We start from the raw sequence: 284,167 nt of genomic DNA on the forward strand, positions 1-284,167 counted from the left end.
CCTCAGGAAGCAGGGAAGACAGCTTTGGCTTAGACCTAGCTTTCGAACTTCACATCATTGAAAGTCATCACATCATTAGGAAGGGTAGGGGTCAATGTAGCTAGGAAGGATGGAGGTCAATGTAGGGAGAAAGAAGCAGAGAGAAATGAAGCACAAGATCAGGAAACTAGAATGGTTTGCTGCTGAGTCACGCAGTATGACTCAGGGGGAATGACTCCACAGTAGCCCAGGAGCTGGACCTATATAGGGATCTAGCCCTTGTTTTAGAACCAGAAGACTTGGGTCTTTGGAGTTTTGACTCTTACAGCTGTATAACTCTGGGTAATGTACTTCCCTTCTCTGGAGCCTCAGCTTTTTCATCTGTAAAATAGAAGAATTGATACTTACATTACTTATCCCTTAAGATTATTGGGAGAAAAGTACTTTGTAAATCTTAAATTGCTATACAAACATGAATCATTTTCCCCATCTTATTCATAGATCCACCCTTTTCTCCTAGTTTTCTCCATGAAAACACAGGGCAGATCAACCTATTAAATATTCATCAACCGGGCAGCACTGTGCTATAACCTAAGGATATTAATATAAAGAAACAATCCCTACTCACAAAGGATTACAAGGAACTTAGATTCCAAAAGGAAAACAATAAGAGGAGAGAAAGAGAGACAGAGACAGAGAGAGACAGAGACAGAGACACACAGAAAAAAATTAGAGAGAGGGACAGACACAGAGACAGAGACACACAGAGAAAAACAGAGAGAGGGACAGACACAGAGACAGAGAGGAGGAGGAGGAGGAGAAGAAGGAGAAGGAGAAGGAGAAGAAGGAGGAGGAGGAAAGGAGGGGGAGAGACAGAGACAGAGACACACAGAGAAAAACAGAGAGAGGGACAGACACAGAGACAGAGACACACAGAGAAAAACAGAGAGAGGGACAGAGACAGAGACAGACACAGAGAAAAACAGAGAGAGGGACAGACACAGAGACAGAGACACACAGAAAAAAACAGAGAGAGGGACAGAGAGACAGAGACACACAGAAAAAAAATAGAGAGAGGGACAGACACAGAGACAGAGACACACAGAGAAAAACAGAGAGAGGGACAGACACAGAGACAGAGAGGAGGAGGAGGAGGAGAAGAAGGAGAAGGAGAAGGAGAAGAAGAAGGAGGAGGAGGAAAGGAGGGGGAGAGACAGAGACAGAGACACATAGAGAAAAACAGAGAGAGGGACAGACACAGAGACAGAGACACACAGAGAAAAACAGAGAGAGGGACAGAGACAGAGACAGACACAGAGAAAAACAGAGAGAGGGACAGACACAGAGACAGAGACACACAGAAAAAAACAGAGAGAGGGACAGAGAGACAGAGACACACAGAAAAAAATTAGAGAGAGGGACAGACACAGAGACAGAGACACACAGAGAAAAACAGAGAGAGGGACAGACACAGAGACAGAGACACACAGAGAAAAACAGAGAGAGGGACAGAACAGAGACAGAGAGGAGGAGAAGGAGAAGGAGGAGAAGGAGAAGGAGAAGAAGGAGGAGGAGGAAAGGAGGGGGAGAGACAGAGACAGAGAGAAGGAAGGGAAGGAGGGAGAGAGACAGAGACAGAGAGAGGGGGAAAAGGAAAAAGGGAGAGAAGAAAGGAGGGAAGAAGGGACAGAGTCAGAGACACAGAGACAGAGAGGAGAGAGGGAGGGGAGAGAAACAGAGACAAGAGACAGAGAAACAGAGAATGTGTGTATAAATTCTAACCCACTCCCTACTGCTTTAGGAACAAATACAAAGCTCTGTTTGGTATCCAAAACTTCATAACCCTCCCCACCCCAACATAAGCCCCCAGTCGTTTTACATGTTATTTCCCAGCACATATCCTTGGATCTAATGACACTGGCTTCCTTGGTCTTCCACAAACAAGACAGTCCATTTCTTGGCTGGAGGATTTCTCTCTGGCTGTCCCCCATACCTTTACTCTGACTATTAACTAACTTCTCTGGTTTCCTTTAAACCCAATTAAAATCCTTCAACAGGACTCTTTTCTCCAATCCCTCTTAATTCCAGTACCTTTCCTTTGTAATTATTTCCAAATTATCCTGTTTTATAAAGCTTACATGCTATCTTTCCCCATCAGACAAGTTTCTTGAAGGCAAGGAATGTCTTCTCTGCCTCTTTTTGTGCTAAAAAACAGCGCCTTGGCACATTGTAAATGCTTAATAAAAATTTAGTGATACACATATAAAAATAAATACAAAACAGTTAAAGAAGGGAGGACATCGTGCCTTTGAAACCAGGAAAGGCTTCATGTAGAAGGTAGTGCTTGAGTTAATATTTTGAAGAAAAAAGGAAATTGTATGAGGCAGAGGTGAGGAGGGAGTGTACTTCAGGGATGCAGCACAGCCAGCAAGAAGAGAAAGAAGTAAGAAATGGACTGATTGTTGGAGCTGGAGGGGGGAAGGAGAACAGTGTATAAGGAGTCTGGAAAGATAGTTTGGGGCTGAGTGATGGGTTGTAAGAGCTACATGGAGGATTTTATATTTTTATCATAGAGAAAATAAAGAATTACCAGAATTGATTGTGCATAAAAATTAATTGAATAGCAGAGTACAGTGGTCAGAAGTGCACTTGAGGAAAATCATTTTGGCATAGAAAGAGAGAGACTGGAATGGTGAGAAACTTGAGACATAAAGACCAAGTAGGAGGATATTGGGCAGGTAGGTAACACAATGGATAGAACTCAGGGCCTGCGGTCAAGAAGATCTAAATTCAAATTCTGCCTCAGACACTGACTAGCTATATGATTCTGGGGAAGCCATTGTTTGTCTCTGCTTCTGTTTCCTCATCTGTAAATGAGCTGAAGTAGGAAATAACAAACCCTTCCAGTATCTTTGCCGAGAAATCTCCATTGGAGTCATGAAGAGTGGAACATAATGGAACAGCAACAAGAAGCTATTGGAACAGTCTAGTCAAGAGACTGAACAGAGAGGAGAGAGGGAGGGGAGAGAAACAGAGACAAGAGACAGAGAAACAGAGAATGTGTGTATAAATTCTAACCCACTCCCTACTGCTTTAGGAACAAATACAAAGCTCTGTTTGGTATCCAAAACTTCATAACCCTCCCCACCCCAACATAAGCCCCAGTCATTTTACATGTTATTTCCCAGCACATATCCTTGGATCTAATGACACTGGCTTCCTTGGTCTTCCACAAACAAGACAGTCCATTTCTTGGCTGGAGGATTTCTCTCTGGCTGTCCCCCATACCTTTACTCTGACTATTAACTAACTTCTCTGGTTTCCTTTAAACCCAATTAAAATCCTTCAACAGGACTCTTTTCTCTAATCCCTCTTAATTCCAGTACCTTTCCTTTGTAATTATTTCCAAATTATCCTGTTTTATAAAGCTTACATGCTATCTTTCCCCATCAGACAAGTTTCTTGAAGGCAAGGAATGTCTTCTCTGCCTCTTTTTGTGCTAAAAAACAGCGCCTTGGCACATTGTAAATGCTTAATAAAAATTTAGTGATACACATATAAAAATAAATACAAAACAGTTAAAGAAGGGAGGACATCGTGCCTTTGAAACCAGGAAAGGCTTCATGTAGAAGGTAGTGCTTGAGTTAATATTTTGAAGAAAAAAGGAAATTCTATGAGGCAGAGGTGAGGAGGGAGTGTACTTCAGGGATGCAGCACAGCCAGCAAGAAGAGAAAGAAGTAAGAAATGGACTGATTGTTGGAGCTGGAAGGGGGAAGGAGAACAGTGTATAGGGAGTCTGGAAAGATAGTTTGGGGCTGAGTGATGGGTTGTAAGAGCTACATGGAGGATTTTATATTTTTATCATAGAGAAAATAAAGAATTACCAGAATTGATTGTGCATAAAAATTAATTGAATAGCAGAGTACAGTGGTCAGAAGTGCACTTGAGGAAAATCATTTTGGCATAGAAAGAGAGAGACTGGAATGGTGAGAAACTTGAGACATAAAGACCAAGTAGGAGGATATTGGGCAGGTAGGTAACACAATGGATAGAACTCAGGGCCTGCGGTCAAGAAGATCTAAATTCAAATTCTGCCTCAGACACTGACTAGCTATATGATTCTGGGGAAGCCATTGTTTGTCTCTGCTTCTGTTTCCTCATCTGTAAATGAGCTGAAGTAGGAAATAACAAACCCTTTCAGTATCTTTGCCGAGAAATCTCCATTGGAGTCATGAAGAATGGAACATAATGGAACAGCAACAAGAAGCTATTGGAACAGTCTAGTCAAGAGACTGAATAGAGAGGAATCAGATGGGAGAGACGTAGCAGTAGAAAGAGCACGATTTGGTTTTGGGGACTGAGAGTGAGGAGGAGGAGGATGCTGACTTATCTACCTGAGGATAGCTCTGCTCCTCACTTCTCCCTCAGAGACGGCCCTGTTGCTGATGAACAGTCCAACTAATACCTTCCATGACATCTATCATAAATAGTCATTTAACTTCTACTTTAAGGTCTCAGATGCTGGGAGTTCCTAATTTTCTGGTAGCTCATTCTGCTTTATGACAGTTGTAAATGTTCCAAACTGTTAAAAGTTTTTCCTTATATTAGTTCTAAATTTCCTCTGTAACTTCTACCCACAGTTCATGGTCCTGCTCTCTAGAACAGGCTTATAACAAGTATAATCCTTCTTTAACATAGCTATCTTTCAAATTCTCGAAGATGGTCATCATGTCTCCACCTCCCACAAGTTTTCTCGTATTCAGTATAAATACAATATGTTAAACCTAGCCTCATATGGCATAGTTATAGAGCCTCCACTGTACTGACTGCCTATCACTGTATGAGTTCCAATTTTCAATGACATTACAAAAAATGACGCCCACATTTAAACCTGTTGAGGAAGTTTCAGAGCTAACTTGATATAGTTTTTAAATGTGCAATTGTATCAATTAGAGGATGATTAGATAAATTATGATAAGTGAGAGCGATGGAGTATTACTGCATCATAAGAAATTATGAAAATGAGGGATATAAAGAAGCATGGGAACATTTATATGAACTGATGCAAAGTAAAGGAAGCATAATCAGGAAAACAATATACACAATAATTGCAATATAAATGGAAGGAATCAAAAAACAAACTCTGAATGCTGTCTAATTAGAATGACCAAGTTTAGCCCCAAATTAAAATGAGAAAATGTACTTTTCTTCCTTTTTTTCACAGGTGAAGGTCTTCACCTTCATTCAGACTTAGTTATGTATTGATTAGTTTTGCTGAAATGCTTTTTTTTCCTTCTTTCTCCCTTTCCCCTCTCTCTTCTTTCTTTCTTTCCTTCCTCCCTTCCTCCTTCTCTCTCTTCTTTTTTTCTTTCTTTCCTTCTTTCCTTCCTTCTTTCCTTTCTTCCTTCTTCCTTCCTTCCTTCCTTCCTTCTTACTAGGGAAGTCTCCTTGGGTGAAAGTGAGAGGACATTTTACACACACACACACAAACATAGGTGATATAAAAAAGATAAATGTAAGTATTTATAATAAATACATATGCATGTATGTTTATATGTATAGTTTTGGGTATGTATAGATATAAACATGTGTATTCACACACATGTGTATATAATGTGTATGTATAGCCACATGCACATTTTTAAAGGGTATTTTATTTAGTGACATTTCAAAGGGGTTTCCATAATTTACTATGTGATTTGTTAATAATTAATAGTGTTTTTAATTGCAACAATTTTACAGGGTATTATATTTGTAAATAATCTGAGTCCATCTCGGGCAATGCCTATGAAGAACATAGGGAATGATTCTATGTGATTCTTCAACCTACAACCATTAATATGTAGGCATTTCAATGGATTCTCAGTTTCACTGATATGGCCGTTTTCTCCTGATTTTGTGGAATACAGTTTATCTAAATCCTCTTCCTCTCAGAAATCTTCCACATAGGATCTTACCTGCCCACAAGCTAATGGACTTCCTTTAGGTCACTTCGAAGTCCACAAGTACCAATGGAACACTGTCTATTTCTCTTCACTTTTGGTATATGACCAACCCACCTCTTTTTGTAACAGCATATTTACTGTGAATGATACTTATGCACAATATTGGATGAAATTTATTTACAAGATACCCTTTGTAATATGCCATAGCAGATTTAGGTTACCTGCATTTTTGGTTCTTTGGAGATACAAATGCATCTTCTCCACTCCTACCAAAATTAATCTCCCAAAGGAAAAATAGTTCTCTCTCTCCTGATCAAAAAACTTTTGTGGCTCTCTTTGAATTCTTATATAAAATGCAAGCTTCTCAATGTGATACTTAAGGCTCCACACAATTTGGCTACCTTTCCAGACTTATTTCATATTATTCCACCTATTACTCACTCTAGATTTAGGCAAATTGGAACTACTCTGTGTTCCTCAATCTTGACATCCTTCTCCTAGCTTCCATTCACATTCACATATTCCCCATGCATGGAAGGCTTTCCCTTAAATCCTCCTTTCTAGGATCATAGATTCAGATCTGGTGATCTTAGACGTCAACTCCCTTCATTTGCATTTAAGGGGGAAAAAGGCAGGCTAAGTAACTCTTCTAAGGTTATACAGGTAGTAAATGGTAGAGGTGTGATTTAAATTCAGGTCTTGGGATTTTAAATTCAGTTGTCCTTTCTAGTATCTCTTCTTCTGAATTCTTCATGAAGGGCCATCTCTACCATGCCTTCCTTCCCAGATTTCTTTCAGTATTTACACAGATTATTTTGTATTTACTTGTCTTGTTGCATTCTGCCTCTTGGTTTGAGGAAAGAGACTTTTATTTTTGCTTTTATATCTCCATTGTAGAGCACAATGTCTGGCATGCAGTGGGTACTTAAATCTAGTTTTGTTTTTATTGCTGTTCATTTGAGTCCAAACCTTTGTGACCCCATTTGGGGTTTTCTTGATATACATACTTGAGTGATTTGTTCTTTTCTTTTCCAGCTCATTTTACAGATGAGGAAATTGAGGCACACAGCGTTAATTAACTGGCCAGGATCATCCACCTAGTAAGTGTCTGAGGCCAAATTTGAACTCTGGAAAATGAATCCTCCTAATTCCAGACCTGCTCCCTCTCCACAATACCACTTAGTTGCCTCCTTATCTTGAATGGTCCTATCTAGAAGCTCTGTAGCATCACTTGAAATATATTAGCATTAAAAAGAAGTGTTTATGGTTAAACACATTGTAGAGAGATCTAACAGCTGAAGGAGAAAGAAGGAGGGAGGGAACAACCAAACCTTTGTCTTTTAAAATTAAATTCCTTATCAAAATTGAAAAACCACAAGATTTGAAGTCTTAGGTCCTGGGGTTGAATTTATGATTTGTCAGTTGTTTGGCCTGAGACAAATCACTTTCTCTCTTTCCATAAAATGGGGACAATAATACTTGCAAAAATGAGCGTGAGGAAAGCATATTGTAAACCTTAAAGGCCTATATAAATGTAAGTTATTGTAATTAATATTAGAAGCTACTAAATTTCTTCTCTCCAGGAAATAAAGTCTGATACTGTAGTGTAGGGGTCCTTAAGATTTCATGGACCCTTTTCACAATCAAGGGATCTCTTTTGAACATAAAGTTTTTAAAGGAATAAATAAAATACAGAAGATTGCAAGGGAAACCCATTATAATAAAACAATTACCAAAATAATTTTTAAAATGAGTTCATGCCTCCCAGGTTAAGAATGATATTTGAAAGGGAAAAGGGACTTCTAGGAAAGGACTACTTTTTCTCAAGACTGTAATTATCTTGTACTCTCTCAAGACAGGATCCAGTAACTTGTACTTAATAAATATTGCTTTATATTATATTGCTCAAAGAGTATGATCATGGTCTTCTATCCCTCTTTCTGGATAGTGTCCTAGTAAGTGATGGTGCTTAATCTACACTTGAATATAACATTTGGCTTTTATTGAGTTTTAAAGTAAAAAAATTTTAAGAGCAGGAATCATGTCCTTGTCCCTCTCCTCTTCCAATTAGAAATAATTTCCCCAAACCCTTTGGGCTCCTCCTTCCTTTACTTCTCAGAAGTGAATTCTAGTTCAAGTTCTGCCATTTGTGCCTTCAGTCAGTTGTTTAGCCGCTCTGTTTTGGTTTCTTCACCTCTAAAATAGGGGACTAATAGAAAAAATGAGTTATTTGTAAATACTGCTTGGAAGAAGGGAGAAAAGCAAAAAGGTCTGATGCAAATTAAAAACATCATTCCCCAATGTTAATGTTCTTAAAGCCAACTGTTTTCTGGAGGCACCATTCCTTTTAGGATGATGTACAATAATACTAGACTTGTAATTAGCTGAGCTTTGAATTTTGCTTCACATACTTTGTGATATAATAAGCAAGTAATCTCTCAGAGAAAAATAAGTGATATTTTTCTTATCTATCTCAAAGGGGTGTTTTAAGGATCTCTCCAAATCTTAAAGCATTATATAATGAATCGGAAGTGTCAATTTTTTTTTAATTAAAGCTTTTTATTTTCAAAATATATACATGGATAATTTTCAACATTCACCCTTATAAAGCCCTGTGTTCTAATTTTTTCCTCCCTTTCCCCCTCTCCCTTCCCTAGACAGCAAATGATACAATATATGTTAAATATGTGCAATTCTTCTATATATATTTCCACAAATATCATGCCGCACAAGAAAAATCAGATCAAAAAGGGAAAAAATGAGAAAGAAAACAAAATGCAAGCAAGCAACAACAAAAAGAGTGAAAATATTATGTTGTGATCTCCATTCAGTTCCACTGTCCTCTCTGTGGGTTCAGGTGCCTTTCTTCATCACAAGGCCAATGAAATGTCACTTTTCGATGTAGAAAACTTTCTTGATTCTACCCAACTGGATAAGATTCCTTCTGAAGCCAATCCCACCATTATAAAAAAAGCCTACCTGCTATAGCACTTCATTGCTTATAAAACAATTTTCTTCCCTAAAAAAAGACTTACGAGGAAAATAGTGCAAGTATTTTCATCCCATTTTATGGATAAGGCAATTGAAGCTCAGGAAGCTAAATGTCTTGTTCAGGGTCACAACACTACTGTCAGAACCAAGATTTAAACCCCAGTAGGATTCTTTCAGGAATTTAGATCTCTCTTATGACAGCTAGATTCTACAGAGAAAGGAAACTATATTTGCAATGAGTTCTGATCCTAGTTCTATCATTGACTAGAATGGTGACACTGGAAAAATTATTTCCTCTCTCCCAGTGTTTATTTCCTCATTTGTTAAGATCCATCCTGTCTTTTTCATGTCTTTTTCTGAGGATCCAATGAGATTAATGTATGAGACCAAGCTGTGTGTATCTTATCAATGGAAGCTACTATAATGACAGTTAACTGAGTACCTATTTTAACTTCTACTAGCTTCTAAAATTCTTCAAAGCAAGAGTTGTCTCTTATTTATCTCTGAATTCTCCATGATATAATAGTTTCCCCACAGAAACTACTATTTAATAAAAAAATATTTGTGGTATTGAAGGGTATTTTAATGAGTTTCTACATTTAAATCTCAACATTTTTCTTCTTTCTTACACACTCTATGTCCTAGCAAAACTGGCCTGTTTCTCATATATGCTATCTATTTTCCAGACCAATGCATGAGCACTGATTGTTCCTCATGTCTGGAATGCTCTGCCTTCTAACTTTAGCCTAACAAAAGCCCCTAGCTTTTGGCAAAGCCCCTTTCCAGTGCTACCTACAGCAGGAAGCCTCTCTGGATCTTTTTAGTTTCAGTGCCATCATTTATATTTGCACTTAGTTTTCCATGTACATATTGTTTCCCTCTAACAGTGTAAGGCTTCTAGAAGGCTGAAACCAGTTTGTTTTTTGTCTTTGTGTCCCCATACCTATCATAGTGGCAAGCACACAGGAAGCATTTAATAAATGCCAATCAAACTTTTTTGGATTTTTTTTTTGTAGGTTATACATGAACTTTTTTCCCCGGAGGCAACTGGGGTTAAGTGACTTGCCCAGGGTCACACAGCCAGGAAGTGTTAAGAGTCTGAGGTCACATTTGAAGTCAGATCCTCCTGTCTTCAGGGCTGGTGCTCCATCCATTGCACCACCTAGCTGTCCCCCATCTACTTATTATTATTTTTCATATTTCCATAGGAGCCAGGTTGGGAGAGAAAAACCATGACAAAGAGAAAAAAAGGCGAAAACTGTGTGCATTGATCCATATTCAGTCTCCATAGGTCTCTCTCTGGAGATGGATGGTGTTTTCCATCCAAAGTTTATTGGAATTGCATTGAATCACTAAACTGCTGAGAAGAGACAAGTCTATCATAGTTGATCATCTCATAATCTTGTTTCTGTGAACAATGTTTTCCTGGTTCTGCTCGCTTCTTTCAGCATCAGTTCATGTAAATCTTACCAGGCATTTCAAAAAACCAGTCTGTTCATAATTTTTAGTAGAACCCTATCCCATTGCTTTCATATACTATAATTTATTCAGCCACTCCCCAATGGATGGGCATCTGTTCATTTTCCAAGTTTTGCCACCACAAAAAGTCCTTCCCTAGTTTAGGAACCTTAACACATATACAATCCACACGAAAGGAATCAAGGTAGAACTAAAAGGAAAACATGCAAATATTGTACTGCATTGCCAACCACCTGTTTAAAAATAATTCTTAATCTGAACAGGAAAGCAAAAATTTATTACCCTGTCCCTATAAAAAAGTATTTTTAATTTAATGATTTTAAAGTAAGTTTGGGCACTTGCCACAAAGGACACGATCAACAAAATTTGCAGTCTGTGATTAGGAAAAACCTAGGTGATAGCAGTCCTCAGAGCTGCCCCAAGGAGCATTTTCGGTTGGGTCAAATAGCTTATATAGAATGGCATTGAGATGACCTCTGATGTGTCCCATATAACAGGAAGCAGGTCAGGCAGGTTGTGTCTCGTGGGGATGGTGGGGGGTGGGTGTTAGACTAGGTTGGGGGATGGGGGATGGAAGGAAGAGAAACAAAGGTTTGAAACGTGGGGCCCCGGAGATTGAAGGAAGAGCAACTGCAAATAAAAAAGAGAGGGAGCTAGGTATGGAGGGAGTAGAAATGCCAGGGTTTGGAGGGGAGGGAAGGCAAGGGGAACGGGGAGAAGGAAGAGGGGAGAATGAGAGTAAACTCGGAGAAGAGGTGGAAAAGGGGAGGAAATGGAAGGAATGGAGGAATCCCTAAAGTGAAGGAAGAGACAAAGAAGTCGGGGTGGTGCGAGGAAAGGGGGATCAAGGCACCAAGAAGGGGAGAAAGGAAGAAGGGTCAATGGCCTTTATAAAACGATTAAGATGAGCAAAGAGATGGAAGTAGACTTCGTGGCTGGAGGGCGAGGAGATGCACCAGTAGAAGGGAGGGGGACAGAGGAGGAGGGGAGCGAAGGTAGACAGCGCCGCAGAGAAACGAGTGGGGGGAAGGGCGTTGGAGGGGGAGGGGCGGTGGAGATAGGGCGGGGGGAGTGGGGGATGGTACCGCGTGCTGGCGCCCGGGGCCGCCAGGCGCGAGGGGGAGGGACGAAGAAAACGTAGGGTGGGGGTTGGCCTGGTGGGCGCCCGCCACAGCCGAGTCCCGGCGTGGGGCTAGGCTGGGAAAAGACCTGGGAATCCTGTTAGGCCGCACCTGGGGAAGGGACTGAGAGGAAATCAGGGAAGCGGAGACCGCGAGAGAGAGAGAGCAGGAGATGGGAGGAGGCGGAGGAAAAGGAAGACAAGAAGGAGGAGGAGGAGGAGGAGGAGGGAGCCTTTAAGGGAGCCCCGGGGCCAGTGGGAATCGAGGCGGGAGTTGGGGGTGGTGGTGAAAAGAGAGGGAGGGTCTGGTGGAGAAGGGTCTGGAAGGATCTGAGTCCGAGGAGGAGGAGGAAGGCTAAGAGGGCGCTCCTCTAGGCTGAGGAGAGGAGGGAGGAGCCTCCTTAGTTAACCCCCCCCCTCGCCCCGAGCGAGGGAAGGAGAAAGGGCCGGGAAAAGGGAGAAGGGAGGGGGAGGGGCACAGACTGGGAGAGAGGCCTTCCCTCCCCCGACCCTGCCGCCACCCCCCCCAGATCCGCCGTGGGGGGCGGGGAGGCCCTAGAGAGCTGCGGGGTCCTGCGGTTTGGGCAAACCTCAGGAGAGGGGCGAGGAGGAGGAAAGAGGGAGGCAGGCCTGGCGAAGTCGGCCTTTCGGGACAGGGGGTGGGCTTCTTATTTTTTTGACGAACCCAAGAGAGAGAGTAGGAAGGGGATTAAAAAAAAAAAAAGCCCACAGGAAGGAAGAGAACGAGAGAGAAAGCGATCAGATCTGATTTTCCCATTTTTTTTTCCGGAGGCCGGTGTGGCCGAAAACCCATCCCAAACTCAGAGCTGCGGCAATAATAATAATCGGAAGGAAGATTAGTCCCGGGCAGGTTTGCTTTGCGGGCAGGAGGCAGAGGGAGAAGGGGGAGGGGAGGCATAAGACGGGAGAGCCCCCGTTTCATGGAGGCTGAGGCAAGGAAACCTTTGGGAGCCTGGATCTGGAGAAGCAAATCCGCAGAACGGAGCCAAGAAATTACCTTCAAGAAAAAAAAGGCCGAACTTAGGCTGAGGAGGACCAGACGGGGTTAGGTTAGTGGGGACGGGAGAGGGGTATAGCCTCTGGAAGTTTTTAAAGGAGAGCCAAGATCAACCCAGAAAAAGGGAGAAAAAAGGAAATTAATCTTCAGGGATTCTGTGTATGCTGTTGTTATTTTGAAGGAAATTGCAGCTTTTAATTTTGGGCTTTCGGGCAGGGAGTCAAAGGAATTGCAGAACCATCGGTGTGTACGGTCTGTCAATTTTTAAAATTAAGGCCATTTTTTATTTTTATTTTTTAGGATTGAACTGGACTTAAGAAAAATTGTTGTGTGCATCCCATTGAATGATTTTATTTATTTATTTTTTATTGTGCAGATTGTTTGGAACATTTTTTCCCAAGCACTCTTTTGGATTTATGCTTCTATTTTTCAGCTGTAGCTCTTGTTTTCGTTTTAAATTTTGGAGACCAGAATTTTTTTTTTCTCTTTTGGGAACCTGCCCACAAAAGGAATAGTTGGGAAAACTGGATTAAAAGGATGCTTTTTATTTTTGTTCTGCAGCTAAGACAGATATTTTGAAGGCAGGCTTCTTTTTTATACTTTTATTTTTTTAGCTTGTGGCTCTAACCTTGAAGAGATTTGTGGTTGGGTTTTTGGTTAATAAGGTCATAGTTTTTCTCTCGATCTCTGTTTTTCCTTTCGGTTTTTTTAAGTGGGGGGAGGGGAACAGGGGGTTAAGAAAGGAGACCATGTTAAGTGGTAGAGGCATTATGGAGCTTCAGTTACCAGGGTCCTGAAAGCTTGGGAGAAAAAAAAAAGAAAGGATTCGGCCCCCAAGTTGGTATTCTCTACCCTTCCCTCCCCCTCCTTTTTTTTTTTTTAATTTGTTTGAATTGCAAGTGATTCGATTTCCATCGAGACTAAAGCCACAGGATTTGGATCACTGGAGACAGCCGAAGAACCATGAGTGTAAGGTTACCTCAGACGATAGACAGGTAGGTTTGCTGACAATTTGGTTTTAAAATGTAAAGTAAAAGATTGAACTGAAGGTGGAACAGGATACTGCTTTAAAAGCATTGCAGCAAAAGCAGGATGAGCTGTGGGCTTCAAAATGGTTGTGGAACAAACAGGCATTGGGGGATAGGAGTTCCTGTTGGCTGCTGGGAATGGGTATGTGTGTTTATGTGAAATGGGAGGGAAACCTAGTTTTTCTGTGTGTGTATATATGTGTGTGTGTGTGTGTGTGTGTGTGTGTGTGTGTATGTATGTAATATAATGGATGGCTTATTTTAATCAAAATTATAACCTGTGGGGTGGGAGCTATCTGATATCCTTAAGCCTTCTCTGGGTTTCTGCCAGATTGGAGTTTTTTCTCATACCTTGTGTGCTAATTGGAGGTGTGTGGATGGAGGAACTGTCCCAAGCTTCCCAAGATTGGCAAAGATTAGCATTTGGTGTTTTTGATTTGGGGGTGTGGATGGGTTTCAAACCAAACTGAATTTGAGTTGGGGAGGAGTCCTTGCAGTGCTGGGGAAAGCTATTCAGCTGGGCCAGGACTGGTCATTTATTGAGCATCATAGGACTTGCATGATATCAGTGTCTTGAAGGGGTGGGGGCAGTACTTTTGGGATGACAGAAAATGTCATAGTGGGAGGGGACAGATTAGCTTTTAAGGATGCATAATAATTTTGTCAGTGGTTGATAGCTCTCCCTCTGCAATGTTAGAGGGAGTATTAGGATATCTCTCCCTTCAAGTTCAGAGTTTGAATTCAGCTTTTAACTCTACCATTGCGTTTAATCTCCTGTGCTCTTTGTGGTTCTACAAAATGGGTTTTTCTTGGCCTCTTTTGTTTTGGAAACCAAAAATTTTAACGTGGATATTTTGAAGCGTGATAGTCACTGACCCTTTTATTTCCCAGCCACCTATCTCTACCACCTGAGATACATAGGAGAGACCCCAGAACTCCTTTGCTTATTGTTAATATTGTTTGAAGAGTACATTTCCTCCAGGAGAATGGGTTACCTGTAAAAGATTGGTGCAGCATTGGAGGGAGGGGTGTGCACTTTTATATTCTCATCCTTTCCTCTTTCTAAACCATTTCTCTCTGTCTTTCCAATCTGCCCCCTATTAAAAACACAAAATCCTTTAGAATGATATTCAATGAGTATAATATTGCATAATTTTAACTGAATGAATAAATCATTTGATCTTGAAAGAAATTTGTTATGGTGAAGTAATCATGCTCTAGAGCTTTCTTTAGAACCCTCATCTAATGGAAAATAATAGCATGGATAATTCAAGGTTTTGTTTTTTTTTTTTTTTTTTGGCCATGGGATACAGCCCTAGAAATGATTAAGAGAATTGATACAGTTGTGAAAAATAAAAGGTAGTTGTGACAAAAAGAATAGGTGCGACAAGAATGAAAAAGGTTTCCTTTCCTTAGAGGAATGAGTTTGTGGTGTAGACACCTATTCCCAGGTTCTCTTCTCTGTATCTAGCCCTGATCCTCTTTCAGATGGATGCAACTGTTTGTTACCAGTTTGGGCAGTGACTGGTATTATAGGAACATAGATTTATCGATGAAAGGTACCTTAGAGATCAAATAGTCTGACCCCCCTAATTTTCCAGGTAAGTAAACTGAAGTCCAGACAGAGGAGGTGACTTTCATCTCATAGAAAGTAGCAGAGCTTCCCTTCACTTAATCCCATTTCCTTTGTTTATAAATTCAATGTCTTTTCCAGTGCACTACACTGCAGATAATCCACAGGTGTGTAATTGATATGTGTGTGTGTATGTGCGCGCGTGTGTGCGTGTGTGTGCGCGCACGCGAGCACTCGAGTATAACTTTTATTTCCTTCCTTTTCATTCTTTAGGGTCTCTGGTTTGGCCTTTGCTAAAAAGTGTCATTAGAGATGAGAACTGAGGTGTGGCAAGGAAATAGGATATCTTTCCTCTCCTTTTCCCTTCCTCCTTCCCCTCTTAGAAGGCAGTTTTAGGACACTCCTGGATTAAGGCAAAAGTAGTGCAGTGGAAAGAATGCTGCATTTAGAGACTGGGAACCTTAGGATTTCACCTTTGCTACTGTGTGACTTTGGGGAAATCACACATTTTTCAAACCTCAGTTCCTTCTTCTGTAAAATAAAGATGTATTTCTGGTGATACAAGTGTCTTTTCTTGTTGTGGTGTGATTTGTATGTTGAAGTTAATGTTGGAAAATAAAGATAGAATCCCAGGTGTGAGTAGTCCTTTGCCACATACATCTCTGCGAAGGATTGAGTTTATATTCCATTTTGTGCTTTAGTTTCCAAGCTATTCCCTGAATCTTGAATCTCCTTAGAGCTGAAGTCATCCTTTCCCATCCCCTCATTTTATAGATGAGTTCACTGGTAGTGATAAAGCTGTTATTTGAACCCAGGCCTCTGGTATGAGATTCTTTCCACTGAATCATGCTGTCTCTCAGTCTGTGGGTTCTATTCATTCTTTTTAAGAGGCCATCATCACCTGGGAAGAAGTGGAACCTGATGGGGTATCAGCGTGGAACCTGATGGGGTATCAGCACTTTCTTCCCAATGTCTTCTGAGAAGAATCAATTTTGGGATTCAGTGCCTTCACCTGTATACTCAAACGCAGGGAGAATTGTTGAGTTTGTGGGGTTTCTGAATCCTGTGGATTTTGAATGATTTGTTATCTTAGATACGTTGATGAGATTGATTAGAGATTCTGTATGGGTCACTAATGCATCTTTGGTTCATCAGTCAAGACTTTGTGTACTGTGATTAAGTGCTCTGTATGAGATGCTATGGGACTATTTAAAAGAAGTAGAGAAAATGGGTAATTGCCCCCAATTGCAAGAGTTTGTAATCTAGTTGGAATTTAGAAAATGCAAGCAAGATGATTAAAGAACATTTGCAAAAAAAAAGCATTATTATTATTAATATTCAAGTGGTGATTGGATGATCACTTGTCTGTTTTGTTAGGTTGGACTAGAAGACTTGAAGTTCTAATCAACTTTGATTCTGTGATGTCAGCAAATGAAAATTATTATCCAGATTGAGTATACAAATGGGGAAAGGACAGAGATAAAGGACAACAAGTGTTTGGGAGGGAGGCCTTCCTGAGATGTTAAGTTTGAAGAAAGAAATAATTGACATGAATTGATAAAATGGAGAACAAGAGTGGCTTTAGGTAAAGGAATTTAGATTGTTTATTTTACAGTTCTGCTCTGTTGGGAATAACTAGTTGATAAACATTTAAAAAAGGTTTTTCTGATATTAATGTCATCATTTTCTTATGTCTTCTTTTCTCCAAACTTAAGAAAATTTCTGGTGGATTCAAGACACATGATGATTAGTTGATTTGTATTCTTCCTAATGCTGAGATAGACTGGTTAGGACAAAAAACTGAAGGGCAGGAGGTACAGGATAATTTGCAGAAGGCAGTGATAAAAGCTGAACTAGACTGAGTCTGATGTACCCAATCTTTTTTTTTTTAATTTTATTTTTATTAGAGCTTTTTATATACAAAACATATGCATGGGTAATTTTTCAACATTGACCCTTGGAAAAACTTCTGCTCCAACTTTTCCCTTTCTTCCCCCTACTCCCTCCCCTAGATGGCAGGTAGTCTCATACATGTTAAGTATATTAAAGTGTGATATATCCAATCTTAATGCTAGATCTTTTCAGAGCAAATATCATAGTTTAGTCTTAGTAAGAGTAGGGCAGGTTTTACTGAAATTAGCTTGAAATTTGAGTTGCTAGGAGAAATGACTTTATGAAATAATAGTCTAGAACACATGTTGCTGAAAGACAGATTGCTGTACTCCCAAATGTTAATCTCTTCCTGTTTATTGTGGCATGTTGTGGATAAAATGAGAGAAAACAGTTATGAAAGTGACTTGAAAGTACACTGTACTTTGAGAACAAAGCTATTGCTTTTATGATTGATGTTTTCAAGGTGCCCAAGTAGATTTGGTGGAGTGTATTTTGCCATCAAAACATATTTAGTTTGCCCACACATAGACCAAAACCTTTGGTCTCCTTGGCATCCAGGTCTACTATTTAAACTAAGCAGAATAAAGATTAAGTGCCCTGGAAGTTCTCACCATTAGGAACATAGAGAAAACAACATTTGATTGCTTTGGAAGACAATTACGATTAAATAGAATGAGCAATTTTGAATTGTCAGGTTTAGGAGATGCTAGAAGATGTGATTAAAAACTTCTCATTAAATATTTGAAGAAGTGGAGATAGTGGGCTTGTATTTGTGTTCTTAGGGCTGAGTCCAATGTCTGGCACATGTACTTAAAAGATGCTTGTTGACTTCTTCACTTGAACATAGGGAAAGATTCATTGTGACTTCTTGGCTGATTGTGTTTTTCCTAATTAAAATATATTTAGAATCTTGTATAGACTGATGCACAGTGAAGAACACTTTAGGAGAATAGTTTATACACTAACAAAAAACTGATCAGTGCAAGGACCAAATGTGATTCTAGAAGATTGATAATTAAGCATATTACCTCCCAAGATAGAAGTGATGGAATCAATTTGAGGAATGAGCCATATTTTTATTGACATGACCAGTTAGGGAATTTCTTTTGCCTAGACTATATCTATTTGCTATAAAGATTTTTGGTTTTCCCCCAGCCTCTGCAAGAAGAAAACGAGAGGGAAAAATTCAATTTCTGTTAATTGGAAAAATTAAAGTATATGTATAGAACTATTGGAACTACTCCTTATTAGTGATTTAGGATTGGATATGGCAGTGTACATAATGTAAGGTTCTGATTATTATGGATCTCCTGAAGTGGTCACATATATTTGAATTTCACTATTTGAAATTATAATGATATAAAATATGATAACTAGTTCTGCCCTCCCTCTCCAGAAATATGTAGCCCAAGTTCAAATAATGAGAATTTTAATTTCATTATTTGCAATAATTAGAACCTAATAATACATATAAACAATTATTCCATAGAAGGGAAAATTCACCACACACACACACACAAAACCTTCAGGCCTGAATATGTGATTTCAGAGGAGAGAGAAATCTCTATAGCCTTGAGTAGTCCTGAAGTCATTCCTATAGAAAGTGGGACTTAATTTGAACTTTGAAGATTGGGTTATATTTGGATAGGTAGGAAGGATCATAGATTTAGAGCTGACTGGAGGGACCTTAGGAAGCCATAGAGAGCAACTCCTGCCTTTTACAGAAGAGGAAACTGAGGCTGAGGCAGTTTTGCCCAAGTTTTGCTGTGTGATACAGGATTCAGGTGGGTTTCCAGGTCTCGCACTTAGACACCCACCAATCTCAGAATTAGAAGAGGATATATCAGAAGTAGGGATTCAGCCATGCTATCAAGAGATCAGAATGCCCCTGCAATTGAAAGCAGCACAAATATAAATCCATTCAGCCATTTTGACATTCAGGATGGTGGAGCGTATTCATATTCTAGATGGGGAGAAAAAGAGATTGAGACTTCCTTGGTATTTACTCTAGGAATGAGTGCAGAGAATGAATCAAGTCTATTCATTCATTGTTGGAGAAGGCAGCCCCCTTTGATGGGGATTGTTAACTATCATCACAACTTTTATAAAGTGTTTTCATTTGGTGCTTTGTTATCGGTCCATATGCTGTATAAGAGACATAGTCCCTCTAAGAGCTTACAGTTTAAGATGTGTTATATATCAAGCTGACAAATATATGTAGAGAGAGATCATATAAAGCTAAATATTTTTAATCTTTTTAAATTCTCTTTTTTTTATTCTGCTATATTTTCCATTTATTCAGTGTCTAGAAGAAAAATAAAGCATGAATGTAGGTCATAATTTCGTGAATTTGGACAAGGGTAAGTAAAGTTTTAGGAGGAAAAAAATGAGGGATAGTAACTAGCAGTTTCCTATCTGGAATTGAATCAAATCTTCCTATAAATAGCTTGATAATGTTGTAGGCAGCATAGTTTCCTCATCTGCGAAATGGGACTATTAACACATCTCACATGAGGATAAGATGAAATTTACTTATGTAAAATGCTTTGCAAACTCTAAACATTATATAATGGTAGCTGTTATTAGAATGCTTTTAACAAAGATGCAAATGCTACCCATATTTAATAATTTTTTTGTGAATAGGTTCTATAACCTTAATAGGAAATTCTTTTAGATGTAGCTGTTTGTAATAAGAATGTTTAAAAGTAGCCTAAAATGCCACATTATTGGTATCCTTGCTTCCAGTTTCTCTCCTCCCCAACCAAAGGGCCAAATGAATAATTTTCCTAAATAAAAAGCCTAACCATGGTATTCCCCTGCTCAATAACCTTCAATAGTTTCCTAATATCTCTAAAGATAAAGTATAAACTTATTGGCCTGGTATATAAAGCCCTGTATAATACGCCTTCTACCTATCTTTACAGATTAAACCACTCTCCTTCATGTTTGACATGCTTTCTTGAGTTGTTAATGAACCAGAGAAATCACCTAGCTATGTCTAGAGGGCTGGACCTGGAGTTGGGAAAACTCAAGTTCAAATGTGATTTCATAGATCAACTAGCTGAATGATCCTGGGCTAGTCACTTAATTTCTGACTTGGTTTTGTCAACTGTAAAATAAGAATCAAATGAGATCATATTTTGTAAAGTCCCTGGCATATAAGCTGCATTTAATAAATGCTCTTTCCTTTTCCTTAAATATCTAAGAATATCTAAGAATATCCGTATTTCAGCTTCTTTAAAGAATTTTCCTCTTTGCTGGATGATTATTTGGTATGTAGTGGGTTAGGTCCTGTGACCTGAGCACGATAAGAAACTTACTTCCAGGTAACAGATGTGCAGCACAGCTACTGTTTTAGAGAGTAGCTACCTGGGGACTCCGAGGTGTTAAGTGACTTACCTGTGCTCACAGCTGGTATATATCAGAAGCAGGACTTAACTAGATCTTCCTAGCTAGCTTTCTATCCACCAGGTAGTGGTGGTAATGGCAATACATTTTATATAGCACTTTGAAATCATGAAAAGTGCTTTATATATCTCAATTATCTTATTCTTTATAATAATCCCAAGACAGGTTGTATTGCTGTTATCTTTCCTATATCACAGGTGAAAATACTGAGCCTTAGAGAGGAGAGATTTAATAGTGTGGCCATGATTCAGGAGCTAGTGTTAAGAGATGGGATTTGGACCCAAGTCCAACATTACAGTTATACTGTGCTGCAGTTCTTTTCATAGGGTTAAGGCGGATCCATTTCAGGAAAAATTGGGAGAAAGAATTTTCTCCACAGTTCATCTGAAAATGAGATTGCAGAAGTCATGATTTCCAGCCTTTTGGTCCTTTTCCTCCTGATTTTGGAAATAGCTGCTTCAGAATGGTCTGTTGCAGACTACAGAGAATGGGAACCAATCTATCAGTGTTCTAAGTGATAACCATGGAACACCAGGACTGCAGTACTTGAGCCAATCCAAAACCATGTAGTATTTATCAAGCCTCTGCCATGTTGGGCAGCATGTCAGATGATATGACTAATAAAAATATTATATTTTTCATATAATAATAACAGTTATTTATATAGTACTTTAAGGTTTGCAAGGCACTTTATTAATATCTCCTTTTATCTTCTCATTAACCTTGGAGACACTTTCCCCCATTTTGCAGATGAGTAGACTGAGGCAGATAGCAGTTGACTCACACAGCTAATGAGTGTCTGAGGCAGAATTTGAACTCAAATCTTCCTGTTTCTAGGGCCAGTATTTGGCTACTTAGTTGCCAATATATGGTGTTTGCCTTTGCAATCTTGTTAGGGCGCAAGAGTAACACATAAAACAATACCATAGTACATAATAGAATATAGCTAAGTGCTCAATGAGATGATACTGATTAGAAGTAAGAATTACAAACAGAAGATTAATGAGAACTAGAGTGCACTTCTTCACCTTTTGCACTTTCTGAAAGACTTCATGGCCCAGTTCATTTGCTACTTACGTGAAACATTTTTTGATTCCTCTTTCCCAATGTGTGTCTTCCTCAGGTTTTCTTATAGCACATTATATAGATCTTTCTGTGTAGATTTTGCTTTGCATCCTATTTGTTTGTGTACCTTTGTATCTGTGATCACTTGGGTTTATTGAGGGTAAGGGCTGTCAATTTTTATTTTAATGACTACTGGGGTCCTTAGAACACAGTAACCACTTAATATATTTTTTGTTCCATTGAATCACATAATTAGGGTCTGCTTCAAGGATTAGGTAGAACTTGAACTGGTCCTTGAAGGATTGTTAGGTTGTGAACAAATGGAGGCCTTTCTGTCCAGTGAGCACAATGTAAGTAAACCAGGTGCTGTGGTGGGGATTACCATGGTTTATTTGGGAGACTAGTGAGAAGACCAACCTGATTAGAAGACAAGGGGCATATGGTAGGAAATAGATTTGGGTAGGCAAGTGGGCCATGTTAGGGAAAACCATAAAAGAAAACATTTAGATTTTTTTTTATTTCTGTTGATTTTATTATTATTTTTTTAAATTTTAATATCTTTTTATTGATAGAACACATGCCAGGGTAATTTTTTACAGCATTATCCCTTGCATTCATTTCTGTTCCGATTTTTCCCCTCCCTCCCTCCACCCCTTCCCCCAGATGGCAAGCAGTCCTTTACATGTTGAATAGGTTACAGTATATCCTGGATACAATATATTTGTGCAGAACCGGACAGTTTTCTTGTTGCACAGGGAGAATTGAATTCAGAAGGTATAAATAACCTGGGAAGAAAAACAAAAATGCAAGCAGTTTATATTCATTTCCCAGTGTTCTTTCTCTGGGTGTAGCTGCTTCTGTCCATCTTTGATCAATTAAGGCTCTCTTTATCGAAGAGATCCACTTCCATCAGAATATATCCTCAAACAGTATCGTTGTTGAGGTATATAATGAACACCAGGACTGCAGTACTTGAGCCAATCCAAAACCATGTAGTATTTATCAAGCCTCTGCCATGTTGGGCAGCATGTCAGATGATATGACTAATAAAAATATTATATTTTTCATATAATAATAACAGTTATTTATATAGTACTTTAAAGTTTGCAAGGCACTTTATTAATATCTCCTTTTATCTTCTCATTAACCTTGGAGACACTTTCCCCCATTTTGCAGATGAGTAGACTGAGGCAGATAGCAGTTAAGTGATTTACCAAGACTCACACAGCTAATGAGTGTCTGAGGCAGAATTTGAACTCAAATCTTCCTGTTTCTAGGGCCAGTATTTGGCTACTTAGTTGCCAATATATGGTGTTTGCCTTTGCAATCTTGTTAGGGCGCAAGAGTAACACATAAAACAATACCATAGTACATAATAGAATATAGCTAAGTGCTCAATGAGATGATACTGATTAGAAGTAAGAATTACAAACAGAAGATTAATGAGAACTAGAGTGCACTTCTTCACCTTTTGCACTTTCTGAAAGACTTCATGGCCCAGTTCATTTGCTACTTACGTGAAACATTTTTTGATTCCTCTTTCCCAATGTGTGTCTTCCTCAGGTTTTCTTATAGCACATTATATAGATCTTTCTGTGTAGATTTTGCTTTGCATCCTATTTGTTTGTGTACCTTTGTATCTGTGATCACTTGGGTTTATTGAGGGTAAGGGCTGTCAATTTTTATTTTAATGACTACTGGGGTCCTTAGAACACAGTAACCACTTAATATATTTTTTGTTCCATTGAATCACATAATTAGGGTCTGCTTCAAGGATTAGGTAGAACTTGAACTGGTCCTTGAAGGATTGTTAGGTTGTGAACAAATGGAGGCCTTTCTGTCCAGTGAGCACAATGTAAGTAAACCAGGTGCTGTGGTGGGGATTACCATGGTTTATTTGGGAGACTAGTGAGAAGACCAACCTGATTAGAAGACAAGGGGCATATGGTAGGAAATAGATTTGGGTAGGCAAGTGGGCCATGTTAGGGAAAACCATAAAAGAAAACATTTAGATTTTTTTTTATTTCTGTTGATTTTATTATTATTTTTTTAAATTTTAATATCTTTTTATTGATAGAACACATGCCAGGGTAATTTTTTACAGCATTATCCCTTGCATTCATTTCTGTTCCGATTTTTCCCCTCCCTCCCTCCACCCCTTCCCCCAGATGGCAAGCAGTCCTTTACATGTTGAATAGGTTACAGTATATCCTGGATACAATATATTTGTGCAGAACCGGACAGTTTTCTTGTTGCACAGGGAGAATTGAATTCAGAAGGTATAAATAACCTGGGAAGAAAAACAAAAATGCAAGCAGTTTATATTCATTTCCCAGTGTTCTTTCTCTGGGTGTAGCTGCTTCTGTCCATCTTTGATCAATTAAGGCTCTCTTTATCGAAGAGATCCACTTCCATCAGAATATATCCTCAAACAGTATCGTTGTTGAGGTATATAATGATCTCCTGGTTCTGCTCATTTCACTCAGCATCAGTTCAAAACATTTAGATTTGATGCAGGCAGGAAATAATGAGGCAGTGAAGGTTTTGAGCTAGATAGGGAACTGATGAAAGGGAAATGATATTTTTGAAGATTCGGATTAGAGTAATGTGACTGGAATCAAGGAAAGGAGAAGCAGTCTTCCAGTGGGAAGGAGAGCAGAAGAGAGATGAGAGGTTCTTAGAGGAAGAAGCAGTGGCTTGAGGGATAAAGGAGAGGAGTAGATCAAAGCTGATTCTGAGGTTTTTGATATTTTACTGGAAATGGAACTACCATTTAAAAATCATGTTACTCTCCTTAGCTTTTCCCCGTTGGTTGAATGTAGCACATGGTACTTTCTTCTGTTTGTTGAGTTGTCATTTCTACCAGGCCTCCTTAAATTACTACCAGCTATAAACTATTGTCTAGAGATGGGGGTGGTTCTAGATTTCTAAGAAGTGGAGCTTTGAAAGAGTTGGGGACTTTAGATGATTCTGAATCTGAAGCATACTCATGCTCCTTCCAAAAGGCAGATTGGACTTCATATTCCTTGGAAGGAACTGGAGGTGGAGCAGAGTAGGGGAGGGGCTGTCTGACCATTGTAGGCCTCCTGATTGATAGGATTAGTTCTCTGGAGAAATTTCTGATTCTTAATGTTGTCTGCCTAGTGGTAGAACAGGTGCATCTTAGGATACACGTTGTATTAGCATAGTAACTTAAAAAAAATAATATTGTATTTTTCCCAATTACATGTAAAGACAATTTTCAGAATGCATTTTTAATATGATTTAGCATTTCAGATTTTTCTTCCCCTTCTCCTTTCCCTTCCCCAAGACAGCAAGCGATCTGATACAGCTTATACATAACATAGAATTTAATCAGCTTAATCAGCTAATTAATCAGCTCAGACAACATTCTAATGCTGACATTTCTCTGCCAGAAATCCAACAGTGGCTCCTCAATACCTCCTATTCTACGCCAAACACCTTGGCTTGGGATTCATGACTTCTTTCTCTGAATTTTAATCCTCAACCCCAGCCCAGTAATACATTTCTATCTTTTTTTTTTTTTAATAATATTTTATTTTTCCGAATACATGTAAAAATAGTCTTCAGCATTAATCTTTGTAAGATTTTGTATTCCAATTTTTTTCTCCCTCCCTACTTTATCTTCCCTTTCCCCAGGACAGTAAGCAATCTGGTACTGGTTATACATGTACAATACTTTTCAAACACATTAAACACAATTGAAGAACATTTCTTTTTACAGAATGTCTTACTACCTGGAAATCCAGCCCATATTATTTGCATTGTATCTATCTTGGCCTCTTAGACTGACCCTACTTAGATAGAATCCTTCCTGGTAAAGGCAGTTGATGCAGTGGATACAATGCTAGGCCTTGTATCAGGAAGACTTTAGCCCCTTACTAATTGTGTAACTCTGAATAAGTCATTTATCCTTCTTAAACCTCAGTTTCCCTAACTGTAAAATGGGAATAATAACAGTGCCTACCTTCCAGAACTGTTATGAGGTTCAAATGAGATATTATTATAGTTTCTGGTACCTAGTAGGCAGTCTCTTTATGCTTATTCCCTTCCCCTTGCTGTTTCCCTCTTCCTCCTTTAGGAGGAAGAATTTTTTTTTTATTATAGCTTTTTATTTACAAATAATATGCATGGGTAATTTTACAGCATTGACAATTGCCAAACCTTTTGTTCCAATTTTCTCCCTCCTGCCTCCCCCCCCTCCCCCCAACCCTTCCCCTAGATGGCAGGTTGACCAATACATGTTAAATATGTTAAAATATAAATTAAATACAATATTAGTTCACATGTCCATACAGTTATTTTGCTGTACAAAAAGAATCAGACTTTGAAAAGTGTACAATTAGCCTATGAAGGAAATAAAAAATGCAGGTGGACAAAAATAGAGGGATTGGGAATTCTATGTAGTGGTTCATAGTCATCTCCCAGAGTTCTTTTGCTGGGTGTATCTGGTTCAATTCATTACTGTTGTATCGGAACTGATTTGATTTATCTCATTGCTGGATATGGCCACATCCTTTAGAATTGATCATCATATAGTATTGTTGTTGAAGTATATAATGATCTTCTGGTCCTGCTCATTTCACTCAGCATCAGTTCATGTAAGTAGGAGGAAGAATTTTGATGGAATATTAGAACTGGAAGGGAGCTTAGAAAACATCAAGTGCACCTGCTAATCGTAAAGATCAGGCAACTGAGACCCAAAGGGGAAAGTAATTTACTCAAGTTCACACAGTTTGTGCAAAGATGAGAACATACTATAGGGGTTCAGACTTTTTCTAAATCATTGTTCTTTAGCAATTTATTTCTCCATACTTGGTAATGGTATTATTCCACATCCCTTTAATACATATGGTAAATTATGGTATAGAAACATCATGAGTGCAGAACTTGAAACAACCTGAGAGGCCATCCTAGTCCAGTTTCTCTCATTTTACACATGAAGAAATTAAGGCTTACGGTATTAAGTGACTTGCTGAAAGATCACAAGTAGTAAGCTTATTACTTTTATTTTATTTTTTATTTGACACTTAATTTTATTTCCCTTCTACTTTCACCCCCAACCCTCAATTAAGGAGAAAAAAAAAAAAAAAAAGAAAAAAATCCTACATGTGACCATGTCCCAAATGTCTTCCTTCTCTGCAAGGAGGGTGAGTGGCTTATACTTCTTCATCCGTTTTCTAGAATCATGGTTAGTCACTGCATTGATCAGAATTCTCAAATTTCTCAAAGTTGTTTTTTACAGAATTGTTATATATAAATTGTTCTGCTGGTTCTTACTTTATCATCAAAGTTTTTCCAAGTTTTTCTGAACCTATCCCTTGATTACAGTAGTGATATTCCATAATTTGTTTAGTCATTCCCTAATTGATGGGCAGCCTCTTCAATTCCAGTCTTTTGCCTCTGAAAAGAGAGCTGCTATAAATATTTTTGTACATATAGATTCTTTTTCGTTGATCCCTTTGGGTATCATTAGGTCAAAAGTATGAACCAGGTTAGTGACTTTTTGGACCTTGTTCTAAATTGCTTTCCAGAATGGTTGAAATAATTCTCACTCCCATCTATAGTGCATTAGCATGGCTGTTTTCCTGCTACCCTTCTGGCTGTTGTCATTTTTCTTTGTTTTTTTTTTTTCATCTGTGCCAATTTGGTAGGTGAGAGACAAAAACCTGGAGTTGCTTTAATTTTCAGTAGTCTAAAAAAATAGCCCAGACTTCTTCTTTTGAAAACTAACTGTTCATAATCTCTGTTGATTTATCAATTGATGAATCTGTTGATTTGTTTTTTTCTCATAAATTAAATCAATTTCTTGTATAACCTGAAAATGAGACCTTTATCAGAGAAAGTTGCTACAAAAGAGTTTTTTCCTCCCTGTTAACTTTTTCCTTTTTAATTTAGCCACTTTTCCTGATTTTCAGAGGACTGGAACTTTGTCTCTCTTTTAAATATTATTTCCCCATGGTTAGTATAAGGCCTGCTATATATATGTTTTGTTGTTGTTAATTACCATCTTGTGTTTCTCATCTTACTTGATAGAGTTCAGCTAGAAACATTCCTGAAGCAAGTCATTAGTTTTCTATTTATATGTAATGTTTTGTGAATTATTGTGCTAGTAGACCAAATAGCTTTTTTTTTTTTTTTTTTTGTTAACTGGATAGAAGTAATGAGATGTAAGATTATTATACTAGATATATTTATCTTTTTAAATTTTTTATTATAGCTTTTTATTTACAAGACATATGCATGGGTAATTTTTCAGCATTGACCCTTGCAAAACTTTCTGTTCCAACTTTTTTCCTCCTTTCCCTCATTCCCTCCCCTAGATGGCAGGTAGTCCAATACATATTAAATATGTTAAAGTAAGATACATTTATCTTTAAAATAGCTCCAGTTATAGTATGACAGGGATGATATATGCCTTATCCTGGTGCCACATGATTTGGGGAATATGATAAGGGTGTGTGTATGTGTGTGTGTCCATTTAAAAAAATCGTATTGTTTTATTTGTTTTTGTAATTTTAGTCTCATTTTTAAAAATAGAGTTCAGATAGAAATGATTTGAGGACAAATCACTATCTTGCTGTTATTTTTGTGAATTTAATGTTCTGCAGACTAAATGTGCAAATAGGTAAAATGATGACTTTTTGTAATTGATGAAGAGTATTAGGATGTAAACTTACTTAGATTCACAGAAAGCTCTAGTAACAGACAGGATAACAGAGATAACATTAAATATAACCTTTTCCCACATAGTTTTATTTTCTTTTTACCTCTGTGTTTTGAAAGTTCTTCATTCCCCAATAGTTTTGTCTATAATGATACTTCAGTTTCAGTGTGGTCATCTGTTTCTTTAGAAAGGGTTCTGGACACCTTATTAAATTTTTCTAGGCTGTTGAGTAGATAATAATTTTTTACTTCAGTGATATGTTGCACAATTTGTAACATTTCCTTGCCAGAATCTACTTCAGTCAATTAGTGCAGGCCCCCTAAGGACAGAAGTATGCTGGATCTAACCAGCTCTCAAGCTGATTGTTACTTTCAGTATTGAGTATTTATACATCAGAAATTATTACAATTAGAGCTTATTTTATTGTTTAGCATTAAAATGAGGTGAATAGTTAATAATATTAAACATAAAAATGTACTGTGCATTTTCAGAGAACTGATTGTTCTCTGAATTTACTGTTACATCCCTACCAAAGGCTAATCTTTGTAATTTCTGAATCTCTTTTAAATCCCTCCATATTCTCATGATTTAGTCACATCTTGTTGAGTTAATGTGAATGTTTGGCTTGAAGTGCCTTTTGATTTTACTCTTAGAGCCTCATAATTTCATTGGCTTTTGTCTAGTGATAAACTTTTCAATTACATTCAACAAATTTAATGTCATGAGTGTTATCTGCCTTTTTTGATTGCTTTGTTGTAATGAAGTGTGTTTATTATATTGTTTCTATAAACTTTTAGCCTGTTTATCATGTGCACAAAACCCCATCAATCCTTTTTTTAATAATTAGTCTTTTATTAACACTATATGAATTTTTGTTTTGATGCTTTTTAGACCCGTCCTGGACCGGAAGTCTCTATTAAGGCTGTATTGTATGAGTGTAACTTGCTCCAAAAGTGATCTTCACTTAAGCTTTGAATTTAGGATGCCAATAAGTTTTTTTTGTTTTGTTTTGTTTTGTTTTTTGCTGAGGCAATTGGGGTTAAGTGATTTGCCCGGGGTCACACAGCCAGGAAGTGTTAAGTGTCTGAGGCCAAATTTGAACTCAGGTCCTCCTGACTTCAGCATTGGTGCTCTACCATTACCCCACCTAGCTGCTCTCCTTTCTCCCCTTCCCCCCAATAAGTCTTTTAATAAGCACAGTCAGCTAGGTAGCTCAGTGGATAAGAGCATTGGGCTTAGAATCAGAAAAACTAGAGTTTAAATCCTGCCTCAAAATTTATTGGCTGTATGATTCTGGGAAAGTCACTTCATCTGTTTGTCTCAGTTTTATACTTGACATTGTTGATCACTTTCTTCTTGAATATGCTCTTCTCTATTTTTTTTGGGATACTACTCTTCTCCGGGTTTTCCTCCCATGTCTCTGATTGCTCCTTAGGGAGCTAGTTTCTTTTGCTAGATTCTCACCCATAGCCTGCTGTTACCTTTAGGTGGTATACATTTTTCTGTCCTGGGCCCCTTTTCTCCCTCTATACTATTTCACTAGGTGATCTTCTTAGCTCCCATGGATTTAATTACCACTCTTTGCTGAAAATTCTCAAATCCACTTCTCCCTATTCCAAATTCTACTTATCTCTGATTGGATGTCCAGTAGATATCTTAAATTCACATATCCAAAATAGAATTCTCTTCTTCCCCAGGCTTTCCCTGTTCCTACCTTCCCTATTATTGTACCTGTAACCCTCTAGTTCCTCAGGATTACAAATTATCCTCAACTCTTGGCTTTCTTTCTCTCAACCCTATATTCAATGTGTTGCCAAGTCCTGTTTCCACCTTGGCAGTAGATATCCTCTGTGATCCCCTTGACACTGTCACTGCTTGAGTGCAGGCCCCCAAGACCTCATGTCTGGACTACTCTAGAAGCCTGGTCAGTTTCTTTCTCTACTCCAATCTGTCCTTCATTAGTCACCAATGATTTTTCATATCACTCCCCTGGACTCAATAAACTCTAGTGGTTCCCAGCCGCTAGGATCAAATACAAATTGCTCTTTTTAGCATTTAAAACCCTTCATAATCTAAACCCTTCTACCTTTCTAGTTTAATTACATTTTACTTCCCTACATGTACTCTTTGATTCTGTGACATTGATCCTCCATCTCTTGAGTCTGAACATTTTCTCTGGTTGTCTCCTAAGTTTGGAATGCTCTCTCCCTTCAACTCTGCTTGCTGACTTGTCTTTTTAAAATTGCCAATTAAAATGCCATTTTCCTTATTGTAGGTCTTTTCCAACCCCTTTTAATTGTAGCTCATTCCTTGTGTTATTTTTTTCTTATTTATTCTGTAACTAGTTTGCTTTGTATATTTACTGTCTCTCCCATTAGTTTGTAAGCTCCTTGAGGACAAAGACTATCATGTTTATTGATTTGTTTAGAGAAGACCAAGTTTTTATAAAACAGACTTTACCTGTTAAGTATGACTTGTTGGTTAAAGCTCAAAGTCTTTTGGCTTAGATTTCTTGTTGTACATTATGAATTTTATACTCACTGAATCCAAATGACAATTTTTATCTTTGGAGAAGGTTTCCATGAGATTAGATCAATGGTTAGTGTGTTTTTCAACAGTCATATAACAATGTCATACATGGATGTTGTGTTTAATGTGATATTTTGCTATGATTTCCTCTGTGACTTAAAAGTCATACTCAACTTCTATTGAGGAATGATGATAATAGGTTTAGAGCAGACAGAACCATAGTAGACTTAATGCATCTACCTGGAAGATACTATATTTTATAATAATTGTTCTTGATGTTCTTGATATATTTTTTGATGATGTATTTTGAATAGAGAATAATTTTACATATGAATATCAAATGCACTCAGATGTTTTAACTATGCTTGTATCTACTTTATTTACTTGTAGTTTAATAATGAAGCCACAGGTGTGGAATTGAGTCATTGCAGTAATCATTAAAGATGGTATAGATTAAGATGCTTTCATGTTAGTTATTTAAAAATAGTCATTGAATATTTCTTTGCTTTCTTTTTAATTTTAAAGTTTTATTTATTGCCCATAGTAATGCAAAACAAATTTCCATATTTGTGAAATACAAAAGTTTTTCAAAAAAGGAAAAGAACATATGTCTTGATAGACATTATGAGTACATCACTTCTCTATCTGATAGTGGATATGTCTTTCATTCTGAGTCCTTTGGAATTGTGATTGGTCATTGTGTTTAGAGTCTCTAAGTCTTTTTAGAATTGAGCCTTTACAATTTGTTGTTATTTTAAAAATTATTCTGCTTATTTCATTCTGCATCTTTTTTTCCAGATTTTTCTGAAAACATCTCTTGACATCATCATTTCTTATAACACAATAATATTCTATCACATTTATCTACCATAACTTTTCAGTCATTTCCCAATTGATGGATAGCCCCTCAGTTTCCAATTCTTTGCTAATACACACACACACACACACACACACACACACACACACACACACTCACACACACACACTCTCTATGTTTTTATACAATATGGGTTCTTTTCAGCTTTTTTTTTTTTTTAAGGATATAGAATTAATATTGGCAGTTCTAGGTTAAGGGGTTTATATAGTTTATTAGCACAGTAAACTATGGGTATAGTTCAAAATTGTTTTTTAGAATGGTTGGACCACATCTCCACTCATGCATTAAGAACCTGTTTTCCCATAAAACCTCTACCATTTGTCATTTTTCGTTTTTTTTTGTCAATTTAGCCAATCTGATGGCTATGAGGTGATAACTCAAGAGTAATTATTAGTACTTAAAGCATTTTTTTTGTGCGACTATTGATAGCTTGTATTTCTTTCTCTGAAAACTGCCTGTTTTTATCTTTTTACCATTTAACAGAGAATGACTCTTATTAATAAATTTTCTTTAGTGAAATGGAAGTTGAATCAGTTGGGGAGTGGCTGGTATAAGTTATGGTCTGTGAATGTTGTGGAATATTATTGTTCTATAAGAAATGATAAGTAGGTCTATTTCAGAAAAGCCTGGAAAGACTTAACATGAACTGATGCTGAATGAAGTGAGCAGAACCTAGAGAACATTATGTTCAATAACAGCAAGATTATGTGATGATCAACTGTGATGAACTTGACTTTTTCCACTAATACAGTGATTCAAGGCAATTCCAGTAGACATGGGATGGAAAATGCCATCCGCATCCAGAAAGGGAACTATGGAGACTGAATGTGAATTGAAACATAATATTTTTACCTTTTTTTTGAATTATCTGTTTGCTTTTTTGTGTGTGTGTTTTTTACTTTTTGGTCTTATTTTTCTTGTACAACATGACAAATATGGAAATATCTTTAAAAGAATTGTACATGTTTAAAATAACCTATATCAGATTGCTTGCTGTCTTGAGGAAGAGGGAGGTAAGGAAGGGAGAAAGATTTGAAACACAAAATCTTACAAAAATGAATGTTGAAAACTATCTTTACATATATTTGGAAAAATAAAATACTATTGAGGAAAAAAATAAATTTGACTTAGTTCCTTATGTATGTTAAAAATGAGATTTCTATCAGAGAAACTGATATAAAATAGTTTTCCCCATTTCCTACATCTTTTCTAATTTTAGTTGCATTGATTTTGTTTTTACAAAAACATTTACATTTTATATACTCAAAATTTTATATTTTACTTCACGTGTACCTCTTGTTCTCTTGTTTAGGTCCTAAACTTTTCCCCAGGTTAAAAATATGATAGGTAATTTCTTCCATTCTTCCCTAATTTGCTTATGATGCCTCTGGATGCCTAAATCATGGTACCCATATGGAGCTTAGTATACAGTGTGGGATATTAGTCTATACCTAGTCAGTTTTCCTAACAGTTTTTACAGATTTGTGGGTTCCTTCCCCATTAGCTTAAGTTCTTTGAGTATATCAGTCATTGGGCTACTATGTACCATATCTAGTCTACTTAATCAGTTTTTCTATTCCTTAATACTAAGTTGTTTTTTATGATTATTGCTTGATTGGTATGCCAATGAATAGGTAAATTAATTTAGGTAGCATTGTTATTTTTATTATATTGGCTTGGTCTACCCATGAGCACTTAGTATTTTCAGTTATTTAGATCTGCCTGCATTTGTGTACAAACTTTTGAATTGTGTTTACAAATATCTTGGGTCTTAGCAGGTATTTTATCATTCTGTAGTTAATTTTAAATGGAACATTTCTTTCTCTTGAATTTTATTGGTAATATAGAGAAATGCAGATGATTTGTGAATTTTCTTTTCTTTTTTTTTTTTTTATCTTTTATTGCTTATTCCCTAGGCCTTTTTTTTTTTTTAAGTATATATTTGTATCATCTGCAAAAAATAATAGTTTTGTTTTCTGTTTGCCTGTTGCTTACTCTTTTAATTTCCCTTTCTTGGTTTATTGCCCTAATTAGTATTTCTAGTATAATATTGAATAGTAGTGATGATAATAGTAATAGCAATTCCTGATCTCTTTGGAACAGTTTCTGGCTTGTCCCATTATAGTTAATGTTGACTCCTAGTTTTAGAGAGATACTACTTATCATTTTAAGGAAAGCTCCATTTATTTCTATGTTCTCTATAGTGATTTTAAAAGGAATGAATTTTTTATTTTCTTAAAATTTTTTTCTTCATCTATTAAAATAAAAATGATTTTAATTTTTGTTACTAATATGGTTAATAATGATTATTGTTTTCTAATATTGGACCAGCTCTGAATTCCCGGTATAAATCCAGCTGACTTATGATATGATCTTTGTGATAAATTTCTATAATCTCCTTACTGATATTTTATTAAAAATTTTTTTGCATCAATATTCATTAGGGAAATTGGTCTATAGTTTTCTTTCTCATTTTTTGCTCTCTCTGGCTTAGATATTAAGGCCACAGTTGTGTCAGAAAGAATTTTTTATCTATTTTTTAAAAAGTTTATGTAGGATTGGAATTAATTATTCATTCAGCATTTGGTAGTATTCACTTTGTATATCCATATTTTTTTTCCCTTTGAAACATTACTTACAGATTGTTCAATTTCTTTTTCCAGGTTGGCTTATTTATTTTTTTTCCTTTTTTCCCCTAGTAAATTTATTTTTAATGCACATTGCTTTTTGAATCATTTTGGGAGAGAAAAATCAGAGCAAAAGGGAAAAACCATGGGGAAGAAAAAAACAGAAAAAAGAAATGAACATAGCATGTGTTGATTTCCAGAAAGTCTCCTTAGTTTTTCTTCTGGATGTAGATGACATTTTCTGTCCAAAGATTGCTTTGGATCACTGAACTACTGAGAAGAACTAAGTCTTTTCACAGTTGATCATTGCACATTCTTGCTATTATTGTGTACAATGTATTCCTGGTTCTGCTTGTTTCATGCAACATCAATTCATGTAAATCTTTCCAGGCCTTTCTAAAATCAGCTTGTTCATCATTTTTTATAAAACAGTAGTATTCCATTATCTTCATACACCACAACTTGTTCAGCCATTCCCCAATTGATGGGCATCTATTCATTTTCCAATTGTTTGCTACCATTAAAAGAGCTGCTACAAACATTTTGCACATGTGGGTTCTTTTTTCTCGTGATGATTTCCTTGGAATACAGACCTAGTAGTGGCACTGCTGGGTCAAAGGGTATGCACAGTTTGATAATAAGGTAGGCTTGTTTAAGTATTCTATTTCCTGTTCTGTTAATCTGGGGAATTTGTGTTTTTTAAAAAGTATCACTCATTTCACTTAAATTGTCGAGGCTTTATTGGCATATTTTTATGTGGTGAGTGGGTTTTTTTTTTTTTTTTAATACCTCTAGGACTTTTCAGCATACTCTTTTTGTTCTTCAGTCATTATGTTTTTTTAGTACTGAATTGTTGTTCAGTCATTTTTTCATTCATGACTTTTTGTGACCTCATTTGAGGTTTTCTTGGCAAAGATACTAAAGTGGTTTGCCTTTTCCTTCTTTGCTTATTTTATAAAAGAGCAATATAACAGGGTTATAAGTGATTTGCCCACCATCAGACAGATAGTAAATGTCTGAGGCTAGATGAAATCGGGAAGAAAAGTCTTCTTGACTCCAGGGTGGGCAGGATACTCTATCCATTGTATCACTTAATTGCCCTTAGATATTGATAGATTAATTTTTTGTGTGTTTGTAATTTATTGTTTTTAACAGAACAAGCTATGAATGCTTTGGATACTGTTTGTTAAATACAAAACTGATCTATATTTGGAGGGGTCCATTTTGGGGTAATAAACATAGGACATCTTTTGTTAAGAAAGATGGGTGGCAGCTAGATGGTGCAGTAGATAGAGCACCAGCCCTGAGGACCTGAGTTCAAATTTAGTCTCAGACACTTAACACTTCTTAACTGTATGACTCTGGGCAAGTCACTTAACCCCAATTGCCTCAGCCCCATTTTCGCCTCCCCCCCCAAAAAAAAAAAAAAAAGAAAGAAAGAAAGAAAAAAAAGATGGAATAAGACTTGTCAGAAAAATGCTAAAAATGCCTGCTAGTTATTCATACATTAATGTGAAGTATTTGAGGTAGTAATTATGAATTTTACTTGGATCTCCTGCTTTCTAGTTTTTCAGAGAAAATAGTTTGTCAGTTGCTTTGTCAGGACTTCTGCCCTTCATTTTATTATATTAATAGTACACATGTATTCTGCCTCACATTTGATCTATCTTCAGTTTCTATTGTGTTGAATTTCTTTAACCAATATAGACAACTGTAAATTTCCAGGTTTTTCTTCTTTGGTGGAAAAATATATTTGCTTTTCAAGCCTCTGTAGAAGTTCTTTATTTGGAATTTGTGAATTTTGTTTTACTTTGTAATCCTGTGTTTTATTTTTTAAGTATTTAAAAACATTTCCCTGAGAAGGCATCTATGAGTTTCAATGAAACTATTGCCGAAAGGGTCCTTGACATTAACAGTCTTTGCTCTACAGTATAGTTTTTGATAGCGAAGTGTGTGTGTGTGTGTGTGTGTGTGTGTGTGTGTGTGTGTGTTGTGTTGTGTTGCTTTAACTCCATGTATCTTCTTAACCTTTTGGTTTTTCTCAGTTGTTGATTAAAGATATCAGGAATTTTAAAATTCTGTTCCATATATTTTGGTTAATTGCGGTATACGCCGTTCAGTTTTTATATTGTACTTACCTGCTACATAAAGACTTAAATTTCCAGTATCTTTCCACAAATCTGCAGTAATTTTCTGAAGCTACTTCTACTGTTGTCATATTTGATGACTGTCTACAGGAAATTCCTAGGCAGCTCCATATCACCTGTGTTCCTTAACCATGGCAACTGCCATTGGATACCCTGCATGTCCTAAAATGTTTTATGCTATTGTGTGAAATATTGTGGGAAGATGCATTTGTTCATGATGATTATTATAGCAGATAACTCTTTTTCAAAAATTGTTTTGATTAATCCAAAACTCAGTCTCAGAAAGAAATTGTTTTGAAATTCCATTCCAGATATACCCATTTCTTCAAAATCATTTGTGACATTGGCATTATTTTTGGTATCTATTTCATTATTAGGTAGAAATTCTGGAACTTGTGAGGTGTAGATATTAACCTTCAGATTTTCCCGATTTTCCCTCTTCAGATTTAAAAAACTCTTCAGTTTCTACTCTTATTTCATCTATTCTGGGTTTAGGAATTTCTTATGACTGCCTTGCATTGATTTGTAGTACCTTGTGTTATTTGGATATTTGAATGTTGACAAAAAGTATTATGAAAGCTTTTGCTTATAATTTGGTAAGGTCTAATTCCAGCTTTATTATGTTGTATTATTGGCACCTAATGAATGCATTCATACCTTCATGTGTGTAGCCCATTTCAGTGGTCAGCAACAACCGTTGCTGCTGCTGGATAGCAATAGTTCTGATTTTTCTAATGCATCTTGCTTTCTTGTGGTATCAAGACACAAAGACATACTTCTGTTTCTGTCGTTCTCTGTGTCCAACTGATCATCTTGAAGGTCAGCCTTCAATTCTGTATTGTCTATTTCTTAAAATCATAAGAGCTGTTATATCTCATTGGGCAGTGTGCTTAGTCAGTGCTACTGCTAAAGTCCAATTGACCAGCACTTTAAATTTCTTGCCAGGCCTTAACATTTACTATAGTTATAATTTTAGCACACAAAATCTCTGCTATGATTGTCTTAGCTGGTTTTTCTGTATTTGACCATTTCTTCTACAATGACTTTTATTATAATTTGGGCCTTGAGGGAGTTCAGTTATTCATTTCATTCATTTAGAGGATGTTTCCTAATTACTTTGTCCTGATTATAAGCTTTTAGTTTTCTGACATATATGGTTTCCTAAGCTTAATTTTGAGAATTTTGAGAAGGCTACTCTTAAGTTATGTAGTCAGAAGTTCATCTTAAGTATTTCTCTTAGTTTCACTCAATATTAGAATGTTTAGACTATTTAGTTTTTTCTTTTGGAATAGAGCTATGTTTAGGAGGCTTCACTAGGCTTCTTATCTATACTTTCGGCAGGCCTAGAGTATTTCCCAGTTGATGATGACATGGCTTCTAGGCTGCCCTCTGCCAGCCTTGTTGGTTATAGAGCCATCCCTCCATTGTTCTGATTGCCCTAGGCTGGCCTCATTCATCTTCCAGATTGAGGACCCTTTGGAGGTTTTCTTCCAAGTGACTGCTGCTTCAGAGAAAGAGCACTCTTGTTCTGGGGTGAGAAGGCTGAAGTGAGTGGAGTAAATAGCTTTGTGAATGTGATCTTGTATGAAGCTGAAACAGTGGGACCTCTAAGCTCTAGGGAACAGGACAAAAGAAACTACAAGGGTACCAGCCTCTTCATGGAATCAGGGTTTAGGAAAATACATGCAGTTCCTAATGCAGGATGATGCATTTCACTCTTTTCAGTTGGACATGAGTTTTGAAGTGATTTTCTAGTACTAGGAGGTGTTTTGTGACATGTACAGTTGCCACCCAGTCCCTTTTATGATCATAGACCTAAGCTTTTGTTGCTTTATTTCACTAGCCTATATGAAGATTGAGCCTGCAAATTTGATGTCAATACTTTTAGCAGTTCTCACCATTTGAATTAATTGAACTCTGAAAATATCTGGATCATTTAGGTTTGGGAGTATGAGTTAAATTTTTTTAACTGTAGCATAGAGGGAATAATCCTACTTAGTGGGGTCTGTGAGGAGAATAAGAGTGAGAGACATTACTTTCTTAAGAGTTCAAGTAATTGAAAGATCAATGCTGATTTTCATAATTATTATATATTATATGTATTTCTATATATATGTTACATATAGTCTCTTACCTAAACTATGTTTTTTTGTGAATTAAAAGTTTAAAAAATACATTTGTTATTGATATTTGATAGCTGGCAATTTTGTCTAGCTGGTGTGCTTAGGGAATGTAGAAATGCAGACTAATTGTAATAGCATATATTTTATTTTTCAAGAATATAGGATTTTTATCAGTGGGGGTACTTCCTCCACCAGTACAGATCATACATAATCCCTCTCCCACTTATTAGATGATCTATTATATGATATTAGAGAATTACTGTACATTCTGAGTAAATCATAATGCATTCCAAAGATAATTACGCACAGTTTTGGATGAATTCTCTTCTTCTTTTAAGGAGCTTTGGTAATCTTCCTTCATTTATGGGACAAAAATATTCACCATCTACCACCTACCTTGTTAGGGGGTCTTTAGAGGACAGATTGTTACTACTTAACTGGAGTATCACACTATTAACTCATCCCTACTTCTGATTTCTCCTTCCATTTTCCTCTTCTCTCATCTTCTAAATGTTGTGGTCCTTAAGGCCTTATTTTTTATTATCAAAATTCTGATCTCAGCCTTGACTGTTATGTAAGATGATTAAAGTGCTTTCAAACCTTACTATACTGCTGCTACTGCTCCTCTGCCTGCTGCTGCTAGTAGCAGCAATAGTAGCAACACTCTGCTCTTGTTACTGTTTTTAAAGCCTTATTATCTATACTCTCATCTCAGATCCAACTGTCAAAATGAGATGATGTAAAGACGAGCTTTTTAAACTATGGGTTACAATTCCAAATGGGGTCTTATTAAGTGAATATGTGGGTCACAAATTTTTTTTATTTATTATTAGTAAATGTTTGATTTTTGTACCTTTTTAATGTACCTATATACTTGAGGCCATGTAAAAATTTCTTAGGCAAAAAGGGGTCATGAGTGAAAAAAGTTGCTGCTGCTGCTGCTGCTACCACTACTCCTAAATAGCAATATCACTACTTCCATGGTGACCACTACTACCTCTATTCATGTTGTTCAGTTCTTTCTGACTCTTTGTAACCCCATAATAGGGTTTTCTTGGCAAAGCGGTTTGCTATTTCCTTCTCCATCTCATTTTACAGAGGAAGAACTGAGGCAAACATTAAGTGACTTGCTCAAGGTCACACAGTTTTGAACTCGCGAAAATGAGTCTTCCTGACTCCAGGCTAAGCACTATCCACTCTTATCATTTAGTTGCCTATCTGCCTCTGTTCATAGGACTTCTAAATCACTTTCTTCCTTCCTACTCCTTCATCTCACTAAAGTTCCAGACTTGCACTTCCAAATGTTTCTAGGGACTCTTACCTAGATAATTTGGCACATCCACAATGGAATTGAGAAGGCAGTTTGGTAGAGTGGGAAGACTGTTGAAAATATGGACTCTGAGGAGACCTGGGTTCAAGTTCTGGGTTCATTTCCATATTATTTGTCTGACCTTAACCGAGTTATTTAACCTCTCGAGACATTCCATTTTCTCATTTGTAACGTATCAAAGGACCTTACATAACTTCTAAGGCTCATTTAAGCTTTGTGATTATGAGCGTCTATAAAAACCTGCTGTTATATCCTAATTTTACTATTTCTGTTAATGGAACCATTTAACTTCCAGTTGCTGAAGCTTTGGGGGTTGTCGATTTGACTATTTCATCTCCCACATCCAGTGAATTGCCAAATCCTGTTTCATTCTGATTTTGAAATCTTTCTAGAGCTTCCAGAATATCTGTGTTGTTCCCCCGAGATTGGTTTCAGAGAATATCCTGCTAAGGTTCTCTCAGGCCTCCCACATCTGCCCTCAAGAATCCTTTAATTTCTCAGATCATGGGGTTGCTTTTTTTTTTTTTTTTTTTCCCAGCTGGTTCTTTGGTCTCTGAACCAGTAGACCCAGAGCACTAGTAAATGCTGTAATGATCTACTATCATTGTTGGGGCAGAACTGTAAGACTTGAACCAGTCAAGGTTTTTTTTTTGAGCCAAGGTGGCCAGAGAGGGTTTTATTCTACCCAACTTCTGGATTTAGAGGTATTTAATTGAAGGGGTTGAGAACCTAGAAAAAACTCTCAAGACTTTAGTTGTTAAACTTGAGCCTACAGCCTAAGGCTAATACCCATGCTACTGCAATTAGCCCCACCCTTTGGCCACACCCTTGGCAAAAGCCTGTGTTATGAGAATCATGAGAAATACAGCTTTGAGAGGGCTGGGCACAAGAGGAACAGAGTACATCTCATCCTTCTGGTGTAGTTTTGAAAAGAACACCCTTTCATGTTAGAAGATCTGAATTAAAATATGGGCTGTATTACTTAGAAGGATGTGATGACAGTTTTTGACCTCAGTTTCCTCTTTAAAATCAGACTGAAAATTTGTTGTTCGAATGCCTTTCCTTCTTAAGGAGGCCCATGACCTCAGAGAGGGGATGCCGGGACATGCAAATGAGTTGGATTGAAGTGAGAGAGGTCTGGGCAAGGTCACCAGACATCGGAATCCAGTGGCCAGAGAAAGATAAGGACTAGAGATGGTCCATACTCTTTAAAGTCCCCTTTGATTTTAAATTTGTAATTTTTAGTCCAACTAAAGCAGGGCTCACTTGAAATCATCAATAGAGAGCTGGTCTTTTTCTTCTCCTTTGGTCATATTCAGAACTCTTACTCATCTCTGACTTGGAGAATTTTGAATCCCACCGTGTTCTGCTTCCTTCTGTGTAGAACAAGTTCTCAGAAGTTCCTTTTAATTGACCCTTAGTTCTTCTGTTATTACTCTCTTCTTTATACTTGTGGACCCAGTCTGTATCCTCAAGACTGCTCTTTTAATACTCCAGGTTTTAATCATCATAGTAAACACTTTGTGATGGAGAGACTGAGGAAGGGGGAAGCATAAAGAGTTCTTTTTTAAAATTTTTGCGTCTTGTGTTGGGGTCCTGTGACATGCAGGCAAAAGACTTAAATGTGCCTTCAGACTAATGCAATGCAAACTGAATCTTTAAGTGATTTATTGAAGAGTTGCGTATGAGTATTTTTGAAGGTAGAAAGGATGAACATATACTGGTTAGAATCATTTGAAAAATGATTGAATTTCATGAAGGAATTAGGGATTAAATTGCATAGCCAGAGTGAAGGGACCACATGAAAGAATAAGAAAAGAGTCTAATAAAAGTCCAAAGTCAAATTTCAAAGTTTTTATTCTCCTTCTTTGATGTTAACATGGATCATAACTTTAGAGCTAACTTTTTCTCTTTAAAACAGTTAGAAAACTGATCAATATATGGAAAAAAAATTTGAAAATATGTGTCATGGATAACTTTCTAATCTCTGGAGCAAAATCAAAAATCTCAAAAATTGAAGGATCCTGTGCTTTGGATACAATTTTTTTTGTGGAAATTATTCCTTTTTTGTTCCACACCATACCCAGTCCCTCTTCCCCAATTAATTTTATCCCTTTTACCCCAAAATATGACCCAGAAATTACCTATTGTGAAGCTTTTGCTTATGATCGCTTCTTGATTTTGATTGTTTCTTTATGTCCTTTTAAGCAATTACATGTGTAAATTGTGGAATGAATGTTAGATTTAGAGTCTGAGGATTTTAATCCTATTTTTGCCATTGATTAAGCTATGTGAGTTTAGGCAAGTCACTTAACCATTTCTAGGTTTCAGTTTCCTCATCTAAAGAATTTTCAATTATATGACCTCTAAAGCTCCCTTCCAGCTCTGAATCCTACCATCCATTTTATGGCATATTCATTTACATTTTAATATGCCTTTTGTTGTATTCCATATCTTCTTTTTTAAAAAAATTATTACTTTCCTGTTTCAGTTATCTTTCCATAATTGCTGCTGTTAACCATTGAATGTCCCTTTGCAGTTGTACCTCTTTACTATGGTGCCAAGTCAAGGGACAATCTTCATAGATTGGTGGGAGTGCTTTGGGAAGACCCATGATAGGGATAGCATTGAGTCAGCCCACTGTGACCCTCAGTTTGCTACTGATGTTTATTAAGAGAACCCTAGTTATGTTTCTACAGTTACTTTATAACCCTATGTTCCTTTATAATCCTATGTCCTAATTTTTGGAGAAAATTAACATTGACTCAGATTTTTTTGTTCGTTTTTTGCTCCTCAGCTTCCCAGAGCTGGTCTTCCAGGCAACTTCTGGGACTTTCATTTTTGTTTTCCTCCTTTGGTTGTGTGTCTGCTGTTCTTGCTTCTGGCACTAGGAATTCTGTTACCTGGGAGCCATGTGTGCATATTAACCTCCAAAAGGTGCTTTTCCTTTAGAGAAAATGAGGTGGGTGTAATTGTATTTGGGAAATAAAGGAAGAGAGATGGAGGGAAAATGGAGAAAAAAGAGGGAAAAAATACTCCTAAATATTTCTGAAATTCTCAAGAAGAGTAAAGGCAGCTGCCTAACTGATATATCTCTGAGAAGGTGATGAGGAAAGGCTGCTATGTCTGTTGGCAGTATTTCCCATATCCAAATCTCCAGCTTCCTACAGAACCAACTAAGGATATCCTCCTTGGCACGTCAAACTCTAGATGTCTCCAACTGAGCTTATCTTTGTTTTTTTAATCTGCTGCTTCTGATTTCACTGCTTGTATCATTAGCATCCAGGCACTCCTATCAATCTTTGACTCTTCACCCTTATTTCTCATGTCCAAATAATTACTAAGTTTTTTCAGTTCTGTCATTGCACATCTCTTGGATCTATCTTTTCTTTTCTTGTTTTTTCCCCTGAGGTAATTGGGGTTAAGTGACTTGCCCAGGGTCACACAGCTAGGAAGTGTGTTAAGTGTCCGAGGCCAGATTTGAACTCAGGTCCTCCTGACTTCAGGGCTGGTGCTCTATCCACTGCAACACCTAGCTGTCCCTTAAATCTATCTTTTCTTTGCTATTTCCACTGCGTGAACCATCTTAGTAGAGACTTTGCCATAGCCTAACAGCCCTTTTGTGCCGTTAGTCTCATTCTTCATGCTGGTAATGCGATAATCTTTATGTATAGTTCTGGCCATGTGATGACTGTTTTAAAAAGTTCTTGAGTGTTTCTTCACTTCATACTCATTTGCCCGACTTTCAAGGACTTCTGAGGACTGGCACCACTCTACCTTTCACCTTCCTACCTTTACTTCATATCCTTCTTCCCTGCCTGGCTCCTTCCATTCTTTCCCTTGAGCCAGCTGGACTACCCTGCTTTTTGTGCCTTTCCTCACCTTTATTACTGCTTCTTTGCCTTTGCTCATCCTGTGGCCTGTTCCAAAAATTCTCTCCTCTTTATAACTTGCATTCCTATTCAACTTCTTTGACCTTAGAATGTAGAGTTGGAAGGGACTGTTACGGTCATCTAGTCCAACTGCTCCCTTTTGCCAATGAGGAAATCAGATCAGGAGGGATGTCCCAGATCGGGGACAGAGACGGTATTTGAAGCTAAGCCCTCTGATTCCATTTCTCATATTCTTTCCAACAATCATACCACCCCTTTTAAGAAATAATCCCTACTATGCTCAAAAAGTTATCAAGCTGTGCATATCCTTTGATCCAGCAGTGTTTCTACTGGGCTTATACCCCAAAGAGATACTAAAGAAAGGAAAGGGACCTGTATGTGCCAAAATGTTTGTGGCAGCCCTGTTTGTAGTGGCTAGAAGCTGGAAAATGAATGGATGCCCATCAATTGGAGAATGGTTGAGTAAATTGTGGTATATGAATGTTATGGAATATTATTGTTCTGTAAGGAATGACCATCAGGATGAATACAGAGAGGACTAGCGAGACTTACATGAACTGATGCTGAATGAAATGAGCAGAACCAGGAGATCATTATATACCTCAACAATGATACTGTTTGAGGATGTATTCTGATGGAAGTGGATTTCTTTGATAAAGAGAGCCTTAATTGATCAAAGATGGACAGAAGCAGCTACACCCAGAGAAAGAACACTGGAAATGAATATAAACTGCTTGCATTTATGTTTTTCCTCCCGGGTTATTTATACTTTCTGAATCCAATTCTCCCTGTGCAACAAGAAAACTGTTCAGTTCTGCACACATATATTGTATCTAGGATATACTGCAACCCATTCAACATGTAAAGGACTCTTGCCATCTGGGGGAAGGGGTGGAGGGAGGGAGGGGAAAAATCGGAACAGAAATGAATGCAAGGGATAATGCTGTAAAAAATTACCCTGGCATGCGTTCTATCAATAAAAAATTATTAAAAAAAAAGAAATAATCCCTGATCCCCTTCACATTGACTGGTGCATGATACTTTTAAAAACCTATTATTCTGTGCATTTTAGTTATTTGTTACATTTCCTTAAAAGACTATCAGTTTAATTAAGGCACTGGAATTGTAACTAAACTTTTATCTGATAACATGTGTAAGTCCTTTGTACATAGTAGGCCATTAATATGTGTTTGTTAAGTTGAATTGAAAAAATGCTTAGGTCACTCTGAGCTCATTATTGAATCTCTGGTTTGTTTCACTTTCTGTCCTGGTGACTGAAATACTTACTGAGTTTCATTTGTGTGCTTTTGAGTTGTGCACACACCCAGACATTACAATTGGAAGAGCTGAGATAGAAACCTGGCAAAGAATGGGAATCTACTTAATATAATAGGCATCATAATGCCTAGCATCTGTATTATGTTATTATTTTTCAAAGTATTTTCTATCTGTAATCTTTCTTTATCCTCACAAATATCCTTGTGAGGAGGGTAGCCAAGGGTGTGCATCTTCCATGGACTTGATTTCCTCTTCCTTATTTTTTCTCTCTGTCCCTCCCACTCTCCCTCAGGACACTTCATTCTCAACAGATGCTTCCAGTTTTGGAATTGCCCCTCTATGGAGGATTTTGGCCTTTTCTGACAGGCAGTCCAAGTGTAGGATGTCTCCCCTGCCTTGGCAGTAATTAGTAGGAGAGACCACTTATCTTCATGGCTTCCCAACCTGTCATCATCAATCATGTGAAGAGCCTTTTGTAGGAAAACTACAAGATTGCAAAATAAATTGACTCTTGCAGGGAGACTGCAGGCTCTGAGGATGATAACCAGCAGTTTGAGGGGATGGGAAGAAAGAACTGTCTAATAGTTCCTGTCTGGAATCAGGGGTTCCTTTTTCTGCAGTATAGGATCAGATCCCTGTATCATTTCATTACAACAAACATTAATGGGAATGCTTTACTAAATGTGAAAATATTGTGCTAATTTCTTGGAATAAAAAGAAAAAGCAGACCCCCACCTTTAAGGAGCTTACTTTCCAATGGCCATAAACAGGTATAAAACACAGAATAGACAGAAAGTAACCTTAGACAGAGTGATCACAGTAGCTGGGAGAGACCAGCTGTTTGAATTGAATCTTGGCTTTTCATGTCTCCTTAAATTGTAGACTCCTCCATTAAGGTACAAAATCTTATTCATCTTTATTGTTCTAATAGTAAATGGTTACAATGCTTACACAGGATAGGGATCCAAATATTTGTCATTTGGGGTCAGTAGTTAGTCCAGTGGGAAAATTAAGGCAAGAAGAATGGGCAAAATCTCAGTTGTAGCAATGAATAAGCCATGTTGGGGAACAGTGAGCATTATTAGCTGGTTGAAACAAAGAACTTTTTTGGGGGATGAGTTAAGATGGGTAAGCTGCAGTATGGCATGGTGGGAAAATACTGTAATAGAAGTGTGAAGACTTGGGTTTAAAGTCTGGTTCTGTGACTTGAGGAACCTTTACTAGATCTCTGTTTGTAAAATATATTTGTAAACAGGGCATTGGTTTAAATGCATTCTTTTTTCCCCCCAGCCAATTTGGCTTATATCTGACTGACTTTTTTTTTTTTTAATAATAGCCCTTTGTTTTCAAAATACATACAAAGATAGTTTTCTTTTCTTTTTTTTAAATTTTATTTTATTTAATAATAACTTTATATTGACAGAATCCATGCCAGGGTAATTTTTTTTACAACATTATCCCTTGCACTCGCTTCTGTTTCAATTTTTTCCCCTCCCTCCCTCCATCCCCTCCCCTAGGTGGCAAGCAGTTCTATATATGTTAGATATGTTGCAGTATATCCTAGATACAATATATGTTTGCAGAACCGAACAGTTCTCTTGTTGCACAGGGAGAATTGGATTCAGAAGGTAAAAATAACTCCGGAAGAAAATCAAATATGCAAATATTTCATATTTGTTTCCCAGTGTTCTTTCTTTGGGTGTAGCTGCTTCTGTCCATCATTTATCCATTGAAACTCAGGTCTCTTTGTCAAAGAAATCCACTTCCATCAGAATACATCCTCATACAATATCGTTGTCGTAGTGTATAATGATCTCCTGGTTCTGCTCATTTCACTTAGCATCAGCTCATGTAGGTCTCTCCAAGCCTCTCTCTATTCATCCTGCTGGTCATTCCTTACAGAAACAATAATATTCCATAACATTCATATACCACAATTTACCCAGCCATTCTCCAATTGATGGGCATCCATTCATTTTCCAGTTTCTAGCCACTACAAACAGGGCTGCCACAAACATTCTTGCACATATAAGTCCCTTTCCCTTCTTTAATATCTCTTTGGGATATAAGCCCAGTAGTAGCACTGCTGGATCAAAGGGTATGCACATTTTGATAACTTTTTGGGCATAATTCCAGATTGCTCTCCAGAATGGTTGGATTCGTTCACAACTCCATCAACAATGCATCAGTGTCCCAGTTTTCCCGCATCCCTTCCAAGCAAAGTTAGTTTTCAACATTCACCCTTGCAAAACCTTGTGTTCCAATTTTTTTCTCTCCCTTCTCTTCCCTAGAAGCAACTAATCCTAAGATTTTAAATATATTCTAAGGCCCCTTTTAATTATAAATCATATTATAGGTAGAGTGTGAGGAAGCTTTGGAGAGAAGTTGTTCATGATTGGATATTAGAAAAACATTCCAGGTTTTTGGCAAGAGGAAGAATTTTAGCAGAAGCAACCTGAGAAGTAGAAAGACCAAAGAATTTTGTAGATGAAAGGGATCTTGTAGTATGAGAGCCACCTGCCAGTGGCTGCTGGAGGTCTAACTCAGACTTGTATAATAGACTTCTTCATGTGAGAGGATGATGATGATACAAGGAGACTGAGAGGCAGTTGCTGTTCTCTGACCTCTCTCCTCTTCCCTCTTGCCTCCTGCCTCCAATTTATTTCATTCCCAATCCACAAGGAACATCTGGTGAAGACTGATTTGCAATTCCTTCAAGTCTTAAGATTCACAGCTGTGGAGGCTCTAGGAAAATTGACCAGCTTCTTCACCTAGGCATGGTCCTTAGCAGGATCTCAGAAATAATTTTGTCCAATTTTTATATTTTATGGATGGAAAAAATGGAGGTCCAGTAAGATTCAATTATTTGCTTATTAGTGCTAAGTGGTGCTCTGGATCTCTATCCAAGGTTGGAGTTAGAAAGATTTGAGTACCAGTTTGACCTCAGTTTCTGAGGAATCCATTGTACCTTCATAGGACAAATTTTGTATCTACATCTGTAGCTCAGTTCTCTCCACTGAAATCTATTCCCATCTTTATTTTCCTGTATAATTGGATATTTCTATTCTATTCAACTGGGATTTATTGAGAACTCCACATCTTAGAGGTATGATAGAGAATACAAATAATATTTTAATTATCTAATATTAAATGGCTAAGAGATAATTCCTGTGTTTTTGAGTTTATAATCTAATAGTATTATACTATTAACCTTAAATAGTTCATTTGCACTCAGAGGTTATTAGTTCATTCTCTGGAGGTGGGATAGCATTTTTTCATTATGAGTTTTTTGGAATTGTTTTGGACCATTGTATTGATCAGAGTAGCAAAGTCTTTCACAGTTGATCATTAAAACATTACTGTTACTATGCATAATAATTTCTTGGTTCTTTTCACTTTGAATTAGTTCATAATAGGTCTTGTCATCTTTTATTTTATTTTTTTAAGTCTGCCTACTCATCTTTTTTTTTTGCACATTAGAACTCCATCACAACCATATGCCACAACTTGTTCATCTATCTTAGTTGATGAGCATCCCGTGAATTTTCAGTTCTTTGCCACCAGCATTTCTATATAGTACCAATAAAACTCTGAAATAAATGGACCTAAGTAAATTTTAAACTATATTAATTGATCTTGGGTAGGATAAGCCAATAGAACTAAATTGACAATATTATAATACTAAATTTATTTATCCAATGCCATACCAGTAAAACTCCCAAAAGATCACTTCATTCATTCATTCATTCATTTATTCACTTATTTATTTGGTGAGGCAATTGATATTATAAGTGCCTTGCCCAAGGTCACACAGCTAGTAAATGCTAAGTGTCTGGCAAATATAAAAGCCCCAGCTACTTTGGGACTCTCTATTTAAAAACTATTGGGAAAATGGGATGGCAGATGTTGTTATTATTCCCACTTTATAGATAAAGAAACTGAGGCAGATGAAGGTTAAGTTATTTGCCCAAGATCACACAGCCATTAAGTATCTGGAGTAGGATTTGAATTCAGGCCTTCCTGACTCTAAGATAGAAGCTCCATTCATTGTGCTGCCTAACTGTCCCCAGAGCTATCTCATTCCATTCATTCATTCATTTTTAAAACTTTATTTTCAAACATTTTTCAACATTGACCCTTGCATAGCCTTGTGTTTCAGATTTTCCCCTCTTTCCCACACTGCCTCCCCTAGATGGCAAGCAATCCAATATATGTTATATATGTTGAAATATATATTAAATCCAATATGTGTAAACATATTTATACAATTCTCTTGTTGCACAAAAAAAATCAGATCAAAAGGAAAGAAAATGAGTAAGATACAAGTGAACAACATCAAAAAGAGTGAGAATGTTATGTTGTGATCCACATTCAGTTCCCACAGTCCTCTCTCCCCCCAGAGATACTTCAAAAATACATGGAAAGACTTACAGGAAATGATGTGGAGTGAAGGGAGCAGAAACAAGAACAATTATACTATAATCAATATTTTAAAATTTAGCAAAATAGATTTTTAAAATATGATTAGAACTAAGAGAACAATTGATAAAACAAACTATAAAATCAAACAGTTTTGAAAGTTGTAATAACTGGAGTCATATAATGACTATGATTCCAAAAGATTAAGAATGAAGCATGTCGTCTCTTAAAAGAGATGATAGTAGAGTATGAAATGAAACAAACATTTTTTATAGCTTTTTGGGAAATTCATTTTGGTTGAGTATGTGTATTACCCCCTAGTGAAATAATAGGGAGATTTCTGTAATTTTTTTTTTTTTTTAAAGAGAGTAGACTAGGAACAGCCCAGGTGGCTTTGTGGATAGAGTACCAGCTGTGGAGTCAGGAGGACCCGAGTTCAAGTTTGACTTCAGACATTTGACACTAGCTATATGACCCTGCTTATCCCTAATTGCCTTGTGTCTGAATCTAATCTCCCTTTGTTCCTCCCTCCCCAAAGGAAAAAAATCTTCAGAAATAAACTGATCCAAACATTGTGGAAAACGATTTGGAACCATGCCCAAAGAACTATAAAATTTTGCATATATATTCTTTGGCCTAGCAATAACCACTAGTAGATCTGTATCCCAAAGAGATTTTTCTTAAAAAGAGAAAAGGACCTAATTTGTACAAAAATATTTATAACAGCTCTTTTCATGGTAGCAAGAAATAGGAAATTGAAGAGATGCCTATCAATTGGGGAATGCTGAACAAGTTGTTATATATGATTGTAATGGGATATTGTTGTGCTATGAAAAATGACAAGCAAGATAATTTTTTTTTTGCAAGCAGTTTATATTCATTTCCCAGTGTTCTTTCTTTGAGTGTAGCTGCTTCTGTCCATCTTTGATCAATTGAAACTGAATTAGCTCTGTTTATCGAAGAGATCCATTTCCATCAGAATACATCCTCAAACAGTATCGTTGTTGAGGTATATAATGATTTCGTGGGTTCTTCTCATTTCACTCAGCATCAGTTCATGTAAGTCTCACCAGTCCTCTCTGTATTCATCCTGCTGGTCATTCCTTACAGAACAATAATATTCCATAACATTCATATACCACAATTTACTCAACCATTCTCCAATTGATGGGCATCCATTCATTTTCCAGCTTCTAGCTACTACAAACAGGGCTGCCACAAACATTTTGGCACATACAGATCCCTTTTCCTCCTTTAAGATCTCTTTGGGGTATAAATCCAGTAGAAACACTGCTGGATCAAAGGGTATGCACAGTTTGAAAACTTTTTGAGCATAATTCCAAATTGCTCTCCAGAATGGCTAGATGTGTTCACAATTCCACCAACAGTGTATCAGTATCCCTGTTTTCCCACATCCCCTCCAACATTCTGCATTGTCTTTCCCTGTCATTCTAGCCAATCTGACAGGTATGTAGTGGTATCTCAGAGTTGTCTTAATAAGCAAGATGATTTCTGAAAAATCTGGAAAAAGACTTAACGAACTAATGCAGAATGAAATGAGCAGAACCAGGAGGACATTGTACATAGTAATAGCAGTATTGTATGGTGATCAATTGTGAATGCCCTAACTATTCTCGGCAACACTGTGATCTAAGACAGTTCCAAAGGATTCATGGTGAAAAATGCTGTCCACATTTAGAAAAACAAATGAATGCAGATGAACCATACTGTTTTTCATTTTATTTTTTTTTTCTGTTTTCTTTCACAACATGACTAATATGGAAATGTTTTGTGTGATTACATATGTATAGTCTACATCAAATTGCTTATTGTCTCAGGGAAGGGAGAGAGGAAGGAGGGGTAGGAAAGATTTTGAAGTTTAATTTAAAGTCTTAAAATTGTTTTTCTATGAAGTTGGGGAAAATAAAATACTATAAAAATAGAACAGAGTAGTGCTACAGATGTGAAAAGTTTCATGAACTTTTACTTGATCTTACTATATTTTTAGTTACTTAATTGTTGTTGCTTTGTTGCTAGAGATCTCTTACAAAGCAGAAATAATCTATTAATGTTTGTAATGTTAACAACAAACCACTAAATAGAATAAACAGATTTTAATATCTCAAGATTATGCAGACTTAGAAGAGCCACACATGAACATCACCAATCATCCCATTCCAATCCACAATACTAAAAACAGCCTTGGCAAAATGGTTTCAACCCACTGGGAGGGGAGATCTCCCTGTTTCCAGTAGGTTCAAAAAGAGTGACTTATACTAACTTGGTTCTTTTTCCAATAAAAATCATTTTTTAGAGCCCAATCTTCATCTATATAAGCCCCTTCTTACCTTTCCAATCTTTTTATACTGGATACTCCTTCTATATACTTTACAATCCACTGTATAATAAAAGAACGTATTAAAAATATAAAATTTAACAAGGCATGTGTTTGTCCTATCATAGATTCTATAATAATTGTCACTTTGCTTCTTTCTCATCTTTGTCAATATGATAGGTGTGAGATGGAACTTCAGTGTTACTTTAATATTCATGTCTGTTATTTGACATTTTTTTCACATGGTTGTTGATAGTTTAAATTTCTTCCTTTTAGAGTTGCTTGTTCATATCATTTGACTCTATATATTGGGAAATGGCTCTTACATATTTAAACCAGTTCCTTATGTGTATTGTATATCATCCTCAATAGCAATAAGTATTTATTAAACTCTTCTTACATTCTAGGTGCTGTACCAAATGAGAGGTGGGATACAAAGAAAGTAAAATCAGGATCTCTGCTTCACAGAGTTCCCTTTTTAATGGGGAAGACAACATGCAAACATTTATATAAGACAATGTAGATGTGAAGTAGTCTCAATGGCAAGGTACTAGCATTCAGGGGAATTACAAAAGGGCTTCTGCAGAAGGTGGGATTTGAGCTCTATCTTGAAGGAAGCCAAGGAAAACAGAAAGTAGAGGTAAAGGAGAGCAGGCATAAAGGGTGCCAGTGAGAAGTTTAGAGATAGAGAAGTTCAAGGAACACCAAAGAGGCTAGTGTCAGTGGATTGTAAAGTATATAGAAGGAGTATCCAGTATAAAAAGATTGGAAAGGTAAGAAGGGGCTTAATAGATGAAGATTGGGCTCTAAAAAATGATTTTTATTGGAAAAAGAACCAAGCTAGTGTAAATCACTCTTTTTGAACCTACTGGAAACAGGGAGATCTCCCCTCCCAGTGGGTTGAAATTTTGCCAAGGCTGTTTTTAGTATTGTGGATTGGAATGGGATGATTGGTGATGTTCATGTGTGGCTCTTCTAGTCTGCATAATCTTGAGATATTAAAATCTGTGGAAATGAAAGTGTAGTGATATGGATTTGCCATGACAAGGAATTATTTGTTTATATTAGCATTAAAATAATTGAATATTAAACAGAAATAATTATAATTGAATTCAGTTCATGAATTAGAAACTATATATAGCTATATGACAGCTCAGGGGATAGAAGGCCATGCAGAGAGCAGGCCACCATGGAAACAACCATGAGGCAAATCTCTGACTGACCCTTATTGGCGTAGGACCCTGGGCAAGTCATTGAATCTTTCTGGGCTTCAGGTTTTTTATCTGCACAATGGCTCTTAAATTGGTTAATTTAAGGTTTGGTGATGGCCAGATGAGAATATTTGTGATTTGCTTTGCAAACTTTTATCATGTTATATTAATTGAACAATTGGAACAGAACTTTATGAAGCTCATGAGGTGATCTCTCTGATTTCATTTTGTCCATATATTTTATCTTTGTAGTATCCAAAATAAGCAACTATTTGTTTTTAATTCACTCAAGCATTTATTAAGCATTACTATGTATCAAGCACCGTACTAAATGCTAGCGATATGAATAGAAGCAAAAAATTTGTCTTAGTTCTCTCTCTCTCTCTCTTTTCCCCCCTGAGGCAGTTGGGGTTAAGTGACTTGCCCAGGGTCACACAGCTAGGAAGTGTTAAGTGTTTTAGTTCAGATTTGAACTTAGGTCTTCCTGATTTCAGGGTTGGTGCTCTATCCACAGCACCACTTAGCTTTCCCATTGTATATTCTTATAAGGGACACTGAGTCCATAAGGGACAATGAGTACATAAGTAGGTGCATAGGAAGGCACATGTAGTTGGGGAAATGGCAAAAACCTACTGTAGAAGGTCGGATTTGATGAGAATGTTTTTTTTTTTTTTAATTGTCTTATTTTTTCTAATTATACATGTATATTTACTTGTTGAATATACATTTTTTAATGAATCATGTTGGGAGAGAAAAATCAGAACAAAACGGAAAAACCATGGGAGAAGAAAAAAAACCCAACAGAACAAAGAAGTGAACATAGCATGTGTTGATTTACATTTAATCTCCACAGTTCTTGTTCTGGTTGCAGATCACATTTTCTATCCAGAATTTATTGGGATTGCCTTGGATCATTGAACACTGAGAAGAACCAAGTCTTTTATCGTTAATTGTGGCACAATCTTGCTATTATTGTGTACAATGTGTTCCTGATTCTGCTTGTTTTGTTCAGCATCAGTACATGTATATTTTTCCAGACCTTTCTAAAATCAGCTTCTTCATCATTTTTTATAGAATAGTAACATTCCATTACCTTCATATACCACAACTTATTCAGTCATTTCCTAGTTGATGGGCAGCTACTTATTTTCCAATTCTTTGTTACCACATACAGAAAAAAAAACCTGCAAAAAAAGCAAACATTTTTGGATTTGTGGGTCTTTTTCTTTCCTTTATCTTATATCCTTGAGATACAGATCGAGTAATGGCATTGCTGAGTCAAAGGGTATGCACAGTTTAAAGCCTTTTGGGCATAGTTCCAAATTGTTCTCCAGAATGGTTGGATTATTTCACAACTCCACCAAAAATGCATTAGTATCCTAGTTTTCCCACATCCCCTCCAACATTTAACATTATCTTTAGCCAATCTGAGAGGTGTGAAGTGGTACCTCAGAGTTGTTTTAATTTACCCTTTTTTTTTTTTTTTTTTGCCAAGGCAATTGGGGTTAAAGTGACTTGCCCAGGATCACACAGCTAGGAAGTGTTCAATGTTTGAGGCCAGATTTGAACTCTGGTCCTCTTGACTTCAGGGCTAGTAAATTTGCATTTCTTTAATCTATAGTGAGGTAGAGCATTTTTTCATATAATTATGGATGGTTTTAATTTTGTCATCTGAAAATTATCTGTTCATATCCTTTGACCATTTATCAATTGGGTAATGGCTTATATTCTTATAAATTTGGTTCTTTATATTATTCTTTATATATTCTAGAAATGAGATCTTTATCAGAAACATTGGCTGTAAAGATTTTTTCCCCAACTTTGTATTTTGCTTTTAATCGTGTTTTTCTTGGTTTGGTTTTGTTTGTGCAAAACCTTTAATTTAATGTAATCAAAGTTGTCCATTTTGCGTTTATAATGTTCTCTAGTTCTTCTTTAGTCATAAATTCCTCCTTTCTACAAAGATCTGGTAGATAAATTATCCTTTGCCCTCCTAATTTGCTTATGGTATTGCCCTTTATACCCAAATCATGTACTCATTTTGACCTTATTTTGGTGTGGGATGTGAAATGTAGGTTTATGCTGAGTTTCTGATATTATTTTCCAGTTTTCACAGCAATTTTTGTGAAATAGTGAGTTCTCAGAAGCAGGAGTTTGGGGATTTTATCATATCTTAGATTACTATAGTCATTGATTGTTCTGTCATGTGCATCTAATCTATTCCCCTAATCCATCATTCTGTTTCTTAGCCAGTACTAAACGGTGTTGATGACTGCTGCTTTACAATATAATTTTAGTCTGGTACTTGAGGTGAATCTTAAAGGAAGCTCGAGAAACTGAGAAATAGAATACTGCAGGAGTGTCAAATAGTTGTGCAAAGGTACAGGGAAATGTAGTTTGCAGAACTACAAATAAGCCAATGTGTCACTGGATCACAGGGCTTGTAGACGGAAGTAGCACTTTATATTTGACTTTAGAAGCAATAAAAGGAGTCACTGGAAGTCATTTGGGGGTGGGAGGGAATACATGATCAGATTTGTATTTTAGAAAAGTCACCTTGGTAGCTGAGAATGGATTAATACAGAAAGACTTGAGGCAGAGAGGCCATACAATAAGCTATTGCAATTGTATAGATGTGAGTTTTGAACCAACAAAAGTTGGGGCTGTATGAGTGGAAAAACCAATAAATACAACATGTTATGAAAGCAGAAATGACAAGATTTGGTAGTAGATTGGTTATGTGGAATGAGTGCAAGTGAGGAGTCAAAGATGACACTGAAATTTGAGCTTGGGTGACTGGGATGATGGTACAGTAATAGGAAAGTTGAAAGGTTTTGGACATGTTCAGTTTGTGATGTTTCCATTACATACAGTTTGAAATGTCCATGAGACATTTGGATATGTATAAATATAGCTCATTAGAGAGACAAGGGCTAGATAAAGATCTAGGAATTATTTTTGCAGAGGAGGTGAGTGAATTAATGAGAGCCGAAAGTGAGATATAAATATAGAATGAAGAGCATGAAGCCAAATACAAAGCTTTGGAGAACAAGTAGAGTTGATAGGCATGACGTGGATGAAGAACCAGGAAAGGAGGATGAGAAGTGAACACCCAGACAGGTGGTAGAATAATGAGAGAGCAGTGTCAGAAAAACGCAGAGAGGAGAGATTATCCAGGAGGAAAGATGATCCCTCTACAGAATCAAATGCTGTGAGAGGTCAAGAGGATGAGGATAGAGAGGGGGCACTTAAGAAATTATTGGTAAATTATTGGCAAGCAGCTGAGTTTGAGTGATGAGGATGAAAGCCCTAATGCAGTGGATTTAGGAGAGAGTGGTGAATGGAAGTGGAGCTGTCTAGTAGAGATGCCTTTCTTGGTTGAAAAGGGGAGGAGAGATGTAGTATGATAACTAGTGGGAGTGGTCATATCAAATAAGGGTTTTTTTTAAAGTTAGAGGAGACATGGTTAGCTTGTAGGCTGAAAGGAGCCAGGAGATAGGCAGAGATTGAGGATCAGAGAGAAAGTGGAGATGGGAGGGAGTCAGTCTGCTGAAGAAGATGGGATGGAATAGGATCAAGTGTACATAAGTCTTTATGTGAGACAGGTAAAGAAAGGAAAAGAAATATTACTTGGTTTGAGATGCGGAGGTAAATAATCCCAGTTTTGTGGGGAGGTGGATGATGGTTTCTGTGAAGTATTAAATTAAGCAAGGTCTTCAACAGAGAGATGTGGAGAAGGAATGCCGTATATGGGAGCTCTGGGGGAAGAAGAAGGGGAGAGAGATAAAATGATTTGAAATGCCTGCTGTGGTGTGTGATAGTGAACTGTTTTGTGAAGTGTAAAGGCTTACTTTGTTTTGGGAGGGCCCACTTGAGATGCCTGCAAAATATCCATTTTGAAATGTCTGTGAGGCAGTTGTTAATATCAGGAGAGAGACTAGAACTGGATATATAGATAGGGGATTCATCTGCATTGAGAAGCTAATAATTAATCCCAAAGGACTGGAAGAAGCCACTTGGCAAAGAAAGTGTAGGGGAAAAAAAAGAGGACTCAGCATAAAGCCTTGGGACTAATTAGTAAGTCTGACATGAAGGTCCGGCAAAGGAGACTGGAGAAAGAAATCAGATTCCCTTAGTATTTTGAGGACGTTAGCAAAACTGTAACAAGTATTTCTTAGTAATTCTTTATTAAGATATAGTTCTTTCATCACTGGAAGATGTGTTTTGAGTATAAATCTCCCTGCTAAGTGGTCTCATTGACTTCTACCTCTTGATTTGGAGGAATATTAAAGATTTAATTGACTTCTAAGGCAAAACCATTAGTGGGATGTCATGTGACAGAAAAATAAAGAAAATTTTTCCCTTTTCCTTTCCCTCATCAGTCCAGATTAATTGAACCCAATCCAGTAGGATTATTTATTTGGTAAGACAAAAAAAAATACATATTAATCTTGCAAATAGCATCCATAAAGGAGTTTCAAGAAGTAAACCATTGGATTGTGCATATTAGTGGTGCTATGATCTACCTTTAGTTAACTCTCTGTTGGTTTGAGTTTGATCTTCCTTCACTTCTTTCTACTATCCAAAGATACTCCCTAACAGTGGAAGATTCAGTTTAATTCGACATTTAAGGGCCCACTAAATGTAAGACACCATGAAAAGTAGCTGAAAATGAAACAGTGCAAACCCGACTCAGTAAAATTTTAATGTATTTGGGAAATATGACAAATATGGAAATAAGTAGAAAAATGGATACAATTATATCCTTCTAATAACAATCTGTTCTGTGGGAAAAAAATATACAAGAGGAAGGAAAGGGCCAGAAGCAACTAGCTAGAGTAATTCATTTGGAGTTAGGAAGTCCTGAGTTCAAATTCTACCTCAAATACTTAATAGTTTTCTGACCTTTGGTAAGGTTCTTCAACCTCCATCTGCCTCAATTTGCTTATCTCTAAATATAGAGATAATATCTTTAAAACAAGATTATATTGGGCATTCTTCAAGCAAATGGAAATGATTGTTGAATTATTAGCTCTGTTACTCCTCTCCATTAATGCTAGTAATGGACAACTGATTATGCATGATTTAAATCAGTAAATTGTGTTATGTATGAGCATAACTTGTGCTCATACAAAAGAACCTGTGCATCAGCCTTAATGTGGATTTTCTTTTAAAACTAAAGAAATCATTTTCCAATGTAATTCAGAATATAATAATTATTATTATTTATTGTAGCTTTTTATTGACAAAACATATGCATTGGTAATTTTTCAACATTGACCCTTGCAAACACTTCTGTTCCAACTTTTCCCCTCCTTCTCTCCATCCTCTTCCCTAGATAGCAGGCAGTCCCATACATGTTAAACATGCTAAAATATATGTTAAATACAATATGTATATTATATATGCATACATATTTATGCATTTATCAGAATACTATTATTAAGCAGCAAATTGTATTTCATTGGTGGATTTATATTTATATTCAAGCTGGGGAAAGAATCAACAATTAGTATAAAAATATAGACTCTTAAAAACTTTTATAAGAATTATGAAGCATATATTTCCATGGTGCTTTATGGTCACAAAATACTTTCTAGTGCAGTATTAAAAATAGTAGACATTTAACACTTCCTAGCTGTGTGACCCTGGGCAAGTAACTTAACCCCAATTGCCTCAACAACAACAACAAATTTAGTAAGGTAGCAAGATTATGTTTTCATGGTAACTTTATGGCATTTTTATATAATTTTTGGAGGTAATGAGTACAAGAATTATTATTCCTATTTTATAGATTAGGAAATCAAGGCTCAGCGGGTTAAATAGCTTGCCAACAATCAAGCTATTTAGTCCTACTAAAAAATGTAGGAACAAAGACTTGAGTGGTGGTTTTTTAGTTCAAGTCCAATGAAGAGTTCTTAGTATTGAACCAAGTTGGTTCTTAAGTAAAAGTATAATCTGTTTTATGTATGAGGAAATTGAGGCTCAGAGAGGTTAAATGAATTGTCTAGAATTCTGCAGATAATATATTTGCTAGAATTTCAACTCAGCTCTTAGAGTTTCAAATTCAACGGATTCTCCATGACCCTATTTGGGACTTTATTTGCAGAAATACTAAAATGGTTTGCCATTTCTCCTCCTCTTTGTCCTCTTTTTTTTTTTTTTTAAACAGTTACATGTAAAATTTTTAACATTCATTTTTTTTTTAATTAAATAACTTTTTATTGACAGAACTCATGCCAGGGTAATTTTTTACAGCATTATCCCTTGCACCCACTTCTGTTCTGATTTTTTCCCCTCCCTCCCTCCACCCCCTCCCTCAGATGGCAAGCAGTCCTTTACATGTTTAATATTCATTTAAAAACATTTTTGACTTCCAAATTTTCTCTCTCTCTTTCTCACTCAGCCCCTTCTTGAGACAATAAGTAATTTAATATAGTTTATATATGTGTGGTTATGTAAAATATCACAAAATTAGTCATATTGTGAAAGAAGAAACAGACCCGAAGGAAAAAAAATTAAATACAGAAAATGAAAAATAATATGCTTTGATCTGCATTCAGACTCTCAGTTCTTTCTCAAGATGTGAATAGTATTTTTCATCATGAGTCCTTTGAAAATTGTTTTGGATTATTGTATTGCTAAGAATAGCTAAGTAATTTATAGTTGATCATGTTGCTGTTACTGTGCAATGTTCTCATTTAACTTTGCATCAGTTCATATAAATCTTTCCAAGTTTTTCTGAAATCAACCTGCTTATTATTTTTATAGCCCAGAAATATTCCCTTACTATTATATACCAAAAATTTTTTTTCTGCTTTCTTTCTAATCTCAACTGTATTAATTTTGTTTCTGTAAAATCTTCTTACTTTAATGTAGTAAAAATTAGATCTTTTATGTCCTGTAATGTACTATAATCTTATTTGGGCATAAATTCTTCTCTTGTTCATAGAGCTAAGAGATAAAATATCTGTGCTCCTCTAATTTGCTAATCATATTTCCCTTTTATGTATACTTGTCTTGTCCATTTTGACCTTATCTTGGTAAATAATATGAGATAATGGTTTTTGCAAAACTGCCTTCTAGTTTTCCTAACAATTTTTGTCAGATAGTGAATTTTTGTCCCCAAAACCGGGATCTTTGGATTTTTCAAACACAAAATTATTATGGTTATTTACTATTGTGTATTGTATCCCTAATCTATTCCACTGGTGTACCACTCTATTTCTTAAGCCAGTACCAAATTGTTTTGGTAATTATCATTTTGAATACAATATGAGATTCAGTACATACTAGGCTTTCTGAGAGATATCCAGGTAGTCCTTGCCTTTTGGATCATATGGTCATCAGTAGTTACTATGATACAGAGCTAGGGTGGAAATGAATTTGAGCTGGAAAAGACCTTAGAGATCATCCACTATAGTATCCCTATTTTATAGATGAAACCTTTGAGGTTCTCACTTGTTTTAAGGTCAGATAAGCAATGCTGCAAAGCTGGAATTTGGATCTATATCTTGTGATTTTAAACCTAATTCTCCACCATACTATATATACTAAATGATGGAAAGACTTACAGATGATACGATAAATAATATTTAACATATAGTGAAATTGTTTATAATATATTTTTGTTAGGGATAAAAGCAGGTCTGGAGTAGAGAGTGCAATAAGTACTTACGTCAAGGCTGGTTGGCAAACCATTTTCTCCAGTCAATTTAGGAGAGCTTCCTATAGAGGCAATTTTTAAGGACCATAGTATTTAAATACATTCTAGATGTATGGTTATAATCTATGTAAAATTTATTGTTCATTTAAGTCATGTCCAATTCTTTGTGACCCCATTTGGGATTTTCTTGGCAGAGGTACTACAGTGGTCTGCCATTTTTTTTCTCTAGCTCATTTCAAAGATGAAGAACAGGCAGAGTTAAGTGACTTGCCTAGGGTCACACAGCTAGCTAATAAGTATTTGAGAGCAGATTTGAACGTAGGAAGATATATTCCTGACTTCAGACCTGGCTATCCACTATGCCTCGTAGATTCCCCAATATATTCCAGATACCTGGTGATAATAATGGGAAAATAATAAAAAGAGATATAGTTTTAAGTTTGCTAAATACTGTGTATATATCATCTCATTTAATTCTTACAGCAATATCAAGACAAGTGTATTGTCATTCCTATTTTATAGACTTAGGAAAATGAGGCCAAAAGTCTAAGTTACTTGCCCAAAGTCACACAGAGTTATAAATAACTGAGGCAGGATTCCACAAGGATCTTCCTGAGCCAAAGCCTACAATTTTACCTGTTTTTCCCACTTTCCTGCCAAATTCAAAGAAGGCCCTTTGAGCTAGTGCTGAGAGATAGTATAGTAAGTAGAATGGCAGTAGTACTGATCTGGATGTCCAACGAACCAGCTTGTCCCTGTTGTTTAACTCTTTGATCTTGAACTGAAAGCACTCCATCTCATTCTCCTCCTCCTTTATACTCTCAGCACAGTTCATCATCCTCTAATATTTGTCCCAGATAGAAATAATGTTGGTCGTAGTCTCTAGTATGTTCATCTAATTGCATATTGAAATCTAGACTATAGGCATTGTTCACCTAGTTGGTCTTTCCTCTCTCTATGGGTGGACAAAATGTGCTCCTTTGATAATAACAAATCTCTTTTAGGAGGTTCTGCACTGTCTTAAAACTCCATGAAATCAGCACAGTGTCACCTATAAGCAGGAGCATCTAGAAGTCCTCATCATTCATAGGGCATCTTCTTCCACCTGAATTCTGTACTGGATGTCTTAGTAATCATGAGTTCTTTTGGCTAGCCCATATCTCCCTGTTTATGCCTTGTCTGTTGTTTATTATCCAAAAAGAAAGACTGATGTAATACCCAAATTATAAATTATCTTAGTATGTGGATGAGACACATTGCTGTAAAAAAGCTTGTGAGGCAACCTTTTTTCTACTAAATCAAATGGTTTTCATTATGTACAGAAAGTAAGCACAATGGGATCTTATCCATCTTTCAGTCCTGAGATGGTAAAAAGTGAAAGCTCTCTATTAATTCTAGAGAAAAAAGACCCATCTTTTCTTTCTTTTTTTTTTTAAAAAATTTTATTTTATTTAATAATAACTTTACATTGACAGAATCCATGCCAGGGTAATTTTTTTACAACATTATCCCTTGCACTCGCTTCTGTTTCGATTTTTCCCCTCCCTCCTCCACCCCGTCCCCTAGATGGCAAGCAGTCCTATATATGTTAGATATGTTGCAGTATATCCTAGATACAATATATGTTTGCAGAACCGAACACTTCTCTTGTTGCACAGGGAGAATTGGATTCAGAAGGTAAAAATAACCCGGGAAGAAAATAAAAAATGCAAATAGTTCATATTCGTTTCCCAGTGTTCTTTCTTTGTGTGTAGCTGCTTCTGTCCGTCATTTATCCATTGAAACTCAGTTAGAAGACCCGTCTTTTCAAAACTAACACTATTCCTGCAATACTTGGTGAGATGGATACCACTCCTGAAGAACTAAGGATAAGTATTGCAAAGGGAAAGGGAAAGGGAAAGATGGGCGTGCCTGCTATTACATGTAGCCTACAAGAAACTCTAAAGAGCAGGAATAAAGGATTGGATAACAGGGGTTTTTTGGCCTCTTGTACTTTGGAGAGAGCATGAATAAGTGTCCCATAGGCTGAGTAGGCATGTAGAGGAAACTTCTGGGGCATCAGATGATGATGTCACTGATCCTTGGGAGTTTTTGAACTACCTTGGACAAGATACTTAAATTCTCTGATCTTTGATTTCTTCATCTATAGAATGGAATCTTTACATTTGCAGTACTTGTATGAATATCTGAGGATCAAATAAAATGCTGAAGTACTTTTTCCAACTGTAAAAGATTACATAAATGTGAGCTGCCCTTATAATTATGATTTTTTTAGTGTTCTCAACTACATTATCTTATTGCTATCACCCCTGCCCCCAGTAATATCTTCTACATAAGCTTGCCACAATACAACATGATATAATAGAACCTTTATTAAGCACTTATGTGCAGAATTCTATTCTAGATTCTGAGGATGTTGGGAAAGATTCAAATCTTATATAAGGTAGGGATTCTATAGTCTTAGAGAAAATTAAAATTGTAATTCTACAAGCTTCTGTTTGTATTAACAGCCCTTTACAACTTGGCCCTATTCTACCCTTTCTAGTTTTCTTAAACTTAATTCACAACTCAGTGATATTCCATCTCTTTGCTCTGGAACTTTGCATTGGTTAAACTTAAAATGCTCTACTACTTCTTGGTTTCTCCAGCTTCCTTCGAAGTTCAGTTTACATTTTACCTTCTTCAGGAGACTTTTCTTGCTCACTTCCTTCCTTCCCCCCTTTTATATAAGACATTAGGAGATATCAAAGGGGGAAAAAATGGTCCTTTCCCTCAAGGAGCTTACATACCATTAGATTTGAACTGTCCTATATAGTGAAAGTAAGTAAAACTTGAAGTAACAGTGTGATTCCTTTTCCCTCAACTTGAAACTATAATTAATACCCACAAGAAATCATATCTACTGAGATAGAAAAGATTTCTTGTGGATATTATAACCATCTTTGTTGACTCTTGTCTGAATGTAACACATGGCCCAACTAGAGCTAGAAAGACTAGAACTAGAAAGAGGAAAAGATTTAAAACCCAAATTTTGCTAATCTCTGATTCCTAGCTCTTTTCCCAGTTTCTCAATCATCCTGCCAGATACTCTGTTACGCCAGGTACTTTTCTTTTATTAATGATTTTGTAGTTCTTTTATAACTCTTAATGCTGAAGAGAAAATAGCTGCCATGAGAAATAGCTGCGAAATACACACTGCTAGAATCTGGCTGCCTTGAAGTACAGGCCAGTTACCAAGTTTGAGCAATTCAGTTTCCTTTCCTTTCTATTTCTCTTTTGCCTAAAATTGAAGTAAATCTATGAGGTGAGTGGATAGTCTGTATGTATTTGTATGTATGGGCAACTAGGTGTTGCAGTAAATATAGCATGGGGCTTGGAGTCAGAAAGACTTGAGTTCAAATGTAGTCTCAGATACATAACTATCTGTGTGACCCCAGGGAAATCACTTAATCCTGTTTGTCTCAGTTTCCTCATCTATAAAATGAGGAGAAGGAAATGGAAAACCATTCCAATATCTTTGCCAAGAAAACCCCAAATGTGATCAAGAAGAGTTGGACATGACTGAAACAATTGAACATAAGTATATATATATATATATATATATATATATATATATATATATATATATATATATGTATGTATGTATATGTATATATATACTTGTAGATAAACTTAGATATAGGTAAATACCTAGATAAAGTTTTGCACATATCTATCTTTTTTTCATTTATTTTTTCCTCAGGTACATGAAAAGATAAATTTCTTCCCTTCCTCACTTCCCCCCTCCTTAAGACAGTAAGCAATTTGATTTAGGTTAAATATGTGCAAAAATATAAAACATTTCCATATTAGTCATTTTGTGAAAGAATTGTGTTTCATGAATAAAACAGAGTGAAAAACAGTATGCTTTGATCTGCATTCAAATTCTATCACTTCTTTTTTTGGATGTAATAGCAATATATCTATATAAAATATACACATATCTTTGTATTGTTCTTCAAAGTATATTATCTTTATGTGTCCTCCTCCTCCCCTCCTTTTTTTCTTCTGGTAATTTGTTCCTTCATTTAATTTTTTTATTTTTTGTTCTACAAGCCCATTTTTCCCTTTAGCTGCCCTATTTCTCTCTGGCCTCTAAGATCACAAGTGATAAAGTCAAGATTTCTGTTTTTTGGCATTTTCCAAAGAGTGATATTTATTCTAGATTGATCTTTTTGTCTTTTTCACCTTTCTCTGACTCAATTTTGTCTGAAAGTCCTGAAGAGACATGGTATCTTGCCTCTATTTTTGGGATAAGAAGGACAAGCCTATGTCAGAGGTAATTTTATGGATCAGGTCTTTATTTGACTCTGTATTCTTTGACTCAGGCCTAGGCATCTTTGTATTTTGTGAGATGGTAGCAACTTATCTTCATGATATCACATAGTTTATTCAAAGTTAGGAGAAAATTGGAGAATGAAGTGGGATAATAATAATAATAGTAATATTTATTAAAGTTTGTAAAGTGCTGTATACATATTAAATCATTTGCATCAACTCCATCACACACATACACACACACACACACACACACTCTCTCTCTCTTATTAACTCTATGGAAATTGAGGCCTAGAGAGATAAAATTAATGTTCATGTTCCTAGTAGATGTCTGAGGCAAAATTTGAACTCACATCTTCTGCCTTCTAGTTCAGCCCTCTTCTACTTTATGTAAAAGCTGAGTTGCTAAGGCCTGCCTGATTGAGGCTATCAATCTAGGCAGAACCTTCTGATTTAGCTCAAAGCAAAAAAGAAAGAGAGCATTAAGTCCTGAGTCAGGAATGGCTTTCTGTGTCAAAGGTAAACATAGCTTTTATTGTGGCAAAACAGAGGAATCTTGTCACTCTTTCTTTGCTCTCTACACCTGAGGTAGAATGACAGGGAGCTAACCTTCCCCTGGATGTTTCCAGGGGTCCTAAAACTTTTTAAATAGGGGGCCAGTTCACTGTCCCTCAGACTGTTGGAGGGCCGGACTATAGTATAAACAAAAACTTTGTTTTGTGGGCCTTTAAATAAAGAAATTCATAGCCCTGGGTGAGGGGGATAAATGTCCTCAGCTGCCACATCTGGCCCGCAAGCTGTAGTTTGAGGACCCCTGTTTTTTAGACTGCTCTTTGCTATCCTTAACTCAGTGTCAACAAGGTGAGCTTTCTGAATGTGGCAGCATAGACAAAAATGGTTTTAATTTTGGGGGGGGGTGAGGTGGTGATTTGTGCTCTGTGTCATTAACCATTTGTCAAATGGTCAGCCAAAACTCAAGTTTTGATGACACCAGCCTTGAAAGATGGTTGATTCTAAGTCACATAAAGGATAATTGGGAAAGCTTTTGGTTTACTGGATCTGCTGGTTAACTCAGTCCAACCTCCCTTCAGATAGCATTTCCTAGAAATTTCCACATAAAATAAAGCTCTTAAAAACTAGTTGAGGACAGTTTCTGATGCCAAAGAGTAAATGTAATGTCTGAGCTAGCTCTCTGGAGGGTCTCAGGACGGGCCTTGGTCTTTAGATGGAGAAGTGATGAAGGCAGGAGAGCCACCAGGAAGCTGGTCAAAGATGGAGTCCCAAATCTTCTCTGTGTCCTTGTCTGAGATCTTTTGTGTCTGGCTAAGAGGCTTCTTCTGTGTCCTCCCAGCCCTTAAATACTTTAGTACGGTTATATCACTACAGCAACTGAGCATGTGCAACCATTACATCACCCTGTCACATTAAGTATATGTTTAGAGAACTATTATCTCCCACTGAGTAGGTGCTTTAACTATGAGCACCTGCTGTCCTTGATTCAAGTATACCTTTTCAGAGGTTCAGTGTTTATGACAATGATTAAAGAGAAGTCTTGTATCTCCCTCAACTTTATTTCTGCCCTGCTTTTTACTGCTTTATATGACTTTGACCTCTTAAAAAGACAGAATTGAACTAGATGATCTCAAAGGTACCTTCCAGCATTAAAGGGAATTTAGAATTAACTCTCTTATCTAGGTATGATCAAGGATTCTAAAACTCTTTTTAGAACAACGGTCAAGGTAGAGAAGAGGCAGTCTTTAGACACCTCCACTGCTGAGCTGCTTGTTTAGTATGCTGCACTATTATCCTCACTAGATTCAGGAGGATGGCTTAAGTCATCCTCATCTTTGTAAGATCTGCTGGTGTCGATGAAAAAAGTGGATTTTCTGTCATATACTTCTTCTGCTATGGTACTTGGAGCAAGGAACTATCATAATGCTTTCTTTAGAAGATTTACTTTGTGGTTGGGAGAACAAACAAGTTTTAAAAAAAGGAGAGGAGGCATAGAATTTCCCCCTATTGTTCAGGATTAAGAATTACCTAGGAGTTTTAAGGAACAAGGATTTTTTTTTTTTTTTTTTAACTAAGGAATAGAGAGTTCTTACAGACACTTAGAATTATGCGTTGTAATATTAAGTTTCTTTGATTTCTAGTAATTATCTTTCTTATACTGCTCCCTCCTCTACTTTATCAGGCAGGATTGTGCCTAGTCAGATTGAGGTTCTAAAAAAACAGTGCCTCTCCTCCACATGTTTATTCACACATTTTAGAATCTCTTGTCTTAGTTAGGAAATCCTTTCTGATGTCATTGTTATGGTTGAATATGAAAGAAGGGAGTGAAGGATGAGGACAAGGACCACATTAATTTCTGTGGATTTATTTTCATTTCTTGGTGTTGTTTATGAGCTCTAAGATTCCATTCCCTTTGTTCTTTTTTCAGTCTTTCTCTCTGAGTTTTCCTGGAAAGGATGGGGAGGGGGTAGTTGGGAAAGGCCAAAAAAAGAAGAAGGATGGAAATTCCCATTTTATTCCTTTACACTGTGCACTAGTTTGGAGTGGGTGGAGGCAGATAGGGGCTGATGGAGTCAGTTCTGAAGGGAGAGGCCTAGGGACTGCTGAGCAGATGGAATGGGCTCTAATTACTCCCTGCTTAGAGCTTGCCTGTAATTGTGGTTTAAGGGAACCAGCACGTCCTGGAAATTTGCTGGAGCAGCACAGATTTGGGGTTTCCGTCTGGGATGGCGTTGAATTTTCCATTTAGAATAACTTGCCCAGTAGTCTTCCTCAGTTGTAGAGAGGGAGTGGTCCCTTGGGGTCCCAGTGGGTGGTGGTAATCAACTTGGGAGCCAGGCTGCTGGTTCTGTTGGTGACTGATTCAGAATCTGATTATAGTTTTGCATACTGTGGAAATACACAGAGTGTTAAAATGGTGGAGGAAAGCTCCTCTGAACTGATACCTAAGAGAATCAACTCCATTATTCACTATATGATCCTCAGGAAATGATTTAATTTATTTGGGACTCAAGAGAACACATTGATTGTGTGATTTGGGGGCCTGTCATCTAGTCTTTTCAGGACCTTAGTTTTCCTCTCACTTGAAAAGAATAATCCTTTCCCTTTTTATTAGTTCACTAGGGGTTGATAAAACTGAGTAGCAGAGAAGGTGCTTTACAAGTAAAACTGTTATAGAAATGAATGGCAAATGCAGACTATTTCTTTACAATTATATGCAATTCTTCCTTCAAGCTCATTGGTCATACTTATTAGAACTGAAACGGATCTTGGAGCTCATCACTTCTCAGATGAGGAGAGTGAAAGCCAAAGAGGTTAAGTGATTTCTTCTGACAACAAATGAAATGCTCTTTCCATGTCAGCATGCCAGGTTGTTCCACATAACAGATGCCTTTTGACATATTTGCCTACTGTTATTATTACAAAGCTTCTTTAAGACATCTATTTTTGCATAATACTATACTAGGTGGAAAGAACCCAGGATGGAATCAGAAGACCTGGGTTTGAATTCTGGATTTTGTGTTAGAGTATTTGGAGATATGTCTTTAGCCCTATGCTTTTTTTTTTTTTTTTTTTAAGTTTTTATTTAATAATTACTTTATATTGACACTCGTTTCTGTTCCAATTTTTTTTCCCTCCCTCCCTCCACCCCCTCCCCTAGATGGCAAGCAGTCCTTTATATGTTGGATATGTTGCAGTATATCCTAGATACAATATATGTTTGCAGAACCGAACAGTTCTCTTGTTGCAGCCCTATGCTTTTTAATAACATTTTTGTTAGTGACTTGGAAAAAGGCATACAGTCATCCTTAATAGATGTGCCCATGACAAAAAGCTGGGAGAGTTAACTAATAGCTGAATTGACTATTCATTTCGCATCAATTTCACGTTATGACAGGATCTTAAAATATCTAGATAATCTAGAGCAGGAATTGGCAACCTTTTGGCAAATTTTACATTTTAAAATAAAACTGTATTTACAAATGTAAAAACCATTCTTTGTTCCTGAGTTCCCGGGCAACATACTAGACCTTTGGTCTAAACAATGTACTAAATCTAATAAGTTGGAATTTAATAGGGATAAATTCTTATACTTGTGAAGTTTATTTTTTTTAAATTTTCAGCCATAGTTTTCAACATTCGTTTTGTGACTTTGTATTCAAATTATTCTCCTTCTCTCTCTTACTTCCCCTTTCCCCTAACATGTAATCATGTGAAGGTCGAATATATTTAATTCTTTTAAACATATTTCCGTATTTGTCATGTTGTGCAAGTAAAGTCAGGAAGTCTATTTTTTTTAAACTTAGGCACAAAATTGAGAAGGCATGACCAGATTCCAGTTTGTCTGAAAAAAGATTTTAGAATTTGGATAGATTGCAAACTCAGTTTGAGTCAACAGAATTGATATTATTCCCACTTTACAAAGGAGGAAACTGAAACTAAGAGGTTAAGTAACTTGCATAAGTTCACACATCTAGTGTCTGAGGTAGGAATTGAACTCAGTTCTTTCTTTCTGTCTCCCACATCCAGTGCTTTATTCGGGGTAGGAGTGGAGGAGTGGGGGCAGGGAAGTGAGGCAGATGACTTACACAATCCTTCCTCATTTAAATAGAATTCACTTGCATGTCATGACTTCCCATGGTTCTCTTTGAGAACAATGGACAAATAACAACAATAGCAGGGGAATACAGCATGGCTGAGTAGCAGTAGCTAGGGACTGTGTTTTTCAGTTCTTTTCCCTGGAGTATTAGAACTATTGACATATTAGTGTCTCTGTGTTGGGCGTTCTGTGAAGCCCAATAGGATCACCTTAAAACAGGTGTGAGCAAATGAAAGTACAACTTGGAGGAGTCTAGCTAGGAGTCAGAAGCTGGCAGTTGGAAGTTGTTTGGGAGCCAAGATTGTTGCTTCCTGGAGGGTGGGTGACCTTGGTCTGAGGTCTAGATTAAAAGAAGTATAGCTTCCAAGAACAGTGAGGTGATGATTCCCTTGTACTCTATCCAAGTCAGATTATTGTCTTCAGTTCTGATCACCATATTTTTAAAAAAGGCAATAAATAGGAATTGTTTTTTTTAATTAAGAAAATAAAGATTTTCCTTTTCTTGCTTGTCTTCTCTCCCCCACAGAAAAAGGAAAAAACAAATCCTTGCAATAAGTTTGTTTAATAAAGCAAAACAAATTCCTAGATTGGCTATATACACACATACATTCATGCATATGTGTGTGTGATATTCCTCCACTTTTATTAGTCTTTAGGAATCATTATTGATCATCATGTTGATCAAAGTTTATTGACTTTGGGAGTTGTTTTTATAGTTATTCAATGTTACTCAATAAATTATTCTTCTGAATCTGCTCACTTTATCAAAATCTTCAAGGGTTTCTTTGAAACTCTTCATCATCATTTCTTATGGCACAAGACTATATCGTTACATTGACATACCATAATTTGTCCAGCTATTTCACAATAATGTTCCCTTAATTTCCAATTCAAAAGTATTTTTGCTGTATAAGTATTTTCTGTCTTTCTTTGATTTCTTTGGGGGAAAGGCTTACTAATGATGTTGCTGAATCATGCAGTATGCATAGTTTAGTGTCTTTGAGCAAAATTCAGAATTGCTTTCCACTATGACTATACCAGTTTATAGCTCCATTAGTAGTGCATTAATGTGCTTATTTTCCTGTAGCCTCTCTGATATTTGACATTTTCGTCTTTTGCTTTTTTGCCAATCTGATCAGAATGTGAAATAGAATCTCAGAGGGGTGGAAAGATTGTCATGTGGAAGAGAGATCAGATTTGTTCTCCTTGACCTAGGACAAATGGATGGAAATTAAAATTACTAAAAGGCAAATTTAAATTTGATATAAGGAACTTTTCCTCCACAATTGAGCTGTCTGAAAGTAGATGGAGCTGTCTGAGGAAATAAAGGATCCCCTTCATTGAAAGCCTTTAGGCTAAGCTGTGTTATACAGAGATGTCTTTTTTAGCTAAGAGTTGGACTAGGTGGCCACTGACATCTTTTCTAATTTTGAATTCTGTGCTGAGATACTATGAGAGGGACTGCTGTTTTAAGGATGGTTATTAATAATAACTCTTCTATGGTACTTTAAGGTTTGTAAAACAATTTAATAATAATATAATAACTAGCATTTATATATCACTTAGAAATTTATAAAGTGCTTTGCATGTTATTTCATTTGCTCCTTAGATCTTTCATATGAGGAAACTGAGGAATAGAGAAGTAATTTGCCAGTATCACAAAACCAGTGAGTGTGAAGGCTGGATTAAAACTCAGTTTTTCCTGACTCCAACCAAGTCTAGTACTTATCTTGCCTAGTCACCTCTATTCATAGATAAAATAATTCACTTGATCCTTGAAACAGTGTAAGTATTATCTTTTGGGGGGAGGGGGTGGGGGACTGAGGCAGTTGGGGTTAAGTGATTTGGCCAAAGTCACACAGCTAGGAAGTGTTAAGTGTCTGAGGTCACATTTGAACTCAGATCCTCCTGACTTCAGGGCTGGTGCTCTATCCATTGCGCCACCTAGCTGCTCCCAGTGTAAGTGTTATGTCCAGTTTTTACGTAAGTGAGTAAGGTTCAGAGATTAGTAACTGATCAACACTGAATCAAAGATAGAATTTGAATCCAGTTCTTTTCTGACTCCAATTATACTACTGCCTTATGATTAACATGTAAGGGAAGGGTTTAGTTTTATTTTGAAATATCAGTGTTTAAGAAGAATATTTTTTCATTTTGTTGAAATCTTTTGTTTTTATATTATCTTTTCCCTACTGTATCCTTTCCCTTCCCAGAGAGTCATTTGTTAAAATAAAGAATTGAAAAGAGAGATGAAAAAGTTCAGCAAAACTTAATTAAATTAACTTAGTCTGACATATTCAGTGTTTCACTCCCATTATCAATGATAGCTGCAAAAAAAGTAAGATATATACATTCTCAAATATCTCTAAAATATGTTGTTGTAATCTTTGTGGCCAGAAGTGGTTATTACAATTTGACATCAAGTTTCCATCATTTTATTATTGTAGTTGTTGTGCATATTGTATATACTCATCCTTATATACTTGGGCTCATTAATACAAAGTGAATATAAGTCTTCACATGCCTTTTCTGTATTATGTACAATAATAAAATTCCATTACATTCATGTATCACACTTTTTAAGCCATTAGCTGATCAGTAAGCATCTATTTCATTTCATATTCTTTGCTACTAGAAAAAGTGCTGCTATAAGTATTTTGATGGTTATGGGAAACTTCCTCTCCCCTTTTAAAAGCATTGACATCCTTACACATATATGCCCTGAGAGTGGGAGCTTGGAGTCAGAAGGTATTAGACATTTTAGTCATAATGCCATATTACTTTCCAAAATGGTTGGACTGACTCACATTATCTCCACATTGAATTTTATTGTATCTGCCCTTCCACAGATTTTCCACATTGTTCTCTATTTTATCAAGTTAGTTTTTATGCTGTGTATGAGATGAAACCTTAGGTTCGTTTTGATTTTCATTTCTCTGATGAGATAGAACAATTTTTCAACTGGTTGATAGTTCTCATTTCTTTTTGAGAACTGTTTTTCATATCTTTTGACCATTTATTCATTGGGGCATGATTTGTTGATTTATATATTTGTGGTAATTTCTTACATATTATGTATTAGAGCCTTCTCAGATTTTTTCCTAGGTTAATTTTTTTTGTTCTGCACTTCAGTGCCAAAAACCTTCTATATATACACAGAAAGACACAAAATAAATTATATAGAAAATCATAAGTCTTCATATTATACCACTGTTTTTAAAAAGCATGTAATAAATTCTATACATTACTTTCAGAACTGTATAAAAGAACTGCTTGTTTTTGCTGCTTTTATCAGAGGTATTTGAGGCAAATCTTTTCCCTCCTATTGATTGCTTCTTTTAGCTTTGTATTTGTAAAAGATTTTTAATTTCATGTAATTCACTATCTGTTTTATCTTTTGTGATTGATTTCATCCTTTTTTTTTTTTTTTTTTTTTTTTTTTTTTTTGGTAAGAAATCTCTTCTTGGACATATTTATGAAGTGTATAAAGGAGTGTTTTAAAGTCAGACTCCATAATTTTAAAGTCAGACTCCATAACTGATGTACAGAGCCAGGAAAAAAAACAATAAAAATAATAAAGTTAGGATTGGAAGGACCCTTAATGATCATCTTCTCTAACTTTTATTTTACAGATGAGAAAACAAGGGGCCAGAGAAGGGAAGTGGCATCCATGATGTCAGACCTTAATTACATAACATTACATAATTACATAAATACAATAATTTCAGAACTAGAATTCATTGATCAGTAGCATTTATTTAAAACCATCAGTAAGATCTTATGTAATGAGAACCATTCTCAAAAAAGATCAGGAATGAAACAAGGTTGTCCACTATCACCATTACTATTCAATATTGTAAAAGAAATGTTAGCTTTAGCAGTAAGAGAAGGAAAAGAAATGAAAGGAATTAGAGTAAGGAAGAAACCAAATTATCACTCTTTGCAGATGACATGATGGTATATTTAGAGAATCAACTAAAAAACTACTAGAAACAATTCACAACTTTAGCAAACTTGCAGAATACAAAATAAATCTACATAAATCATCAGCATTTTTATGTTACCAACAAAATCCAGCAGCAAGTGATAACAAAGAGAATTTCCATTTAAAATATCTGTAGATAATATAAACTATTTGGGATTCTACCTGCCAAGGCAAAGTCAGAAACTATATGAACACAATTACAAAACACTTTCCACACAAATAAAGTCAGATCTAATCAGTTGGAAAAATATCAAGTATTAATGGGTAGGCCAAGTGAATATAATAAAAATGATAATACTACCTGTATTAATCTATTTATTCAGTGCCATACCAATCAAACTCCCAAGAAATTATTTTACAGAGCTAGAAAAAATAACAGAGTTCACCTGGAAGAACAAAAGGGAATTAATAGGAAAAAAATACAAATGAAGATAGCCTAATTGTACCAGATCTAAAACTGTATTATAAAGTAAATCATCAAAACCATTTGGTGTATGGCTAAGAAACAGACTAGTCAATTGGTGGAATAGTTTAGGTTTACAAGACTATAGTAATCTAGTATTTGATAAACCAAAATACCCTACCTTCTGAGATAAAAACTCACTATTTGACAAAAATTGTTGTGAAAATTGGAAATTAGTATGGCAGAAACTAAGCATTGACCCACATCTAACACCCTATGCCAATGGGTTCAAAATGAGTTCATTATTTAGACATAAAGAGTGATACTGTAAGCAAATTAGGACAAAAAATAGTCTATTTCTCAGATCTGTGGAGAAGGAAAGAATTTGTGGCCAAAGAAGAACTAGAATATAATATTGAACACAAAATAGATAATTTTGATTGTATTAACTTAAAAAAGTTTTTGTATAAACAAAACCAATGCAGACAAGATTAGAAAGGAAACTGTAAATTGGAGGAAAAAAATTTACATCCAAGGGTTCTGATAAAGGCCTTGTTTCTAAAATATGTAGAGAATTGACTCAAATTTATAAGAATTCAAGCCATTCTCCAATTGATAAATGGTCAAAGGATATGAACAAACAATTTTTAGATGAAGAAATTAAAACCACTTAAAGTCATATGAAAAAATGCCCTAAATCACTATTGATTAAAGAAGTGCAAATTAAGACAGCTCTAAAGTACCACTACACACCTCTCATATTGGCTAAGATGACAGAAAAAGATAAGGATGAATGTTAGAGGAGATGTGGGAAAAGTGGGACACTAATATATTCAACCATTCTGGAAAGCAATTTGTAGCTTTGCCCAAAGGGCTATCAAGTTGTGCATGCCCTTTGATTCAGCAGTGTATCTACAAGGCCTGTATTCCAAAGAGATAATAAAAAAGAAAAAAGGATCTATGTGTTCAAAAATGTTTGTAGCAGCCCTTTTTGTAGTGGCAAAAAACTAGAAGCTGAGTGTGGGTGCTCTTCAGTTAGAGAATGTTTGAATAAGTTATGGTATATGAATGTAAGAATTTATATTGTTCTGTAAGAAACGATCAGCAGGATGATTTCAGAGAGGCCTGGAGAGACTTAGATAAACTGATGGTAAGCGAAGTGAGTAGAATCAAGAAAACATTATACATGGCAAAAAGAAGATTATATGATGATCAATTCTGTTGTCTGTGGCTCTTTGTAACAGCAAGATGATTCAGCCCAGTTCCAATGGTCTTATGATGGAGAGAGCCATTGCATCCAGAGAGAAGACTGTGGGGACTGAGTGTGGATCACAACATAGAATTTTCACTTTTGTTGTTATTTGCTTGGTTTTTGTTTTCTTTCCCATTTTTTTTGATTTAATTTTTTTGATGCAGCATAATAATTATGGAAATAAGTACAGAAGAATTGTACATGTTTAACATATATAGGATTACTTGCTGTCTAGGGGAGGGGATAAGGGGAAGGAAGGGAAAAAGTTTTTTGGAACACAGGGTTTTTCAAGGGTGAAGTTGAAAAATTATCTGTGCATATGTTTTGAAAGTAAAAAGCTTTAATTTAAAAAAAAAAAAAAAACAGAACTCATGTACACAGGTCCTGAGACTCCAAATCCACTACTGTTTCCATTATACCATATTATTTTCAAAAACCACTACACCTAAAGCTTCTTGGTATTTATGTCTTGGGGCCACTTTATATGGAGAGTTGTGCCCATATAAAGGAAAGACTTTTATTTTTCTACTGTAAATTTATCAGAGCTAACAGTAATCTGGAGTGGACTATATTTAACATTTCTTGTTTGTTGACCCTTCTCCCATTCCTTCTCTTGCCCTGTACTTTCCCTTGCAGTCACATATTTGTCTTTGTCACTTTGGATTGCTTTGGAGTGGTGTTGTATTTATATTCCAGGACTCTGAAGCATAAGTAGTATAATGAGAATATCCTGGACATAGAGTCAGGAGGAATACTTGGGTTCCAATCCTTATTCCTCTGGCACTAGTTGTAGATCAGTGAGCAAGTCACAACATTAGAGTAATGTGACGATAGCTCTAGTGTCTAACTAAGGTTGTTATGACTTTGAGATGAAGCAATGTTGTTAAAGTGCTCAGCAAACCTTGAATCTTTAGTTGTAACATTGAGTCATTTTCAGTTCGACTCTGCATTACCTCATTTATAGTTTTCTTGGAAGAAATACTGGAATAGTTCACTCTTTTTCTTCTCCAACTCATTTTAGAGATGAGGAAACTGAAGCAAACAAGAGTTAAGTGACTTGGCTGGTGTCACAGCTAGGAAGTGTCTGAGGCCAGATTTGAATGAAGTCTTCCAGACTTCAAGCCCAGCTCTCTGTCAGCTGCACCACTTAATTGCCCCAAAGCTCCGATTAAATGTCAAGTCATTTTTAGCCCAGATCTTAATTGATTGTCCCTGACTTTCACAGGAATTGGTGGAAGAAGACTCAGAGAGCTCTAAATTGGCTTCTTTGTATTAAAACTGGTGGTACAGCAAGAGAAGTAGGAGCCTAAATATTCTAGTTTCATCTGGCTGCTTCTTCGCTAGATGTGTTCATGACATTGAAGATCAGAGCGCCAGACAAATTTAGTATTTTGAATAATGAAAAGCAGCTCAAGCAAACACAGTACAATAGAAAGAAACTGATTCTGAAGTCAGAGGACCCAGATTCATATTGGATTTTAACATCTCTGTGACCTCAGACAAATCGGTTAACTTCCTAAGCCTTAGTTTCCTCATCCGTGAAATAAGAAGGTTGAACTAGATGGTCTCTGAAGCCCTTTTTTGTTTTAAATTTGTGATTCTGTGATGCTGCGATCTTTGGGAAATATATAGTGTTATTAAATAGAAGGAATGGGAGAGATGACTTTGGAACTTTTAAAAGCTATGGTTTAAGGATGTGAGCCCACAAATTACATCTGTGGGACACATTCTTCAAGTTGGGGTGTTGCAAATACATTTTGCATTTACTTTACTCTGTGTGCGTGTGCGTGCATGTGTGCGCGCGTGCGTGCGCACGTGCACAAAATGTAATTTCTTTAGGGTAGGCACTTTTTTTTTTTTTTAAAGATCTTTGTATCCCTAACTTCTAACAATGCTTGTTTGGCATAGAGTAGACAGTAATAAATGCTTGTGGAAGGAAAGGAAGAAAGGAAGGAGAGCAATGCAGACAAATGCTAGAGATAAAAGGAATCATAGAGAAAATTAAGTCTTCGAGCTGAACTCATTTCACTCTAGGCTGAATATATAAATGCTAAATGGAAAAGAATTTTGAACCAAATGCTAAAGGAGGAAGGAAACTAGGATCTGTGAGGGAGAGAATTTCTTGCAGGGAAAGGACTCCCTCTATTCTTTTTTCCTTCTCTTTGGGAATAACCTCCTATAGGCACCTCTTAGAATTTAGAAGGGATAGGATATTAGGGTTTGGAAAGCTTTGGGTCCTTCTGGTAAGTTGGAAAAGGACAGCCAGATTGTCAAGGACAAACAAGTTCTTTTTTTTTTTAAATTTTTATTTAATGATTACTTTATATTGACAACATTATCCCTTGCACTCGTTTCTTTTCCGATTTTTTTTTCCCTCCCTCCCTCCACCCCCTCCCCTAGATGGCAAGCAGTCCTTTATATGTTAGATATGTTGCAGTATATCCTAGATACAATATATGGGACAAACAAGTTCTAAATGAAAACTCTACCTAATCTAATATTTAGAGTTTTAAGGGGAGTTTATGGATTATCTGTGACGGGTTTTATTTTTTGTAATTATCTAAGATATGCTTTTGTTTGCCATGTAACATTTCTGGAACATCTGCCATTAGTGCCTGCTGAAGTGAACAAAGAAAATGGAAATTTATTCAAACGTAGTTTCAGCAAAGAAAATTGGAGAAATATCTTTTCTTCTCTACCACACTTCCCATTAAGAAAAATACACAAACACAAAATATGTTCTTAGGAGATTATTTATTATTCTGGAATATCTGCATCATTGCTTTTGAATGTGGTAATAATAATGGTTCAGTACTTAAAAGAAAAACATTTCTTAAGTATTTGAGTACTCCTCTTCATCCTAGAGAATGTAATCAGCTTCAGGAATTGATTTTCATTAATTATTGTGATTGTAAAAAAATTCATTACCTGATGCCAACTTTCTGTTTATGAACCTGTATGACTATATCTGGACTAGTATCTAAAATCCACTGCTTGTTTCCTATTGAAAAAACCTTGTCAGCTTTGTAACAAGTTGCCTGAGTTTTGTGCGCTCTCTCTCTCTCTCTCTCCTAACATCAGAAAATCTAGACTAGAATCTTGTAAAGAGTAAGTTACTAGAATAAGGTTTTAGTGGAATGGCAATAAAAATTAAAAATTATAATTCCTTTCCCCAATAAATAGGCTTTTGGAAATTCAGTATAGGATTTTTTTTTAAATCTTGCACATAATAGGCACTTAAATCTTTGTTGATAAGACAAATCAGATGGGGTTAGGGAAGGATTTGTTATTTAAAGGAAATTCTTGTTTTACAAGATTTACTACAAGGTTTCTTTACTTCTGCTGGATCATAAGAACGTAATTCAATATACATATAATTTTAAAGGAGTACTTCATATAAAACATAGCTTTATAGATATTTTATATTCAAAAGCCCTGTAGTGCTCTTTCTTTCCAACTTATACTTATGAGGTGGGTCCCCCAGAGTATAGATAAAATCTTAAGATCATTGTATTCTGTGGTGCTAAAATACAAAAATTATAGTTCATAAGCCCACTTTGGTATACTTTGTTTTACTATTCAGCCAGTAGATAGTTAATTCAAAGCAAAAGCATTTTTACTAAGAGAGCTCATATAAGAATAGTAGTAAAACAGAGCTAAAAGACTGTTGTGCACAGTAATAGAAAGACTGTGTGATGATCAACTCTGATAAGACTTGGTTCTTCTCAGCAATGCAGTGATCCAAGACAATTTCAATAGTCTTGGGATGGAAAAGGCCATCTTCATCCAGAGAGAACTTTAGAGACTGAATATGGATTGAAGCATAATATTTTTACCTTTTTTCCCCCCTTTCTCGTGGCTTTTTCCCTTTTGGTCTGATTTTTCTTGTACAACATGATAAATACGGAAATATGTTTTAAAGTATTGTACATGTATAATCTATATCAGATTGCTTGCTGCCTTGGGGAGGAGGGAAATAAGAAACACAAATACAACACGACATGAAATCTTACACAATGAATATTGCAAACTATCTTTACATATACTATTGAGGAAAAAAAAGAAGAGTAGCTATTAAGAACTCCCCCCATATACCTGAGGTACAATCTCCCACAAATACATATAGCATCAATGGGTAAATGGGATACATGTTTAGGGAACACTTGTGGCTTGAATAACATATTTCTGACAACATAGGGCCCAGATCACCTTTTTCTTCTTGTGATGTCCTTTGGAGTCGGCATCACTGCTGAAAAGATTGCTCAGCTGAGTTTGATGAGTCTTGTTTTCTACAACTTGACTCTCAACTTCCAGAGGCAACTCCTCTTTTCCAGACTTGGTTTCCTTCTCTCCTGCCTGGAGTCACATTGTAGCTGCTTCCACTGATTCAGTCTGCTCCCTGTAGAGTATGCTTTCTCCTCTGGGGCATATATCCTTCTCTTTAACATGTCTTGACTGATTGAGCAGGGATTGAGGATAGATAGGTAAGTGGAGAAATACCTTCCACTTTCTATTCCCTGATATCTTTAGGGAAGGAAGAAGGGTAAAGACAAAGAATGATCTCCCCTCAAGACTTGAGTTCTTCTTCCATAGATGAATTTACCCTAGACTGCCAAGGGTCATATTATACATCTTGAAGTTATTCCCTGCTTTGACTGTCTCACAGATGCTTTTAAAGAATCTCACTGATCTTTGGCCAGCTAATAGCCCGCTGGCTTTCTAATTCCACTAGCTAACACTTTAGAAAGGTATATAGCACATTAATACTTATTTGCCTTTGTTAGTTGTCCCTTCTCTTATTTCATTAACTGAGCTTTGAGCTTGGTATAGGCTGTGAGTAATTGGATGACCAAGTGTGTCTTAAAGTTCCCCTCCTAGCACTGTATGTCATTTGGAGATACTCTCTGAGTAGAGCTTGGTCTGTTTTCCTTTTACAGATAGGGAACTGAGGCCAGTTGAGGTTGAATGATGACTGTTATCATACATTCAGTGTGTTAGAGCAAAAAACAAAATCCAGATATCTTTAGAACTCTTCTTACTAGACTGCTGCCCTGGGAAAAGTGCTTAATAGATGTCTATTATGCAATGGTATCCAGGCCTTCCTTATTTTTCCCCCTTCTCTAAAATGGAAGGCAAGAGTTAAGTTAGATAAACTCCTTTCTGAGCTGTAAATATTAAATTCAGTTAACAATAGATACTTGCCATAGAATCAGAATTTGAGTTGTGTAAAGAATCTCAGGAGCAATTTAGTTCAACTGACTTGAAAAAGACACCTGACAAAAGATTTGATACAGATAAATAACATCCAGAATATTTTAGAAAAATTGCAAGGAAAGAGCTTAATAGTCATTTAAAAAAAACCAAAGAAATGCTTTTTTTTTTTTTTAAAGCAGCATTTGAATAGGGCTTCAATTTTTAAAAAGCAATTTCAACAGATGAAGTTAGTTTAGAAAGAGTACATTTCAGGCATAGGATATAGGCTGCCAGTATATAAAAGTAGGAATCACAGGATAAGATTTAGGAATAATTAGTAGTCCAGTTTGACAGACATTCTGAGTGTAAAAAGAAAAATAATGTGAAATAAAGCTATAAAGATATGTCAAGGAACCAAATTATAGAGAGCCTCAAATGTCAGTTTAAGGAGTTTATATTTTATTATATAGCTAATGAGGAAAACTGTTGAAAGTTTTTGAACTGGGGAATGAAAAAGGCAGTAAGATCAAATAATTTTATGAAGAGTCCAGAGAGTGATCCCATGTGACAAGTAGCATTGTTTGAAGAGGAAAATAATGGGGGTGGGGGAGAAATCAGCACAACCGATGGCTGTGGTCTTTCCATCTCCACAAAGAGGTAGGTTGACATTACCAAATGATTTCTATTTTAATTTCATTTAATCTTTTTAATTTTGTTACGTTTACGTTTGATTTTTTGGTGTGCTATTGTTCTTTTTCCTTTACATTGTAATCATTGTGTACATTATTTTCTTGGCTCTACTTCACTCTGTATTAGTTCATATAAGCTTTGTATTCATCACATACATTTCTTACAGTATAATAGTATTCCATTTCATCCATTTGTAATACAGTAGCATGATTGGGTTAGCCATTTCCTAATTGATGTGCTTATAATTTTGTTTCCAATTTTTAATTATCACAAAAAGTGCTGCGATAAATATTTTGGATTATTTGGAAACATTTTTCTTATCAATGATTTCCTTGGTCATTAATGAGCTCAGTAATGAATTCTGGTTCAAAGAGTGAATATTTTGGTCACTTTATTTGCTTAATTCTAAATTGATTTCCAGAATGATTATGCCATTTCATAGCTCTGTCAACAATGTAGTGTTATGCTTCTCTTTCCAAAATGCCTCCAACAGTGACTATTGCCATATTTTGACATTTTTGCCAATTTGTATCTAGTTAGTTACCAAATTTTATGAGTTGTTTTCTGTGATATCGCTATAATCTGTACTATTGTATTAGTTCTCTAATTTGTCTCTCTAATCCAAACTCTTCATATTTGTTATTTCTTATTAGTGGCACAGTTATATTCCATTATTTTCACATGATAAGATTTTTTTCCCAATAGATGTCCATTTCTTTGCTACCATAAAATGCTGCTGTGACTATATATATGTGACGTTTCTGACATTTATAATCTATAGAACCATGGATTAGTCTCTTAACCTCTTAGCCTTAGTTACTTCATCTATAAAATGGAGATAATGGTAGTTGAAGTATCTACCACCAAGATAAATGTGATAACCAAATGGGATAATGTATGTAAAATGTTGCAAACTTAAAAACATGATACAAATATTAGTTGTTGCTGTCATGATTATTATTATGACCACTATTTATACCACATGGTAGATGGAGGTTGGACTTTGTGGTCAGGGTTCAAGCATTACAGGCTGACAAACAGTAAATGCACATCCTGGGTAAGTTACTTGATATCTCCGTGCCCTAAGGAATTGATTAGAAGTTTCAACAAAGTTGCAGCTTCTAGGTTTCTCCTATTCTTTTTTGAAATTGGCAGGACATAGCTGTACTGTTGTATGTGCATTGAGCTGAGAGTCCATAGGCTTTTTTGCTTTTGACTCACTCTCTCAAATAGTGGAGCTAACTTTAGTGATTTGTAAAATGAATATATTGATTTCTTCCCTACTTGCCTCCTGCAGTAGTTGTAAGAAAAAAAGAGAGAGAGAATAGGCCCAATTGCACTTTAAAAAAAAAGAATTTCTTGGCTTTATAGGTACAAAATACATTGTTGAAAACTACATTTGTTTTTAAGAAGGGGAGTGGTTTTTACATTTCCAACTGCCTAATCTTTTTTATACAAACTCTTAGAGGTCTTAAGCCAGAAAAAGAACCTACTAACTTCAGATATGGAGGTCCATAATTAATGGAACCCAGATAAGTAGTACCTTTTGGTTTCTTTCAGTTGGCTATTTCATATTGTTTCCTTCCTGAGCACTTTTTCAGCTGACCAAAGGCTACCTTTAATCACTTAGAATAAAAGACTCATGGTGACAGCAATGAGCAAGTATTCCTCTTACTTGACTTGAATTAGGATTTTACAGGATGGGATGACATCCATATAATAAATAATTCCCAGGTTATCAGTTTCCAGAGACTTCCAATACTGCTGTTGTTCCCAGTGTACCTAACATATGAAAAGATGCTCTAATTACCTATAAAAGAAATGGTCATTAAAACATCATTGAAATTCCATCTTGTATCTATGAGATTGAAAAAGTTGGCATAAAAGGGGAATGCAATTTCTGGAAGAGGTTGTGGAAGGACAGATATATTAGTGGACTAGTCAGTGGGACTGTCAATTAGTCTGAACCATTCTAGAAATCATTTGGGAGCTCTGCCCCAAAAGTCATTTAATTGTGTATTCTGCACAGTACCACAATACAGTGGTATTATGACTAGACATTTACCCTAAAAAGATCAATAACACAGGAAAAGATCTCATATGTACAAAGTTTTAGGATCACTCACATCAAAGAACTGAAAACAGATCTTGGTACCCATTAATGGAGGAATGGTTAAGCATATGTTACAGCATATGAATGTAATTGAATATTATTGTGCTGTGAGAAATAATGAAAGGGATAGATTCAGAGAAACATGAAGACAACTTAATATGAATTGATGAAGAATGAAATGAACATAACCAGAACAAGCTATACAATAGTTACAATAATGAAAAGGAAAATGACAGTGAAAAACTTGAGCACTTTCATCAGTGAAACAACTAGTCACAGCTCCAGAAAGTGTGCTAAAGCATGCTCCCTGCTTCTTGGCCAAGAGACAGTGAACTAGAGCTATAAAATGAGAAATGCATTTCAGTCAGGATCAGTGACAATGTGGAGATTTATTTTACCTGATTATATGTTACAAGGTATTGAGAAAAAGTGGTGTTATAAAAGAAAAAGGAAAAAAATTTAAACATCACAGTAGAGAACAGAAATAAGTTCAAAGGTAGACACAATGTTGATATTGATGTTAAATTTAATATGTACTTTCAAAAAAATACGTAGTAAAAATGATTTTCATTATTTTCATATATAAACTCTTTTTTCCTGTTATTTTTACATGGAAATGTGTAATTTTTCAAAGTTCATATACATTTGATTTCTTAAATATAAGTTATGTTACTGGCCACAGGGTAATTTCCAGATTACTGTTTTGGAGTTATCATTGGCCAGATCTAGCTATGAAGAGAATCTACACAGCCTCAAAAAAGCAGACACTAACCCTGTCCCATGTGTATTTCTTACTTATGATTTTACATCTTTACTGTCTTGTCTGGTTAACATCTTGTATTCTTTCTCCCTTTTCTTCTTCTTTTCCTTCTTGTCCTATATTGATGCCTCCCGGGCTCTACAATATTTTCTTCTTTGGCACCCCTTTGATCTCTCTTAGACCAGCCAGTAAAAAGCAGTCTCAGTTATCAAGGTAAGAGGAATGCTGAGAGTAAGAAATCTTTTAAATGGCAGTAGTAGAAGTGTGGGGACTAAGTAACTCATATTCCCATTTCTTTATAGCTCAGAAATTTCAAGGACCAATTAGAGTGAGGATTAAAGAAGAAATTAAAGTCAGAGACTCCCTCTGATAGTCACAATACCCAAGATCTGGCTCAATGGCCTAAGAATACATGGATTTTTATAGTTTCTAATTCTTTCAGTCAGGCATCCCTAGAACATTCTGGAAGGATTGGACTTGTGCACCTTACCATGAAACAATTTGCAGAAACTGAAATCATTGCCCCTTCCCCCTCCTTCAGAAAAAAAAAAAATGCAGAGAATTCAACTTATTCCATAAGCCACCAACAAATGTCTACTTGCCTTCTGGAAATTTCATTCCCTTTTAGACAGGTGGCATTTTCAGGAATAAAAAGGAGGTAAAGTGGGAAGGTTGTATCTTCTAATTGATGCCATCCCCTGCCTTTTGCATGTTCTCTTTTTGATCCAGCATCATACTTGCCTACATTTTGGTTTTCCCTTCCCTTTGTAAACCATTTCACAAAACTAATGAGCTGTTTGTTTTTTCCCCGTCTTCTCCCCACATTCATTCTCTTTGCTGCTTCGTTCTGTTTCATCAGCCCTATTACAGCCTGGTAAGACTCCACAGTGTGTGAGCCCTCATTTCTTTCTCTTTGTTGACTTTTACTTCCTCCTAATGCTGGGAGGGACTGTGACTGTTTTTTTTTATCTCTGTTGGGTTTTAGAGGCATCATGCCAGTTCCACTACTCTAGGATTCTGGAGAGCTATATTGTCACGGATATTGATGTATCTGCTTTGTTCTCCCTGGGTTGAGCAGGGTTTTGGGTAGGATGGTTAGTCTGTCTGTCTTAACCACTCTGGGTGGGCGTCCCCCTTAGGCATTGTCAACTTAGGTTTCCTCAGCTCATCTCTCTCTTCTTTCTTCTATTCTCTTTTTGTCTTCCTCTTCCTTTTTCTTTTTTTTCCTCTTCTCTCTACTCTCTTTCCCTTTTTCCCTTTGCCTTTTCTTCCCCTACCCTCTCTTTCCTCTCTCTCTCATTTCTCTAGGTTAAGTAACCTGTCTTCCCTGAGTGATTCGGTCTCTGAGCAAAAGACCTCTGACCACCATCGCCAATCTTCTGATTCGTGTGAGACCACAGGTAAGCACCCTGGATCACAAATACAAAAATATCCTGCTTATAACTACTTGAACATACACACAATTTGTCACTCCCAAATGTAGATCCATATATATCAGAAGCTTATATAATCAGTATTCACACCCTATACAATAGTATTCAATGAGTCATGTTCTCTATTACACACTTTTTGATACAAGGGATGTATGTATATGTTTAAGGGGTGGGGGGGAACTATTTTTACTTATCTAGAGTTCAGTGACTTTGAAAATGACAAACTAGATAGTAAAGTCTCTTTCAGCTATAAAAATTTTTTTTGCTGGGTCTGGCTTTATTTTCTTGATAGTAGTAGGGGATAGTATAGAATAATAGACAGAGGTCATTTTGAGTGACCTGTGTCAGTTTGGACAGACAGAAATGGAAAGCATCATTCAGTTGGTACAATAGAGATTTTATCAAATCTTGTAGTTATTACTGGGGATTACTGAGCCCTAATGCCCTGAGAATGCTACTTAGTAATGCTCCTACCAGTAGCCTAATTCCTTCCATTTATAATTCGGTTAGTCTCATAGAAACAGGAGAGAATAATAGATATTCTCTTTGAATATCTATTTGAATGCTTTTATAAGATAAGATATGTTGTATATAAGAAAATTTTATGCATATTTAGAGGTCATTGGTCTTAGGGTCACTACAGCTACTTGCATGTTTGGACAGGATAGGCCTAGGGGAAATTACCATCTGTCCTAATTAGTCCAAAAAAGTTTTCTGGAGGACAGAACCCTAGTGCTTTTTCTTGGGCTGAACTTGGCTCCATTATCCTAACTACCCAACTCCTCACTCCCTGCTTCTTCCCTGGTTAATAGGTGATTGAAATCCCTGATCCCCTTTCTGCCCTTCTCTCCCTTTTTCAGGTCTTGTTCAACGGTGTGTCATCATCCAGAAGGACCAACATGGCTTTGGCTTCACAGTCAGTGGTGATCGCATTGTCCTGGTGCAGTCAGTCCGGCCTGGTGATTGTCTTCTTCTCCCTACCTGGAGGATAATAATAATAACAATAATGCTAATAACACTTTGCATGTATTTTATTCTTTTCAAAGTGCTTTTTAATGACATATTAAGGGAAGGGAGGGAGGAAGAGACAGGTTGCCAAAATGACATGAATTATTTTGTCTTGTTTCCCAGAGTAGAGGAGATTGGAGAAACATCTTACCCCAAGAATCCAAACCACTAGGCAGGGTGTCCGAGGGTTCAGCTTACTACTGATTTATCCCTACTGGAAAATTGCAGAAAGAAAAGAATAGCCCCTGACCAATTGAACCAAAAGAATACCACTGAGTTAAGAGGAAGTGTAGCCAAAAGACAGAAGCTTTTTTTGAACCTATCAGTACATGTTGTGCTCAATATTGTAGAAAAAAATCAGCCACATTGACTTAGTGGTAGTACCAAGGCATATGTTGAAAAAGTCTTCTAATGAGATTAATTCTGAGCTCCTTAAATGTAATAATACCTGCACAATGATTATTCTATAGGGCTGTTGGGGAAAAAATGTTACAAAAATGAGGTTGACAAGCAAAAGGCAAATAGGAGGAAAACACCTCTGGAAGCTCTTATTATTTCACTAGACAAAGATATTATCTTACTATGAGAAGGTTAGGAAGGCTTCCTAAAAGAGATGGAATTTCAGAAACAGTCTGAGACAGAAGGGAAACAGCTAGATGTGCCTAAGTAACATGTGGGGAAGGCCAGACACAAATAGGGGGTTGCAGCCAGCAAATGAATCGGGTAAAAATGCCTATGAAAGTTCTGTTTAAAAAGAGAGATGCTGTTATTCAGGAGGACAAGTCTAGGTACGACTGAGATTGGAGGACAGGTGGTGGTAGAAAAGGATGAGAAGAATGGAGATGACTGAGGAGTAGTGAAGTGGGAGGAGAGAAGTTATGAGCTGGGACAGGGATTGGATTGATTTTGAACTTTTGAGGGTAAAATTTTAGTACTGAGAATCACTCAGTCCTTCACTAGCACTTCTCTTCTCTCACCCACACCACAAGATGGAAGAGAAAAAATAATTTTCCCCAGTCGCAGAGAAAATTTTGGGATGGAGTGGTGAAAAGACAATGAAGAAATTGTCTGTGACAATTGTGTGTAAATTAGCTAAGGATGTTATCTGGATCTGCACTGTAAGTGGCAGATTTGTTTTCAGAAATAAGGGATTAGAACTGTAAAGGTTATCTTTTTTTCCCCAAGACTTTTGTAGTAGTAACTTGAATATTAGTAATACTGACTGGCAGTTATTATTGCTGGCATGTTTAAAATACTTCAGTAGATGCAATCCCAGCAGGCCTCAATCTTTCTCTGCACCACTCCACAGAAACTCAAGAATTATGGTAGACCCAGAGAAGGCAGGATAAGAATCTGGTGTCAGTGTATAGTGGTATCAGTTTCTAGAAGATATTTTCCCCTGCTTTGGGAATGAATTTTCTATGAGAAGACTAAAGTTTTAATGTGATCATGAATTTAATGTGGCCAAAAAGCTCAAGGAATTCAGCTTAGAGTTTCCTTTTTCTTGTTATATGTATATGTATGTATTTAAAAATTTTTCCCCATGTATTTAATATCCAGTTACAAGTAAAATAATTTTTAACATGTTTTTAAAACTTTTGAGTTTCAAATTCTCTCCCTTCCTTCTTCCCCTATTCCTCTCCTATTGAGAAAGTGCATGTATAATTATGCAAAACATTTCCATAAAAAATCATGTTGTGGAAAAAAAGACATTCCCACTCCATCCCCCCCAAAAAATCCTCAGGGAAAACAAAGTGGAAAAAGTATGCTTCAATCTGTATTCAGACAATCAGTTCTTTCTCTGGGTATAGGTAGCATTTTTCATATAAGTCCTTCAGAATAGTCTTGGATCTTTGTATTGCTGAGAATATCAAAGTCATTCATAGCTGATCATCCCACAATATTGCTATTGCTTTGTACAAAATACATTTAACTTTGAATGAGCTCATGGAAGACTTTTGAGGCTTTTCTGAGAGCATTCTGCTTATCATTTCTTACAGAACAATAGTATTCAGTCATAATCATACCATAATTTATTCAACTATTCCCCAATTTATGCTCATTCTCTCAACCTGGTTATGTTTACTAGATTTCTCTGCCACCTTCCGATTTTCTATTAATTAAGCACAACACCAAATATTATGAAGTTATTATATTCCTTCTCCAAGCAGGAGTGATGTCATCGAGTAAAAGAATTTGATTTGTTCTCTTTCTCAACAAAGAGCAAAGTAGAAGCAGTGAGTGAAGGCAGAAAGGCATTTGGAAGGTGAAATTCTAAAAATGAAACTATCTATATAGAAAGGCTGAACCTGGAGGGCATGGGTTCCTTCTCATTAGAAGTTTCCAAGCAGGGAGGTGGCCACTTATCAGGGACACTAGAAGGAATCTTTATTGAGATAGGGGTTGAATCAGATAACTGTGTAGTTAGTCACATGAGAGGACTCCTTAGATTCTGTGATTATAGTCAAGGTCAAGAGGGAACTTTCTCTCTCTCTCTCTCTCTCTCTCTGGTTTTTTTTTTTTTTTTTTTATGTCTTTATAGAAAAACATGCTTTTTCTTTTTAGTGCACATCCAGAGAGATCTTCTTGCTGTACAACTTCATTCTTTCCCACTGCCAGTTCAAACTTAGTCACTTTGATTCTTTACTCAGTGGAGATCAATCAGTAGGCATTTATTAAGTGCCTGTTAAAGTTCTGGGCATAGGAGGCCCTGGGTATACAAAGATAAAAGTGGTTTCTGCCTTCCTGAGGTTAACAACCTAAGAAAGAGACAATATAAGGTGTAGTGGGTAACATACAAGACTGGGAGCTAATAAGACTAGCCTCTTGATACTAGTTGTGTTCTGTGGCAAGTCATTTAACCCTTCTGAGACACAGTTTCCTGATTTATAAATTGAAGGGGTCAGACTAGATGACCTCAGTTTCTCTCCAGCTCTAAAAGATACAGTCACTAAAAGATGGGGGAATCAAGGCAGCTTCCTGTATAGAAGCTTAAGCTGAGTCATGAAAGAAGCTGGGGATACTATGAGGCAGAGGGTCAAGAGAGAAGGTGTTCAGGTGTGGGTGAGTCTAGTATAAAGTCAAGGAGCTGAGTCATATATAAGGACCAGTGAGAAGACCAGGTTGAATAAACCGTAATGTGTAATAAGACTTAAAAGATAGGATGGGACTGCCATTATCAAACACTTTAAATGTTAAACAATAGGCAATAGGGAGCTCTTTATAACCTAGCACTAAATTACTTTTTCCAACCTTGATTTAGTTGCTCAGCTGCAAGAATGGAGAGAAGGGGGGATGTGTAAGATGTTAAGATTTGACAATAGAGTGGACTTGTGGGATAGAGAATGAAGAGTCCAGCAGGCCAATAAGGGTTGCAAAATTGGGTACAGAAGGATAGTTAATGTAAGATAAAAATAAAAAAGAGGAGTGGTTTGGGGAGAAAAAATGATGGCTTCTGTTTAAACATGCGGTGCATAGGAGATATCCAGTTTGAAATGTTCAACAGGTAGAAAGCAAGATGTACTCTTTGAATATTTTATTACTTGAGAATTAGAAGCAGTATGGTATAAAGGTAGAGCACAATTTTTTTTTTAGAACTAGAAGGGTACTGAAGAACATGGAACTTTTCCATCTGACTTGTAACTGAAGCCTTTCATATATGTTATTTCCCTTAGTAGAATGTAAGCCTTTTTGAGAGCACAGACTGTGGCTTTGTTTTTTGTTTTTTAATTTGTTCTCACTAGTGCTTTGCATTTAATAAAATTCTTCGTTCACTCATTTGTTTAGAAGGATCTAAATAGCAGTCCTGGCTCTGACATTTATTATCTGTGTATCTTTGGATAAGTCAAATAATCTTTCTGAGCTTTAGTTTTTTTTATCAAGAAAATGGAGTTATTGACACTTAGGCAACCTTTCTCAGCAGAGGATTATTTAGGAAAGCACTTTTTAAATCTTAAGCATTATGTAAATGAGAGTTGTTAGTCATTTTTAATACAATCAGCTCTTGATTCTTCACTCTGGGGCAAATGGTCGAGAATGTTTTATTAAGAAGTAATTTTTGTTTGAACAGAAGGTTGTCAGACACACAATCCTTATTCAAATTCATTTCTTCTTGATTCATTCTTCTCCAGTGTCTGGCCCTAACTACCTGCCTTCACCCCTCTCTTTCTCCTCCTATCACCTTAATCCTTTTATCCAGGCTGAGCAGTAAAAATGGAAAAAAAGGAAATTTCAGATAATTCAGTGGCTATAATGAAAGCTGGGCTTCTTATCAGTGAGGCAATAGAGGTACTGGACAGTGTAATAGATAGCAGGGCTTAAAACTCTGGCTCCAGAGGCACCAGCTAAGGCAAAATCAAATGAGATAAAATTTAGGCAAAGAGAAGATACAGATGGGTGAGTCTGAGGTATCTGTCAGTTCAGAGAGGCTGATTTAGAAGTCTATGGGAGAAATTGATTATACATTGTCTTTTCATTACAGGAGGTGCAGCCATGAAAGCTGGTGTAAAGGAGGGTGACCGAATCATCAAAGTGAGTCAACTTCCAGACAGGTGGCAAGAGGGACAAAGCAACTTTTCTTTATGCTTTCCATTTGTCCCAGTTAGAAAAGAGGATCATCCACCTTTGAGTGAAGAGTAGGAAATGTTTAGGTAGGAAAGAAGTAGAGAAGGTGCTGTGTATGTACCAAGAGGGAGAGGACTGATAACCAAGACACCTTTGTTCCATTTCTATCTCCTCTTTGAGCCCATAGAACTGTGTCAGGGAGTCTGGTAGATGAGGATCAGTCAGTCTTCTTCCTTTTTACTCATCCTGTCTGGAAGTCAGAAGATGTGGCTTCCAACCTTGGCTCTTCTTCTAAAGTGAATGAACTTGCAGAGTTTGTCAACCTTCTCTGGGCTTCAGTCTCAGTCATCTGTAAAAAGAAGGGTTTAGATCAGAAGTGTCTATTCATACTTTGGAACCCAATTTAAAAAGAATGGAGAGATGTTTAACAAAATACAATACGACTTGATAATGTTGATTAATGGTTTTCTCAGTATGCAGCTAGCAGGGATCAATTTCTATTTGGTCTCTGAAGGACATTCCAGCTCTGGCATTCTGTGATTCACCTAGCTCCTCTTATGCTGGTTTTTTCCATGGGGGGAATCTTAGAATCATTGCAGAGACACTTAGAGTTGGAATAGGCTTCATTGCAAATGCTGCAAGGGACTAGGTCAGTCAGCAACTTTTCTCTTCACGGTACAGCATTCAGAACTAGTATCGTAAAAGGCTATTTAAAATATAAATACTTACAGCTTTGTAAGCATTGGAGCGACCAAATACAGTTAGCTGCAGACTACATGAAGCAAATTTTAGTACTAAAAGGAAACAAGACAGGGATGAGTAGGAACAAAATTTACAATGCAAGCTGGAGTAAAGTTCCTTAAAAACAGAAAGAATGATTAGTATTGGGCAGGGTTTATTTGGAGGCAATAGGGAGTTTTACCAAGACCACATGGGGTTGAGTCTACAACCTGATACTCTTTTCTAACTCTCAACAGGTAAATGGCACCATGGTGACTAACAGTTCACACTTGGAAGTAGTGAAGCTCATCAAATGTAAGTTGGAAAGAGCTGGTCAGTTGAAAAGAACCAGGGAGTGAATAGACTAGCAGCATGGACTGAGTTAGGGGAGAGGGGAGAGAGAACAGGCAGCCTAAAGCTCTTGAATCTTGACATGGAGCAATCAACTTAGGCTGCTGCAATTTCCAGTTACCATTTCAAATCTGACACTGTCATTCTCTTCAGATAACTTTATTATCATTCATATTATACTTTTGAGCTACAATAAAGGGATAAAAATAACAAGATACTTAATCCCAAGACTATTTATAGTTAATCTTCCTTTCCTTTCTGTCCTGGGGAGAGATAGTCTTAGGAAGCAATTTAGGAGGCACAGCAGCTGAGTCTATGCAAGTGGCCTTCTGGCATCAACCCAGGAAAGATTTAAAGGAGGGAAGAAGGGGACTAACCAGTTGGAAGATACCCTAAAAAAGATAGATATTTGGTTGAGGAGGAAGGAAATGAATTAGAAAAAAACAGGGATGGAAAGGGAGAGGATAGGAATGAAATAGTAAGGAGAAAATATATAAAAAAAATATGCAATAAGAACAGTTTATTTGCTGATTTACAAGTTCAAAGGAAGGGGGAAACGATCTATCATTCTTTTTCTTGATGATTTTTCTCCTTTTTTTTAGCTGGTGCTTATGTAGCATTGACTCTTCTGGGCTCGTCTTCTTCATCTGTTGGTGTGTCTGGACTCCAAGAGGACCCGGGCTCACTAGGACCTTCTCGGGTAATCCCAGTTGTCCCTCCACCGCCATCACCTCCCCCTCCACCACTTCCACAGCGTATCACAGGGCCCAAGCCCTTGCAGGTAACTGTTCCATTTGTTCCCTGCAAACTCAGTTCTTCTCCTTTTTTTTTTTTTTTTTAAAGTCATCTTCATAATGTTGAGGGGAGATAGAATTGAAAGGATTTTGCTTAAATTATAGTTATATAGAGGGAAGGTAAGGAAATACATTCATAAAGATATAATTCAAAAGGAGTAGTTTCTATATACCTTAGTTTCCTCCTTATTGTTTACTATCCAATTCTATTTTTATTTAATTCCCTCAACAACATTTATTGAATTCTTCTTATGCTTAGAGGCTTGTACTTGGGAATTCTCATTCTAAGATGGAGAAGAGAGATATGTGAATGAGATAGGATTCTGCATGACATACAGAAAGCAAAGAAGTAGAACAATAGAGACATAGAAATGATTGCAGATAAAAATTCCATACCTCATGCATAAGGGATATGGACTAGAGCTAACGATTAAGAGAAGAGGTCTTACTCAAAGGAAGTGTCTTGAAGGAGGAAAGTAAATTTGGGAAGGAGAAAGACAGATTTGAGTTAGGAAAAGAAGGGTAGCAGTTCCATGCAAGAGGAAAAAAAGCGTTAGTGAAGGGGTTCACAAAAATGAGATAATAAAGAAGGGGAAAGATATGACTGGTCCAGTATTGTAGAACATATTTATGATGCAGAATCTGCCCATAATAAAATCATTTCTTGACTATTACTCTTGGGATTAATGGATAGGAGGGACCCAAGGTTCCAATGTGAACCTCTTAAGCTTACCACTAGTATTTCTTCTGTTCTAGGATCCTGAAGTACAGAAGCATGCCAACCAGATCTTAATAAATATGCTGAGACAGGAGGAGAAGGAGTTACAGGTATTGCCTCCCCAGGCCATAGTCTCCACTTATGTTCTCCCTTCTTCTTTCCTTCCCTTTGAAAGTAGCCTGGGTACCAATTAAGACAATCAAAAATATCCTTCTTCAGAAAAGTGTAAGCAGTGTTTTTGAGAGGGAACAACTTGAGTTGCGCAATCTCTGTTTTGCATGGCTCACACATCAAGTTATAGTTACAGTAGAAGCATAGAGGCATCTTGGTATATTGCAGGTCCACAGATTTGGGGTCCAGAGATAAAGATATGTTTCAGGGAGTTTGTGGACTTCATAAGAGAAAAACAATTGCATTTTTATTGTCACTAGCTTCTCACTACAGTTTAATATTTGCTTCATCTATGAGTTAAAAAAACAAAAATATTATTATAAAGAGGGATTCATAAACCACTAGATTTCCAAAAGAATCTGTGAAACAAAAACAGTAAAGTACTCCTATATACTAAAAAGAAACCTGACCTTGAGGTTAGGAGAAACCTAAGTTTAAATTCAAGACCTAATAATTTTGTAACCATGGACAAATCAATAATTTCTCAAAGCCTCAGTTTCCTCATATGTTAAACGAGAACAAAATAGCATCTATTGCTGAATTAGATAATGCATGGAACGTGTTTGGGAACTTAAAAGCTCTACTTAAATATTTGTTATTCTTTTTATAAATTTAAGATTAACAAGAATCTCTAGGAATACTGAAAAAATGTAAAGAAAAGTGGTCTATCAGAATCAGATTGTAAACTATACTCCAAAGCCTTATAGTTTGGCATTGGTAAAAAAATCAAGAGATCAATCAGTGGAACAGATTAGGTACACAAAATTCAGAAGGAAATAAGCATAGTAGCATAGTTTTTGATAAAACCAAAGACCACAGTTAAGGGGGAAAAACTTACTTGACAAAAACTGTTGGAAAACTGAATAGCAATATGATAGAAATTGGATTTAGATTAACATCTTACACCATAAACCAAGATAAGCTCCAAATGGATACATACTGAGATATTACAAAAATAGCACCTTAAACAAATGTGAAGGAAACATACCTTTTGCATATAGAACTCATGACTAAATAAATAACAGAGAGGATCACGCAAAATGAAACAGATTTAATTATACAAAATTTAAACCTTTTAAAAGAGAAAAGGGCAATTAGGAAAAACTTTATATTAGATTTCTCTGAGTCTTCTAAGAAACTGATTCAAATTTATAAGAAAAAGGAACCACTTAATATATAAATGGCAAAAGAAAATGAACAACCATGTGAAAAAAACATTCCACATAATTAATAATTAGAGAAATAAAAATTAAAGTAATTCTTTGGGGGAGAGGGGAAGAACAGTTGGTTTTCAAATGACTTGTCCAGGGTCATACAACTATTAAGAGTCTTGAGACTGGCTTTGAACTCGGGTTCTTCTGACTCCAGGACTAGTGCTTTATACACTGTACCATCAAGCTGCCCTAAAATCAAAGTAATTCTGAGGTTCCATCTTAGGCCCAAAAGACTGTTGAAAAAGGACAAATATTAGAAGGATTAGGAAAAAACAGGCAAATTAGTACATTGTTGGTAGAGTTGTGGGTTGGCTTAGCCATTCTAGGAAAGAATTTGGAACTATGCTCAGAAGTTAATTAACCTGTACATTGATTTAGCTATTAGGCTTACAAGCCAAAAAGATAAAAGAAAGAGGGAAAGATATGTACAAAAATATTTAAAGCAACTCTTTTAAATAGTATCCAGAAATTGGAAACTAAGGGATTGCCCTATTGGGGAATAATTAAATTATATTGATTATCCTCAACCTGATTTAGCCTGTGTTCCGAGATGGTTTTATTGGGGTGTAGTCTCTGTCATGCTATAGTTTCTTGGAGCCATAGCTGAGGGGTGGAGTATAGTTGGACACCAAAAGTAGATGAGCAGCTCTTAAAAGGGCTTGGCAGACTCTCACACCAAAGTGCTAGTCTTCCACAAATACCCCACATAGCAACAGCTTTAAAACCCATCCCAATAGGGAGTTATTTATTCCAAGCATATAAAGACTTTTTCCAATGAAATAGGCAGATGAGAACAATTTGAATGCCATGAAGGTAACTAAAGCAGGTCCTGTGGGGAGCTTAGAGCTTGATCAGACATCTAAGATGCCATAGTCATCTACTGCATCCTGGGCCATCACTAGTCATTCTGACTTACCACTGGACTTTGATGACTGGAAAAGTGAGGTTAACAACTCAGTGTACCTCTTCCTTACTTAAATCCAATTCACATGCAAGTCAAGATATCACTACATAATGATATTGTTCCTCTTCAAAAATGAAGGACAAACAAATTTTGGTTTATGAATGTGATATAATATTATTATGCCATGAAGAATGATAAAATGTCATTTTTAGAGGAAATTGGAAAGACTTCTTTGAATTGATAGGAAATAAAATGAGTAGTTAGAAGAGTAGTTTACACAATGACAGTAGCATTACAGATTAAAATAATTCAAAAAGACTTTTCAAATGCTAATAAATAAAGTGTCCAATAAAGTGACAATGTGTCCAAAAGACTAGAAATAAAACTTACAACTCATCTCTTGCTAGAGAAGTGATAAACTTAAAATGCAGAAAGACTTATTTTAGATGTGGACAAAGTAGGATTTGTTTTCTTGGATTCTACATGTTTGTAATGACCTCTTTCTTTTTTTGTGCATTCATGCTCATTTTTCTCTTACCTTACATCTTAGAGTTAATGTGTCCTTTGTTCTGAAACACAAGTTTTAATAAAATGAAGGATTGGAGTAGCTCATGTCTAAAATCTTATTCGGTACTAACATGGCTTAAATCTGTAATGTGTTAACTGATATAAATTAACTTAGAATGCAAAGCCTATTAGAATAAAAAATTGTTTTCTAACAGCCTCCCAAGGTTCAGCTGATGGCCCATTCAACATTTAACAGTATGCTCCAATTCCAAAAGAAAATGTCTAGGCCTTTACAGTGTGTTTTAACAGGATTTTAATGGTGATGACTATAGAAAAGAGAGCACTAATGGGTCGTCCTATCCAGGAGTGCCCAGGACTGTGAAGCACAGCCTTAAAACAAAAGTACCACCACATAGACTATAAGGAAACAGGAAGGAATAGGGGTATGCTCTGGTACTGCTTCCTGAAAGGGATGGGTGTCTTGAGGCTTCCAACTCTTTAAGAACAGGTACCTTTATCTTTGAAATAATGAATGTAAAGTAGACAGTGTGTTAGCTCTATCCACTGTGCAACCTTGCTGCCCCCCAAATGTTTTGTTTTTTTTAAAAAGCTCTAAGTACTTATATAGATAATGGAATAAGGAGGGGAATTTGACCTCTGATTGCATAATTTGGCATAGTCACAAATGAGGAATCCCCTCTACAATTGGAGGTTGGTTATCTTCTTTGCAGCTTTTTGCCTTAGAGGATTGTATCAGTACCCAAAGAAATTCATAACTCACTTAGGATCTCCCAGCCTGCATGTATCTTTGAATGCAGGTCTTCTAGAATAAAGACTCTTCTGTCTCATGCGCCAAGAGACCTTGCATGAACACGGGAGCTTTAGTTATGTGAGTCTTTTTCCTCTGGGTCTCTTAAGGTTGGTTGAACCTCCTAGGAGAAGTAAGATTCACCTTCTCCTCATCCCTTCCTATAAGAGAAAATGTAAAAGATCCACAATAGATGAGTTCATTAGCTGTTCACAGCTTCTCTTGCAGAGCTTCTCTTCCTCTGCATTCTTACATGTAGTCATAGCACAGGACAGTATGTGGTAAAGGGTCATGGTCTAAGGTCAGTTAGAATAGTGCTAACTCTGTAAATGCCCAGGAACTCACAGGAACACATCCTTCTGAGGACTTTCTGAAGGAGACTAGCTAAGCTAAGCAGCCGGAATGGGATTTCCTGCAAAGTATGCAGGTCTCTCCCTCTCCACTCCTATTGACCCAAATGCATTGAAGTATGTGTGTGTGTGTGTGTGTGTGTGGCAGGTGTCAGTTGGGGTTAAGTGACTTGCCCAAAGTCACACAATTAATAAGTGTCAAATGTTTTGAGGTCAAATTCTCCTGACTCCAGGGCCAGTGTTCTATCCACTGTGCTACCTTGCTGTCCCCCAAATGGTTATTAAAAAGTTGTTTTCTAATTAGTGATTTCCTACCCTAAGAGACATTGAAAGGTTCATCATCTTCTAGTAGAGAGATTTCTATTCATGGTCTTTTTATGATTGATGGGACTTCCCAATAGTAGCTTCTACATTCTTTGTCATTTCTCCTTTTTTTTTTTCCTCTTCCCCACTGTGCAGCATTTCCAAGAGATGTATAGTCGTAACCCTGCCAGCAGCTTGCTAGAGGAGCAGATTGAGGGAGCCCGAAGGCGAATCACCCAGTTGCAGCGCAAGATCCAGCAGGAGACTGGTGTCTCAGTGGTAAGAAATTCCTTCTTTCTCTTATTTAGCAACCATTTTTCAATACCTCTAGAGCAGCATTATGGGAAAATGGAAGGGTAACTAAGAGGACTCATGGAGTTTATAAGCTAGTGGGGGCAATATGCCACATACCCAGATATTCAAGATGACCCAGTAATGTTGCAGTAATACAGAATAGTTTATAATAAATACATACTTTATTATATCTAAAATTTTGTGACCTTAACAACACCAGTACTTTTTTCCATTGTTAATTATTGAAACCCATTCACATCTTTTCTTCCTCTACAAATCTTGTCCATATCTTTTCCTTAAAGATCTTTATTTTAATCTTGTAATATTTTGTGGATACTATTGGTTTGTTCTTTCTCTCTGTTCACTTGAGTTACTTAATTAAATCTAGTTCATTGATTAATTGATAATTTGTATGGTTATTATTTTTGTCCTCATTGGTAACGTACTGCAATCTGATTTTACTCACAATGAGTTTTGCTACTGCTCTCTAGTTAACTCTCTAGGTCAACTACAGTTGTGATTCTTAGAGCTAATGTGTTCCTTTTCAGTCTTTTTCCTGAATCTTCATTTATGTCATGCCTACCAAATGGGTTTTCCCCAAAGTTTTCTATATTTTCTCACTTGGTAGTCTCATCAATTCCCATGGTTTTAATTATATTCAAGTAGGTGATAATCAGATCTATCCCTCATCTCTCTCCTGAGTTGCAGTCCTGTACCACCAACTTCCTGTTGGACATTTTGAACTGGATATCCCATAAGTATCTCAAACTCTACATGATAGAAATAGAATTCATTTCTTTTCTCCCCAAAATGTTGCCTTTTCTGTACTTCTGTGTTCTGTAAGAGCACTTACTCACCATCCTTGGCAGTTATTTAGGTTCATATTTTCAGTGTCATCCTCCTCTCCCCACATATCCAATCGCTTGTCAAGTCTTATAATTTCTTTGTCTACATCTTGAATACATTCCCTTCTTTTCATCTATTCAGCCACTACCCTAGTTCAGATGATTGTCACCTCTGGCCTGGATTATTTCAGTAGCCTTCTAATTGGTCTCTCAATCTCAAACTTCTCCAGTTCCAATCCATCTTTCTCTAAGTGTAAATCTGACTGTATTATCCCCTTACTTCATAAATTCTTATGGTTTCCTTTTATCTCTAAGATCAAATTTAACATTGTTTGCTTGACATTTTAAAGCTCTTCACATTCTGCCACTATTCTACTTTTCCAGTCTTCTGACATTTTATTCATTTCTTCAAATTCTTCTGTATAGCCATGCTGTCCTACTTGCTATATTCTCATCCTCTGCGCATGAAATGTTCTCTCATAATTTCCAATTCTTAGAATCCCTGGCTTTTTGAAGATTCAGTTCAAGTGCTACCTTCTTCAAGATGCTTTTCCTAGTGATTCTTTCCTGTCCTCCCCTTTCCCTTCTCCCCTTCTTTCCGCTAGAGTTGTCCACTCGTTGTATGTATGTTGATATGTTTTTCTCCCCTATTAAAAATCTAAGCTAAGGTGAAATACTATATGCCTTTTCTTTGTATTCACAGCGTCTTAGCTCATAGTAAGTGCTTAATAAATCTTTGTTGATTGATTAATTGATCACTGGCAGAATATTGGTGTTAAAAAGATGAACCTTTACAAGTTTGAGATAATTGAAAGCCTCATATAGTTTTTTTTTAAACTTCTTTGGACTTTTCTGTCACTCTTGCTAGTACCTTCTCCCTCTCCTCCCCTCCCCTTACCACTTTTTCAACTTCCCCCTCTCCCCTTTAGATTGCAATTTCCTTGAGGGCAAGGGTTTTTTGTTTTTGTTTTTGTTGTTGTTGTTGTCGTTTTGTTTGTTTTTAATATTTATATTCCCAACACTTAATATAAGGTGTGGCAAGTAGTAGTTGCTTTTAAAATGTTTGGGTTTTGGGGAGGGAAGGGGGGTTGACTCACTTGCATGGAGAGAGACTTGAGGTTGATAGACTAACCAGAAGACTGTTGCAATAATAGTACAAGTGTGAGGTGGTGAAAGTTTGTAGCAGGGTAGTGTCAGAGGAGAGAAAGTGATGTAAGTGAAGAGTTGAAAGTGATACCCAGTTGGCAAGCCTTGATCTGGAAGGATGATTGTGTACTCTACAGTAATAGAGAATTTTGGAATTGGGGAGGCTTTGGGAAGAAAAGAATGAGTTTAGTGTTGGACATGTTGACTTTGAGATCCCTGTGGAACATCTAGAACTAGGCAGTTGGAGATTCAAATCTAGAGGATAGGAAAAAAGGTTAAGGCTGAATAACTAGAAGCATCACCATAAAGATGATAATTAATTCCATGGGACCTCCTGAGACCACCAAGTGAAATAGTAGAGGGAGAAAGGAGGAAAGCCATGACATAGCCCTGGGGTTTACCTACAGTTATCAGGCATGACCAGGACAAAGTCCAGTAAAGGATCTTCTACAACTTACTTTCTATTGATTTTCAAGAGCCCATTACTTCATAATGAAGCATAAGAATGTGTGTTTTATAAAGGCTCAGAACATTATAGAAGTATGAAGTTGGAGGAAGAAAAGAATATTTATGCCTGGGATATCAGGGAAGGTTTCACATGGAGATGGTAGTATTTGAGGTCAGTATTTACCCATTTATTGCTTGTATTGTCTTTGGCATTAGGGATAAAATAGCAAGAAAGAAGCAGCTAGTCAAGAAACTACATATATCTAAGCAAGTAAATAGAAAATAGATAGGACAGAATTTTTAAAAGTTGAGATGGATATGAAGATAACATATAATATGGTAGAAAGAGCAGTGACTTTGAAATCAGAGGATCCAACTCTTGTATTACTCTATTGGGTAGATTTCTTTACCTTTCTGAGTCTTCTCTCTGAAGGAAGGCAGTTGGACCACCTAGTATCTAAGATCTCTTCCAGTCTTGTACCTAATGACATTCTTATAGAATAGTTAGGATCCCCTGTGGTGATACATTCCATTGCTGAGTAGAAATTACTTCTGGATTATGCACTTTCAAAAAAGAGATAATCTGTACTGTAGTACCTTACCATTAATGTGGAGTAATAATTGCAATTACTGCTAAATAACTATAATTATCAGAGTATGTTGAGAGAAAAGGATGAGTCAGGAATTGTACTGGCATGCTTAATTATCCATAGAGTTTATTCCAGGAAGGCTTTTCCTAGAGATGGTCTGGAAATTATTAATGGGACTAACGAAATCATTGAGGTAGTGACTCTAATATTCTTATACCCTTGTCCTCCCCAATTGATGTACAATACCAGCCATCATTCTTTCCTTTTAGACTTGTCACTAAATTTCACATATCATTATTTTTTCCCATCTTTCTTCTGAACTTCGCTATTTTTTTATCAGGCGCATCAACAGACTTTCAGTCACCCTGACTCCAAATATTTGGAGACTTTCTTCACTCCTCACTCTCCCTCACTGCACACGTCTGATTACCTTTTTGATCTTATCAGTTCTGCCTCTGCAATCTCAGTCATATCTGTCCCTTTTCTTTACTCACAGTCACTGGTATAGATGAATTCTCATTATCTGTCACTTAGACTACTGCAATAGTTTTTGTTTTTTTTTTTTACTTAATAGTACTTAATTTTCCAATTACATGTCAAGGTCGTTTTCAGCATTCATTTTTGTAAGATTTTGAGTTACAAAATTTTTTCTCCTTCCCTTCCCTCCACTCTTTCTAAGACATCAAGTAATCTAATATGAACCTATGCTTCCATATTAGTCATGTTGTAAAAGAAGAATCAGAACAAAAGAAAAAACCTTAAGCAAGAAAAAAACAAACAAAAACAGTGAAAATATATGCTTTGATTGGTATTCAGTTTCCATAGTTTTCTTTCTGCATGCAGATGGCATTTTCCTTTCTGAGATTGCGGTAGACCTTTAATCTGCCTCCTTGACTCAAGTCTCTCCCTTTTACAGTCCCATCCTCCATAGGACTGCCAGAGTTATATTCCTTAATCACAGGACTGGCAGCATCATACAAGAGTTTAGTCAAGCTCAGGGTTTTGCTATTACCTGCAGAGCCAATAAAAGCTCTTCACTGCTTGGTCCCATCCTGATCCTTTGAGCCTTATATTTGTTGTTATTTCCCGAAACATATTTTTCAGTCCAGCTAAACTGAGCTGCTTTCTTTTTCTTACATATGATATTCCATGTTCTTTCTCTTTGCCTTTAGATAGGCTGTCCCAATGTCTGAAATGTACTCTTTCCTTCATTCCACTTCTAAGAAATCCATATTTTCCTTCGAAGCTTCAAAGTTAAACAATCTCCTATATAACAAGACCTTTCTGAAACTACCCAGATGTTAGTGATTTCCAGGAAAAACTACCTTGCATTTATTTTATCTTTATATGTGTACATATTTATGTCTTCTATACCTGGAATTGTTAATTTGGGGTTTATAGATTCCCAAGGGGTCTCTCTGTGTATAGATTTCAGGGATTTCATGAATTAGGAAAGGAAAGCAATCCTTTTAATACCTGCAGCACAAGATTGTTGTGAGGAAAACATTTTTCCACATCTTAAAGTACAGTACACATTTGAATTGTCATTACTCGTGTGTAGACCTGTGTGTGAATACAAGTTATCCATGGGGAGGATCTGTCTCATCTTTAGAAGCTGGAGGGCAAAGAAATCATTCTCTTGACCGTTTTGGACCATGATTGAAATAAGAATTATAACGGTAATATTATTAGATTTGGCCTATTTCTAGCCTAATAAGATGTTTGGAAATCCCAGTTGTGTCAGCAAAAGTGCTAGCTACCCTTCCCTGATGTCACCTCCAAATTTTTTTTTTTTAATTATAGCTTTTTATTTACAAGTTATATGCATGGGTAATTTTATAGCATTGACAATTGCCAAACCTTTTGTTCCAATTTTTCCCCTCCTTCCCCCTCATCCCCTCCCCCTGATGGCAGGTTGACCAATACATGTTAAGTATGTTAAAGTATAAATTAAATACAATATAAGCATACATGTCCTAACAGTTATTTTGCTGTACAAAAAGAATCGGAGTTTGAAATAGAGTCGGGAGCCTGTGAAGGAAATCAAAAATGCAGGCTCACCTCCAAATTTAAGAAGCATCCAGCTATGTCTTTATTTAGGTAACTGCTGTAAAAGTTGTACAAAGTAGGATTGAGGACAAGTAGTTGAAGGACACTATTTAAAATCTCTTTCCAGAGTGGTATCTGTCCACTAATCATTTTGGTTATTTATCCACATTCTAAAAGTCAAAGTTCTTTCTCCCATGTCTGATCCAACTTGAGGGTTTCTTTTGACATCCAGGTGAATGAGTAGACTATGACATTTGACTTAAGGTAATGGAGTCCTCACTGGTATTCTTAGGCTACATAGTCATTTTCATCTCTTCCTTCTCTTCCTCATCCTTCTTATCATCAGGCATCCTTAACAGAACACCACTAGCTAATCATTTTATTGTCAGTTAAACAGACATTATCCTTATCATATATAAACATATTCTAACAGGACAGATTTAGTTGAGGTATGGAGAAGACAAGGGATTCTGATTGATTGTCTTCTGTGCAGCTTTACCTGATTGTCCCTTCATCTGGGAATTTAATTTCAGGATATACTTCAATTGTATGACACCAACCCAGCTAATCTGAAGTCATCAGAGGGTGAGTTCCATCTATATTTTCATTTCTTTCTGGCATTGATTCTTCAGATTTCTTGCCTGTTCTTATTCAGACCCAGAAAGAAAGATAACAGTCTCCTGCAATAAGAAAATGCAGTCTAATCATTGAAACATGACAGATGTGCATGGAAAATACATTTCAGATTCAAGCAACAATAGAAGTATACTTATATAGAATAATAAGATAGAATATCTGCATAGACAAAAACTAGGGATATGTGGGAGAAATTGTGGGTGTGGGTGTGTATTAGAGGTAAATCTAGAAATGGGGAGTGTAAAGGAGAATTGAAGGAGCTGAGAAATTAGATTATTTTAAATGGCATTTCAGACAGTAGGAAATGGTCCTTGAGTAGTTTTAGAAATGAGAAAGGAGCTAGGCATGGTCAGAAAGTAGTGTTAGCTTTTCTCAGGAGAGAATCTGAATTGGAGTCACAAAATGAGAGAGTAAACTGTTACAGGAAAGATCAGACAAAAGTGGTCTCCTTTCTTCTCTGATTCAGGTCCTCAGAATAGAAGTTCTCATTCCTATACTGTTCTTTAACATTCCATAGGCTGTCATTTCTTGGATTCCCAAGATGGAGACAGTGGCTTAGACTCTGGAACTGAACGCTTCCCTTCCCTTAGTGAGGTGAGATTGTGGAGGGATTGGGCCCATTTGAAGATGTAAATCCTGTGCTTGAGGCTCTTAACCTATTTAAAGGTCAAAGTGCAAGTTAGATAACTATGGGAGTTATGCCCTGGGTTTCTGGTTTGTAAGCCTTTGCTATGTTCTGTACTCTAAAAAGTAGTATTTTAAGCATAATCTATAGATAACCTAAGCATAACCTATATATAAATCCATTTTTATTTCTAATTGTTTTATATCAGATATCAATTATCCAAATTCACAAGGATGCTGTTTTATTGAAATCCACAGATTCAGTCAGCTCTTGATTTATTTATTTATTTGTTTGTTTATTTTTTACTGAGACAATTAGAGTTGAATGATTTGCTCAGGGTCATACAGCTACAAAGTGTTGTGTTCTAAGGCCAGATTTGAACTCAGGTCCTCCTGACTTAAGGGCTGGTGCTCTGTTCACTGCGCTGCCTAATTGCCTCAACTCTTGATTCTTTTTTAGAATTATTTGGCTTAATGATTCTGTTTTTATACCAGTATTTGAACATTAGTATTTTAATTCTTCCTAGCTCCTCTCCCCAAGTTAGACATAAATATCATGGAAGAAAGTTTTCAGGTTTTGATTTTTCTCTCCAGGATTGCTAGTATACAAATTCCATGAGTAAATAAAAGTATTATGAAAAGATTTAACTAAGGGGATCAATGCATATGAAAAATTGCGATTAACTTTTAAGAATCTCATTTAGTCAACAGTTTCTCTCAAACAGATTGCTGCCTGACAACAATAGCTAAACTGGGTGAACAAGTTAAGCATTTGCCTATTCTATGACTAACAGATCCCATCTCTGCACTCCCTCTCCCCCTCCCCACTTCCCTCCACTTCTCCCAGTCATTGTTAAAAAGGAACTCAGTATTATCAGATCCTGGGCTAGACAGTCCACGTACATCACCTGTGATCATGGCTAAAATGGCCCAGCACCATCGGCGACAAGGCTCAGATACAACTGTTCTGCCCACTACTGAGCAGGTGAGCCACTCCAGTGCTTCTCCTTTACTTTTCTCAAAGCTGACAGTCTGGATCTCATCACTAAACAACCTTGTGTAGTCTTATTAGAGAGGTAAAATCTTTGTCCTCTCCAAAGTGATCTTTATTTCTTCATTATTTCCCAGAGCTCACTTTTGCCCCAAAGGCATATTCCCCTTAGAAGGTTGTAAGTTCTTTGAGAGTCATTTATTCCAGGACCTAAAACACTGTATAGAATGCATCAAATGTTTATTCTTATAGTTGAGACAAAAGGGCATTTCATAAAAGTTACATGTATGTTGAGGATAAGTATGTATTTGGTGTGGAGGGGGAAAAAAGGGTACCTGGGAAAAGTGTGACTCAGCCGGGGTAAACTGGCTTCTTTTTTTCCTCTTTAATCAATTTAGGAAGTATAGTCAGTATAACATGGTAGATGATAGAGTTCTTGTGATGTCATTGGTATGAAATTTACTCTCAGATAAGCAGATTCTCTCTGGGTCAGCACTTTCATTGCACCTTATGTTCTTAGAAACCCAACCAGAGCACTGAATGGATTAAGGGACTGGCCAATGTATTGTCAGGTGGGATTTAGAGTCCAGTTCTCCTAACTTCGAGGTTAGCACTCTCCATGCTCCTATGTGGCCTCTCACATTATTTGGTTTTTAAGTCCATTCAGGACACATGTATTAAGTGCCTATTGTGTATGATAAAATTTGGGGAATGCAAACATAAGTCTTTATTTTTCTACTATATTATAGCTATAAGAAAGTTAGATTGGAGAGGGAGAAGTTAGAACCAGGGAATAATTAGTAATTATAGGAGAAAAGTAATGAACATTGGAACTACAAGAATAGAAAGAAAGAAATAGTTTATAAATGCAATAGATTGACACAGAAATAGTGTCAATAGGCCCTGGCAATTGACAGATGTGGAGGATGAGAGAAAATGAAAAGTTAGAAATTTTTCTCAAGTTTCTAACTAAGTGGTAGAAAAAATAATAGTGCTGTCACCAGAAAATGGGAAATTTTGGGGAAGAGACAGGTTTGGAAGCAGTGATGATGATCTTCAGTTTTAGATGCATTGAAAAGAGACAGAAGCACAATTTTCTTAATAAGCAGTTGAAAACTTAAGGTTGGGGTTCAGGGTAACTTTAGAGAAAGTGTATCTAGATTTGAGACACATTTGTACAAATAGGATAATTGAAACTATGATATGAAATGAAGTCTTCAAGAAATGAAATATAAAAGGAAAAGATTAAAGAAAAAAGATGATAGTAAACATTTAAAATTAATCTCATTTGGCTTGAAATGTTGAGCTGAAGCTAAATTAGATGAAATGTAATCAACAGGAATAACAACAGATATACATTTAAGTAAAATTAAATTACTTCCACAAATATGGGCTAGAAAAGACTTTAATCCATAGGGAAAAGTTTGAGGTGACAGAGGAAGAAGTATTTTAATTGACCACAGGCTTAGCTATGAATCAATAATGTGATATAGCTACTAAAAAAGCGCAAAAAGCTGTAGATCAAATTATTGTTGTTTTTTTTTTTTTTAAATTTTCTTTTGTTGAGGCAATTGGGGTTAAGTGACTTGCCCAGGGTCACACAGCTAGGAAGTGTTAAGTGTCTGAGGCCAGATTTGAATTCAAGTTCTCCTGACTTCAGAGCCAGCACTCTATCCACTGTACCATCTAGCTGCCCCATCTGTAGATCAAATTAATTCTGTTACCATATAACGATTCTAGTAAGTTTTTATCCCACAGAACTCTGCAGTGGTCAGTTTTCTCGTTGTACTGTTTGTGAAGATTAAATTAGATAAGTATGTAAATCACTTTATAGATTTTTAAAATGCTGCATTAATTTAGTGATCATCTTTACAATTATAAAATAACTAGAGTAGTGGAATGTTCAAAAATGCCTCTAGAATTGGGGTAATGGTAAGAAGCATGCCGGCTTAGGATGTGAATTGCAGTCCCTCTTGATTAGAGATATTAAATATGTATTTGGTGGATTGATTACCTTGTTCCTCCATTAACAAAGGGAAGGATATTGTCATGGGTTTGATAGAAGATACTGTGATCTTACTGTCTTTCTTGATGTTCTTCGTACTAATCCTACAGCTGGACCCTATCTCTCTCCCCATAGTTTGTAAAATGACAAGAAATCAGGTAGATAAGGATTGAAGGATTGGTTGTTATTAGGGATTTCTTGCTTTTTGAAAATAGGTTGAGTAAGAGGAGATGTTTCATGTGGTAAAGTACTTAAATACTTGAATTTTAGTGACCAAAACAATATATTCCTTTCCCAATGTCTGCAGAACTCAGACTTAGGTACCAAACTGAAATTACAGAAGGAGGAAGAATGAAAGACAAATTAACACATATAAAGTAATGTTCTAAAAGCCAAAATGAGTACTTTGAGTCCAGGGAGACTGGACAATTTTATCAGTGCCTTATTTTCAAAATAAGAGGGAGACACAAAGAGCCTTTTACCTCTTCTCCCATCCTCTCCCCTTGTAGCAGTCTCCACTCGATAGGGGATGATTCCCTGTTAGAGAAACCAACATCTTTCCCATCCATCCCAGTGGATGTCACCAGACCCTACACTTTGATTTGCTTATTTGTTCTGGGGGACACGCCAAAGGGACTGAGCTCTGGAACCTCATTGAGCTCCACTTCAGTAGGGGGTCTTTCTTCCAGTGTTCCAGGAAGAAGTAACCCTGGGAGTATTAGTGTCAGAATTGACTGCTCTCACTTTCTCCTTCTGTGCCCCTTTTGTGCCACCCAGATGTGTGCTGCTAGATTTCCAAGGGTCATCCCTCTAGCTCCAAGATTAGATCAAATGACTCAAGGAAAGTTCTTGTAGCATATGAAATTTGAGCACACTTTTGAAGGGTGGTAGAACCGTGAATTAGCAAATAGGATGAGAAAGCATTACATAAAGAATGTCATATAAAGACATGAAGGAAGTAATCATTGGCATGTTATCTTTGCTGAATCAGACATCCTTTTGGGAGAGAGTGAGGATTCAAGATAAAAAGAGGTAGTTGGAAGAATGATCTTGAAAACCAGTCTATAAGGAATTTAGGTTAGGGGCACTTGGCAATGGGGAGCTCTGCTGAAGATTCTTGAATGAGAAAAGAATGTAGTAAAAAATGAAATCTGACAAAGGTAATAACTTGCCCAGGATCACAAAGATCTGAATTCAAATTCTGCTATAGAAACTTAGCAGTGGTATCTCCTGGGCAAGTCTTTAATCTGCCAGTTTCCTTATCTATAAATAATGGGAAATAATAGTAGAATCTATCAGCCAGGGTTGTTATGAAAATAAAGTAAGATCTCTCTCTAAACTTTAAAGCAATACATTCATGTTAGATACTAATTTATTTATTTATTCAAGTTTACAATGTCAAGAACTCAGAAATCTTATCAGAAGCTGCAGGTTTGAGATTGTTACCTATTGCCCTACTCTTGCCAGATTTCTTTCCCAGACAAGAAGAGGAACACTCTTTTTTTTTTTTTTTTTTTTGAAGATTTCATAACATCTTTGTGTTTTTTTATATGTATATATTTTATTTTATTTTACAATAACTTTATATTGACAGAATCCATGCCAGGGTAATTTTTTTTTTACAACATTATCCCTTACACTCACTTCTGTTCCAATTTTCCCCCTCCCTCCCTCCACCCCCTCCCCTAGATGGCAAGCAGTCCTATATATGTTAGATATGTTGCAGTATATCCTAGATACAATATATGTTTGCAGAACTGAACAGTTCAAAGAGGAACACTCTTTTTCCTTTTCTATCTTCACATATACGACCAGATTACTTGGTGACTTGCCCTTCCAGAAATAGCTGACTTTTCAGGATGAAGAGAATTTTTCATCTTTAATAGGACAGTGGGAATAATAGTAAGATACAACATTGGTCCAGTTTTGTTTGTTCCCTTTCCCTTTAATCATTAATTCCTACAACTCCCTGTTTTCCTCCAGAGTTTGGATCATAGCGCAAAACCTTTGATTATTGGTCCAGAAGAAGATTATGATCCAGGTTATTTCAACAATGAGGTAACAGTTGCTACATTATATCCCTTGATCACACTGTTTTCAAACTGCCTCTGAAAACAAGCTAATTTGGTTTGTAGTTGAGCAACTTTTACTACTACTCAAGTGTGATGCAGGGTGGGAATTGAGAAGTCTGAAAAAATGATAGGAGATATAGGTGCTATACTGGACCGGGCCAGCCTATTTGGTACCTATATTCATCACAACCTTTTTTTTTTTTTTTTTTTTAACAGTGTGACATGCTATTTCAGGACCTAGAGAAACTCAAATACCGACCTGCTCATCTTGGGGTTTTCCTGCGTTATATCTTCTCTCAGGCAGATCCAAACCCTTTGGTAAGTCACATTATCTTGATCAAGTGTCTAACTATAGTTGACACGGTATTGAACACTGAAGAGAATCATATTGGTTTCCCTATTTTATGAGAGTTGTAGATTATAAAGATAGACTGGTGTGAGTTTACATGTATAGAGACAACCAAAAAAAACATACAGAACTTGACAGTAAACAATATTTCATACATACCTTGAAGAACTATTAAGATAAAAAATGAGGAAAAGTCCATCGCCCAAAGAAGTTGTCCCCTCTTGACCAGTAAGTATGAGAAGGCTTCCTGAAAGAGATGGAATTTTTAGACTTTTTTTGAATGAATAGGTGAAGACAACTTAGTGGGCTGAATTTGAAGGGGGGATATTTTTGATGTACCATTATGCATTTGGAGACTTGGCAGGAAATAAACAAACTTAGCTAGCTTTGAAAAGATATGTCTGAAAATAGAAGTGACAAAGTATATAGAAGGGGAGGAAGCTATAAGAGAAAATTGCTTTGTACTCTGCCTACCAGTTGGAGAAGGCAAATATAATTAAAAGTTTAGAATATGATTTCTATATTATGGGACATTTGTTTCCCATGCACCAACCCCAGGTCTGTCACTAAGCAAATTCCATTTTCTTTGGGGTTGAAGGTAAATTAAATATTAGTTAAGAAATAATAATCACCAACCCTGAAGTCAGGAGGACCTGAATTCAAATCTGATTTCAGACACTTAACACTTTCTAGTTGTGTGACCCTGGGCAAGTCACTTAACCCCAATTGCCTGGGGAGGGGGAGGAACAAATAATAATGAACTTATAGTATATAAAAAGCACATAATATTCATGAATTGCTTAGAAAGATTTGTGATTCCTTGGTATATTTCTTTATTTCTTCTAAAATAGCTCTACATTAATGGATGGGTCTTCATAAATTGTGACCAAAAAGAAAAACATCATCTGATGACTAGCCATGTAGTGATAAACCTTTCCATTTCTCTGAGCTTATTCATTCCAAAATATCAGATACATACTTTTGTAGGCTTATTCTCAAAGTCTTTCCAGCTTGGAGGATCCTTCTTGGGAACTTGAACTCAGATGATTAAACTGTCACCTAAGTAAAAAACCAATTCTATAAAACTTTTGATAAATAATTTAAAGGCAATTAATTTTTACTGGGAAGAATACTTAGTAGACAATATATAAATGAATACAAAGAAAAGTAATATTAGCTTAAAAAAAAAAAAAAAAAAAAGCCCAAATACTAAGGAATATGCAGAACAAAAAATCAAACAAGAGTTGGAAGTAGAAGGTTAATGAGCGGAGGAGGCATCCAGGAAGGTAGAGGAATATTCCTCCCACTCAGCTAACTCCTTTCTCATCTCTTCTTAGCTTTTCTACTTATGTGCAGAAGTTTACCTGCAGACATATCCTAAGGATTCCCGGGGATTAGGAAAAGCTATCTGGGCTATTTTTCTGGAAAAGAACTCGGTAAGAGAATGGGCAGTTTTGTCACCCACTTGGAACTTTGCTCTCTTTACAGCAATTTCATGTAATTTCTTGGAAGTCAAGAAAAACTAAGACCATTGATTCTGCAGATATCTATTTATACCCTTGTGCCTCATAACAACATCATAATAGCAGGGAAAAAAAACCTTTTTGAATTTTAAATAATTAGGCTTGATTTGCAGTCATAATGCTGCCACTTAGTAACTGTGACTTTGGAAAAATCATATAAATGCTCTGAATGTCAATATTCTCTTATAAAATGGAAACAGTAAAACTTTAACAAATCTAAGTTGGAGAGGACCTGAGAGTTCCTCTCTCATTCCTGAACAGAGACCTATAATACAAGTAATTATAAAGTTTTTGTATGAAGATCTGGAATAAAGGACAAATCACTTCCTCCTGATACAGCCCTTTTTGGTATTGAATAATTTTATAATTTTAATTGTTGGAATTTTTCTTTATATCAAGTCTAAATTTTTCTTTTTATGGCTTGTAATTCATTCATTGATCATAGTTTTATTCAGCAAAGCCAACCAGAACTAGTTTAAAACCATGCCTTCCATGTGATAGTCTTTGAAGCCACTTGTAACATCCTGCCTTGGTCTTACCTTCTCTGAACTTTACATGCCCATTTCCTTCAACTGAACCTCCTAGGCCATAACATCAAAGCTCTTATTCTGGTTGCCTCCTTGTAGACCTAGCCCATTTATCAACACATTTTCTAAATGTTTGTTCCAAAAATTAACTTATTTCAAATGTAGTCTGACCTGAGTACAATATGGATCATGATCACCTCCTTTGTCGTAAACACCAGTGAATGCATTTTTATGGCTATCACATCACAACACTAAGAAGTCCCTCTTCCTCCTTCTTCCTCATTTTAGTTCATTCAAATGCCTTCTGCTATTACCTTCTCTTTCACCTGCTCAGTTACGAAGGTGGTCCTTCTCCTTGCCAAGGCAAACCCAGAGGGGTTTTATATGCATAAATGATCCCACTCCATCTGATGTTCTCCATCTGATGTCTTCCTTTACCATCTCCACCTTCTCATTTGTCTTCAGTCTCCTGCTTCCCTCTACCCTGCAGACATTGCCAGATCTTCCCTCCCTGCATCTGTCCAACCTTTGTTAGCTATCATCTCGTGTCCCTCTTCTCTTTTGTGGCTAAACTCTTCAAGAAGGCTGTCTACGATCAGTACCTCCACCTACATTTCTTTCACTCTTGTCTGGCTTCTGACCTCATCAGTCAACCAAAACTGCCCACCCTAAGTTACCAATGACCTCTTAGCTGACATATCCAATAGCCTTTCCTCAGTCCTCCTCTGACACGGTCAGTCATATTTTCCTTCCCAATACTCTCTTCTCTTTAGGATTTTGTGACTCTCTTCTGTCCTGGCTCTCCTCTTACCCATCTGACTGTTCCTTCTCAGCCTCCTTTGCTTGATCTTTATCTAGGTCTTGCCTGATAACTAACTTTAGGTGTCCCTTGAGACTGTGAGTGCCTTGGGATTTCTTTATACTATTTCACTTGGAGACCTCATCAGCTCCCATGAATTCAAATAGTTATTATATACAGAAAATAAAGAAGAGTCATAGAGTCATTTTTATTATTTTCAAAATAACTTTTTATTTTTCCAAATACATGCAATGATCGTTTTCAACATTCACCTTTCCAAAACTTTTTGGTCCAATTTTTTCTCTCTCCTTCCTCTCCTTCTCTCCTCCCTCCTCACCTTGACAGAAAGCAATCCACTGTAAGTTAAACATGTGCAATTTTTCTAAACATATTTCCACATTTGTTGTTCTACAATAGAAAAATCAGATCAAAAGAAAAAAAAAAAACAAGAAAAAAAAATAAGCAAATAACAGCACCACTGAAGTGGAAAAGCACCCCAAAATGGGACCATGAGAAACATAATCTTGAATCTTTGTAGTTAGAAGTTTATTACTAGTTCTTCACTCCCTAATGCAGATGCTATTTTTAACAACCCAGATGTACTGTCCTGAGAGTCTTGAGACCTTGACAACCTAATAAGCTTAAAGAAATGCTGTTTGCTGCTGCCTGAGAATGACCCCCTTAGAATGATAACTTTTTGCCTCCTATTTAGAATAGAAATTCCTTTATTATGACAAATGTATCAGAAAAACATTTTGATGTCTCTTCTTTCTATAAATATATGGCCCTGAGGCCACTTATTACTGACCCCTCTCATCTTGGTGTTGGGGTTCAGTTGCTAGCTAGCAATAAACGTTCTTAAAACTTCATTATTTTGGCTGCCCTGTTTTTCTCTCTCCTGGGTACTTCACCACCAAAAAAAGGTAAAAATACTATGCTTTTATTCACATTCATTCTTCATAGTTCTCTCTCTGAATGTTTATGATTCTTTCTATCACAAGTCTATTGTAAGTACTTTAAATCTCTTGAGTCATCTTAAAATAATACCTAAAAAAGAACAAAAAGAAAGCCAAAAAAATTTCACACATAGGATTGATTTTAAAGCTATCGCTCAAACTTATGATACATAATAGAGCTCTACATGTAATTTCATGCGTAATCCTGATTGTTTTACAAATATATATTTGCCCTTTTTTATTGGTTGTGTTTAGAATGAAAATATATAAAGTTTTAAAACTTATCAAGAAAAATTAAGAAATTATTAGCTATTATTCTTTGGGAAGAGAGAATTAACAGACGTCCAAACAATTAAAACTCTTTATTAGTAATACAATGGAAATAGAGACATATTTAATAAGCCCTGACTTTGTTTTAAGCACTTTGCAAAATACTAATAGAAAATTGAGATAGTCTTTGCTCTGGCATTTTAATTGGTGGAGATATCACATCAGAGAGTGTTCCAGTTCATGGGAGATTGACCTAATAGTTAGACAAATGACAGAGCTTTGAAGACCTTGGGGAATTAATCGCAGGGCAGATGGCCTCCTACTAAGTGAATAATTGGTCCAAAGGTTAGAGTGGAGCAGGGCTCTGAGATCCATTCAGTAAAATTGGAACCTAGAACATCAGCATCATGTTGACAGGGGCTGTTCTGTGTCAAGTGAGAATTGGAAGATAGGGCAATGAATGTTAGATGGAGAGAAGTAGTGTGGCAGTAGATGGTACTCATCTGTTTTCCAGCTGCTGTTGGCTGAGACAGGAGGGAAAGTTTCTTGTGCCACGCATTGGCAGACTGGGGCAGAGGAGAAGTAATATGTCATACTTCCAAGCCAGACTGGTGATGTGTGTTTCAAATTCCTTATTGTTTCCTTTCTTCTGTTCAAATGTTCTTAAATATATCTTGATACAAGTATCATTTCTTATTCCTTCAGTTGATCTTCATCCAAATGCTATTTGTTATTCTTAATCCTATATGGTTCCTAAATTCCCTCATATAAGGCTTCTGGCGATAGGGAGCATGCTATTTAATAAGGATGTGTTGGCAACAGTTACAAGATTATATGATGATCAATTCTGATGGATGGTTTTCTTTTCAACAGTAAGATAATTCAGGCCAATTCCAATGCCCTTGTGATGGAGAGAGCCATCCGCTTCCAGAGAGAGGACTGTGGGAATTGAGTATGGTTCACCATAGCATTCTCACTCTTTTTTTTTTTTGTTTGCTTGCATTTTGTTTTCTTTATTCCTTTTTTTTCTTTTTTATCTGATGTGTGTGTGTGTGTGTGTGTGTGTGTGTGTGTGTGTGTGTGTAGCAAGATAATTTTATAAGTATGTATACATATATTGGATTTAACATATATTGAATTCCTTGTCATGGGAAGGAGGTGAGGGAAATTTGGAACACAAGATTTTGCAAGGGTCAGTGTTAAAATTATTCATGCTGGACAGAAGCAGCTACACCCAAAGAAAGCTCACTGAGAAATGAATGTAAACTGCTTGCATTTTTGTTTTTTTTCCCGGGTTATTTATACCTTCTGAATCCAATTCTCCCTGTGCAACAAGAGAACTGTTTGGTTCTGCACACATATATTGTATCTAGGATATACTGTAACCTATTTAACATGTATAGGACTGCTTGCCACCTGGAGGAGGGGGGTGGAGGGAGGGAGGGGAAAAATCGGAACAGAAATGAGTGCAAGGGATAATGTTGTAAAAAATTACCTTGGCATGGGTTCTGTCAATAAAAAGTTATTTTAAAAATAAATAAATAAAAAATAAATAAAATAGAATTATCCATGCATATGTTTTGAAAATAAAAACCTTGTGATTTTTAAAAAGGGAGGCGGAGCCAAGGTGGTGGAGAATAGACTTGTCTCTATCTGATCTCCTCCGAGCTTACCTCAGATCAACAGCAGATCAAGCCTCTGAACTGACTTTGGAATGTCAGAACCCACAAATATTTGAGTACAACAAATTTCCAGAAGAAGATAACTTTGAAAGAACTTCAGAGAAGGTATGTTTCAATCAGGCAGAGGGAGAGACTGCTGAGCCAAGACTTCAGACCAAGGAGCCCAGGGCAAGGAACTTGGGGGGAAAAGGATGAGGAGCCAGGGCCGTGCACTTACTGGGGAAGTTACTCTGAGGCTCTTAGGCTACTCTATCCTGGTTCCAAGCTGGTGGATCAGCAGATTAGCTTTAAGATACTCAAAGCAAATACAAAAGGCAAACTATGTGCCCTGAACACTATATGAATGGGACCCAGCACCCAAAGTCAGTCAGCAGCACTGGCCCCAGAGCAAACTAAAGCAGCTGTTGCCCTTTTGCCTTAAGAGCAGACCTCAACCTTTTTTAAAAAAATGATCAAAAAAGCAAAGAGCTCTGACCATAGATAGTTTTTATGGAGAAAAAGAAGAATATACCTCATACCCTGAAGATCATAAGGGCACATCAGCTCCAAATGAAGCCCCAAAGGGTGATAGGAGTTGGTCCCCATCTCACAAGGCTCTCTTGTAAGTATTCAGGAAGGATCTTAAAAAAGAGAAGAAAAATGAGGAAAGGAAATAAGATCTTTGCAAGAGAATATAGAAAAGGAAAAACAAATTTATCTGAAGAAAACTTTTTAAAAATACATTTGATGAAATGGAAAAGGAAAATAACTCCTTACAAAATAGATTTCATGAAATGGAAAAATCACATAACTCCTTACAAAATAGATATGAAAAAGAAACCAATTCGTTGAAAAGCAGAATTTGTGAAACGGGGGGAAAAATGCAATGAGCAAAACACCTTAATTGGGCAAATGCAAAAGAAGATTAATTCACTAAAAATTAGAATTGAACAAATAGAAGTGGATGACTCGATGAGACGTCAATAATCAGTCAAAGAAAACCCCAAAAATGAAGAAAATAGAAGAAAATGTAATCTACCTCATTGGAAAAACAACTAACCTGTAAAATAGATGTAGGAGAGACAATCTAAGAATTATTGAACTTTCTAAAAACCATAATGAAAAAAAGAGCCTAGATATTATCTTTTAGGAAATCATCAAGGAAAACTGCCCAATTGTTAGAATGAGAGGGTCAAATAGCCATTGAAAGAATTCACTGATCACCTGAAAGAAACCTCAAAAGGAAAACTCCATGGAACATTGTAGCTAAATTTCAGAATTAAGCAAATCAGAAAATATTGCAGGCAGCCAGAAGGAAACAATTCAAATATCGAGGAGCCACAATCGGGATTACCCAAAACTTTACAGCTTCCACTTTAAAAGATTGAAGGGCATGGAATCTGCTATTTTGAAAGGCAAAGGAACTTGGATTGCAGCCAAGAATCAATTATCCAGCAAAATTGAGCATCATCATTCAGGAAAAAAGATGCACATTCAATGAAACAGGTAAATTTCATCTATTTTTGATGAAAAGACCAGAGCTGAATAAAAAATTTGATCTTCAAATACAGAACTCAAAAGAAGCATAAAAAAATAAAAAGGAAAGAAAAAATAACTTTCTTTTAAAAATTAAAAAGCTTATATCCCTATATGGGAAGATAATGTGTTTAATTCTTGAGATCTGCATTTCTATTTAGAGAGTGGAGGTATAAATTGATTTTATTGTGATGATTTAAAAAAGAAACTAGAGAAAGAAATGTGATTCTACTGGAAGAAGAGGAAAATGGAGTTAAAATGGGGTAAAATATATCTCATGAGGAGGCATAAAAGACCCATTACAATGGAGGTAACGAGGGGAGAGAGATGAATATTGTGCGAATCTTATTCTCATCAGATTTGGCTCAGAGAGAGTATCAGGCAAATAAGCCTTCTTCACAAAGAAGTTTGTTTCACCTTATAGGGAAGTAGGAGGCTAATAGAAGAGAGAACAGAAGTAGAAGAGGAAAGATATAAGAGAGGGGGTGGGCTATTTGAGGGAGGGGATGTTCAGTAACAACATAGTGGGGAGGAGGGCAATGGGAAAAGGGAAGCGAAAAATGTAATTGTGGATAAACAAGATGGCAGGAAATACAGAGTTAGTAATCTGTGAATGGGATGAACGCTCCCATAAAACAGAAGCAGATAGCAGACTGGATTAAAAGCTGGAATCCTAATTTGTTGTTTATAAGAAACTCATTTAAAACATTTAGAGTAAATGTAAAAGGCTGGAGCAGAATTTATTGTTTCAACTGAGGGGAAAAAAAAAAGAGTAGAGATAGCAATCCTGATCTCAGATCAAGCAAAAGCAAAAATAGATCTAATTAAAAGAAATAAGGAAGGAAACTACATCCTACTTAAAGGCAACACAGAAATATTATGAAGAAATGTTAATACTAAATATTATGCACCAAGTGGTATAGTATCCAAATTCGTAGAAGAAAAGTTAAGAGAGCTGCAAGAAGAATTAGACAGCAAAACTAGTGAGAGATCTCAATCTTGCTCTTTCAAAACTAGATACATTGAACCACAAAATAAATAAGAAAGAAGTTAAGGAGGTAAATAGAATCCTAGAAAAGTTAGGGATGATAGACCTTTGGAAAGAATTGAATGGAAACAAAAAGGAATATACTTTTTTTCTTAGCAGTACATGAAATCTATACAGATTACAATTTTATACAAAAATTGACCACATGTTAGGACATAAAAATCTCAAAATCAAATGCAGAAAGGCAGAAATAATAAATGCATTTTTCTCAGATCATGATGAAATAAACATTGCATACAATAAAAGGCCAGGGGAAAATAGACTAAAAATTAATTGGAAACTAAATAATCTAATCCTAAAGAATGAGTGGGTGAAATAGCAAACCATAGACACAATTAACAATTTTATCCAAGAGAATGACAACAATGAGACAATATACCAACATTTGTGGGATGTTATTAGGGAAATTTTATGTATCTAGATGTTTACTTGCATAAGATAAAGAGAAAATCAATGAATTGGGTTTGCAACTAAAAAAGCTAGAAAAAAAAACATGCAAACCCCCCAATTAAATACCAAATTTGAAATTCTGAAAATAGAAGGGGAGATTAGTAATATTGAAAGTAAGGAAACTATTGAATTAATAAGTAAAACTAAAAGTTGGTTTTATGAAAAAAGACAATGAAATAGATAAACCTTTAGTCAATTTGATTAGAAAAAGGAAATAAGAAAGTCAAATTATTCCAGTCTCAGAAATGAAAAGGGAAAATTTCACCAATGAAGAAGAAATCAGAGCAATAATTAGGAGTTATTTTGCCCACCTTTATGTCAGTTTGCTAATCTAAGTGAAATGGAGGAATACCCACAAAAATAAAGATTAACAGAAGAAGAAATAAATTACTTGAATAGTCCCATTTAAAAAAAAAAAATAAGCTATTAATCAATTCCCTAAGAAAAAACCTCCAGAGCTCAAGAAAAAATCACATTACATGTGAATTCTATCAAATATTTAAAGAACAATTCCAGTATTATTTTAAAAAATAGGGAAAGGAGTCCTACCAAATTCCTTTTATGACACAGATATGGTGCTGCTATCTAAATCAGGTAGAGTGAAAATAAAGAAAATTATAGACAAATTTCCCTTATGAATATGGATGCAAAAATATTAAATAAAATATTAACAAAGAGATTTTTTATGGAGAAAAAGAAGAATATACCTCATACCCTGATAATACACCGTGACCAAGTAGAATTTATACCAGGAATGCAGGGCTGATTCAATATTAGGAAAACTATTAGCATAATTGAATACATCAATAACCAAACTGACGAAAACCATATCCTTATTTCAATAGATGCAGAAAAAGCATTTGATAAAATCCAATACCCATTCCTGTTAAAAATAACCAGGGATTCTAGGAATAAATAGAATTTTCCTTAAAATGATCAATAGCATCTGTTTAAAACCATCAGCAAGCATCACATGTAATGGGAACAAATTGGAACCATTCCCAATGAGATCAGGAATGAAAAAAGATTGTCTACCAATACGATTTAATATTATATTAGAAATGTTAGCTTTGGCAATAAGAGAAGAAAAAGATTAAAGGAATTATCACTCTTTGAACATGATATCGTGGTATATTTAGAGTCCTAGAAAATCAACTAAAAGACTATTAAGAACAATTCACAACTTTAGCAAAGTTGCAGGATACAAAATAAATTCACATAAATCATCAATATTTTTATATATTACCAACAAAGTTCAACAGCAAGAAATACAAAAAGAAATTCCATTTAAAATAATTGTTGATAGAATAAAATATTTGGGAGTCTGTCAAGGGCAAGTCAGGAATGATATGAATACAATTACAAAACACTTTCCATACAAATAAAGTTAGATCTAAGCAATTGGAAAAATATCAAGTGCTTATAGGAGGGCCAAGTAAATATAATAAAAATGACAATACTATCTAAATTAATCTACTTAGTGCTATATCAATCAAACTCCCCAGAAATTATTTTACAGAGCTAGAAAAAATAATATCAGAGTTCATCTGGAAGAACAAAAGGTCAAGAATTTCAAAGGAATTAATGAAAGAAAACATGCCAGTGAAGGTGGCTTGATTGTGCCAGATCTAGAACTGTATTATAAAGCAGAGGTCACCAAGCTAAGAAATAGAGAAGTCGACCAGTGGAGTAAGTGAGGTTCACAGAGCAAAATAGTCAGTGACTATAACAGTCTAGTGTTTGATAAATCCAAAAGACCCCAGCTTTTGGGATAAGAATTCACTATTTGACAAAAACTACAGGGAAAATTGAAAACTAGTATGGCAGAAACAAGGCCATTGACCCACACAGAACACCGTATACCAAGATACGGTCAAAATAGGTTCATGATGTAGACATAAAGAATGATATTATAAACACATTAGGAGAACATAGGATAGTGTAGCTCCCAGATATGTGGAAGTGGAAGGAATCTGTGACCAAAGAAGAACTGGAGTATATCATCGAAAACAAAATAGATAATTTTGATTATGTTGTTTAAAAGTTTTCTATAAACAGAACTAATATAGACAAGATTAGAAGGGAAGCAATAAACTGGAGAAACATTTTTATATTTAAGAGTTCTGATAAAGGCCTCATTTCTAAAATATATAGAGCATTAACTCATATAAGAATTAAAGCCATTCTCCAACTGATAAATGGTCAAAGGATATGAACAATTTTCAGATGAAGAAATTAAAGTAGGGGCAGCTAGGTGGTGCAGTGGATAGAGCACCATCCCTGAAGTCAGGAGGACCTAAGTTCAAATCTGGCCTCAGATGCTTAACACTTCCTAGCTGTGTTACCCTGGGCAAGTCACTCAACCCCAATTGCTTCAGGAAAAAAAAATAAAATAATTAAACCATTTCTAGTCATATGAAAAGGTCCCCTGAATTATTATTGATTAAAGAAATGCAAATTAAGACAGCTCTGGGATACCACTACACACCTCAGAGTTGGCTAAGATGACAGGAAAAGATAATGACGAATGCTGGAGGGGATGCGGGAAAGCTGGGACACTGATGCATTGTTGGTGGAGTTGTGAATGGATCCAGCCATTCTGGAAAGCAATTTGGAATTATGCCCAAAAAGTTATCATACTGAGCATACCCTTTGATCCAGCAATGTTAATACTGAGCTTATATCCCAAAGAAATACTAAAGAAGGGAAAGGGACCTGTATGTGCCAAAATGTTTGTAGCAGCCTTTCTTGTAATGGCAAGAAACTGGAAACTGAGTGGATGCTCATCAGTTGGAGAATGGCTGAATAAATTATGATATATGGATGGAATAGTATTGTGTAAGAAATGACCAGCAGGATGATTCCAAAGAGGCTTGTAGAGACTTAGATGAATTGATGCTGAGTGAAGTGAATTAGAACCATTTTGCAACAGTAAAATTATACTATGATCAATTCTGATGGGCGTGGCTCTTTTCAACATCGAGGGTTTTTCAATGATCTTGTGTTGAAGAGAGCCACCTACACCCAGACAGAGAACTGTAGGAATTGAGTATGGATCACAACATAGCATTTTCACTTTTGTTGTTGTTGCTAGCATTTTATTTTTTCTCATTTTTTTTCCTTTTTGATTTGATTTTGTGCAGCAAGATAATTGTATAAGTATATGCATACATTGGATCTAATATATATTTTTATCATGTTTAATATATATTGGATTACTTGCCATCTAGGGAAGGGGGTGTGTAGGGAAGAGGGGGGAAATTGGAATATAAGGTTTTACAAGGGTTAATGTTGAAAATTATCCATGCATATGTGTTTTAAAATAAAATAAAAAGCTTTAATAAAAAAACAAACAAAAAAAGAATGTGTTTGCAGAATGACAAAGTAAAATTGTATGGAGTCCTTGCAAGTACAGTACAACATGGATAGTGTTAACCTGTGGTTTTCTTTGTCTATATGGCCAACAAGGATCTATTTCCATTTGGTTTTGACAACCCTGATCTAGAATCCCTTCCACAACATTTTTAACCTATATTCTAGGATCTCCATCCAGTGATTTTGAATTCACTGCCTGCTGAAGTGACTTGCTCTGCTTTTGGATAAATCTAATTGTTGTAAACTTCTTTGTTATATCAAGCTGAGATTTTAATCTTTGCATCTTCTACCCATTGCTTCTGGGTGGAGCCAAACAGAAAAATATAATTATTCTTTCAAATGACAGTTCTTTAAATATCATGTTCCCAAGTTCTCTCCTCTAAGTGTGCGCTCTCTTCTCTCTCTCTCTCTCTGTCTGTCTCTCTCTCTCTCTCTCTCTCTCTCTCTCTCTCTCTCTGTCTCTCTCTGTGTAAACTTCCATATACATATAGTTTCAGCAAACTTACACATACACACACACACACACACACACACACACACACACACACACAGACACATAGTTTTAGGCCTCATGATTTTAAAATGTTCTTTGGATTCTTATTATCAATAGATTGAGCTTATCAATATCCTGTGTATTATATGGTCCCCAGAATTGAACACAAGTCTCCTGATGTGGTTCAACTAGTACAGGGTATAGCAAAGTTAACACCTTTTTTAGTTCTAATCACTGGGCTTCTGTTCACACAGCTCAAATTTGTATTATATTCATTTGCTTCTATTGATTCACTTTTAAAATAGTTATATTTTATTTTTTTTTTAGTCAGCAGATATGTGCTTTCTTTCCCTATTTCCTCCTAAATCAATAACCCTAATCAACATTGAAAATGAAAGAGACAGAAATGTCTAATCAAGCAAAACAAATTTTTGCATTGGCCATATCCAAAAGATAAATGAAATCTTCCCAGTTTTCTTTGAACCATTTCCAACATCATTTATTCTCACACAAGAGTATTCTATTTTTTATATATATATATATATATTCTCTAACATACACACACATCATTTCCCAATTGATAGCCCTACCCTCAGATTCTCATTCTTTGCCACCTCAGGAAAAAAACAAATATTTTTGTGCCTCCTTAGTTATGAGTTTGGTTAGAACCAATCTCTCTGTCACCTGTTCTTTTTCTTATTTCCCCTTTGTCCTTTTTCATCTTCTTTCATTCTTGAAAGAAATGTATTTTTGTACCCAATAATGTGTATTCTTTATGTTCTTTGACTATTCAGATTAGAGGTTCATGGGTCAGCTGTTCCCTCCCTTGTTTGTATAGATGTCAGCTTGTGTGCCTTAATTATGTGAAATAATTTTCCCTAACTTTCTTTTCCTTTCCCTCTTTCCCTGTATTCTCACCAGTATGTTTTTCTTCCCTTCTCTGTTCTTAAGATCATCAAGACATAACAGAATCACTCCCTAGCATTGGGCAATTAGATTGTGTGTATGATCTCTTATGACATTAGGGTTCAGATATGTATTATCTTGCCATAGTAGAATATAAGCAGTTTTTTCCTTGTTTAAGCCCTTACTCTTAATTATTCATGTTTATATTTTTTATGTTTTTCTTAACTGTTAGAATTTTATTCTCTACATGGCTCTGATCTTCTGGAATGCTTCCAAGTGCTCTTAATTCATTAAAAGTAATTTTTTTTCCCCCATAAAATTATGCCCAGTTTTGCTGGAAGTTAATTTTGTCCATAAGTCTGTGTCATTTGCCTTCTGGAATATTGTATTCCAGGCTTTCCATTCCTTTATAGTGATCACTTCAAAATCATGTGTGATCCTGACTATGAATTTTTCTCTCTCACTACTTGCAGTATTTTTTCTTAGACTTAGAAACTCTGGATTTTGGTTGTGATACTTTTGAATGTTTTCAGTTTAGGGATTATTTCAAGAAGTGATTGGTGGATTATTCCTTTTTCTGTTTTGCTCTTAGGTTCTAAGAGATATCTAGGCTCCTTTTCTGATCATGGTGTTCAGATAATCCAATTAAGGAGTTCTAAATTTTTTCTCTCTGAATTGTTTTCCAGATTTGTTTTTGCTAGGAGATACTTAAAAAAATTTTTTTTTTGCATGTGTTTTGATTTTGTCGTATTTCATCATTGATTTTGTTTGGTCCATTTTACATTTTAAGAAGTTTTGTTTCTTGCAAAAATTGTTATGCCTCTTGTGCTAAGGTATTCATTCCCTTTCTGATTTTTTTTCCTTCTATAACTCTCATTTCTTTTCTAGTCTTTTCCTTTAATACTTTCATTTCATTGATAAAAATATTAACTTTTTAAAAATCCTGCTTCATTTCTTCCAGAAATTCTAGTTGAGTTTGTACATAAGCTATATTTTCTCTCGGGTAATTAACATTTGTAGATGTTTGAGTCATTCTTTTCTTCTAGGTCTATGGTTTTTTCTTTTCTGCAGTAATAATAGCTCTTTACAATAGGATTTCTTGTTATTTTCTCATTCTTCTACTCTATTCCTGATTTTGGACTTGATATTAGGTCCAATCTATGCACACTTCTGGGGGGAAGGACTGAGTTAGTCTTGTTGTCAGTGTTGTCTTAATAGAGGATCTCAGGGACAGTTGTGTGACCTGTGTGTTTTCTGTTTTCTCAAAGTGGTCTGTTGCAAGTGAAAGGTTTGACTCCCTGGTCTGATGTCTGCATGTTCCCAGTGTGGGTTTGTGTTTGAGCAACAGCAGAGTGCTTCTGGACTCATCCTCTGTAAAACACCTGGAAATCTCTATGGTTCAGAGTAACGGAAGTGCAAGCTTCCCTCTGGACTAGAAATCCTGCGCTGGCTATTCCTTCATGACCATTATACTGGGCTAGAAATTGAAACTGAAAACCCTCTCTCCTCCTGGGATCAGAGCCATACTGTGCTCATTGCTTTTGAACTTGCATTTCTCTAGGGATAGTCTTGGACCTGCCCTTACTTAATACCCGTGAATGCTGCTTCTGGGCGGAGGTCTTCCCACTGTGTCTTGGATCTGTGATCCAGAACTAGATAGACCATGACATAGCTTTTTCCACAGTCTGCATGAGTTCTTGGTGCCTCTTTATGGATTGGAATCTGTTACATAGCCTTTCCTTTGGTGTTAGATAACTCTGCTCAGGACACTTCCTGCTCATTACAGTAAATAGTTTTCCTTTATATTCTCTGATATTACTCTACCACCTACTTCGATTTCAGCAGAAGGATCGGGATTTGAGCTTTAGCTCCATTAATCAACTAATTGACCTTGGAAAGCTCATCTAATGTCTCTGAGTTTCGGTTGACAGCCAAAGTGGTGTACTTGCTCTCTTCTGTATATGACATTCCATTTTCTGCCCCTGTGCCCTTACCCAGGCCGTCCCATGCTTAAAATCCTGTTCCTCTTTTGTTCTACATCTTCTTTAGTTGTCATACAGGAATTTTCTTACTTGATAACGTTGCAGAGATCAAATAAGATTTTATACATAGATATATATATATATATATATATATATATACACACACACGTATGTATGTATATATGTGTGTGTGTGTGTGTGTGTGTGTGTGTGTATACATTTGGCAGGTATTTTTAAAATGCAAAATGTTATTGTTTTGATAGAGTAATAGTTGAAGCAAAGATGTAATTTAACTAAGTTTAAAGGGAAATATTAAAAGTTCTTTTAGGTCTCTCAGGTTAGGTGGCCTGATCATATTTCCTTTTTATTTTTCAGCCTTTGAGGGTGAAGATACCTGAAACATTACAGGCTGAGATTGGTAAGTGATCCAGTCTTATATTTCATTCTTTCCCTCAAACCCTATAGAAGATGGGCTTTAGCCTGGATTCTGGAGAAGTAAAGCATTTAAATGAAATATACTCCCTGGCCTCTGGAAGTTTACAGTTTAATATAGGCATGAGGACGCGTATGAACGTAACTTAACACATATGAAGCAGCATTTTAGTAAGTATAAGTGGTTTAATTGTAAGTGAAGAATGTAATTCTTTTTATTTCAATTTTACAAGCATTTGTTAAGCATCCTAAATGTGTTGGGCACTGTGCTAGGTGCTGGAGCTTATACTCTGTTTGGGGAAAACATGTAAGCTGGAAGTATAAAATTAGGTTTAAGGACTTGACCTATGATTTCATTGAAGAAATTCCCTCTACCAATGGGGGTTGACACCTTCTCTGCAACTCTTAGAGAGTTGCCTGGAGCACTGAGAAAGGTCTTACAGTCAGGTTGTGTCAAAGATAGGATTGAACCCAGGTCTTCTTGGTTTTGAGGGCAGCTATATGTCCTGTGCCATTCTGCCTTTTGTATAACATAAAACTATCTAAAATAAATGTAAAGTAGTTCAGGAAGACGAGATTAACACTAACAAGTAGACCAGCCTCTGGTCCTTGATTTGAGGTTTGAAGTAAGCAGGGGGAGAGGTAGAACTAAGAAATGGGGGAGACAACCTGTAGAAAGGCATAGGGCCAAGAAATTGAATGTTGTGTGCTAGGAATAGTTAATATGCCACTTTGGCTAGAATATAGGAGCATATGAGGGAAAACAGTAAATATTAAGTTCCTACTACTTGTTAGGCACTGTATAGACATGAAGTATGTAAAAACAAAGTGAAAGCACCCCTTGGCCTCAACTTAAGGGCTAGCAAGAGGAGAGAATGTGTACACACCTAAGTAAATAGAAGAGATGCTAGATATGTTTGTGGGCAGCACATGACTCTTTGGCTGGGGGGTATCAAGAAAGGCCTCATTAGAAGTGGGGATTCTTAGACCAAAGTGAGTACATATAGTACAAGGTGGGAAGGGCAGGGGCAGTTCTAGGACATGTGGAGTAGATCTGTTATAAAGAGTGGTAAGAATTAATAATTTCACTCAAGATAATGACAACAGTGAGACATCATACCAAAATTTATGGGATGCAACCAAAGCGGTAATAAGGGGAAATTTTATATCCTTAGAGGCTTACTTGAATAAAATAGAGAAAGAGAAGATCAATGAATTGGGCCTGCAACTTAAAAAGCTAGAAAAAGACCAAATTAAAACCCCCCAATCAATTATTAAACTTGAAATTCTAAAATTAAAAGGAGAAATTAATAATATAGAAAGTTAAAAAAAACACTATGGAACTAATAAATAAAACTAAGAGTTGGTTTTATGAAAAAAACCAATAAAATTGATAAACTTTTGATAAATCTGATTAGAAAAAGGAGAGAGGGAAATCAAATTAGTAGTCTTAAAAATGAAAAGGGAGAACTTTCTACTGATGAAGAGGAAATTAAAGAAATAATAAGGAGTTACTTTGCCCAACTTTATGCCAATAAATTTGATAACCTAAGTGAAATGGATGATTACCTCCAAAAATATAGGCTGCCCAGATTATCAGAGGAGGAAGTAAATTGCTTAAATATTCCCATTTCAGAAAAAGAACTAGAACAAGCTATAAAGAATGGTAAGAAGGCCAGATTATAAAAGGAAGGGGAAGAATTTGCAATAAGTCAGAAAAGGTAGATTTGGGGCCTTGGTTCACACTTTGTATGCTGTCAGAGACAGTACAGGGCCATTAAAGCTGTGTCTTAGGACTGTCAACCGATATGAAGTTTGAAGGGCAGAGACTGGGGAGAACCAGGTAGGAAGCTATTGTCCAAGCCAAGAGATGATAGACATGGAACTGGGATTGTGGTCCTTATGAGTAAAGAATACAGTTGGAGGAATGTGGGAGAGGCTGAAGTAACAAAATTTAGGAACCAATTGACTACGTGGTGATGTGGAATGAAGGGTGACTCTTAAGATTGCAAACCTGGAGGAGAAGGGGAAGATCAGTGAAGAGGATAGGGAAAGGAAGTAATGTGGTAGAATAGACTGGGACCTGGGATGGATGGGAGGAGACTTGCTCTACTTCTGCCACTCATTTACTATGTAACTTGGGACAAGTCACTTGTCTCTGGGTTTAGTTCCATCATTTGTAAGAAAACAACACGAACATAAGAACACATGCACATGTTGTCAAAAGGTTTGTGTTTGGGCTTGGCTCCACTGCATCATAGGTATGTAATGATGGGACTGAAATTTTTCCTCCCAGTTGGTTTTCTCGTCTGTAAGATGAGAATAATCTTATTTGAATTACTTAACTCATAGGAGAGAGGAAACTGTTTTGTAAAGTTTGGAAACATTATGTAAGCATGGCTATTTTTAAATTTAGCTATTGGAGTTAATTTTCAAAATTGTAAAACAAGTCTGTAAGCTGATAGAGAAAATAAAGTCATATAAAGTCAACAAGGAAGCACTACTGGGAGATTATTTTGAATTAGAATTAGAAAAGGAAACTATTAGTAATTTTTCAGATTCCATTCTCTTTACATAAACCATTCTTAGTGTTCCTCTTTAATGTCTAAATGTCCAGGTGAAAAGTAGATTTGCACAAATTGAGTAAAGAGTCATAAAAATATTAAGGAATTGGGGACATATTAAAGATCTGTGGTGAGCTCAGATGCTGTAGAATTTGTAGAGTCTAGTTGTTTATTGTTATTTAGTCACTTCAATTGTGTTTACCTTTTTGTCACTTCAGTTGAAGTTTTCTTGACAAAGATACTTTACTATTACCTTCTTCAGCTCATTTTATATGTAAAGAAACTGAGGCAAACAAGGTACAGTGATTTATCCAGGACCACACAGTTAGTAAGTGTCTGAGGCTGGATTTGAACTCAGATTTTCCTAATTCCAGGCTTGGCACCCTTTCTACTATACCATCTAGAGTCCCAAAAGTCTTATTAATCAGTGAATCAATAAGCATTTATTATATTCTTATGATGTGCCCGGTATTATACTAAGTACTTAAGATGCAAAGAAAGGCAAAAGCTTGTTTATATCAAGGAATTCAAGGAGACTATATGCAAACAGCTAGGTAAAAATAAATTGAAGATAATTTTAGAGGAAAGGAACTGGAATTAAAGAGGGCTGGAAAGGCATCTTGTAGAGGGTAGGATATAGGTTTCAAGACCTCAAGAAAACCAAAGAAGCTGGATGAGAAGAGATAGAATCCCATGGATAAGCCACTTTTGCATAATACAAAACTATCTAAAATAAATCTAAAGCAGTTCAGGGAGATGAGATAAACCCTAACAACTAGAACAGTCTCTGGAAGGAAGGGGTCCTTGATTTGAGGTTTGAAGTTAAACTAGGGCAGAGGTAGAACTAAGAAATAGGGGAGACAACCTTTACAAAGGCCAGGGAGAAATGGATCAAGTGTCTTGTGTAAGGAATCATATGGAGACCAGCGTCATTGGATCACAGAGTACATGGAGGAAAATAAAGTGTTATAAGACTGGAAAGATAATGAAGGATCCAGTTAAATAGGGCTTGGAGAGCTAAATCCTTTTTTGTTTGATCTTGGAAGTAAGAAGGAATTACTAGCATTTTTTGAATGGAAAGGTGACATTTTTACCTGGGCTTTGGGAAGATCATTTTGATGGCTGAATAGTGGATGGAAGGGAGTAGAGAACGACTTGAGACAGAAAGACCAACCAAAAATTTATTGTTTCAGTCGATTTGGGAGAATGTAAGGGTTTGCACCAGAGTGGTGGCAGTGTCAGAAGCGAAGAGGTATATGCAAGAGGTGTTGGGAAGGTAAAGTCAGCAGGCCTTGGAGACAGATGGGATATGGGAGAATGAGAGGGAGGAGTTGAGGAAAACATCTTGGTTGTAAGCTTGAATGCCTGGGAGGATAGCGCTTCTACAGAAATAGGGAAGTTTGAAGGGAGGAGGAAGAGAATGAGCTCAGTTTTGTACATACTGAACTTGAGGTATCTACAGGACTTCCATTTCAAGATGTGCATTTGGTAGTTGGAAATGACAGTGAAGATAAGCAGAGAGGTTAAAAATGGACAAATAAGATTATGAATCATTTAGATTAAGATATTGGAATTCATAGGAGCTGACGAGGTCTCCAAGTGAAATAGTATAAAGAGGTCCCAAGGCACTCAGAGACTCAGGGGCACCTAAAGTTAGTTATCAGGCAAGACCTAGGTGAAGTCATCAAGCAAAGGAGGCTGAGAAGGAACAGTCAGATGGGTAAGAGGAGAGCCAGGACAGAAGAGAGTCACAAAATCCTAAAGAGAAGAGAGTATTGGGAAGGAGAATGTGACTGACCGTGTCAGAAGAGGACTGAGGAAAGGCCATTGGATATGGCAGCTAAGAGGTCATTGGTAACTTAGGGTGGGCAGTTTTGGTTGACTGATGAGGTCAGAAGCCAGACAAGAGTGAAAGAAATGTAGGTGGAGGTACTGATCGTAGACAGCCTTCTTGAAGAGTTTAGCCACAAAAGAGAAGAGGGACACGAGATGATAGCTAACAAAGGTTGGACAGATGCAGGGAGGGAAGATCTGGCAATGTCTGCAGGGTAGAGGGAAGCAGGGGACTGAAGACAAATGAGAAGGTGGAGATGGTAAAGGAAGACATCAGATGGAGAACATCAGATGGAGTGGGATCATTTATGCATATAAAACCCCTCTGGGTTTGCCTTGGCAAGGAGAAGGACCACCTTCGTAACTGAGCAGGTGAAAGAGAAGGTAATAGCAGAAGGCATTTGAGTGAACTAAAATGAGGAAGGAGGAAGAAGAGGAACTTCTCAGCAAATAGCCTCCCTTTTTTGTCTGTTGTTCCTGTCCTTTCTAGAGTGCTGCCTAGGTGGTAAGTGAGCCTCTTGAGGGCTAGGGGCTTATCAGTGCAAGCTTAGCCATGCAGGGAGGGGAACAGTGCTTGGCTTCTGGTGAGAGGATTCATGCTGCTTTCAGTGGGAAGTAGTTTTTCTAGAAATCTTTCCCATTCTTAACCTTTGGGACCTGGCTGCACAGGCTCTGTTTTTGGTGTCAGAATGACCCAGCATGTCCAAGCCTCAGTTCTCAGGTAAGGTGAAAAGGGAAATGAGTAGGAAGATCCATAGTTTAAGGTCTTTAAGAATCATTAATGTGTCTATCATCTTCTGTATCCTGTCACTGGCAGATTTGCGCCTGCGCAACAATGAGGATATCCGTAGTGCATTATCTGAGGCCCAAGAAGCAGCTATGCCAGAGATCCAGGAACAGATTCAGGACTACAGGTGTGGCAGCCTTTCCTTCAGGGCCAGAAAAAGGTTGGGTGTTGTTTAACAGGGTCAAGTATTGGCCAGCACAGGTCCACTAGAGGAGAGTGAGCCAAAAGGTTGGTTAAGGCTGCTGAGTTTTTCAGTCTCCCTTTAACCTTGCCTGCAAATTTGCTTAAATGATTTTTTTAAACTTATATTTCATGTTTTTCTGATGATTTGTTTCTTATTGCTTCTGATTTTCTATCTCTGGGTGACTCTTTTGATATATGTACATTTCTTTTCCTCTTTTCCTCTGTCTCTCTTCTGTGGTTGTATCTCCCTTTGGCAGGACAAAGCGAACCATGGGCCTGGGCAGTCTCTATGGAGAAAATGACCTTCTAGATTTGGATGGGGACCCCCAGCGGGAGCGGCAAATTGCTGAGAGACAGTTGGCTGCTCTTGGAGATATCCTGTGAGTGTCTGGGCCCTCGTATCAAAAAACTTAGCTGGGTGTCTAGACTACCTGGGTCCTTTCCTGACCCTTTCCCTATCAACTTTTTTAGCTTTCTTTCTAGACTTAGTTTTTCTCTCTTAAAACTGGTGAAATATGTCCCCTTCTCTTCTTCTAGAAAAGCAGGATTTTTTGAATGGGCTACAAGAATTTTTGAAGGAATCATAATGTATCGAGCTTATAAAGTTAACCAATAGCTTTTTAGCAGTAGTGGCAAATTAAAGGCTTAATTTAAAAGACTTATTTCTACCTTTTCCTTCTTAACTTTTCTCATTTCCACCATTCTTAACCTTTTGAAGAAGGTCTCAGAGTGATCCCATAAGCAGAGTCATAATGTATGATATATTTAGTGGTAATAAGCCCAGGGCCAAGCTATGAATGAGATTCTTTCCAAGGAATAGTGCCCCTCTCCCTTTTCCCTCTATTCTCTTCTACCCCAACCTCACTCTTTTCCCCTTCCTCCTCTCATTTGCTTCAGAAAGCAGATGGACTTGTCTTAAGAGAAATTGAACCATTTTTAATAATCATGGCTGGAAAACTAAACTAAACTTATTTAATAGTTTCCGGAGCAGCTGCTTCTTACTATATCTGTCCAGCTCCATTTCCCAAAGCAATATAGATGCCTGTGATGTAAGTCCCACCCTCAGATTCCTCTGTGAGTGAAGATAAGTTCTTATCCAGGGCCAAACTTTGCCATTAGTTAATTCTAACCTTGAGCTAATTATTTAATTTCTCTCTGAATCTTAGTTTCCTTATTTGTAAACTGAAGAAGTTGGAGTAAATGTTTTCTAAGGTTCTTTTTAGCCCTAAAAACCCATGCACACTGACCGTGTGAACTTTAGCACACTTGTTTTCACTTTTTGTCAAGTGGATAAATTACCTTAGCTCTTTCTATCTGTAATCTAATAGATTGTATTTGTGGAAATACTTCGAGATCATAGCTTACATAGGACTAAGATGGAATAAATTAAGCCACTTGTTTATAATAATGGCACTCTAATTTTTGCCAGTGTAAACCACTCTCTTTGAATGAAGTCTGAAGATGTTTTCTAATCCATCTCCTTTTACTACAGTTTCAGCCCAGTTCTCTTCTTTTGGTCCTTAGTGAAAATTAAAAATAATATCTTCTTCCTTAATAACACCTTAGAAGCTTAGACATATACTAAATTGCTCTGCAAAAGATTTCTACTGTATTCTCTCCTCCTTTAGAATGGTAGAAGCATCATGATCATCTTCCCATTTTTATTGAGTGCCTCCCAGGCATCAGAGTTCTCACCCCCTGAGCCTCAAGCTGTTTCAATCACCATGATCTGATCTTCCTATTAAAATGATTCCCTCCCCCTCCTCTTTGTCCTCCTCCTTTTCAAGAAGAAACTTGCCCTCCTTCCTGTTGGTGAACATAGACCAGCTCTGCTTTGCTGCCTGAGTCATCTTTCCTTCATTTCTCTCCTTGCAGGTCCAAATACGAGGAAGATCGGAGGTGAGTAAGTATATAGCATTTTCTGTTCACATTCTTTTGATGTTGCCTTTCAGTTGTGTCTTGAGGTTAAATAGCAGTTGATTTTGAACATCTCTTTTGCCTTCTTCTAGTTGCTTCTCTATGGGTAGAAGTTATCAAAAATCCAAGGTTGTTCAGTATCTCAGTTTAAGTACTAAATGATCTTCATGGTCATAAAAGTTGGAAGGGTCATCTATGTCATTTTTCTGCCTAGAGGTTAAATCTGTCCAATTCCAGCTAAAACTCATGACATTTTGTCTAACCTTTATTTTGTGGTTCTAGAGAACTCTGTACTTCTATCCTGTCCCACTTCTATTCCATTGAAAGGCAAATATGTTAATGATACTAAAGCAAGCTCTTGGTTGTCTGAATTAATAGAGGAAGAAGTCAGTATTATTAAAAGAGTAGCTAATTCAACAGTCATATTTAACTTAATTTGAAAAATATGTTGATTTTTTTTCTTTTGCACTAAAACTGACTGCATTTTTCTTAGGAGAATGTGAATTTGCCTTTCCTGAACCATATTTATTAAGGAGGGAGGAATAGGTTTGTGTACTCAAGGAATACAAATTCATTTTGCTCCCAGAGAAGTAGAAATGTGCTGGAGAAAAAGAGGAAACCAGTCTGAGATGAAATATTTGCTGCAGGTAGTATATGTAGTGTTAGTAGTTCACCTGCAGATTATCGGAACTTAACTTTAACCTCAGAGCTCTGAAAAATTTCATTTTCTAATAGCTTTTCTTCCAACTTGTTATACTTCAGTGTCAGTGTTGGGGAATAACTAGGAGCTCCTAGTAACTGGTCTGGCCCCTGACTGTAACTGAAGCATTCTGATCAAGCACCAGACCTCACACTTTCCCTCATTCTTTTGTGTATTCGAAGACTGATATTAGTAGCTTTTATTGGGGATGGGGAAGAGGGGATGGGAGTAGAGAGATTATTAATTCCTATTGAGCTTTTTAATAAAAATCATTAAGAATGATTGCTTGTCAGGCATCATAATTTTAAGTTTTAGAAGATGCTTCTTGTTCAAGGACAGTTTAGAATAGGTAATCTCTGAAATTTTTTCTAACTCTCTCAAATTTTGTGAAAGCTATAGGAATTAGGATTGATATACTTCATCCATATGGAAAAGTTAGATGCCATTCTGCCTTAAGAGAGATAAAGAAACCATTTTCAGGTTTTTCCACATTCACTGTTCCCAAGTGAACTGTCTTAGAGAAGGTTCTGAGTTCCTGAGGCTTATAATATGTTGTTGGCAAGTTTACCTGTTGCTTTGAGGTTGAAAGTCCTTGACCGTCCTCTCTTTTACAGTGTTTCAATGGACTTTGCTCTCAACACCTATATGAGCCATGCTGGGATCCGACTTCGAGAGACACGGCCCTCCACAGCAGAGAAATCTCAGACTCTTCCTGACAAGGACAAATGGTTACCTTTCTTCCCTAAGACTAAGAAGGTGACTTTAATGCCCCTAGGCAGTGATCTTTTAGCCAGTTTGTAAACAGGCATTTATTCTTTTTTTCCCATTTAGTAGTATTTTATTTTCTCCAACTACATGTAAAGACAAATTTTAACATTCTTTTTTAACATAAAATTCTGAGTTCCAGATTTTCTCCCCCCTTTTTACTTTTTCTTTCCCTAAAAGAACAATTTGATATGGGTTTTATTTGTGCAACCATTGAAAACATATTTCTATATTAGTCAAGTTATGAACAAAAAGAAACATGCCAAAAGGGGGGGAAACATGAGGGAAAAAAGGAAGTGAAAATCAGCATTCAGACTTAGTTCTTTCTCTGGATGTGGGTAGGATTTTTTAATCCCGATTCCTTTGGAATTGTCTTGGATCATTGTAACGCTAAGAAAAGCCAAGTCAGTCATCATTGATTGTCACACAATTTTGCTGATATTATGTACGATGTTCTCCTGCTTTTGTTCACTTCTCTTTGCATCAGTACATTTAAATATTTCTAGGTTTTTCTGAAATCATCCTGCTCATTGTTTTTAATAGAACAATAGTATTCCATTATATTCATGTATCATAACTTGTTCAGCCATTCCCCAATTGATAGATATCCCGTCAGTTTCCAGTTCTTTGCCACAAAAAGAGCTGCTATAAATACTTCTGTACATGCAGGTCCTTTTCCCTTCTTTATGATCTCTTTGGGATACATACCTGGTAGTAGTATGGCTGGATCAAAGCATATGCACAATTTGATTACCCTTTAATAATTGTTCCAAATTGCTCTACACAGTGGTTAGATTAGTTCACAATTCTCCAGCAGTCTATGAGTGTCCAGATTTTCCCATATCTTCTCCAAAATTTGTCATTTTCTTTTTCTGTCATATTAGCTAATCTGAGAGATGTGAAGTAGTACCTCAGAGTTGTTCTAATTTATACTTTTCTACTTAATAGTGATTTAGAGCATTTTTTCATGTGACTGTAGATAGCTTTTATTTCTTCATCTGAAAATTTAACAAAGCATTTATTTTGTACTTTTCTCTGCCACTAAACATCAGGAATACAAGGGCAGCAATGAAATTGTTTCTTTATCTTTGCCTTCACAGAGCTTACATTCTATTAAGTTACATAGCATCATAGGAGTTTCGTTTGCTTCATGTCTCTGTTTTTGCTTTTTTTTTTTTTTTTAACTAGATCTATGATTTCATTGGGACAGGGAACTCTTGTTAAGAAACTTCTTCTCCCCATGTAGATGGATACTTTCTGTGCTAGTTAAAGTCTTAGAAAATTTCTGAAGCAGTGACAGAAAAGTGCCTTTAGGGAAAGCTTCACACAAAAGATGGTCTTTCTGAGCTCAGCTTTTAAGGAAACTGGATTCTAGAAGGCATAGATGATGAAGGAGTGCCTTGCAAACTTGGGGACCAGCTTCTATAAAGACACAGTTAAAGGAAACAAGAAACAGCTAGGAGACTTGTGTGGCCACTAGTTAGCCTGCATACAAGGCAATGATAATAGAATAAGGCTAGAAAGGTAGGCTAGAGCCAGTTTGTGAAGTCAGTCAGCAGACATTTTTTAAACACTTCTGTATACCGTGTAATACTGGGACAACAGAGGAACTTAAAAAAAATTTTTTTTTAAGGAACTCACAATTTAATGAGACAATAGGGAAACAACTATGTACAAAACAAATAAGGATATGCACAAGATAAAATGGAGATAGTCTCTAAGGGAAGACACTAAGATTAAGGACTTGAGAACAGGCTTCTTTCAGAAGGTAGGAGTTTAACCAAACAATACGGAAGCCAAGATAAGGAAAGAGAGTCTCGGGCATGAGGCATCAAAATTGGAAAGCCAAGTGTCTTGTTTTAGGAACAGCAAATATGACTTAAGTCAAAGTATGTAGAAAGGAGGGATTAAAATGAAAGAATACTGGAAAGATAGGAATGGACTGATTTGTGAAGGGCTTTGAACACCAAACAAGATATATTTGATATCAAAAGTGACAGAAAACTACTGGAATTTTTGAATAAGGGAAAGGTATAGTATAATCAGACCTATGTTTTAGGATTATAATTTTGACAACAGAAGGAAGAAGGGCAAGAGTAGAGAGAAACTTGAGGTACTTCCTTCCCAGTTCTCTTAAAATTCCTAACTTCCTTCAAAATTTAATTCAGGTATCACTGTGAACATGAGACTTTTCCTCCTAACATTATCTTGTATTCATGAATGGACTTAGGGATGTATATGTTCTCTTTCTTGGTAGAGAAGGTAAGCTCCTTGAAGGCAGACATTGTTTGTCTTTATATCCTCAATCCTCATTTAATGTCTGACACATAAATTTTAAAATGCTTGTTGCTTGCTAGAGGACTGGAGCTCAGTGCAGAAAGGAGGACTGAGTAAAGATTGCTAAGAATTATATACATAGAGAAGGGAATCAAACCTATAATTGCTAATGAAGTCACAGTGCAGAGAGAAGAGTCTAGGACAGAGCCTAGGGGTACATCCACAGTTCAGAAGGGATCTGTATAATCACTCTGTAGTAAAGAAACCTGAAAAATAAAAAAATATTAGAGAACCAAGAGAGAATAGTTCATTTAAAAAAGCCAGAGAAGGGAGTATATCCATGAAGAGAGTGTGATTGAGTGTCATATGCTGCAAAGAGGACAAAGTATGATTGAAAACAAAGCATCATATTTGTCTCTTAAAAGCTCATTGGTAACTTTGAAGAAAGATGCTTCATTTGAATGGTGAGGTCAGAAACTAGACTTTAAAGAACTGAGAAATGAGAAAGACAAAAAAAAAAAACAAAAACAAAAACGGAGGAAGTGAGAGTAGAGATCTTATAATACTATAGCTTAGGTAGGATAGTAACCAAAGCCAAGTGAGTTTTTTTAAGGATGGAGGAGACCTGGATCTGTTTGTAGGCAGCAGGAAAGGACCATTAGGTAGAAACCGAGGATTAGATGGAGAAGTTTGAGCAATCTGCTGAAGAAATGAGAGGATAGGATCAAAAATACGTGGAAGAGGGTTGGCCTTGACAAAAAGAGCTACCTTTCACAGGAATGGGGATGATGTCAAAGTTTTATGTATGTAGAGAAAGGGAGAAGAGAGAACATGTGGTGAATGGCCTTTATTTTTTCATTAAAATATTCTTTGAGAATGTCACGAAGCTTTTATGATTGTTCATTTTAATTTATCACTACCTCTGGGCTAAAAGAGGACTTTTATTTAACAGCTACCCAACTATATTCCCTTTGTTTTGGCCTTCGAGTAAAATTTGAATACAGGCATCTGGGAAAATGGTAGGAAATGAGAATACACCAGAGCTTACTTTCTCTCATTTTTTAACATGTAGGCATAATTGTCACCCCCAAAACTATCACATCTACCATACCATCTTCTAGTTAGTGGCAGATTCCATGGGAGGGAAATTGACTGGCAAGGTTTAATCTTGAGGCTTTCCACAACAATTTTCTCCTATTTCAGCAGAGCAGCAATACTAAGAAGGAAAAGGATGCATTGGAAGACAAGAAGCGAAACCCCATCCTCAAATATATTGGGAAGCCAAAAAGTTCTTCTCAGAGCAGTAAGTATCCAGGAAGCTTCTGTTTTCCTAAAAGCTAACCCACTTCTGTGGGTTAGCAGGTTCTCAATTAGCACTGCTCAGTATCACTTCACATTACATCTATTTTGAGATTTCTAGAACTAAAAAAGAAACATATTTAGAACCAAGTATTTGATTCAAGAATTCCAATCCAATTAAAGATAATTGAATATCTCTTTGCATCAGTACATTCCTAGGCTCAAATCTGTGGTTTCCTTTAAGTCAGTAATATTCTTGGGGTGGTGGTATAAGGGGAAAAAAAGTTTTGTCTCAGAACAATAAATACCCCTTTCATTCCCTTCTTTCCACCCCTCCATCGCTTTTCTCAATTCCTGCTCCAAAGGATCCTCAGAAGTTTAGGTCAGTTTTGAACCTTTGATGGAATTAAGTCTCTGAGATATTGTCAGTGTTGTCAGTGACCTGATACCCAAGGGATCTCAAAACTGACCACCTATGATTAAGGTGTAATTGTACCTTAAGTATGTGCAATTTATTAGGAAGGAATTGCTATTCTAACCTTCTTTTCTGCCCCAAGTTAGCTGCTTGTTTTTCTACTCTTCTGCCCCAAGGAATGAATGGGGGATAGGGAGGTGACTATAAAAAAAAGAGCAAGGGATAAGTTTTTTGATTAAAATTGCCTTCTCACAGTTTGAAGATAGGGAAGGTAGCATCATTTCTGGGTCATCTTTCATTTTACCCCTCTTTTTTTATTTTCTGGTTTGATGTGATTTTTGTTGTTGTCATTTGCTTGATTCTTGAAGATTAATCTTTTATGGTTTGTTTTGTATGCTTTTTGTTTTTTGTTTTAGCATTTCATTATTCCCTTTTCCCCTGTGGAAGGTGAAAAGATCACTGTCTTGGGATTTTCTTTATGTTCAGTCTTTTCATTCTCTTTCCCCCATCAAGTATTTCTTTTTTTCTCAGAGGGAGTTCCCAGCTACTCAGAATCCCTGCCTTGCCTAAGGGTCTAGGATTAAGGACAGCCCCTTCCTGTTCTATAGAGGTATCCTGCAAGTTTTTTTTACTTGTCCCATAAGGTCTCTTCATAAATTTCCGTAGATCTTTTTTCTCAACTTTTATAGCTCTTTCTTGGGAAGACAAGCTTCTCAAACAACATCATATATAAAGGAGATTCCTGTTCAGAGATCCCATTCTTCCTGGTTTTTGTAAAACCATCTCTTTCACGGAGGTTCCAGAATAGAATGGGCCTTTAGAGATTCTTTAGTCAGTGATTCTGCCCTTCTTCTACTTCTATGTGCATCATTTTTCTGGTGAAGAAGCAAAAGATCCACAGAGGGAAAGTCCTATAAATGGGTGGTGGCAGAGCCTCAAGGAAGACCCCTCCTGAATCCATTGTGGGGGCACATGGGACTAGGGTCCAACATGTAAAGCAGGCTCATAGTTAAAGATTCCAAACTCTTCCTAGTCAGCTCCTCATAGTTCATTATACATAGAATGACTTTAGCAATACCTTGAAATTATCATCTTTGAAGATAATATTATTACTCTACCCTGCATGTAGAATCATTGTGCTAGGAGAGCAAAATCTTTTTTTTTTTAATAACTTTTTGTTGACAGAGCCCATGTCTGGGTAATTTTTTTACATCATTATCCCTTGCACTCACTTCTGTTCTGACTTTTCCCCTCCCTCCACCACCTCCCCCAGATGGCAAGCAGTCCTATACATGTTGAATAGGTTACAGTATATCCTAGATACAATATACGTGTGCAGAACCGAACAATTCTCTTGTTGCACAGGGAGAATTGGATTCAGAAGGTATAAATAACCCAGAAAGAAAAACAAAAATGCAAGCAGTTTATATTCATTTCTCAGTGTTCTTTCTTTGGATGTAGCTGTTTCTGTCCATCCTTGATCAATTGAAACTGAATTAGCTCTCTTTAACAAAGAGATAAACTTCCATCAGGATACATCCTCAAACAGTATCATTGTTGAGGTATATAATAATCTCCTAGTTTTGCTCATTTCACTTAGCATCAGTTCATGTAAGTCTCTCCAATCCTCTCTGTATTCATCCTGCTGGTCATTCCTTACAGAACAATAATATTCCATAACATTCATATACCACAATTTACTCAACCATTCTCCAATTGATGGGCATCCATTCATTTTCCAGCTTCTAGCCACTACAAACAGGACTGCCACAAACATTTTGGCACATACAGGTCCCTTTCCCTTCTTTAGTATCTCTTTGGGGTATAAGCCCAGTAGAAACACTGCTGGATCAAAGGGTATGCACAGTTTGATCATTTTTTGAGCATGATTCCAAATTGCTCTCCAGAATGGCTGGATGTATTCACAATTCCATCAACAATGCATCAGTGTCCCTGTTTTCCCACATCCCCTCTAACATTCCACATTATCTTTCCCTGTCATTGTAGCCAATCTGACAGGTGTGTAGTGGTATCTCAGAGTTGTCTTAATTTGCATTTCTCTGATTAATAATGATTTGGAGCATATTTTCATATGTTTATAAATAGTTTCAATTTCTTCGTCTGAAAATTGTCTGTTCATATCCATTGACCACTTATCAATTGGAGAATGGCTTGATTTCTTAATAAATTAAAGTCAATTCTCTATATGTTTTGGAAATGAGGCCTTTATCAGAGCTTTTGACTATAAAAATGTTTTCCCAGTTTATTGTTTCCCTTCTAATCTTACTTGCATTAGTTTTGTTTGTACAAAAACTTTTCAATTTGATATAATCAAAATTTTCTATTTTGTGGTCAATAGTGATTTCTAGTTCTTCTTTGGTCATAAATTCCTTCCTCTTCCACAGGTCTGAGAGGTTAACTATCCTATGCTCTTCCAATTTATTTATAATCTCATTCTTTATGCCCATTTTGACCTTATCTTGGTGTACGGTGTTAAGTGTGGGTCAAAGCCTAGTTTCTGCCATACTAATTTCCAATTTTCCCAGCAATTTTTGTCAAATAATGAGTTCTTATCCCAAAAACTGGGGTCTTTGGGAGGGCAAAATCTTTTAGTGGGAGACTGTAAGCTAGGTAATAGGTAAGTGTAGCCATGATAAGAAGAGGAGGAAGGGGGAGAGGGTGCCAAAATTTAGGGGGGTGATTGAGGCTTTCTCATTAAGAGGTAGTCCAAAAGCTGAGCTTTGAAGGAAACAAGTAATTCTCAGAGGTGGAAATAAGGAAGGGACTCAGTCCAGGCATGGCATGGACATCTCATATAAAGATATCCAGATTGGAGGTGGAAGGCTAAATAAAGGGAACAATATGTGGGACATTGCTTTGGCAGGAATTTATGATACGTGCAAGTAGGTAGTATTGCATCTGAAGCATTTGTCATTTATAGTAAAGAGATTAGGGAGTTGATGGAGATTTTTGAGCTTGCAAGAAGAAATACTTCACATTTAGACTTGAGAAAGATGATTTTGATAACAGTGTGGGATATAAACTGTTGTTATAAAGGGTTGGAACTGGTAAACTGATTAGGAGACTCTTTCAATAATCCAAAGGGCCTGAACTAGATTGACTCTTTGTGAGTATAGAGAAAGAAATCTTTTAGGAGATTCAAAGATAGAATCAGATAATTGATTTTATATATATATATATATTTTGAATAACATACTAGAGTGGGAGGGTGACATTGGCAACCAAATTGAATAACATACTAGAGTGGGAGGGTGACATTGACAACCAAAGGAAGACTATCCTGAATAGGGGGGAGGGAGAGGGGAGGCAGGGTGGAGGAGAGAAGGTAGGATTTTTGAATAACTCCTTTCCCATGTGCCTGGCCTAGTGCCTGGCACAAGAGAAGCCCTAAACTCCATCCAAATTTCAGAACTTGGCAAAAAGGACAATCGATTCATTCAGGGTCTCAGTTGTTGATGACCCAGCGATGATTGTCCTCTTAACCCCTGTCCACCTCACTTTCCAAGAGGTCAGTGGTGGGAAAGTAGCCCCTACCTCAGAAGGTGGCTTTTAGGATCAAATGAAACAATTCACCATCACCCTTGGCAAAGGATCAAATACATTAACCACCTGCTTGCTCTCCTTTTTTGAGGCAGCTTTAAGGAGATTAAGCTTCCAATTCCGGACCATCTCAAAAGAATAATGGTAAATGTGACAAAATTATACAGAAAAAAAACATTCTCAGTGAAGAGATAAAACAAGAGTCATACCAATTAGCAGATATAGGAGGGGAGTGGAGGAAGCAGGTTGAAATTGTGTGTGTATGTGTGTGTGTGTGTGTGTGTATACACACACACACACACACACATATACACATATATATGATGATGATGATGATGATGATGATGACGATGATTGAACTTCTAAGGGTATGGTAATATTATCAAGAGGTAGTAAAGAGAGAAGAAGATATGGGGGAGAACCTTTGGCAAGGATTACTCATATTTAGAGGCAAAAGATTCTTCTGAGAAGAAATAGATAGGAAGAAGGAGAGCAGTGTCACAAAAGCTGAGGAGCATGGGGAGGTGATAGTCAGCAGTATCAGAAGTTTCTAAAAGGTCAAGAATGATGAAGACTCAAGAAAAACCATGAGATTTATCAATTAAGAGATTTTTCATGAACTTTGTGGGAATTGTTTTTTGAATGGTGACAGGATTATATTGCAAGGGTGGGTAATATTACCTGTTCTCTTTATTTAAAATGAGGGGTGGAGCGTGTTTTAAATCCTTATCTATATATCTCTGATGATTTTTAACTTCTATTTGATCATAAAAGCCCTTTTTCAGATCCTTTCCCCACACACACACACACACACTCTTAATAAATATGACATTAGACTTAGAAGAAAATAAGCCATTAAAAACCATTGTTTTATATCATTCTAAGAGGTGGCACTGTACCTTTCTCACAGGAAGTGTTAACTCTCCAGCAGATAGAATGAACAGACCTGCCAAATACTTCAGATTCTAGTTTTTGCCATAACTTCATTTAATGCCAGATTCTCTGAATTTTCAGAAAGCCACTAGTTTTCTTATGTAAGAATTCAACATGAGGAAAACTAGAATAGAATAATTTTAGATGGTAATTTCTAATTTTTACTTCCACTATTTTTCTCTTTGACAAAAAAAAATCAATATATAACAGCATGTGGTCAGCTTTCATTTAGTGTATTCCCTTCCCTACCCATCTCTTTCTACCTCCATTTGCTTTTATTATTCTTTTGGTGTGGTGCTCATTTGATCCAGAGATTTCTTAGGTCATAACCTCTTTGGTTATTCCTTATTTTTTTGTTACCAGGATGGGACTGTCCCCCAGAAGACAGTTGTATACCTTGTACTCTCTAACATATTCCTAGGGGTTAGCATTAACACTGGATTAAGTCCCTGCACTCCAGTAAATTTATCTTCTGAGATGTGTCTAGACTACTTTAAAGAGGAGATCTAAGTTAGCTGGTACCTTCTTTTCAGGTAAGACAGGAATGCTAGCCCTGGCCAATTCACAAAAGCCCATGTACACATCCAAGTAATGAATAATCAGAAAACATGAAACTTGAGTCTTCTCTCCTGGTTACATGCTTCTTTGAAGGTCACTATTAAGCCACTTTGTATGTGGATACAGAGAGGCATAATCCTAATCCTACCCCAAAGATGTGAGGCAAAAAAGCTTACCAAATTCTTTCCTCTAGTGTTTTCTTAATCAGAAATTTTCTTTTAAAATCTTGATATGAGAAGTAATGCAATTTGGCAAATTTGTGTTAGCTTACGAGGTCTTTGTGAATATGTCTGTCTGGATTGGTATGGCTCTTGATGGATCCTCAGCTCTTGGGACATTTCTTCTTTCTTGTTTTACCTATACTTCCCACAAGTCCTCAGTAGAAATCATCTCCCTGTGATGGTATAGCCCACCCCCAATCCCAGAATCAAGACCCTTAAACCAAGCTAGTCAGCCTTTTGGAATGTTTTCCTTAAACCCTTTCCCTGTTGGGAAATATTAACAGTCCTGTTTATGGGCAGTGTGGGTCTTAGTTCTTCACAGCTCGTAACTTCGGTGATAGGCTCTATGCATACCATTTTTCACCTGTCTCTTTCAGCTTTTCTAAAATAAAACAGCTCTCTATAAGTTTAACCTGGCTTAGGACCAGAAGGTGAATAGCCAGGAGAAAGCTCTCTAGTCTTGGCATAATCCTTTTTCTTTCCCTGGGTCATGGTCTTTACTTTTTTGTCCTTTTCTGCTTTACCTCTGGTTGAATTTAAAGAATTTGTGAGATGGGGTGTAGAGGTGGTTAAAAGAAAGAAAGAAATATCAAGAAACTTTGATCTAAAAGTAATGGTAAATTTTGAAAAATGTCTGAGAATAGATTGAATGGCCTCGTTTCGAAATACATATAAATGACATATGTTTGTAACATTTCTGCCTGCTTTTATTTGGATATGTCCTTTAGGAAAATCATAACAGAGCCTTCATTTAGCATCCACTACATTTGCTTTTATTAGCTTAGAGAGAGAAGTGAGAAATCTGGAGTTTCTGTGCAGAAAAGAGAGAGTATTGTTTACTTAATTTTTACCTTTTCCCTATCCGTAGTCAAACCTGGCAGTGTGAGAAACATCATCCAGCACTTCGAGAACAACCAGCAGCATGAGTCTCCTGAGCCTGGGCTGCAGCGACTCTCAACAGGAAGCTTCCCTGAGGATCTGCTGGAGAGTGAAAGGTAGTGAGTAGCTAGAGGGCCAAGACCAGTGTCCTAGGGAGGATGCCTCACTCCTGGTTAAGGTCCTATCACTTATGACTTTATTCCTTTATTCACTTCCCCTCTTAGAGAAGGAAATGAGTCAGAACTGGGGTTGGGTTTATGTATAATAAACAAGTTAAAGAGAAGGAAAAATATCTGTAGTCTTCTAACACCTAACATCCAAGCGTCTCCATGAAATCATTATCCAGCCTGTCTGCATATGTTAGTGGTGGAGAATTCAGAGCTTTTTAAGCAAAGCCCTTTGGTTACTGAAATCTGCCTATTGGTAACCCCCATCCTCAGATTCTAGTTCTGCTTCCTGAAGTCATATAGAAGAATCATTCTAAATCCCCTTATAGCCTTTCAGATAATAAAGTTGTGATCATAGAGTTTTAGAATTTGAAGGAACCTTGGAGATGAAAGAGTCCGGCTCCTTCATTGTACAGATGAAGAAACTGAGGCCCAGAGAGGAAAATAACTTGCTGGAGGTCACAGTGGGCAAATGGTCAGTCCAGATCTTTTGCCCGCAGCGTGTGGGCTTTACGTCTCTGTTTCCCTGCACTGCTTCTTCTCCAGGCTCAGCATCCTTCAGCCATTTCTCATAGAAGGCCTTAGAGGGCTCAGGGTCTGGCTGGAAAAACCAGTCCCAGGAACAGATGACTGATAAGGTAAGGGAAATAGATCCAGGAAGTAGAGCTGTAGAAAGAAAAGTGGAGAGAACTGGGCTTTCCTCATAAAGGAAGACTGAGCTGAAGCTTGAAGGGATCAGACAGGGAAACTGAGGACAAAGGCTATAGAGCAAGTATCAGGGCAGATCTAGAGGACATTGATTGCCAGGTTTGGAGTTTTATCTTCTAGGCAGTGGGGTGTTGTTGAGTTAGTAGAATAATAGTGTTTAAGAGAATTGATTTGGGGCTTTGTAGAGAGTATATTAGAGGGTAGGCTAGAGGCAGGGAGATCATTTGGAATATCATTGCCATAATCCTACTGGAAAGAGAGAGGATCTTGACCATTGTAACATTGAGAATAAATAAAGGTATATAATATATGAGCATGACAAAGAAATCCTGAAATCATAGTGTTAGAGTTAGAATAATCTTTAATATCATTTTGTTCAATTTCTTCATTTAAAAAACAAAGGTTGAGGCAGCTAGGTAGCACAGTGATTAGAGCACTAGCCCTGAAGTCAGGTGGACCTGAATTCAAATCTGGCCTCAGACACTTAACACTTCCTGCCTGTGTAACCCTGGCAAGTCACTTAACCCCAATTCCCTCAGCAAAAAAAAAAAAAAGTTAAAAGATGTTTCAACTGTCCAAATCATGTAACAAGGTAGTAGCAGGGTTAAAATTAGAATTCAGGTTTCCCACCTCATGGTCCAGTGCTTTTTTCCACTATATTTTACACTGGTCTAAATGTTCAGGATACACAAGTATCTTAAACACAATCTGTGTTTTCAAGAGCTTAGAACTCAGTAGCTACTTTATACTACAGTGTATCTAGAACCTCATTAATGTAACTACTCCCTCTCATGTGCAAATCACAAGCTATGACATTTAACCTTTTCTGAATCTTTATATTTTTTCATAAATTATATGGAAAGAATCCTACATGCTAGAAGTTTGCTCCAAGTCTTTTATACTTAACTGACTCCTACTGTTGGCTATATGTTATCCTTTGTTCTTTCTTATGACCAGTCCACTTTTTTCTGATCTCACATCTTCTTAATTATCCTTTTTATGCTTCTTCTCATGATCATTTACTGTTGCCTACTGATCTTCAGTGATTGTTTTCCAATCTTTTGGATCACCTATAATTTTGATTCTCTCAAGATTAAGACTGAAGTGTTCCATGACTCATGGCCATAGAGCATCATTAGAAGAAGAGTGTGTTAAAAGATGGGATTTGCTTTAGGAGCAGGTTAGCATTGTTGAAATTGTAGTGCAGTTTTCTAGATGCAAATTTTCTTCTTTGATTCGAGGCCCAATCCATTACTTTTCTAATTGTCTGCCTAACATACATACATTAATGGTCCCTTAAGTGTGAAAGATTTAGACTTCTTAAGAAAATCCAGAGTTACTCAAATGAATTCAATCTAACAATCCACACAAAAAAATCAAATTAAGTGGGCTCCTGATAAGTTGCATTTCATAATTTGAATGATAAGTATTATTTATTCACTTGGTGACATGTTGTTTTTAACTGTCCCAGGTAGAAATGTCCAACAGACAATAAGGAAAACAGGACTACTGGGATTTGTTTAAGAGGAGCTGATAATGCCAAGAAGAGAAGACTGAATCTTATCATACACATAAATTTAAGGGATGGGAATTATTTAAAAAGCCAAAGGAGTAATCAAGGAGATAGAATCGAGGACAGTGCAGAATAGAGAGATAGGAAGGAAATAATTGTAAAGCAGGGTAGTCATCAGTGTCAAAACATACAGAAAAGAAGTAAAGAGAAAAAAAACTACTAGATTTGTGATTTGGAAGTACTTGATTGAACTTTTAGAAATTATTTTCAGTATAGTGGTGGAGGTGGAAGCTAGAGAGAAGTTATTATAGACATTAGCTTTCTCATAGAGACAGAAACATGTAGTACACATTTCAAAGTGAAAAGTATGTGAGGATCTGAGCTTTTCTAAACAGTATGCTCTTGAAAGTGCTTGGGAGTTAGGTGAATTTCTGATTTGCCATATTAATCCTGAGTAGTTCCCAACAACTGATTTCTGAAAGCTATGTTTGCCTCTTTTACCTGTAGCCTCAATTATACCAACAATAGTGTTGAAGCAATTGATAGAAGGGTATTTATGAGGAAAATCTCAAAACTAGGTTGGGTCTGGGTCAGATTTTTCAGAACTGAATGGCAGTTTGTACTGATTCATTTAAGCCTAGAGATTCATGCATCTGGCTAATGGCAGTAGTGTACTCTAATGGCCCAGGTGCCCCTTAATTCAAATTTTTAGAGATCCTTAAAATTTCCATTTGGCCTAGGGGCACAGCACGGAATACAAATTATCAGTATTAATAGCAACAGAAATGTATGATTTCACAGGAGGAGCTAAGGATCTAGGGTAGATAGATGTCAGAAATTCCATCTGTTGTGGGGTCCAGATCACAACAGAACACCAGACATAGCAACACAAATCCTCACCTTCTTGTCAACACTCTCTAGTCCAGAGAACAAAGGACCCTTTGCTACTTTGAGATGCTTTGTTGCTAAACTTAGAAGATCGAGAAGAGCAGTTGCCTAGACGGGAACTGGCCAGAAGAGAGGCTGTTTGGTATTATGATACTTGATCATGGGCAAGCCATTGACCCTCTCTGAGCCTCAGTTTCCTTAACTATAAAATGGGGATAATACCACCTGTGAGGTCTACTTTACAATGCCATTGTGAGACCCAAAGGAGATAGTGTATATACAGAAATTTACAAGTTTGAAAATACTATGTAAATGTCAATTCCACTAGAAAGTTCTAGCCATACTGGGGGAAACCAAGGTGTGGCCAGGGGCGGGGCAAGAGTTCTATTAAGATACAAGAAAGGAGGAAAGTTAGAAAGCAGTGAGAACTTCCTGACAGGCAATGGCAGAAAGCCCTGGAATAGGCAAATGAAGAAGATGGTTGCATTTTCTTCTCGGGAGATCTTGGAAAAAGGAGGGTCCCTCTGCAGCTGGCACCAGAAGAGGGGACTGTGCTGTACAGAGGCAAAGGGATGAATAGAATGACCACAGATAACCCTAGGTGAGGAGAATGGTGGTATTGGGTCTTGTTATCCTTGATCAGGGACTCTGTTGTCTGCACTTTTCTAGGATGGTTAGTTTGGGGTTCTCAGCCTACCCCTTGATTCCTTAAGTTGAAGGATTCAAAGCATATTGAAGGTCTGAACTTGTCTTTCATCATTAGGATTTGCTTTCCCCTTTAGACTTTTTCTTGATAGGTCTTAGAGAAGAGTAGATCCTTGATTAGGCTGCAGTGGGAAAGGGAAGGGAGAGTTGCCTTTGTGCAGAGGGAAGGACATGATGATCTTTGGCATCCCAAAGTTGTCTGCTCCTTTGGGGCTTAGATGGATCATCTAGAGAAAGTAAAGGGATTGTCTTCTGGCTTTTGAGGGATGGAGGTGGGGAAGGAGAGGGTTAGATGTTGGAAAGAGCTGAGCAGAGAAGTAATCAGCTTCCAGATTTGAACCTTCCCCATCTCCTTACTCAGTTCACGTTCAGAAATACGTCTGGGCCGCTCCGAGAGCTTGAAAGGACGAGAGGAGATGAAGAAGTCCCGGAAAGCAGAGAATGTGCCACGTTCTCGAAGTGATGTGGATATGGATGCTGCTGCTGAGGCTACTAGGCTCCACCAGTCAGCTTCATCCTCAGCATCCAGCCTTTCTACCAGGTGGGTAGGATTAAAAGGGGCTGGAAAAAATGTTAAGGCAACCATCCTAAAAACGGCCTGGTTCTTTGGGTGAAATGCTGATAATTCTCATTCTATCTCCAGGTCCCTAGAGAATCCAACCCCACCTTTCACCCCCAAAATGGGCCGCAGGTGAGTAATTCAGCATTCCCTGTTCTCCAACCCAAGCCTCTTCGTCCCTAATGATTCTTATTGCACAGAAGTAGCTGGAAAGGACCCTGTGTGGCCCTTTCTTCCACAGAAATAAATTGAATACTTCACCACTAACCCTTTATCATTTGCAGGAGCATTGAATCCCCTAGCCTTGGGTACTGTACAGATGCCCTTCTCCCTCACCTCTTGGAGGATGACCTGGGTCAATTGTCTGACCTGGAACCTGAGCCCGATGCCCAGAACTGGCAGCACACAGTGGGAAAAGATGTGGTAGCTGGGCTGTCACAAAGGGAGATTGACCGACAGGAAGTTATCAATGGTGAGGACTTCTGCTCTGCTTCCATCCACTCAGGGCAAGAACTCTACCTAGGCACTTAAGAGCCCTTGAAGAAAAGATTCTAGGTAACCTCTGGAGGTTGGGATTCCATGCCAACACCAGAGGGAAACAGTGAAATGTGATGGGAGTCACAGAAACTGAATTCCATTCTTAATTAGCTCATTATGTACAAATCATTTCCTCTGGGGCTGCTTCCTTATTTGTTAAAGGAGATTGTACTATACAAAACTAAAGTCTCTTACAGTATAAAAATTTGTGAATCATAGATATGAAAAATCAGGCCTTTTGATAGGGAAGAGTTGGGATTTAGAAATAGTACTTTTCCTGCAAAATTAGGGAGAATTGGGGTATCAAGGAATTGTGACTCCAGAGCCTGAGGTGACTTGGGCTCTCTCCTGGCACAGAGCTGTTTGTGACAGAGGCATCCCATCTTCGAACTCTACGAGTCCTGGACTTGATTTTCTACCAACGCATGAAGAAAGAGAACTTGATGCCACGGGAGGAGCTGGCCCGCCTTTTCCCTAACTTACCTGAACTTATTGAAATCCATAGTAAGTAGCCTCCACTCTTAAGGTTCCTGCCCTCTGGTAACCTCCTAGTGCTGCTCCTTATTTCCTTACTCAGTTTCCCTTCTCCAAACTCACCTCTTCTTTTGTTCCCCATATTCCAGATCTCTAATTTTTGGATACTTACCCTTTCTCAACCCTTCTGCTTGGCATATAGTCTGGCAATGAAAACTGGGCCTTGGCTGTACCTGCATTTTCTCTTCCCTTCCTCCCCAGATTCTTGGTGTGAAGCCATGAAGAAGCTTCGGGAGGAGGGCCCTGTCATCAAAGAGATCAGTGACCTCATGCTGGCCAGGGTATGGCTCCAGGATCCCTTTGAGAAGATCATCACTGGGGATGGAAAAGACTATTGGGAGGCCAAGAAAAAAGCAAAGGCCTGCGGTGTGGGATGAGGAAGGGCTCTGGAGAGGACCAGGAGTATTAGAACTAGCTGGATGCCCATTTTGTCCCCTTAGTTTGATGGTCCAGCCAGAGAGGAGCTCCAGCAGGTAGCAGCACAGTTCTGTTCCTATCAGTCAATTGCACTGGAATTGATCAAGACCAAACAGCGTAAGGAGAGCCGCTTCCAGCTCTTCATGCAGGTAATGCCTCACCTCACCCTTCTGCTGCCTGCTGTCTCCTTAACGGTCTCTCCTCAAGCCATTTGCCCACCTTCTCACCGAATACTCCAGCCTTTCCTTCTGCTTAATAGAATTGAGTCATCTCTTTCTTTCATTCTAGGAAACTCCCCAGTACTTTCTTAGATCATTCTCTTCTTCCTGTTTCAATGCCAGGGAACTGTCTCTGCCTTAATAGTATTCCACATCTCCCTTCTTCCTTTCCACCATGACTTAAATTTCTCCCAATTTATTCTTCTCATTCAGGAGGCTGAGAGCAATCCTCAGTGCCGGCGTCTCCAGCTCAAGGACCTGATTGTCTCAGAGATGCAGCGTCTTACTAAGTATCCACTGCTGCTGGAGAACATCATCAAGTATACAGATGGTAAGCACTGTCTCACTGGACCATATTTTTCTAGATGGGAGTTCTGAGTACTAGCAATAAGTTAGAAGCAATTCCTACCCTACCCTTGTCACCACCTCACCCATCTACCTTTAACGGGCTACTTTGTTACGTAGGACTTTTCCCTTTTTCCTCAGGCTTTTCCTTTTCCTTAACTAATGACTCCTCAACTTCTATCTCTTCCCAAACCTTTCCTCCCCTACCCTTTGTTTCTAGTAATAAATTTTGTATTTTTTTATTTGGCTCTTAGGGCAAGGACTTTCTGGGGCCCCAGGCAATGACCTGAATTCTGAAAATAAACTCAGTTAACCTTTTCATTTGAACTATTTGGAATCAGACTTGACAAAAATCTCATACACGTACTAACTCACTCCAAGGAAATGAAGATGATCAGGAAAACGAGTGGCCAAATAATAGTTGGCTCTGTTCAGATACCACTGGCTGGGAAAGGAAAAGGAATAAATATTTCTATTGAACAAATGATATTTCAGGCATTGTAGCTAGTCACTTTTTGTAAATGTTTTCTCAGTTGAGTCTCATAACTCCGGGAGATAAGTGCTTTTATTATTCCCATTTTACAGTTGAGAAAACTGAGGCAAAGATTGTTTCCTTCCTAGAGTTATACAACTTAAAAGTGTCTGAAGCCAAATTTGAACTCAGGCTTTCCTGGCTCCAAATTTCTTGAATCACTAGCTGCCTCTAGAGACTGATTATAACAGATTATAATTATTATAAGAAACTGATCTATAACATTTTACCTTCACTGTGTCTCAACAGACAGTAGTTCAGAATATCATAAGCTGTGTCGGGCCCGGGATCAGTGCCGGGAGATTCTTAAGTATGTGAATGAGGCAGTGAAACAGACAGAGAACCGACACCGATTAGAGAGCTACCAGAAACGCCTGGACACCACCTCCCTGGAGAGGGCCAGTAATCCTCTGGCAGCAGAGTTCAAGGTACTATGTGGAAGGTAGAAGCAGTTGCTTGCCCTACAATAGTCACCGTGATACTCCCGAAAAGAATTCTATCTGGGGCATTAAGGGGAGAACTATGACCCCTAGCATAGTCTGTAAATAAATATGAATCACAGATGGTTTTTTATCATACATGAGTTCTAAATATTAGTTGGGGGGGAATGAGGCAGGACATGGCTAAGGAAATCAGTCTGCAGAAGTTTTTTGTAATTAGTAATATAAAGAGGGGGAGGATGGAGAGTGATAAATAGAATGGGCTTGAAGAAAGAGAAGGAAGGAAGGTTTCCTTGAAGAGGAATGGGGTACCTGAAACCAGACAGGTAATGAGCTAGAAAAATATGAATTAAGAATAAAGTGGAATGGCTCAACCAGAATATCATTGATCACTTCTCTTCCTTGCTCTTTTCTATCAGAGCCTAGACCTCACAACAAGGAAAATGATTCATGAAGGACCTCTTACATGGAGGATAAGCAAAGACAAGACTGTGGGTATGAACTAGATTCAAGTGGAAATGATGAAGCAGCCAATTCACATGGCTTCTTAAGTTCTCTTGGACATATGGGGTGTTTTGACCAAAACTGGGAAAAGGGGTTGGGGGAAAGCATCTCAACAGATCTGGCATTCTAAATTCCTGGAACCAAACAAAAACTATCACCAGACAGTGCCTGGGCCTTCATAGGATGGATTAAGACTGAGGCTGAAGTGAGTAGAGGTATTTGCCCATAGCACGCCAGGAACATAAATCTAATTAAAAATAAATGTTTAGTGCTTTGCCAACCTTAAGACACTATGTGAATGTATGTGTGTATGTATACATATATATGTAGATAGATCCACAGATAAAGTATAGATGCATATGTGAGTGATAGATAAATGCATGGATGGGAAGATAGATTGACCCATTTCAAGAACCTCATCTTTGAGTTGGTGTTGACCTGTTGGGTGGGAAAATTAATAAAATTAAAGTTTGCTGTGTATATTCCGTCCTCCTTCCCCTTCTTCCCCAAGATCTTCATGTATTGCTCCTGGAGGACCTGTTGGTACTACTACAGAAGCAGGATGAGAAACTGCTCCTCAAATGTCAAAGCAAGACTTCCCTGGGCTCCTCTGACAACAAGCAGACGTTCAGCCCTGTATTGAAGCTCAATGCTGTGCTCATTCGCTCAGTGGCCACAGGTATCCCTCTTCTTCTCCCTCTGTGTAGGTAGCTCGCCCTCAATGAAAAGGAATGGGGCCTTGGTCAGTGGGGTCAAACTCAATAATGGGAACTATTAATATTGAAGGATCATTGTGGACCACATATGGATTTAGTTTTTAAATATAACATTCTCTATATTTTATTGTATTTTACTTATTTTTGTTAAAACATTTCTAAGTTCATTTTATTTTTGTTCAGGCCCCACTGTGTAATGCTATAGGTTATGTTTGATGCCTTTAGGCTTGGGCCAAGGAGTTTTAGAGAAAGTCATTATCCTTAGCACCCACTGTCAATATCACATAAGGTTTCTTGGCTCCTTTTAAAAAGTCATTTGTTCTTCATTGGTCTTGTGCTCCTCTTCCCTGTCGTGGGAAGCCTCTTTGAAGAGAGTCCTAGAATTGTCTCAGGGGACGCTACAGAGAGAAGACAGGCAGATGAACAAAGCGAGCGCATGCCCGCGCACACACCCGCACCAAGGGCAGGACAGATAATATGCTTCCTCAGCACAGTTGCCGAGTCGGATTCTGGGAAGGTTTGATAGAGGAGGGGAGGTTGAAACACGCTTGAGAAGGTCTGACAAGAAGAGTAGGAAAGACATTTGAATTGGAAAAGTAGATGGACTAGACAGGTATGAGAAAAAAGAAGGGGAATAAAGTCCTAGTAAGCATCCTTAGATAAGGGAAGACAATGAGAAAAAAGCCTTTTAAAGCTGAAGTTAATTGCACTTGGGATTGATTCCTTGTCCTCATCTTGTTAAAGTTCACTGCAGGAAGGTAGGTGTGATGACCCAGAACGTTCATAGGTCAGTTTGGAGCTCTTTTAGGGCTTCATTAACTTTCCTTTATCACTAGCTAGACTAATAGCAATAATGTTGCCATTCCTTGACTTTCCCTTACCCTCTTATATAGACAAAAGAGCCTTCTTCATTATCTGCACCTCTGAGTTGGGCCCGCCTCAGATCTATGAGTTGGTTGCATTGACGTCATTGGATAAAAACATGTGAGAAAGATGGGTTTCATATCATCCCCTTCTCCTTGAGCTTGGGTATTGTGAGTAATAGAGCAAGAACCTGAAGGGGGCAAGACTGAGGGAAGACCTCTGTCCTAGGGTAGCTTAACCAACCCCTGGGAGAGTGGGGGGAGGGGGAGGAGAGAAGTTAAGTGACCTAGGAGAAAACTAGCAGCAGGAAAGCCTGTGCAGAGGTGAAAAGGGGGAGCCTGAGGAACATTCTTCTCGGCTTGATTCAAGAATAATCTGGGCAAGGAAATTGACAAAACATCAAGAATTACAGCTATAGCCTTAGAATCTCTTTATTCTTCAAACTACCCCCCCCCTACAATCATCCTAAAGGCATATTACTCATCCCAAATGGTTCAACTTTGATGCTAGCTCCTGTAGTACCCCAGGGTCTTGGAATCCACCCTCTTAATGAATAACAGTAACCAGAGCAAACCAACTACTCTTTTACAGCTAAGCCCAGCATTTGGTTAAGGTGTGCTGGTAGAGGTGGTGGCCAGGGATGCAAAGTTACAGAGGTAGGCAGTAGGCAGTAGGTTTTTCCTTTTCTCTTTGCCCAGTCTTACTGCTGATGTGTCTCCTTTTACTGAGTAATAGGTGGATGGAGCTTCTAGAGGATGCTGTGCAGAATGCCACCAGGAACCCTAGCATTGTACCAAACCCTGCCCATCTTTCTCAACCAGCCCCCCAGCAGCCATCTCAGCACAGCTCCTCATCCACAAGGTAATCAGCCCTCCCTGAGGACCCCAGCAGCCAAATCTCTAAGGCACATACATGGCTTTTGATATATAGTTACTTTGAACCTTGCCTCTGGGAGACTTAATGGCATCTGAACACATGGAAGATGGATAACCACAGGACAGAAGTATCAGAAGAAGAAAAGGGATAATCCTAGGCTCAGGCAGATTGGAATTTATTCCCTATTTCTCCATATTACACTCTCTTGGATGGAGTGGCAGTAAGCTGGGTGAAAGTAGAGATGAAAGCAAAAGCTTGTATGTTCTGTCCTCCAAGTCTCCCATCTAGATCAACCTAATCCAAATGAGCACACACACACACAGAGCTCTCCTTTGTCCTTCATTCCCTCATTCTTACTCCCATGCTGAAAGTGCAGAAGGTAGAATCCAGGGTTCCCAAGGTAAAATGTCCATGACATTTCCCTGCTTAATGGTGAAATGGGATTTCATTGTGGCTAGTATCACTCTCAGCATTTGTCTCACCATAGGCTTTTTTTTTCCTCAGCATGGGGCTGACTGACTCAGAAGCATCCCAAGGAAATGGCTGCCAACAAGAAGATGAACTACTGCCTAAAGGTATGTAAAGAAGATGGTCCAATTTGTCTCTAAGATCTGTCTTAGGGTAATAATTAAGGTCACCTAGAATCCTGCTTCTTAAAATAAGTCTTTTTTTTTTCTCTATGGGTCTTGTAACTGATTATAGAGGTTATGAAATTATGATTTATTATTAATAAATGTTTAATTTGCATACTTGTTTTACATTACCTGCATGTCCAGGGTCACATACAAATTTTTCAGTCAAAAAGGGATCATGAGTGGAAAACATTTAAGAAGCCTTGCTGTAGTAAAGTCAACATCAGAATGCTTGAAAAGTATTGAGGTAAACTGAGTTTTAAATGGAGGAAAAATAGGATAACCTGAGACATGTAGTAGAAACATTGTAGAGAAATTTGGAAGAGAATTTTGTATTTAATCATAGGAGGGATTCACTGAAGATTTTTCAGAAGATGGGCGTCATGACTGAAGTTGTGTTTTAGGAGAATCACTTTGGCATCTCTGCAGAGAATAGAGTGGAGGAGAGAGAGACCAGGAGGAGTGAAATCATTTAAATGACTGGGACAAATAGACCAGTCAAAAGATGAGCTAGGGCAGTGGTAGTGAATGGGGAAAAGAGGACAGATTCCATAGAGTTGGCCACTGTTGGTTCTGAGGTTTTAAGGTGAGAAAGAAGAAACAGTCATAGATGATTCCAGGGTTACAAACTGGGCCGAGAGGGACGAACATTGCAATCATTATAAGTCATTGGATCAGGTATTTTGTTTAATTGTTGTTTTTGGTTTTTTTAAACAAAGGAAGGTTTGTTGGAGGGGGGAATCAAGTGATCAGTTGGCATTAGTTTTGTTTGAGTTTCCTCAGAGGAGGAAAACTTTTATTCAGAGGATAGAGATGAACAAGGTTTTCTTACTGTAACAGACTCCAGTTTAATTTTCCTAAGAGATTAAAGGTACTTAAAGATGGGGTAAGGGATAGGAAAGAAACTCACATCCCTGAAGAACATTGACTTCACTGGGGGTTGGGGATCTGGAAGAAAGACCCTAATGGTCTTTCTGGATGCTGAAGTTCTCAGTTGCTGAGTGGAAGGAGAAGAGAGGAATAGCTCCATAGGGAGAAGAGGACCAGATCCGGGGGAGGGGGCCTGGGCTTACAGCTTTGTTGTTACCTATTAAATGTATGACCTTGGCAAGCTATGTACTACTTGGATTTTTGTTATTTCACTTATAATTAGGGAGGGAGGGATTAGATAATTTCTGAAGGCCCCAAGGAAGTTGTTTCTATCACCCACTGATAGAGGACCCACACTTAAAGAATAAAGACTATAGAAGAATGGGGACAAAGTATTGATTCAACAGATATGATTAGTGGGATGAGATTTGGGGTTAGGAGTGAAGCTACAAATTCCCTATTTTGGAGTTAACCTCAGAGTAAAAAAACCAATAATATTAGAATAGTGGGCCTAAAAGAAGCCAAAGCTATTCATTTGGTTTCCCCTCTACCCCATGATGTCCTTCCCCTGGGAGATGGGCAATTCCTCCATTCACCTTACCTCACCCCAGCTAGTTGATTTTTCCATATTTAAATTTCTTCCTTGGTTTTTAGAGGGTCTGAATAGTCTCAAATGAGACTTACTGGAAGAGAGGGAAGAGAGAGGGCAAGGGAATGGGCCAAGACCATGCACATGCTCACATATAAAATTAGACTGCTTTCTTTTCCTCTCTTAATATTCTTCTTCCTTCTGTTAGGTGATAGGTCCCAGCAATGGGTTAATGGGAAACATCAAGCATTGTTGGAAGAACCAGAGCAGGAAGGCAGTGAGGAAGAGTTGGTTGCCCCAACGTCCACCTCATCCCTGGGTGGAGGGGGCTTGGGCATCAGAACAAGAGGTGCTATCCACCTGCCCCTACCCAGCCCATTATTCATGGAGGGATTGGCCGATTCTGCCCTGGAAGATGGTGTGTGAACAAGGGACCCTGTTTCTCCCTAACCCCCCTTCTTAATGCCTACCTAGTTACCATCTAAACTTTATTTCTTTTGATTTTAGTTGTATGGAAGATCTAAAACAATGGAGTCTAGGAGCCATTTCCCAATAATGCCCACTAGTTCCTGTCCAAACTTTATTTCCTTTGATTCTAGTTGGATGGCAGATCTAATATAATGGGGCCTAAGACCCACACCCACCCCAAATCCCTTTTCACATATTAGATCTTCTAAAAGGACTAGACTTTTGGAGAGGTCTTTCTTGCATTATAGAAGTGATACTCAAACAGGGGTTAAATAGGGTTTAGAGGTTCTTGTAAAGCTATAGAATTCTTGTTCTTTCCCAAATATCCCTATCTTAATTCCCAGAGTTTATTTGGGAGGACTTATGGGGAAATTACTGCTGTTCTAGGATGTTGGATCAAGCTCCTCCATCTCCTTCTGAAACCTGCTTATAATGCTGTTATTTTGAGGACAATTTCCCCTACTCACTAGTTTTGCCTGTTGACCTGTTATCAAAGAATTTATATATTTTCAGTACAGGAGACAACTAGTTATGAAAGAAAGAGAGAGGGAGGGAGTGAAGAAAATTTTCCAGGTGCCAGTTTTGTTTTCCCTTCCAGTGGAGAATCTTCGACACCTGATCCTGTGGAGCCTTTTACCTGGTCATCCAATAGAGTCCAGAGCTACTGTGGAGCCAGAGGACGACCTTACCCCTACACCATCTGTCATAGGAATCACCTCCCACCCCTGGGATCCAGGTTCCCCTGGGCAGCTGCCCAGTGAAATGGAAGGAAATGACCTTGCACCCTCTGGACAGATGACGAGCCAACTGGAGCTGGAGACGGGGGAGTTAGATGATGCAGCCCTGAGCTCCCTAGAGCACCTGCCCCCAAGAGCCAGAAACTCTGGAATCTGGGAGCATCCAGAACTGGACAGAGATGTACCTGAAGAACCTCTTACGACAGAGGCCATTGGTAGTTACAAAGTAGTAAGGAAAGGTAAATACCAGAAAAAAAAGGTAACTCAGGATCAGGGAGACAGACAACAGGGCACTTAGGATCATTCCTTACACATAAATACACTTAAAGATAGATGCTTACATTAACTGGATTTGAAACAAATTTCCAAAAAAACTGCTCTCATTTCCCTTCCCCTTCCCACTCCTATCCTGAATACTCTGCATGCTAAATTAGATGTTGAAGGGGGACTCAGAAGACAGAAGCTAGAAAAGATGTCTGTCCTTTAGAGGCTCCAAGTTTAATTAAAAGGGCATGACTTTGTCTCTCTGTCTCCCTCTCCTGTTACCAACCTAATGGGAGAAATAGACTTTGCCCCATAGAGTGTTGTTTCTGATGGAGGCTGTTTTCCCATGGGGATCCTTATTTGGGGGAAGGACACCAAGAGCAAGAGAACAAACCTTCTAATTAGAGCTTGAGGGGTATTGGCAGAGATACAGGATGCTGGATGAGGAGGGAGTAAGAGGTCATTCCAATAGAGGAATGTAGAACAAGGCTGTGAAGGAAATCTGGGAGGATGTGGGGGGAAGGAAAGGGGAACTTCAAAGGCTTAGGAAAATAGGTTTCAGGGCAAGAGATGGTCCCTGGGATGAGATGAATAACATGAGAGAAAGAGAGGGTTAGTAAATCTGGGTCTGCAATGAGAAGCAGTGATAAACATACTTATATAGGATCTTGGGCAGGGGAGAAGTGGGATCCAAATAATGTTGGGAGGAAGAGGCCAGTTTTTTGTTTTTTTTAACTCTCCCATCAGTTTGATTATCCAGACTAGTCCAGCTTCCAAACTCCCTCTTCATTAGGATCTCACATTTATTCCCTTAAGATTCATATTTTCTCTCTGTGGTCTTTGGGAACTGACAGTCTTTATCCTTTTCTCTTTCATTGAATCAGTAGAAAGTTCTCTCCAATTCCCTGGGGTATAATCATGTATGATCTTATGTTTACTTTGTTCTTTCTTAACTTTTTTCCCCTTTTTTTCTCCCACCTCCTTTGTTCTTTTGTTTCTCTGGATATCTTGTGTCTCTCTCTCCCCAACCCCCTTTTCCTCTCTTGCTCTCCTTCCTTCCTTCTCTCTTGCCTTCCCTTCCCCCTTCTCTCCCTCTTTCTCTCCTTCCTCTGTTTCCTCCATGGTGGTGGTGGTGCAGCTGAGGTGGCAGGCAGCAATGCTGTCCCTGCATTGCCTGAGTGTGGCAAATCAGAAAGTGAGCCACCAGAAGCTGGAGGTGGACCTAATGCCGCGGGTAACATATGGGGTTCTCTTGGGAGCTGCAAAAGGGGTAGGGAAGCCTGAGGAAGGGCGAAAGTCCAGGGCCAGCGAGCAAAGCCACCTGGGAGCAAGGAGCTGCTGTCTGAAGTACATTTTCAGGCCCCAGCCACCAGCTTTCTGCGGTGCAATGATGAGGTGAAGAGGGATGGCCAAGCTGCCCTTTGGCCCATTCCTCCCTCTTTGAAAAGCTACACGTCTGACGCCAGTGCTCTCCTTTATAGACCAAAGAAGGCCTGCGAGGTAGTGTAGGGAGGCAAGGAGATCATACTCGCATGAACTCTCCTCCTTGGACTTTGCCCCCCCTCCCCCAGCTGACTGGAGCCACGCATTGCCCATCCCTGCTTACCACCATTAAAATAAGCCCAAGGGAGCGAGGGAAGAAAGTGGTAGCCCTCCTCCGTCTGTCTCAGGTCCCCCTTACGGCAGTTCGCCCTAGCTTTATCTGGTGGCCAGGATGTAGAGAGAAGAAAAGGAGGGCAAATGTTACTCTTCGGAAGTGCAGCCAGCTGGAAAGGACTTCGGTCTGGTTTTTCCTTCAGGTTTTAGACGGACACGCTGCCTCAGGCCCAGCCCGGCCCCCTCCCTCACTCCCCCAAGCCCTGTGTCGCCCCGCCCGCTGCTTCATCTCTCCAGTTGAGATGATCTTTTTCCCCCCTCATCTTCCTCTCCCTCGAAGCATCAACCAACCCCACCAAGACACTGTCCCTTCTCTAAGTTGGGTTTAGTACTGATTAATTTGGATGAAAACAGAATTTGTTTGTTTTGAAAGCAGAGCACATTAATTAACCCACGTGTTAGGTGCTGATAGTGCACAAGGGACAGGGGCTCCGAGAGGGCGTTTGAAAGGCATTGGGTAAGAAGTCTTCTCCTGTCCATGTCCGCGAGGAGCTTACTGTGAGAGCTGCTTGGAGCCCCCGTTATTGGCTGTAGAAGAGGGAGTGTGAGGGAAGCGAGGGGAAGGGGGAGGGAAGCACAGCTTCCCATCTCTGGGTACTCCTGCCTGATGATCCCTTATCACTCTCCCTCTTGCCACGGGAAACAGGAAACTGTTTTTATGTCAGCATGCCGACCGGACCCCCGGAATCGAACACGGACCCCTCCGACACAGCCAGGAGCTTCTCTCAGCATGAGGCCCCCCGGGCTTCCCCGCCGGAGCCCGAGCACCGAGGAGGCGGGGGGGACGAGGGGCGGGCTCGAGGCTCGACTTCCAGTCTGGCCCTCAGGGATGTGGGCACCATCTTCCGCACCATCGAGCAGCTCACGCTGAAACTCCACAGGCTGAAGGTGAGAGGGGGGCTCTTCCTTCTGGACCCCAGCAGACTCCCAGCCACTCTCTTTCTCTCAGGGGTCTGTGGGAGAAGGCATCTAAGCACCCCAAACATTCTCTTAGGACATGGAGACGGCCCACCGGGAGCTGCTGAAGTCTTTGGGGGCAGAGTCCTCAGGGGGCACAACCCCTGTGGGCGGCCTCAGCACAGAGGCAGTGAGATGGACTGAGAGCTCCCCGTCACCCCCGGCCAAGGAGCCCTTCTCTTCGTGCTCCAGGGACAGTCATGAGCAGGGACCGGGCCCCGAGGCCGGTGAGTGAAGCCCTGTCCCCCCGTTCTGTGGCCCTGGCTGAGAAATAACAGCAGCCAGTGGGGTGGGGGGTAGGTCTCATCCCTCTCTCAGAGATGACCCTGTCCGTCCCCAGAGCACTGTGATTTAGTGACCCTCTCCTTTGCTCTTTGCCATGGAAATAAGCCCCCCCCCCCCCCCCCCCCCCGTGAGACCCTGGCTGTGGCAGCAGAGGTGTCAGTGGCTCATTTTTTGTTCAGACAGAGCAGCGGCAACTTCAAGGAGCCAGCGGGGACACCGCTGGGGGCGCGGGGCCGGGGCTGACGAGGAGGGGCTGTCTGGGTTGGCAAACACACCTCGGATCTCCTCCTGCACCGTCCCAACTCTTCTTTCTCTTCCTTCCCACTTATTTCTGCAGGCTCTGACAGCCTAGAAGAGAGTCCAGCCGACACAGCCATTTCACTGGGACTTTAATCATGGAAATCCCACAAGACTTCCTGGCTCCCTGCCTCCTCAGGGACTGCCCCAGGGCAGGGGGCCCAGCAGGGAAGACCCCAAACCTACCTTTGGGGAGGACTCGAACCCAGGCCAGGTCTGAGGGGGAGCCAGATGCCTGGCTCTACGCATGTCGCTTCTTCCATTCAAATCTCAGTCAAGTTTGCTGCCCTCTCCCCCTCACTAGAGCCTCAAGTCTCCTCTGTGCATGCTAGTTGCATCTGAGAGGCCCCTCTCCTTCCCTGAACACGTGTATGTGCACATGCGTATGTGTGTATGCACCTCACAGACTCGACTGTCACTTCTGTCCGTTTGAGCGAGAGATGGCGTCGTCTGTATAAATGCACTTTCTCCACCCCTGTCCCTTTCCTCATAGAATCCCAAGGCAGGGAGGTTAGGCACCTCCACCCCCTCCCTTCTGCCGGTTTTGGTTTTCTATAAATATGTACGTATTGTATGTGCGTCTTTGCTCGTGTAAATAACTTGACTCTTAGGCCTCTGCTCCCGAGATGGGGGGAGAAAGACTAGAGGCAGCTCTGAATGGGAGGCGTTACTCAGTGCGCGCTGGGGAAGAACCTCTTCCTCGGCCCCTAACTCGGCTCTGAGACGGAGGAGCAGCCAGGCCCCGCAGGTAGATGTTCCCACATTGTTGGCATGTGAGGCAAGCGGAATAGTTCCCTCTGTGAGAAGCAGGGCTCCCAGCTCCAAAGACCCCTAGTTCTTGAGTTGCCTATTGCTCTCTTCTCTTCCAGTATTTCTTATCTGTTCTCCCAAGGTGAGAGCTTCTTTGGGGATTTGGTTTTGAAACAGCCAAATATTGAATCCTTCACCCCCATTTCTGTTTACTTCCACACCTACAAAGGAAACCAGTGCATTAGGAATAGATCTGAAAATTGAGTTCATGGACAAGGGGTATTGAGAGCTGAAACTCCTGCCATGCCCAGAACCTGTCCATCCTCGGAAGGATCTTCTCATTAATCCTCCTAATAGCTGTCCTTCCCTTAAAGATTAATAGAATATACACACTGTGGTAGGTGTACATATATATATATATATATAATATATATATATAAAATATAAATATATATAATATATAAAATATAGATATGGAAATGACTGCTGTTTAAAATGATGTATAATCTTTTATTTTCCTCTTATGATTAAGATTTTTTTTAAGAAAACTTAAATATTCTTCCGTTGTGATGGTGTGTGATTCTTGGAGTAGGCTTTTCCTGGGAGAGTACTGGGGAGGGCCTCACCAACAGGACCTCCTACCCAAATGCCTGTACTTAAATCACTGTTTTCCTCTAAGAACTTCATATAAAGGTACTAATAGATCTGGGTCTTATGCAGACACAGCTTATGATGTGCACAGGCAAACCAAAAAACTAGGATTTCAGTACTTAAAGGAGGTAAGGTTTCAGTTTGTCAACTACCCTTAGAAATGCAGAGTGAAGCCTTTCTAAATTTCCTAGATAGGATTCATCAGCCTGAGACCACCCTGGTGATGAGCTTTTAAGATCATAGATAGTGAACTCAATAAAATGATCCATCCTTAAGCATGTTGATTAACTCTGTCAATCAATGCCCTGGCTCTGTGTCTGGACCCAGCTCCAAGAGTTGCTCAGAGAGCATAATGCACAAGGTAGAGGAAAGCTAAACATGGTAGTCTTGACTTTCAATACGATAGGAGTTCAGAGATTGGTGTGATTAGCTTGGGCTGGAATAATTAGAGGAAAGCTTTATAAAAGAGAACTTGAGATGGCGTAGAGTAACTGTAATTTATATTGTGCTTTAAAGTTAGTGAAGCATTTTACAAACATTACCTCACGTGAGCCTCGACCACTACAGATATGAATCCCATTTTGCAGAAGATGAAATTGAAACTCAAAAGATTAATCCAAGGTCACATACACATAGTGACTGACTGATCCAGTGCTCTTTCTACACCATTTTAAAGAGAAGCTTGTAGAGGTAAGTAGCCTTGGACGCCAAGGTTGGGAGTTTGATGTGTGTTCTGTGCAGTGGAGAACAGGAAAAATGATGTGAAAATCCACATGCCTGCAGAGCCCTGAACTTGGGAGTCAGGTTTTAGTCACAGTTCCAATGATTTGCTGCTTCTTTCTTTGACCCTTAGTAAGGGAATTGCTCTAAATGAGTTCTTACTTTCCATCTCTAAAGATCTATGATTCCGTAACGTGGAAAGAGTCAGGTGTTGAAAGATTGCTAAATTTAGATGCTCAAAGATGATGGAAGGGATGGGGAGGGTTGGGGGGGGCACATTGCTCACAGAGGCTGTAACTTAAGCAGCGTTGTGGATCAGAGCAGATGCAGATGTTAGGGAGCCGTGAGAAGTACAGTTGGTTAAGGGGGTGGATCCAGGCATTAAAGACCAGGGGACTGTCATGGTGGCAGGCCAAGTAAAGCCTAAGAAGCCTCCTTGCTTAAGGAGGAATTTTAAGGATGTTTGGCATGGAGAGTTGTGAGATGGTTCCAACCGTCTTTAGGGAAGTTGAATTGGAAGAACTTGGATCCTCTCTTAGAACTGCATCTTATCCAGGCTAAGCAAGTGCATCTCTCCCAGTGCTTCCCATGGATTAATCCCAGGCCTGGGCTTTGGGGTGGCACCAGATGAAGATACAATGTTCATTACCAGAGGGATTTTTTATTGGGAAAAGAGGCACATATATTCTCTCTAGACAATTCTAGACATCAGTGCTGGAAAAGACTGGAGGAACTGGAAGAAGCACAGTCAAGAAATCAACTCAAGAATTTGTACAAGAGAATTTCCAGATCAGGAAAGGTCTGAGCTTTTTAGATTCAACCTCTTCTCTCCCTTACACATGCTGACATTTGGGCCCAATATTTGCCCGTCTTATGTATGTGACAACTTGGCTGCCTCTCTACCTTTTGCACAGGCTCTCTGTCACTCTTGCTGATGTCTTTCCTCCTCACCCTTACACAACTGCCTTTTGGACTCCTTTTTTGTTTTTGTTTTTTTGTTTTTTTTTTTAATTTTATTTAATAACAACTTTATATTGACAGAATCCATGCCAGGGTAATTTTTTTTTTTACAACATTATCCCCTGCACTCCCTTCTGTTCCTATTTTTCCCCTTCCTCCCTCCACCCCCTCCCCTAGATGGCAAGCAGTTCTATATATGTTAGATATGTTGTAGTATATCCTAGATACAATATATGTTTGCAGAACCGAACAGTTCTCTTGTTGTACAGGAAGAAAATCAAAAATGCAGATAGTTCATATTCATTTCCCAGTGTTCTTTCTTTGGGTGTAGCTGCTTCTGTCCATCATTTATCAATTTGGACTCCTTTTTTGATCCCACAACTTGGGTGCTACCTCCTCCCAGATGCCTTTCTTGCCCTCCCCTGCTGTTTAGTGGTGTTCACCTCCAGAATATATCTAATTCCTCATTCATGACAGCCCTCCAATTTCTTGAAGACCATATCTTCATATCCTAGATCACGTTCTCAGAATCTTCAGCTAATATGCATATGGCATGGGATCTGTATTTTCTCACATTTTACAGATATACTGAGACCCAACAGTATCTGGATATTATCCCAAAACCCATCCTCCCCTTTCAAACAAAAAGCATGTATAAAGTTTTGTACATTCTTAACCTGTGCACTTAGTTTTGCCCTGATAAAATATCCTAAGGGTAGGATCAGTTTGGGTTTCCTACATTTGGCATGCCATACATGTTTGTAAATAATTGTTGAATTGTTGAGTAGAGTAGAAGAAGGTGGCTTTGAGATGGAGCCTTTCCTACTTGTGAATTTTCTCCTGAGGATTCACTCCCAAGGTGAGGATTCAAACTCCTGGACTCCTATTCTCTGAGCACTATCAGCCATGCCAGAGTTTCTGGGCTTCTAACATAGGATCTGCACTTTGCATCATGATGGACCAAGCTTTGGTTTATTTATTTTCTGGAACAGGAGAGAGGGTTGGTGGAATGGGGGTCTATTCTGTGAGCATAAAAATTTTCATGTTCAAGGATAGGATAGGAACAGACAATATAAGCTTTGTTCAAAATCAGTTTAGAGTTAGGAGGGTCCACAGGGATCATCTATCGATATAGAATGTCTATTCCAGCCTAAAGCTGAACATCATAGCCAGCCTCTGCTTGAAGACCCTCACTACTTGGTGAAGCAGCCCATTCCATTTTGGATGGCTCTCTAATTCCTCTCTCATGTGACACCCCTTCAAGTTCTGGAGACAGCTACGTATCCTCAAATTTTCTTCTTCCAAGCTGTACATCTCTAAAGCCTTCCACTAATCCTCATATGACGTGGTTTGTATATTCTCGTGTATTTTAAAAGTAAACTGAGCTCCTACTGTGCTATATATCTCTCTGACTCCTAACTATAGGTAAATTCCTAATAAAAGTACTTGGAGATCCTCAGAAACATAGGAACAAGAGGATTTTATTAGTAACCCAGAAATGATTTGGGTTGTTAATCCTTCATCCCTCTCCCACTCAGGGGACAGAGGCAGATGGGCCTTCTTCATCTCTTCTAGTCTTGAGCTCCCGAGGAAGCATCAAATCCTGGATTATAGTGTAGGTTTCACATTCTGGGGGAAAGGAATTTTTCTGATACAGAAAGGGAAGGAGAAAAGATGCTAGTTAAACCTCAATCCAGCATATTTCCCAGGAGTCAAAAGTCCTGCAATGGGAGATGAGAGGATTTGATTATGGAACACACCATTTCATTTTTAAAAGTGAGTAGAAATGGCTGCTCTTACAGCAAAAATAATGGAGGCTAGTTCACAGCAAGGACATCTTGACATGAACTGGGAGACTTGAACCATGAGTAGCATTTCCTTTTGTTTTGGAGGTTGGGGGGGAGGGGGAAGGGAGATAGGCCCCAGGAGACCAAGACTGAGGTTAGAATTCTAGTACAAGGGAAGTGCTCCATGCTCACCCCGAGCATCAGTTTTAGCAATCCTGATGGGCCCTTAGTAGGGGTCTTGGGTTTGGTATACTTCACTTGGTATCGAACAGCACTGAGGAAGCCTTTCAGACCCGTTTCTGTGATTTGGTTCCCTAAAGAAAAGAGGTTCACTTCTCATTGCTGCCTCACTTGCTGACTGCCCTGATAGACCCCCACTTCCTCACATGGGCTTCATCCATCCTTCTGGGTCATCCTTAATCCCTCCAAATTTATACTAATGTCTACCTATTCCATTCTTAAGCCCCTCTCCTTATTTCCCTCCACTGCCATCCTCTTCCAGCCTCAAGTTTTGATCCAGACACATATTACCCCATTCACAACTACCCTGGTTATTCACGAAGGCTGAGACCAGATGGAATCCGGAGTGCTGAAAAGGGGGAAAGAAAGGATCAAGTTTGTCCCTCTTGGTGATGGCAGGGTTCTGAGGCGCCAGAAAAAGATGCTGACCTCTTTAAGAATCAGGAGAGCTGGATATACTTACGAATAAGATTGAGGTGCATAAGGACTTTGTTTCCTGGCAAGAAAACTTTCCCATTTTTATGCTCTGTCTGCTCTAGAAGAGGATTGAGCATCTCAGTAGGTTCAGGGGTTAGCTGTTCAGGAGAGGAGACAAAAGATAGTCAAAGCAATCCTTTTCAACCCATTCTGATTGCCCTTTCTGGACAGGGTCATCCTTGGTAGTATTGGATAGAACTAGAGGAAGGGAAAATTATGGGGCCCTCTCCTCAGGAAGTTCAAATTCCCTGCAAGAGATGAATTGCACACACCCAAGATCCGGAAGAAGGTAAGGGCAGATACAGGAATGGGAGGACTAGGGGTTAGTCAGAGCTGATGAAGTCAAGCCACAAAAATCTCCTGAAATTGGCAGAGGTGATGAGGAAAATTAAAAGGGAGAGGAAAAAAGAGAGGCCTTTAGGAAGGCCGTCGGGTAACTAAGGCTCTTTCCATTGTCTTCCATAGAACTATGTCTTCCCAGAGACGGACAATACCCCCTCTTCTGCAATTGAGGGTAGAGTTTGGATTGTTAGTAGAAATGAAAGAAGGGGCTGCATCCTGGTCTTGAAATAGAATTTCTGGAATGATGGAAATCACTGTGTTCCGTCTTTATCCACAAAGCATAGCCAGACACACTTAGCCCCACATGAGTAAAACTGGTGAAAGGGGAGAAGACAGAGATGGGGAATTGGAGAGTAAACGTGGGATAGTGACTGCTTTTCTGCAGAAGGCATGTGTGAGAGAAAATTTGACAAGATGGGGGGAGGGAAGAGGGACTGTTTAGTTGGAGAAGACAGTGATAAGTGCCAAGGGGAAGAAGGGAGGAAAGCCATGGGGTTTCTGCCAGTAACATGCCAAAGGATATGATTGGGTCCTTTATTCACTTTCCTCCCTCCCCACTGGTGATAGATGGGTTTACAACCTTTTTCTGAATTACTTCAGACTCAGCAAGTGTACTTCGCTTCTCCTTGGGCCCCAACTTGGTCCCCTTTCCCCGACCAGGCTTCTGTTCCGGGATGGTTACTCCTGATGGGTACAAGGAAGAGATCAGGGATGAAGCTTTAGGTACTTGAAAGCCATCTCTGCCCCTTTGAGAAGGCAAGGGGACAGAGAGGGTCTCTGTTCTTATTATGTGCCAGCTAGGTCTGAGACTGAGCTTGGGTGAGGGCAGGGGGGAGAGGAGGGAGGGATGGAGTCCAGGCCTGGCAGGTCCTGTCGGAGGCATGACTTCCTGACATGTCCCTGTTCCTCTGTGGAGGAACCGCTCAGCACATGCAGCTGATGGAGCTCTGGCTGCTCACAGGAGAGCCCCCAAACCTCTCCCCATAGTCGGCCGGCCTCTGTCCCAGGGAGGATGACCAGGACACTCACTCCCTTTAGAACCCTTGGAAGGGTCATCTCTTCTGGAAACATTCTGTGTGGGGGACGTCCCAGTCCCGGGCTTCTCCTCTTTTTTTGCTACTTCCAGCTGGAGTCAGGAGGGGAAATAATGATAAAAGCTGACATTTACATGTAGCCCTTTAAAGATTACAAAGCACTTTACTCAGGACAACCTTGGGAGGATAGGTAGGCAAGTGTTCTCCCCCTGCTTTTTGTTTGTTTTTCCCAGAAATGCCCAGCTTGGGATTACATTATTATAAAATGCTGGAGTCAGGCTTCAAACCCAGATGTCTATTGACCACCAGTTCAACAGTCTTTGCACCTACATCGGGAGTTTCCAAGCTTTTTTACTCCTCGTACTCCTCAGCTTTTAGTAAACATTCAGAAACTTATTCAATAAGAAAGGAAATAAAAGTCTAGAACCTGGGTGCTTATGCACATAAGGAACAAAGTAGATTAACTCTCACCGGGCAATAATTAGAAAACAGTCCCTATAACTCTGTGACAAGCTTCTCATCCCCAACCCTGGGGAAGAGTACCTCAGCTAGGAAACCCCTGACCAAAACCCTGATGTTGGAGGTTCCTCAAAAGTCTGAAGTGCCCCTAGCTCTGCTGGTACCTAGGCCTAAGGTTCTGGGGTTTTTCCAGGGTCAGGATAGAATACTAGGGCAAACTCCTTCACCTCAAACACATAAATGGGCACAATTTAGGAAACACCTGTCCTCCCCAGTACCACCTATCACAAGAGACCTATAACCTTTTCCTTTTTCTTTGCCAAGCCGCCTTTGATGCTCTTGAGTCCCTGAAGCTTGTCAATGGCCCCAGTACTACCAATCCCCAAGAGAGGCCGGTCTCGATCTCCATGGCGGGAAGAAGTGGGCTGCGAGATGAGAAGGGCAGTCAGCACCCCTTTATTCAGGGAAGAGGTGGCCCTCTAATTGCGTAGGAACTTAGCCCACAGCAGAGACCCAAGAGGTTCCCCAGCTGTTAGATGTATAAAATGCTTTGATATCCTTTTGGCTGAAGACAGGTGTGTATATGTGGGAAATACTAAGATTTCTGGATTGCTAGAAGAGGTTAAGGGAATAGCTAGTTTCTTCTTGTGCAGGTGCTACAGAAACTAAGGCTGGGGTAGGGTAGGGGGGAGGGGGACTGGCATGCCTTAAGGCCACAAGGTAGTAGATTAAAACCAGTCAGTTCCTCAGGGTTAGATGAGACTGGGAAAGGGCATTTCAGTGGGGTCCAGGTAGGGACTGGGAGATCCTGAAGAGGAAGATGGGAGAAATGGCATAAAAGGGAGGATGAATGGCCCACTGGTTACAGGAGGCATTGGATGGATTGAGCTAGACATCTCTCCACCCATTTGGATCTCTCACCGATCCCTTTACTAGTTTTGTTCGGTCCTGAGTCCCCTTTTCTAGCAGAAGTCGCCGGCGTTCCACCACCTCAGTGTGTGTTAGTTCGAAAGGCTGCAGGACCTGAGGCGGAAGGCAGGTGGTGGAAGGTCAGGGCTCCTCTGATAACCAACACCACACCCCCCCACCCCAGGATAGAACTCCTACCCTACCCCACCCACCTCGGCTAGCTTCAGAGCGCCCTGGTCCTGGATGCGATTGTGGGCCAGGGATAGCCAGAGTAGGGAGCGGTTCAGCCGCAGGCCCTGGGGTGGGAAAAACAGAACCGAAGGGACCTTGAGGCAGGCCCTACGACCCTCCACCTGGTGTCTTGTTTTCCACCATGTCCAATCTAAGTACTCTTGACCCTACTTCCCCAGTGTCCCATCTCCTACACTGTTCCTCTGGTCCCCATGACCCCCAGCTCTTCCCTGCCCCATTCAGTCTTTTGTTTTCTTTCATGGCCCTGCATTAGCCTATTCTGCTTCATCAAAGCCTTTCCCTGTCTCCTCCAGTCCCCCAATCTGCTTCCCACCCTTCTAGTTCCTGCAGTTGTTGCCTTCAGCCTTCCTCCCCTTTCCGTGAGCTATAAACACACTTCTTTTCCTCTCTGATTCCTCCGCCCCTGCCTACACAAGCCCCTTCTGTCCCTCCCCACAGCCCTTCAGTCTCTGCTCCATTCCCTTGAGCCCACCGGTGACCCTTCCCCTCACATCTGCTATGTAGCCGGCGCCCACATCTCCAATGTGGTTGTAGCCCAGGTTGAGGGAGACCAGGGTTCGGTTGCTGGTATGCAGCGTGGACAGTGCCTGGCCCAGGAGTTGTGCACCCTGGTCATTGATGTTGTTGTTCCTCAGGGACAAGTGCGTGATGCTGGTAAAGGGGGAACACGTAGGAGGCCGAGGAAGGCCCACACTCCCCAGGATCCGGGACAGAACGGCCACGGGGGAATGGGCACATGTTGGAAATGGGAAGGCGGCAGAGGTCAAGAGATCTGAGGGGGAAACTGACTTAGGGAAGTCCCAAGCAGCAGGCCGGGGAAGGGTCACAGTGGACAGAGAGAGTTGGACAACAGGGAGAAAGGGCACTAGGGCTCACACCGGGTTTGAAGGGGTAGATTAGGCTGGGGACATCTGGGGTGATGGAGAACATAGAGAAAGGGAATGTTCCCTCTAGATTAGGAAGCCGGGGAGGGGGCAGGATCTAAGGAATGGTGAAATGGGAGGAAAGAGATAAGGCTCACGTGCTTTCTGGGACCATGAGCCTGTAGTAAGACTGTTCCTTGATTGGGTTTCCCTCCAGCAACACTCTCCTGATGAAGGATTGGGGAGATCAGCAAAAGACGGCAGTCCAATGATGGGCAGGAGAGACAAAGCCGCCCCAGGTAGCGGGGGGAAGGGTTGGGGCAGAAGGGGCTTCCTAAGCAGGGCGGCTGTGTGCTGGGCTCCTCGCAAGTGGCCCGGCACTGTGTCGGGGGAGAGCAGCATCTAGCATGTAGCTGACTGATTACAGCAACCCCGGGGGCACTGCAGTGGTGCCAGGCCGTGTGAGAGGCAGGGACTGAGTGACCGGGGCTGAGCACCGCCTAAGAAGCGTTGGCAGTCTGTTTCCTAGAGTCACAGACCTAGTTCCAAATCTCAAGCCTTCTAATCCAGGCCTCTTGTTTTAGGGATGCTCGCGGTCCCACAGGTAGATGGTGATAAAGATAGGATTTGATTCTCTGATTACTGGACCACAAGTCCAGAGTACGGCCCTCAGGTGGGATGGAAGTGGAGCCACAGGGGTCACAATGGTGAATTAAAATGGAGTTCCCTTCCATCTGCTAGAGCACATCACCCGTCTCTGGGATTCCCTGGCCACCTGAGACTGGAAAAACCTAAACTCCACTCCCGCCTAAATATAAGCTTTAAAGTCATAATTCTACAGCTAGAAGGGATCTTTGAGGCTGTCTAGTCCAGCTCTTTATTTTATAGGTAAGGAAACTTGAAGTCTAAAAAGATTAACGGAATTGCCCCACAGGCATACAGGGAGTGACCCAGTTTTGACTCTGACTTCACTGAGTTCATGTTGAAAGGGTGACTGGATGCCCTGGGGTCTGGCTGCTGGGGAGGCATTCGATGTGGCCTCTCAGAATGGTTTGCTCTGTACAGAGGTGGTGGGTGAGAGGGGACCAGAAGAGACAAGGCAGGAAGCAGATCAGGCCCTTAGCTCCTGCTGCTGGAGGGCTGCTCCTAGTATCTTGATCAAGGTGCCCTCCCCTCCTCTCCAGTACTGCTGTGTCCCCAAGGGGGAGGCTCAGTTTCAACAACTGAGATGAAAAAGGGTTGGATCCCAGCAAAAACTGGTTTACTCCCTGCTTTCCCATCAACTCTGTTTGCTCTTTTCTAAAGTAAGGGTGTAGGATGTCGTCTCTACTGCTCCTTCCAGTTCTCACATCTACATATCTAGAAAATTTGGGACCCATCTGACTCCTTCTCAGATCAACCCCAATTTCAGTGAAATTCAGGTGAACTCCCATTGGTGACTGGGCAGTTCTTTTCCCTTTCTGTGTACTCTGATTTCTCCTTTGGATTCAGTAATCTCTAGGATTCCCCCCTGAAGATTTAACGTGTTAAGTGGAAGGTTGGGGTCCCATGCTTGAAAACATCTATCTTTTTGCTGTAAATGTTATGATTCTCAATAGTTATTCAATTTCTTGGAAACAACTGACCTTAGCATCTATTTATCCAGAAGAATTAATTTGGAGGCAGCTAGGTGGCACAGTGGACAGAGCACCAGCTCTGGGGTCAGGAAAACCCAAGTGGACACTTATTAGTGTGTGTCTCTGGGCAAGTCACTTACCCCCAGTTGCCTCAAAAAAAAAAAGTTAATAAGAGGCTACCAAATTATCTGTTTCTGAGCTTTCCAGGGATAGATAGATTCCCTAGTTTCCTTGGGGTATCCTAGATTCTCCATCTTCCCCCATAGGCTGCTGTCCAGCGCCTTTTCATGTTGACTGTCATGGACTGTTTTGTGATAGTTGGTTCCAGATACAGTAATTCCCAGGAATAGATCTCAAGTCAGGAGACTTTTCTTTGTCCAAATGATTTGGGGGGAAAGTTTTGTCATAGGGAGCTAGGCACCTATTCCAGCCCCTAGATAAGTGGGTATAAGTGAGTGATGATTATCAGTTCAGAACTTACCTAATTTCTCATGGGCAAATGAAATTGAATCAATAGAAATTTAGAGTGAGAAGATTGCCAGAGTAATGAAACTAATCTCTCCCACATGTTTTTAAATTTTAATGTCTTAAAAATTCTATTAAAAATGAATTTTTATGTTTTACTTTCTGTTCTCATATTCATGCTCTCCCTGCACATGGTGAGGTTGTTTTTGTGTGTATATGTGTGTGTTTTGTGTTATTCCCATGATACAAATGAGCAACTAATGCCAAAAGAGGTATCACACAGCTAGCTTATACCTCACACCCACTTCCACAGTAATATAATGTTACAGGCTCCCTTCGCTCTTAGATCTATGGTTCTTAATCTGAGGTCCATGAACACTCAAGTGACCAAATTCTGGATAGATTTCAGGGGGTTTGTGAACTTAGTTTTTTTTTTTTTTTTTTTAATTACATCTTTGAACCAATCTCTAAATGAAAATTACAATTTCCTTCCATTATGATTTTTTTTAAAAATAATTCTAAGAATGGGTCCAAAGGCTTCACTGGACTGCCATAATGATTCATGACATTAAGGACTGTCTCTAGACTCTTGTGGAGTTCACCATCAACTGGGGCTTTGAACTATCTAATCCAAATCTTTCATTTTACAAATAAAGAAATTAAGGCCCAGGGAAGTCCAGTGTGCTTTTCTTTCCAATGAGTTGCTGTTCTTGTCTATAAAAAACTAGCCTTAAGATCATGTAGAAAAGGAAACTAGTTGGGAGCAGGGAAAAGCAATACTCCCTGAGATTCCAATTTGGAAAATTCTCAAGTTGAGGGAAGGATAATTGGGCCTGGCTCCAGAGGAGAAAATTCAAGAGAGGTTGGAAGGAGGCTAGATCTCAGAAGAAGCCATATGGTTATCTTCTGTAAATTCTTCCTCTTACTACAATTGGTATTTTCTGTTTCGTCGCACTTTTTAGTAAAAATTCTTCAAAACAAAAAACAAAAACCCTCCAACATCTACAAGATCTCATTTTCCTTCTCTATAAAATATTTTGTGATTGTCATTGTAAAGACAAGGAATTTCCTGTTTTGTAGTCTGAGGGTGTGTGTTGGGGTAAAAGGAAGCAGGGATTAAGGAAGAAGCTTGGTCCTTTCAGAGCTAGAGAGCAGGACATCAAAAATCATTTGGGGCAATTTGATTTTGCACGGAACGAAGTTGAAGCTTGGAGAAAAGTTAGATTTTGAACCCAGATTTTCTTAGGGAAGAAGGTAAAAAGGGAAAGTGCTACTGACCTCTGGTCTGCCCATCAGTTCCCAGCCCTTTCCCACACCCCAGCCCCCATCTTCCCAGAGCCTTGGAGGAAGGACCTCTCACTGCCATTTCTGCTTACTTGAGAGTGGAGGCACAAGTAGGAATGAGGGCAATAAAGGTGGTCAAGGTTTCATCAGTCAGCCCCACTTTCCACAAGCTGAGAAGTACAAGGGAAGGACACAAGAAGATTTATGTGAGTTTAGACATAACAGCAATCTAAGACCTAAAGATGGTAGTCCCTCCCTCATACTCTATAGTCACAGAATGTCCTTCCTACCATCTAAATATTCCTCCATAGCTACTCCAGTTATTCTTATACTTGATTTTCTGTCTTCACCCCAGAATTTCTTTTCCATCCCTGGGGAACTTATGCTCCCAGAATGGGCTCCAGTCCTACCCCCCCCCATCCCAAATCTCCTCCTTATCCCCTAGGAATCTCCCTTTCTTAACCCTGAGAAGTAGGTGCTATTATAACCCGCATTTTACAGTTCAGGAAACTGAGGCAAACGACTTGCCCACTAAGTGCTTGCAAGATTAGAACTTGGCTCTTCCTGGCATCCCCTTCTATCCCCAGGATCCATTTTCCCCTTTTTCCTTAACACTTCTCCCTTCAGCCCCTTCTTAGAAGTTTCTCCTCTCCCCAAAATCTCTCCCCTGTCTTTGAGGGGTCCTCCCTCACTTGATGGCCTGCAGCTGGGTGAGAGAGGGCAGACACTTGCTGAGAATGCTTAGAATTGGATCTGCCAGTTTCCAACCTGGAGGGAGAGAGGAGACTGAAGCAGAGTAGGAAGGGCTGAATCTTGGGGCAGGGGATGGAGGAAGGAGGCTCACCTCGGATGAAGATTTCCCGAACTGATTTGGGATCATCTTGCTCCAGCTCCACTTGGATGGTGGGCCGGAAGAAGGCATACTTGGTCTCAATCTGTTGGAGGCTGTTTTGGCTAGTGGAGGCAGAGACCCGCGATTCCTCCACTGCGGATATGTGGGTAGGGGATCTCAATCATCCCCTCCCCCCCACCCCTGTCTTCCACCCCCATCTCACTCTACCCTTTGCAGGAATTCCTAAAGGAGAGGAAACTATCAAAGGATCCCAGATTGAGGGCTGAGAGGGACCTTAGAGAGTCCAGTCCTTTTGTAGATGAGGAAAATCTTATCTATATGTCTGTAAAAGATGATCAAAAAAAAAGTCAGATGTTCTGCCTATCTACTCGAGGTTCATATGTGTAACAAGTACTCCAAGCACTTTATTCCTTGTTGTGGGATTCCAAACCCTAGGATGCAGAACATTTGAGGATGTAGAGAAAAAATGTGAGCGTTAAATATACTTGCATGGAATTGAGTGAGTAGAAGAAATGGAGAAATAGTGGAGAAAGTAGTGATTGCCATCATCACTAATAGTTAGATAGTTTCTGGGTCCCTTGAATTTCCCTCTGGGGACTTTCCTGTGCCCAGGATCAGTCTGATGGGGAGGCTGGAGATGGGGAGGAGGACAGCCAAAATGGCCCAGGCCTGTCTGAAACTAGACCAGTCAGGAGAGACTGCTGGGGATGGAGAGAAGGGAGGAACTGAGGGGTTTCACTCACCTACCAGCTTTTCAGAGGCAGAGATGGAGCGACCATGATTGCGGACGACGACTTTGGGGTAATCTGTATATCCTGAACGAATACAGAGTTCGACAAAATCCTGTTCCAAGATTCCCACACACTGATACTCCTCTGAGGAAGAGAGAGAGAGGAAGAAGGGGCAGGGAGGGATTAGCCAGGACCCTGTGCAATGGTGTACCATGTCCACCAGGAGGAAGCAAAGACCAGGAATCGCGGCCACAGTTCCCCAGTAAAACTGGAACGCAGATTTGTCTTGCCACTTGTTTACCTTGTCTCTGTTTCTTCCTCCTTGTCATTCCCCTCTGTCTCCTCATCCCCTGACACTTTCATATTCCTTCTCAGCCCCTCTCCTACTCTTGTTTCAATCTCCTGCCTCTCTACCTCACACACTGCCTCTCTCCGCAAAGACCCCCCCCCCCCAACTTCTCATTTCCCTAAAGGGCAAAGAGCAGTATCATCCTCAACCCTCTGCAACTTCAGGGCCTTGCTCTGGGCAGGGACAATGAGTTGGAGAACAAAGAACCCTGAAATAGGAGTCAGATGATCTATTTCTCGTCCGGCTTTCCCATTTACTGTGGGCATGCTTTGCACCTGCTACTGTAGTGTGTAGAGAAGGAAATGCAAAGGTAACAGTCTAGTCCAAGGGTTAAGACAAAATTCAAATAAAAAGACAGTATAAAGGAAGAGATTAAGTGTTCTAGGACTATTAGCCTTTACTAGGCACCTGCTGTATTGTATGCAGAGCACAGTGCCAGGCGTCAGGAAGTAGAAAAAGTTTAGATAAAACAGGATCCCTGATATTACAGAATTTACAGATCAATCTAATAATCCAGGTTCCTCCCCCCACTACTTGTAAGGTTTTAAGCAAACAAATAACTTTGCCTTTCTAGCCCTTGGTTTCCAATCTATAAAATCAGAGACTCAGACCAGTTGGCTTGTAAGGAAAGCCTTTTCCGGCTCTATCAACGAGCTCCAAAGGTGGATTGGGGGTGATCAAGAAAAGTTTCCTGAAAAAGCTGGCAGGGGTAGGTCTGAAAAGATTGGGACCAGTCTTGGGGTTGGTGGACAAATACGAGCAGATACACCCAAGAAGGAGCTGGGAGTTGGCGGCACAAGTTCGGCAAGCCAAGAAGATTCACATGAGGCAGTCATGGGACATAAGGAAGTCCATCATCAACCTCTCAGGCCTCAGTTTTCTCCGCTGGAGACGGAGCCACTTTAATGGATGCCCTGATGAAAGCGAAGGCCTTAAAAAGCGGAGTGCTTTGGACCAATGGGAGGTGCTACAGGGGAGCTTTTCGGGCTCACCCAGTCCAGATTCCTTCTTGGACGAAGTGATGAGTCCCTCTCGGCTGGCTATCGAGCCTTAGAATTATTGCCCGGGTCTCCCGAGTCCGAGGCCACCTCCCTGCCCTCCGTGCCCCACTGCCGGCCCCAGTCGGCGCGCCCCGACCCATTGTCTCCCCATACCTGGACATTTGGCCTCCTCCTCCCCCACCGGCGTCAGGACAGGGAGCGGCTTCTCCTTTGCCTGCCTGTCCCCCTTCTTCACCATCTTTCCAAAGGCATCGGGGGTTTTGGACACTGGGGAAAGGAGGGAGACGGGAGAGCGGGTTGAGCCCATCCCTCTCCTTGGTTCCTACAAGTCCCGCTGCAGCCTGCGGGGTCTCTTCCTCCCTGCCCCTCTCTCGGACTCGGGGAGGCAGGAACGGCCGCCACTCGCGCGTATCCCCGTCTCCGCAGGAGGGCTCAAGGCGGCCGAGCGGGACGGAAGGCAAGCACGGAGGAGGGATTGGCGGCGAGGAACCGAAGGGGCGGAGGCTGAGGAGGGCGGGGAAGCCGAAGGGAAAGCGTCCGGGAGACGCTGAGGGGAGGGCGGCGCGGAGAAGCGCGGGGAGGCTGGACGGATCGAGGCTGGCGAGAGGGTGGAAGATCAGAGAGAGGGGTGGAAGAGTCCCGAGAGACTGAAGGAAGTGGGACGCGTTGCTAGGACTGGGGTGTGGAGGACGTCCACTCCTTGACTCTCCAACCTGAACCCCCGGTTCCTGTGCGTCCCTTTTTCTCCAGGACTACGGGGATTTGAGCCAACAAGGGCTGGCTGGTTGGCTGTCGGGTGGGCGGGCCGGGACGCAACTGCGGGTCGCTCGCGAGGTCTGCAGGGGGCGCTGCGGGGCGGGAGCGCCTGGCGAGCTGCTTTCTCAGAGCGCATGCGCGTTTAGGCTTCGTGACTGGGCGGAGCTGGGCACGAGGGGCTCTTCTGAGTCCCCGAGACAGCGGCCCTGCTGAGGGAGAGGGACCTGGGCAGCCGAGAAGGATCCAGCTCGTGGTGGAGCTCTGGCTGTCGGGTGATCTCAGATCGCTCCATTCATAGGGGCTTAGAGACCCAGTTAATTAAGCAGTTAAGGAGGCCCCCAGCCCCAGGGGGCTCCGCCCAGGACTTCGAGCCTTCCCTCCTTTCCTCCCCACCTTTTCCGGGGCCCCGCCCCGCGCTCGCTGCCCTCCCTCCCCCAGAGCCCACGAACGTGTCATCCGAACCAAAGAAGCGCTTCCTGAGCACGAGAAATCCAACACGTTTGGCACGAGAAATCCAACAACTTTTATTTACAGACACGGGACAGGGTTCCCCACTGGGGAATCCCCAGCTTGGGGGGAGGGGGCAGGGCTTGGGAGCAGCAGCAGAGCAGGAGAATAGCCCGGGCAGCCTGCTGTCCAGTCCGATGGTGGTTGCCCTCACTCTCCCGGAGCCAAGGAACCCTGGCTCCCAGCTCTTTTTCTCTTCCGTCATCCGAGGGCTGCCTCCAAGGTGGGGGGTGGGGGAGGGGTTTCAGAACCCGGGCATCTCCGAACCGCTTTCCCTCCAGGAATGTTCTCCCCTTAATAACCCACGGAGGAGGGAGGAGAAGGTGTGCGCCACGTGTTAGGTCCTTTCTCGGTTCCAGGGCCTGGCCATGTGGGGAGGGCTCTCTCTGAGTGCCTTCCCACCCGATCCCTTCAACGATCCTGTCGAAGCCTCGGAGGCGAGGGAGGATGTCGGACAGGGGGCAAGTCATAGTGTCCCGGGATGTGGCTGTTCTTAGGGGAATCATAATGCCCGGGGGGAAGGCCTGGTGGGAGGGGAGGCTGCGTGCCCCGAGAGACGAACTCTGGCAAAGGGAGAAGAAGCGTAGTGCGTGAGAGTCCTGTAGCCCAGCCCCCTTAGTCTGGGTCTTCTTCCTAATCAATTTCCTTCATCCCCTCACTCTTCCCCCTTCCTTCTGTTCCCCTCTCTTCTCCTTCCTGATCCCTGGCTAGGTCGCCTGGATAACTAATACCGGTCCCAAGAACACACTCGCATGATTTCCACCCCCTACAATGGCTTTTGGTGGGATCATAAAAACTTCAGAATAAATGCTCACCGTATTTCCTTGCCCCCCTCCCCCTCCCTTCCCGCCCCCAATCTGATTCTAGGGTAGCCTCCGCCTGGCTCGGGACTGGGGTCATTCTCACCAGGGGCTGGGGGGTTGGGCTGTTCGTAGGTGCCGCTGTCCCTCTGGCTGTCCGGTCTTCGAAGTCTTTGACTCTTCCGGGGCTGGGGCACCTGCCTGCGCGGTGGGCTGGGCTCTCTCAGGGCCTCAGCTGCAGCACCCGGGGACCCTTTCATTTCCATGTAGCTGCCCTCGCTGTGGGGCCCCAGCAGGCTGGGCAGGTCCTTGATGGTAGCATAGGGGTTCTCGCTACACAAGGAGCTTATGCTGGCTCCTATCCCCCCTTCTGGGATGGGCCCTGGGGTAAGAGGAGTTAGATTAGAGCTCCTGAGGAGCTACCCCCGAGAATCCCAGTCCCCTTCCCCCAAGCCTTTTCAATTTCCCATCAGCCCCGTCCTTTTGTCCATCTGCCGTGGCTCACTACCAACCACTCCCTTCCATCTTCTTCCAGCAGATGTACCTTTACCATAGAGGTGTCCTACTCCGTTACCAGAGCTGTAGCTATAACGATCCAATAGGCTTCTCCCTGAGGAAAAGGACAGAGCTGCTGTCAAGGCTCTGCTTGGACTGTCACAGGAATATCACAACCCAAAACTGGAAAAGGCCTTAGAGATCATCGTTATCCACTAGGACCAGGAAACTGGAAGCCCAAAGGAAATTACTTCTCCCTAGTATGGCATAAAGCTAGGCTCTCCAACCTAAATCAGGTCTTCACTCTCCCCTATTCTACCATCGGGGAAGGACATCCACTCTTCTTCAGAGTCCCAGACATACAGATGCACTTGCCCCTCATTCATGCTGACACAAAATCCTACGGTCTCAGAATAAAATGCTTTTCCTACATCCATTCTTCCTTCTTCCCTACTTAATACCCAAACATACAAAATCCTCTACCCCTTTCCCGGTGTCCGGGGGGGAACTCCTTGTGGTGCTTCCAGTCAGCAGGCAGCGTAGCATGGCTGTCTTGTCCATAAGCACCAGCGCGTTCCGGGGCCTGGAGGCTAGCAAAGAGCTGAGTACCTGGCACCTGGGAAGGCATTAAGAGAACAACAGACTAACCAGAGAATAGAGTTAGGAAGGGGCTTGGAAGGTCACCTTGTCCAACCTATACATTAACAGAGTTCACGTACCAGGACATCTGATGGTCCAGTCTCTACTCAAAGATGCCCATGGCCCATTTCACTTAGGGCTCCAGGTAAGGAAAAACATTAGGCAATCAGTGCCAGCTCTTCTATTCATTGCTCTTGGGCCCAGCCGAGCAAGTATATATTCTCTCTTCTACCTAATGGGTCTTCAGAAACTGGAAGGCTTTCCAGGCTAACCGCTCCCAGTTCTTTCAATTGATTCGATCCTCCCACCCACCTGGTCTTGCTCCTCCAAACCTCTCCTCTTCTCCAGCATTCCCTAAATCCCAGACCTAATGATGCCTCCCTCCAACCTCCAATTCCCTTTCCTGAGGTACTGACCTTGTTGGGGGGCGGGGGAGCGGGAGAGCACTGGGACAGTGTGTGGTAACTGGGGTTGGAGTAATAATGACTGTAGCTTGGCGGGACATCTGGACAAAACAGAAGAACCAGGGTAGGGACCTTCAGAAACCAGGAAGGGGAGGAGGTAGCATCTAGGGTGAGGAGGGAACCCCTTTCTCAGAGGGGTGGAGGGGAAAGTGAGACCCATGACCATGTACATGGAAGACAAATTCCAAGACCCACTGTCCAGCCTCTCTCTTAGCCACTTTGCTCACTCTGTCTTTACATCTCATATTTAAAGAACAGCTCAATTCAAAGAGAGACATGAGAGAGAATGGAGAGTTGGGAGGAATCTTGAAGACCACTGGTTTAAACCTCATCCCCTATTCTGAGAAATAGGGAAAGGCAGGACTTGAGCCAGGTCTCCTGAGCCAGGAGGCTAGACTTTGTGAGGCTCCCCCATCTTCCCGTGCTTCTGATTCCTGATCCTCACCTGGGATGACATATTCAGAGCCATCCAGGCGCCCACTGCTGTAGGCTACGGCCAGGTGCTGGTGAGCTTTGCCTTTCTGCCAGTGTCGGTACCCAATGAACAGTGCTACCAGTGCCACGACCAGGGCTGCCAGCACTGCAATGCCAATCACCGCACCCAGTGAGTCATAGGTCACTGGCAGGGTGGGCACCATGGTGAAGGGCTGATCAGCGTTCCCTGGGCAGGAGAGGAGAGAGGAAGCATTAAGAGTGAGCACTCTGTGAGCAATGCTAAGAAGAGAGGACAGAAGAACGACCATTCCTGGGACTGTTGTCATCTTCTTGTTTTGGTAACCCTTGCACATAAATAGTGCCTGGCACACAACTAAGTGTTGATTTGAATCAGAGAAACCACCACCCACCCCCAACTTTGCCCTGGGAGAGAACTGGAAGGCGACCCTGAGGGACTCACCAATTTTGCAGGGGGCACCACTGTGTCCTGGTGGACATATACAAGCCCCTGTTTCAGCATGGCACTGGCCCTCAGGTCCACACTGGCACAGGTAAGAACAGTTAGCACCAAACATACCTGGAGGACAACCTAGAGGGACAAGCAAAGGCAGGGGTCAGAGGGATGCAAAGAAATGGGGCCCAGGAACAAGTGTACTTCTTCAGAAGATTTTCTTTCATTCCTAGGAGCAATTCCTTGAGTTCTTCAATCTTCTTCTGAATTAAACATGGATACATAATAAATAGGGTAAGGTGGACATGTCTCAAAGCATATTCATACTTTCTCATCTGATGAAACACATTTTGGCACAGATAAAAGTGCTTTTAGGAAGGGAAGAGCTAGAGCCAATTGTGCTTTAACATTGTTTTAGTTTGTGACTTTTAGTAATCCAGCCTCTTTAAGGTTCAGTTTCTTCCCTTGTAAGTTGGAAATGATAAGATTTTCACTACTCATTTTAAAGAGTTATGAAGAAAGTGCTTTGGAAATTATATTAGGCTGTAGAAATATGGATCATGAAAGCAACTTGGAATTATGCAAATAAAGTGACTAAAATGTCCATACCTTTTGACCCAGAGATTTTACTACTAGGCTAATTTCTGAGTAGATCATTGATTTAAAAAAAAAAAAAAAAGGAAGGAAAGAGAAAGTCCCAAATATAAAACAAAATATTTATAGCAGCACTTTTTTGTGATAGCAAAGAATTGGAAACAAAATAGACTGGGGAATGGTTAATCAAATTATGATATGTGAATGTAATATTATTGTACCATAAGAAATGAGGAAGATGATGAATACAGAGAAGTATGGAAATATCTGCCTGAACTTATTCAGAATGAAGCAAAGACCAAAAAAAGCAAGCCAAACCAAAACAAAACTCTAGCAGTATGAACAATGATTATTATAACAATATACATAGAAAGAATAACCACAAAACAATCAAAAGTGAATTTTGCAAACTTACAAAAAAGCATGGTTCCAAAGAACAGATATGAGAGGCCCCACTCTATCTCTTTGCAAAGATAGGAAATCCTTGGATGATATGTTACACGTTGTTTCCAACATTTTCATCAGTTTTTTCTGACATTTTTCTTTTTATTTTAAAATGTTATTTGTAATGTGGAATTGGTTCTTTGGGAGGGAGAGGAGAAAAGTATTGGGGGACATTTGAGAGAGATTTTTAAAAAGCATCAACAGTTAGCATATTGCTTGCTTTCTCAATAGGAAAGGCTAAAAAGTTTGGAAATTTGAATCTAAAAATAGAATGCTAAAAATAAATATTTTTAAAAGGAAAAAAGATACCAATAAAAATTTTTTTTAAAGAGGGAAAAAATGAGCCATAGTTATTTGAATATGTCTAAGTGCCCCAAGTAGCAAACAGGGTCAAACGTAGAGTCTTTCAGACTGGACATAGAGATCATGTAACCCAAACTCCTCATTTTATGGACAAGGAAAATAAAAACTAGAGAGGTTAAGTGACTTGTGGAAGATTATACAGCAAGTTTATGGCAGAGGCAAATCTCACCCTTAGAACTCCTGATTCTGTTTATTGTTTACTATGTTTACTGGTATCTCCTCTCCTTCAGTCTTTTGATCATTTGATCCAGTGTCAATTGGACTCCACTTCCTAATAATCTTTCTCATAATGTGATATTGATAACCATGTAATCTATAAGTGTTCTTTTTTGCACTGCTATATAATCAGTTTCCTCTACTGTTATATTTCCTCTGGACTGGATTAGGAGTTAGCTTGGAAGTCAAGACAAAGATGAGATGATTTTCCCAAAATTACCTCTCTATTTTACCTTTCCATCATTGTCATACTCATCATCATCACCAGCCCCATAGCTGGCATTTACAAAGTACTTAAAGGTTTACAAAATGCTATACACATATTATTACATTTGATTCATCCTGTTTAGTACCTTCAGAGCAGAGATGTCCAGTCCAGCCTGGTGGACAGATGCAGGTTCCCTCCTGAGGTTGGCAGCGCCCATTATTGTGGCACTGACAGAGATGAGCACAGTTGTTGCCCCAGTATCCCAAAGGGCATGCTAAAGGGAAAAAGGGAAGTCCAGGCTCAGGAATCTCAGTCATACCACTCTTTTCACTGGGTCCCCTCCATTGAATTTGGGACTTCCTGAACCCCCCAGGTTCACTATTTTCAGGACTGAAAAAAGGTTCTTTTCTCTCTTCTTTCCCCACCCTTAATTCTTACTCACGCTGGGAACAATCAGGACCAGTCCACCCAGCATGACAGTGGCAGCTGCCATCGATGGGGTTGCAGGAGGAGTGGTTGGCACATTTGCAGGGAGCACAGCGTTTGCCATATCGACCAGGCTGGCAGGCTAGGGGGGGAAATGGAAAGAAAGGGGTTGAGGTTGGAGAGAGAAATATATCCTTCCTCCTAGTTCCTTGTGTTTTCTACGTGTCCCCATTCCTTCTCTTTCTCTTGTTACTTTAGTAAACATTTGACAAGGGCAGTAGTGGGCAACTAGACTCCTGCTATCCTGAAAGAGCCCACTGATTGCTTCAGAGATAGCTCTCATACCTGTAGATTCCTAATCCCTTTGCTTGTCTGTCTCCCTTTTCTTCTCTTTTCTTTTTTCTTTACTTCTCTTCTCTTTTTTTCCTCTTCTCTTCTTTCTTCTCTCTGTCTCTGTTTCTCTTTGTGTCTCTTTGTCTCTCTCTTTCTCTGTCTCTTTTCTGTCTGTCTGTCTCTCTCTCTCTCCCTCTTGCTTTTCCTCCCCCCACCCTCCATTTTAGACAATCAGGATTAAGTGACTTGTCCAGGGTTTCATAGCTAGTAAATGTCTGAGAATGAATTTGAATTCAGTTCCTCCTGACTCCACTCTATCCATTGTGCCACCTAGCTATCCGTGCTTCCCTCTCTTACTACATCCGCTCTCTTGCTCACATTTTTCAAAGCCCAGGTCAAATTTTTCCTTTATCAGTCTTTGACCAGTCCAAACCACTAACCCACAGAGATCTCTCCCTGTTCTGAATTCCCACAGTCCTTACAGCTCAAGATGAATCTTTGAGATTATCTCATCTAGGATAATACATCATGATCAAGTAGGATTTATACCAGGAATGCAGGGCTGGTTCAATATTAGGAAAACTATCAATATAATTGGCCATATTAATAATCAAATTAACAAAAACTATATGATCATCTCAATAGATTCAGAAAAAACATTTGATAAAATCCAACATCCATTCCTATTAAAAACTCTTGAGAGTATAGGAATAAATGGACTTTTCCTTAAAACAATCATTAGCATCTATTTAAAACTAGCAGTAAGCATTATATGTAATGGGGACAAACTGCAACCATTCCCAATAAGATCAGGAGTAAAACAAGGTTGCCCACTATCACCGTTACTATTTAATATTGTATTAGAAATGCTAGCTTTGGCAATAAGAGTTGAGAAAGAGATTAAAGAAATAAGAATAGGCAATGAGGAAACCAAATTATCACTCTTTGCTGATGATATGATGGTATACTTAGAGAACCCCAGAGATTCTACCAAAAAGTTATTAGAAACAATCTACACCTACAGCAAATTTGCAGGATATAAAATAAACCCACATAAATCATCAGCATTCTTATATATCACTAACAAAACCCAACAGTTAGAGTTACAAAAAGAAATTCCATTTAAAGTAACTACTGATTGTATTTAGGATACATCTATCCTAAAATATTTAGGAATCTATCTGCCAAGGAAAATCAGAAACTTTATGAGCAAAACTACAAAACACTTTCCACACAAATTAAGTCTGATCTAACCAACTGGAAAAATATTAAATGCTCTTGGATTGGGCGAGCAAATATAATAAAGATGACAATACTACCTAAATTAATCTACTTATTTAGCGCTATACCAATCAGACTCCCAAAAAACTACTTTGATGAATTAGAAAAAATAACAACAAAGTTCATATGGAAAAACAAAAGGTCAAGAATTTCAAGGGAATTAAAGAAAAAAAATCAAATGAAGGTGGCCTAGCTGTACCAGATCTAAAATTATATTATAAAGCAGCAGTTACTAAAACCATCTGGTATTGGCTAAGAAATAGACTAGTTGATCAATGGAATAGGTTAGGTTCAAAGGACAAAACAGCCAATAACTTTAATAATATAGTGTTTGACAAACCCAAAGACCCCAGTTTTGGGGATAAGAATGCATTATTTGACAAAAATTGCTGGGAAAATTGGAAATTAGTATGGCAGAAACTAGGCATTGACCCACACTTAACACCGTACACCAAGATAAGGTCAAAATGGGTTCATGACCTAGGCATAAAGAATGAGATGATAAATAAATTGGAAGAGCATAGGATAGTTTACTTCTCAGACCTGTGGAAGAGGGAAGAATTTATGACCAAAGAAGAACTAGAGATCACTATTGACCACAACATAGAAAATTTTGATTATATCAAATTGAAAAGTTTTTGTACAAACAAAACAAATGCAAACAAGATTAGAAGGGAAACAATAAACTGGGAAAACATTTTTACAATCAAAGGTTCTGATAAAGGCCTCATTTCCAAAATATATAGAGAATTGACTCTAATCTATAAGAAATCAAACCATTGTCCAATTGATAAATGGTCAAAGGATATGAACAGACAATTCTCAGACGAAGAAATTGAAATTATTTATAGACATATGAAAATATGCTCCAAATCATTATTAATCAGAGAAATGCAAATTAAGACAACTCTGAGATACCACTACACACCTGTGGCTAGAGTGACAGGGAAAGATAATGGGGAATGTTGGAGGGGATGTGGGAAAACAGGGACACTGATACATTGTTGGTGGAATTGTGAACACATCCAGCCATTCTGGAGAGCAATTTGGAACTATGCTCAAAAAGTTATCAAACTCTGCATACCCTTTGATCCAGCAGTGTTTCTACTGGGTTTATACCCCAAAGAGATACTAAAGAAAGGAAAGGGACTTGTATGTGCCAGATGTTTGTGGCAGCCCTGTTTGTAGTGGCTAGAAGCTGGAAAATGAAAGGATGCCCATCAATCGGAGAATGGTTGAGTAAATTGTGGTATATGAATGTTATGGAATATTATTGTTCTGTAAGGAATGACCAGCAGGATGAATACAGAGAGGACTGGCGAGATTTACATGAACTGATGCTGAGTGAAATGAGCAGAACCAGGAGATCATTATATACCTCAACAACAATACTGTTTGAGGATGTATTCTGATGGAAGTGGATCTCTTCGATAAAGAGAGCCTTAATTGATCAAAGATGGACAGAAGCAGCTACACCCAGAGAAAGAACACTGGAAATGAATATAAACTGCTTGCATTTCGTTTTTCTTCCCGGGTTATTTATATCTTCTGAATTCAATTCTCCCTGTGCAACAAGAAAACGGTTCGGTTCTGCACACATATGTTGTATCTAGGATATACTGCAACCCATTCAACATGTAAAGGACTGCTTGCCATCTGGGGGAGGGGGTGGAGGGAGGGAGGGGAAAAATCGGAACAAAAGTGAATGCAAGGGATAATGCTGTAAAAAATTACCCTGGCATGCGTTCTATCAATAAAAAGTTATTTTAAAAAAAGAGAGATTATCTCATCTATCCTTCACACAGATGAGCAAAATCAGGCTGAGAAACCTTAAGTAACTTTTCCAAAGTCACACAGGTACTTTCAGTGATACAAGTGGGATTCAAACCCAGATTTTTAAAATTGAAACCAGATAGTTTTTTTAATATACATTTTTCTTTTATTGATTCTTGTTTTCTTATTTCAATTCAGAAACTCTACCTCTATGGGAATGAGAGTAAGTTATTCCTTCTCAGGCTTAGTTTCCTTATTAATAACAGCTGACATTCATAAAGCACTTTGAGATTTACAAATCCCTTTAAATACATTATATCATTGGAACGTCACAAAAACCCTGGGAGGCATATACTACATATAGCATCACTTCAATTTTACAGATGAGGAAACAGGCTTGGAGTGGTTGCAATTTGTCTTTGATCACCCAGCATGTCAGAGGCAGGATTGGAACTGTCATCTTTCTGACTCCAAATCAAGAATTCTATCACTATCACAAAGGTTTCAAACTCAAATAGAAATAGGAGCACTAATGCCCCATAAGGAAAGATCTCCATAGGCCACAGATTGACTTAGTCTTAAAGTGCATAATTAATTGTTTTATTGTATTTTTATTTATTTTGTTAAATATTTCTCAAGTACATTTTAATATCATTAGAGTGTGGGATAACATGCTTGACACCTTGGAACTACACCATGCTACCTAAGCCTGCCAACTGCTTAATTGGCCACAAACCCAGAGATTATGTCTTAGAAGGCTTTTTTTTTTTTTTTTTTTGGCAAGCATTTCTTAAGTACATGCTATATATAAGGCACTGAGCTAGGCTCTGGAGATGCAAAAATAAATCCTTGTCCTCAATGAGTTTACATTCTAAAGGGAGGAGGAGCTTCTATTGTTTAGAAGGCATTTTTCTAACTAAAATTTTAGGAATCTACAAAACTAGAAGTAAAGTCTCCAAGGGATGAAGGCAAAATATGTTCTCTCTCCTCACCTTTTAGTTCCCTAATTTCTTTCAGATCTATATCAAATTCCATATTCTTCACTAGTGCCCTTCCTCTGTAACTACCTTCCATCTGCTCTGTATATAGCTTAGATGTACAGTCACCCATGCTAGAAAGTAAGTTCCACAAGGTGGGAACAGTTTTTGCCTTTCTTTGTATCCTGAGTACTTAGCATCATTCCTAGAACATAGTAAACACTTCATAAATGTTTGTTGACTGACTGAGTATCTAAATGGACAAGGGACTGACTATCTAGATAGGAGAAGGGAAGGGGGTATGGAAATGGAAGAGTAACTCACTTCTTTGGCAAGAAGGACCCCGGTAGCCTGGTACACAGATGCAGCTCCCATTCTCAGGTATGCAGGTCCCCCCATTCTTGCAAGTACAGGAGTTATTGCAGTGGGGTCCCCAGAAACCCTCAGGGCATGGAAGGTCACAGTGGAGCCCTGTGGATCCAACAGAAGGTGTACAAGTTTAAAAAGATCCTTCTACCTATTTGGGATCAATCCCCACTAGTTATATCCCCCTTTGGAGTGGAGCATGGAGGCAGGAGCCCTGGGATGGGGATGGGATAGTCACAGCTTTCCAAGGGCCTTCCTGAAGATCTCTGGTTGGCTAGTCTGGATATTTGATTTGCTCACCTGTCCATCCAGGTCGGCATTGGCAATGCCCATGAATAGGATCACAGCCATCTGCATGTTTGCAATCACAGTGACTGGCACAGCCTGGTCCAAACTGCCCTTTCTTAGAGAAGAAGAAAGGAAGGTTGAGTTAGCAATAGAGGGCTCAGTCATCAAGAAATAGGGCTTAACAGTATCCCACTCCTAGACTTTTTCCTTACCACTGGCACTTACCAGGCAGGGAAGCTGGCATCGATCACCACGCCAACCAGGGGTGCAGGAGCAAGCTCCTGTCTGTGGACTACAGGCAGCCCCATGGGCACACTGGCAGCTGGCATTGCAGCCAAATCCCCAGGTCCCCTCAAGGCAAGCACGGAGCAGTTGCCTTTCTGCCATCCTGAAGAAGACAGTGGTCCTAAGCATTAATGTTCTTTCCCCTTCTCATTCTTTTCCTACCAAGGAATTTAGGTACAGACTGGGTCCCATGAGAGCTCTCAACCCAGGATGGTTTCCTAGGATTCCCATACACAGTATTCAGTTATACCTTCTAATCCTGAGCCCCACTCTGACTTTTGCCTCCCTTCTTTCTTCCTTCTAGAGGTTCCCCCTTCTTAGCACTCTCAGTCTAGGCCTGGAACTTTCCCTGCTCCAAGCTCTACTCCAACCCCATCCCAAACCTTAAATCTTGTTCCAGTTGTGGCTTTAGTCCCATTCTGTGTCCCCTCCCATGTTTTTGACCTAGCATGCCTTGCCTTGAGACCCATCCTGAGATCCAGACCCACCCGAATGTCCTTACAGACCTTCCTTGCAGTTGCAGGTACCGTCAATTGGGGAACAAGTGAGAGCGTGCACACAGGAACAGCTTTGGGAGCAGTTGACCCCGAATGTGTCCAGAGGGCAGAGGTTGGAACAGTGAGGACCCTGGCAGAGTCCAGCCAGAGACCAGTGAGAGAGGGTTGGGGCACCTTTCTACACAGTACCCCTTTCCTCTCCCTTCCCCTCTCCTTCAACCTATTGTGTGTGGGGGAGAGAAGGGGCTGGGAGAGTCAAAGGGTACACACTGTTCCTTTCCTGACAAATCAAAGAGATCTGCCTCCAGGAGGAGTATAGGTCAGTCCAGAGATTGCAGAGTCAGACCTAACCAAAAAAGGCAGATTCTTGAACCTTCTAGAATATGGAAATAGATTTCCCCTTTCTTTCTCTCTCCCTGTAAGAATAGATTCCCTGAATATCTTACTGGGGACTCTGGGTTCCCCCAATCTTTTGGAGGGGAAGACAAGCTAAGGAGAATGGAGCTAAGGGTCCCTGGGTCTCCTGGACCAAGGTGTCTGGGATGTGGGAAAGGAGATAAGGTCTCCAGGGTTCTCTTCCTCCCTGGGTGTGAGGCTGGGGGGGGGGGAGGGGGTTTCCAGTACCAACAGGGCAGTGGCAGGCTCACTCACTGTGTAGCCAGGGGGACAAAGGCAATTGCCACTTTCCGCCTGGCAGGTGCCTCCATGGAGACAAAGGCAAGGTTCCCGACAGCCAGGTCCATGCGTGCCAGGGGGACAGCTCTCGTTGCAATGCAGGCCAGCCCAGCCCGGCCTGCAGGAGCACTCGCCGCTCATGGGATGGCAGCTGTGAACAGAGCAAAAGGGACCCCCGAGAGTCCTCCAAGAGGTCCAGCCGAGGAAGGCTGACTCCTAGCCCCGTTCCCCTGGGCCCTGGGAGCCCGTTCCTAGCCTCTTCAGGCGGAGAAGGAGACCAGCCTAACTTCGGGGGGCAGGGCGGCCCCGGGGACTGCAGGAGGCAGGTACCGCCTCCCTTCCTTTTCCCTCCCTTTAGCGCTTCCGCCCTCCTGGCACCTCCTTCCTCCCAGGCCCTCAGATCCCCTTACCTGAGGCTGTGCTCTGGGTGGCAGGTGCAGGACGCTTCGCAGGCGAGGCCGTAGCTGCCGTCGGGGCAGAGGCGCTCGGCGCAGCGATCCCCTGTGAAGCCGTCCTCGCACAGACACGCCCCGTCCACGGCGTAGCAGCGAGCCCCGGGGGCGCAATCGCAAGTCTCCGCACAATCTTGGCCGAAACGATTCACCGGGCACTCCTCGCGGCACCTGGGCGCCCAGCTCGGTGAGGCCGGCCCTTCCAGGCTCCGCGCCCACCCCCTGCTCGGACGAGGCCCCGCCCGTCGGACACCCTAAATCCCACCCTCTTTGGGCTCAGCCTGTCACCCTCCCATTCACCTGTCTCCGGTGTATCCTGGAGCGCAGTGACAGTGACCAAGGATGGGGTCGCATTGGCCACCGTTATGACAGTGACACTCCTGGGTGCAGCCCCTTCCATAGCGGCCTTCTGGGCATGGTAGGGAACAAATGGAACCCTGAGAAAAACGGAATAGAGAACATCATAAAAGTTCCCGGGAATTCCCACCGTCTCCAACTCTAAGAGAAGCACCAGGGAATCCATTTATTTATTTGAGTGATCCAAGAAACCTTTATGAAATGCCTCCTGTCCTCAGGGAGTACTGGGACCCCCACTGTCTCGATTGTGATTTCCTAGGAACTACATTGCCCCTGCCACATTCCCCTTCTCCCAGCACACCTCCACAGGAGCCTCTCCCCGGCAATAACCTTGACCCCAGCCCCGCCACTGCCCTCCTGTGAATCTGCCCCACTTCTAGTCCCCAGAAGCTTCCTCCTGTATTCTGACTGTCCTTCCCCAGGTACTGCCCATGTTGGCCCCACCAACTGCCCCCGTCCCTCCTACCATCCAGCCTGGGGGACAGGTGCAGTTCTGGTCAGAGTTGTAGATACCCCCGTTTTGGCAAGGATGGCTTTTGGGGCAGGAGAAGTCAACTGTGTCCAGATGACAGGATATCTCGCAGCTGTGAGGGGAGATAAAGCCTAGGTCAGTAGGGAAGGCAAGGAGAAGTCTTCATTCAATCTGCACTATATAGTCTGCCATGGAAAAGACTTTTTGAAATACCTATGGATAAGGTAGCATAAATAGAAATGTTGCTTTTTTTTTTTTAACTGCCATTGGTAAGATTAGTTGACAGTAAGGATTCAATAAATTCAGCAAATATTTACTGAGACAGACTAGGGGGGGAAAAATTAGGAATTTAGGAGCAGGTGAACTCAATTTTTAATCAGAAGATTACAAATTAATTACACAATAAATGGCAAATCCCACACACAGCTAAAAACTCAACTATGGAACAAGGGAAATATGGTTATAAATAGCTCATAGAGGGGAGAATGTTGAGAGGCTTTTGGCAAACAATATGAGTCAGCAATGTGGTGTGATAATGTCTAGAAAGGAGATGAAAGTCGTATTAGATTGCCCAGATTAGACCTCAGCTAGGGTTGTATTCCATTCTAATCACTATATTTTAAGGGGCAATTTAACAACTGAAACATAATAGTGGCCAGAATAGTGGGGAGATGGGAAGCCCTAGTAGAGGATGATTGATCAAAGGAAATGCCAATGTTTAGTTTGGAGAAAACTTAGGAAACAAGATTTCCACCTTCAAGAATGTGGCATCTGCTTGCCATGTGAATGACTTAAGAACAAAAATGATAATAATTGGTAGAATTTTCAGAGAGACATTTTGGCTTAAAATAATAAGAGCCTTCTAGAGTGGAATAGGCTGTTTCATGAGTTAGTGAGCACCTGATTACAGGAAGTGTTCAATCAGGCATGTTCTATCAGGAGTTCCTGCATGGAGTAAGAAATTAGACCACGCAAAGAGGGTTTCCTGATCAGCTTATAGGTTCTTAGGCTCAAAAATTTAGATCTAGAAGGGACCAAAGAAGTCATTAAGTCTACTTCCATAATTTTACAAATGAGGAAACAAAGATTCAGAGATTAAGCATATTACCTAAGATCAGAAAGACTGCAAGGTGACAGAGCTGAGATTCATACCCTGGTATCCTGAACCTCCATCCAATGCCCCATCCACTGACCTACAAAGCCTCTTATGGAACTCGCACATAAGTTTTTGTTTTAGGACATTTGGGAGCATCTCCCCATGGAGCCATGGGCTTGTCCCTGCATCAACTAGGGACACCCTCTGGGAAACACAGGGTTTGTCCATATTCTCCATAGGGAGATGGACATCTTGTTCAAAAGACTAAAGACAATTTCTGATTAAGCCTCAGGGACTGGGACTGCCCCTCCCTCTCCCCAGTGAACTGGTCAAATCCTTTCCCAGCTCACCACTATGATTCCATATGTGTATGTTCATACGTGTCTTTCTGAGGATATTTGTGCGTTGCCTTTGTAAAAATGTCCATATCGGTAGGTATGTGTCTTTAGGTTTATATCAATGTGTGTCTCAGCTCCCAAGCTGCTTACCTGGGTCCGGTGCTATTGGCAGGGCAGTCACAGGCCCCTGTCTGGAAATCACAGGAGGCTCCATGGCAATGACATTGGGCCATGCAGTCAGGGCCATAGAAACCAGGTGGGCAACGCTGGAAGCACTGGGGAGGCTGGAAGCCCGAAGGACAGACACAAGCTCCAGTCTTGGGGTCACAAGTGCTGTTGTTACCACATTCACAGACATTTTCACAGTTTTTGCCCCACAACTGCAGTGGGCAAGCTGGAGGTGGGGGTGAGGGGTAGAATGATAGTCACAGTCAGTCACTCACTCACCTGACTTGGGGCTCCTGATTACTCTCCTAGTCCTTGTCCTTGCCTGGGCTTCTAACTTATTCCCCATAATCTCTCCATTTCTTTATCTTTTCTTATCTATGTATCTCAGTGTCTATTTCTTTCTGTCTCTGGGTCTCTTTCCATATGTCTCTGTCTCTGTCTGTCTCCATCTCTGTCTCTCCTCTTTATTTCTGCTGCTTTGTATCTCCTCTCTAATCCTTAGAGTTGTCCAATCCTGTTTGGGCCCCATTCCCAACTCCCAAATTTTCCTCACAATCCTTATCCATCACTCCCTTCTCCACATCCTGAATCTCCGTTTCTTTCATGAACAGAGGGGTTCTGGGAGGGTATGGCACAACTGGGGATACTCACAGGAAGAGCAGTCATCCCCCCTCCATCCGTTCTCACACTGGCATTGATTTGGAGCAATGCACCGGCCATGAACACACTCTTGAGAACACAGGGCTGGGGTGGGAGGGAAGAGAGAGTGGTAAAGGGAACAGACTTGCCCCTTATTCCCCCAAGGTACTGAAATCCATCCCCGATCTCTAGCCATTGGAGACAGAGAAAGTGAGAAAGAGACATGGAAAGACAAAGACAGACAGAGAGACAGAGACAGACAGAGAGATTAAGAGGGAAGTAGGAGGGAGAGAGAAAGAGAGAGAAAGAGAGAGAGAGAGAGAGAGAGAGAGAGAGAGAGAGAGAGAGAGAGAGAGAGAGAGAGAGAGAAGAAAGAAGGGGGAGGAAGAGAGAGAAAGAGAGAGATGAAAGGCAGGAGGGACAGAAGGAAGTAAGGAAAGACACTCCTAGGGGAGAGAGAAAAAGAAAGAAAGAAAGAAGAAGGGAGGGAGGAAAGAAGGAAGGAAGGAAGAAGAAACAAAGAAAAAGAAAAGAAAAAAGTGGAAGTGAAGAAGGGAGGGAGAAAGGAAGGGATAGATGGCTAGGGAAAACAAGAGAAAGAATCCCGAAAGTGGGATGGAGGAAGAGATAGTGATACCCATACTCTGTGCCAGGGAAAGCTCTGGAGTTTGGGGTTAACAAGTTAGGTCCCATTGAAGAGCTGGGGCCAAACTTTGCTCACATTCCATAAGTCACTATTTCCCTATTGCCTTGAACCTCCCACCTCCCTGGCCCGTTTCCTGCCAACTCAGCACATCTGGGGATGGTTGGGGGCCAGATGTGGTGGTCAGAGCCAAGATCTGGGGTGCGTAGGAGGGGGTGGGGTCTGGCTGGACTCACGGACACAAGCCCCGCTGCTCTCATAGTAGCCCTGGCAGCACCGCAGGCGCCTCCGGTGGATCACCTTCACTGCCTGGCGATAAGCTGTGCGGTACACAATCCTAGGAGTTGAAGGGAGACGATAAAAGAGAGCGGAAAGACCGGCTCCTCCACGCATCCACAAAGTTAAGAGGAAATTGCAGTTAAGAGTAATTGGGGTTTGATCTGAAAGAGGACTTCCCACCTCTCTGATTTGAGAGGTTACAAAAAGGTAAACGAATCCCTCTTTCTCTGGGACTATATGGAAACAAGGAGAGCTTCACTCTGCATCTCCCAATACCGGAATCACAAATTGAAGCAATCTCGCCATTGGACCACACAATCACACAATCCTTCCCCTCCCAGAATCTTTCTGCCATAAAACAGACCGGGAACAGCCTTTTCCAAAGGCAAATGGCTAGATAATATGACTATTAAAGTGAAAGTATTATATTTGAGGTAAAAAAAAAATCAACAGTCCAAGAACAGGCTGGAGAGGAAGATGACTAACTAATAGTTCATGTGATAAAGATCTGGCAATTTTAATGGACTGCAAGTTTCATCTGTCGACATATTGAAAGGACTCAGGTGTGAATCCTGTCTCTGCCACTTAACTATTTTGTGAGACCTTCAGGAAGTCACCTTCTTGGGCCCCAGTTTTCTCATATATAAAAGGAGAAGAGTAGACTAGATCAACGGATAAATCAACAAGTATTTCTTGAGTGCGATTAAAAGCCAGTCACTAGGCTAGGTATAAGGTCCTTTCTAATCCAGCAGCTATGGTCCTATGGCTTTCACATCCACGTATCATTCCAATACCAATGTTCAAAAGAAAACTCATCATTTTCCCCTTCAAATTGTTCTCTTTCAAACTTCCCGATTTCTGTCAAGGATGTAATGATCATCCAAGAGCCCAAACACGGGAATGCTGATTCTTCCCACTCTTCATAGAACATATTTAATTAATTGCTCAGGCTTGTATAGGTTATCTCTCTGGCATCTACCTCATTGAACCCCCTTTCTTTATACAATCACCACCCTGTTTCAGATCTCCAGTTCCTCTTGCCTAATAAGAGAACCACCAATCTCCCTTCTCTCCAATCCATCCTCCATACAATTGCCATAATAACTCTCCTAAATCATAATTATGACTAATCCACTCAATCTCAAAAGTCTTTAATGTTACCTATTACCTATACAAAAAAAATACAAAATGCTATCCATATCCAGATAAAGAACTGAGGGTCTTTGAATGTAGATAAATGGATCCTTTTTTTTTTTTCATTTTTTTCTCCTTTTGGGCTGTTTCTTCTTTACAGCTGTGACTAATATGGAAATATATTGCACATATAAAACCTCCATTAAATTGCCTACCATTTTAGGAAGAGGGGAGGAGAGGGAGAAAAAAATTGGAAATCAAAATCTTGCAAAAAAACTGCTAAAATGTTGTAGGGTGATCATCTATGAATGGCTTTGTTATTGATATTTTCATCAATACAATGATCCAAGACTACTCTGAAGGACTTATGATGAAAAAATACCATCTATATCCAGACAAAGAACTGAATTCAAACTGAAGCACACTTTTTAAAAACATTTTTCCTTGAAGGCTTTTTGTTGAAGGGGAAGATCTATGCTTTCTTTCGCAACATGGCTTTTATGGAAATGTTTTGCATAACTATACATGTGCCTTCTCAATGCTGGGGGCTGGGGAAGAAGAGTGAGAATCTGGGACTCAAAGTTTTTTTATGTAAAAAAGTGTTTTACATGTTATAGGGGAAAATAAAAACATTTTTAAAAATTTCTTGACATAAAAGTGATGGGAAAAGTAAAATACTATTTTAAAAATATATAAAACCCTCACAATCTGGATCTAACCTAACTTTCTAGACTTAATCCACTGTATTCTTCTTTAAAAACTAAAAGTTAAAAAACTTTATAGCTAAAGTGGTGTACTGAATATTTTCCTTGAATTTGGCATTCCATCTCCCACTTCAGGGTCTTTGCAAAGGTTGTCCCTCATGTTTGGTATGCTTTCCCTCTTCACCTCTTCATCTTAGAATTGTAAATTTCCTTCAAGGTTCCTATCTCATTCTTGAAGCCTTTATTCCTTTCTATACTGAATTTATGGGTACTGTCTTCCTCCTCAAAATATCTTGTTTTATGAGTGATGTTTTCTAATAAATAATAAATTTATTGAGAATGGGATTATTTTTATTTCTCTGTATCCCTGTTAGGATTGATACTGTCTTAAGAAATAGGGATAGGCACTGGACTTTATTGATAGAAGGAAAATTCCTAGAGGAAATTCTCTCTACAAAAGCAGATCAGCCCCAGCTTTGCTCATTGTTTGGGGCACTTAAAGGTTATGTAATTTGCCTGATCACACAACTAGGATGTGTCAGAGGCAAGAATTTAAAGCGAGCACTTCCTCTGATCCAGCCCTCTATCCATTATGCTATTTCCACTAGCCTTGTACATTAATAGGTACTTAAATGCTTATGGAATTCAATTGGCCATAGAAACCAGGACCAGAAGCAATAGTTAGAAGCTATTATTTGAAGGCAGATTTTAGTTCCTTGTGAGTAAAAACTTCCCACCAGTTAACTATTTTAGAAAATCTTCAAGCAGAAGATGGCCATTGGGTGGGGCTGTAGAACAAAGGATTTGTGCCTAGGTATACATTGGATTAGCTCAGGGGTTTTTTAATTTTTTTTTTTTTTTTTGTCTGTCATGAATCTCTTTGGGCAGCTGGTGAAGCCTATGGACCTTTTTCACGATTTCGAAGGATGGGAAAAAATGTTCAATTTCAATTAGAGGTTAGTGAAAATAGAGATGTAACTTTTTTTTTCATCGAAGTTCATAGACTCCTCTGAAATGGGTCCATGGAACCTAGGTTAAGAATACCTCTTGTAGAGGATCTCAAAATACCTTCTATGCAAAACCTTTACTTAAAATGGAAGGCTGATGCATCAGAGTGGCTTACTGGATAGAGCACTGAATCTTTAGTAGAAAGACCTGAGTTCAAATCCTACAGAAAACACTTACTGGCTTTGTGACCCTGGGCAAATCTTTCTCTTTGCCTCCATTTCCTTATCTAGAAAATGAGGGCAATACCAGCACCTACAATAATAATTGTAAAGCCCTTATAAGGCACAGGTCTATCACATGGTATTGCCACACAATTGTTAAGTACTGTGAGCAGAAATGGGTCAGGATATTCTCTTAGGTAGAATGTAAGCTCCTTGAGGGCAGAAATTATAACATTTTTTCTTTCTATCTAGCTCAATGCCTGCTGCATCAGGGAGACTTTTGCCCAAAGTCAGCAAGAGTCATCTTCCTTCCATCAAAACTGACTTCGGACACTTCCTAGCCATGTGACCCTGGGCAAGTCACTTAACCATGTTTGCCTCAGTTTCTTCATCTGTAAGATGAGCTGGTGATAGATATAGTAAACCATTTTAGCATCTCTGCTGAGAAAACTCCAAATGGAATCATAGAGTCAGACACAACAGAAAAATGACATAAGAGGGATTGCTGATTAAGTGAAAATCCAGCCTCCCATCCCAAACCCCCATGGTTTTCTCTGTGAAGGTTGATTGATTGGAGATTGTACTTACTTTGGCTGAGGACAGGAACGATCATGACCCCAAAGCTGATTGCAGGGTTCAGTGGGGGTTGGGTGTAGGGATGAGAGTAAGATTCCTTCATTGTAGTGGTGAAGCTAGGGTGGAAAAAGACAGAGTCAACATGACATAGAGCCCTTATGCTGGGCCATCATAAAACTCAGTTACAAGTCCTAGCTCTGTCAACAACTTTGCTGAATGACCTTAGCAAATCAAATACCCCCTCTCCCCAATCTAGGCTTCAGTTTCTTTATCTTTAAATAGATTATTGAACTCTCAAATAGATCCCTTGGGATTGGATTTAAGGTAGGGGTTGAACTGTGAGTCAAGAAATGCGTCCTTTAGGTTACATTTGGGGATTTCCCCCCAAGCTTAAAATTTTTTAAAGCTATTCCTATCATCTAAAATAATTCCCCATTATTTGGATTAGTTCCATCATGAACAGAAGAAATAGTTACCTAATCTTCGAGATAACAACAACAAAAAATAAACCCTTTCTTTCTTTGCATCTAGTTGAAAACTAAGAGAACTTCATTCCCTCTTCCTCAATTCTAGAATTATAGATTCAAAGAATTTCATAGTTGGATGAAATGTTTGGGAGGGGGTGTTTCTAATGTCTTAGATACCTTTCCCACCATCTGGGTTACTTAGGGTAGTTTCTCCTCAAAATACACATATGGAACCATTCTCTTGATATCTGGACTCCATCCTCTTATTCCCTTGTATTACCCTCCCAACACATCTGGAATTCATAAACCAGTCCCAGGTCAATCTTCCAATCCCATCTCATACTTGGGGAGTTGGAGCCAAATTCTACTTTATGATCCTTTTCCCTTTTTCTCTTTCCCCCCCTCTCTTCCCTTCATCCTTTCCATCACCTACCTCTTTTCCTTCTCTTGCCCCAAATGGATTATGGCAATTCTTAACAAATCTCCCAGGACCTCCCCCAGTGACACAGAGAGAAAGACAGAGACCAGAGTAATGAAAGAGATGGGGATTCTTATGGTGATGGAAAAGAGACAGGGATGGTTCCATGGCAGAGACAAGTTGAGAAAAAGAAATAGACAGAATAAAAAGAAAGATATGGACAATAATGGTGACATACTGGGGAAAGTGAGGTTTAGGAGAGAGTTGGGTATAGATAGTAAGCCAGGTGAAAAAGCACATTGAAACAGACAGAAATGAGAGTAAGGATAGGGATAGAGATAGATCAGAGACAAATGGGAACAGAGATAATGTTTGAGAGAAGAGGAAAGAGAGAGATAATAATAGGAATCCAAGATAGGAACAGAGTAGAAAGTAGGATAGAAAAACAAATAAGAGAAAGGGTTATTATGGAAGAGTCTGTGAAGGGAAGGGGTGATGAAGCCAGGAAGAGGAGGGGTCTTTGGTACTTATCAGGCAGGATCAGACCTCCTTTCTTACCTTTCCCAATAGCTGCAGACGTTGGGATCATTAGAGTTGAGAGTGCTGCCCAGTCCGGGCAGGAGGAGGAAGAGAACAGACAGTGGTGGCAGTGTCCTGGACAGCATGGGGCCACCTGAGGGTCGAAAACTTCACCGTATGACCTTCGACGTGTCACTTAAATTTTCTAAGCTTCAGTTTCCTCATCTGTAAAATGGGAATAATAGTAACATGCTCAGCGGACTTATTAATAGCAAAGTTTCATTTGTGTTAGTTTTCATCATTATCGCATTAAAAAAAGCTAAGGAACTAAGGATGCTTCACTTAGAAAAGAGAAGGTTTTTGGTGTTGGAGGAGGAATGGTCCTTGACTTCAGTTATCTTTAGGGTTGGCTCCATAGCACAGAGATAGGAGCGACAAAGGGAAGTTGCAAGAAAGGATGTTTTAGGCTTAATGTAAGGAAAAGGTTCCTTACTATATAGTAAAGTCCCCAGTTACTTGTAATTAAATAGTAGCTGACTTGCCACTTGTTAGATACATTGTAGAAAGAATGAGTGTGTTGGACCAGGAATTAGATTAGGAGGATTCTAACATTCCTTATCCTATCTAAGAATCTAGGAGTCTGTGATCCCTAAGTACTTAAGCTTTTTGGAGAGGAGACATTTCCCTGGGTTCAAGACCCAGCTGTGAAAATTATTAACTTTGTGACAGTGAGAAAGTCATTTCTCGGGGGGAGGGGGTGTCTTCTGTATAATGAGGGAGTTGGATTAAATGATCTTTAAGATCTCTGCCAGCTCTAGATTCTACGATCCCTCCATCCCCTACCCTAGACTATAGACACTCAAAAGGCACTCAGACATCTGATCCATAACTTCATCTACCTGGGACCTGGTCCCTGAGATTTATCCTTCTTTTCCTATCCATCTTTCCTTTCCCATTTTCCCCATCTCTAAGCAGTCACAAATGGAATGAGTGGCAAAGCTGAGATTTGAATTCAGGAGAGCCTCTTCTCTCTTCTGGAGGTCTTAAATCTAAAAAGTTTAAATATTTAAGGATCATGAAATTCTAGAATCTTTTGTGCTGTGCCCCGCCTCCCCAAACACACACACACACACACACACACACACACACACACACACACACACAAGCGTGGGAAGAGAATCAGGAACCCCCGATGAGGTCGTTGTCTCAGAAGAACAGCTTTGGGCTAAGAAGGGGATCAATTTAATGAGCTGCTCCTCGACCCGTAACCCTCCACCCCCAGCCTGGGTTTCAGATTCTGTTCGGTGTTGATATAACTCCTTTCTCCATACCCCCCAAGGCAACCACATCTGCTTATAATTTTTTTTCTGGGAAGAATATGAGGTCCCACTTGCAGGCAGCTTATCCCCAATGAGTATCTCTGGAATGCTGAGTGCCCTGACTTCAAACCCCATAGTCCCCACTCCCACATATTCCCAAGAGTCATCAAAGCCCTTTTCCCATCTCTAAGAAGGGTCACCCCCATCTCTTCCTTCTTCAGGCAGCTAGGTGGTATGGTGGATAGAAAAATGTAGATCTGATTTCAAATCTATCTTTAGATACTTATTGGTTGTCATTTAACTTCTGTCTGTCTCAGTTTCCTCATCTGTCAAATGAGGATAATAATGACTACCTCCAAGAGTTGTTGTGATGGGCAAATGAGATAGTAATTATAAAGTGTGTAGCACAGTGCATACATAGTACATAGTAAGTACTATACATAGTAAGTGTTATATAATTGATTTTGAATAATGATGATGATGATGATGATATCTACCCTCAGATACTAGCTGTGTGATCCTAGGCAAGTAATTGCACTTCTGTCTGCCTCAGTATCCTAATCAGTAAATATAGACTTAATAATAGCAATTACCTCTCAGGGTTGTTGTAAGAATCAAATGAGATATTTTGTAAAGCACTTTCCAGACCTTAAAACAATATGATTATTTCTTGAGGTCTCCTGAGAAGAAGATAGCTTTTTCCTAATGCTGACTCATTCAGGTATCTTTTACCTCCCCTACCCCCCAATTTGAGAAGTCCTTCTTCAGACACAGGAGAGGCTCATTTCTTCCAGGGTGGTGGAGATGAAAGCTGCCTCCTCCACTTTATCCTCAATCCTTCAATCCAGTGAGAGACACTCCAGCCATACTTATAGTCTAACTGATCAGCCTTTTATCCAGGATGCCAGTTTCTGCTTCCCCTCAGACATTGCCCTCACCAGATTCTCACGATGCTTGAGTGGAAAAAAACAGTTGACCAGTCATCAAGAGACATGGATTCAAATTCCAGGTCTTCCTGGAATAATATATTATAATAATTATATGTATAATTATATATATTATATTATAACATAATATATTATATATTAGTTTCCTGATAGTTAAAATGAAGGGATTGACTACTTGGATGAAATCTAAAGCTCCTTTTACTTCTAACAATCTATGAACCACTGTGGCCTGTCAGTTTTGTTTCCTGTCCATGCCTTGCTAGCCTATGCCTTTCTGGTTCCAATCTCTCTGCTCTGTCTCTTATCTCTCTGTCTTTTGTTTTTCTGTCGCTGTCTCTCTCTTCTCCTCTTTCTATCTCTTTTACTTTCTCCCCGTCTCTTCCACTTCTTTCTCTCTTCTCTTTCTTCTCTTCTTTCTCTTTCTTATCTTCATTTTTCTCCTTCCCTTTCTCTCCTCTATTCTCTTTTTCCTCCATCCAAATTTCTCTAGATTGTTCCTTCTTTTCTACTTTCTTCCTTATCTTTCCTTTTCACCTTTACTCGACACCTCTCAGTCCCATTGTCTCTGTCTGTTTCTCAAGCATGGTTTTTCTCTCTGTCTCTAAGTCTTTTGGGCTCTCCAGTCTCTCTCTGTGTCTTCTCTCTGTCTCTTTCTGTCTCTCTCTGTCTCTCTCTCTCTTTCTTTTCTCACTCTATGTGTGTCTGTCTCTGTCTGTCCCTTCTCTGTCTCTCTTTTCTCTATCTCTGTCTCTCTCTTTTTCTCTCTCCTCTCTGTCTCTTTTTTCTCACTGTGTGTGTATCTGTCTCTGTCTCTCTGTTTCTCTTTTTTTCTCTCTCTCTGTCTCTGTCTCTCTCCCTCTCTCCCTTCCTCTCCCTCTATCCAGAAGTTACTCACAAGCTCCCTGTGATATTAGTCTGAGTAGGATGGGAGATCAGGCCTGACATGGGAAGGGCCAACTTTGTCTGGGGGCAGTATGTAGAAATAGGGGGTCAGGAATCTGAGATGGGGAGGCTGACCAGAATGCCTGTGGCTTGAGGCCAGTGGAGCACATACATACAAGCTGATGGTGGGAGATGGGGGAGGGGGATCATGATGCCTGGAAGAGCAACACAGGATACAGAACCTGAAAACAGGAAACAGAAATTAGAGAGGATGTGTGTCAGGGGGAAGACAGCAGCAGCAGCAGCAGCAGGGACAGGACACTCTCCATGAGGACTATCCTCCTGGACTCTGGTGAGAGCCAACATAGCCAAGTGACCAGATGAGGAGGGCTGAGTATGGAGTTCAAGTGCCTAGGATTTGAAAGAAAGGAACAATGACCTAGTAATAAGAATGCTGAATTTTTTAGAGTGTAGAGAGCTGGATTCAAGTTCAGATGCAACCACCTAATGTGATTTTGAGCAAGTCATTCAAAGATTGAAGGCTCATCTATAAGATGAAGATATCAGACCTGTTCTCCCTTCTCGCATGCTGTTGTGAGGAAAATACCATGTATATATAAATCATCCATGAGGATAAGGATTAGACATGGGATTTCACTAGTGTAGGAAACTACCCAGTGAAAAATCTTCCTCTCCCATTGTGTATAGATAACTCCATTGACATTCATAGACCTAGAGACTTGTAGGGGCTGGGTTAGAGGTTAAGTGACTTGCCCAGCCAGTGTATATCAAAGATAGGATTTGAACCCAATCTTCCTGGTTTTAGAGTCTGCTCTCTATCCATTATCCTCTTGAACTATTATTAGTACTTAATAATAGTGTTTAATTGTTTAGTATTTATTTATAATACTATTTATTAATTAAAACTATTTATACTGCCTATACCTGGAATAGGGGAGACATTTCTGCTTGACTTGCTCTCCAGGGGTTGAGTGTATGGTACAGGAGAGTATCTCTCACTCCCTACTAGGGTGAAAGTCAGGATTGGGTTCTGTGCCCCTTCCTCTGACAAAAATCCTGGAAGATGCTAGGAGATAGGGGGCAGGAGCAAAGAAAGAGGCAGAGGCAGAAGGAGAAAGGAATCTGGTTTTCCCAGTCCCTGGGGAGAAGGGATTTAGTCAGAGCCCCCTTACCCAGCAGGTCTGAGAAAATCTTCTTTGGAGCCCCTGCCTATAGCTGACAGCCTGCCTGCCTGTTTCTCAGTCTCTCTCTCTCTCTCTCTCTCTCTCTCTCTCTCTCTCTCTCTCTCTCTCTCTCTCTCTTAATGTTTCAGTATCATTCCCTGCCTTTTTCTTTCTCAAATTCTCTCTTTCAATTCCCTCTCCTCCCTCACAGCTCCCATCCCAGAGCAGCTGCTGAGTTTGTTTTGAAAATTCCCAGGACCGGAAACTGGCTGGACTTCCATCCACTCGTTCCTAGGCCCCTGGGGCCTTTGGGTCAGGCTGATGCTGGGCCAGGATCAGGGCCATTGAAAGGAATTTTGTGTTAATGGGGCCCTGGAAATAGTTACGGGATAAATAAAATGTACTATAATGGAAGCAAGGGACGAGCTGGAGCCATGCTCCCTAATGTTTTAGAGCCCTGGTCAGTGCTACCTCCTCCCCAGGTCATCTCCAAGTCCCACAGGAATAGTTAGCTCTAAGCCTTGAATGAAGGGAGAGGTCAGTGAGTAAGTAGGGCAGCTGGGCTAGGTTGGGGCTTAGTGGGAGTTTGGGAAGTCAACACTCAATTCAGACAATATTCACTGAACGAATGATTGAGTGAGTGAACGAATGAATCACCCAGGCCAAAAAGCCAGGAGGTAGAGATGGGACAATTTCAAGGTCTTAAGGAAATGTGGAATATTGGGAAAGTGGACTGACCTGCGATCGGCATTATGGAGCTGAGGAGTAGACTATGGGCAAGTCACTGAAACTCTCAGAACCTCCATTTCCTCACCCAGAGGCAGGTGGTAGCTCAATGGATAGAATGTTAGATCTGGAATCTGGAAGACTTGAGTGCAAATCCAGCCCAGCAAGTCACTCAGCCCCTGCCTGCCTCACTTACTGTAGAGGGCTGAAACTCTTGAGTTTATGCACTGAGGTCCGGACAACTGAGCACTTAAGGCTAATTACCAAATGGACAATACTCTATAAGCATATACTTGGAAAATGGCCCTTCCCACTATCCTGTGTTGGCTCGATAATTGGTGTATACAGAGAATTGTGGAGGGGACTAGGAGGTGGAGTAAGACTAGCTGGGGTTACTTTGGCAGTAGATGAGGAAGAAGGAGTTCCTGGAGATTCTGCTTCCATCCAATTCAATCCTACCTCCGAAGACCAAGAATAAAGACATAGGACTTTTGCTTATCCTGACTCCAGCTGATTCTAAGGTATCCAGGGTGCTAACGCAGTCATCACAACTTACCTCATCTGTAAAATGGGAATTATAGTAGCACCTACCACCTAGAGTTGTTGTAAAAATCAAATACAGTGATTATCAAATACACAATTAGCTCAGTGTCTGGCATATAAGAGATGTTTAATACATGCTTATTTCCTTCTCTTCCCCCTTCAATCAAAAGGAATTAATAATACCCACCTCCTTCTAAGGCTGTTGAAAAGCTTAATGAGATCATGTATATGAAATGCTGTACAAATCTTAAAGTACTGTCTAGCTGCCAGTTATCATTATTAATCTCTAATGTCTAGTTTTCTCATCTATAAAAAAATAGTTAGGTTTTTTTGTATAGCCTTAGACAAAACACTTCACTACCCTGAGCCTCAATTTCCTCACTGATAAAATACTAGGATTGGACTAAATGGATTTCCAAGCTCCTGCTGGCTCTAATTCCTGTGATCCTTTATAGATTATCTTCTATATGACTAAAATTGATTTTAATCTTTTCCTACTTATTGATCTCCTATAGATTATCTTCAGTAAAGCCTGTCTATATCTTGTTTGTGCATATTGTCTCTCCCATTAGAATGTGAGCTCCTTGAAGGCCTTTCTTTTTATCCCTAGGTCTTAATGAAGTGCCTGGCACATAGTAGGTGCTTAATAAATGCTTGTTGACTAGCTCAGTTTGTAAATAATAGCTTGTAAATAAAATAATATTTTATCAATTGTAAATACCTAACTTGATCCTCAAACTACCACTATGAGATAAGTGATACAAACTATTATTTCTTCAATTTTACAAATAAAGTAAAATAACCTGTTTACAATTTCAAAGCTAGTAAATATTGGAGCTCATATGCAAAGTCAGGGGCTTTGAATCCAAAGTCTCTTACTACATTATCCTTCAATTCATTTTTTGAGTTCTACATAGTCAGATCCTTTTTTTAAGCACAAAATTTAGAGGTTGAAGAAATCCCATTTGCTATCTTGTGGGGAAAGAGAATCTCCAGGAACAACCCCCTACCTACTTCTGAGGAGCTATTTCTATCACTCTGTATTTTGGAAAAGGTCCCACTTGACATCAGTCCCTGCCATGGGATACTGGGAGTGTTCCACCCCTCCTGGCTAGGGTGAAGAATGATGGTTGACTGAAACATGGCAGGTTTTAAGCAAAGCTTTACTAGAGAATTAACAGACTCTCAAGCAGAATAGGGTTGTCTTGGACAAAGTGGGGGAAGGGAACAAATATTTATCAATACCTATGTGCCAGGTAAGATATTAAGGGAACAAATATTTATTAATACCTATTATGTACCAGGTAATGTACTAAAAGTGCTTTACAGCTATCTCATTTGATTCTCACAAGAGGCCTGGGAGGCAGGTGCTATGATTATTCTTCATTTTCCAGACGAGGAAACAGAGGCAAAGAGAAATTAATTGGCTTGCCTAGGGTCACACAGCCAAGAAGTAGGAAAATATTAAATTCAATTTTAGACATGTTGAAGATTAAATATAAGCCCTATCCTGGTGTCACCACCTCCTTGTTGGACATCTTCAACTAAGTGTCCAGTAGGCATGTGACTCCCTACTATGCCTTATATGTATATGATAAAGGCTGTTTGATTAGATTGGTAACATATTGAGGGAGAGAGCTATCTGACAGGGGACTAGAAATCCTGGATTGGAATTCTGGGAAGAGAACCCCAGAGACTCTACCAAAAAGTTAATAGAAACAATCCACACCTTCAGCAAAGTTGCAGGATACAAAATAAACCCACATAAGTCATCAGCATTCTTATATATCACTAACAAAACCCAACAGTTAGAGTTACAAAGAGAAATTCCATTTAAAGTAACTACTGATTGTATAAAATATTTAGGAATCTATCTGCCAAGGAAAATCAGAAACTTTATGAGCAAAACTACAAAGCACTTTCCACACAAATTAAGTCTGATCTAACCAACTGGAAAGATATTAAATGCTCTTGGATTGGGCGAGCAAATATACTAAAGATGACAATACTACCTAAATTAATCTATTTATTTAGCGCTATACCAATCAGACTCCCAAAAAACTACTTTGATGAACTAGAAAAAATAACAACAAAGTTCATATGGAAAAACAAAAGGTCAAGAATTTCAAGGGAATTAATGAAAAAAAAATCAAATGAAGGTGGCCTAGCTGTACCAGATCTAAAATTATATTATAAAGCAGCAGTTACTAAAACCATCTGGTATTGGCTAAGAAATAGACTAGTTGATCAATGGAATAGGTTAGGTTCAAAGGACAAAACAGCCAATAACTTTAATAATATAGTGTTTGACAACCCCAAAGACCCCAGTTTTGGGAATAAGAATGCATTATTTGACAAAAATTGCTGGGAAAATTGGAAATCAGTATGGCAGAAACTAGGCATTGACCCACACTTAACACCGTACACCAAGATAAGGTCAAAATGGGTTCATGACCTAGGCATAAAGAATGAGATTATAAATAAATTGGAAGAGCATAGGATAGTTTACCTCACAGACCTGTGGAAGAGGGAGGAATTTATGACCAAAGAAGAACTAGAGATCACTATTGACCACAAAATAGAAAATTTTGATTATATCAAATTGAAAAGTTTTTGTACAAACAAAACAAATGCAGACAAGATTAGAAGGGAAACAATAAACTGGGAAAACATTTTTACAATCAAAGGTTCTGATAAAGGCCTCATTTCCAAAATATATAGAGAATTGACTCTAATCTATAAGAAATCAAACCATTCTCCAATTGATAAATGGTCAAAGGATATAAACAGACAATTCTCAGATGAAGAAATTGAAACTATTTATAGACATATGAAAATATGCTCCAAATCATTATTAATCAGAGAAATGCAAATTAAGACAACTCTGAGATACCACTACACACCTGTCAGATTGGCTAGAGTGACAGGAAAAGATAATGTGGAATGTTGGAGGGGATGTGGGAAAACAGGGACACTGAAACATTGTTGGTGGAATTGTGAACACATCCAGCCATTCTGGAGAGCAATTTGGAACTATGCTCAAAAAGTTATCAAACTGTGCATACCCTTTGATCCCGCAGTGCTACTACTAGGCTTATATCCCAAAGAGATACTAAAGAAGGGAAAGAGACCTGTATGTGCCAAAATGTTTGTGGCAGCCCTGTTTGTAGTGGCTAGAAGCTGGAAAATGAAAGGATGCCCATCAATTGGAGAATGGTTGAGTAAATTGTGGTATATGAATGTTATGAAATATTATTGTTCTGTAAGGAATGACCAGCAGGATGAATACAGAGAGAACTGGTGAGACTTACATGAACTGATGCTAAGCAAAATGAGCAGAACCAGGAGATCATTATATACCTCAACAACGATACTGTTTGAGGATGTATTCTGATGGAAGTGGATCTCTTCGATAAAGAGAGCTTTAATTGATCAAAGATGGACAGAAGCAGCTACACCCAAAGAAAGAACACTGGGAAATGAATATAAACTGCTTGCATTTTTGTTTTTCTTCCCGGGTTATTTATACCTTCTGAATTCAATTCTCCTTGTGCAACAAGAAAACTGTTCTGTTCTGCACACATATATTGTATCTAGGATATACTGTAACCTATTCAACATGTAAAGGGCTGCTTGCCATCTGGGGGAGGGGGTGGAGGGAGGGAGGGGAAAAATCGGAACAGAAGTGAATGCAAGGGATAATGCTGTAAAAAATTACCCTGGCATGGGTTCTATCAATAAAAAAGTTATTTTAAAAAAAGGAATTCTGGGAAGAAGTTGAGGGTGGTGCTTTAGGATAAGGACTAGTCTACACAGATGTGATGTTTAAAGTCAAAAGATGGGTAAGATCATCAAGGGAGAAAGTGTAGAAAGAGAAAAAGATGCAAGACAGAGCTTTGGGAATATTCCCATGCATTCCTACCATATTTAATTCATAGGATCATGGTTTTTTAAAGCTGGAAAGGGCTGTAGGGATTTGGAGTTCATTGAATAGCAGGGACCAAAGTATTATTAATGACTTGTTTGGAAGATGGGGCCCTAGTAGAATGCCCCATGATATTTAAAATATTTATCAAGGATTTGAATAAAGGAATAGAGAGAAACCTTATCAGATCTTCAAAAGACACAAAGCTAGGAACATTAGGTAGTTAAGAGCATGATCCAAGTACATTTTTAGAAGCTGCAACATTCGACCAAAACTCGTAACATTACATTAAATAAGACTAAATGTTTTGCTGCATACTTGGGTTTGAATACAAGATGGCGCAGACTTGGCTAAACAGTGGTTCATGTGGAAAAATCTCCAATTTCAGGGGGCAGCTTGCTCAATAAGCATCAGAAGTATGCCGTGGCATCTGGAAAGCTTGATTTGACCTGGAACTTAAGAGAAGCATAGTGTCTGGGACTGGGAAGATGAAAATTTCACAATACTTTTTGTCCTACTAAGTCCACATCCTATATTTTTATTATTGGGTTCCACGTTTCAGAAAGAACACTGATAAGCTAAATAATGTATAGAAATAGGATGACAAAAGTTTTGAGATCATGTCACATGAAAATTGATTGAAGGAACTAGAGAAATTTAACTTTCAGAAGAGGGAGATAGGAACAAACATTTATGAAATACCTATTGTATGTCAGCAGAGCTATGCTAAGTACTTTCACAAATATTATCACATGTGATCCTCACAGCAACCTAAAATCATTATCTCATTTTAAAGCTGAGGAAACTGGTAGACAAAGGTTAAATGACTGGCCCAGAGTGTTGTTTTTCAGTCATGTCCAACTCTACATAATCCCATTTGGGGTTTTCTTGGCAAAGACAGTGGTTTGCCATTTCCTTCTGCAGCTCATTGTAGAGATGGGGAAACTGAGGCAAACAAGGTTAAGTGACTTGCCCAGGGCCATACTGCTAATAAGTGCCTGAGTACTGATTTGAACTCAGGAAAATGAGTCTTCTTGACTTCAGAGAGGTACTCTATTCATTGAGCCACCTAGCTACAATGAAGATGATGATGATGAAAACAACTAGTATTTATATAGTAGTTTAAGGTTTGAAATGTGTTTAAAAGATATTATCTCATTTGATATACACAACAACTCTGGGAAGTAGGGTCCTGCCCTTATCTCCATTTTATAAATGAGGAAAATGAGTCTTAGAGGGTCGAGTGATAGAATATGAATGCAAGTTTCTCTGATTCTATGCCCAGCATTCTATCCACTGCATCCCCTAACTACATATGATACATATGTGTTTGTGTGTGTGTGTGTGTGTATATATATATATATACATATATATACACACACAAATAAAATATGTATATGTATATATATTACCATATGCCACCTCATATATATCTTTGTAAAAATCTCTCAAATGTCTATAACATTTTAAAGTTTACAAAATGCTTTCCTCACTAATATCTTTGCATAGAAGACAATTTTGCCCAAAGTTATGACATTAACATGTGACTAAAATGGTTCTCTGATGTCAAGTCTCAAACTCTATTTCCTGACTCCCAAATAAGAAGTCTCGCTGAAGTCTCAGTTCCATTATTATATCCCCTCCCCAAACCAAATCAGTTCAGTCTCTATCAGCATTCCCCTCAACCCCAACTTGTTTCAGTCCTGAAATTATGAGGAAATATTTAACACTTGTCTTTTTTTTTTTTTTGGTCAAACTTGCCCCGGTCTTCTAACTTTTTCAATTATTTATTCATTCCTTTATCCACTAGTTCATTCATCCAAAAAATATGAGCCTAAAAAAGGACCTTTCCCATGCTAGCCTTCAGGTTAGGACAATGTCCTCCATATACAAAGAAATCTGGCTAAGTGGCCTTGAAGTCAGATGGTGCTTAAGAGTTTACTTTACACTATTGCTAGTTCTATGACCCTAGAGCAGTCACTTAATTTCTATCCACTTCAGTTTCCTCATCTGTAAAATGAGAAGTGTAGAGCAGACTAATCCTAAGATCATACACTCAGAACTGAAAAGGGAACTCCTCCAGAGGCAATTAAAGCCATAAAACAGGGGCTGGATTTGCTAGCCCATGACTTCCCTTCCAATTCCAAGTTTTCTGATCCTAGGAGAGATGTACTTCATACTTCTCCTCTCTGAAAACTGGAATCCTACACTGATAGAGCCATATCTCAACATCTCATCATCCTGATTTGGTGGAAATTGTACTGGGTTTGGTCATCAGTCAAAGTACTGGCTTAGCCACTTTTATAGCTGGAAGGAATCTCATTGAATCATTTAGTCCAAAGCTTCTTAAATTATGGGTCATGTAAATGAAAATGGAGGTTGTGAAATTATTATTTCTTTTTAGTAAATGTTTGATTTGTATACCTATTTTATAGACCTATATGCCCAGGGTTGCAAAAAATTTCGTGGGTGAAAAGGGGTCATGAGTGGAAAGTTTAAGAAGCCCTGGTTTGGTTTAATATGTGCCTAAATACTAAATTCTTTTAGAATGTCCTTGACAAATGGCAGGCCAGAAATGATTGATTTCTCTAGGCAGATTATTCACATTTGTTTTGTTTTGAACATCCTTTCCCTGATGCAGGATTTGTTTATAAGTGAATTATATCTAATTATATCTAAGTTTACAATAGGTTAAGAGATTTTTCCTTTGTCACATGAAGGCAGGGCTTGAACTAACCAAGTCTTCCTGATTCCAAAGCTGGCTTTCCATACTACCGGGCTCTGGGTCACCGAATGACAGGATCATATGTTTAGAACTAGAAGGTAGCCCATTCATTGGTGAATTTATTGGACATTATTGATTTTACGGCATTTTCCTTTCTATGGAGCAAAAATCTTCCTCCCTATAATTTCCACTCATTAATCCTAGTTATATCCTCTGAGGTCTTCTTCCATATGACTTATCTCAATACTTCAAGGAACTTCAAATTCATTGGTATGGGTTTTTCTCTGAAGAAGCTAATTCTAATCCATCTTTGCTTTCATATAAGCAGCTAAGTGGCCCAAATGATAGAATGGTGGGCTTCAAGCCAAGGACACCTGAGTTTAAATCCAGCCTCAGACACTTCCTAAATGTGATTCTGGACAAGTCACTTAATATCTGCCTCAGTTTCTTCAGTCATAAGATAGGAATCATAATAGCACCTACCTTTCATGGTTTTTGTGAGGATCACAGGAGATAATATGTGTCAACATCTATTATACTCTCTGTCACACAGTAGGCCCTTACTAAATGCTTCTTATCTTTTCTTTCCTTTTATGAGTTGCTATAGCCAAAAAAAATATCCAGTTCTGATGGTCAGCCCTGTGTTTTCTCCTCTTTGTGGATAAGTTTATTCATTATAATTATACAACATTCAATTTTATTCTTTTCTTTCCACTTCCATTGTAGTCATTGTATATATTGTTTTTCCTGGTTCTCCTCATCTTTGCATCAATTTATATAATTTTACTGTTAATATAGTTTAAGATATGTTAGCTCTTTTGATTTCCATTCTACATTGTTAGTCAGTTAAGACTTCTACCCACATTTCCTCCATCCTATAGTTAAGGAACTGATTTTTTGAACCTAAGTGTAGGACTTTACATTTATTCTTATTGGAATCCAAATTGAAACTTCAGCCTATTTGTTCTAGCCTACCCCATCTTTTTGGATACCAGTTCTATCCCTCAACACATTAGAGTGATTAGAATTGTCAGAGATTGATAAATATATTATCTTTGCCTTCATCCAACCATTGATCAAAATCCTAATCAGAACAGAATCACCGACAGAAACTCTAGGTGCTCCATTAACTAGGGAGTGTGACTTTTAGCTATGTAGACTTAGGACTTTCCTGGTCTTCAGTTTCTTCAGCTTTGTCAGCTTTTAAAATATTTCTTAAACTAGTCCAAACACAGCTTTCCAGCTTTGTAGACCATTACTCCCCCTTCCACATTTTGTGATGGTCCATCTCCCATGTCCCAAAAAGTATTCTCCCTTCCTAGAATGTATTTTTCCCTATCTTTTCCTCCTAGACTTCCCCTCTTCCTTCAAAACCTATATCAAAAATGTTTCTATATGAAGCCTAGCACATAGTAGGAACTTAATAAATGCTTGTTTTTTTCCTTCTCAACCTCTCTTCCACTCCTAATGCTTTCCTATCAAACTATCTCACGTGCAAATCAAGATATGGTTCTTATGATGTCATTGGTACTCTGCAAGAACGAAGAACATGTTACAACAATCTCATAGTTTTTCTATTTATTTCTTCTATTTATTATCTTCATATTTATTTTATAATCTCCTTGGGAGCATGGCTTATTTCATTCATTGTATTTGCATCCCAACACTTAAAATAGGAACATAGTAGATATTTATAAGAAGCTGGATTTATTGAATTGTACAAATTCAATTGTCCCTTACAATTCTAACATTCTGTCTTCTATGTTCTAACAAAGTACCTCCCGCTTTTAACATTTTCTAGTTTTAGGATGCCTAGAGTTAGAGTCTGCTTATTCATCTGTTCTATTCAGTCTCAGTTAATGTATTTGTGTAAAGAAAAGAGAGATTTTTGAGCCCAGTTCAACCCCAGGCTGCTCTTTTTGAGATTGTCTTTATTTTCTGATATAAAGTCATTTACAACTATTATATGTTTACAAAATCCTCACTTCACAAAATTTGTGAAAGATCAAGCTTCTCCTTTGAGATTGTAAGTTTCTTGGGAACAGGAACTATTTTGCTTTAAGCTCCATCTCCAATACTTAGCACCGTGCCTGGAATTTAGTAGGCATTTATTAAGTGCAAATACTCTTATTCCCATGCTACACATGAGAAGTGATTTCTCTTAGGTTACAGAGCTAGTGAGTGTCAGAATCAGAATTTAAACACTCTTTCCAAATTCTTCTCCCCCTCCCTTCCCACTCCCCAGTCTTCTAACTCTAGAACCATTGCTCTTCCCAGTCGGCTGCTTTCCAACATTTTTGTTGTTGTTCAGTCATTTTAGTTGTGTTTGACTCTTTGTGACCCCATTTGGAATTTTCTTGGCAAAGATATTGGAGTGGTTTGATATTTCCTTCTCTATACCTACTTACATCTATTTACTAACCTCCTCACTATGCCAGACCCCCAACATAAGAGCTTCTGACATAGATATCCCTTCTTACCCTCAATTTCAAACAATAAAATGAAAAGATTAGATTAAACTCAAGCTTTCTTGGCCTAGGAGGAAGGGAAATCCTTCTTCTCTTATGCTAATAGACACTTTCTAAAGTTAAAGAAGATCACCTTAGTGGGGCATTGAAAAAAGAAACAATGAAAAGCAAGGGAGCTGCAAAGTCACCTACTTTCTTGTCTAAAACACCTACTGGGTGTCTAACCCAGTCTCTGAGATGTGATCTAGAAGTAGAAGTCTACAAATTTAAATTAGAAATGAGACATCGTCGTCAAAAGAAATCATTTTGGAATGAGCTAGCTGAAGACCTGGGTTTCCAAATCTGACCTTTAATACTTACTTGGTGGTACAATCAAAGCCTACAGTCAGGAAGATTTGACCTTAATTCTGTACTTAGACACTTACTAGCTGTGTGACCCCAGACAAATAAATGTAACCTTTATTTTCCTCAGTGTCCCATCTGTAAAATGGGGATACGATGGAGAAGGAAATGGCAAATCATTTCCGTGTTTCACCAAGAAAACTCCATGGACAAAGTTCATGGGACCATGTAGAGTTTGACAGGATTGGATAGCAGCAATATTTACTCCCTGTGGGGAAAAGTCTCTTTACCTCTGAGCCTCAGTTTTATCATCTTTAAAATGAGAAGCTTAAATTTGGAACTATGTTCAAAAAGTTATCAAACTGTGCACACCTTCTGACTCAGCAGTGTTTCTACTGGGCTTATATCCCCATCTTAAAGGAGGGAAAAGGATCCACATGTGCAAAAATGTTTCTGGCGGCCCTTTTTGAAGTGGCAAGAAACTGGAAATTGAGTGGATGCCCATCATTGGGGGAATGGCTGAATAAATTATGGTATATAAATGTAATGGAATATTATTGTTCTGTAAGAAATGACCAACAGGATGATTTTAGAGAGGCGCAGAGAGACTTACATGAACTGATGGTGAGTGAAATGAGCAGAACCGGAAATCATTATACACAGCAACAACAAGATGATCAAATCTGATGGACATGGTTCACTTCAACAATGAGATGAACTAAATCAGTTCCAGTTGTGCAGTGATAAAGAGAGCCATCCACACCCTGAGAGAGGACCATGGCTAGTGAGTGTAGACCACAACATAGCGTTTTCATTCTTTTTGTTGTTGTTTGCTTGCATTTTACTTTGCTTCTCTTTTTTTTTTTTCTTGTGCCCACGATAATTGTATAAATATGTATACATATGTTGGATTTAACATATTTCTACCATATTTAACATATATTGGACTACTTGTCATCTAGGGGAGGGGGTGGGGGAAAGGGGGAAATTGGAACACACAGTTTTGCAAAGGCTAATGTTGAAGAATTGTCCACTGTCTTGAAAAATAAAAAGTTTTAATAATAATAAAAAAAGCCAAAAAATGAAAAGCTTATTCTTGATGGCCTCTAAATCATAAATTCTATGTAAGCTCCTCTACAACCCTAAATCATCCGTTCTCCTAAGTTCCTTTACAACTCAAAATCATATGTTTTCTCCTATTCACATAAGAGGAGGAAACATGACATATACCAATAGCCCCTCCCCAGGGGCAAGAAAGCTGAAGGTTATGAGTGTCCCAGCATGCTAAGGGACGTATGGGGGATTGTTAAGGGAAGAGTGGGTTGTTAAATTTTCAGTGCGAGCTTTTGCACTTTGGAAACCAGCAAAAACTACGTCCGATCTCGTTTTATTTGCTTTGTTGATTTTCCAGACTTGGGAATGTTAATGATGCAGATTAAATTTAAGTGTGTCGTGTACATTTCCCCCAGAGATCAGGCTCTACACATTTACCAACACAATTCTGATCTAAACACTGTAGAGTAGAAAGAAGAGCAAGACCGGATTCGGAAGACATAAACTCAACTTTTGAAACAATGAAACCTTATAAGCCGCACCCCCACGATTCCTGCTCCCCAGGCCGAGCGGGCAGCTTGGACCGGTGATACGGTAACGTCGCTTGCCCGGGACACAGTGGGCGGGGCTTGTCCCGAGAAGGAGCGTACTCAGCAGATCTGCTTCCCCGGGCTGCTAGCCTTGGGCTGCGTGGGAGAGAGGGGGAAAGGGGAGGAGATAAGGGAGAGCGGTGTGTGGTCCAAAGCCTGGAGCGGAATGGTGGGAGGAAAGGTGGGGTCCGGAGCTCTCCAGCCGGGCCAAGAGCTCAGCCCCGGGTGGCCGGCCTCACCTCCCGGTACTTTTCCCGCTACGTGGATTATGGGGATAGGGATGCAGGCACCCTTCCTTTCCCTTCTTAAAATCTGCAACTTTGTCTCCTTAGCTGAGCTGGGACCCCTGAGTGTCTCACGTTCCTCCCCTTAAGAAGGAGGGTAGCCAGGCGCCTCTCTTCCGTTCGTCTCACCCTGTACACAGCCTCATTGTCTCAATCCACAGCCTCCTGAATGTTCGGAAGAGTGGAGAATAGCAGAGAAGAACTAGGCGAAAATAGGTTGGCTTCTGATTCCCTTGGCCTTGAACCTATTTTGTGGATCACTCCCTTGAGGCTTTTCTCCTCTTCTGGTAAAAAAATACCCGAGTTCCAATTGGGACGCTTTTGCTAGCTGCTTTTGGTGCTTTAACCCCTTGGAGCCTCAAAATCTATCGGTAAAGAAAGGGTTAGACTGACCCTTTTAAGAAAAAAAAAACTTTTTGAATCTTAATTTTATTGGTATCTTTTGTTTTTCAATCCTTTCATTTCTGAATATAACCCCGCCCCTTTCCTTTCCAAATATATTTCTCTGATCTTTCCCCACTCAGGGAGCCATTCCTTACAAGAAAAATATAAAAGAAAAAAAAAAAGCAATTTTTCAAAGCCAACTAATACATATCCACCCAGTCAGGCACAATATTCCACACTTGAGGTCTCTGAACTTACAAGCTCTTTTGATCTTGTTAGGGGTCTGGTCCCAAGAAACTGCCTCTCTCCTCCTCCTTGTTCAGCCCCTCCCCCTCGCCAAACCCCTCTCACTTCCGAGCACTCAGAAAAGGAACCCAGAGGTCCAAGTGTCCAAGACTCTGTCACCAGGGCCCCTTTTCAGAGTTGGCTCAAAGCCAAGATAATCAGAAGCCTCCATTCTCCGTTTCTGCCAGACTCAGTGTCTATTTTCCCCTTTTCTCCATCTTCCTCTGGTTGTTCTTCATCCCCCTTATAGAAGAATGCTACTCACTCTTTGGGGTCCCAGAATTCCCCAAGTGCTGAGGTCAGGAGTTGGGTCATTTGTATATTGATTTGCACAGCATGAATTTCAAGTCTAATAGTGGGAAGTACTCCCTATTCCAATCAGTAACCTTTTCTTCCCAGAAAACAGTTGGTTCCCTCTGGCCTTTCTTGGGTGCCAAAAATGAGGCCCAGAAAGAAAAGACAAAGAGGGAAGGGATAAAAGGGCGCAGAAGGAAAGAAGGGAAAAAGAAGAAAGAGAATTAGGCGAGATGAGCAGTGAGAAACCAGAAGGGAAGAGACTAGGGAGAGAACAGAGGGGGAAAGAGAAATGTGAGAGAAAATGGAGAAGGAGAAACAGAGGACAAGAGAATAGAAAGAAGACAATAGGAAGAGAAGAAAGAGGAGAGGGAGAGAAGAAAGGGGAGAGAAGGGAAGAGGAGGAGAGAGGGAGAAATGAGAGGACAAGAATTGGAGGGAGAGATAACAAAAGAATGGGAAAAGGGAGAACAGAAGAAGAGAAGAAAGGGGGGAAGAAAAGAGAGGATTGGGAAGAGTGGGAACAGGCAAGGGGTAAGAAGATAAAAAGAAACAGGGAGGGGGAACAGAGAGAGGGGAAAACTACCACAAGAATGTGATTATCGTGGGAAAGAGAATATTTACAGTCAGAGAACTGACACTTCTCTCCTTCCCACCTCCAATAAGAGATCTGGAAATATCTGAGATCCCTGCCAAGAATCCCCCTCCCCCCAGCTGGAGCCTAACTAGATTCCGTCATCATCCACTCACCCCAGACTTGGGGTACCATTGTCCCATTAAACATTGCCTACTGCCCAGCATTCTTTCTCATTCTCCTGCAATGCGTCCTTTGGAACCACCTTCTTAGATCTCTCCTTTACATTAACTGTCCCTCATAGTCCCTCTTGCGTCTAAAGAAGGTTAGAATAATCCTTTGGACAGGATTTCAGCTGACCAGCCATGAGCTGATTTACAGCAAGAGCAACACCAATTAGACAATAAGAAGAACTTTCTGGTTTCCTTTCCATTTTGGCTCTGTATTTAGAGCTCCTCTAGCCCACATTTCCTTCGTGCCTTCGTGTCCCACCAGTCCTAATCCCAGGAAAAGCTGTTTCTCATTATCCTGAAGATACCCCAACCCCCAAGTTGATCGGGAACAGAGCTGGGGTTGCAGACGCTGACAGAGGGAAAGGAAATGGGGAGGGAGGGAGCCAGGCGCCCCTAGGGAACCTGATCCCCCCCAAGCATTGGGCCACTCTCCAGGAGAGTCACCAGGCCAAGGGAGGGGCAGGACATAAAGTTCTGGGCTCAGGTCTGGCTTGATTCCACCTGCTCCCCACAACCCTCATCCATAATATCTCTGGGATCTCTGGGTGATGGCACGAGTATCTCTGGGCTTCGATCTCCCCTCTTTCTTCCCTATTTCTGTATCTCTAGATCTCTCCCCCCTTGTCTCTATTTCTCTCCTTCTTTCCAAGACTCCACAGGTTTTTCATCTTTCTCCCTACTTCTGCTTTTCTATTTTTGACTGTACCTCTCTCACATTTGTCTTGATTTTGTCCCTGCCTCTCTTCCAACTTGTCTCTTTCTTTCTTTCCTTTTTCATCTTTTCCAGTCCATCTTTTTCTTTCTCTTTATCTCCTTCCCAGCTTCCCCATATTTCTCTTTCTGTGTTTCCTACTCTCCTTCTCTACTACCTCCCTAACAATGTTAAACTTTTGGGGTCCTTCCCTCACATAGACATAAGTTTCCTTGAAATTTGACTTATGAACTCATAGTCAATAGTTTGTCCCTTCCATTTGGCCTTCCCCTAGGGTGAACACTCTCTCTCTCTCTCTCTCTCTCTCTCTCTCTCTCTCTCTCACACACACACACACACACACACACACACACACACTCTTTTGAATTCTCATAATGTTTTTAGTTAACTCAAGTTCCTGAACAACTAGGAGTTGTGGGAGATAGAGTACTATATTTGAAGCTAAAAAACTTGACTTCAAACCCTGTCTGAAGTATTTGCTAATTGTGACTATGGAAAAATATCACCTAACCTAAATGGGCTTTGATTTCTTCACTTGTGGAATAGAGATATTTCTGGCATCTATCACACAAAGTTGTTGTAGGACCCAAGTAAGATAAAGTTTCAAGTGATTTATAAACCTTAAAGCATCATAAAAAAGGCAATTAGGTGGCTCAGTGGATAACTTACATCTGCCTCAGTTTCCTCAACTGTAAATAAAGTGAGGATAAAAAAATAGCAATTCCCTCTTAGGGGTGTTGTGGGGATCAAAAGAGATAATATTTGTAAAGCATTTAGCTGTGTTTAGCATATAGTGGGTGGTATATAAATGCTAGCTATTATGATTATTTTATACACATATAAGTGGTTATTATTATTATTATTATTTATACTTTCCCCTCCTGTAAACCCGTCCCTGTTCCAGATAATAAACATGAGGCCAACCAGAAACAAAGCAGACTCTGGCCCACAAGTAGTGGGATAGGAAGTGTTAGTGTGAGTTGCTTGATTTCAGGAAGCACTGGGTGGTGACCAAGAGGAGGCGGGTCTCAGCTGGGCTCTGTAGTTCAGGAAATAAGAGCTTGAGGGTCCCTGGACCAAAGTGTTTACTCATTAGGAAATGTGAGAGCTGGACCTTGGGTGGGCAGAGGGAGGCAAGGAAAGAAAAGGAGATACCCCAGTTCGGATCGCCACGAGGCTGGGGAATGAGTGGAACCTATTGCTGCAATAAGAGTATAGGTTAGACAATCTGCCTTGGAATGGAAGATAAAACACGTTACTACACACACACACATGCATACCCTTCCCCTACAGCACACAGTCAAAAACATGGTGTCTACTAGTTGCCTATAAGAGGAAAGCTAAATTTCTTAGCCCAGTTTTCAAAACATTACAAAATCTAGTTCCAAATTTTGTTGTTGTTAAGTTGTTTTGATTTTTCATGACTCCATTTGGGGTTTTCTTGGCAGAGATACTGCAGTCATTTGCCATTTCCTTTTCCAGCTCATTTTGCAGATGAGGAAACTGAGGCAAATGGGATCAGTGACTTGCCCAGAGTCATACAGCTAAGACTCTTCCCAACTCCAGTTCTTGCATTCTCTCTACTGCACCAGCTATTTGCCCTAAGGGCCAAATTGTATCTCCCACTAAATTCTTGTAGCAACACTCCACTTTAGCCAGTCCAGCTCAGTTTCCTGTTTGCCTTTTTTATTCTTACTTTTGTTTAAGCTTTTCCCTCAACAAATCCCTCTTAGACAGTCTCTATATTCTGTAATTTTACCTACCCTTTGAAGTTAAACTCAAATATTACTTGGTCCATACAGCCCTTTATTGATTACTCCAGTTGGGAGTCACTACTCCCTCTGAACTCCTGAAAGCTCTTAATATCTATATGATTTATTTCAATTAGCCATTTTAAAAGAACCTACTATGTGCATACCTACTGTAAGGTCTCTCAAGGGTCCTCTCTTGGAATCCTCAAGGAGCTACATTCTACAAGGGCACAAATTATATGCTTGATACTCATCTGAGTCGGGAGAGAGCTTTCATATCTGGGGGGATCAGGAGAAGTCTCATGTGGGAGTGGTATCTAAGCTAAAGATTGTAAGAGACTTAGGGGTCACTTACTGGATCCTGAGCACATTCAGCCTCATTCTTTCAAGGCAACATTTTCTTTAATGGAAAGACCACTGACCCCAGAGAGCCCTGGGGATAACCTTAGGAGGGTCCTGCCTAGGCTAGGATCAGAAACTGTAACAAATCATCTTCTCTCTGAAGGGCAATTAGACGGTACAATGGATAGAACACTGGGCTTGAAATCAAGAAAACTCATCTTCCCGCGTTCAAATCTGACCTCAGGCACTCACTAGCCATATTAATCTAAGCAAGTCACTTAACTCTGTATGCCTCAGTTTCCTTATCTGTAAAATGAGCTGGAAAAGAAAATAGCAAACCACGTCAGTTTCTTTGCCCAGAAAACCCAATGGAGTCATGAAGAGTCGGACAGGATTCAACAATGACATCTCTCTGAGCCCATTTCTTCATCTGTAAAACAGAGATAATGATATGTTCACTATTTATCTCGTTGGATTATTGTGAAGAACGCACTTGATAAGTCTTATAGAAAGGTAAGCAACTGAACTGATGGAAATGTGATGCATTTCCCATGAATATTTCCAGTCTTCTCAGGTAAATTGTAAGCTCCTTAGAGCAAGAGCTGTTTTGTCTTTCCATCTGCTCAGCACCCAGCACAGTTCGGAAGCGCAATTAGGCACATATGCCTAATCGGATGGTGATGATTTCCACATGGTGAATTGAGAACAGAGAATTAGAGGAAGAGATGAAACTAAGGAGTCTCATGGACTAGAGATGGGTGGATGAATGTAATGATCTTGAGAGGGTCCGACTTCTCTTTCTGTTCCAACTCCAGCCCCAAATGTAAATATCTCAGGGAGCCAAATTCTCAATTCAATTCCTATCCTAGTCTTAACTTGGTCCCCAGCTTTGTACTGATCCTATTCATGGCCCATTTGATCACTCTAAAATTCCTAATAAATCTCAATTTTTATTAAAAAGGAAAGAGAGAAGGTGAGGAATTTAGTGGCTTCCTACTTACTCTCTTCTAGGTTCATTAGACTAGATAATAAAAGTCTGAAGTTAAACTCCAAGTTCTCTCAACTTCAAAACTGCTATTCATTCTTCTTTGTTAGGATTACAAGAGGTCGACTTGAAGTTAGTACTTCCCAACTATTGTCAAGGACTGATGTCCCTTTTGCCCTGACCCTGGAAACCCTGACTGCCCAGCCTTGCCAGAGGAATGTCAACTATCTGAACTTCAAGTTCCTTTGTTATGAGTGGTCCATGATGAGGTGGGGAAGGAAGGACATTGAGTCATCTGGAACTGAGTCACCTGGGGGGCACCCTAATCCTTCCACCTCTCCATCCCACTAGTCTCAGATACCCCAGGTCCTTATTGTCCCTTCTACAATGATATCCCTACCAACTTCTAGGACCAGAAATGGCGCTCTTGACCTATAGCATGTGAGATCTGGCCCAGAGATGGAAAGAGTGAAGACTGAAGCAGAGGAGAGGAAAGTGAAAGGACCTGGGAGGTCCCAAGACACCTCCAATTCTCTCCTTTATTTCTCTTAACCTATTGTCTCTTTGCCTCTCTCACCGATGTCTCATTATGTGTCACTTTACTCTCTACAGCTCTTTATGTCTCAGCCCTTAAACTCCCATCTGGGTTTCTCTTTCTTATTTTTTCTCCTTGAATTTTTTTTTAAATTTCTATCATCTGTGTTTTTCTGAGTTCTTTCTGCATCCTGTCTCCTTTATCTTCTCTTCCCTTTGCAGTCTTTTGGGGCTTTCTTGGTTTCTCTGCTTATCCTCTTTGTGTGTGTTTTGGCCTCTCCATATCCATCTCTGTCCTTTTCTTACTTCCTCCAGTTTGTCTTTCCTCTTTTTGCATTCTTTGTCTTTCTCTAGATGCTCCCTTTAGCCTTCTTTCTCTGTCTCTATCTTGTCTTTTTAAATTTTCTTTAAACTCTGTATGTCTTTCTGTTTTTCCCTCTCTTTACTGTCTCTCCCATTTTGCTCCTCTCCAACCTCTCTCTCTCTCTCTCTCTCTCTCTCTCTCTCTCTCTCTCTCTCTCTCTCTCCTTACTCTCTTCTCTCTTTCTCTCTCTGTGTCTCTCTCTGTCTCTCCTCTCTCTCTCTCTCTCTCTCTCTCTCTCTTTCTCTCTCTCTCTCTCTCATTCTTTCTCTTGCTCTTACTTTATGTGTCTGTGCCTGTCTTTCTGTCTCTGCTTCTCTCTCTCTTTTTCTCTATCTCCTTCAGATCTGTCTTCTGTCTGTTTGTCTGTCTGTCTCTGTATATATGTCTCTATGTGATTGGTCTCTGTCTCTATTCTTCTCTCTGTGTTTCTCTCTGTCTTTTTTCTCTATCTTTCTTTCAGTATATCTCAGTCTCTGTCTTTCTCTGTCTCTGCTATCTTTCTCTCCTTCAGTATCTGGGTCTATGTCTCTCTCTGTCTTTCTCTCCTTCAGTATCTCTCTGTCTCTGTCTTTCTGTTTGTCTCTCTCCATCTATGTGTTCATCTGTTTGTCTCTATCTCTGTATCTCCTTTTTCTGTCTCCTCTCCAATTTCTATTTCTTTTTATCTCTCTCTGCCTCTCTGCATTCTCTTTCTGTCTTTCCTTTTTGCATTCTTTTTCTGCACACACTGTTTCTCTCTTTCTCCTCTTAGGCCTCTTTCTATCTCTACTTTTCTGCTTTCTTTAAGTCTCTTCTCTCTGCCCGTCTCTTATTTTACTGCCTTCGCCAGTACTGCTTCAAGCCTTGCCCCTTTCCCTCTTTATTTCCTTAATTCTTCATTTTGTACCAGGAGCTAAGAGCTGACCTGACTCATTAATGAGAACTAAAAGACTAATGGTTGCCAAGATAACCATTGCTAATTTCACTTGAAGTCTTCTATAGCTTAATCCCAGAACTTGGTGAGATTTTGTTAATGGCAGTATTTAATATCCGTGGCAGGTGAGTAGAGAAGAAATTAGGAAGTTAGCACTTAAATTTTATATACCAGTTGCTTCAGCTGAAGGCTCTGCCTACCCTAAATCTAGCCTTCCTAGTCTGCTCATCCTCCCATCCCCACCCCACCCTACTCCACATTAGTCCGTAGTCTCTACTCCCTACAAACTGGGAGGATATGGGGAAAACAAGACCATAAAGCTCTATCTGATTCCAGGTTTCCGATTGGTAGACAGAGTTGTCCGGAATGGAGAAAGTTTCCTTTTCTGGGAGAGTCTGATAGGAGAGGAGGGGAATAAAATACCAAAATCCCCCCCCACACACACACACACCCTCTTCTCCACCCCATTCCTCATCTCCCAGGAAAGGAAGATGGGAGGAAAAAGCCCTACCATCCTAATTTTTAGCCACCACAGAGAACAACTCAACAAACTATTCAATTACAATAAATGGAATGGGAAGTTAGATTATAGGAAGAACTTCCCAGTAGCCAAGAATGGGAGAAATATGATGGAATTTCTTTGGAGGAGAGGAAGCTCTCACTCTCCACACACACACACCCCTACCCACACACACACACACATACACCCTCAGTCATGAACCTAGGATATTTTTGACCAGATGCAGGGGAATGGATGAGATGAGCTTTCTAACCTCCTATCACCCCCTCTTCTACTACCACAAATAACCAGAGTGAGATAAATCCGGGGATCCTTTGCCAAATCCTAGAACTGGAACTGCATACCCAATACTCCCCTTCCCCCAGAGCCTGGGAACCTCTGTCCGGCACAGTCTGTTCCCAGTCCTCAGGGACCAGGGGTCAGAACCCAACCCTGCTTGAGAGAAGCTGTCCTTAAACGGCTAGCTCAGAGCATTGGAAGGTTGAACAGGGAATGGGCTGGGGAAGGAGGAGCTGGGAAATGGTCAGCAGGCTTTGAGTCACAAGAGGAATTGGAAGTCTGAACACAGTTTAACTCAAGAAACATTTTAAATGACCACTTTGTGCCAGGCATTTAGCTAAAAGTGCTGAGGATATCTCTCCCCATTTCTATCCCCAAGAAAAAGCAAAAATAGTCCTTGCCCACCAGCAGCTCCCAATCTAATAGAGGAGAAAACCTCTATCTGGATCTCATCCTTCTCACCTCACCTGCTCCTCATGTGCTCCATGACTGGGGACAAGGATACTCAGAATCACAGCTCTCTCCTACCTTATACCTCAGTTTACTCCCAGACATTCATTATTGGGCTTAATATATCTGAATTGTATCAGTTTTGCTTCTTAGTACCTCAGTTTCTCCTCCTTCCTACTCCACCCCTTCACTGCCCCCAGGGTCCAGGAACAAACTTTCTTCCAGATGTTAGGAAACAGAAACATAAGGGACTGTGAGAGGGTAGATCATTCAGAACTGAGCTGGGGTTTGGGTTAGAACAATGTTAGATGGGGGTGTGAGGAGGATCCCTTCTTTGCTTAATGAGGAGTGAAGACAAGGAGGGAGGGGAATCATGAAGCTCTGGGGTTCAGCTACAAAAGCCCCCAACTGTGAACTTCAAAAGATACTAATTTGCATATCATTTACATGCAGAGCCATTATTGACTAAAGTACAAAAGCCCCCAAGCCCTCGCCCCACTCTTCTGCCAGTCTTCCACAGCCCCTGCCCCGGCTCTCAGTCACTTTCCCTTATCCCTCTGTAGGTAATCCTCTGTCTCCCATCCCTTTCTTAACCTAATTCCTACAGAGCTCAGTGTGGGAGGATAAGGCAGTTTGGTTTAGGAAAACACATTTGTAGCACCCCTGGATCTTTCCCCTGGGCGGAGTCATCCAATCTCCGACCCTATTCCTCTTGTGACCAGACCTTGACTGCCTCCCGTTCCTCTGATAGACTACCCCATCCCAACGTCTTCTTTAGTCCCAGCACCAAAAGGATCGATCACTCACCTGCTTCAGGCTTTGGATCACTTGCCTGTGATGCGGGCTACCCCAATCCCAACTCCTTTCCTATCCTCAGCACCAGAAGGATCACTCACCTGCTTCAGGCTTCGGCTCTCTAGTCTGCTTAGGGTTAGGTCTTTGGGGAAGTTGGGGACACAGGGTCCTGAAGCTGGGGCAAAGGGGGCCAAGGTGTCCTCGCTGAGCTTGAGCCCGACTGTGGGAGCAGCCGGGGCGGCGGGAGAAAGCAGGGCGCGGTATGGGCAGGGGGGCAGGAAAGGGGTGGGAACTCTGGCCCTCGACAAGGCAGGAAGTTTTGACAAGGAAACTGCGAGCAGTATGGAGGGGAGGGGGATGAGGGAATGGGAGGGAAGATAGAGACAGACAGAAAAGAGACTGATACAGAGGAACTGAGAAAGGCAGAGAGATACATGTAAACAGAGATCCTGAGATCCGGAGGGACTGGAAGGAGATAGCCAGAGCCCCAGAGAGGAGAGACTACAGCACAAAAAACGACCAAAGACAGAGAAACAAAGGTATAGACTAAATAAATAAACACCTGGAAAGAAATTGAGGTAGACATGAGCTACAGGCCCAGAGACTGAATACAGGCAGCCCACATCTCTCCTCTCCTCTCTTCTCCCCTCCTATCCCAGAAAGTTCTGGGAAGGAGTATGAGGGATGAAGGTCTTGGATCCTCCTCCTGGTGTGGAAGGGAGAATGCCAGGTCATCTTTTATTTCAGATCTGCAATCATCTATGGTGGGAAAGGGAAAGAACAAGCATTTATTAAAATCTACTTGTACCAGGCACTGGGCTAAGCACTTTACAAGCTATACCTCATTTGGCTCTCACTCATAACCCTGAGAGCTAGGGGCAACTGTTATTATGCTCATTCCTGTTTTGTAGTTGAGAGTTTTGGGGATGGAAGAGATTGTTGTTTTGTTTGTTTAAGTGACTTGCCTAGATAATAAATTATCTGAGGCAGAATTTGAACTCAGGACTTTCTGACTCCAATGGATATACTGAGTCACCAGCTGCTCCTGTTTAGAGCTTCCTCAAGGAGAGGGGAACATGAAATCATAAGATTTAGGTGTAGGTGTTCTTAAAGATCACAAACGCCAAGCCCTTCGTAAAGGGGCATGGGCCTCCACGCTATTCCGGGGGTTTTCCTAGAATCCTAAAGAATGGACCTGTCTGGAGGGGTCCCAGTGGTCACTAGGAATCTAAAAGCATCTGTCCACATCTGCCAGATGGTTAGCTATAGGGGAATCCAGGAGAGGAGCTCCATCTGGTGGTTCACGAGACAACCTCCCCCTTAAATAGAAGCACAGGCCAAAATGTACTAGGGTGCAGCTGGCAAGCGGGACTCCTGGGTCTCTGAGCTTAGAGGGGGGTGGAAGGAGAAGGAGCAGTCCATCTGTTAGCCTAGGAGTTACTCAGTGCTGACTCCAGGTGGAAGAGGTTCCATTAGTCAGAGAGTTTTTCGTGAAGGACTTTTAAGAGCAGGAAAGATCCCTTAAACCTAGAGCACCCTGAAGGTATATTATTCAGATTTGAGACTGGGGAGTGCTGGGTTGAGCAGGATCTACAGCAAAAGAAATCGGACTGTTTTGCTCTTCTTTGCAATGACACAAAACATCTCCAGAGGGCGGCAGAGACCTGAAAACCTATTCTAGGCTGGGTGATCTCTAAGCACATTATCTTGGGAAGAAAAAGGACCAGAAAGACTGAGTCCCAGTTTTATGGAAGGATTGGGCAAGGAGAGTGAGAGAGGGACTCCCTTCCTTCTCCCAGACGATCCTGAAAGGGAACAAAAGAGAACATATCGGGGCTCAAGATCCTCAGTGAGACTCCTGCCTTCCCAAGCCCTGTCCCACTCAGCCCAGTCCAGTGTCTCATCCCCACCTCAGGGATCAGGGAAAGGTAGCATTGTGTCTTTCTTCCACCCATTTTCCTTTTGTTGGGTGCGGGAAGGGGGAGAAATTTGTGGCTGGAGGAGAATAAAGCAAAAAGTTTCACCTCTTCCTGCCCTGGACCTTTGTACCAAGAACCGAGAAAGATTGATTATGTTGGGGGAGAAAGCAGATACATTCTTGGAGTCTTTGAATCTTGGATCAGTTCCATTGACACAGGTAAGAACACTGGCACCCAGTAATACAAAGCCCTGTTTAGAATATCTTACATAGAGTCCTCAAGAGCCACACACATATATGGCATACCACAAGTAACATAGCACACACAACCGGAGATTCCCCATGGCATACCTAATCGTGTTCAACACTGAACACATTTACATATGAACACACAGCCTCAGACAACAGTACATACATGTTCATACACAGCCACTAGTCAAGTCAACAAACTTTTGTTTTTGTTTTTATTTATCTTATTTTTTGTTAGATTTTGAATTCTGAGTTGTCTTCTTCCTCCCAAATTTGCCTTACAGACACACACATACACATACATATATAATATTCATACATTTGTGTATACACACACATACACACACATGTGGAGACATATAATATATATTTCAATATATCAATTCTTTGAAGACAGATAGAATTTTTCTTCCTAAGTCCTTTTTGGTTGATTTAGATGTTCAGATTACTCAGAAAAGCTTAGTCATTCTCAGTTACTCTATGAATAATATTGCTATTATTTTATACAATGTTCTCTTGGTTCTATTAGTTTCACTTTGCAGCAACAAGCATTTATTAAGCACTTACTATTTGCCAGGCACTGTGCTATTAATTGTTTTCATGAAACAGTTAGGGGATAAAGTGGCTAGAGAGCTAAATCTGGAATTAGAAAGAACTGAGTTCAGAAATGACCTAGGGCATTAGCTGTGTGATATACTGAGCAAGTTACTTTAGTCTCTGTCTGCTCAGTTTCCTCATTCATAAAATGGGGATAATTATAGCACTTAACTATCAGTATTGTCGTGAGTCTCAAATGAGACATGTTGGCAAAGTACTTAACACTGTACCTGGCACATGATAGGCACTTAATAATTGCTTTTTCCCTTCCTTTTTTTCCCCGATTAACCACATGTAATAGTGTGACCATAAACACTCCTCACACATAATACTGCATGTAATCACATATAACAACAAACAACATGGCGTGCAATGTTGTGTTTAACATTCATCACACACAAAATATGGCAAAGCATTCCACGGAGAGACATATCATAATCACAGGCCTTGTTAAATTTACTATACTATATATATATTTTCTGAGCTATACTTGATATAGCTTACTTGCTATACTTGTAAGAAAAGGTTTCCTATATATTCATCATGGCACAGAAGGGATTAAAACACACACTCACTCATATATGCCCCCATCCATATACATATTCACACACATACACATATCTAGTATTTCTCTCTGCTCAATTAGGCCTTCACTAAATGCTATGGAGGAGGATGCTCACAGATTCATGATGACTCTCACACCCTTTCTTCTCTAAGCCTCTCGTAATGTTTTCCTCAAACTCCCATTATTTTTTTTTCTGACCAGCCTGGAATACAACCCAGGAATCTTGGTGTCAAGCTTCCCAGCTGAGCCCTCCCCAGTTTCCATGGAGCTCCCTCAGATGACCCCCAGGAGCCCCAGTTTCATGAACTCCCAATAGTCCCTTGAGATCCCTGCTTCCTTCCTTCTGTGCACCTAGGCATCCTACCTCCTAGTGTCCCTTCTCCAAGGGGCTGGAAGCTAGACACTCCAGCTCTCCCCTCCTAGCTTCCCCCTTCTTCATCTCCCCTCCAGCTGTAATTACAGTCCCAGTGCCTGATTCCTCCCCCTCCTCACTGATAATTGGGGTTGATTTAGGGGCGACCAGGGGAGAGGGGGGGGCTAATGGAGCTAGTGGGGGGCAGGCTGGTGATGAGGGGAAGGATGAGAGGCAATTAACAGTCTTGACATCAATGGGAGTTATCTAATGCACTCTCTATGAATAGCTAAGTGTCTTGGTTTGGTGGTGGTGGGAGGTTGCTCCCCCCAACTCTCCAGGAGCTAGCTTTAAGAAGAATCCCAGCTCCAGGGTCCTATCTCACTCTCAGATTCTGGAACAGCAGGAGAGATGCAAGGGACAGACAGCAGGGACTGACTTCCTAAAGGGTGAGGGAGTAGAACATGGGATAGGGGAAATACTGGGTGAGTGCTGGTAGAAGGGAGTCTAAGGTAGAGTTAGAGGCAGAAGAGATACTTGGAGAAGAGGAGTTGGGATGGAGAGAGGCATGGATTGGGGAAGACTATGAGGTAGGAGAAGGGAGAGTATTCCAGTATTCCCATCTCTCAGTAAAGTCCCCTCCCCCTCAGAGTGCAGGATGAATTCTATCCCTCACTGGGGACTGACTTCTGATTAATACCAACATTAGATATGAACACTCTCCCCTACTGGCCTCTTGGTCATTAATTACCTCCTCTCCTTGCCTCCTAGGGGAGAGAAAACAGTGTTCCTTAGGAGGCTAATGACTCAAGTGTCCTAGCCTCTAGCTTAGAGGGACCTTTCCTTTTTCCTTTTGCCCCAATCTCCTCTTCTTATTTCACAAGGAAAAGGGAGAGGGGAGGAAAAAAGAAAAGAAGGAAAGAAGGAAAGAAGGAAGGAAGGAAGGAAGGAAGGAAGGAAGGAAGGAAGGAAGGAAGGAAGGAAGGAAGGAAGGAAGGAAGGAAAGGAAAGAAGGAAGAGGGAAGGAGGGAAATATTATCTTTTTCTTTTATCTCTTCCTCTTTTGTGTGATCACTCTCCTTATATTTTCAATACCAGGCTCCATGCTCTTTGCCTCCAACTACTTGCTTTCTCTTCCAGAGTCTCTCACTATCTTGGAGAATTCCTTCTTGTGTTTTACCATCATCCCTCCTGCTACCACTTTCTCAAGAATCTTATTTATACATGTCAAACTAAACAGAAATTAAAATCTTCAGATTTTAGTCCCAAAGGAGGAACATAAACATACTCATATACTCAAACACAGAAATCCACTTAGACACATACATTCATATACAAACTTATGTTCTTTTATGCACACTTATATACATACCAGATAGGCTACATAGACACACAAATACACACCAAGGGTGTCAAGATGATCATAGGTTCAACCTAGCTTGGGAAACAGGGTGTAAGATACACGATACTAAGATATGTATTTTAATATCCTCAGACAATGAACATCCAGGACAGTATTGAGAGGGCTAAAATGTCACAGAGAATGAGCGACTTGGTATTGGAGAGGCACATGTTTGGAAGGAAATCTCTTGGCCTGAAGGTTGATACTTCTGTATCTTTTCCCTATGTCTAATTCCTAACATTATTATGTATATGTTAAGGGATTAATAGGTGTTGTAAATACCAGGTACATTCAGGCTTGCTGCCCAGGAGTTACTTCATCTCTCTTTAATCTCTACTGAACAAGTATAAAATTTCCTAGACAAGATTAACTCTGACAAGGTAAAAGCCAGCCTTGCCCTTGGGTCTTGATTAGTCCTTGTGGTCCTTTCTTTTTCCACTAGGATGATGAAGTTCCTAGCTAAGAAATTGAAATAGTAATAAAAAGCAACAGGTTGATTGTTCATAGGTCACCCTTGGTCTTAGGTTTGATCTCTCTTGGCCACTGACAGAAAATACTAGAGAAAGAATGAGGGGAACTGACAAGAATAGCACAAGTGAATGGACTATATTTCCTAAAAAGAGCTCTGCCCATCTATTTGACCCCTTCAGGGGGAATCAGGGAATTATTTGCATGACAAAATGATAATAAAACATTGATAACAATAAAAACGAATACAAAATGTCCAGGTAAAGATAGAGAAAAAGTTCTCCTAAGAGAGAGAAGCTTCTTCTGCAGGAGAGAATAAAAAAGAAGAGAGTTGTCACTGTGAAGGAAGATTTGTAAGATATGGAAGTCACTATCCAGTCACTGATACTGTGAATCCTGTAGATTCTATAGGTCCAAAAAGAAAGTACAGCAACTACTAGTACTAGCAACTTCAAGTTCTTTCCCTGGGAAGGAGCTCTCCTAGGTAGTATTTTAAGTTTGTAGAACTAGACAAAGTCCCTGGGGAAAGCATAAATTCACTAGAGATGAGATTACTTGATTCTCTTACAGTCTTAAGTTATTATCTCCTTGGGGTGGGGTAGAGAGGAAGGTTTATTGAACAAAGTACTAATAGAGTAGAAGTCTATAAATCCTTGTAGAAGGTATAAACCCACCATGGAAAGGAGAATTATCCTACCTCAGGTCTGAGTCCTTTGGGTTTCCTGCTAAGCCAAGTAAAATTTGTCCTATATTTGACATTTTGTTAGCCTGAGTGCTTGCTTGGGAATCAAAGACTTTTTTTAGACAAGAGTCAAATTTGTATATTCCCAGGGTAAATTGGGTGGAAGTACAAAGCAAAGATGTTATTGAGAGTAGCCTCTAATGTGAGCCCCAGTCCTTATGGTCACAGAGACTATAACTGAATTGAACAGAATTGAACGGTGCTTTGCATGTAATTGATGCTTAATAAATGTTGAATTGAATTAAATTGAGTAAAGGCTTTGCTTTGGTGAAGGGGATGAATGTATGTATATGAGTTTCAGGTCTCTTTCAAGTGCTGGTGTCTCTCCTTGAGTTACCTGGGGAATTAGGAGCAAAGGAGACTAGTAATCTCAGTCCCTTAGAGATAATAGTTTGAAATATGGATACATGATATACTTACACACATTTCTTTCCTAAGAGGGAAGAGGAAGGAACTGACTGCCCTACTCCAACAAACGTTCAGCTCCTCAGTCTGAAATAGAAGTAGAGATCCCCATCTGCTTTCAAATCTGTTCCCGTCACAGAATGGGGACCCCTCCACTCAGTTCTGAGTCTTGCAGACTGAGAACATTCCAGTCACCTCTGTGGTTTTGTTTTTCCACAGAGGCCCTTCTTCCCTTTCTCTTTTCCCACAAACACCCTTCTGCTTCTCAGACACGGATCTCAAAGCCCCTTTCTTAGAGGGGGACCCAGGCATTCTGTTCCATGTGAGGATGGGGTGGGGGGGAGGAATGAGTCTATTGAGTTGGTACTGAGCCACCCTCCTCCCAGCTCGTTTATAAGGCCAAGTGAGTCTGGAGACACGACAATCGATATCCCTCAAAGATGAAGACGCTAATAACTTTATCCCCTCTTGTCCTCCGCCTCTCACTTACATTAGCTCCAACCACAGGCCCCAGGCAGCTGGGACCTGCAGTGGGAGGGATTTTAGTTGATCTCTGGGCAGAGATGGGAGGTAACCCCTTCGGGCCCGGTTGAGGGGAGGGTGAAGGTTAGACTATAGGAAGAACTACCCAACATTTCCAGCTGAGAGACCCAGAAAGAAAAGGGGGGTGTCAAAGAAGGTTGGGCTAAAGAAGGCTCAGGAAAAATCTTCTCAAGAGCCATCTACAGCCAGAGAGAAGACTGTGGGAACTGAGTGTGGATCACAATATAGCACTTTCACTCTTTTTGTTGTAGTTTGCTTGCATTTTATTTTCTTCCTCATTTTTTCCTTTTTGATTTGATTTTTCTTATGCAGCAATAATTGTATAAATGTGTAAACATATATTAGATTTAACATTTTTTAAAACATGTTTAACATATATTGGATTACTTGCCATTTAGGGGAGAGGGGGGAAGGAGGGGAAATTTTATAACACAAGGTTTTGCAAGGGTCAATGTTGAAAAATTATCCATGCATATGTTTTGAAAATAAAAAGCTGTAATAAAAAAATGAACTTTTTTTTAAAAAAAAGTAAAGTCTTTTCTACTCCCTCCATCCATAATGAAAGACCCCACCTTGGACTCTTTTATTATATACCGCACTTCATATGCTCTTTGCTCCTACCCTTAACCCTAAGGTTGATAGGTCCAGCTGATATATATGGGGTGGGAGGGTTGGTTTATCCTGTGGCCTTGATAAAGTAATAATAAGAGCTTATATGCCCATATTGCTTTAAGGTTAAAAAAGTACAATAACCTTGTAAAATAATACATTTTATTATACTCATTTTGTAGATGAAGAAACTGAGATGAAGTGAGGCAGGGGGAAGGTGACTTGACTTACCTAAAGGCATATATTTCATAAAAGGCAGAGCTATATTAGAATCCTGGTTTATGGACTCAGAATTCTAGGATTCTTTACCAACATCTTCTTACCCTACAGTGTTGCCTTCTATCAGAAGGAATGAGATACACAGTTGCAGATGAAGGAATGGCACTTAGACCTCTATTTAGACTATAAGTCCATAAATTTAGAATTGAGAGGGACTTTAGAGGTCATCTAGCCTGACCCTTGCATTTTACAGATGAAGAAAATGAACACAGAGTCTTCAAGTGACACAAAGACAACAAAAGTACTAAGTGCCCTAGCTAGCATCTCAATGTCTCAATGGCAAGAAGAGTCAAGAAGGAATATAGTATGTCTGGCTCTCCTCAGCTTCAAGGCCCTCTATGGTCTTCTCCCACTAAAGTGCTTTGAGATCAGCACCAGGGATTCAGATCAAAGGGGCTTCAAAAATTTATGAAGAAAGAACAAATCTCTCATCTACTACTCCTTTTCCCAAACAGCAGCTGCTTAGGGAAGGTAGAGGACTGAAAGGAGAAGGAAAGGAAATGGGATGAAATCGTGTTTTTCACATGCAACTCTACCTACCCCATTTTGTCCCCTTATCCATCAGCCGTACCTGTCATTTCCTCCTGGTTGGGACCTCAGGGGCTGGGGAAGCAGAGCTTGCTGGCTTGAAGAAGGGATGATATGTGAGAGGAATGGGAGTTTGGGAGGGGGGCTGAGGAAGAAAAGGAAACCCTCTTGCAGGTAGAAAGAGAAATATCTTGCCTCAAGGAACCCCAACCACAGGCAAGGGCTTTAGGAAGTTCTGTGCCTTGGTTTCTATAAAGTGTTAACTTGCCTTGTATCTCTCTGTGTTACATTGTGTCTCTGCTGTTATTTTTTAAAATATGTCTCTGCTTCTATGTTTCTGTTTCTCTATCTCTACACAGGAGCTGTATACATTGTTCCAGTCTTGTCTGACTCTATGAGTCCCGAATTTGACTCCTGTCTAAAAAAAGTCAATTTCCAAGCAAGCATCAGGCTAACAAAATATCAAATATAGGACAAGTTTTATTTGGCCTAGCAGTCCCCCATTTGGGGTTTTCTTGGCAGCAATATTGGCAAGGTTTGTCATTTCCTTCTTTGTCTCATTTTACAGATGAGAAAATCGAGGCAAAAAGAGTTAAGTAACTTGCTCAAGGTCACACAGCTAGTGAGTGTCTAAGGCAATATTTGAATTCTAGAAGATGAATCTTTTTGGCTTTAGACTCTTCATTATCCACTGTGCCACCTAGCTACCCCTAAAAATTCTGGATAATCCAAGAGGACTTGGATTATAATTCTGCTTTACCTCTCTCAGTTTTATCAATTGTAAAATGAGGATGATATAATAACACCTGTCTCCCAGGATCATTGTAAGAATCAAATGTAATTAATAAATGTGGAAATAAGTTAAAAAGAATTGCACATGGAATTTATATTTATATTGTTGGATTTTATATAGGATTGCTTACTATCTAGAGGAGGGGCAAAAGAGGGAGAAAATTTATGGACATAAAACATAAGGTTTTGCAAGAGTGAATGTTGAAAACTATCTTTGAATGTATTTGGAAAAATAAAAAGTTATTATTGTTTAAAAAAAGAATTAAATATGATATTAGTAAAAACACTGAACTCAGTGTCTGACATATAGTAGGTGCTTAATGGATGCTTGTTTTCTTCCCCATTTACTGGTTGAGAAATCTTGAGAAAGTTACTTCACTTAGATAAATTCCAGTTTTCTCATCCATAATATGAGGGGGCTGGCCTAGATGCACCCCTCCAGATCTAATTCCTATGTTTCTGTATACCTCTGTGTTTAGATCATTATCTCTTTTTTCTGTCTCTCAAGATATCTATTTCTATATCTTTCTATTTCAGAATATATTTCTACATGTCTTTTTCTGTCTCTGCATGTGCTTCCAGCAATTTCTGTCTGTCCTACATCTCTCTGTCTCCATGGTTCTATGATGCCCATCTTGATTTGTGTCTCTTCCCCATGCCTAACCCTGGCACCAGACCTGGTAGGCTCCCCTCCTCCTTTTCTGTCCTCCTCAGTTCCCGAAAACAGCTCAAACTTTCCATCTTAGAGCCCAAGTGGAGAGGGAGGACAAGAAGAGAGATGATGGGTCTGAGCCACAGATGGGGCAGAATAACAATGGGGTATTCATCCATACGATTTGTGTATCTCTACCCCCACCAAGTTCGGATCTTGTGTCTGGGGGCCAGAATTTCTGGGTCTCCATTGCTCTTCTAAAGACTTCTCCTCAGCCTCCCTAGCTGGTAAGCCTGTCCCTGCTTATGGCAAAGATCCTGGCCTGAGAAAGACAGAGTAGGTGTTTGAAGATCCGTGGTCCTCATTAGTTTTGGACTACTTTCTCAGGATAGAACTCCCTGTTCTGATGCCCAGACATGGGCGGGGAGAAGTGGGGAACTGGGGTAAATAGAATCCAGAGAGGGGGATACTCTTCTGGCAGCATTTCTTCTGCCCGCCCCATTCCTGGAAGCCCTCATGAAGGCGGGTTCTCTGATCTCCTGTCGGGAATCCAAACCTCCAGGGAAAGGAGGGGGTGGCGAGATATGTAGGAAGGAGACTGAGGTTGTATAGACAAGCTGAGGAGAAAGACCTAGGACACTTGGGTCCTTTATAGAATCTATTCCAACATTGGATACTCCAGGGAGTTTTACTACCCTCTCTATGCTCTATTGCACTCATTCCCCTTCCTTTCATGAAAAATCTCTTGATGGAAAAGGGAACGATTGTTAGCTGACAGTGACAGGGCCTGATGAGGACCTGGGATGTCTAAGTTCAGTCCTCAACTCCTTTCCCTTCTCCCACCTGACTGGTCACCCCCCAAAAAAAGCCATCACCTTCTCTAGGTCTCAGATTTCTTATTCTTCCCAACATCCCCACATACACCCCACCAGAATGGGGACAAATAGAACAGAGAAAGCGCGAAGCTTAGCTTGAGAAAGTACGATGACTAGGTCTTCCTTTCCCTTAATAGGAGCTCCTGTTTACCGCTGATATTCTGATCGAACAGCTCTTCTTGGACTAAGCCCTACAGACTCTGGCATGTAGGGGTCTTGAAACTTTTAAATTGTTGTCATTGACTGAGGCCCCATCCTCCATCTCCAATCCTTCCCCACGGGGTCCCCAAGGCCTCATCCCCATCGATCCCCTCGGGCACTTTCTCTGTTTTATCTGGTATTCTGGGCTAGGGGCTAATGGACTTGGCACAGGGAGGAGGGAGAGAAGGTAATTAACGGGGAGGGGGCAGAGGCCTCTGGTGCTCTGGGAGGTTAATGACTAGGGAGTCTAGGGGAATAGGGAAATATGAGAGAGAAGGGGAATTATAGGGTGTATCAGTGTCAGTGTGTATCAACGTGTCAATTTGTCGTGTCAGTGTGTCAACAAGTGTGCATTGATGTCTGTCAGCACTTGGGTCAATGTAAGTCGTCAGAGGGGGGTCGGCGTACGGCTGTGTGGGTCTGCGCCCCTGGCGTATATCAAGTTCTACGTATGCCCATGTGTATTGCTGTTTGTGCCCGTGCTAATGAGCTGTATCAGTGTCTTAGTTTCAACTGCTGACCCTAATCCAGACCATGCATGATACTCCCTTCCCTCCCCCCAAAAATCTGGGGCCATTAACTCCAGAAGCTTGTTGTGTATGACTGGATCAGAGTATTTCATTATCTTTTTTTTCCCCCTGAGGCAATTGGGGTCAAGTGACTTGCTCAGAGTCACACGGCTAGGAAGTATTAAGTGTCTAAGGTTAGATTTGAACTCAGATCCTCCTAACGTCAGAGCTGGTACTCTATCCACTGAGCCATCTAGCTGCCCTGTATTTCATTGTCTTACATCAATGGTCTCCATCCAGTCCATTTTCCACTGAGCTAGGAATTGTCCCAATATCCCAATCTTATTCAGGGAACATTCAATCCTATCCCCCTAATCCCACCAGCTCTAGGCTTCCCCCCACCAATCACCTGATGTTCTATAAATGATCTCCAAGTACCAATCACAGTAAAAAGAGAGGCAGGGATAAAGTGACAGGTATTATTCACATTATCCCTCTTCCTCCAAGGTTATTCTATTCTTCAGGATGTGTAAGGAAGAAAAGCCTTTCTCTTTCCAACACTCTTCCGTGCCAAACTCTTCCACTTTCATGGAGAAGCTCTTCACACTGTCTAGACATTATCTTGGCTGTAGTGTGGGACCTGATCATTTTCTTTTCTCTCCTGGGAGGTTATGTTCAAGACAGCTCTCCTCCCCACCTCCACCCTCACCCCAATTCCCATCCAAGCCTCAGAGACCAGTGCCCTTTTTCCCTCACTTACTAAGCAGCATCTGTAGCCATGCCAAGGGAGGGGCCATTGGGGAGGAAGCAGGGTGGGACTTGGGAGTGGGGGGAGAGAGGAGGAAGCTTGGAGTCATTTCTCAGGGTCTCCAGTATCTGTGTCTGCACTTTCTCTTTCTGTCTCCACTTGTGTTTTCCAGCTCTCTGTTTGTCCTTGTCTTTTTTTTTTTTTTCCTTTCCATTTGGGTGCCTCTGTCCAGTTCACTGTCTCTATCTTTCTGTTATTATATCTGTTGCCCTCTCTAACTCTCTGTATCTCATTCTTTCTGGCTCTCTAAATCTCTGTCTTTGCAGCAAGATCTCTCCTCTCAGTTTCTCTCTCTTTTTGCATCTCTGTCATTTTGGTTGTCTATCTCTCTCACTCTACCCACAGTTCTCAATCATTGAATGAAATTCAAGTTCTTTGCTTTTCTTTCCCCAGTCCTCTAGATATTGAAAGATATTGCCTCAAAAGGGCAGACCACACCTAATAGGCAGCTCCTTTGAATACATCTAAACTTGGGGGCCTCAGAAGGCAAACTCAGGAGAGGGCCCCCCCCCCTCACTTCACCTGCTGTATCAATCAGCCCCAGGCTGTGGGTCAGGTCTCCATTAGCTCTAACTAGACTGGACAAGAGGCAGATTGCCACCATCCTGGCCGGGCCTGGGGGGGCTGATAAGGCAGTAGATCTAATAAAGGCTGAGGGGAGTGGCCTTCCAGGGACCATCTGACATTTCCTCCTGATAAGCCCTGGAGGGATAAGGGGCTGTGGGTTCTGGCAGGATGAAGGTTGGCCATTAGGAGCAATGGGACTTCCAGACAAGAGGTCTTGCCTCTGCCTCCAATCCTTCCCTTGCTATTTGCCTCCCCGTGAAGAGATCTCAAAGCAATTGCTAGGAAGTCTGCCTCTCCCTCAGGCCAAAGGCAGGAAGAGAAGCTTGAATCCTTATGGAACACCGGGCTTGTCCAGTTCTCTGCCGCCAGATCCTGACTTAACCTTCTCTAGCAAGGCAAAACCAAGACATAAGTGTTCTGCGCCCCTCCTCCCATTATGGCTGAGCCTTTCTCTCACTAGATATATTCCCAGCTTCCAAGAGCTTTCCCATTCCCCAGGCTCCAGAACATCCAATCTCCCACCCAAGGTCAGCTCTTCTTGAAGCTAAAGGCAAATCTAAACCTTCCTCTGCTCCTTTTCCATTTAAGCTGGAATGTTAGAGAAGGGAGGAACCTTAGACACCAGAGAACCAACCTCCAGCCAAAGCCTTATGTGGCAAAAGCAGGAGGGGAGACACAGGTTTGATTAAGGTGGTTGTTTGTCCTTCGTTCTAGACGAGGACCATGACATCAGGGAAGTGATGCTATGACTGGCAAATGAACTGGAATTAAGTGAGGGAAGGCTAGAGAAGGAGAAGGATACTGGGAATCAGGAACGAGGCATTCTCCTCCCCAACCTTTCCTTTGCCCTCCCTGCCCTGAAAGCAAAATAGAAACTGCAGAAGGGACAATAAATATATTGAGTGAATGTGCCATTTGAGTAGCATACAAATCCTTCCCCCCACCCTAATCCCCCCCACCCCCCTCCTCGGCTCCTCTTGGGCTCCTGGGCTAAGGATGAGTTGAAAATGCTTTGAGATCACCCATGGATGGTAATAATAGGGGTGGCTGTGGTAGTGAAAGTGAGCAAGGTTAGGAGCCCCAGAAGCTTTGGAGGCCTGATCCTCAGGGCCTTGTGGCTAGCCCAGGACGTCCAGGTAGACAGGAGGGGCCTTGATGAGGGCCTGGAGCCGGGCATGGATGTCCTTGATGCTGTGGCGTTGCTGGGGCTCCCGCTGCCAGCAGCCACGCATGATGGCGTAGACCTCTGGGGGACAGGCCCGGGGCCTCTCCAGTTCCCTGCCCTGAGTAATGCACTCGATGGCCTGGAGAAAGAAATAAGGGCTTGTGAGAAGTGGTCTGATCCAGAGAAGAGGCCCAGTCCTTCTGGGAGCCTCCTATGTCCATGGGGCTCTCCTAGGCCATCACTAAGGTCCTTTCCAGAGTGAGGTTGCAGCCAAGGGGTGTGAGGCTGTGCTGTGCTGTATTACCAGGGAGTAAGGGGAGACAAGTGTAAGGGTGGGGAGGGTTTGCAAGCTCCTTTGTTAGATTTTCAGTTGCTGGATTAGGAAAAGCTACAGAAAGAGTTAGCAATGGACTAATGTGAGGTGACACTCACGAACAGACTTTCCAAGTGGGCAGGAGAGGAGAAAGCTCATCAGTCTTAACAGCTTGGGTAGGTGAGTGGGATGGGTTCTCCCAATGGACTCTCTCCCCTACCCGTGAAGAAGCAAAAAAGAAGGCAGGTAGATTATGGAAAGAAAGCAGGAGATAGTGGAAGCGGGGAGAGAGAGAGGAAAATGCACCCTTTCCTATTTTCCTTTCTTACCTTTCTATGGGAATTTGCCTTCCCTACGATACAAAGAAAATGAGTTGGAGTTACAGCACAAAGGATGGAAGGAAGATTGCAAGATGAACTAGTCAGGAGAGTATATGAACTGAAGAGAGAAAGGAATGGAGAAGAGGGAGGAGGGAAGGAGGAAGGATCAAGGAGGGGGCAGGAGCCTCCTTGGGTTACAGCCCAAGAGAGAATGGGGGTGTGGAGACGGAGCAGGGGTGGGGGGAGAGACATAGCGAAACCGAGACTAATTCCATTCCATCTCTCTGTGCTTGAGAAAATTAAAATCTATAACCCCCTCCCCAGCCCCGAGGGAGCCAACTGCATTAGGAGAAGAAATGGGAACTGACAGCTGTGAGCCAGGAGGTGGGGGAGGGCAGGAAGCTGAGCTGGGAGGCTGGACACCTGGGTTCTTATCACTTTGCCTAGCTGGCAGGCTAGGGCTGAATATACGGGATGTTGGACAGGACTGTCCTTCTGATGGTCTAACTTCAGTCCCTCCTGTCTCTATAAATAGGAAGGAGAACTAAAGTGGGGGGGGTCTATAAAATGCATGGAAGATCTTTAAGGGGAGCTTATGATCTGAATTTAGGAGCCATAGAGATTGGGATTAGCAGAAGAAAGGGGTGAGAGTGGGCAGAGGAACCAGTGAGAAGCTGATATTAGACAGGACTGAGCTTCTGATAGTCTAGCTTCCATCCTTAGCACTGCCCCCTTGTCCCTATAACTAGGAAGGAGAACTATAAAATGCTTGGAGAGTCATTAAAAGAAGCCCATGATTGGGACTTAGGGGCCACAGAAACTCAGACTGAGAAGAAAAGGAGTGGGGGTGGGGAGGAGGGGGAGGGACTAATGGGAAGGAGAGGAATGAGAGATGAAGAGAAATGGACCAGAGAAAGATGAGGGTGTAAAGGGGCTCTCCCCACCTCCCTGAGGAAAGGAAGGAAATAAAGCTTGCTTGACAGCAAGAAGCACAGTGGTCAAACTATAGACAAGACTAGAGGGGGGTGGGCAGCGTGTTAATTGGAATGGCAATGTCCTGGGCTCTGGAGAGCAGATTCTGGGAAAAGGAAAAGGGCACTAAAATGACTCCATGAGCTCCTAGACTTAAGGGGAGGACACAGGGAGCCAGGGTGAGCAGCTGGTTCTATTGCTATGCCCCAGGGTATAAAGAGAGAATCAGCTGAGGTGCCCTGGGGTTGCCTTTGATTGATGGGGGCTATAGAGCTCCAACACCCTCTTTTTTCCTGAATCCTTTCCTGCTCACCCCGACTGCTAGTACTGTTTCTCCCAAACTACAATGTATTGGACAACTATGCATATAATATGCATTTATAGAAACTTTGTATTTAGGATACAAATATTAATATGTTTATATTAACCTGCATAATATGCATATATTAGTATCAAAGGCTTCTTCCTTTCCCCAGAATCGGTTCTTGGAGCCCAGGATATTCTGTTATTCTAATTCAGGCAATTATTTACATAATAGGTAATTAATAAATATTTGTTGGTTGATTGTAGGGGCAAAGCCAATATCAGCTGGTGAGAGATGGGACCAGGATGGAGATGGTGAAGTTTGGGGGGGGGGAGTGAATGTAGACACAAGAGGCAAAGAAATTGGGGTGAGCGGTAGAAGGTGAGAGGGGGAGGCTGAGCTAAGGATCCAAGGAGTATAGTGAAGATGGGACCCCAGCTACCTCAGTGTTGGAGAGCTGGTACCAGGGCTGTTTGCCGTAGGTGAAGATCTCCCAGAGAAGGACGCCGAAGCTCCAGACATCACTTTCCGTGGTGAACTTCCGATAGAGGATACTCTCTGGCGGCATCCATCGTATAGGTAGCATTGTGCGGCCCCCCACCTATGGGCAAAACACCAGTGCCTTGGGCTTGCTCCCTCCAAAGCCTGAGAGCAAGCCCATTTGTTGCTAAAATATTTAGAGCAGGTGGGAGAAGCCCCACTCATGAAACCCAGGGCTCCATAGAAGCCGGTCTTAGAACCATGAGAGGGAGGCAACAGAGTCAGTGAAAATCACTTGGAGCCAAGATTCAAATCCCAGTTTTATCACTTCCTGACTTAGGCAAGGCATTCTACCTTTTTTGTTTTGTTTTGTTTTAATTTTTTTTTATTAAAGCTTTTTATTTACAAAACATATCCATGGGTAATTTTTGACCCTTGCAAAGCCTTTTGTTCCAAATTATCCCTCCTTCCCCACATTCTTTCTCCTAGGTGGCAGGTAATCCAATATATGTTAAAGGGTATTCTACTTTTCTGAGACTCAGTTTATTCATCTACAAAATAGGGAAAATCTTGGCACCAGCTACCTCAAAGAATAGTAAGAAGAATCCTTAGTAAACTTTAGAGTACCCAGAGATGAGTTACTACTACAGCCTAGGGCCAGAGAGGATCTGTCCATATCTAAATGGGTGTCTGAGTATGTGGGCAAGGAGGGGCATGGAAAGTCTGGGGGACGCCATGTATTAAGTGATTCCCCTGCCCCAACGATCCCCCACCCACCCCCATCATTAAATATAGATGCTGGTCCCTAGGCCAGAGCTAAAAGGGAAAAAATGATGTAGCTTCCATCTGGGTGGAGAGAAGGGAGACAAAAGCTTCTTCCCTACACACTGTTTCTCCCCCAGCTGCTCTGCTCCTTTACTGGGTTCAAAAGAGCAGTTTAGTATCCTCTCCCCCACCATTCACAGTCCTTCTTCCTTCCCTCCCCTCCTCTCCCCCCCACCCCCCAGTCTTTCATCTGACCCTGGAATCTACATTAACCTGCTGAAGAACTCTGGAGTTCTAGTTCAGAGTCTCTGCCTTTGCATCCTGCTATCCTGAGGCAAGGCAAAGGAAGGTTTTTTCACTAGAAGGCCACAAATAAATTTCATGTAAATAATAGCTGAAATAAGTAAAGCCCTCTTTTTCTATGTCCTGTCAGCAATGGAGTCACAGTATAGAGCCTGTCTAAACTGGAAATGACCTTCGAAATCTTTGAATCCATTCTACTACTTGCACAAACTGGAAACTGGGGACCCAGAGAAAATAAATCGTTTGGCAGTAAGCTCCCCGCTTTGCAGGTTTAGCACAGCCAAAATGGGGGGAGAAGCCGGGTTGGAATCTGAGTCTGGGGAGCTGGCTGAGCTGGTGGGGTACGTGGAAAGGAGGTCTCCTTACCCGGTAGTAGTCAGTGCTGTAGATGTCTCGGCTCATACCAAAGTCTCCAATCTTGACCACAAGTCCCTGACCCACCAGGCAGTTTCGAGTGGCCAGGTCACGGTGCACAAAATGCAAGCTAGCCAGATAGACCATCCCAGCTGCCACCTGGCCAGCCACTGCCAGCAGTTGCCCCAGGCCTAGGGGTCCAGGAGCCGTACCCACTCCGCTAGCCAGGATCTTAGCATCTGGTCCATGAGACCTGGATGGGAAAAAAAGAAGAGTCAGTTCAGGGAGAGAGGAGGAGACATATGTGAGCTGGCAGAGGAGAGAAGGATAGGAGGGAAGGGTCCTATCTAGAATGAAAAAATAAGATATAGAGCTTATAGGCTCCTAGATTTTGGAGCAACAGGAGGAAAGGATCAGGGACAGCTGAGGGGAAAACAGAAATCCCAGCCATTAGAAAAAGGGAAAGGTGATCCAAAGAGTCTTAGGTTTAAACACTCAGGCATCTGGGTTTCTGGCTCCTGAGAGAGGGACAGACACTCTGATAATGGAGGGCTCTGGTCTGAGAGGGAGCCGGCTTTTCTCCCTCCAGCCCTACTGAGCTTGTAGGTAGATAAAGACTTAGAGGAAGGGAAAGCAGTTGTTCTTAGATGAAAGATGAGAGAATACTAATAGAAACAGTCCTACAGGAGAGAAGAGGAAGGCTCATTGGAGGTAAAATCTGAATGGAGATGAGTCTGAGCTGATTAAAAAGACTGACATATCTGAGGTGGGAAAGATATGAAAGGGGCAAATGGAACAGAAGTTAAGAACAGAGATGGTGGGAGGGGCAGGTCTGGTACTAAGGAAGGAATCTAAGAAAGGGAAGGGATGGAGAGATGGAATTCACTCCTCAACTAGGCAAAAATGTTTCAAGAGCAGGATACTAGAGAAGTGTGCAAGGGATGGGGAGGATGTCCCCTTCAATTCAACTTCACAGAATCCACATTCATCATTTTCACCTTTCTATTCAAACTTGCTTCCCTCCTCACTTTCTTATTTCTCATTTTTCATTTCTTTCCACTTGGCTATTCAAATTTAACATGTCCAAAATCAGGGTTATGATTTTTCCCCTAAAACCTGCTTCTCCTTCTTCCTCCACAATTTCTGACTAGGGAAGTGCTATCCACCAGTCTCCTGTGTGGAGAATTTGATAGTAATCTTTGTTTTTTTTTGTTGTTTTTGGTTTTGCCTCTTCTCCCTTAACTTTTCAAATCTAATCAGTGACTAGGTCCAATATCACTTCTGCTAACTATCTCACATCTATCCATCCGATCTATTCTCATTACCATTAGCTTAATATAGGCTTTCATTATGACTAGTCTGATCTATGAAAAAAACCCTCTTTTTAAAAAGTCTTTTTTCATTGATGCCTTTTGTTTTTGCATTACCTTCATTCATTCCCAAATAATCCCTCATCCTTCTCCTACCCAGGGAATTATCCTATCTAATGAAGATTTAAAAAAAAAAAGAAAAAAAAAAGCAGTTCAGCAAAATTAAACAATTGACCATGTCTAACAGTATATGCCCAATTCTATGGCCCTAGTTCCCCACCTCTGCAATTGATAGAAATATTTTTTCTATTTTCTTGGTTATTATAATTATAAATGATCCAGCTTTCCAAGTCCAGAGAAAGAACTATGGAGTCTAAATGTAGAATGAATCATATTATTTTCACTTTTTTCCCCTTTCTTATGATTTTTCTCTTTTGTTCTGATACTTCTTTTACAACATGACTAATGTAGAAATAAGTTTAATATGATTGTACATATAAAATCTATATCAGATTGCTTGCTGTCTTGGGGGAAGGAAGGGAAGAAGAAAATGGAAAATGTTGAAAACTAAAACAAATATACATTATAAAAATAGACAAAGCTTTATGAGAATACCAAAACTCTTAGTAAAATGTAAACTTTGGGTAGTTTTGTTTCTTCCTCCAATTGGAATTTTTAAAAGGAAACTTATGAAGATCTATGAAATTAATTTAAAGGAAGGTAGTCAATGAATAAAATTCATTCAAACATCAAAAAATGACCAAGATTGGTCATTATAAATTACATACTATTCAGTTTCTTTCTTTTTTTTTTTTTTTGTTCTTTCCATTTATCTGGCTGTAGTCTTTTTGGGCAAACCTCCAGTTTTATTCTCTCTTCGACCCTGCTTTCCAACTAATTTTTCTTCTACCAAAATGCAGTCATATCACATCTCTGTTCAAAAGTCATCTGTGGCTCCCTATGGCCTTCTGAGTAATGACTCCTTCATATCCAAGACTTTCCATAAAATGACTCCACCAGAGCTTTCTGGAACATCTCATATTACTCCCTTCTACATGCACTGTGCTTCAGCCAAATTAGACAATTCTTTTCTTCAAACATACATTTTATTCTTGACACTCTGCCTTTGCTCATGTTTTATTCTATGCCTACTATGTCCTTCCTCTCCATATTTTTCTTGTGAACTCCTCATCCTTTAAAATCCAATTCAAATACCACCTTCTCTACCTTCTTTACTCAATCATCTTACCCCTTTAAATTCCATTTTATAATTTTCGTAGATATTATATTTTTCTATGTATCCATCAAATGAGATAACATTTATAAAACCCTTTGCAAACTTTAAGTCACTATATAAATATAAGTTATTATCATTGTCATCATTGTGTTTTACTATTAGGCTGTAAGCTCCACCAGGGCAGGGACCATGGCTTATTCTAGTGTTATATCTCCCTCCCTTGCCTCCAAGTAGCATAGTGCCCTGTATACTTGTACTCAGTAAATTCTTAATAAATGCTTGCTGAAATATTGTATGCTGATCAACATTGATAGAGTTAGCTCTCCTTAGCAATGCAAGATAAAAGGCAATTCCAAAAGATCCATAATGGAAAATCCAGAGAAAGAACTGTGGAGTTTGAACACAAATTGAAGAATACTTTTTCATTTTTGTTGTTTTCTTTCTTGTGGTTTTCCCCTTTTGTTCTGATTCTTCTTTCATAACATGACTAATGTGGAAATATGTTTAATATGATTGGACATGTATAATCTATATCAGATTGTTTGCCATCTTGGGGATGAGGGAAGGAAGGGAGGGAGAGAAAAAATATGAAATTCAAAATCTTATAAAAGTGAATGTTGAAAATTATCTGTACATGGAATAGGAAAAATTAAAATACTATTTTTAAAAATTCTTGCTGAATTGAATTAAATAGAATTCTTCTAGTTGCACAGGCTTAAACCTTTGACTTCTCTCTCACCTCCTGTTAACAAATCAGCTCCCAGTACCCACTGAAACCTCTTCGATTGTACTTCTCCCATCAGTCACCTCCTCACCACTGCCATGGGCTTCATCACTCATATTCTACACTATCTAATAACCTCCTAACTGGCTTCCTTACCTCCAATTTTTAACCTCTTTAATCCAACAATCATTTGTATAGTGTTTACTATATTCAAAACACTTCACAGAGCTGACAGATAATCCTTCGAATGAACCCTTTGGATCAGGTTACTCCTCTGTTCAGAAACTTTCGTGATTTTCCATCATCTACTGTAACGCATGTCAAAATAAATTGTCTTTTGAATTCTTTGGGCATGAAATATATTAGTGGAATTCAGAAATGTTAGCAGAAATGGGAACAGGAATATTTCTAGGATAAAGGTAAGATAAAGTTGGGGAAAATATTGAACAAAATAAAGGCAATTGAGGCTATTCTCATCCCTCCCCCTATAGCACATTCTTAGCATTTTTGATATATTCATCATTTTATAGTAAACATAACCTAAAGGAAATTAATCATAAGGACCAACATTTTCTCAAAGAAGCCCCACTCCTGTAATTTAGATTGCTTGTATTTCTCTAAAGATTGTTTGGGAAAGACCAAGCAGGAAGGGTCCTTAGCCTGGTCCCTTAGGTCCCCTCTGACCCCAACTGCTTTTCTCTTTCCCATCCCCATGCTCCCACCAAATGTCAGTTCTTCTCTGAATCCTCCCTGCCTTCTAAAAAGCCTTGTCCCTCTACTCCTAAGTATTTCTCCCCCATCGCTGCAGATCCCTTCTCACCACTTAGCACAGACCCTACTTCTCTAATTGCACCACGGCTCCCTGACTAGGCTGCATGTTGCTGAGGGAAAGTCTGCTGCTCATATTTGCTTTCTCACACACAGCATAGTAGACTCAATATTAATTTACTACATGAATGAAGGAGGAAACCCTGGGGTAGATGGAGGAGAAGATGGGGAAGGACGAAGCTGTGGAGGGAGCAGGGAAGGCAAGGGCTGGGGGCTGCAGAGCCAGGTTCCCAGAGGGCCGAGTAGTACCTGAGAAAGCGGTTTAGGTCTCCGTGTTTCATGTACTCGAAGACCATGAGCAGCGGCCGGCCCTCTGTGCATACCCCAAAAAAGCGGACGATGTGCTGGTGCTGCAGGACGGTCAGCAGCTCCGCCTCCCGCTGGAAGTCCTGACGGGCACTCTCGGACACCTCCTTCAGGGCCTGGTGCGGGTGGTAGAGGACATGAAGGCCCGAGGTATGACCCCATGTCTCAGGTCTGTCCACAGGAGCAGTCTCCCCCTCATCCCCATTAGCCAGCCTAATATAACCAGGTCCCCAGGTAGTTAAAAGGAAGACCAGTCCCTTGGGGTACCATGGAAGGTTTCTGAGATCACCTTGACAGCCACGAGCATCTTGTCCTGCTCTGGAAGCAGGTTGTGACATTCGGCTAGGAAGACCTTCCCGAAGGCACCTTCTCCCAGCTCCCATTTGAGCACGATGTCTCTGCGCTTAATGTGATGGACACCTGAGGGGGGAGGAATGGAGCAGGGTGGACAATGGGTACTTACTGTGTACAGAGGACCATGTTAAGGGAGTGGGGGAAATTCCGGAAAAGACAAAATTTAGAGATAATAAAATTTCTGCCTTCAAGGGCTTACAGCCTAGCTGGGGGATAAAACATCAACACAGACACCATATAATATCTCATGTTACAGAGAAGTTTCAGGAGCTGAGGATAGGTCATTCTATCAGGGAAGAAGATTAACACTAGGCTTCCATCTGCTGTTTAGAGATCAGATTGGGCTCGTCAGTGTTGGGAGAGAAGAGACACTCTTTGGATGTGGGAGGCTCTGCCTGTAAGCTTCAGTGAGTTGGAAGTGGAAATGTATGAGGAATATGTCTAGAAAGAGAGCTCAGTAGAAAGGATTTAAGGTCTCTGAGCATAGATGGGGCAACATAAAAATGACTTCAGCAGTCTCAGAGAGGATGGAGACTTCTAGTAGTTCAGTCAGGAAGAAATGAAGGCCTTTACTAGGGTAGCTAAGTGGCACTGGGCGTAGGGGGAGGATCTGAATTCAAATCCAGCCTCAGCCACTTACTAGCTGAGTGACCCTGGACAAGTCATTAAATTCTATTTTCCCCAGTTTCCTGATATATAAAATAATCTGGAGGGGGAAATGTCAACCTGTTCCAGTATCTTTGCTGAGAAACTTCAAAAGGGGTCATGAAAACTAAAAACAGAAAGTACATAAAATATTCACCTCCTATCTAGCAAATTGCGATGCTTTAGGAGATGGGGCCTGACTTTATATTTTTTGCTGAATTACTGACCGGTGGACTCTCTGAGGACGACTTTCTCTAGCCTGGGGTTAACCACAGTGGATGCGCAGGGAAATAGGAGTTGGGCTGGGGAGGGGCTCTGTGGCTGCCAGGGCTACCAGCTCACCAGCCTGGAGGCCTACTTTCCCTGTCCCCTTACAGGCGTCACTGAAGTATTGTGGATTCTCGATGATGTGCCCCTGAAGGCCGGATCCCTTTCCCTCAGGAGACAGGGAGCTGTTTCCCAGAGTCATGAAATGTAGGGACATGGCCAGACCGTCCTCGGGGGCCAGGACCGCAGGACCTAGGAATGGGGAAGAGTCATGTTAAAAAACCATCGGCAATCAGATGCCCCAGTGTGCTCTCTCCTCACTCACATCCCACCACGTGGATGGTCGGGGGAGCGATGGAGAGACCCCACCCCACTGCTCCCCAGCACATACATCTGGGCATCCCAAGGTCGGCAGTGTTGGTACTGAGACTCCAGGGCTCAGGATGGGGCAGTGGTGGTTGCTCTTGGCCGAGCTCCTGATTAGCCTCAGGTCCCCACGGATACTGCAGACACCCCTCCCTCCCTCAGGACCCCAGGTCTCCCAGAATCACTTAGTGTTTGATTCTGATCCAGCCGCAAATTAGTGGCTGTTGCTGCTAATACTATCCTCCCAGACACACACACACACACACACACACACACACACACACACACACACACACAGGGAGGAGTCAGGGTATCCAGAGAGACAGGAACACAGAGAGAGAAAAACAGAGATGGACACAGAGACACCAAGAAACTGAGGCACAGCGGGGTACCCAGACAGTGAGTCACACTTGAGACACAGAAATAAAAAGATGCTGAATGAAGGAGAGACATTAACTAAATGGCCCAGAGGGGGTTTGGAAACAAAGAGAGGCTGAGAATCAGCAGGGAAAGGGATATTTAGATAATGGAGAAGCACCAAGACCCGGAAAGAGATCGAATACACTGAAAGATAGCAAGTGACAGAGACATCATCCCACTTGGGGCCATTCGCTAGCTCACGGTTGATTCCGAACTTGCTTCTCCGGCCACATTTGTTGAGAAGAATGAGTAAGACCAAGAGAAAGAGGCAGGCAAAAACAGCTAAGCCCACTGCCACTGAGACCTGGAAGAGGAAGACATGAAAGGGTCGCAGGTTGCCCTCATGAGCTCTACTCTCTCCTTAGGCCATTTCCCCCCTAGATTGCCCCAGCCTCCAATCCCTATTCCTTTCTATTTCATGGGGAACTCAATTCTGGTATCTTTTCTCTTCCAGCAGCCCCGATAGTACAGCTTTGACCCAAGTGGGGATAGCCAGGTATTTCTTTCCATGAAACCAGCCTATTGCTGCAGGAGGAATTTTCAGTGGAAGGAGAGGACAGAGATTTGGGGAACAGTGAGATTATGCAAATGTATCTGTTATTCTGAGTCAGATGACTGACTCCAACCCCCTTCCCCTAACTCTAACCAGCTCTTATCTCTATTCTCACCCCAAAATATGAGTCTTCTTTCTTCTCCACAGGGTGCCCAGAAGTGCTGTTGGTTGCTGTGTAAGAATGAAGAAGAGTAGATAGTGATCTGTTCCTCCCCCTGGGACCCTTGCTCCCATTCCTAAACTAAGCTCCCCATCTCTCCAAAAGAAGCCAAATGTTTCCAATAAACACTCTTCCCTAATCAAAGACCAGGACCACATGCTTTCCTGACTCAGGAGAAATAGGGGTGTGATACTTACCTCCCGGGGAATAAGAAACTATAGGGAAGAAAAGAGAAAGAGGAAGAGTCAGTGAACTGGGAAACATTAATGAACCTCCCCCTTTTCATCCCCAGCTACGTCCCCTCACCCAACAGGGGAGAGAGAGAGAGGAACAAGGAGTGAACCCAATCTCAAGGATGAATGTGGGGATAATGAAAAGAGGGGCCATTTCCCAGTAATAGCAGAGAATGGGTGGAGAATGGAGACATCACAAAACGGGGGATGGAACAGGTATAGCTGTCCCTTCTCCTCTGCGTTACTGTGGGAGGAGGAGGAAGAGGAGCCATTGATACAGGGACGTGGAACCCAGGTAGTAGTGATGACAAAGGTGGTAAATGCGGTAGAAGGGGGGACTGGAGGCCCAGACACTGAAGAAAGACTGAGGGAAGGGGCAGGAGTGTTGAGTGAAGAAGAAGAGAGAAATCATGGTCCCGGGAAATAGGGCGCAAAGGGATTTTTGTCCATTTAGTCCAATGCCTTCATTTGGTAGGTGAGAAAACTATTGCCTGGAAGAGGCTGGGGGAGTGACTTTGCCATAAATAACTCAGAGTAGGAGAACTGGAATCTCTGAGTCCCAATGCAACGTTCTTTGTCTTACATCACGTTGGGACTCCAGGACCTCTGGGTGCCTCCAGAACAGAAGTGCCAAATGCCAAGGAAGGGATCAGTCCCTGGGAGAAGGCGGTGGGTATGGTGGGCAAGCCGCGCCATCCCCTCCCCGGGACTCTGATCTGTGTGTGTATGTGTGTGTCGCAGGGAGGCCGTCCTGGGAAGGGCCGCCTACCAGGGATGGGATCCTCGGGTTTGAACTGGAAAGGATTGTCCATGAAGAAGAAAATCTCAGAAGCAAAATCCCGGCCACTAGGGTTGAAGGCTTCCAGGGTATAATTGCCATTGTTGACATGCGTGGGCTGGTTAAGTCGCAGGCAGCCATGTTTCATGGTCTCGTTGGCTGCCTGCTCCAGGAACTCCGTGAAGATGAAGTTGGTCTCATTGAGCACGTGGCCTTCGAAGTGCCAGATGATGGTGGGAGGCGGCTGCCCGTCCACGGAGAAAGGGATGCACCAGTGGTGCTGGGCAACTGCTTGATGAAGATGCACCTTAGCTGGGACTGTGGCCCAGGACGAGCGGGGAGAGAGAAGGAGAGAGCCACGGAGTCAGAGAAGTCGCAGCTAGAGGGACCTGAGAGGTCAGGCAACACAATCCCCCCATCTGACAGACAAGAAAGAGGAGGTCCTGGCAGATTCAGTGTCTACAGTAACAGCTATTAAACAGCAGAGCTGGGTTTAAGCCTAGGCTCCTCTCAAGCTAAGACTGACATTACCTTATGTCCAGTTGGCCTGAGAGAAACTATCCCATAGACTAAGGAAGTTAGGCTTTGGGCCTAATACATCGGATACCAGATTTTAGAAGGAAGTTACTTAGTAGGATTATTTTGTAACATGACCTAAAGAACAGTTGTCCTAACTTAAGCAACAAGCACTTTTGAAAAATTAAATTTGGAAAAAGAAAAAATTAAAATTAAAAAAATAAAATTTGGGGGGGAAAGAAAAAGTAGGAGGCAGGGCCTAGAAAAATCAGGTATTGGGCCCAGAAAAACTCAAATGAGATGTTGGCTTTTCAAAAAGGTATATGATATTTAATTTATATCATATTGCTTGCTCACTTGGGAAGGAAGAAAGTAAAGGAGGGAAGGAGGGAGAAAAATTTGGATCCCCAAGTTTTACAAAATGAATGCTGAAAACTCTCTATATGTGTATTTGGAAAAATAAAGTATTCTTTTAAAAAAGGATGTGAGATTATAGGCTTAAAAACAATCGGATAGTAGGTATAAAGGAACCAAGTATCTAGGAGAAAAGACTAAAAAAATCTAATTATCTCAATCACTCAAATCTTTGCCCTTGAAAAAATCCCACCCCAGCCTCCTAAATGCTGTTCTCTGTATCAAGTTCTCTTGAGATTTTGGAGGAACAGCTGTGGGGCAGCTGTGGACACTCCCCCTACCCCCCCAAGCCTCCTATTCCCCACACCACAACCCCTCAGAATTCAGACCTAGAAAAGACAGAGGGATCTGCCCCCCAGAGACCATGGGACTGAAGGACTTACAGGAGACGTTGACCTGCACAGATTCCTCCGACCTGTCCACATCATTCTCAGCCCAGCATGTCACATTCTTCCTGTTGAGGTCGCTGGAGACATTGACCAGAATCAACCATAAGGAAGACAGATTCCCAGATTCCAGGGGCTAGGAGAGAGGGGGGTCAGATCAGGGAAAGCCTTCTGGAAGAAACCGAGATTTATAAACTCTAGAGCCGGACCTAAATTTGGAAAGCTTGGAGTGGAGCCCCTTTAGTTCACAGATGAGCAAAGAGAGGCACAAAGGCACAAAGTGATTTTCTACAAGCCACAAAGCAAAGATTTCAACACAGATTCAAATGCAGATCTTTTAACTTCAAATCTGGTAGTTGTTCCAACACCAGAACTCAGGTGAGGGGAAGGAAAATCACAGCCTCAAGGGGATAGGGCACAGACTAAATATTCTCTGGAACTGGGAACTCTTGTCATCTCTTCTGGCTTTGGAGGGACAAGAAGAGGGATTTCAGGAGAGAAAACTGATGATGAATCTGGGAAGTGATGGAATACCGTGAAATGCCTCTTCCTTCTCTCTCTCTCTCTCTCTCTCTCTCTCTCTCTCTCTCTCTCTCTCTCTCTCTCTCTTTTTGTATTTATACTTCTCAGAAAACTAGAACTCTTTCAGGGAAAAAATGCATAGTACGTGCCTAACAAATACTTGATGAATTAACTCAAAACATGAATGAAAAAATTTGAGAACCTAAAAGAAAGGAAATAAGATCTATATAACTCAGAAATCCACAAATCTCCTACACTAAAGGTGAGACCTACATATCCTTGTTTCAAACCTTGTGAACTCTTGAGCTCTTACTAGAATTCCAACAAACAAAGAACAGAACTATACAAAGAAAATAAATGGAAAAGCATAGGGACAAATGATACTTCCTCAACTTGCCTCAACTTCTCAATAATATATCTGTATTCAAGCTCCTGAGTCAATGATAACACCATTTCTATATTACTTTAAGGTAGAAATATACAAGTAAATGTTTAACAACTGTCTCTCCCTCCCTACTCTGTCTCTCCCCCCTCCCCAAGAACTCAAGAAATACACTTTTAAGTTTAATTTGCATTATTAATATTTTCTCAAATGTAGACAATCAACAAAATAATAAGTCAAGCCCTAATTTATAGATTTGCCTATGGTGCAAAAACTCACACTGAAAATTTCACAATAGGTTCTGGAATTCTATTTTAATTGGTTTCAGCATTTGCCTGTCTTGAGGTGTACAAAGCATTTTTCTTAGAATGGCCCTATCAGGAAGTTATTGCATGTTTAATTCTCTGTATTAGTATCTTAGTCTCCTACTATACTGTAAACTCCATCAGGAAGAGGATTAAATCTCACCTAAGCTTTTTAATGTTCTCCAGCATTAAGCATCAAGCCTTTGCATGGAGCAGTATTTCATAATTTTTTTGGGGAGGGGCATCACATCACAAGTATTTTTATCCTCATTTTACAGATGAGAAAGCTGAGGCCCAAAGAAGTCAGTCGATTTGTTTTGACTGGCCGACTTTTTAAATTTAAAAGTAAATGCTCTTTTGACAACACTGCAAGGACAGCTATATTCAAGGACTAAAAAGTAGTCATGAGGAAGATGGTCTAGCTTTTTCTACTTGACTTTAGAGGGCAAAACTAAAAACAATGGGTAAAAATTGCAAAGGGGAGAATTTAGGTTTGACTTAAGTATTATATGGATTAAAAATTAGAACAACCCAAGAGTAAAGTGGACTCCCTAGGGAGGCTGTGGGCTTCCCATCTCTGGAATTCTTCAAACAAAGGCTGGATGGCCATTTGATCTCTTAGATATATCACAAAGGAAATCCTTCTTCAGGTATAATTTGAACCAGATGTCCTTCTTACTCCAAAATTCTATGATTCTGTGACTGCCCAGAATCATGGGCCAATAGAGCAAGGAGGGACCTCTGACCATATGTTATTAGACCATAAAGCACAAAATATTATATTTTGAAAGGACATTAGAGCATTGGTTGATAGAGTCGGCAGAAAAAGTCAGAACACAAAATGTTAAATCTGGGAAAGACCTTACAACAGAGAAAGCTAGCATTAGAAAGCAACTTAGGGCACAGAATGTCAGATCCTTAGAGACCATTGAGTCCGAGCCTTTCATTTTCCCAGCAGAGGAAATTAAAGTTAAGGCAAGGAAATGACACGCAGAGTTAATGGCCAGAACAAGGAGTCAGGTTTTCTGACTTCCTCTCTCTCTCAGTCTAGCACTTTTTACTTTATTAATATAGCAATAGATGGGTTATAATTTTCCAGGGGAATTATCACCAAGGATAATAAATAACTAGGGATCCAGCTTATAATAAGGATGGACATTAGAGGAAAATTCTGCAGTGGCCTTGGTCAAGTGTGTGCTCAGTGTGACTTTGGACATACCCAAGTGGTTATCATCTATACTTAAAATTCAGGTTTGCTTCTATAAAAAAGAGGAGGTAAAGAAGTAAATATCTCTCCATTCTTCAAATTGTAAGAGAGAATGAAATGTTCCTTAACAAATAGAAGAAGGACTTTAACAAGAAAACAAAGAAAGGAAAAGGATCTAGAGATATAGAGGAAAATTTTGATCTGTGTTAAAGGGAGGTTGAAGGTCAAACCAGGAAAAAGGGAAGATAGTCCAGTGAACATTTTGAGCTAAAGAACAAATGAGATTCTTCCCAAAGAATAAGAGAGATGAATCTCCTGAAGAACAGGTCATGTTTTTCCTTAAAAGAAATAATAGTGTGGACCCACTGGTGCCATTGAATAAGAGATAGATAAAAGGCCATTCCCAGAGATATATCCAAGACATGACAGAAGACCTTTCAAGAATTGTTAATCCATTCCTGATGATTCATATGAGCCCAAATGATACTGATAAGGAATCTAGAAAGCATTGTTAAATATCACTAAGTCTTGGGCAAGAAACTCAGGAGCATGAAATGATACCCATTAAAAGCAAAAGGTTTAGAAGTAAAAGGCAGATTTGGGAAAGAAATAGTTAAGAAGATATTATCTGAGAATGAGATTTGAATTTCTGGACCATGATACGAAATACAGGAATGACAGGCTCCTGGTCAAGGACGAAGTATACCTGACAAGCACTAATGTAAGAATGAATTTGCCTGGAGTCTTGCAAATCTAATAAAGAGTGATTTAAATTAAAAAAGAAAGCAAAGGGAGAACATTGCCAACATATATCCAGCAAGCTAGATGCCATAGATAACAGCATCAATATAAGAAGAATAGCACTAGAGGTACCCAAACTTTCATAAGATACAAAACCTAAGAAACAAGATGGTAATAAAACCTATGACCTCAGCTGTCTATACAGAAATGCACAAAACATGGTTAAAATGCAAGAAAAACTAAAAATACTAATATTTGAGGAGGGATCTTACCAAATAGTTCAGACTTGAGGATAGAAGCAAGGGCAGGTGTTAGAGAGACCTTTTTTAAAAAAAAAAACAAATAAGTGACTTATCCATAATCATAAAACTACTATCTAAGGCTGGATTTGAACTCAGATCCTCGTAACTCTAAAGCCAGGGGGACCACCCAGTTGTCCTTGATGTGGCCTTTTTTGATCCTTCCTCCTTCCCCCACTAGCTTGTACTTTTTCCCCCATAATTATTTTGTATATAGGCATTCATGTGCTTCTCTAATAGGATGTAAGTTCCTTAAGGGAAAAGGGTTTCTTTTTTGTCTCTTTATCTTCTGTGCTTTATAGCAGTGTCTGACATATAGTAGAGGCCTAGTAAGTACTTGCTAGGAACAGTACCAGAAATGCTAAAGATTAGAATTTGTTGAGGATAATGAGGAAAACCAAGGACAATATAAGGGTTTGATTTTTTAAAAACTGATATTGGGGAAAAATTTAGAATGCAAGAAAGATTAGGATGATTACTCAAAGTGGCTGCATTTTCACTCTAATCGATGTTAGAGAGAAGGTAAGATCACTCAATTCTGATTTTGCTTGATTTTTTTTTCTGCCAAAAAGAATGAACTTTGAATGGGAAAAAGCGAAACAAAAATGACTAATAAGGGGCCTGGATTAGAGAGTTTCTAAGGTTCTTTTCAAAACTCTAAAACTAAATCCAGCTATTCTTAATGAATTCAAATCATCAAGGTCAAATGAAATATATCCCATTACACTGAAATAACTGCAAGATATAATTGCAAATTAATTTTGCAGTATCATGGATAAATGAAGAGATAATACAAGATTGATGATGGGCAAATAATGTCTTGAATTTTTTTTAAACTGAAAATAATCATCTTCAAATTATAGGGTTGGTGAGATCAGCTTTGGTTTCTGGCAAAACTCTGGAACATATTAATTAAAGAAATAATTGGTGAATGTGAAGGAGTGGTGACCAAAAGGGTCATCCTACCTTAATCAAGAACGAATCTGGCTGAACTAAACGCATTTTCTTTTGTTAGTGCAATTGCAAGGCAGGTCCCTAGACAAGGAGAATGGTTTAAAATATTTTGCTTAAATTTTAGGATTTGATAAAATGCCTCAAGCTAGATGTGGACTAGATGAGAGTAGTTGGATCTTTTTGTAGTTGACTTAAGTTATGGATTCATCTAGGTCCCAGATTCATTGTGAGAGTCAGCCCTCTGTCCTTCATCCCTGATCTGATTGCCTTTCTGGCTGGCCATTTCACAGAATGACAATTTCAAAGTTGAAAACAGTCATCAGACCCAAAAACTAATCCCTAACAAATCAATGTCAACTTGTATTGAAGTCTTTAGAGAATGCCCCATGGATCTATGCTTGATTTTATGTTTATTACCAGCATGGATAAAGGGATGGATGGCACATTTTTGGATATGTGTTTTTATGGAGCATTTGAGCCTGACCTCTGGCAAAGCCTTCTGAGCTCCTATTGCTCTGATCAGCCACAAACAGCCACATTATCCCTTGACTGCAACATAGTGATATCATTTTGGAAAGACAACAACTAACCAAGACTGATCAATTGGCATGATCCAAAAAGATTAACAGGCTCAAATATTGGGGTGAGTCTAATAAGATAAAACTAAAAAAGAATAAATGTTAAAGTCTTGCCCTTAGGTTCAAGAAATCAGCTTAGCAAGTTCATGATAGGAGAGGCAGGGAAAGATAACAATTATCTGTAAAAGATCTCTGAATTTTAGAAAATTGCAAGCTCAATCAGTAACATAGAATGGCAGCTAGGAAAAAAATAATCTTAATCACTTTAAGAGGGAGATAGTGTCCACAAATAGGCAGTTGATAGTCTCATTTTACTCTGCCCTGGTTGGAAAACATGTGTAATATCTATATTGTTATAGGTATAACATTTTAGGAAGGACACTGATACACTGTAGTATGTCCAAAAGATTGCTTCAACAATCTACAATTATTTAATCTATAGAAGAGAAAACCTAGAGAGGACATGATGGTTGTCTTCAAACATCTGGAGCATTGCCACATGAATGATGAATTAGAATTGCTCTTCTTAGTCCCAGAGGGCAAAACAGGAGAGATGGATAGATGTTGGACAGATGCATATTTAGGCTTGAAAAACCTTAATTTTCTAATAATTTTGGAGCTATTCTAAAGTAGAAGGGCAGGTTGTGACTTGCCCCTTACAGTAATTCTTCAAGCCAAGGGCTAAGGTGGTATAGAGATGGTTAGAGATCTTACAAAGATGTTCTTAAGATATGAATTGTATTACATGATCTCTGGAGACCCTGTCAACCACGAGTGTGCTGGAGTCAGTTCACACTGGCTCTCAAGCAGCAATAATTAAATTTTTAGTATGAGCATTTATATCTCAGAAATCATTAGATGCTACAAAGCTAGACTTACTATTTTATTATCTAGAAAATGATAAAGAAAATTTTAATAATGCACAATAAACTTAAAAGCATATATTTTTTTCAAAGAGCTGTTTGTTAAATATTTGCCAGCATACCACTATTTCAATTTTGAGATTTTATTATTCAATAGAATGGAAAGATAAAGAGGCAATCATAGCATGGTCATGAAAGAGAAATTACTCTAGAGAGAAACCAGAATCAAGAATGGAATCTTGACTGCCATTTATAACCTGGGAAGTAAAATGGGAAAGTCCATTGACCTCTCTGAATCTTGGTTCCTAAAATGCCAAAATGAATCTGTTGGACTAAATAACCTCTAAAAAAAGTACCTTCCAATTCTGAATCTATGATCCTATAGTTGACTAAATAGGAAGACAGCTCCTTAGGAGAGGAAGTCAGACCTAGGGTAAGTACCAAACATTTGAAGCCAGAATATTTGAGTCAGACATCAGTAAAGAACAGCATAGGTCCCAGATATGGTGGCTAAAATTCACTTCTTTCTTCTAGAACTCATTTTCTTCATTCTATGATTCTATGGTTGTTCTAAAGCAAGACTTTACCAAAGATTCTGCAGCTACAGAAATAATAATTAAAATGTAATGTATGATACAAATAAGAGAGATTGCAAGGTGTTAGAGAAGGAGCCCTAGAGGAGGAAATCAGGAGCTGACTTTGAATTGAGAAATGTGAATTTATAGGATCATAGATTAAAACCTGGAACTGGAAGGGGACCTTAGAAACCAAAGGATCACAACTACAGACCTGAAAGGAACTCAGAAACCAAAAAGTCCAATCTCTCATTTTACAGATAAAATAAAAGCTCTAGAGCTGGATTCAGGAAGATTCTGTTCAAATCCTAAATCAGCTACTTAGTGGCTATACAGCTTCGTGCAAATTACTTAATCTCTGTCTGCCTCTATTTCTTCAGGTATAAAATGGGGATAATAAGTGCCTACCTCCCAAGATTGTTGTGAAGATCAAATGAGATATTTGTAAAGTTCTCTGTAAACCTTAAAATGTCATATAAATGCTGTTTACCTATGATTATTATCATTGTGATGATGATGATGATGACTTATTCAAGGTCACACAGGTAGTAAGCAGTAGAGATAGGGTTTTAATCCCATCCAAATCCAGTCCAAATTCCCATGCCCTTTTGACAGATCTAGTGTCTTGACCAAAGTCAAAAAGACCTGAGGTTTTCTTATTCCAAATTCTTCCATGCCAGTGAATTCAAGCTTGGGTCCTTCATGAGTTAGCTATAAAACTTTAGGTAGATCACTGTAGCTGTCTTAGTTTCCTTAATAAAAATAAGAATTATTTCCTCTCATGTACCAGCCTCACAGGTAGGTGATGCAGTAAATAGAACACTGGGCCTGGAGTTAAGAACTGAATTCAGATCCAACTTCAGACATTCTCTAGCTGTGTGATTCTGGGCAAGTTAAATCATCTTAAGCCTGTTTGCCTCGGTTTCCTTTTCTATAAAATAAGCTTGAAAGGGAAATGACAAACTACTCAATATCTTTGCCAAGAAAACCCCAGATATGGTCATGAAATCAGGAACAATTCAAACAGCTGAGCAATAACAACCTACCTCATAGGGCTTTTGTAAGAAACAGGAAGAATCAACAGACATTTTCATAGTGCTTTAAGACAAATAAAATACTTTCCCCTTAAATTCCCCATCAGGGAAGTTTGCAAACATTATTATTCCAGTTTTACAGATGGGGAAACTGAGACACAAAGATATAAAGTGATTTGTTACATAACCAGTAAATTACAAGTGCCAGGATTTGAAGTCACAACTCCTGACTATATTTGATGCTATTTCTACTGCTTCACTAACTCTATCTTCCTATAAAATAGCATATATAAAAGAGCCTATTGCACCACAGAGCACAAAACAAATGCAAATTGTGATTATAATGCTTTAGAATATATTATTCTTAAAATTACTCATGGAAACATAGGTTTTGGGCTGGTAGAGACCATCTGTTACACGCTTTCATTTTGCAGATGAGGAAACTGAGATCAAGATGGATTAAACTGACTTTCCCCAAGTCTCACAAGTGATGGTAGCACGTGAAAACTGGTCTTTTGATTCTCAATCCATTGCGTTTTTAACATCATCTTGTGCACTAGAACACTGTGAATACTACTAGGAATGGCCAAAGAAGTCAAGAAGTCACCTTCTATGTGAGCTCTCTTTTACCCTTCATAGCACTTAAGATCCACAAAGGACCCCAGAGATGAGACTTGGGGTGCTGGGGTGCACATGAGTGTTCTCTGCCCTATTCTACTCTGCCACCCATGGAGTAGACCCCAAGTGTAGGGGAATCCACCAGGTCTTTTTGTTCCCTAGCACTTAGCATGTTCTAGGCTTATAAGTGCTTAATAAATAGTGATTGATTGATTGCTTGGGTTCCAGGGTATGAAGGAGTCTTTCTTTTCATTCTCTCAGTATTTATTTCCATGCTTCTGACTCCTCTGTCTCCTGTTTCTGAGCCTACTTGAGTACCTCTGTCCCAACTCTCTGTTTCTATTTCTTGATGCTTTCTTTGTTCCCATCTCTTACCACCACAGTGGCAAACTCAGATAGCTCTTCAATGTTCCAGCCGGCCCAGCTCCGACCCTGGCTCTCCATCTGGCAATTCAGTGTCACATTGTCCCCTACATTCACTGTAGTACTGGACAGCTCAATCTTCAGCAGGGGCTTTCCTATACCAGGGGGTGGTACAGAGAAAAGAGAAATCATCAGATTAGGGACAAAGCTTGTCCTCTCGCCCCTAAATAGTTGTCGATCTTCTTAATCAGAGAATCTGGCTCCCCAGCACCAAAGGTGTCCCTCTGAACTCAGACCCATCCCACCAACTCCAGAGACTCATCTCTCTCTTCCAAATCCACCTACCACAGCTGTCGTTGGGCATGATGGCAGCCGGCTCCTGGCATGGAAACTCCAGTTTGGCCGGCCCTTTGTCCTTCCAGCGCTGCAGCCATTGAAGGGCACAGGAACAGTTCAGGGGGTTTCCAGTCAAAATCCTGAGAGAGAAGGCATGAGCATAGAGGCCATTCTGTTATGATGAAAAAAAGAGCCTAGATACTATTTTACAGGAAATCATGCCCAGATGTAATAGAATCAGAAGGTAAAATAGACATTGAAAGAATTCATTGAACACCTTCTGAAAAAGACCCTAAAAAATAAAGAGACCATTTTATGTTTATTACATTCAATGAATTCATTCATAAAACAGAAGATAGCAAAATGGATTAAACAGAAGAATCCAACATTTATTTTCTTTAAAATAAACATATTTGAAACATAAAGATTCAAACTGAATCAAAAGAGTGAGAGTAAAATCCATGAAGTTTAAACTACATTCAAAAAAAAAAAATCATGACTTCAGACAAGTAAAAAGCAAAAAAGAAAAAAAAAGACTTGGTTAAAGGAGATAAATAAGGAAACCACATGGTACTTAAAAGTACCATAGCATCAATACATAAAACACATGCATCAAATGGTATAGCATCTAAATACTTAAAGAAAAATTGTTAGTTGTGGGAAGAAATAGTAAAACTATAATAGTGAGAGTCCTCAATGTACTTCTCTCAGATTTAGACAAATGTAGCAAAAAAAGAAAGGGAATATATTAACAACCTCAACATAATTTAAGAAAAGTAAAGTCAAAAGAAAAATAATTATCAAGAACTTACTATGTGGCAGGTACTGTGCTAAGCACATTAACATATTTATATGTGATAAATCTCTGATTATTAGTGAATGAAAATAAAAGGGGATGAATATATTTCTCAGCTGCATACAGCAATTTACAAAATTTTACAAAAATGGAGCATGGGGCATTAGAAAAGCAGAAATATTAAACACATCTTTTACTAACCACCATGAAATAAAAATATATTTGATAAAGGACTTTTAAGAAAGAATTAAAAATTCATTGGAGATTAAATATCTTAATCTTAAAGAACTGGTAGGTCAAAGAACAAACCACAGAAACACCAGATCATTTCATCAAAAAAAATGACAAGGGTAAGATTTCCTGCGCAGACTGAGGGATGGAGAGAAGGAAGAAGGGAGAGAGGGAAGGAAGGAGAGAAGGAGAGAGGGATGGAGGAAAAAGAAAAAGAATGGTTTAGAGTGGGAGAGACTTGAGGACAGGGAGACCAATGAGAAACCCTCTTATAATAATTCAGACAGGAGGAGCTAAAATAAAACTGTTGTAGCTATGGGAATAGAGAGAAGGGGAAATATATGAGAGACTTTATGAAGGTGGAAATAATTAAATTAACAGTAGGATGAGAGTGAATCCTTAGTCAACCAAAGTGAAAAAGTAAAACCATTTTTTCATTACTTTGAATATAAATCATTTTTACTTAATTCTGCTCTTATTGATTCCTCTCAGGAGAATGTAAGTTCTTTGAGATCAGGGACTGTTTTTATTTTTGAATCCTTGATGACTAGCACAGTGTCTTGTATGTAGTAGGTACTTTAAAATGTTTGTTTAATTGGCTGTGTGGGATGAGAGTGACTCCTTGGTCAAAGCCAACATTTGAGGTTGTCAGCCAAAGTGACTGGAAAGCTTGTAACACCCCCAACCATAATAAAAAAGTTGGGAAGAGGGAGGGGCTGGGGGAAAAGATAAGTTCTGTTTTGGATATATTAATGTATGAGATGCCAATGGGACATTCAGGTCTAGAAGTCCACAAGGCAGTTGGTGACAGAGCTGGAGCTTGGGAGAGAAACTAGGATTATATATAGAGAGAGATTTGGGGATCATCTATCTAGAGATGGTGATTGAGTCCATGGAAGATGATAGAATCACCAAATGAGATCATGGAGGGCCTTGAAGGTCACCCACTGTTAGATGGTCATGCTGATACACTATCTGAAAGATGATCTATCCAAGAAGACTGGGAAGAAACAGTCAGATAGGTAGGAGGAAAACTAGGAGAAACCAGAATCATAAAACTAAGAGAAGAAAGAGCATTCAGATAGGTCAAGAAGGATGACAATTGAGAAAAGTCATTAGATTTGGTTTTTTGTTTTTGTTTTTTGGAGACATTTCAGTTGAAACAGCTTGTCCAGGGTCCCACAGTTAGGAAGTGTGAGACCAGATTTGAACTCAGATCCTTCTGACTCCAGGGCCAGTATTCTATCCACTGCATCACCAAGCTGTCCCCTTCCCCATCCCACCCCGCAAAAGACAATGAATTGATCCCTGGTAATTTTCAAGAATGTAGTTTCAGTTAAATGATGAACTTGGAAGCTAGATTGCTGAGAGTTTAGAATTAAGTGAGAGTAAAGAAAGTGGAGGCACAAATTGTGGAGGCTTTTTCAAAGAGTTCAGCCATGAAGGGGAAGAGAGGTAGTAGGGATAAATTAGCCAAATGAGAGGTTTCTAAGGATGGGAGAGACACAGGTATGTTGGCAGGTAGCAGAGAGAGAGAGACTGAAGCCTAGAATGTGGAGATGGTGGTAAGGATATTCTGCTAGAAAAGATGAATGCACATCACCAAGAGTGCACAGGGATTTGCTTTGTCAGGAAGAGTCACTTCTTCATTTGAGAGTAAAGGAGGAGATATTGGAGGAACACGTCTGAGTGAACCCCAAAAGGGATCACAGAGAGTTGGACATGGCTGAAAATGACTGAGCAACAGAATACCGCCCTTGAAGGTTTACAAAATACTTTATATTTGTTGTTTTTTTTGATCCTCACCACAAACCTGCGAGATAAGTGTTATAATTATCATCTCTATTTTATAGATGAAGAAACTGGAACCCAGGAAGGTTGTGATTTCCTAGGGTCTCCCAGCTAAATAAATATCTGAGCCAGGTTTTGAATACAGGGCTCCTGGCTTCCAAATCATGTGCATAGATGTAAGGGGAAGAGCTAGCAGGCCAGGTTTCCTGGAACACAGAGCACAAGAAAGGGAGTAACATAAAATGAAAAGGTAGACAGGATCCCAGATGGTGAAACATCAGACTAGATTGGATATGTTATATAGACATTAAGGAGCCATTGAAATTTTCAGATAGTTAGAAATGACATGATCAAATTTGTGTTTTAGGAACATCATGCTGTCGAGCAATAGGAAATGAGTTTAGACATCAGCAAGGACTAATCTTTCTGAAGGAAGAATGGTATCATGGAAAGAATATCGAATTTGGAGTCAAGACACAGCCTTGGTCAAGAATTGAATATTAGCCCTATGTCTTGCTACCTCACTTACATGATCTTAGAAAAAGTCTCTCCCGGCCTCAGTTTCCTTAACTTTAAAATTAAATAGTTAGACAAGATGATCTTCCATTTTTAAAGCTATTTCCTGGAGGTCATGAAATGGAGGTGGAGAAGGGAGCTAATGGCTCCCAAGAGATTATCCCTCCCTAGAGAGCAGGAAGATGATAATTGGATGTTTGAGATAAATTACACTGTTGCTGTTGTTCAGTCATATCCAACTCTTTATAACCCCTTTTGGGGTTTTCTTGGCAAAGATACTGGAATGATTTGCCATTTCTTCTCCAGCTCATTTTACAGATGAGAAAACTGAGGCAAATAAGGTGAAGGGAGTTGCCCAGGGTCACAGAACTAGGAAATATCTGAGGCCAGATTTAAATTCAGTAAGATGAATCTTCCTGACTCCAGGCCCAGTATTCTATCCCCTGAGCCACCTAACTGCCCATGACAAAATCATTGGTAAGTAAGAATAAGAATCATCTCAAATCCCTCATGTACTTGTTACCGCCAGAATTTTGAGCCAGGTCAGGGATTCTAAGGATAGTGACTGGAGATGAGAAAGGGGTCAAAGAATTAGCATATCTGTGATTGAAAGCTGGATAAATATATCTCCTCGCTTCCATTTCTCTGTTGAATTCCCTTACAATTCAGTCCACTTTGTAATGGCATTACAATTACTTTCAATAAACTTTGTCCTCTGACTAGGAAAAAAAAAAAGAAAAAAAGAAAGAAAGAAACTTTGACTGATAGGATCAAGTTGTGGCTTGGTCATGTCTGATATCTGACTCTTCCCAACCCCATTTGGGATTTTCTTTACCTTCATCATTTCCTTCTCCAGTTCATTTTACAGATGAGGAAACTGAGGCAAGCAGGATTAATCGACTTGCTCAGGGACTCAGAGCTAATAAGTATCTGCAGCTACATTTGAACTCAGATCCTCCTGGTCCTGGGGCCCAGCACTGTGTCCACATAAAGCTGCCCATATAGGATGATTTACAAGCTCCTATTTCGTATCCTTTATAACCTGGTTCCCAATTACCTTACCAGGTTTATTGTAAATTACTCTTCATCTCAACGCTCCATCTCCTGGCTCTGGACATTTGCTTGGGCTGTGTCTAGTGTCTAGAGTGCTCTCCCTCATTCAGCTCTGCCTGCTGACTTCTCTGGATTCTTTTAAATTCCAACTAAAATCTCATCTTTTAATGGAAGCCTTTCCCTTCTCCTCTTACTTCTTATGCCTTCACTCTGTTAATTATTTTCTCTATATTCTGCATATAGTTTCTCTACGTGTTGTCTCCCTCTTTATAAATTCTGAGGGCAGGATTTGTCTTTTGCCTCCTTTTTTATCCCTAGTGATTGGTTCACAGTAAGTGCTTAATAAATGCTAATCAATTGACTGATTCATTCACTCTGTTTCCCATCCAAACTGACCTTCTTACTTGGTTCTTCCCATCTCCCCCATCTCTTCCCATGACTCCACCTCAGAAAATCCTTAGTTTCCTTCAGATCTCTGCTCAAGGTCAACCTCCTCTTCATGAGGACTTTTCTGATCTCCCAAATCACATTATACTAGTTTTGGACACATACTTAAATATGTACATGTTATCATTCCCCAACTCCCAATAGGATATAAGCTCCTTGAGAATAGGAACTATTTCATTTTTTAAAATTTGTGTCCCCAGGAAACTCTTTAATCAATCAATCAGTAAATATTTATTAAGTACCACCCGTTATGTGCCAGGCACTAAACTAAACAATGGGGATACCCAAGCTGCCCACCCCTAATAGATGATGAATTCAGAGAGCAGACTGAAGTATAGATCATTCTGGGCATGAACAACGAAGAATTTGTTTTGATTGAGTATAGTATCTATGTTTGTAATAGCTTTGTTCTTCTTGTTTTCTCAGTGGAAGTGGGAGGGAGAAGATTTTAACTTAAAAATAAAATTTAATTTAATTTTTAAAAAAATACTAAGTTTCAGAGCAGGTTATTATCTGCTCTGCTTGAGTTGCCTCATTCTCATATCAGTGGAATCATCCAATAAAAGAAAAGAAAATTTTTTCTCACTTGGTGTATCAGCCTCCCACTAACTGCTGAAACCTTACATGGTAGGGACTTTGTTTTATCTAAAAGTTGTAATCTCTGAAGCACCAAGTCCTAGCCCAGAGCACTACCTACAGTAGGAAATATTTGTTCATTGGAAATGACCCTACCCAACCACCCTCCAGTCCTGAGGAGGAAGGCTCTCAGGAGGCCCTCCATTATCTACAAGACAGTACCATGTCACAGCAAGTCACAAAGACCCACCTAGTGTAGTTACAGTCACTGGCTGGCAACAGGCATCCTTGTGAATACCCCACATACAGCCCCCAACCCCAGGTCTCTCACTGGGTCACGTCTACAGTCACAAACTCAATCATAATCATACGTCAAGGAAGTTCCACTTAATCAGCAGTACCCGCCACCCACCACTCCACCCCGTTCCCTCTCCCACATTTACATACAACCTTTTTCTGATAAGTTGCCAGTCAAGCCCCAATACTCACAGTTCCTGCAGGGGAAGGCCCTGAACAGTTTTCCAAGAAAGTGAGTGCAGTGCATTGGAAGAAAGATTCCTGTAGGAGAGAGAGAAATCTTACTCCTAGTTGCCCTTCTGAGACTTCTCTAAATGTAAATTTTAGTTCCTAGCTGTTCTCTTCCTTCCCTTCTCCCATAGCCCATCTCTCCCAAATTCAGGCACTTGAAGAAACAACTTCTGTGTTAGGAGATTCCTACTCTTCTGACCAGCACCTCCAGGGTTAACCCCCCCCCTTCACTCCCTCCCTTAGACCCCAGGGAAGGGGGGATCTGAGGGAACAGCCGGCTCCCCCTCCCCCACCTGGCCCCAGCTGGCAAAGTGCTGAGGGCACAGCTGGGGGGTGGGCAGGAGGGGGTCCATCTGTGCTCCTCCTTCTCTCACCCCACTGTCAAGGACCAGATGGGGAGGGGGGAAGAGAGAGAACATCTAGGTGCCCCCCCAAAAAAACCTTTGCACTAAGAAACTTGAAGCATTCTTTAACTTCCCCCAACATACACATCCCTCCCTTCCTCCGTCTTGGACTTCTGAGAGCCTTATCACATTCCCCATCCCCCTTTCTCCACCTGTCTGATGCTCAATCCTGCAGAGGGGAGGATAAGACAGATCTTATGGAGTTTCCCTTCAAAACCTCTGAAACTTTAGAGGGAAAACCAGGGCCGGAGAAACAGTTCTCACACACACACACACACAGCCTCACCAAAATCTATAGAGAATTTTCTGAGTAGGGAAGGGGACAGCCAAACTGCACCTTCATCTGTGATTTCTCTATGACAACTCAAATTTCAAGGGGTATCAATATCTCTGTCCTCAAACTATCCTCCTTGTTAAGAAGCACCTGTGGAGAGTGGTCTGGGTCTCAGGCTTGGCTTCCCACCTGGAGCATTTCTTTCATTTTTAAATTTTTTATTATTATTATTAATTTTATTTTTGCTGAGGCAATTGGGGTAAGTGACTTGTCCAAGGTCACACAGTCGGGAAATGTTAAGTGTCTGAGACCAAATTTGAACTTGGGCCCTCCTGACTTCAGGGCTAGTGCTCCATCCACTGGACCACCTAGCTGCCCCTTGGAGCATTTCTTTACTGGAATACAGTGGGAATCTCCTGGCTAGTTCTCTTATAGGAGGAAGCTCACGGTGAAGGATGCTGGTAATAGATACAAGCAGAGAAATTTTCTATGACCTCCCTCACATATGCCTTGGGGCATAAATGGCACTTTCCCCATTTGGAAGAGAGACCAGAATTCCCAGCCTGGGGGTTCAGAGACCTATCTTTACCTCTTTCTCCTCCCTCAACCTAAAGACCTAACAATTAGCTCCTAAAGAAAAGCTGTGTGGAAGGACCCACTTGGGAGCTGACGCTACAGCTAAAAGCTGGAAAATGGGAATTGAATTCAACAAAGACTTGAAACTGATGGGCTGGCAGAGGGGAATTTCAGGGATTTCCACCTCTGAAGGGAATGAAGAGGGACCACTTAGAGGGGTCATTCAGGACAGAAGCAGAGGAATGGGCTTGACCCAAGACTACAGCTGGCCTTTTCCACTCAGAGCTGAAGGCCCATTAAGAGGCCAAAGCCATCCTTCTTCAGGACTCCCTTCCAGGAAGACCTAGGTAAGGTTCTACTCACAATCTGCTCAGCCGAGGGGTGAAGTGAAAGGCATCTGGAGCCACCGATTGGAGACCACTGTGTACAATGGTGCTGTGGGAGACAGCTCAGGGTTAGTCCCACCCAGGGGATGCCCAACTGCCTTTGTCAGCACTCCAGCTCTCCCTGTCTGCTCCCTGACCAGCCCCTCACCCCTCGCCGCCCTCTCTGTGGAGCCCCAACCCTTCTTCCCCATCCCTCCCCTCACAGGTTCCTCAGCTCTCTCAGGAAGCTCAGGTCAGACAGGGCCAGATGCTTCAAGTCCTTCTGGTTCTCAATATGGCTGTGGGGAAAGAGAAAAGATAGCAGAATTAAGATCTCTCTCTTTCAGATGAACAGTCCTCCTCCCTTGTTGTTTGTTTTGTTTTTCCTTCACTTTCGAAGAGTTCCATGACATCAGCAAGGGGATGCAATGGCATGCAGGTGATGGATTTAAGTGAGGGAGGGCTGGGCAAGGTCACCTGTCTCACTTTCCCCTCCAGAGCATCTGGGTCACGTGGAAGGACATAGATCAACATGACCTTGGATGAAATGAGAGATTTGGGGCCTTTCTAAGCTAAAGTCTTCACCAGGTCTCAGTTTTGACCATTCAGTGATTAAGGCTGTAGCAAGTGAAGTAAAGAATCTCTTCTTTTATTTAGTGTAAAAAAGAAAAATCTAAATAAAAAATGAATGAATGAGTGAATGAATCTGGGAGGGTTTCTGACCAAAGCAGAAATGATTGCTATTTATATTCAATCTGAGTCGATCAGGATCCAAACAATGACTAAAAGGGGCTTGTCCTGGGATCTGCTGGTGGCCGATGAGAATCAGATTGGCTTTGGTTTAAGGCCTGGCCCTTTGGAAAGAAATCTTGCCTGCTCCTCCTCTTCTACAGCACACGCATTCACAAATGTGCTTCACTCCCAGGTACACACAGGTTCAGTTCCTCGGATGGAAAGCCCTCAACCCCTCCTTGGAGAGCATAGCTCCCAGCTTAGTCATCTCTTGTAGCTCTGGGCTCCTTTACCCTCTCCCAGCACACTGCTCTCTTCAAACTTCAACATCCTCCTGCGTGCTTATACATCCCTCTCTCTCTTACACAGGTAAATAACACACCTGCACACGAGCTCAAGAAACTCTCATAGAATTTCTCCAGGTATTCCCCCAAGCCCGCTCATTTGTATCCCCACAGATATGAAGATGTTGCTTTTAAGTATAGGGACAGGACTCATGATTTAATCGGTACCAGAAAGGTCCAGTCTCGTTTCTTAGCCTGGTATTTTTCTGCTTAAAGTAACTTGCCCCAGTCCCACGGCTCGTATGTGTCGGGAGTAAGACTCAAACACAGGCACCAAGGCTAGTTCCCTATCCATTTTGCCATACTACCTCCCTCTAGGGAGGGCAAGAATCATTTTTTGGATCAGATCTGTGATTGCCTTGGCACGAAGAATTAGGAGTGAGTCAACATTCTCTGCCAATAAAGATTGGCACTTGTCCTACCAACTCAAGTTTTAGAGGCTAAATGCACACAGCATTTAGAGGCAAAATGACTTGCTCAGGTTGCTCAGTCAGAATGTGTCCAAACCAGAATTCGAACCCATGTTTTCTTTTGTTTTAATTTGTGAGACCAGTTTTTTTTTATCTGATCTTCCATGATACCTCTCTAATAAGGTGTTATTAGAGGTTCCATGTTTTTCTACCCAATCTATTGATTTCTATCAGTTTATACAGAGAGGGATGGAAAAGGGTTGGGGCCGCAGTCTCCACATACTGGAGTTTCTCCCTCACAAAAGCTAGAGGTACTGGACAGCAGAACTCCTGGTTTCCCTGGCAGAGCTAATAATGGGTTGATGTTGTTGGGAATAAGCAAATAAAAATTGGGGAGGGGCAGCAAAATTGTACTTCTGTGAGGGAAGAATGGGATTGAAGCTATGCTTTCTCCATTGGCATATAAATTCCAGCCTGGGGCTTTCTATTAATGCAGATCAGTGCCTGGGGCAGAGAAAGGTGAGCAGGTACATCAAAAAGCTAGTGTCAGAGAGGAGATTTGAACCCAACTCTCTTCTGCCTGCAGCGCCAAGGATTTTTCCATTGAACCAGGCTCTTCGGATACCTTTCAGGGTGCAACAAGTCCCTAGTAGTTGATGGGATTAGTGAGGAAGAGGGTGAGCCTGTTACCCAATGCCCCATTGTCCCTTCCCTCTGCCCTTCAATAGAACCCAGCTGTAGGGAGAGACAAAGGGGAGGAAAAGGGAGACAGAATAAAACAACGGGCTCAGGGCAACTCAGAAGAGCAGTAAAGAGTTAATCTCTTTGAAAGGTTAGAGGAGGAGAGGAAGACGACCAAAGGAAACTGGAGTCCAGGTGCCAACCTTCCTCAATTCCTCTTCACCCTACCCCACCCTGAGAGGGTCCTGGGAATTCACTGTGGTCAATTCCAGAGAAATCCTAATCTCATCATAAGCCCCTGAGTCACTCTACCCTGAGGCCTGGGGGTGGTTATTCTCAGAATCCTTCCTCACCCTCAGACAACATCCTCCACCCTTCCTTCCCTCAAAGGAGGAAGAGGATGGGGGCGAGAAGAGCCCAGAATTGTCTCCTCTTCCCCTGTAACTCTCCACATTACTCCCCTTCTGCCTCCATCTTTCCCCCGCTCCCCTCTCCCCCAAATATTTCTCTAGTGTCGTCTCCCTAGCTTTCCTCCCCAGGATTTTCCCATTTTACGCCTCATTTCCCAAGCCCTTGCCCTTCCCTCTCTCTCTCAAGCCCCCTCCCCTGTCAGTATCCCTGGCCCCCGGCCCCATCCTCCAGCCCCCCATGCACACACACACACACACACACACACACACACACACACCTCTCAATGCATTTCTCGCTTGCCCCTGGCTAGATGCCCAGACACCTCAATCCCTTTTCTACCTCACCAGCCCCTGCCCAGCATTCAGAGAAAAGTCGGGGCCCAGAAACAGAGGCGGAGGGCAGCGGGGGATAGCCAGACAGAATGGGGTTGCCAGGCAGCATGTGCTAGGAGGCCCCTAATTCACTTTTTCTTGTATTTTATTTGTTTATTCCCAACAATATCAACCCATTATTAACTCTGCCAGGGAAACCAGGAGTTCTGCCACTCGATACCTCTAGCTTTTCTGAGGGAGAAACTCCAGTCTCCACAAACATCATCCCTGCAGCCCCAACCCTTTTCCATCCCTATCTGGATAAACTGATTAGAAATCGATGGGTTGGGTAAAAAACCGCCACCGGGGGTTCCTTGTCTAAAGTGATGAGGACCTAGAAGCCTGGGATTCCCCTTGTGAAGGTCTAAGGTCCTAGGGTCAGGATTGGGTTCATGTCCTGAATTCTACTACTTGTTTCCTTTCTCTGCTTTCTCTGTTTTCTAATCTGTAGAATGGGGGTATTTGACTAGCTCATCTTTAAGAGACCTTTTGAGCCTTATATCCTAGATTCTATAATTCTGTGAGTCCTGGGTATAATGACTCCCTTTCTTCTCTCTTCCACTCTTGACTGGAGATGTAGGATAGTAAATATGATGTTGAAGAAGAGTCTAGATATAAGATTTCATTTTCTTTTCTCCCCTTCACTCCTTCACTCTTATGGAGAGCTACCCAAAAATACCCTAGATAATTACTGCAATTGGGCTTTCTTGCCTGTCACTTCAGGTATCTGGGCATCTTCTAGCATGTTAGGGTACTTTCCATGTGCTTACAATGCTACATAATACTAGAGGATATTCTCAACCCACCCTCCCATATTCTAGGGAATTTTCCTCTCCAACTGTAAAATAAAATACCAGAAACTATATTGTCACTGTAAAATACTCAATTACATTCCAGCCAATCACACCAGGCTATTATCAAACTATATATCTTATATGCTATGGGATAGACAAGTCTGCCCCCCTCCACCCCTGTCCCCAGCAGCTGTTAAAGAAAAATGGAGTATTTTCCAGTCAGTTACTGTTGCGTGTATTTGCTGCTACTGCAGGCACCTAAAGAACTCTGCCTTCCTTCCCTCCTCCTTAGATTTCTTTAGTGAGCTCACTCAGGGCATTACTTTCTGTCAGCTGCCTAGTTTTCCCCCTAGGCTAAGTATATAAGGTTGGGAGATGATAATGGGGGGCAGCAAAGAAAGGGAGAGAAAAACAGAGAGACAGAGACAGAGAGAGGAGGAAGGGAGAGGGAGAGAGAGAAAGAGAAAGAGAGGAGAAAGAGAAGGAAGAAAGGAGGGAGGGAGACAGACAGAGAAACAAACACAGAAACAGACACAGAGGGAGGGAGGGAGGGAGACAGGCAGACAGAGAGAGAGAAAGAGAGAGAGAGAGACAGAGAGACAGAGAGACAGAGACAGAGAGAGACAGAGAATGAGAGACATGCAGACAGACAGAGAACATTAAGCAGAGGGCTGGGAACATCTATCTCTCACTGTAACAACCTTCACTTCACCATTGTCAAGAGAAGTCATGGGAACCACACAAGGCATTCCTGAGGAAGGGGTGGGGACAAGCGCCCCTCTGATTCCAAGCTAGGTGGGGTGGAGAGTTGACACTGTCCCTTCTATCCCCCAACTACCAAGACGTGTGAACCCTCTCCCACCAAAACAACCAGCTTTCCCATTTTTTATGGGCAGCATCACTGGGGAAGAAAAGGGCCAACTACAAGCTGGCATTAGCTGGAGCTGCCCAGAGCATAAAAGCAGAGCATCTGGGGAGGGGCTCGGGGAGTCACTAGGGGAGAGGATTAGAAGAATACAGAGGGAGAGAAGAGGGAGATATGGGAAGAGTGGGAGAAACGGGCAGGAAACAGAGAGAAGGACAGATCAGGAGAGAGGAGAAGTAGATTGGAAGAAGAGAAAGGCAGGAGGTTAAAGGGGGTTCGTAGGAAGACAGAAAGACTAGATGAGAAAGAGTTGCTAAGGGAGAAGAGAGGATCTTGGGGAGAGGAACAGCGGCTGAGGACTCCAAGGAAGAGGGGCAGAGGTTGGGGTATTAGCTCTTAGAGCATCCTCTGCTCTTTATTGCTTCCCGTGCCTGTGCCTGGCTTGGGAGTCCTGAGTTCCAGATAACCCCCCTCCCGGGGAGGTGGGGGTGGTGGAAAGTAGAATACTGTCTCTGGGCATGATTTTAATTAAAAAAATCTGTTGTCAGAAAATCTCACTGCTCCCCACTGCAATTCCCAGAAGGAAGTCCCAAGGTGCAGGAGAAAAAAAAGTCACCCCCATAAAGTACGCCACTAGTCTTTGCCCATAAGGCTTGAAAGGTAGCACCCAGATCCCTGGATTACAGGGAGAAGAAATTCTAGTCTCTCTTCCCTTCAGTACCAGGGACCACCTGCGGGCCCCACCACCCTGCCAGGGAAGCTTCAAGCCCATACCTCCCCCAGCCCCCTGCCCAGTTTCAGCTCTCCAATGCCCATCCCTAATGCCCAATGGGCACTCACAGCTCCGTCAGGTTCTCCAAGCTTGTCAGGTTCTCCAAGCTTGTCAGGAGGCCAAAGCTGGAGAGAGCTCCTGGCTTTACGCAGAGCAGCCCTGAGGGGCCAAAGGGGCAGCAGGCATGGGGGCAGTGGGCAATGCCCGAGGGCACCAGAAGCAGCCAGGCTAGCAGGGCCCAGGGGCAGCCCTGCCTGCCAAGCTGCCCGCTCCTCCCGGCTCTGAGCATCTCCCCCTGACTGCCTCGGCCAGCCTGACTGCACTCACCCAGCTGCTCCCAGCCCAACCTCCCCCCACCCACCCCCAACATGTGGACGGGGCTGCTTTAAAGGGACAGCCGTCTTAAAGGGGAGGAGCTGGCTCTGCCCCTCTCCCCCAATATCTCCCAGCCTCTGTTCCTCTCCAAGAGTACTCCTCAGCCCTCTCCCCTCTCTTTATGTCCACCCCCCAATCTTTTTCCTTCTCTTGTGCCCCTTGCCTCTTTCATCAGTGTTCCTCAAGCTCCTGCACCTCTCTTTCAGTCTCCCCAATCCCTTCCTCTCTTTCCCATTATCCCTCCCAGCCCCTGCCCTTCTCCCCAAGTGACCCCTCAGCCCCCCAGCTTTCCCATAATATTCTTCAGCCCCTTTCTCTGCCTAACCCCTCCCTCTCTCTTGATCCTGCCTTCTCCTTCAGTACCCCTTCTTCCCTCCCCACCCCTCGGTGTTCCTGGATCCCACCTCTCCATCTCGGCATCCCCCCTGCCCCCTCCCACAGTACACCAAGCTGCTGCTGCCTTCTCCCCCATTTCCCTTTACCCCCTCCCCTATATGCCCCTTCTTTAGACCCCCTCCCAGCTCTTGCCCTTTCCCCTTGTGTGCTCCCCTTCAGGGGTTATTATTCCTTCAGAGGTCGCTCCACCTGCGTACTCCTATGAATTTTCTGGGGACTTAGCTCTTTTTGCTTAATAAGCCAGGCTGGGAAGCTAGCTTGTTGCTTCCCCACCCAGGATGCAGCTGCATTCTCGAAACTCCGCAGGGATCCCTGGGCTGAGAAGAGATGGAAACCTAATGTCCCCGTCATCATCCTAGGCCCAGGTTCCCTAAGGGACGGACGCCATCGGGGGCTTTCGGGGTGGGGAGGCGCCCATGATTTCATCACTTGTAGAGCACAGGTTAAAATTACCTCGAAGACCTTTTACAGAAAGAAAAAGAACTGGAAGCAACGGGAATTGGGATGAGAATGCGGGAAAACCAGGGAGGTATTTCCACAAAGTGGGAAAGTCAGAGGTAAGGAAAAGGTCTCCCCCAAAACGTTCAGCCGACGTCAGGTTTGAGCTGCGTCTACATGGGGAGGGGCGTCTGCCTCGCTCGCCTTAGAGCAGCCACGGGGTGGCGCCAGAGGCGCATGTGTTTATGCTTTTAGACTAGAATGAGAATATGGGCTCGATAGGTGATTTCATCTGTGTCAAGAACTCCCGGATGAGGAAACTCCCTCTGCAAATACAGATCAGCACCCCCTCTGCGACATACATACATACCTGTACATGCACATGTGTACATATTTGTGTGCATATATATATGCGTGTGTATAAATGTATAAATAAATACATTTATTTATATATAGTCTTACATAGAGTAACCTGGGAGCTCTGAGAAGTTAAGTGAGTTGGCCAGTCACACAGCCAGCAGCATAGGACGTGAGACTTGAATCCAAAATTTCCCGTCTTGGATGTTTCCTTTCCATGTATTTTTAACACGTAAATCAATCGACAAGCATTGATTAAGCTCTTACTGTATGCAAGGCGTTGTGCTAAATAAAAGCTGAGGATGCAAAGAGAAGCAAAAACAATGTCCTATTTTCAAGGAACTCACATTCTAACATGCAAAAAATAAAATGTGTCTAAACACAAACTACTGAGACGAGTCAAGAAACATTAAGGCCCATAATTGTGCTGTGCCAAGTGCTAGAGTACCTCAGTTTTCTGGCTCTTAATCACAAAGCATTTTAATATTTTAAAAATGCTTTTCCTATATTTTTGAGACAGTGTATTACTATTTTACAAATGAGAAAACTGAGGCTCGAAGAAGAGAGGAAAGGTCACAAAGTTAAGGCATGATAGTTCGAGAACTCAAACCCATCTTCTGACTCCCCAAACTGGGGTTCTTGCCATTATCCCCACCGTGCTGTGCTTGTTTAGGCGCGGGGAAAGGGGACCCTTGCAGGATGTGCGGAGTGGTGTAGAGGCAAGGAGAGAGATGCCAGTCCCAGGGCAAGGAGGAGGATGCTAGTTCTCTCACTTGGAAGGAGTCCCCCCGACACTTCGAGGCAAGCAAGGCAGGGAAGGGAGAGGGATCAATCGTCCGTCCGTACAGAGGCGCATCGATTTCCACGCGAAGAAATTAATAGGTCTTCTCTTAGCTCTTCAGAAAGGCCGGCGCTCCGGGCCAAGCCAAGCTCTGCTTTCGCCCAGCAGCCTCTCCTGTCCCCTCCAGAAACGCCGGCTAGGTCTCTGACTACCCCCGTCCCCAACTGGCAGCCCTGCAAAGCATCATACCTCGGTTCCCTTCCCAGTTTCTGCCCCTCTCCATGCACTCCCCAAAGCTGGGCGCGAGGGAATGGGGCCCTACAGGTTTGGTATCAACGTTCTGATCAATCCAAGGTAACTTCGGGGAAGGAGGCGTTCCGCTCAGCTGGAGGAAGCTGGGGGTTGGGAGGGAACCGGGGTGCACGGCGCCCGCGGACCCTACTCAGTCGTCTCCCCGACAGCTTCTTGTGTGGCTCGTGTAGAAGTGTCCCGAACGCCAGATCTCTGCCCCCTCTTTCTCGCTGCCTCTCCTTTCTGTCTCTTGCTGATTCTCCTGTCGTCACCGTGTCAACCCCTTCAGCCCCATCTGAAGGGATGATTCATTGTTGCTGTAGGTGTAGTTCTTCTTGTTACAAGATAAGCTCGGAGTGTCTTTGCTGCCGCTGTCAGAAGCGGCGCCTTCTGGGTGAGTTGGAGGTTGGGATGTTTTCTCTTGGCCTCCAGTCCAAATCTTACCCCCCCTCACCTCTGCCCTTTGGCCTTATTTTCCCAACAGACATGTTCCCTATGCACAGTAGCACCCTCCTCCCTCTCAGTTGTCAGGCTAAATATTTTGACTTCACTGGAAAGAGAGGGATGATGGGGAAGTAAAGCAAGGGGGGGGGGCAGTGGTACCTCCCCCCCACCCCATTGTCCTCAGACCAATGGGCTTTAGGACCACAATTGGAGGCCAGCAGGGGGTTTCCAGTTCTCTGCCTGTGCAACTTCTTTGCCTCTGTCCCTCAGGGATTCCACAGAAGAAACAATTCCAGGCTGAGGTACAAGAAGCCCTGCACCATCACCACCGAGGTCTTGCTTCCCGTGTGCCCTAACTCATTTCTTCTCCATTGAACCCTAACTTGTGCTTCTCTCTGTGTGTCTGTCTCTCTGTCTCTGTGTGTCTCTCTCTCATTCACTCATACACACACACTCAGAATTTTTTCCTTTAATTCCATTTTCGTCAATTCTCAGTACCTTTCTCTATTATTTTCTTCATCTCTGGCACGGTTTCCCACTGCCTTTCTGTCTCCTATCTTTGGAGTCCCTCAGTGTCTCTATCTCTCAGGGCTCCCCTCAGGCAACTCTTTTGCATGTCCTGCCCCCAACCTCTATCCCTACCAGGCTGGATAACACCGAGCTGGGGCTGGGTGTGGGCTCAGGGCCAAGACAATGACAGCACCCAGCTCTTGGCTCTGGGGATCTTGCCTGCTGATGAACTTCCTTCCTTTGGGATTTGGCCTGGATACTCCAGAGGGTGAGTCCTCATCTTCTCCCAGAGCTGGGAGACAGGGCATCTGGGTTCTTCTCTAGGACTTAGTCTCTTTGTGTTGCCTCTGGCAGCAGTAAAAAGGTCTTAGCTATGATCACAAGAAGAATTCTTTGCAAGGAGTATGGCCAGTTCCTTGAAGGGGGCTTACAGCTTCCTCTCTGGAGCAATTGTCAGTAGGAACAATAAGATGATCTTCATTCTGGCTGGAATATCTGTGATCTCAGAGCTGAGGTGAGAATGGAGGATGGGGGGCTTAAAGGTTCCCTGCTATGACAGGCAGCATGTAGTACAAAGAGCACTAGGTGTAAATCCAAGAATTGCCAATTATTACTTTCGTCATGCTGGCTGAGTTGATGCACTCCTATGGCCCTTAGTTTCCTTGTCTGTTGCTAAATCTCCACTATATCCTTCCTGTATCTTGTAGGCACATAGTTGTTTGCATGTTGTTTCCCCCAGAAGACTCTTAAGCTCCTTGAGAATAGGGAATATTTATTATATTTCTTTGTAGGCCTAGCACTTAGCATCGAGGTTAGCACATATAATGGTCCTTGGAGGTTTGTAAAATACTATACAAGTAGTACATCATTTGATCTTCACAACAACTAGGGGAAGTAGATTCTGTCATTATTATACAGATGAGAAAACAGAGGCAGATAGAAGATAAGTGACTTGTTCAGGGTGACAGGGTTGATGTTAGAAGTTAATTTGGACTCTTGTCCAAATCTAAGTCCAGTACTCTATCCATTGTGCCACCTGGCTACCTAGTGGGTACATAATAGGCACTCAGATTTTTTTATTGACTGACTGACTAGATGCCTTGGAAGAAGTCTTCTAGACATAACTCTCTGGAAGAGTGCTAAGGAAAAATCAAAGAAGGGATAAAAATGGAGATACAGGAGAAAGATATGAAAACAAAGATCGAGAGAAAACAAGTGGAAAGGAGCTGGAAGGAGTAGGTGATATGGGGGAGAATAATAAAGACAGACAGTTGTGTCCAAGAGAAAGAGCATGGTAAGAATAGCCTTGAAGTCAGGAGAACCTGAATTCAAATCTGGTCTCAGGCACTTAACGTTTACTAGTTGTGTGATCCTGAGCAAGTCACTTTGGTGATTGCCTCACCAAATAATAATTCATTTCTATAACACTTTCCTCCCAACAACTTTGTGAAGTAGATATGTACCTATTATCATCTCCATTTTACAAATGAGAGAAATCATAAGCCCAGTAAATGTCAGAGGGAAAATTCCCAAATGGAAATGTTCTATTATGATGCAATGATAGTGAAAAGGTACCCAGCACAATCTCTGCTTCCTCATCACTCTTTCATTCTCTCCCCTGTGCTTTAACCTAGTTTGGAGGATATCCTGAAGATCTAACAAGATCTAACCTACATCTCTATCCAATTGTCTCCTGCTTAGTCTGTCTCTTCCTTCAGATATAGGCAGGCAGCCCAGATGGGACTCACTTGCTCATGCATGTGCATGCACACATGTTCAAGGCTATGATAGACTCTCTTCAGTCTTGGTGCTAGCTTCCAACCTCTCTTGAGATCTCTAGTCAACCTTAGTTCAAACATTGGGGGCTCATCCTATACTTTGTCATTCATTGAGCCCTAGCGGTGGTCCATTGGTAACTCAAGATGTTTAAGGAAATAGGGGAAACTGTTTCCCCATCTGGACATGGGGTCTTGTAGTGTTCCAGAAATAGAAAGAACCTGAAGCCCAAAAATGGGAAGTTGGCTGGTTTGGGGTCACAGATGGACTCAATGCCTAGAGCTAGGACTAGAAGTAGGGGACTCTGATACCCAGCTCAAATCCCTACTACCCAATGGAGCTATCTCAGTATCATCACGGAATGGAGCAATGAGTCTGGAGCAAGAGGAACAAGGTTTGAATCCAACCCTGATTCTGTGGCTTGCCATCCATGAGACTTTGGAGATCTCTGTGGTTCCCTTACAGCTTTAAATGGTATGATCGAATATGAGAGAAGGCTGAAGAAAAAAGCCTCCATCCTCCCCTTGACAAGCCACAACCACAAGAGGGATGAAAGATAGAAGTTGACAGGCTGGCTGATGTGATGAATTAGATGGCTTCTCAGAGTGTACTAACCTGGGAAGGAGAGCATATGCTTTCCCCACGTTGAGTCAGCTTACCCCCACTCTCTCCAGATTCCTCTTCCCACTTCCACCCCCAGTCTTAGCCTAGAAAGTTCCCATGTTTAGCATAGGGATTGAAGCGGGGAGACTGGTCATATTGACTGTAAACAATCTCCTGATGGGGGAGGGGAATTGGGGATACTGTAACTGAGGAGAAATGATGAGATGGCATGGGATAAGAAATGAAATTCAGCAAAAAGTTTAAATTTTCTCAAGACCCCCTCTTCTGGGAAGCCTTCTCTGATTGACTTCTGATTTCCCATTATCTGTTCCCATTCTGACATACAGCTCAAATTGCCTGGCTCATCTGCTTTTGTCTCTCTTCCTAGTCAGAGTTTCTCTATCCATGCCATGATTGTATACCACATATTGCTATTAAAATGGGGTCTTTACAAGGGCAGGAAGTGTGTTTTCCTCATCTTCCAGAGTGTGAGTTCCGGAGGGAAGGGGCAGGGTCTCTGCCATAGGACATAAATGAAGGGAATTGGAGTGAGAGCTGGGAGGTACAAGGGGCTTACAAATACCTGCAGCCTCAGCATTATCATTTTCCCTCATGATCAAACAGCCTTGGGCGGGAGGGTGAGAGTGGAAAAGGGGGGATGGAGCAGAGCCATCTCCAGGACCCAACAGATGCCAGACCCGAGTGTGGTTGTCCAGACAGAAGCACGTCCATGGGAGGAACTGGGAGCTTCTGAGGGTGGGGGCGGGTGTTTGATCAGGGGATCCAGGTGGCTGGTTCTCAGTGTCAGCCGGGGAGGGAGCAGGAGAAACCAAAAAGGAAGGGAGAGAAGTGGCAGGGGAGGGCATCAGGAGGAACCTGAAGTGGGGGGTAATCAGAGAAGGCTTTGGGATTTGTTTTTCCAAAGTATTCTCATTAGGGGAGCTCTGAAGAGCCTAGGAGCATGATGGGAAATGGGATGAGGGGATCTTGAAGAAGGCCCCCTACCCCTTTCTCAAATCTGATTGGTCCAGGGACAGGTGATAGAAATGGTGGGGGGTGGGAGTGAAGAGGAGCTGGTTGCAAATCTCATAGGCCACTTGTCTCTCTCCCTCACTCACACACACACAAATACAAACACACACACAAGTAAACAATTAAAGGCAAATTTTGGTCCATTTTTCCAGTATTAAGAGAGATACCTTTTGGGGGTATACATGTTTAGAAATGGAGAGGAGAAAATGTAAGTGACAGTGAGGTGTGATGGGGAATACAGAAGGCAAAATTTGGCAAGGAAAGGAGAAGAAGAATTAGATTGGAGAGGTTGTAAGGAAAATAATGGAAATCAAATAAGCAAAGAAAGAGTGGGGAGAAATAAGTTGGGAAAGGGAAGATTCAAGTTATCAAGATGTCTAAGCTCCTATGCTTGCCAAATACACACACACACACACACACACACACACACACTCATCTATTCATGTACCCTATTAAATATCAAGAAACAATGGCAGTAGGGGAAATATACATACCCCCATGTCCATCTAAGCTCATATCTGTCCCTGAGAAGGAAGTTAGGGACCCAGATGTCCAGGTAGGGAGGAGGAGGCTGAGGATCAGAGTTGGGATAAGGCATTTTCTGATCTGAGATAAAGACTGAGTTAGAACCTTTGCTGGAACACACTTAAATAAAACAAATACCATAATCATGAAAGGAAGGATTTTCTAGCATTAAAAATATATGCTTTTACGGAAAAAAAAATACTATCTTCCAATGTCCTTTATCGTACCCACTTATGTTATTTGCCTTAGGTGATCAGCTACTTTGTTGACCTCTAGTCCTAATCTCTAGGAACCCAAATCTGCTTTGGGAAGGCAAGATACGTGTCATACCTACTCTCCCTTGATTCACACCCCAGGGATTGATTTGCCCAGGACTGATACACAGTAGACATTCAACATATGTTGAATGAAATAAGCAACACCATATTCTGAAGTCCAGTTGTCCCAAACCTGAGTCCATTTGGAGTGATTGGGGATAGGAAAAATCAGTATTCAAGGGGCCCAAGCTTAGGAGCCCCATTAGATGAAATTTAATAATGATAAATGCCCTATACTTGAGTTTAACAAAACAAC

At 40.1% G+C, this 284,167-nt stretch overlaps 4 protein-coding genes across 15 annotated transcripts; 1 reads left to right on the plus strand and 3 right to left on the minus strand.

Moving 5' to 3' along the window:
- Positions 1 to 11,507: 11,507 nt before the first annotated feature.
- On the plus strand, positions 11,508 to 162,542 carry ARHGEF11 (Rho guanine nucleotide exchange factor 11). 7 transcript variants are annotated; one of them, XM_051993719.1, is made up of 41 exons: positions 11,509 to 13,528; positions 84,129 to 84,161; positions 85,257 to 85,348; positions 86,242 to 86,340; positions 90,870 to 90,919; positions 91,930 to 91,987; positions 92,626 to 92,804; positions 93,574 to 93,645; positions 97,949 to 98,071; positions 103,697 to 103,748; positions 104,317 to 104,393; positions 105,271 to 105,408; positions 109,403 to 109,477; positions 109,708 to 109,809; positions 111,178 to 111,276; positions 125,742 to 125,784; positions 131,013 to 131,109; positions 131,423 to 131,545; positions 133,041 to 133,064; positions 134,397 to 134,538; positions 138,028 to 138,127; positions 144,680 to 144,809; positions 149,033 to 149,212; positions 149,315 to 149,362; positions 149,515 to 149,702; positions 150,125 to 150,271; positions 150,503 to 150,582; positions 150,742 to 150,867; positions 151,150 to 151,267; positions 152,063 to 152,241; positions 152,673 to 152,748; positions 153,269 to 153,436; positions 154,367 to 154,457; positions 155,073 to 155,198; positions 155,718 to 155,788; positions 157,513 to 157,722; positions 158,371 to 158,748; positions 159,912 to 160,007; positions 161,076 to 161,317; positions 161,424 to 161,613; positions 162,009 to 162,542. In XM_051993719.1, exons 1-41 carry the CDS (start codon positions 13,497 to 13,499, stop codon positions 162,062 to 162,064), a joined length of 4,710 nt encoding a protein of 1,569 aa, XP_051849679.1. In that variant the 5' UTR covers positions 11,509 to 13,496; the 3' UTR covers positions 162,065 to 162,542. The 7 variants fall into 7 exon arrangements, with proteins under 7 accessions (XP_051849684.1, XP_051849685.1, XP_051849679.1 ...); XM_051993720.1 differs by having other exon boundaries at positions 144,680 to 144,806; XM_051993721.1 differs by having other exon boundaries at positions 138,031 to 138,127.
- Positions 162,543 to 166,514: 3,972 nt separating this feature from the next.
- LRRC71 (leucine rich repeat containing 71) lies at positions 166,515 to 178,418 on the minus strand. 6 transcript variants are annotated; one of them, XM_051993732.1, is made up of 15 exons: positions 177,865 to 178,417; positions 176,374 to 176,505; positions 175,622 to 175,762; positions 175,470 to 175,545; positions 174,870 to 174,947; positions 171,571 to 171,639; positions 171,041 to 171,200; positions 170,510 to 170,593; positions 170,310 to 170,411; positions 169,691 to 169,813; positions 168,925 to 169,021; positions 168,476 to 168,579; positions 167,540 to 167,651; positions 167,029 to 167,150; positions 166,515 to 166,697 (listed from the first exon to the last, which is right to left on the minus strand). In XM_051993732.1, exons 1-15 carry the CDS (start codon positions 178,016 to 178,018, stop codon positions 166,584 to 166,586), a joined length of 1,668 nt encoding a protein of 555 aa, XP_051849692.1. In that variant the 5' UTR covers positions 178,019 to 178,417; the 3' UTR covers positions 166,515 to 166,583. The 6 variants fall into 6 exon arrangements, with proteins under 6 accessions (XP_051849692.1, XP_051849689.1, XP_051849687.1 ...); XM_051993729.1 differs by having other exon boundaries at positions 166,515 to 167,150; positions 177,865 to 178,418; XM_051993727.1 differs by having other exon boundaries at positions 166,515 to 167,150; positions 175,470 to 175,762; positions 176,378 to 176,505; positions 177,865 to 178,418.
- A 548-nt stretch (positions 178,419 to 178,966) lies between these two features.
- On the minus strand, positions 178,967 to 227,278 carry PEAR1 (platelet endothelial aggregation receptor 1). The gene is given in 25 exon segments (XM_051993726.1): positions 178,967 to 179,537; positions 179,881 to 180,156; positions 180,319 to 180,384; positions 180,753 to 180,885; positions 181,325 to 181,413; positions 181,818 to 182,033; positions 182,268 to 182,396; positions 184,229 to 184,357; positions 184,526 to 184,651; positions 189,198 to 189,344; positions 189,540 to 189,642; positions 189,753 to 189,889; positions 189,892 to 189,915; positions 190,319 to 190,439; positions 190,961 to 191,135; positions 191,395 to 191,607; positions 191,737 to 191,873; positions 192,260 to 192,377; positions 193,850 to 194,093; positions 194,519 to 194,611; positions 195,386 to 195,486; positions 199,024 to 199,075; positions 199,078 to 199,127; positions 200,455 to 200,640; positions 226,920 to 227,278. Coding segments are annotated over 24 exon segments (3,138 nt in total). The 5' UTR covers positions 200,562 to 200,640; positions 226,920 to 227,278; the 3' UTR covers positions 178,967 to 179,385.
- A 13,538-nt stretch (positions 227,279 to 240,816) lies between these two features.
- NTRK1 (neurotrophic receptor tyrosine kinase 1) lies at positions 240,817 to 276,356 on the minus strand. Its single transcript, XM_051993751.1, has 17 exons — positions 276,135 to 276,356; positions 270,911 to 270,985; positions 270,685 to 270,756; positions 269,029 to 269,097; positions 263,139 to 263,269; positions 262,806 to 262,948; positions 254,350 to 254,488; positions 253,028 to 253,354; positions 252,223 to 252,240; positions 251,981 to 252,036; positions 251,514 to 251,616; positions 250,635 to 250,778; positions 249,550 to 249,680; positions 249,204 to 249,376; positions 244,868 to 245,108; positions 243,396 to 243,554; positions 240,817 to 241,183 (listed from the first exon to the last, which is right to left on the minus strand). Exons 1-17 carry the CDS (start codon positions 276,353 to 276,355, stop codon positions 240,998 to 241,000), a joined length of 2,388 nt encoding a protein of 795 aa, XP_051849711.1. The 5' UTR covers position 276,356; the 3' UTR covers positions 240,817 to 240,997.
- Between the last annotated feature and the right edge of the window lie 7,811 nt (positions 276,357 to 284,167).

The sequence above is a fragment of the Antechinus flavipes genome, chromosome 4, assembly GCF_016432865.1.
Source record: "Antechinus flavipes isolate AdamAnt ecotype Samford, QLD, Australia chromosome 4, AdamAnt_v2, whole genome shotgun sequence".
NCBI lineage: Eukaryota > Metazoa > Chordata > Mammalia > Dasyuromorphia > Dasyuridae > Antechinus > Antechinus flavipes.

What these genes read in the sequence shown, in the direction of transcription:
- NTRK1 (XM_051993751.1), bottom strand. Translation starts at nt 276,355, where the DNA reads ATGCTCAGAGCCGGGAGGAGCGGGCAGCTTGGCAGGCAGGGCTGCCCC. An exon ending in TGTGCAGGTCAACGTCTCCT is followed by an intron (nt 253,355 to 254,349) that starts GTAAGTCCTTCA and finishes CCTGGGCCACAG; the next exon opens with TCCCAGCTAAGGTGCATCTT. An exon ending in ACCAGCTCTCCAACACTGAG is followed by an intron (nt 241,184 to 243,395) that starts GTAGCTGGGGTC and finishes TTCTTTCTCCAG; the next exon opens with GCCATCGAGTGCATTACTCA.
- LRRC71 (XM_051993727.1), bottom strand. Translation starts at nt 178,018, where the DNA reads ATGGGCTCAACCCGCTCTCCCGTCTCCCTCCTTTCCCCAGTGTCCAAA. An exon ending in TCTCTGCCTCTGAAAAGCTG is followed by an intron (nt 175,763 to 176,377) that starts GTAGGTGAGTGA and finishes ACATATCCGCAG; the next exon opens with TGGAGGAATCGCGGGTCTCT. An exon ending in TATGCACCTCAATCTTATTC is followed by an intron (nt 167,151 to 167,539) that starts GTAAGTATATCC and finishes TCTTTTCTTTAG; the next exon opens with GGAACCAAATCACAGAAACG.
- ARHGEF11 (XM_051993719.1), top strand. Translation starts at nt 13,497, where the DNA reads ATGAGTGTAAGGTTACCTCAGACGATAGACAG. An exon ending in AGGAGACTGGTGTCTCAGTG is followed by an intron (nt 98,072 to 103,696) that starts GTAAGAAATTCC and finishes ATTTAATTTCAG; the next exon opens with GATATACTTCAATTGTATGA. An exon ending in CCGACAGGAAGTTATCAATG is followed by an intron (nt 149,703 to 150,124) that starts GTGAGGACTTCT and finishes CTCCTGGCACAG; the next exon opens with AGCTGTTTGTGACAGAGGCA.